This window comes from Amblyomma americanum, chromosome 11 (genome assembly GCF_052857255.1).
Source record: "Amblyomma americanum isolate KBUSLIRL-KWMA chromosome 11, ASM5285725v1, whole genome shotgun sequence".
Lineage (NCBI taxonomy): Eukaryota > Metazoa > Arthropoda > Arachnida > Ixodida > Ixodidae > Amblyomma > Amblyomma americanum.
The window spans coordinates 1,866,423-2,106,430 of NC_135507.1; the positions used below are offsets into that span (position 1 = coordinate 1,866,423).

The following is a 240,008-nucleotide window of genomic DNA, read 5'->3' on the forward strand; positions in this document are numbered from 1 at the left end:
GCTAGATCATACGAGGATATATAGGCAACAGCGTGAGCATAGACACCTCTCCGTACCTCACATCTGTGAAGGGTACTAGGGATGCAAAGTGGGTAAACACGGGACATCCACTTGGCAGTGATCACTATATCATTTCCACGGTATTTAGTGCTGCTAAGCACAAAGACAAAATGAAAGGAACTAGAGTGACGGATTGGGACAGATTTCGGGAAGTCAGGAAAGACACAGTGAACGAGGAAATCGAGGACTTGGGAGCCTGGGTTGAGGCGCTCAAGCAGGACGTGAAGGCTACCACAGAACAGGTTCCGACGGAGGAGGAGGGCTTTACGGCGGTCTCTAGACTGTTAAACATGTGGGAAGCGCATGCGAGTCTCCTTCGGAGGTGGAGGAAACAAAGGCATAATGGGGTCTTCCGTAGGAAGGTGGCCAAGCTAGAATGAGAAATCGAAACCTACACGTTGGATTTGCAGCGCATACAATAGGGGCGGATTTGTGACCGGATGAATGGGAAATTCGGATGCAAAAAAACATGGCAGTTGTTGAGGCACCTTTTAGATCCGGCGGCAACTAAATCGGCGCAGAAGGGGCAAATGGCCAGGTTAGTGCACGACTGGGGAGTTCATTCACGAACTCCGAAGCAGTTACATAAACGGCGAGACGGGCGATTGCTTGCCGGATTACTCGGGAGAGGAAAACCTAGAATTAGATGCGGACTTTACGGTGGCGGAGGTGGAGTTAGCAATGGGGAAGCTTCGTACTACGTCGGCAGCACGTCCGGACGGGGTTACAGATAAAATGCCGAGGAACCTGGATTTCAAGTCAGCGGGGGCGCTCACGGACTTGATGAACAAGTATTGGGCGGCCGGGGAGATCACGGCAGAGTGGAAGCATGCTAGGATTACATTTATTCCTAAACCAAAGAAGAAGGTCTGTATTGAGAATCTTCGTCCCATCTCGCTGATGTCCTGGTTGGCCAAATTGATGGAGCATGTGGTCCTCAACAGGCTTCAGGGTTATGTGGAGGACAAGGAGTTGATACCTGAAACGATGATTGGCTTCAGGGCTAATTTATCAACGCAGGACGCCATGATACAGCTCAAAAAGGACGTGGTTGATCCTGGGTGGTTGAGGCTGGAAGGGTATCGAGACTTAAACATACATTTTATGCGGACGAAATTACTTTGTGGGTAACAAAGGGAAGCGACACACAAATGGAGGAAACTCTACAACAGGCAGTGGATATTGTGGAGGAGCTAGCAGGGGAGGCAGGACTCTCGCGCTCTCAGCCCAAGTCCGAGCTTTTTGTGCTTAGGGATAAACCAAGAGGGACACATGCAAGGCACTGTTTTCCGCCACCACCGCTAGAGGTGAGAGTGGGGGGTACATCGGTCGCTGTGGTCCAAACGATCAGGATCCTGGGTCTGTACCTGCAGACTAAATGGAAGAATAGAAAGGCCTTGCAAAGGCTCAAAAATACGGTCAATGCACCCGTGAGGCTAATCAGGAGAATCGCCAATCATAAGCGAGGGTTCAAGTAAAAGGACTTGTGTAAGCTGGTACAGGCGTGCGCTCAGTAGAATAGTGTATGCGACGCCTTATATCAAGATGGACGCGACGGAGAAAGGCAAGGTGGAGGCTAAGATTAGGCAGGCGTATAAGGCGGCCCTGGGGTTATAAACCTAACAATGCGTCTACCGAAAGGCTGCTGGGATTAGGGGTGCACAACACCCTGGAAGAACTGCGGGAGGCGCACTTGGTGATGCAACTCAGCAGACTTTCAAAAACGAGCGTAGGAAGGGACATACTGGAGAGGATCGGCATTTGGGGTTGATGCTCTAGCCGGGGACATGAAAATTCAGGTGAAGCGAGAAATGGTACATAAAACCTTTGGCCAAAATTATGCATCCGGTGCATCACGAGAACCGCAGGAAGGCAAGAGCCGGAGCTTTACATGCTAAGTATACGGGAAGTACAACGGGGCAGCCTATGTAGATGTCGCCGAGTATAAGAGCAGGGACGCATTTGCAGTTGCGGTGGTGGACGGGCGGGGACACTTGGTCACCTCTGGATCAGTCGAAATCCGCTCTCCTCAGAAACTGCAGAGGAGGCGGCGATAGTGCTAGCTATAGGTAATACTAAAGCTGACCTGTTTTTCAGCGACTCTAAAACAGCCATCCGAAATTTGGCGAGGGGCAGAATATTTGTCAAAGCGCCACAATTGCTAAATCGGGCCACGGGGCGAGGGGACTACGGAGGTGGAAATTGTCTGGGTACCGGCACACTCTGGGAACCCTGGGAACGAGGCGGCTCACATGAATGTTCGATGTTTCGTCAGCCGAGCAGGTGGGCCGGGCGTTCCGGGGAGGCCCACGAGAGGGCTGGTGGAGATGGACAAGCAATTGGTGAAGGCGCAGGAATGCGCCTGGCGAAGATTGCAGACGAGATCTTTCTATAACCCACACGTGTTAAACAAAATCTACCCGGACGTTCAGCTGGAATGCAAATAGTGTCAGGAACTGGCAACCTACGACCACATATTATGAAGCTGTAGCATAGCGCCGCCAACGGCGGATATTATGCGTGATCCTTCTCTCGAGCAGTGGGAGGTCGTGTTGGCCAGCTCAGACCCGGTCGTTCAGATCAGGGCCGTGGAGTGGGCCACCCCGGTCGCCGTCAGCCATAGGCTAATGGCCATCTAGCACGGAATCGTCCTCACATGCGTTCTGACGAAAATAAATTTTTTTTCATCCATCCATCCACTGAAGCCGTCGCCAATGCATGCTCTGTAAGCGGTCTAGTGCGGAGAGGGAAGGAGGGCATATCATGCGGCTTTGCCTGCAGCGCTGTACCACAGTGTGGCAGTCAAGAGGATCGTTTTGGTGCAAGTGCATGCTTGTGGGTTGGGGAGGCCTTCCGCCAGCGCCCGGACGCAAAGTTTGCGGGCAAGCGTATGAACGCGCTCATTTCTGGGAATGCCCTCATACTCAGGGACACATGCAATGGTCATTAGTTGCTGTGGTGCTGGTAGCATAGACAGCATGTGGGCTGAAGGCGAAGGAATGGTGCCTTTACTGAAGAGTGTACCCTGCTTGGCAGTCGGTGCCCTCGCGTTTCGCCTCCAATGAAACACGGCCGGGGTCGAACGCGTCTACTCCGGCTCAGCACTGAGCCAGCACGGCGGGTCTTTGCAATGATATGATCATTACGCTTCAAGTCAAATGACATTCATAAAAAAGTCGCATGTAATCAAATGTCTTTTGTATTGCTCTTGTACCGCGGGAGGCTTTGGTGACAAATGCGACGTTTGTACTCTTTGTGCGCAAGCGAAGTCCACGCTATTCCACACTTCGCGGATTTGCGCGAGAACCCCCCCCCCCCGAGAGCATCACAGACAACACACAAGCAGCCCTGGCCAACGTCAGACCGGAGTTCCCATCTATGCAGCCCGTCCACCTGACTCGCTCAGTAAAACCAGCAGTGCTCTATCTTTTCCAGTCGCGGCTGTCAGTTGTAAAGGAGCCTCGAAAAGCTGTCACCCCGTTCGAGACTTCATTTTCGCTCTCAGCGCGCAACACGAACGGGACACAAGACGAAGGACTAGCACAAACAGGCGCTGACTATCAACTGACTATCAACTTAGCGCAATGTGCAAACAGGTCAATCAGAGGCACTACGGCAAGAGCAAGAGGGATGCTTGTCAGGTGCGTCATGTGTCGCCATCTATACCTTGCGAGGTAGGGGTGGTATACCAGGTCCCCTTCTCCTGCGGTGCCATGTACATTGGCCAGACTGGCAGGTGCGTTAACAAACGCTTGAAGGAGCATGAAAACACCAGGAAAAATGACCCCCTGTCTCACACAGGCTCCCACAGCAGGCAGTGCCAATGCAGGCATGAAAAGGATCATGCAGAAAGGAGAGCTAAAAGGGACCCCCTTGCCCAGGCGTCTTTCCAGTGCAAAAAGTGCCAATGTGTTCCCGATAACAAGAACACGCGCATCTTGTTCCGACATAACAATAAATTAACTCGCGAGGTAATGGAAGCTTTTTATATTCACCACAACGGCACAAAATGTATGAGCAGCCCTTCCATAACGTTATCCGAGAGGGAATTGAGCTATCTGACCTCCCACGTGCCTTCCAGATAACTTTTGTCGATTGATAAGTAGTTCACTGTTTGTATTTATACGCTTTTCGTTCTTCAATAAAAAACCAGTTGACAGTCAGCGCCTGTTTGTGCTAGTCCTTCGTCTTGTGTCCCGTTCGTGTTGCGCTGAGAGCGAAAATGAACACTTACCAACTCGCCCAAATTTCCACCTTGCTGAACGTTCGAGACTTCTTTTGCCCGTGAGTGGAATGTACGCATGGCTGACTGAATAAGCACCTTTATCTTCTGTCCCTGGTGATTATGTTATATTAAGACTTGATTGTTTCCCCTTATGGTTAGAACCATGTATGGGACAGAAAGGGCACGTTAAGATTCATTATTTATTCAACCATAGCTGTTTCCAGCGCAGTCATCGTGTGAAGAACGTGAATACCCGTCGAAGCGTGAAATGCGGGTAGACTGCATCTCTGGCTACAACACCTGTGGGAATGCAACTGGCGCAGCGTCTGCAGAGACACTGCACGTCGTACTCCACTTTATTCTTTCTAATGTCGGCGCTACTGCGCGTGTGTGTTCTAAAAAAAAACTTTAACAGGATGTGGGTTTAGCCTTTCGGAGACAGCTGAAAACCCTGCACGCGCGCACTTGTCGTCACTGCGAAAAAGAAAGAGGACACATGGTTTACCCAGAGAACAGAGGTCAACGGAAACCGATGTCATGCTCGTAACCGGGGTAAAGGGCTTTGAAGAGTTACATTTAATGGCAGTCAAGTGCAAGCCACGGCGGGTCGAGATCATGGTTTACAGGAGATATATTCGCGAGGTCCCTGTCCTGTTGTTTGTTTTTGTTATTTAGGCTGTCTGGTGACAATGGTGATCTGTTATTAATGCGATGGCGTTAAGGGACCCACCCAGCGGAGAAACCGCCGTGTAGTTTTGGCTTTGGTGTATCCAGAAAATCGGCATTGGTAGAGACGGTCCTGACGCCACAGCCACATGAGCTAGCACAACGGCTGTCTAGAATTTCGGCAAAGGAAGGGTCTCGAACGAGGCAAATAAAATTTTAGCAAGCTCTGAATTGAACCGTAAAATTACGACAATCTGGACCCCCGCACACGAGTTAGCCCGAACTCTCTTCTTCCGGGTAACCGTGGAGCCACACGACTGTCGGGAACTGCGATGAGCGCGCGCAAACCTACACTGAAATCGTCTGAAGAAGGTCTCTGCCACCGCCGGATCGAAGCCTTGAGCAACAGAGAAGCTGTCGCTTGGCGGCGCCTGCAAGCTGGGAATTTCCCAAATCCAGTCTCCTCAGGCGAATAGAAGATATACCAGATGATAAATGTAAAATCTGCAGAGAAAGGGGTACTCTGGCAATGTCCTGGCTCCCCAGGCGTCAGGAAAAACATTAAAAGCAGAGATGCCCGGGAGACCTTGCTGCGAAGCGAGTACCCCGCCGAACGATAACAAGTCATCCGTCTGGCGACGGAAGCCACGGAGAAACACTGCAACTTCGCCTGTCTTCAGTCGTGAAGGCCCCGGCCCCCGTCCGTTGAGCCTACGCGCCGGAGGCGGGAAGCAGGAGGCCTCCTACATCGGTAGAAAATAAAGTTATCCTTCTTCTCACGCGGGCAGTGCAAACACCCCACAACGACCACACAGTACAACAATGAAGACGTCACTGCACAATTCCTCACTGCTATACTGGGTCGTGACATCATCCTACCACCATTACGTACATAGTGCCTCCGAAGACAGAAAAGTAACACACGAAGTAATACACAGTAATACACAAAGTAATACACCTGGGCAATCTGGGGAAGATGAACGCTACAAAACTCGACCGCGAGTGCATTCGAAGAGATCCCCACTTTTGATCCTCGTGCTTGTAAAAATGTGAATAAACCTACTGCACCGTTCCTTCTTAACGGAGTCCGACAACGACCATCGGAGCCGGGACCTGCGGTGCTGAACGAGTCAGCCAACTCAAGGGCCCCTCCGTGTCCAACTCTGGTGGCGTTGAAGCGCAATCCCCAACACTGGTGGCCTGCGGTGGGGTTGAAGCCCCATCTCCAACACTGCGAAGTGATAACCTTGCCGCTGAAGGCCCCAGCTGTACAGCATCGCTCCCTTAAAGCAGAGCTTAAGTGTCGCCCGAAGTGCATTTTCACGGATGTTTAATTAGAAAAAGGAATATAACAAGACGCCTACTACATGAAATCTTCACGACAAGGACACGTGGTTGTTCGTTCCTTCTTTTTTTTTTCCATCGAACTGTTTAGTCAACGTTCTCAACGAGTTGATTATCCAAGGTGCTAATGCACTCAAATTGGACATAAAGAAATTTAAATTATACTTCATGAACTCTTTCTGAACCGTGAGCGCCGCATATCATTCTACAGCAGTGTTTGGCGCGAAACTTGCTTGTGAATGCTAGCGCTACTTCCCTTTCTCGAGCTGCTCGTTAGGCTAAGCATGTTGGGACTTCGGTTCGAAGTGCTTTATTTACTGCGCCAATATCCCTCAAGGTTGTAAGTATGCCTCAAGGGAAACGAAAGGTGGTATAAAATCTCCGGAGCCTTCAACTATACGGCGTAGCTCACCGCTTGAGTCGCTTTAGTACTTTAAACCCCACGCATAAACCATAAAACGTTGCTTTTTTGAGTTCCCATTCTGATTTATGTGTGTATGAGTGTCGGGCTCGTCATTTTTAGTTTTGTGTTTTTCTGGGTGCCCACCCTAACAAATGCGTCTGGGCATTTCGTTTCTAGCAGTGAAAGGGACAATCCCCTGCCTGTGCAGCGCATGAAATATGTTCTATCCATTCTTTACGCTTGCAGCGTATTCTGCTCTCAGCTTCCACACGGGCGACTGGCAGATCCCGACGGAGGCGCGGCCTCACTCGAACCGACGACAAAATACGAAAAGAAAAAAGAAACGAACGTTATGATCCCGCGAGCTTGAATTATTGCGCAGCTGGGGATGAAGAAGATGAGCGGAGTAGAACGTTGATAGTAAAAAAAAATAAACTTAAATATAATCGTCATTCAGCGCGTGCGTGTTGTAACGAATTCGAAGGGGCTTCGCAGCTTGCTCATAACAGCCGTAGCTATGTCGGCCGCAACCGTTGTTTTCCAACGGGCTTCCCAGCCACCGTGCGCACCGAGGACAACATGTCTGGCGTTTTTGTGTGCGCTTTCGTTAGAGTCACTAAATAAAGACTTTATTTAGTGACTCTAGCTTTCGTTTATCCGGTTCCTGAACTCGGTGCGTCTGTTGAAGGGGCGGCCGAGACGCTATCATCGAACATGCAGTCTCCCCAGTGTGCTACCGTTTTTCCGCGTCCAGAATCGGCTTCAGCGCCCAGAAGCGGGTCCTGTAAACATACCAGGAATACCCAGACAGGCGTTGAAGCCGATACGGCCGGCAGTAGAAGAGGGCGCGCTGCGGCGATTTCGTCCAGATGGCTGCCCGCACGTGCACGCTGGCCACGACAGTTCGCCGCATGACGGCAGTGCATTGTGGGGCCCTTCTTCGACGGTGGCCGCCCTGCGGTGTTCTGGCCATTCACTTTCCACCCCTTGGCATTGCGTTGTGCCAATTCTTGTTCTTGTCCAGTGCATCAGTCTCGCCGCGGTTCCACCATCCGTGCATTATGGACCAACTATAGCCCAGCAATGTGCTCTCTATTGTAGCACTGCAACTGCACCAAGCCCAGGGCCACGCCGCTTTAACCGTAACTGGACACGGCGCCTCAGAAGCATAGAGCGCTCGAAGCGGACCGTGTGCAGGGCGAGAGGCTGGAAAAGCCGCAATGGATGGCCTTGGAGACGAGGCGCAGCTTGGCATCGTCCAGCGGCATCATTCAGCAGGCTTCCAGCGAAGACGATGTCGAACAACGCGTCGCGAAGCCAACAAACCGTCGAGAGCTCCCGAAGGCGGGAAATGCTTTCCGAGTGTGCGGTGTTCGAAAAAGCGGGTCGCGCTTGGTGATTTTTGTCTGCCGCATCGAATGGACGATGAAGCGATGAAAAGCGTTGAGAACTGCCGCGCTCATTCGAGGCTCGTTGTATTCCTTCATAGGAACATTTTGCTTAGTAAACGGAGCATACCGAACGCTACTGCTTGTATGGGAGCTTCCAAAGGGAACTGCTAGTCCTTCGTTATATCCATTATCTTTCAAAAATCACTTCCTTGTAGCGAGGGTTGACTGCAGTTGCTTGGGTACAACTGTATGCTGCAGGCGTATTTCGTGTGTTTTGGTGCACCAGAGATGCATCAATATAGTAAATGTCGATAAATGTTGACTAGATACGACTTCATTTGTTTAAAAAAAAATGGGCAGGCGATCAGACAATTCGATGCGACGAACCTCCGTAAGCAATGGTGATTACGAGTTAATGCTTTTGCAATTAAAGCTCTTCCAAATGATCCTTTAGCCTTTGGTGCTTTTTCTAATTTTGCCGTATCCTAATGTCTCACCTTGCGTCAATTCATTTAGTGTTTTCTTTTGCTGGCTTACCTGAACTTGCCGTAGCAATGCATTCGGCTCTCGTCGATTGGCTAACATGGGCTTGCCGCAACCTAACGTGTTCGTCATACAGCCGCTCAAATACATTTTGGTCAAAGATGTCAGCCGCGCATGCGCATGGCGAAAGTAGTGCTGCTCGCGCAGTGGACGATTAGAACGCGTAAGACTAAACTGATGACTCCGCCAAGCGAAGGCCGTCCGAGAAGCCTCCCCGCACCGTCCAGGCAGGTGAAGGTGAAGCCGGGTACGTACTTCGCGATAGTGGGCGCTGCAGTGCCACTCTTGTGCCGCGGCTGCAGCGCTCCAAGAAGGCTACAGTCTGCCCAAGGAAAGACAAGACGCGGCCGAGAGCGACGCTCTGGCTGTCCAGCTGTGCAGCTCCTGCACTGAATAAAAAAAAAAAAACCTACACCGCTTAACACGAACAATTCAGCGCAAAACATGTTTATCTGTAAGCACGCGTTTAGCCGGCGTCGATGGTCCGGGCGGGACACCTCCTCTGTGAACCGCGAGGACGACGGAGCGGTTACGGGCTGCGTTGACCTGTCCTTAAAATAACTCTCCCCTGTAAAATGCGTGACACACAAGGCAGCGTGGCAGCTCGAAAGCGAGACACGTCTTTCATTTCGTTCACTCAGTGTGCGCCTGACATTGCTTTACGCTATACCGAATGCGAGCTGGCCAATATGGGGCTCGTGTCCAGCGGCTGGAAAACACCCCGGGCACGTTTAACTAAGCGACACTGCGTGTGCAGATGGCGAGACGCCGATCAGAAACAACTAGTAATAGTACATTCAATTATGATCAAGAAGTAACAAAAAATGTACGGGCTAGCAACAGCATGGGCTATGAATCAGGCGCAGGAAGGTGAATGGCTCCGGCTAGTTTTAAAAATCTAAAGCACAATCAAAAGCATCAGTACGCACGGCCTATCTCTGCATAGCGCCTACATCGAAATGCTGTCGCTCAATCTAATGCTGAATCGAAACCAACACCTGGAGAAATGCTTTTCCATTCAACGTCCAGAAAAAATTAACACTTTTTGTTCGTCCTGCATGGCGCCATTCCTTCCCCCCTGTCCCTTAAGTTTTTAATCGTATTACAGCAAATCTTAACGATCCGGAACCCCGGCTTTGCGATTAATTCTATTTAAACGGTCTCGGGAGGATGTCCCTAGGATGTCTGGACATCCTAGGGACGTGAGTTCATGCACGGTGAGCTCACAGAAGGCAGATTAAAAGCAATGGAAGTTACTCATCCTCCAAGTGCGACCCACGACAAAATTGGAAATTGGTTTTTGGGGAAAGGTAATGGCGCAGTATCTGTCTCACATATCGGCCGACACCTGAACCGCGCCGTAAGGGAAGGGATAAAGAAAAGACTATGAGAAGAAAGGTGACGTAGTGGAAGGCTCCGGAATAATTTCGACCACCTGGGGATCTTTAGCGTGCACTGACATCGCGCAGCACACGGGCACCTGTTGCGTTTCGCCTTCATCGAAACGCGGTCGGGTTCGAACCCGCGTACTCCGGCTCAGTAGCCGAGCGCCCTGAATACTGAGCCACCGCGGCGGGTCGATCCACCGAGGACACGAGTATTGATTTTCGGCCTTTCTCTTACAAAATTGTTTCCTGCCGTTCAAAAGAGAACTTACTCAGCGCGCACAACTCAAATGGCTGGCGTGTGGCGGCCTCTGTGAAGCACCAAAGGAGGCACATTCGGATGTAGCGCGCGCCTCTTTTCTTACCTTTTTGGTGCCTGCTAGCCGATGTCGTTGCTTTTACATCAAAGAGATGGCGCACCCTTCGCGTGGTGCAGGGAACGGTTTACTCCGCGAAACTAATCGATACAGTGCCGCAGTCGCGACGTCGCCGCTTGGGATCATTTCTAGGTGTTTCAGTGTGGCTGGAGCCAGCTAAAACGGGGAGGCCGCCGGTACGCACCGACTGCCAACAAAACAGACGAAAAAAAAATGAGACAAGAAAAGCAAGCGCTTCGATCGAGAAGCACGACTCGTCATTGCTTAATTGCGTCGCTACATGTGGCACTGGTGACGCTGTAGGCTAGTTAGTGACGCCTAATTGTGTACGAACGGTAATGCGCGCATGCACGCCCTTGCAAGCGTCTAATCAAGCCTGACACTGCACTAATCGACGGAAGTTTGCTGTCGCGCTAGCGAAAGAGCATTTTTGTGCGCATGCGTGCGGTGTTTGAGTAGGCATATAAGCGGCCCACTGCGCAGAAAAGAGCCTTGTTAGCGAAAGCAAAGTCCTTCGTCATTTCAAGCGCGTTTTAGAGTGAGCGACAGAGTCTGAGAAGCGATCTTTAATGGCACACACTTGCTGCCCCCCTTTACGGCACACATGCGGATCGCACGTGCCCTGCACGGCGCGCAGCTGAACCATGGCACAGTGTCATTGTTTCCGCCGCTGTGCCTGGAATTCTGGTGTCTCTCAGCAACGGCAGACACTTATGCCCGCACTTTAATCGTTTGACTGAGCGCTTCGCTTCTCCTCTGAGCTACATTCGCCCCTCGGAATTCTGTTGGCACGTATGCTGTGCCAATAGAACCTCTTGCAGGACATTAATTTTGAAGAAAAAAAAATAAATCTACAAGTGACGTAAATATAGAATGCGAGAATTTCATCTGTTCCACATCAAATGCTGTAATGAAATCCACCGGCGAGTGCACACGTCGCAACTACAGAGAAGCTGTGTGCAAATGGAATAATAGTACACCTGGTGCAATAAAGAAAAGAGATATTCCTTTTATCACAAATGGAAGCAAAATAAAACGAACAGCTATATTAATGGTCAACAATAGCTTTATAGAAACCAGTCTGTTGCGATGATGAGGAGAGCTAAAAAAGTGCATTATACCAATCTTGTCACGAAACCCGGCACTGATTCGAAACAAGTATGGAAAATTATTAAGGATGTCGCAGGACTTGGACAAAAGAAACGCATCACCCCTGATGACCTTTCCGTGCAAGTAGTTAATGATTTTAATAGCTACCTTACCAATATTAGTGAATCCCTTGCAAATCAGTTTTTGTCTAATTCCGCGTATATTAACCTACCTAGGGCTGTCGACAACAACTTTAAGTGCAATCACTGTCGAGGAAATTACATCTGTAATAAGTAGCGGTTAATAAAGCAGTTGAACGCACCGGTCTTCACACCGCAATACCAAAGTAAAACATTGTCATTCTGTCTATTCCATTATGTCAGATATTCTATTATGCGTTTGAAGCTAGTTCCTATCCAAGTATTCTCAAAGTAGCCAAAGTTGTTTCTATATGCACATGTGAAGATCAAAACGACCCCAGCAGTTATCGATCAATATCAGCGCTAAGTATTATTAATACTCTTTTTGAGAAACTAATCGGCTCCCAAATAAGAATATTTCTTAGTCAGAATAACATAATCTGTCATCAGAAACATGGTTTTGTCCCAAATAGGTGGACTTCCACAGCCGTTCTGAACCTTTCCCAATTGATAAATTCAGCTCTCCATAACAACCAAATCGCAGCTGGCATTCGACACTTAATCCCATTCCACACTATGAAATAAATTAGCCGCCTATGGGATTATTCATGACACACAGATTTTTCGCTAGTTACTTCTCATCGCGACAACAAAAAGTGGTAATCAATAATATTTACTCTACATATAGCACCATAAAATGCGGACTACCCCAAACATCTGTACTGGGCCCTGCCTCTACTGCCTTCCCTTTACATAAATGACCTTCCATGTGCAGTTTCATGTTTCGAGATTCGCATGTATGCAGATGAGAGCGCCCTCATATTCACAGGTTATTCGGTTTCTGCAAAGCAAACTGACATCGGGAAAGATCCATCGGGGCCTTTCCAATTGGTTCTCTAACAGAATCAGTCAACGTTAAATGCTGCAAAAGCTAGAAGGTCGTTTTCCATTCGAGTAGAAAAAACGTTGATAGTAATCAAATCAAGATTTCTTTAACGAACGTGTAATTGAATCTGCGGCTTCAACTGGAAGGATGAAGTTAACAGTGTTTGTAGTAAATTAGCGTTCGCTAGACAACACTTCCCTCAAAACGTATTACGCAGTTTGCATTTTTCATTTAGTCATTGTCACATAACTTAATGCTGTGAGTCAAGGGGGCACATTTATCCAACTTACCTCATATTTATGCAACGTTTACAAAAACGAGCATTAAGGACGATAACTTTTCCTTCACTAAATCGTCCCAGCAACAGTATGCTCGAAGAGATTCGAGTGCTCTGCTTTGAGCGACTATAAAGCTTCCCTTCTTCTCCCATTCAGCTTATTCGTTTTGCCTTTTCGCAACATAAGACATGCCGCTAACGGTAATTTTAACATTTCAAAACCATAACAATAGATGCGGTGGGAAGTTATATTTCAATTCTTTGGAACGAACTGGCAATAGAAATAAAGCGTGCGAGAAATTATTTTCTTGCACAGCCAAGTAAGCACGTGATTTCGCTATCGGCATTTTTGTTTGAATTCAATATGTCTATTTTCTTGAAATGTTACTTCGCACTTTCCTCGTGCGGTTGCCCAAATGCTTTGTTTTGTATTCGACCGGGCACCGGATTAATTTCACTGTCTGTATTACCTGTATGTTTAAATGTTATTTTACATAGTTCATATTGCGGTTGCCACAATGCGGTGTTTTGTATCGGACCGGATACTAGCCATGTAGGCTATCGGTCCAAATATTGTGTACAAATTTTCCTCGAATGAGCCAATGAAGCTTCATTTGAAATTGAACACGTCTTCGTGTCAACAGACGTGGCGTCGGTCAAATCGCTGGGTTCAGGGAGCACAACTGCATTCGAACCATTTATGTCGGGAACTGCAAGAATGGGGAAACGGCGGCAGTCTCTCGACTGTTCCATGCATATCCCACACATTGACCACAAGGGAGTAACAATGCCGAGGAAGCAAGCCTTGTTTGCGCTTTTGCAGCTTCAGCCTATGGGCAACCGGACCGTGCCAGCATACCGACACCTCATTCCAGTTCACTGAGGGACGAGACTGCACCCCGTTAGGGCTATGTCGTATACTTAGTGGTAGACACGCTTATAGCCACACTGGCGGGCATTGGAAGGAGGCAAGCTTATAACTGGACTGAGCGACGAGAAAAAAATGCTTCAAAAGACGATGATGTCCTCAGGCTTAATGGCACACACCCACGGCGGGGGATTACTCTGTCCCTGTCCGCCCCGCGTATTTTTCTCCTGTTTTTCTAGCGACACCAACTTTGTTTTATTCCGATGAGGTTTCGCGCGCCAGCAGCACCTGCCAGTGAAAGTGGGGCACAGTGGGTACAACATGCTCGGGACCGATGGTACATTGGAATCCTTGGGCTGGGCGCCAGCGAGAAAATGAACTGGGTTCCCGTAAGGGGTGTTGAGGAGTTCTAAAGCAACCAATAAACGGCGCCCAAGCGTCGGCTGACCTCCCCGCACGGCGTTGTCCACCTCCAGGCCCCCTCCTCCATTGAGCAGCGTGGCTCAGCGCAGCCAAGTAAAAGCGTGCAGCATCAACTGCGCGCCCTCTGCACCTTAATCTGTACGCACTTATACCGCTCATCACAAGCTGTTTATTACTTCGAACCAGGGAGTAATTGCTCGTTAGCGTCGACCCAATTAAGTGCGTCCGTACGGCTACAAAGGAAACCTACACAGGAAAGGAAGGCTATATACTACGGGAGCCTATATTAGTATGTTGTCTGCTGAAAAAAGCATTGTGCGTTTTTCTCTCGGCCCAGTCATTCTGCCACCGGCTACAACAATTTGTTCCCAAGCTGCATCCCTAGCTGCTTCTTCGCAAGCGGTTCAGTGTTCCTCAGAGGCTGTGCCACAACCCCTGTACGGCTGCCCTCTGTTCGTCCAAAGGCCTCATCCCAAGTGGGCGGACTAAAATGGCGCTTGTTTGGACACGCGTCGCACAATCACGACTGCCCAACTGGTGGGCCCATCCTAAACAACGGTTTCGATCCAAAGTACGGTTTCAATACAGATTTTTTAAATATAAAAATGCTACCATGGGAACGGAGCGCCGCTTTTGAGGCAGGCGGCCCGAGCTGGCGTATACATCACTCAAGAATATATGCGAGTATTAATGGATTATGCACTTCCCACGCTGTAATTAACCTATCCCAATAGCCGCAACTGAATAACACGAAACACCCTGCACAATCACGTGTTTAGAGAACAGCCTTCGAAGATGGTCGCTCGCAGGGTCGATACTCGAATGGAAGGCGCGCCGACAGAAACGTCGCGATGTGGCCAGCGGCAGGGCATGCCGTCGACCAATGACGAACCGGTGGAGCGGCCTACAGCAAGTTCCGTCGAGGAACGTATTCCTCTGGGAACAATCGGCGGTCGGCCGACGAAGCTTTAATGTTGCCGCCGTCTTGTGGCTGGCCACCTCGATTCGCACCGGCTCCAGCAGAGCGCCAGATCCGTCGTGGTAGCGGCGATCCCTCAACTTGGGCAGCATTGCATGCTTTAACTGAGGAGCGCAGTGCCACTCTTCCCTCATTCCGCACAACCCCTTCCCTCGACCCCCGGGGAAGAGAGAGGCCAAAGGGTGCGGCAATGAAGGTCGTAAAACAAGGCGAAAGAGAGATAGCCCAAACGCGTGGCGAGCCCCCCCGGCGGCAACCAATGGCGTTGGGTCCCTCCGCGACGAGCCCCGCGTGCCGAACCCGTGAGCGGGGCGTGCTGCGGGGACACGCTGCTGCGTGTGCCTCATTTGCGGTATACAGCGTCGTTGCCTTTATTGCCCCCTGCTGCTATCTGGGCGTCCACACCTCCTGTAGCTTCCATAATCTTCGCCCAAAAGCAGCTGTGACCGCAATATACCCAAGCCAGAGAAAACAAAGACCCCCCCTCGCTTCCAGGGGTGACCTGCCTGGTGCGCGGTCCTTCAGGGGTTGCGTCGTCTCGGTCGCCGTCTTCGATTAGCGCCGCCGTCTCCTCTCCACGTGTAACGTTTCTCAGGTCAGCTGGAATGCCGACATTTTTCGGCTTTTCGCGCGCTTTCTTTCTTTTCGCTTTTTTTGTTCGTCACTTCGCTTTCCAGGGAATGATGCAATATTGGGCAAGTGCGTGGCCCGCTCGGTCGGCTGCTCGGCCTGTCCGTCGCGTGCTCGTCGGCTGCGACCAGTGCTTCCGCACGAGGAGGCTTTTCCAAGCGGGACTTTTTGCTGGTCTCAAATTTAGTTAGGTCCAAAGCGGATGATATTCTCTGGCAGCTTGTGGGCGCAGCACTGTAGCTATCGCGAGCGGCGCTTCTCCATGACGAGCTGTAGGAAACGACTCGACGGCGCGATGGAGGTTTCAATCTTCTGTGGACGCAACAAGGTGGGCTGCCTTTTCCTAACAAGTCCTTTCCATATGACTCGCGCATCCTTTCATTTACCCGAAGAATGCACTCTTGCACTGCCCCGTTTGCACGGCTGTCTTTTTTGTGTGTTATTCTCTGGCCTACAAGTGCTGTAGAGGGGTCTGAATCAGTTCCGACCTTATGCGCACCTTAAGACTGCCGCCTAAGCTCAGCACAAACGCGTCTTCATTTTCACTCGTGTCAGAGCTCGGCCTTCGCAGCCAGACGTGGAAACAGAGGGCTCTTTCGAAGCAGTGATACTTTTTAGAACAACATCGATACTTTTAGTTCGCTCGCTAACTTGACTCTTGCTTTTGTGCGCACGCAAATAACCTTTGGATGAGGCAAAAATACGTTGCCGTTACGGGGCCAGTCCATTCGAATGCGTGTTGCTCTCACGGCGTCTCTAGAGATTCCCAAGCAACTCGGCTCAGAACGTAACCCATCCAGCCAGCTACGACACAAAATCATATAATGACCCTCAGTTTTCCCCACAAAGTCTAAACAACACTAAATTATCGTACCCCTCTGCCAGAGTTGCCTACATAATCTGCTGTTTACATGTTCTCAAAATTTGGCGAAAAAACTTAATCTTGGGACTCTATTACGCAAGGCATTCAACATGACGGCTTGCCTGCGCAGCGACATTGCACCGGCACGCTGCAGTTAGCACTTGCAGGCACACAGACGAGGCCAAAGGAGACAGCGTGTTACAGATAACTACTATTTGTCATATATATTTTGTACGCCTTCTCACAGATCCCTCCTTCGCGAAAATAGAATAAAATAAAACCTTTATATCGAGAAACGTGATGCACTTCTCTAGGCGGCTGGCAAAAAGGCATAGACACGCCTGACATGTGACACCCCGTCCCCATTTGGCACAGCACTCGGTATATCAACAAAAAGAAAAGCAAAACCTAAGTACAACCTCAACGAGAAGCCGTATACACCGCAAGGAGTTCATAAAACCGCACTCAGGCAGAAAAGAAGAATGAAAGCACTGGTTAGGGAATACAGGCAGAAGTTGGCCGCAGGGCTACAACTGCATGTCTTGGAGCGACAATAAATATACTAAAACAATCTTTTTAATAAAAGATTGATGCGAAACGCTTTCCTTGAGCATGGTGAATACAGCAGGGTAGTTGTCTTGAAAGTCAGCGATTTGATATCTCAGTCTCTGTGTGCATTACTTGTGCGTATACCTTTTGTTTTGCACAAGTATCGCATCGCATATTGTAGTGCTGTCCCTTGTAGAGGTGTTTCCGGTAAAAGGCAGCACAATCAGACTGAATTTGTTTTAAAATGTTTAACGATAACCTATTTTTGATAACATTGGTAACAGTTAGCACTGGATGCTTGTTGAAAAGTGGAGCAGAGTGGCACAGATAATGTGCGTTAATTCCCAACAAGGCACCCAGCTCCCTATTGTAGGATGCGTATATTTTCTATATTTGCCTTTGTTGTTCCCCACACAAGAAGAGAATAATGGATTCTAGAAGAGACTGTTGTACAGTAGAGCTGCTTTTCCCACCAGGGAGGCAAAAGTTTCCGTATTTTCCGATTCCTATATCCCGCGAGGTCTGTGATCGGAGATTATCAACGCGGATAGAGACCAGTTTCGGTTGTCATGGGAGCAAACTGCACGGAATTTATGAGGTGCTACTCGTTCAAGTGTTTCGTCCTGGAATTTAATTGCGACTTCTCTTTCGATATGATTAGCTTCGAGGGCGACAAACTGTATGCTTCGTCTTCCTCGTGTTGAACTGAAGTTCGTTCATCCGAAGCCATCGGGAAAGATCTGTTGGAAAATTTGTTTGCCTTCACTTCAAGGACATCTGAGTCTTTTCCACAAAAAATTACACTCGTGTCGCGAGCGTATAGAGTTATGTATGGTGTATGGGGTACATCGATGGTGTCGTTTGTGTAGATGACAAATAACAGTGCACCAAGTATGGATCCCTGGGAAATGCCATACCTGATATGGCCCATGCTTGACTTAGCCTAATTGATACACGTATACGGAGCTCTATTTCTTAAATAACAGTTGATTAGTTCAAGTTTCATTCCTCTCACTCTATAATCAGGTATTTTTGTCAACAGAATATTATGCTAAATAGATTCAAATGTCTTCTTAAAATGGAGAAACACTTCTACTCTATATGATTCATCTTCCAAATTTTCACTTCTTTTATCTCTTACATCTAACAGCGCCATTTTCGCGATTTTTTTTTTGTTTTTGAACGCCGTACTGATGAGCCCGGACAATGTTATTTTTCTTGCAGAAGTTTAAGAGCTGCGCACTGGTGACTTGTTCTATGACCGTAGAGAAAATCGGTAGAACAGAAATTGGCCTTTAATTACCAGTCATTTTGATCGCCTCCTTTGTGAATTATATATACTTTTGCGACATTTAGTTTGTCGGAAAATATTCTGGTGCTTAGAATTAAATTACATATATGAATGGGTGGTTGACTCAGCACATGGGAAGCTGACTTAATGGGTTCAGGTTAGACTCTATCCTCCCCACGCGCACTGCTGCTCTTCGGCAGATCGAGCAGTATAGGCTTTTGACTGCAGATTCCGTGGCAGGGAACCAAAAGAGCGAATTTGCGATGTTTGTACGCGCTACGGTCATAACGACTCAGCGGGGAACCACCTGAAGCCCCAGAGTCCAAGAAGTTGCCGATAAATCTGTTTGTAAGCGTTTTTTCCCTAGCATGGGTTCACAAAGGGCTCGTGTGCTGTTTTGGCACTAGCGCATTTGCAGTATGCCATACTTTTCGAGGATTATTAATACCATTGACAATCGTCTGTTCATATTAAGTGTTTCGTGCCTGTTTAATATACGAGAACCTAATTTATTTCCAATTTTTTAAAAACTCAGCGAGATATTCCCGTCGCTTAGTTTTAATGAAGGCTGCAAAAAGCTTATCGTGGTGCTTTATTCTTTTCAAAAGGGTGGTGTCAATCCAATATTTTCGGCACTTTTTATTTTTCTATTTTCTACGAGAGGAAATGCCCTATCGTACAGGTCCTTGATAATATTATCAAATACGGCGTATGCTGTAACAGCGTTGGCCATTTGAAAGATACGTGTCCAGTCTACAGTAGCCATTATCTCTTGGAAGGCTGACAATATTTCTTCATTATTAAGTCTATTCAGTATGAGCTCAGGAGTAGGCTCGTACTGTTGTGAAACTTTAGGACTAAAAAATAAAAACAGGCAAGTGGTCACTAATCTTTGATACGAGTACAGCGGCTTCCACATCATTCGTGTGACAGTTCGCTAGAAACAGGTCAAGCAATGAATGGGACGTACTTGTCACCCATGCCGGTATGCAAATTACAATTTCATAGCCACAAGACAAAAATATGTCAAAAAAGTTTTGAGCTTTCGAATCTAAGGATAATAAATCTATATTAAATCTCCTACAATAAGACAGGTTAGACCAAACTGGAAGCAGAGTTCGAGCATGTCATTAAAGAATTTTAAAAGCTATGGAGCTGTAAGTATGGTTTGAACGGGTACGCACTTGAGCGAAAAAGACGCGGACGCAACAAAGGAACACACACGACATGTACAGAGCGCAACTTCCAACTAGTCTACTGTCGTAGAAGACAGATACATTCATACCCGCGCTGGGCAATCACGAGATTAACACACACTGTCCATGTCAGCATACCGCCTTTGTTCCTTGGTTGTGTCCCGTCTTCTTTGCGCAAGTACGCACCCGATCAAAGATGAACCAACTGGCCTGAACAAGAGTATTACTCCAAGTACGGTGATCACGCACACAATTAATCATTAAACTTTCGTAATGCCAATGAATTGCAGAAAACTCGGGAACAATCTGAAAATAAATGACACTTTTATATACACAGCCTGTTTATCAAATTTTTCCGCACCGACGCAACAACTTGCGACAGTACGTACCCTTACAGTGCACAGTGTCGCTATAGTGTTATCGCCCAATTATCGCATGCGCTGTCTCGGCTGATTACCGACGACTGTGTAGGCTCTGGAGCAGTCGCAGTGCAAGCTACGACGTATCTTTCTTCAGAGATTAGCTGCCCGGCTTCCTGCGAGCCCCTTTTGCCAGTGAGATGATGATCCACCATCGACGCACTGCCCCCATCAGCCGAGTTCTTGACCTCTCTCGGGTGAGGTCTACCGCACGCACCTCTTCTTTCTCCGCGGATGCACAGATGGCACCACATGGAAGTTTTGCGTAGTTTTCCGCAATGGCATACTACTACTACTACTACGCAGGCGCTGTTTACTGCGGAGAAATTTGGTCGTACGTTTATCGTCGTAAAGAAACAAGACAAAATCTCCTCAGCGTTCTCCAACGGTCTGCAGCTGTATCTATACTATACGCCAGGCGGGCGGCCATTCGAAATTTCCGTCTCTGATGCTCCGCCTTTAGGCAGCTACATTTGCCTTCGCTTATTGGCGGTCTCCGCGCTGGCTGGGAGAGTAAGCAAAGCGCATTGCTGACCGCGTGTTCTCCCGGGGATAATCTGCAGCCCGGCTCTGCGTGCTGTCTCGCCGCGAATGGCGTAGGATTACCGGTTGACGAATGACCTCAGCCCCGCCACCGGAGACGCAGATGACGAAAGGGAGAGAGGCAAGCGACACACGCGTGTTGGAGGAGCGAGTAGAACAAAAAGGCATCGCCTTCGATCCAGTCTCCGCTCGGCGACGCAACCATCGGGGGATGCTGCCATACGAGAAGAGGACAGTGACACATCGCCGAAGGGCAACGCGCCGCAGTAACTCATCGGTGTCACGCTCGGCCGCCTGCAGACGCTGCTGCGGGTGACATTTCAACGATCGCCGCGGTTTCAGCACGGTGTGCTCCATTTTTTTTGCCGTGGCTCTGTAGCACCGCCTGGCGATTCGTAGAGAAGCGCCAATAGGGGGAGCCAGTCTTCGAGCGTCGTTTCGCAGTAACGATATAAGGGGGAGTTCATCCACCTGGGGAAAGTACGGGCAGCGGCGACATGAAAGGCAGCACAGTGACTATGCCGGAGTGAGTGGCAAGGAAGCTTCTCTCTGTTTATTTTCCTGAACATATCTTTCCCCTGCAGGAATAACGTCCAAGAGGTCAGTTCAACTTTAGCGCTGAGGCAACAAAAATCGTGCACGCACCGACCGTTCACGTTCGTACTGCAGCATGCAGACGATGAGAGGCTGCGCTTCGAGGCTTCTTGTACCTTCGAAGGGGCACATTTGCGAGCATAACGGACGCCCTCATTATTCCCCACTTTACTCAACATACCTCCTACGGGAGATTATTTTTGTCTTTTCCTGCACGCAAACTTCGGGAGAGAGCCTCCTGCCAGACTCCGACGCCAGCCGTGCTGCGTAAAGACAGTGCGGCCCATATTCATTCACGCGACGTCCACGGGGCAGCACCTCTGTGCGGGCAACCACGGCGCGCAAGAGATGGCGGCCGCATCGCGTCACGGCGAATCCGGCCACGAGCCCCGCCCCAAAGCGGACTCCCGTTACCGCCCCTCCCCACCTCCCTTCGAAATAACTTCTGAGGTTTGACGATATCTCGTCTGGTCGGGCGGCAGGTCCGTAAGCCAAAACAAAGGAATAACGTCGACCAAAAAGGTCCCTGCTAAAAGGTGTTCATGACTCGTCCACTGACCTGGAAGCACGAAGCTTAAGTGCGTCGCAGTAATCGCCCTGGACATCTTGCGTACGCAGGCGCGAGATTACCGTCGTCGCGATTTAGGTATGTATCATCGAGGACTCCAGGCATCGGCGTGGCAGCCAATCCTTCCCACATTCGCTGCTGGTTCCCGGGCTGTCGTTGCTTCCGCGAGTTCGAAGAGATCTTCTCGCTTGTCCCGTCGATCCGTCAAACGCCTCTCCTCCCTCTGTGCAGCTCTCTCTCTCTCTCTCTCTGAGCTTAGTCTCGAATCTCGCAACAGTACGGGCGGGGTGCAAGTAGGAAGGTCACGTGAGCCGGGCCGTAAAGTTCCACCGAGGTGTGTTGCTGGGACAGCGCAGTTGTGTGTCCGCCTTGTTCTCGTCCGTTGTCTGCCAGCGCTGTGCTTCCCATAATTACCTGGAGGGAAAAGTGGCGCCACCGTCTATGCCAGTTTCTTAAAGAGCCCTTAATTCATTTACCGACGACACTCCGGGAAGTCGAGGTTTCGTACTTGGCCTGGCTAATATGCCCAAAAAGGTGGATTCTGCGCGGTATCATGGCTGTGCCCCGACAAAGCGCTAGACCTAGCCATCGCACCTGTATGCTCTCCGCCCTGTGCACTGTCTTAACGGAGCGTTTTTTTTTTTTACTCCTCAACAAAGTTGGCATAAACGAGCGTTCGGTATTAGGGCCGTGCAGAAATCGGCAAAGCATCCCTTCGAGGTTTTCCTCGAGAAAAGCTGCATCGTCACGACTGAGTCCACTTTTCCTGCCCAACACCAGCCAAGCCAAATACGAAAGCGCACCTTCCCGGCATGCTCTCGGTGGATGGAGCACAACGCCGCCAGCTGTCTCACGATCCGGGCAGAGGGATGGTGATAGTGTGGCCCTCCACGCCTAAAGAAGTGCCTCCCAGGGTGCCCGCTCGCCTCGCTGGCCCATCGAGGCACCTTCCGAGAATGCGGCGCCACCTGTTGTCGCGAGATTGCGGCCGCATCCAGGGAGGAGGCAAGCGGGAGAACGATGCAGCCGTCGCTCTCGCTTCGCCGACTGGCGAAACGCGTACAGCCTGAGAATCTGTTTTTTCCCAACTTTACACCAGTGTAACTTCACATTCGTGCGGCAAGCTGGACAGATGAAAACGCCAGAGACAGCTTCACTCGCAAGATGGGACCGCTTCTAGCGCCCATATACATGAATACCTCCTCTCTATGTGTGTGTAACCTCCAGGCACATCGGCCAGCTTACTCGCTTTACACCCACGGCACTGAAGCGAGCAAATAATGCCATAGGACGGGGGTGGGATACGGACGCTATGCCCTCGCAATGGGGAACTCTCATATTAGCCCCCTGACTGTCAAATTAAGCCACGACTTTAAGTGAAGAGAGAGATGCAAGTGCAAAAGCAGATCGCTGCCGGAATCTTCCTCCTCGTGATCTCAAGCATCGCCACTGGGAGCGCGGAAGCGGCTCCTTCCGCTTCGGTTGGCGCACGCGTAATCAGGAAGCCATTACTCCGGACAGCCGCCATTAAAGCAGCTGGCGCCTTGCACGGCGGAGCACTCGGACTGCGAAGGCATTAACGTAGCAGTAGCCCATACTGATTCCGAAATTAAGCGATATGACTTGCCAGGGAAGGACATTACTTTGGCAATCAGCCCACGCAGACTAATTGGCGCTCCTAGCGGGAGAAGTTTAAGCCACTCCTCAATATCTAAAGCTCGTTAATGACATTACTTTTGCTGTCAGTGCCACACGCGCACATTTTATTTCGCTTTCTTCTTATACGATGAAATTCAGAAACTCCCTCAAAAAGTGCCCTTGAGCACACGCAAATAACATTAGCTGCGAAAGTCGGTAAACGTTGTTCAGACGCAGCATAATTAATACGGAAATGAATTTCCAGACCCAGACTTTGTTCGTGCCACGGAGATGGACAAAAGTGGTCGCCGCATATTATTCGCTTCTTCGTGAGGTGTTGTCACGAGTGAAAGAGATGTGTGTTCCTCTGCTATAACGATGCAAACGAGGGCAAGCATTTCATGGGGTGTCCTGGATGAACTCGGATGAACTGAACGGCGTCATTGAATTGACCGTGCAGATCGCAGCGGGCCCCTCGGTGGACTCTGCTGGCGCCAGGTGCCTTCGGCCCTTCTCCGCACGGCGTGCAGTGGACGAACAGGGCGCACTGGCGTGCTACATGGGCTCCATCTCCAATCCCTTGGTGAGCACTGATTCCACTTTATTATTGTTTTTTAGCGAACAGGGGGGGGGGGGGGGAGGAAAGAAGTAAAGGAAGGAAATAAAGAACATTCATAGCCACAAGCACGCTAAGAACCAAGTAGCTTAGGAGAAAGGTACGAAGCAAAACGTTCAAACAGTCAACGAAATTTTACGCGGAAATTCCACCTAACTAACAATTAATTACCAGGCTGGTCAGACTAGAAGGAGCATCATGTAAGCTTTGATCACTACTCTGACGGAACAGTTACGGGCTGCGAACGAAAAACCGCCGGGGACGTCAGAATAAATGCCGGAGGCCGAGACTGCGCAAACAATCAATCAATCGATCAATCAATCATTGTAAGGTTAACAAAATAACGCAGAACTTTTTTCTAGTCATGAAACGCGTTATTAACGGCGCTGTACACCCGTGGGGAAGTAATACGTTTTATTATCGGAGGTACAAAATAAACACGTTTACTTTACATGGAATCTGACGACTCCACCGTGTTCTTGGTTATTTCTGTCGTAGCTTTTGACAGTGCGTCTTGTTTATTTTTGCTGTGTGAATTACGAGTGGGTCAGAAAACAGAATAACGTCACTATCAGATCTTACAGGGAAAAGGCGCGATGCTGGAGCATCAGGATAACCGTGTCCGTTTATTTATTTTTTTCCAAGTTACAAACGAGCTGAAATTAAACAAACATGAAAGCCAACAATCCGTTCTCATCCCGGACACCGGAAAATACCTCGTTCGATGTCGTTTCTTAGTTGAGCGCCTTCTCCACACCGCACTGCGCGACAACCAATACGTCCTCCCTCGGATCGATCATAATCGCGGTCGACATCGACCCGTTCAACGCATTTTCATTTTCAGTTATTTCTGTCCTGAACATCGATCGGGAGGAATCACGCCATCGAAGACGCTGTTTCCGCCAAGAAAAACTCTCCATCGCGATACGTTGCCCATTGTGTAAGCCGAAAAAAAAAGTGTGTTTTAAGATACTCGCAGCTGTTTATTATGTGCTTTCGTTTGCATTGCTGCAGTCGAAACCTTCGAGACTCGTTGGCCTCTCCAGGCCGCTCCCTCATTCAGTGTCTTTTTCCATTCTATGGTCTCGGGGATCGAGCCCAGGACCTCGTACTACATCAGCAGCAGCTCATTCAGTCACCGCGGCAAAAGACGTCTCGTATCGTTTTGACCACTCGAAGCACCAGCAATAGAAGCTCTAGAAAAAAAAAGGAACCGCCACCCCACCCGCGAATACCCTTTCATGCCAGGCGGTGCGCCCTGGAAGGTACTTGGCAATGCATACTTCTGAAATTACGACTTGTATTGAGGTGCCTATAAACGGATGGCGGCTGTAATTCCTAGTTCATACACCGCCTGAAGCGCAGAGGAAGAATCTTCGACACTCTATGTTTGCACAGCGTTGTGAACGAAGTGCCACGGTCGACGGAGCCCAGATATGCAACCACGACAGATTTTATGCAGACCCTCCCGTTTCTAATCGGAGATTCATGACCGCCCCTCGCAGACAGTGATTTCGCATGCTAATGCAGGCGCTTTTGAAAAGGGTCGTTTGTAAAGCAGTCGTACGGGGTCGGCACCATTTTGTTCATTACTGCGTACTTCGGACGGCATTTCACGCATAGAGAAATCTCTTTCAGCGCGTCGCAATGGCAACGCACGGATAAGCCTCCTTCTGTGATCAGGACCTCGGCGAGAAATGCTTCGCACTGAACGCGTCCCAGTACTCGCACCGTTTCATATGCAAAGGCCACGAAAATGTTTGGGCAATTCTGAGGGGGATCACGCGAGGGGACTATGCACTCCTCGGGCGTCATCATATGCGGACGCCTTTGGAAGCCAAGGGTATCGCGAGAGGGAAATAGCCAGAAGAAAAACACTGCGGTAAGGCGAAAGCCGTTTGCGACTCACTGCACTGATTTGAATTTGCCGCGCTTGAATTCATTTCACGACAGAGGAGAAGAGCAGCTGGCGAGAGCGTGGCAGAGATATCACGTGACATCACAAGTTCACGTGACCTAGGTCGCGTGACCTAAAATGTAACGGACGGACGCGAGTATGCGCCATTAAAGGCTATCGCCTTAATAAGTATGCGGTGCAGAGCATTTGGCAGGTGCAAGGAGCGATGGAAAGCAATTTCTATCTCGCTCTCATTCGTCAACTTCCCGGCCAATCTGCTCGTTCTATTTTACTTTTGGCGGGCCGTCGTCTTATCGCTCTTTTCCACGAGAGAGCCATTCCTGCCAGTTTTTTTTTTTTTTTGCAGTCGCTTGTAAAGCGTGCATTCCTGTACGACACCACTGTTATGCAACTGAGCCCGCGTTACAAAATTGCAGTCCGAAGCCGGCAATTGGTCCCGCAATGGGGAAACTGGCCCCGCTCTCGGCTGACGTCGGCAGCGTGGGCCGCAGGCGCAGACGACGTCGGCGCGCGGGGCGAAGAGGGCCGGCCGCGGGTCGTGCGAAGATTGCGCAACCGAGAACAGAAGCGAGAGTCGCGGAAGAGAAGAAAACAACGCGAGATTCCTTCATCCTCTCCCGCACATTCAGTTCCTCCTCCTCCTTGCCTATGCTCTGTTCCACGCTCTGCCTGACGCACTTTGCAACTTACGCAAGCAGTGCGAGAAACGTGTTCGTCCCCCGACAAAGGACGCCGGCTTCACCACGCAACAGCGTGTCCGCAGCGCGCGTCTGATTTGCCTCTTCGATGAAACAACAGCGCCACAGGAAGAAGGGGAAAGTCGCGGCGTGGCAACGCCGAAGGAAAAGGCGTATCACCGTTCGTTAGCTGCACGGTCGGAACACTGCACAAACAAGATCCCTTGTCGTGTGGTCAAAGTGGACGACGTTCGGAGGTGCGGCTTAAGAAGCACGCGAACTGCCTCGACATCGAGCAGTCTGGTGATCCACTAGTCGCAGCTGCAGCAGGCGCAAGGACGGGTGCTCTCCGATACTCTCGAAAACCAGAGTTCTGTTCCGTCAGCGGGATCGAGTGAAGCGGGAGACTGCGGAAGCTTTTCATACATTAGAAACCGGGCCCTCGCGTGCTAGCGATCCGTCGGTGAGCCTTTCTGGAAGGAAGTATATTTTTTAGTATGAGCGAATGAAAGTTGCATGTTGATGTTTTCTAGGAGGAATTTTGGCTCGTGGCGTGCGATTGGTCTGGGTTGTAGCGGTTAGTCGGATATAACTAGGTAGTCGTCCATACAGCGGAACACATGTGACAAGCATCGTACGGGTGTTCCCGCTAACTGGACGACTACCCAGTCACATACAAAGTGGACAAGACAGAACGGCAGCAACAGCTCACTGGCCAGATTACAGACATCTTCAACGAAGAACTAAAAGGGCTACAAATAACGAGCTAACTACCACAAAACAGCGCTCCGCAATTTCAAACGAAATGCTTAACCAACTAGCCCAGCACCAAGTTTTGCTAAGCAATTTCTGGACTGACGCTTTCATGCGGTCACGATGTGTGCCGGCGATGCGGACCACGAAGCAAGGAGTGACTGCTCCCATGCACGTCTGCGCATTCCAAGTTAATCAAGAGGGGAATGCAAGGGATGAGAGCCGCATTGAAAAGACCCTGCAGCCATGAGGCCAGTTTTGACGTCCTCACAACTGCCGGCTAGAAGCTACGAGGGGCTACTGCAAGAATTCAGGGACAAGAAAGAAAAATGAACAAGAACACAAAAAAGGCCCTACGCGGCCGTACCACACATTTATGGCATTCCACACAACGTGAAGAAGATTCGCGCAAGAGCAGACGAGGTGGTGTTTATGTACGCTCCAGTTGACGAGCATGTGCGAACACTGACCAAAGAAACAAAATCGATGCAACAAGAAGCACCAGAATAAGCACGTGAAATGCGTGAAAAATGTAGCACATGCACGACCACTGTCACGCAGCCGCACTTGCACCGGCCAAACAGGCCGATGTTGGAACGAACTGAGTCTTCAAGAACACAAGAGGTCTCAGAGGGCGCCAACAGCATCGAAACAGCGAAGCACCGCCGCACGCGTGAGTGCGCCCCGCAGCCTCATCAACAGCACTGTCACCTCGACATACATCGATCTACGGACCTGGAAAATTAACCAAGCCATCAACATGGGGCAAGGAGCGACGTATGCGTCAACATATCTTCAACCGCACTTCGTGACAAAGAAATTGGACATCTCTGCGATGCGGCATGTTGTTACTTTTTGGGTGAGCGTTTTTTTCCTCTATGTTGTTCGCGTACCTTCCCTTTCCCGCACAGCGGCGAAGTATGCAACTGTCGAACACGCGATAAAACGGGGTGTCGCCCTGGCGCACTGTTGTTTGTTTCTTGTTTTGCGTAATTTACGCAACGTGGGTAATTTCAACCCCGCGATATGTCTTCAGCGATGCTGTGCCTACTCGAGGGAGGACAGACTCGAGGGAGCGGAGGGGAAGGACACAAACAGCTTTTGGATGACAGCGCTAACTCTGCGCACGTCGAAGCGATAAAGGTGGAATTAAAGCGGGACAACGGAGCAGCAAGCGGCTTGTAACACGCGAGGAACGGAAGAGCAACCAATACAGACGGCCGCTAAGTTAAGACTGGCTATTCGTCAGTCGTTGCAGATGGAGCAAGAAAACGAGCAATGGGGGAGGGGGGGGGGGGGGGGGGGACGAACCACTGTCCTTTTTATTAAGCGCTTGCTCTCGACCTTTCTTTGAAACAATGATCATGCCAAAAGACAGAGAAAAAATACATTTCAGAAACCGGGTCCGTAACAGCTAGGCGGGATGGGTCTCAAGCTCGTCGTTACGCGGTCTCCATCCTTCGACAATTCCGTCCTCAGGTGTGGCACTGGTACACACGGGGACATTATTCGTTTCCGGACGGAACACACACGCCCCCGAGCGCTGCTGCGCAAAGGCAAGGCACGAGGAAACAAGGGTAGTATGCAGCTCCATAACCTTGCTTGCGCACAGCGGCGGCAAAAGGCGCAGTCGCCATTGACGCAAGAAGAGCAAGTAGGCTGGCGCTGCAGACGGGCAACAAACGCAGGGGAAACGAAAGCGACAAGTACCGCATTCACCCGCGCACAAGTAGACCGCGTTCGTAGTGGACGAAAATTGCAGTTACTGCTGCAGCTGAACACAGCATCAGGCCTGTAACTGATGGGAGTAATAGCGATGATCGCCGTCATGGCCTTTCTCAGCACATGAAACGATTTTTAGGGTTTTATTTATTTATTTATACACATTATCTACATTGGGGCATTGTTGTAGGGGGGAATATCATAAATAAACAAATGGTTTAATGTACTCAGAAAAATCCACGATGGGGGGGGAGGGGGGGGGGGGGGCAAGAAATGTTGTAGAAGGACGCGCGACAAACGCGGAGAAAATAAGAACATTTCCAAGTACAGCAGCACTGCCTTGCGCAAAGCAGACACCACTCTGGGAATATGATCAACAAGCTACACTAGGACAAGAAATATTATTTGCACTCATCACTTAACTAGCGCGAGCCAACGCGTAAGAATGCATTGGTTCCTTTCATGAGAAGGGAAATCAAGCATTGCCCACGGTGATCAGTTTGGCTTGGTTTTCCTGTACTCAAGCCAAGCACAGGCACCTCATGAGTTGCTGCGTTTGTGTTCGCACCTTGAGCAGGTAACACACGTCTAGCGAGCAGGGATCAGCGTTAATCCCAGAGCTGAGCGGTGTGCATGCACGCTGGGAGACTCGGCAAGCAGCTGGACAGGCAAGAGAACGCGGCAGGCATATGTCGGACTGGTCGGCATTTCATCCTCTCAAATCTACCTCATCACGCACAGCGCCAACAACACCTGTTCCAGTTCGCCACAGAGGGGAAAAGAAGTGCGCTGCGAACAAGTACCCAAACGCGGCAGCTTTAAAAAACGCTTGGAACGAGAAGGCTGAGCTGGACGCCGCAGCTTATACGCGAGTTAAGGCGGCAAGCATGCGAGGATAGCTGCGCAGTGCTGAATGCCAAGAAAAGCTGGACAGTGCAACCGAGCCTGCCTCCTCACGCACCAACGTCGAACCACAAAGAGGAAGACGCTGCGAAAACGGTAAACAAATCCGAGTAGCCCGTGGCATGAGTGGGTAGCCATTTTGTCTAGACGCGCTGACAATAGCCCCCACGTCCAGGTCTGGTTGTATTGGCGCAGGATGGAGCCTGGCCTGGGGAAGCGTGAGAGAAAAGCAGTACGTACAGAGGAAAAACAGGCACTCCTGTTTTTTTTACTCTCTGGTACCGTGCAGTGCACTCGAAGCTACGCGGATGGCGTCGACTGCAACCAAGCGGCGATATTTTAGTGTCGCTCTCGCATCAGCACAATCAGAAACTGACAGACGCATTGGTCACCGCATTGACTGTTGCAGTTACTTGTCAGGGGGCAGGTGTTCGCTTTGCTACGCATTTCTGCTTGTGAATATCATCGCGAACGCGAAGTGAGTGTGATTAGCTGCAAAGCCAGCCGCACCCTCGGCTACCACTGCACGGTTTTAGCTGCAAATGGGGAAACCAGCAGGCGCATATTTGTCGTTGTGTCGACGCCTACGCTGAATGGCCGCCGGATATGTTCGCAAACTACACTTGTTCGTGGTCGTGGGTGCGGTGTGAAAGACTGGCAGCGGAGCGAGCCGAGAGGCTGCCGCTGCACGGTTCTAGGCACGAAAGGGAGGAGGTATAAGCCGTTTAGCGAAGCAAAAGAGCAGAGCAGTCCTCGAGGCTTAGTTTGCGCGCGGTAATCCTGTTTGGCCCCGCAATGCCGCGCTGCCTGTCTCCATTTCCCTATCTCTGCCTGGGCCAACCACACAGCGTCGACGTTTGACAGTGGAGCGGTCCTCGCTTTGTGTGTATTGTATACGGCTCGGCCCAATTGAGGGAGACCGCGCAGTGCAATCGGCAGACCGGGCGGCGTGATTGCGACGCTACTCCCGCTGCGCATGCGCAGTGGCCAGGGGGACACTCAATGGCCGGTCCGGTACAGCTCTAGGCTAGCGCGCCATTTTAAAACTGTTTGTGGGCGCACCAGAGGCAACCAATGGGAAACCATTTTTACGAGCGAACAGCTTTCCGAAGCTGCCGCCGATCAGCGCCGACTTCCGCCTCACTGCGCCCAGCCAACGCAGGCTGCCGGATGCGTCCCTCCCTCGGTCTTGTCCCACCTTAAACACACATGCTCCCGTGGTGGAGAGAGCGAGGCGGTTCACCCACTACGCTTCGCCGTCTGCCATCCCGACGGATTCAGTGCGACGACTTCTTTTACAACTGAACGCTCTCTTTTTCTTTTCGGTTTCGTCGTTTCTTCTCCGGATTCAAGGCTACTTTTCCCGAGTCCGGCCAGTGGTCGTCTTTCTCAGTTTCGTTCATCTCATAGTTTTTTTTTTTTCGATTTCCCGTGTAGCGTGCCCCTTCCTAACTTTTTTTTTTTCCTTTTGACGCTGCGAAGGGATCAATACATTTCCGCGGCACACGCGAATAATCGCGATTTCGCTGCGTTTAACGCCGAAGCATTCCGCAGTCGTAATAAACCCTGACGACTTCCTAAAAAAGCCAGAGTGGGGCAACCGCATGGTCATGCCACCTGCAACGTGTAGCGGCGCCATACAAATGGCTCAGCTCTTCCTAGAAAATAACTGCGAGTGCAATTCCTTTCTCCGCCATAAATTTCTCTGCTGCTATGCTTCTTTGCTGCGCTGAGTGCCGTGTATTTTGTTGCGACACAAATCCGCTTGGGCGCAGCGATGACCAACATTTTCGTCTCTAATCATTAAAACAAAGCGCCGGAAAGGCAGCGCTCAAAGTGCGGCCTCTGCTGATTTGAGCACAGGTGGGGACGAGGGGCGTTGGCTCCGAGGTGGGCGTACTCAGGCTGACGATGGAAACTAGCGACTGCAACGCATCGCCAACGCTTCGTGCAAGTTAAAGCTGGAGGCTCTTTACACAGCGCCGGCGCTTCTGCACCAAAAGTGCAGTGGATGGCGGTCATTACGGGATTGGGGCGACCATGGCAAGAGACGCAGATCCACCCCGCAATATTCCGCGCTTCCCTTGAAAGGCCCCCCTTCTTCATTCCACTCTCTGCTGTCAATGCCCCATGTACCCATCCGTGCAGCAGGGTGCTTCGTTCTTCGCCAGTCTTGAGAAGTTAGAGACGCAATGTCCATTCGAATGAAGGGGTGCAACACAGTGCATGCACTTGCTTTGAAGTTGTCCTTGGTGCGCTACCTCAACGGTTGTTCCCTGGGGTTGCTTTTTTATCTTGCACAAGAAGCACGTGTGAGAAACAGGCGCTGTGAGGAAATAAAATACTATATGAGCTTTTATATGACGGGCACCTAGCCCTGTCCAGTGCTTTCTTCACTGTAAAATGAATACCAGCGCTAAACAACTCGAAGCTTCCCTTTTTTCCTCCACAAAAGACACGCTCTCTCGAGACAACGCGGGCCACGAACGTTCCGAAGCTTCGCTCAGCGTGAGAGCAGCGGGTAGCAAGCACAAGGGCGACCACTTTTCCCCGCCGGTTTGGGGAATCCGCGGGGAAAGAAAGAAAGGAGATATGCGTGGGCAGAGTGAAAAATGGCAGGACGCACGGCGCACAATGCGAGTTGCAAAGGGAGGGGAAGCGTTTTGTTCCTAGCCCGAGATCCGCGAAACAGACACGGCCTTTTCTTTGGCTCCCTTCCGTACACACCCCGCTATCATTGCTCTTCCCATGTTTTCACCGCCAATGACGTTGCCGGTCTCCCTTTGCACAGAGCTGCAGTGCCTTCACTTTATGGCTCCCTCGTTGGCGGTAACCTCTTTACGAGTTTCCCGCGCGCGGGCTTCCCCTTGCGTCCGTGCCCAGCGCAGAGCGTGGCACGCGCTTCTAAACCAATAAAGAGCGCCTACTGCCGGTATCGCGTACGCGCTCGGGGCGTCTACGGATACCGCAGAAACGCGAGTATAGACAGACACCTCTGAAGTTCGCTCCCTTCCAACCTCACCCTTGCAAAATATAAGGAAATGGAAATCGGTCCTAGCCGTCCGCCAGGCGATAAGGCTAAATAATAATAAAAAAAATTCTGAAGCATTGCATAGAGGGTAAAGTCGAACAGGCGACCTCCATATTCAGAAACCGGCGCTGCGCCGACGAAAACCTAAGCGAACGCCATTGGGATACGAGACACTGACGCTGAATTTACGTGACTTTTTTCCCTCGATTTTAGAGTGCAAGCTTACTTCAGCCCTTTTCAAATGACATATCTAAAATTTTCCGATGCCTCTACATCGAGCATTTTTTTCGGCATTTTGATGCACTGACTTTCGTATTTGTAAGTTTTATCCATAAACGAGAAGTTCACACACCGCTCGGTCGTCGCACAACGCATGGATCCCCACAGACCCATCCATTCAACATGTACACTGTAAACTGTGTTCGGCCCTGCCCTGTTCCTCGCCTATTCTGCAGTAAACAAGGGTAGAAAAAATGTTATGGTCAAAATAGTCAGCAGTAAATGCCTCGCTGCATTAGGGCCCGTGCGGCTGGTTCTATAGCACAGAAAACAAATATCCGAAATGCAGCAAGACTAAAATTGGCGGGACATGGAGACCATGTGTGCATCTGGGGCATTACGTAAAGCCTTTTCTTTAATACGGGTTGTTTATGAAAGTCGTCAGTGTATGCATGTCACATTTTGGTGCCCCTTTGTATGTGATGCGATCCCGACAAGCTTTTACAATCGGGTGTGTTTGTTTCTTTCTCTGCTGACATGCTGCCCTCAAAAGTCGCAATGCTAAAGGGGTCCGAGTCATAGAAAGAGATGTACCCTTTCTGAAGACTGTCCAGGGCAGCTTCCCCGCAATGCGAAGAAAACTCACCGAGACAAAGTGCGGTACAGTTTCTGGGCTGCACTGCGCTCTCAGTGCGTCGTCCGCAAGGCTCGGCGCTGGCTGTATTTCTTTTGTCCTCACCCGATACATAGTCCGCAAGGGAGACTCGCAAGGAAAAAAAATTAAACGCTGGGTGCAAATGCTACAAAAGTTCATTTCCAAATGTCCATAACATATTAGCGTAAAAGAAGAACCCATTTATTCTTGGTCTCTTCATCAGCTCCTTATTCCTCTTTATATAAAAAAGGTGATATAAAAAATCAACCCCTTCTCAAGTTACAAATGACATCTTCTCCTCTTGAAGGGACCCTGCAACACCTTTCGACCACAGTAAATAAGCTCACTCAGTCGCAAGACCATGTTGTCATGAACATATCTGGGCCAAGTAATACACTTCAGCCCAATGGCGCTCGAAAGCTGGCTAGTCCTTTCCGGCGACAACTCAGTTTCTGCGACAAAGATCCTTGCTGGACGATACTCGTGAAGCGAAGTCCTTTCATATCGCAGGTATACCGCTACTTTATTCAATACAGTGTTTCAGGGCCCCGTTTAAGTGATTCACTCTTCTCCCAAGCTCATACGGGTAGCATCGATAGCCCGCTTTCTCGCACAAGCGGCCACTTGCGCAGTCTATAGGCAATACGCGTTACGCATAGAATGAGCATTCTGGTCTGGGCTAGTTGGTTCACTGTTTTTCTTCGACAGATTAACACAGCGCTATGGAGCAGGCACGCAAGACAGGACGGGTGCCATTTTTTTTTACTCTACTCTTTTTATTTGTCCTGTTGTTTTTCTTGTCCCGCCCTGTCTCGCCTGTCTTCTTCTTGCGTACTTGTTGCATAGAGCTGTGCTAATGTATCGAAGAAATACGTACAGAATACAAGTCGGAGATGCATGGGCGGCCTTTGCCGCTATTTTCATTTATTTAAATTTTGCCTACGACAACGGTACTCACCGAAGTCAGTATATGCCAGTAATTGTCAGGTCCCGCGGGCACGCGCACAGCCAGTGGGCCGACCCACAGCAGCCGTCGCCTTGAGAGCATCGCTTCGGGCGCTCGCGTGTTGTTACGGGTGCCGACAAAAGCACGCCGTGCATGCACACAGTCCGCACAGCGTAAAATTGTAACGTTCAAACGTGCGCTATCCTGAAAACACAAAAACCCGGTCTCACTGAAAGGAAGGTGGGATGCTTGAATTCGCGTTAGTACGGTACCGATCACGGAACGTCGAAAGGCACCGCGCTCTAAAAGCGCGGCTAAACTAATAAGCGGCTGCTCGCTTAAACCCACGCTCGGTCATTCGTGCTGAACGCGAGTTGATGCGCAGAGAGGGCAGAGCTTCTCTCACACCTCATGCTTTGCCTGCTGCGTTTCCTCTCTTTTTTTTAGCGTTCCTTCACTGGTGATACTTGGTCTCCACCTCTTTTATCCTACTTTAAATGTCGTCCGCGATAAGCTTTGCTCACCTGCCCTCAACCACGCTACGAGAGAAGCGTCTGTGCTGCCCATGTCCTCCGGGATGCGGGACACGGAGAAGAAGAAACTGGCATTCAGTAGGCCGCCATACCAAGCCCGGTGTCTAAAACTTTCTCTGCAGCCCTGCTGCGCGCTACAGGGCGGTTCGATAAGGCGCGGGCGCCGAGCGCAAACCCTCGGGAAGGACGTGTTCCTGGACTGCAGTCGGGTGCATCAACAGTACCCCCCTCGGGTAATTGGGGTTCCGGTAAACACGCCACAGGTTTCGGCCAGCAGAGGGCGATAAGAGATTGAAGGGCGGTCCTTTTGGCGCAAAATTCCACGAGTGGCGTGCTCAGCGCGGGCCGGGAAAGTAAGGGGAGAAAGAAGTGGCAGTGTGCACCAAAACTGCCCACGGAGTTGCCCACCCACGCACTTATCGTGGCAATGTCGGCCGCAACAACAAGGGGGACAGACGAAGATGACAGGCTAACAACGAAAGATTAGACAATAGACGAGATACCGATAAGGCGAGATAAAGGTAAAGCGCACATTATGTTTGCAGGCTGCACTTTCCGGATCAATTTGGAACAAGTGGGATGTGTAAGAGGAGACTCGTTTACCTGCTCACCACTTCTCAATGGCCATCACGTGAACGCGGCAATTATTCGTGACGACACACAGCGGTGACGTAGACGTCGTTTACGACAGGGAAAGGCTCTCACTCATCTGTCGCTGAAAAAAAAAACAACAGCAAAGAAAGATCGTCAGAGTGTTCTGCTGCCCCCGGGTTCTCAAGCGGGTTCAGAGGCCCGAGCAAGCTCCCAGATCGGGCGGAGAACGTATATATATACACGAATGAGGGCATGCCCCGGAGAAACGCGACGCGTTAACGGCGCGCCCTCGAGCCGACGACAATTGAATTGTGGGAAGAGCGGCTCAATATCACCTCCCTCCCTTCCCCAGTGCCGAGTCCAGCTTCGCTGAAGGTGAGGGAGAGGAGGACACTCTGCGAAGTGCAAACGATCTCCCCCCGCAAGGCCGGAATTGGTTTAACACCTGCAGCTCAGAGCTCATTCTAATCATCGCGAATTCACCACCCGATGCGCTAAAAGCTTCAGAGCCTAAAGCTCTCGCAACACGCTGCGCGATATCAACGGAATTAATTACTTAAGCAACTCAGGACATAAAAAGGAAAGCGGAATACTCGATGCAGCTGAGCAGATTGGCGAGTACATCTGCCAACTTTATACGCATAGTGGTGAAACAAATAACCGTAAGATGACCAAACAGTTTGCAACTGACGTGACAAAAACAACAAACTACAAATGGCAGCAGCTCGTCGACTCGATCGCTTTCAGTCGACGCCAGGCGCGGTGCCTCGCGGCTATGAGCGCAGTGCGAGCCGCCTGCGAAAATGCAGTCTATAGAGGAAGTGCAGTGCGCCTTTGGACTGGATCCGCAGTCGGCTTTGGCTCGGCTCGCAACGACCTCGCGTGGCGAGGGAGGAAGAGCCCGCAGGAAGGAAGTGCAGCTCGAAAGGACCGGTGGAGGCGATGAAAGAGACGAGGACTGAAGGTCATCTCATTTTATTCATTAGCGAGAGAAATACCGCTGCGGTCTGAACAAATGTGTACAATACCATTAATATAAATTAAATAAGACAGGACATAAAATACCACATTGTGGAATCCCCGAGACTATTTGTTCACTGCGAGAAATGACTCCATTTATTTCAACACGTATTTAACAGGCAGCTTTTTCAAGCCCACGTATGTGATAATGATTCAGACTAGCGCCTTCTGATCCGGAGTTCACGGGTTCGAACCCGGCCGCAGCGGCCGCGTTTCGATGGAGGCGAAACGCAAAAAAAAAAAATTAATGTGGATTAGCTCACCTGATCCAGACATAAAAAGCGAAATATGCGTCTCACATATCTCGTCTCACATAACCGTCTCACATATCTCGGTGGACCGCGCCGTAAAGGAAGGGATAAAGGAGGGAGGGAAAGAAGAAAGAGAAAACTTAAAACTGAAAGTTGGATTTTGAGGAAAGGCGCGGCGCTGCGCAGCGGCGGAACACCCGTGGATCGGTGCTACTAGTGGCGCACGCGCAGTAGTGACTAGGGAGCGAGAGAGAGAGAAATATCCGCGGCGAGGCCCTCGTTATGACGTCGTCATGTGCCTCCTCGGAGCACCGCCGCGGTGAAATCTCAAGTTCGCGGCCAGTAAAGCATTCACTTTAAAAGGCGCCAGTGTGCTGTGCGATGTCAGTGCACGTTAAAGCTCCCCATGTGGTCGAAATTATTCCGCGGAGACCTCCACTACGGCACTTCTTTCTTATTTCACTCCCTCCTTTATCCCTTTCCTTACGGCGCGGTCCGTGTGTCCCCCGCTATATGTGAGACAAATGCTGCGTCACTTACTTTCCACAAAAGCCAATTTTCATTTTATTTCATTACAGCGAACAGAAAGGACAATTATATTTTTCGTAGATAGATCTCCTATGCAAACTAGACGCCATTAAAAAAAAATCCTTGTTTCGTTAGCTGGATTGGTAGTAATTTGGCAAGGTGTTAATTGGAGGGTGTCATTGTTCAATTGGACTCGGCGCCACGACTACAGCCCAGGGGCTTCTGCGCCCCGCAGGGCAGCAACCGTGCCGTTAGCCACGCATACCACACACTGCGCGCAAATTGGCCAGACTGGACGCGAGCGGACGGCCTAATCCTTAGCCAATCCGTCTCGCTGGGGGAAATTCAGGCCTGTTCCGCTGGAGATTAGACGGGAGCGAGGCTTCGCATTTCAACGCCGCTGGCACAGGCTGGCTCAGATGGCGACGCCATGGCACCGAGAGTGGTTTTTAGTCGTGGCTGTAAACTGAGGCGAACTTCAATGGCGCGTGGCTATAGGGCGGAGAACTACGCAGCTTCCTCAAATACTGGCGCTTGAAAAATTCGTCCTGACCCAGGGCACGAGCCTGGGATCACCGAAGAAGTCGCTCTGCACACCATGCAAACCCGGATGGGTGCAGAAGTTAGTTGGCCGAGGCCGAATTGATCTGCAAACCAAAAGGGCAGCGAAGTTAGCTCGGGGACAATTATTCCCTTCTATGAATTTTGCTCAACCTGAAATCACTCAACTCGAACAAATAATCGTCAAAAGTTCAGCTAACTTAGCTGAGAGTGTCGCCCGGCTACTTTTGTACGTGAAAAGCTTTAGACGAGACGTTAACAACTAATACGGCTAAACAGGTTTAGTTTGACCATTTTGCAGGCGTCTGATTGGAAAATGCGTCGCCTTGCGACACAGGCGAACGTCAGCGCGACGAGACGCGCTCACTTAATTGGGACGCGCCTGAGCAACGTCTGCGCAAGCTTCTGCGACGCTCGGTGAAAGTGATGACGTCAAAGACTAACCTGGCAGTGGCATTGATTGTACAACGCTAAGGACGGTGGACAAGACCCTTCTTCCGTTTCGTTGGCGGCTCTTCCGCGTAGCGTAATTTCTATAACACGCGTTGCTACTGCACACACATCAAGGGCTGCTTGATGAGTTTCTATTCTTGGAACATTGCGCCGATACAGCCGTAGCCGTTGGTGCCACACATTTCGCCAATATCGCAGACATTTGTACTTGCGTGGATATTGTTCCGTATAAAAGCGATGCGCTGCGTGAAAGCGGTCAGAAAAAACGAGGAATTCGACCGACCCCTTTGCACGCGTCGACATCCGAAGAATGCCAAGGTGCAAAAGATGTGCAATGCTGTGCGCCGCCACTGAAGGCCTGCAATGTTCGGTACAGGAACACTCGTATTCAGTACACTATATATACGCACAGCAGCGAAAGATGTGCCATAGAACTGGCGTAATTTTAGTTTCAACATGAGCGGATAAAGGCGCCTCGTGTATGTATTCTGTTTTTTTGTTTTTTTTGCGGGGTAACGCATTTCGGCGAGGTACTGGCATGAATTCTTGAAAGTTAGCAGTGCAGAAAAACGTCGTTGAGGGACTATAGGAAAGACGGCGAGTGAAAAACTTTTCTACGGCGTTATCTTTTTTTTTTTCCTCAAATGCCGGCAGTTTAGTTCACGTGGAGCATGAATTGCGCTACGCGATACGACGGGAAAAATGTGGACTTTACGATGCGCAAGAACATAGTGGGACACGACAGGGCAAATGAAATCGAATAGGCCGGGATAATGGGGTATGACAGAATAATGAAACAGGATGAGAAAGGGCAGGATGAAATAAAAAAGGGACTGTTCCATTCTATGCTGTGCTCCTCTAAAAGGCGCGGGGTTTTACCCACCCGTTTTCAAATGGGCTTGCTGCGCGTCGCCTCCCTACGGTCTGGCGCTGTTGCGCTGGCATACTGCACAGGGATGAAGTGCTTCAAAAATGGGCCAGTCTGGTGCAGACAGAGCATGTCCATGGGGCACTCGGGCCAATCTGCCGTTACGCGAGTTGTCAGAACACGAGAGCTACGCTCCTCCTGCGCACAGCGAAACGACGCCACAAGGAATGCGCTTGATTGAAGTCAGCTGTATGAACCGCGTCTTATCCAAACCGCTTTACTATTTGGACCTGTCGCACGTGCAAGTGACACGCGAAAAGGTGGGTCTGTGCGGGACCTAGCCTTCAGTGTTAAGGCCGCACCTTCAACGAGCGCGCTGTTTCGAGACAGCTGTTCGTCCGATACGTCGACAGCGTCAGCAGTTGAATGGAAGGCGTGCGAATTGGGTCGAGAGAATTGGGCGGCCTCCCACTGAGAATCGCGGATCTACCGGTGTTCCCACCGCTGTCCTTCATCTCAACCTTTACTTCCTTGATGACGTCACCAGGCGCCTGCGTGATGTCAGTCGCCGACACGCTCGTCGCAAATAAGTTCGCGTGGGCGGCTGCTATATCGAAGGCAACGGGGCAATGAATAGGGAGGACGGTACACGTCGGACGAAAGATTGTTCCCGGATGTAGGTTGCCGTGCGTGCTCTCTCTCCCACGCTTTCCCCTTTTTCTTTTATTCTTGTACTGCTGCGTTGTGTTCCATTTTCCCTCGTCCTTCCCTCCTACGAAAGAGCGAACGAGGAGAGCTGCGTCTTCCACACTTTTCCCTCCCCTCTGCTGTCGTGCTCCCCCATCTTCCCCGGGGATAGGGCGAGTGAGGAGAAGCGTCGTGTCTGACGTCCAAGCGGTTGCCCCTGGGGATCGCTTCTCTCCCCGGTCTCCCGATCGAGGCCCCGTTTTGGGCCACGAAGCGGTTTGGCCACACGCGAGGGGAGCGGAGCGCTGACCGCAGTAAGGGGGGGGGGGGGGGGGGGCAGTGCGCTATTTTCGACATCGCCGCCGCCCTCGGCTCCTTCATAGCTGCTCGCCCCGAAATTTAAGCAAATGCATGGGTGCGCCGCGGTAAGTATGGACTGGGATCAGCGATGGGGGAGGAGGATTAACGGGAGGTTGTAGGGAAGCGGGAGATGTGACGAGCACCCATGAAAGGAGTAGGGGGAGCTCTACAGGAGCCGGATGAGCAAGGTCACAAGGGAGAGCAAAATTAAGGAAGTGTTGAGAGAAAGGTGGATCCAGAGGCAGCTGGGGTCGACAGGGGAACGGCATTTATGACACGAAAAGGCGAAAGCAAGAGCGAGTAAGAAGTGAACACACAAAGCAGGGCATGCGACGAGAGAAAAAAAGTATTCACGAAATGTTCGGAAAAATTAAGAGACGAGAAAGGCTTAGAGGCAGACAGGGAAGGGCATGTGCTGAAAGCAGAGGTACTTGGGGAAGGATTAGTGAAGATTCGAGGCGAAAAAGCGGGCACGGAAGCGAGTGTGACGAAAAAGATCACCTACATGAAATGACCCGGAAAGGAGCGAGGTGGGGCAATGGCAAACATAAGGAACCGTAGGGGAAATGAGGTATGGAATGAGGAACTTGGAGCTAGGCAGCAAGCGTATTACAAGGTAGCTCCTCCCTCTCACTCATTCCGTGTTCGTGCTGGAACCGAAGGGAGGAAACGAGTTGAATGTGCGCGCATACAGCGAAATAAAGTGCACACTCTGGGGCCTCCGCGAGGTACTCGACACGGTACTTCACTTTGCACAATCTTTAAGCACAAGTTTTCCGAGTCACAAGAGCGCCTTTTTCGCCATAACATTTTCAGCGGTGTAGTATATCCGAATAAAGCTAAGACGAGCTAACTAGCAGTTGGTAACTAAGCTATTACTGTTAGCATTCCTGAATATCGAGAGGCCTGCAGCCGACCGTGCATAATATCCATGTCAGTTTTTACAATTCAAAACCGCGGTTACCCTCGGCGCTGTGGCCCAACAAGTTTTGGCCATTTCGACGAGTTACGTGCACTGGAGAGGCTGCTTTGCCTGCAAGCTTCTCAAAGGACATGCATTTCGGCACGCTGCGGCCAAAATTTGTTGGGCCATAGCGCCGAGGGTAACCGCGGTTTTGAATTGTAAAAACTACATGGATATTACTTACGGTCCGCTACACGCCTCTCGACATTTAGGAATGCTATCAGTCATAGTTGAAAAGTTAACTTATCAATATTAGTTAAGCAGCCTGCTAGTGTTAGCTCGTCTTAGATGCATTCGGATATACTACACCGCTGAAAATTCCACGGCGAAAAAAGCGTGCTTCTAACTCAAAATGCCTGTTTTTAAAAATTGTGCAAAGTCTAGGTGAAACACTGTGTATACTTGCGTCCAGGTGAGAACAAATACAATATACAGGTGCATTATGACGCTGTGCGCATGTGCAAAAATAAAAAAAAATAAAAATGGAGGACGCTAAAGCTTCGCCTTTAAGAGTGGAACGCGACAGCGTGTTAATTGCAGCACTGTTAGCAGCACTGTTAGCCCTCCCTACCACCCTGGGAGGTGGCATGCAGCGCTAATGCATTCTGGCCACATCTCGCTCTCTCACCACCGCCACATGTACCAAAACACGAATGAGGCGTCCGCATATCCAGGGAGCCAGTTATGCGCCCTTCCTTTCCCCAAAGCCATCGCGGTCTAAAACATTGTCAACGCCAACGCCAATGGACACAGTGAACGCCGACACCTTTCGCTTTGTGTATCCTGGATTAGCTGAGATAATCTACATTAATTTTTTGAGGGAAGGAAATGGCGCAGTATCTGTCTCATATATCGTTGGACACCTGAACCGCGCCGTATGGGAAGGGATAAAGGAGGGAGTGAAAGAAGAATGGAAGGAAGAGGTGCCGTAGTGGACGCCTCCGGAATAATTTCGACCACCTGGGGATCTTTTAAGTTGCAAGCCCTGGCCAGTGCAGCATTTGACTATGGCACTACCAGAGGAAGCGTGACAATCGCGCACGAAGGAATGATCATACCAAACGGATCCGAACCGATCGGCTGAAATCTCTGGGCTGCTGTGTTTCCCATTCATTCTTTTCAGGCAATAAAATATATCGCTACTTTTTAGCATTCAGGAGAATCATGGCTGTTTATCACCCTTTCATCTGGATCCAGTACGTGCAAGAGGCGTAAGAAAGGCAGAATGCTGTGCACCGTCAACAGATCGCAGACACGCCGATTGCTTTGTCTCACTCGGCTCTCTGCTCAGCTATAAAGTAAGAGCGGTTAAATGAGTGTCAAATTTTTTCTTCACTTGAAAGAACCTGTCGTTTTTATTTATATATATCTGAGTAATGCATCGCAGAAAATGTCGCTTCAATTTCTGGAAGGCAGGGATCCGCTGCATGCAGCACGAGCAAAAATAGCCGTAAAATGTTTGACGTCAGCTATCATTTCTTTTTCTTTTTGGCCTGTATTCGGATGAACACTCAGAGTTAAAAAATAACGCTTCGCCTAACCCTGACGGCGGTAAGCAAGAATATCTAGTTTCAGAACTAAAACCAGATTAGAAGTCTACAGAGAATATCTAGAGTACATAGTTGACTAGGATAGCTATAGAGAATCTCTAGACCCAGAGCCCGAAGAAGTGCAATACCTAGTTCACAGAGCGTCTTTCGCGAAACCAAGCAAATGAAGGAACAGACCAGGAGGCTTGGCCCCTGCCGCAACTTCCCACCGCCGCCATAAAATGTAAGTACACGAAGACGACCCCGCGACGTGACTAACGAGCGGCCGACTCCACGCGTCGGGGCCCGAGTTAACGGCCTGGCAGCGCCCGAGTTAACGCCCCCCCATTCCGCTGGACACGGCAGATAAGCAAAGGAAACGACGCCGACCGGCGAGTGACATTGTCGTGCCGTCCGCGAGGGAAGCCACTCTTCACGGATCCAAGAAGCTGGCACCAGCAAAGCGCCGCTAAATGCAAATGACCTTGGGACATGAAGCGCGACAGGAACGGAAATAAAGGAAGTTCAGCATGCACATGCTGCCAGCAACAACGCGAACGAGGGAACAGCAATGCCAACAGAAGAGCGCTAACACATCATTCACTGCTGCAGCATATCATGCAACGTATCAGTTTCTGATTGGCAAACGCAAGCGAAGCTGAGGAGCCCTTCTCAAGGACTACCTTCGCGCCTTCAGTGGGAAGTAATCCTCGGCTAGTATTGAGCTTCCCTCGGCTGCTCTTGTTCAAATATACTGGCTCGTGTTTCGTGCGCTTAGAAGAGTTGTTGAGGAGTGTATTATGCTCTCGGCGAGAGTTGACCTCACTACTGCGAGTGCTCCCTACTTGCATAGGACGGGGCAGAAGTACACAGACGCAGATCCTTCCAGTATAAGCATTGCTTTCACCAAAAAATAAAAAAATCGTGCACCGACCACTCCCGTCGTTTACCGTTGTAAAGCAACTGACTGCCAATTGTGACACCGTTGTTACTTTTGCGACTGCTAAATTCATGTTGTTACCTGCACCAGTACTACACACTACTACTGCTGCTGCTACCATTAATACTACTGCTGCCGTCACTATACAACTATTATCATTACTGATAGCAGCAAACGAACCACAATCCCCAGTATCAGTTTTCCCAGTAGTGCGAAAACACCTGCTACCACCATCTCCAAGGCAGGTAGAAATATTACAGATGCCACTACCGCTCCTGGCGCTCCTAGTTCGATACGATTACCACCACTACTGCGGTTGCTGCTCGTGGTGCTGCACCGACACCAGCGATAACACATCTGTCATTCTTCCCCTGCTGTTCTTCTAGTCCCCCTGCGATACGAACATCAGCGCTGTTTGCACTGCGACCGTGCTTACTCCCATCAATTACTAGCGCCGAGATTGTCTCTGCAGTTATGACTGAAAGTACCGCTCATGCCCAACAATTCTAGACAAAAGCACTTTTGAGCAGGAAGCCGTTTATGGACGCAGTTTTCTTTTTCATAGAATGTAAGACTTTACTATCACAATCAATATATCGTCAGATCACCCGACGGAAGTGTTGAATTCTATTTTTTTCATTAACGTTCTTGCTATCTTCAAAAGCATTCACCATTGGCTTTTATTTTTTTATAGCAGTCCTAACTGTTCGATGCGATCGATGGAAACACTTTAAAAGAAAGATTCTGCTACATATCCGAATAATGGGCCATTACCTTCAATATTTCCATAAAAAGTATCTCACACTTTTCCAATTTTCAAAAAACAATTTTCAATAATGTTGGACATGCACCCAACAATTCCGGACAAAATCATTTTTGAACGGGAATAGTTGTGGCGTTACCGCCACAACTGACACACAAGAGCTTCCGTGTGCGGCAAAAATGCAAACTTACAAAATTTTCCCTCAACATTAGGAGCAAAAAGCAGTTTAGGCCAACAACACGGCATGCCGCGCATTCAGAACTGCAACTCGTCCGTGCTCCACATTCAGCTGGAATGAACAGCAGGCGAAGGTTTTTCACTCCTTTTCCGCGAAGCATGCGTGACTGTTCCCGACCGAGTTTCCTGCAGTAAATGATATCCTGTACACGTCCACAGGACCTCGCTTTCCTGGACATCCTCTTCCGTCTTCGGCGGCGTCGCAGCGCATGCCGTCATTTCCCAGACGCTTCTCGCGGCGCTCTCGCGATTCCCCCGCGCTGCGACCGACGCGGCTCCGAAGGCGCTCGACATCGTTCGCGCCAACACGTGTGACGCCGTCTAGCCATCACTTTAAGTCGGCTCTCAGTTTCGTAAAAGCACGTAAAAATAAGAGGGTACAGAAGAAAAAAAAAGAGGAGATGTGGCTTCCCCCGTTGGTTACGGTGAATGGGCTGCAGTTTCGTCGGCTAGCCCGACTTCCGGGAGTCATCGAGTTTCTCATTATCGCCCGGAGGGAGAAGTGGCGCCACCGCCTATGGGAGTTTCAACAGCACCCAATTCACCGCGGGGAAGACAAGGTTCCTTTTTTTTTTTGTTTCTGCCTCTGTTGTGCCGCGATGCTCTCCTGTGCGCGCAGACGAAGATATTCCAATAGTGCGCTTTCCACTCCTTAAATAAACTGAACCTAAGTTTTAGGTTGGCACGGAAGTAATTGTTGGGGGTTCGCCTCGCCAGGAGTCGGAGTGTTATGACACGTCCCACTGCCAACAGTAACCGGGCTCAACAAGAAACCTTGTCTTCCCAGAATTCTTTTGCCTCTCCACGGCGAGTGAAACGTACTGGCGTATGCTTCCGGTAATATGAGAAACTGTATGAATCAAGTGGCCGCTCCCATTTAAAAAAAAAAAACTATGAATTTGGGGCAGAATTCACTTCGAGATGACGGTATGCCGACGAGCGATTTTCGCCAAGGATCAGTACACAGCGATTTCAGCGCCACGGCGATTTCGGCAAGGTTTCATCGAACGCCGAAACAGGAGCGCGTCCATCGCTCCCCGCTAACATTCACACCTAACTCGCGTTACACACATTACGGATAACGTCGCTTTCATCTCGAAAAGCTGTGTATGGCTGTAATGACTCACCGGGGCCGGCTAAGGCATTTCATCACAAAGCTTCCAACCAGCAGCCTTGATGTACTGCTCCGGCACGTGTGTATGGTCAGTGTGGTCTGTCGGGGACGTCTTTTGGAGCACTTGCAACCAAGCGCTACACTTCCGCAACAGCTTCGACCCCACAGTGATGTAACCTCTCTGCTGCGCGCACTCCGGCCGGGACGCCGCGCCGCGGGACTCGTCGATATAAGCGGTCGCCATTATGCTTAACTTTTTCCCTACCTTTTCTCTTCCCCTCTCCGCCTCGTTACTTAACCGGCCTCTTCCGATGCCCTTCCATTTATGATCTTCTTCTTTCCCTTTTCATTACTCTGTCACACACCTGCGGCGCAAATGTCAGCGGTCTATGGCGCCCTCTCCCACTTCGCAACACCCCTCCTCAGTCCGCTCCTTGCCCCGCTGAGCAGAAATGCCTCCCCCACAGGCGGCGTACTTTCTTCTTTCTTTCTCTCCAACTCTCTTGCATTTTTTTCTTTTGCCCGCCTTTACTGCTAACGTTCTGGCTGCCGCTCTAGACGCTAGCAGCGCGAGACATGGTCGCTCTTACGGCAGTCACACTTAATTGCATGCAGTACGCCGCGGCTTGGTTCCTCCAGTTACGCAGCCGAGAGAGAGGACGGAGACTTAATTACGCACCCAGTCGATCAGTAAAGTGGAGAGTATCATTACCTAAAATATGTACTATTGCATTTTTGTCGACAAGTCACGTGAATGGTGGCTCATCTGATACAAATAACAATCAACTGCAAGGACAGATACCCAACGCAGATTGTCAACGTCAGAGCTACTGCTCAGTAATTAGCCACTACCGTGCAATGCTATATGCGAGGAAGGTCAGCGTAACGACCAAACGGACTGATATGACGTCATGGCACTGTCAAGTCTATAAAGAGGTCAAGTAATAAGCAAGGTGAATTATATACACCACAGTTAGTAAACCACATACAGTGAATGTTGTTTGTGTTATAGATGTATACAACATCCTCTCCGTTTCACGGAACGCGGAAGCCGCCGCTGTACGACGCTCCCATCAGACACTGCGAGATCAAGTCGGTGTCGTTTTCGGTACAACGCTCGCATATATGAGCACGTTGCTGATGGTATAAATGTTTTCACAGAGTTACCGGACGTGAAGCAAAAATACGTGGCATCGATATTCAGAGAGAGAGTGTATTCCATAATTCTGAGTTGCTACTCTGCTCTATGGGCGCGATATACTCCAAATGAGCATGCCGAAGGACGACACGTGCACTTAGGGGTGTTCACACGACATGTGTTAAAGATCGTTTTGTATACACGATAGACTGTGAACAGGGATTTTCACTGAAAAGGACAACGAAGTACAGCATGCAACCAACACAAGTTCAGGAACAAGACAAACACACGCACACCTCCGCGTCCTTCCCAGAAGCTGGCTGTCAGGAACGGCGCCCGTAAAAATGCCGGAAGGGAGCGTCCGCGTGTTTTCGCGCGCGGTGGAAACGCGCATTTATATAAGAAGCGGCAACCTTTTGCGCACGCTCGCTGCACAGCTTCCGAAGCCATAATAACGAAAAAAAAAGTGAAATGCTCAGAAGACGGGACTACGTCAACTACGTGTCGTATGCAGCCACAGTCAGTTTTCGCCGTAAACAGACGAAAGGAACCGCGACGACCTTTCGTTCTCGTCTGCTGAGGACCAACCATGCGAAGCCATTGCAGCTCGGCATCCGCCTCTCTCCACGTTTGACGAGGAAGTGAGTGTCCAGCGACAACGGCGCGACTAGAAACAGCGGCTACAGATAAAGGCAGCGCAATACCTTCTCGCGCCATGCCTGCGAGCACTCTATACCTACCTCTCACTCAAACTCGGTTTCAAAGATATAGCTGACTCGCACAGATCACGACCCCTGATCACTAAACGTTCTGCTACGATGGTTCCAACAATTACGCATGTTTTCCGCATGCCTCATACGGGGACCATACGGACAAGGCATACGGAAGGTCGAAGGTATGACGCCATGCCTATGATATGAAAATGACGTGCAGTCACACGCGGACGATATCGAGAATATACGGCAAACATAGGGCAAGTTCACACATTTTCCGCATAATGCGGGCTGTGCATTCCGAAACTCCATATACACCGTTTCAGTGAGCACGCTGGCCATCCATGACAAGGGCGAAGAGCAGTGCGCGTTTGCGTCCTTGGTGGCGGTGACTTGGCGACGCTCAGTTCATAGCTGCAACGTGCACACGATGGACCACCGTGTCGCCAGCGACGTCGCGTGCAGCCATCCATTTCTTTCACCTGACGAGGGAGTGCGGTTCGCAAGATTAGCGGCTGATGGCGTCGTCCTCTCAGGCTGCGCCAAAGTCGGCGCCACGTCACTGTTTGCCTGGACCGGGCCTCGAAAAGTGCTCCGTGACGCTCCCCCCGAGTTTTTACTCCTCGAGCTTGCGCCTGCACAAGTGGTGCTCAACTTCAAAACAACACGGAACAGCCCACGCGGGGGACTGAGCCTTGCGTTGTGCATGTCCCGCAGAGAAGCGCACAGCACTGCCTTCAACTCCCTGCACAGCAGCATGTCGTGTTCTCCGAGCGAAAAAAAAAAGATATGGAGATGCGAATGTTTGACGGAGAAAGTAAAAGCGCAGTCACATTCACTGCCTGAAATAAAACACGCCGGCTGCGAGGGAAAGAAAGGCAGAGACCACCTTTGGCTATTCACCACGCACTGGCATCATCGCGCAGCACACCATGCCTTTTCTTTTTTCTTTCACATTTAATCTCGATTCAAATGCGGCCGTCCCCACCGAGATTCGAACCCCTACCCTGAGCGCTGCTGCCCAACCGGACCCAGCCACCGCAGCGGGTGCCTCTCCCTTGTACCTAAAACTTTTGCGGCCACCTGCACTTGCGCTCGAAGCGCCATATTATTATAGAGTTTTAGCGCAGCGTTACCGAAGCCTGCTGCCGCCTGGCGGCCACCAGCAGCGCATCGGCAGGTGGTTGCACGTGAGCAGGATGTTGCAGAGAAGGTTGCGTACATGGGATAGCTCCATTACAGCGTTCCTGACATGCGCAGTGCGTATGGCCCAACCAGCACTCGCTGTTCCGGTCACCATGTTGTCGGGCACATCGTTGCGATCTGATACAGGTTGGACATGCGCTACAGCGGCTGGCGGTGTACGACAACGCCGTGCTAAAACTCTCTCGTGTACACTTTATATACACAGGTAGTGGGACGCCGCCCAAAACGAAGGTGCGGCGTCAGCGAGACGGAAGCGGCGCTGTTACGCCGGCGTCAGCAATGGGCCTCGTTGTGCTGTTCTGCCGGCTCGCGCACGATGTGTGCTCTAACTACTAACCCCGCGTGTGATCGTCTTTTCAAGCCCGCTGCTTTCATTCCCTGCGCAGGCTCTTCCGCGCTAACAGTGAAGCGCAACTTGGCTTTGAAAGCCGCTCGCATCCCTTTCAAGCCTCTCTTAATCGGGCGTGTACTGGACCGACGTCCTCGTAGTTCGCGATGCACCGTTCCCCGTCCACGCAGGCAGAAAGAGCAACCCTGTGCAAGGTCCCGACACAGTGACCCCTGCATTGCTCGCCGTGTTTTGGCGGACTGCACGGTGCGTTGACGTCACACTACGCGCGACTGAACTCCGCATGCAGACACACCACACTGTACCGTCTGTACGATGCCATAGCGCGTACCACTTTATTTTACCATAATGTCGCTGGCCTGAGCAAACAAGGATGCTGAAGGCAAAGGAATCCTGCCATACATACATAGTACATGAATTAACTGCCTTAAAACTCGCATGCATTGGCTCGTATGTTTTGTATGAAAAAACAGCTTTGTCGTCGAATATCGACCGGAAAAAAGAAGTCACGACATCATTAGTGGGGATTGTTGACCGAGATGGTTCCCGTCCCGTCCTGATTGGCCTTTCCGGCCCAGCGGAAGAGCGCGTTGTTTTTTCTGATGGCGGCAGAAGGGAAGCCATCGTAAATCAACCTCGTTGCGCGCTCACAATCAACGAACCGCCTCGGGGCTTGAATGGCCGCGCGAATTAAACGGCGTATTCTCGCTATGGGCCGACCTGCAGAGACCGCGCCGTTTGCCTCCTCTGTGCGCGTGTGATGTACGGCGGAGTCTCCCCGGCCGCGTAGTAACGTGCAGCACAGTGCAAGCTGCGGCCGGATGCATGAGGCCCCGCGAAGACAGTCGCCGCCGAGAAATCCGGCCCTTTCCACGTGCACACGTGGCCGGCGGTGTCCGGTTCAAACAGGGGCGTTCAGCCGAAATCGAAGGCGCCGCATCACGTCGGGAGCCCGTCGGAGCACGTGTCACGTTGACCGGTGCGTACACCGTGGTGGCGCACCCTTTCCTCTCCTGGCTGCACGCGAGACTGATTACGCTAATTAGGACCGACTGGTTCGATAGCCTCTGCTGCCCTTGTGCGGCCTCGTAGACGCGCGCGAGGACGAGGGTGGGCTGACCTAAGGCAGAGACCGAGTCGTGCGCAAGGCTGACGGCCACTCGCTAATTGGGGCTAGATAGTTGTGGGCCCCTCTCTGTCGGCGCCTGTGCGATATAGTGCCGAATTTGCCTTTGCTTTTCACTTCGCAAAGTAAGACAGAGCAAGAAAAAGCGGCTTGACCCGAGTGTAGCGTGCTTATCCGCGTACACTTACAGAAGGGAATGCATATGGATCGAATACCAACTTTAGCTGCACGCGTGAAAGAACAGGGGGGGTGGAATGAACCGATTCCACACTTGCGCGTCCGCGTACCGATGAGTTATGGCGTGCGCAGTCGTCCACAAAACCGCCTAGAGCGCTCCAACTCTGTGCCGTCTGCGCTCCGCAGCGCGTAGAGCGACGACTAGCGGCAGCGCCGGGTTCGAGATACTATTTCGATCGCCTCTGCGCGCTGAGCAGCGCAGACGGCACAGAGTTGGAGCGCTCTAGACGGTTTTGCGGACGACTGCGCAACATAGTCAGGATCGAGACAAGTATACTTTCGAGACAATGCGCGCCTTCTGTTCGTCCTTCGACACGGATGGCAGCGAGCGAGAAATATAACGGACCTGACGGTCACGCGGCTTGCGTTCGTTGTATCCGAAGTTCGTAGTAAGTGGATTCACGCCATTACGGCTAAAAAATAGTCGCACAAAAGTGGCGTTTGCATCTTTAAAAAATGCCGCTGAACCACAAGGCGCATCATCGTTCTCAGCTCTCCAGGCCGGCCATGTGCTGCGGACGACAGAAGCGCAAACTACGCCTGGTCACGGCATCCACGCATTCGATCATCTGCAATGTTCTAAGCTGCATCCTGCCTGCTCACGGCAGCAGCGCAGAAGGCGGAGATTCCATTGGCCAGGCGACGCCGACGTAGCTTCAATGCTCCGCGGGCTCTCACCGGGTGTGTGTGTGTGTGTGCCTGGCTCGACCTTTAGTACGCGGCTCCCTCCGAGCGAGCCGCGATGTTGGCGTGCAGCATCTTGGCTCGCTGTTGTTGTCGCCGTAGCGGAGGTTTAATTCCGTGCTAATTTAGATCGCCCGAGCTTCTTTAACGTGCGCCCACATCGCACAGCACACGGCCGGGCGTTCCTGTATTCCGGCGAAATACGGCCGGCATCAAATAATGCGCGACCTTTGGGACCAGCAGCCCAACACCAAGGCCCCTGAGCCTTGCCATTTTGCTGGCCACCTTTATCTGCATTGATAACAGCCGCGTTCGAATGTTGCTACGGTGTTCGAGACGGCAGCAGGCGCCTTTAAATTGACCACGGCCAAGAGCGAAAGCCGTTATTGGCCCCTTATCGCCGCCACTGAGTTGTATTCTGAACACCGGTTAGCCCAACAAACAGTTTGCGCTCCACGCCAGGTCTGCGTCCGTGCTAGCATCCAGGCACGGGACGAAATTGTGGCCTGTATATGCCACCATATATTCTCCATTACAGCGTGACCCTAATACAGGCGTGGGTTTCAATTGCCCACTTCCGAGGCAGGAATGGGGATCGTATGAAAAAAAAATGCGTTAATTTTCCGATTTCGGCACCTCCGCTTCTGCGCGGTACGCGACATATCGGGACACCGAGTTGCGACCGCCTCGCCTCTTGCGCGAAAGGTGGGCCAGCGCCTCGTGGGAGGAGACGCTGACGTCGGTCTCTGCTGCGCCCCAGTCGAGCTCACTCGTAGCGAAACTGGCGGCCGCGCTGGTTTCGTTCGCTGTATCCAGATGGGTAGTAAGAGACGTTACAGCCAAAAATACTAAGAGGGGCGTTTATTCCTTTGGAGGGGACACGTAGCGTTTATGCCCATATGCGGAATCGGTCATTCTCAACCTTGCATTCGTATACCCCTGGCAGTCCACGTACCGCTAAGGGATGCGATGGCAGGTGCTGGAAACCCAAGTTGCTCTTCTAGAGCAACCTCTCGCGATCAACCTTTACTTTAACTGCCAGGGTGGTCAGTTCGCCCACAATCCGGTACGGGCAGGTCGTGATGACCAAGGTTGCTTCTCCGGGGGTGGCTGCCTGGGCCACCTTACGCCACCCTATAGTTACCGCTCACAACGACGACGCCGGATTTTGTGCAACTTAACAGGGCCTTGAACGCGATCGCGTTAAAAAGTCCGATATGCGCGGCTGCTTATCCAAACCAGAACCTGAGAGTGTGCGCGGCACTTTCCAAACTCTCCAGCGCAGTCACTGATACTCCCGCACCCGTGGCCCCTACGGGCGAGGTCTCTCTTTGTAGGCACCTGCCCGCCTCCCTTTGCAAATTGCAAAGCGTGATCAATGAATTAGCCAGAGCGGAACGGTGGGTATAAAGTAATGTTCAACAGTCTAGCTAGGGAACAACAGCAGTCTACCATTGGCAGCGAGGTGCTGGAAGTGGTAAAGGAACATTTACGGCAGGTAGTGACAGCTGATCCGGAGACTAGAGGGAAATATCTAGAAGGATAAGAATGGGGTAGAGCGCATTTGGCAGGTTCTCTCAGATCATGAATGGCAGTTTACCTATATCCGTTAAGAAAAAAGTGTACGACATCTGTATCTTACCGGTACTCACCTACAGGGCAGAAACGTGGAGGCTAACGAAAAGGGTTCAGCTTAAGTTAAGGACAACGCAGCGAGCCATGGAAACAAAAACGATAAGTGTAACGTTAAGAGACCGGAAGCGGGCAGAGTGGGTGAGAGAACAAACGCGGGTTAATGCCATCCTAGTGGAAATCAAGAGGAAGAAATGGGCTTGGGCAGGGCATGTAATGCGAAGGCAAGATAACCGCTGGTCCTTAAGGGTAACGGAGTGGATTCCAAGAGATGGCAAGTGTAGCAGGGAGCGGCAGAAAGTCAGGTGGGCGGATGAGATTAAGAAGTTTTCGGGCATACGTTGGCGCAGCTGGCAAAGGACAGGGTTAATTCGTGAGACATGGGAGAGGCATTTGCCCTGCGGTGGGCGTAGTCAGGCTAATGATGATGACTATACCGTACCGTACCACACCACGTCACAGTACATTATAGAATAAAACACCTCGCCATACTATAATCATACCCAGCCATGTCTCGCCCTTACGCACCGTACCACAGAATAGCAGCACAATCCATCTTTACGCTCTCTTGGTTGGAATCCTTTGCAATTACACTGAATCCCTTTTTCCTGCAGCCTCCTGGTCTTGAGTGGCTACTCCCCACCCCTGACTGTACCACACGTGCAACCCTGTTTCTAGGCGTCTCTGCTGTCGTTTACTGTTGATCAATTAGACCAATTTTTCCGACAACAACATCACAGCACGTTGCATACAACCGGACAACGTGCAATGCATATTCGACGGCCCTGGTTCGGCGCAAGCACAGGCCCGCTCTTGAGCACGCGACAGCAAAAGCACTGCACCGAACTCCCGAATGAATGCCGCCGCGTGTCGACTGGGAACCCGTGTTTCCCGCAGCACTGGTGCGCACCGTGCGTGAGCAGTCAATACCAAAGGCGGCAGCCAGCTGCGGCGCTTCCGTGGTAGCCCTGTTTCCAGATATAAAAACGCCAAGAAAAACAGCTGCCTGCCTGGCCACACATTACTTTACTACTGGCTTTCACCTCCGAATTCTTTGTGCTTCGCGTTCGAAGCTGGAACAGAAACTCGTTGCCAACTTAGGTTTGCCACTGCACCATCTTGTCGGAAACACTGTACGGAATCCTTCCTAATGCAGACGCCTGAGACCGAAGTCCAAGGTCCAATTCCAGTATGCGTCGCTTCTGTGCGTCGGTACATCTGCATGGGGAATGGGCGAGCCACGAAAATCACGGGGCCGCTCTCGGACATTAGGCCTAATTGGAAGAGTGCCCGGATGTACACCCGAAGATGCTTTTGTTTTCTCTCCCCTCATCTGTCTGCGAGCTGGAGTGAGTGACAAGGCCGTCTGGAAATCACGAGACTGGCGGGAAAGCGAGAGCAAGGAGGTGGAACGAGCAGACATCGGGACGCTGCTGTCGGTGATTAGCCCGCTTCCTCGTTCCGCCCTTTCTTTTTTCCGGCCCCTCGGGATCGCGCAGGAAAAGAAAGTCGGCGCTGCACACTGACCGGCACAGATAGAAGAAAAAATAGGAACACTGAACCCCGAACCCCGAAAGCTACAAGTAATGTCCTGAATTTCTTAGGCATAGCGCTGCATTCAAAAGAGGTCTTATCCTGCATCGAAAGATCTCAATTTAGACGAACATTAACTAGCGCAGTACTGGTGTGATAATTTCATGTTCCGGAGTGAGACACGATTTATCGATGTATTTATAACTATTCACAGCTACGGAACTGATGCGGCACACAACAGCACAGACGGCACAGCACACGGGCGCATTGTGTTTCACCTCCATCGAAATACGGCCGCCACGGCTGGGACCATTTAAGTGAAGGATTTTAAAGTGAAAGCTTTACTACGGCAGCCAGCGAGCCATTTAGGCTCGTCGCGCACTTCAGCCGTATGCCGTGGCCGACGAACGACCTTGAGTCGCCGTTGCCTAGCAACGCCGCAGCCACGCTCCAACAGATGGCGCCGCCGTCGAGGCCGCTCGCTCCACCAGATGTGCTCCGCTAGGGTAGAGGGAGAGGAGGTGTGACCTCGCGGGAGGTGTATATATATATATATATATATATATATATATATATATATATATATATATATATATATATATATATATATATATATATATATATATATGCGCTTCGCCTCAGTGTATTGTAATGGTTATGGAGAGCGCGAAAGAGACGCGACAACGACAGAACGAAGCGATGAAGAGACAACGCGCTCAAGAGACGCCAGAAGAACGCGCCGCACGACTCGAGAGGCGTCGTAACGAAGATGCGGCTAGAAGAAGTCGTGCCACGACTTCTTCCAACTGCGGAAAAGACCGGTTTGAGTTTTCGAGAGCGTCGGAATGAGACGCTGCGCAGACGACGTGCCGAGGACACGAAGCTTTCGCAGTTCAACTAGCGTTAACCAGAGCTAAACCACAATTTTTTTGTTTCTTTTTAAAAGGGTATTCACCAGAAACGCTAAACAAAACTAATACCCCTGTCACACGGTCACTTTCGATCCTCATTGAGCTCGATCTGCATCGAGATTTTCGAGCACGCTCGAAACATCCGGTGCTACACGGGCATTTTCAATGCTCATTGAGAAGTTTTCCTCACGTGTGTTAGGTGGCGCCAAATGTCCCGCCGACAGCCACAACATGGCGATGCGCGGCAACACTGTGCAGTCGGGGGCAGCGGCAGCCAAATCCGTAGCCAAATCGGTACATTGCGTATCTGCGCACCTCTGCTGCTGTGCGATGCAACCCGAGGGCCCGCAACGCCTCCGCGATTTCTGCATAGACTGCGGCGTTTCTCTTCTGGCGCCGCAAATTATTTAGGCGGTCCTGCCAGCAGTCGATGAGAGCGGCTGTCTCGCGCTCGCCCCACAGTTTCCGCGCCGACGAGCAGGAGGACTCCATCGGCGAAGCTTGGAGCGTGGTGTAGAGATTATTTTCAAATGTTTGCATATAAGCAGGCATAGTACCTGAAAAATGTTCTGTATTACGTTTTAATCAATTACAACACAACAATTGTGGTTTGGTTTCGTTAACTTGTGTTTATTTTTATAGCTTCATGAGAGCGAGAGTGTTCTCGATTGTGCTTGGAACCTCAAGCACTCTTGAGGAATCGGCATCGAGACAAGCAGGATCGAGCTCGATTGCGCTTGAAAGTGGCCGTGTGACAACCTTCGATCTGCATGGAGTTCGATGAGCATTGACTCAATGAGGATCGAAAGTGCCCGTGTGACAGGGGTATAAGGAGGGTGTTTATGCCCACAGCACTTCGATTAATGAGACGTGCTTAGTTCTTATCCAATGCCTGCTCTCGTATTCGGATTTAAACTTTGGCCGTGCGGATGCGTTCCAATTTCACGTGAAATTCGCCAGAAGCTCGACTGGAACTGGCTCGACAAAAAAAAACCCGTTGACACGCTGGACGTATAGACAGCTGGGCTAGATGGTGCTTTGTAACACTAATAATAATAATTGGTTTTGGGGGAAAGGAAATGGCGCAGTATCTGTCTCATATATCGTTGGACACCTGAACCGCGCCGTAAGGGAAGGGATAAAGGAGGGGGTGAATGAAGAAAGGAAGACGTGCCGTAGTGGAGGGCTCCGGAATAATTTCGACCACCTGGGGATCTTTAACGTGCACTGACATCGCACAGCACATGGGCGCCTTAGCGTTTTTCCTCCATAAAAACGCAGCCGCCGCGGTCGGCTTCGAACCCGGGAACTCCGGATCAGTAGTCGAGCGCCCTAACCACTGAGCCACCGCGGCGGGGAGCTTTGTAACACTACGACTCACATTTCCAGTGCACATAAAACAGAGAGAGAGCAGACAACCCGGGCGCTGGGTGGTGTATAATCTCCCCCTGTTCTATGTGCGCCGGGAAGACGAGTCGTATACTGTCACATGCACTGGCCAGTTAAAGTCAAAACTATTCGTCGCAAAACTGCACCGAATGATCATTAGGAAGAGGATGATTGCTATGAGAAACGCAAGTTTATTTCCATCAGAAACTCGACACGAAGTCTGGTAAGAGCGGGCCAACCACGGGCGGTAAGAAGTGTTGGATCTTCTCTAAGATTAAGCTGGGCTGCCGCTTGAGAGGCTGTCGACACTGCTCGCAAACAATGGTGCCGGTCAGAGAAATTACCGCACGATGGACACGCTCCAGCCTTTTTTCTCACATCCTTGGGGAAAGCCTTGCCTTCAATCGTGAACCAGCGACACGAGCGACCGCTGTAAGGCAGTTTTCAAACAGTTCCGGAACGGTTGGTTGGTGCCTCCAGATAACACGTTCCCAGGTTTGGTCACGCGATCATAGCAGAGTGGCGCGCCGCATCTTGCCCTCTGTAGTTATTGATTTATGCCATTTACTGTTTGCCAAAAAATGCCACAGGAACCTCCTCCTCCCAGAGATGGCGCCATGGTCACCTGCATATATTATCCCGACTACGAAACGAGTACTGCGACCGCCCGATAGAAATGGCAATGCCGCAACATCAGCAGCATCGCGTGGCCTCGCTGGAGCCAGGAGCGCCAGCAGCACGGAGTACGAAGTTCACTGAATTACTGCACAGCCGAACAGCAACAGGCCAGCATTGTGGGCCTAATGTAACGCGCCAAAAAACAGCACTCCGTTGGATTGGCCCTGCCGCATTGAGTGAAGAGAGCAAAAGAAGAAGGGGGGTTTGCCCCGCATACGGTTGCTTCCAGTGCCTGCCCTATCAAGGAAGTCCGTAATCAGTTCCGCTTCCTAATCACATCCGAGTCAACGTCTTCGCTATCTGTGCGACACTCGAGCTATATCTGGAGCCGTCAGCCGTGTGCTCGGCATCGCAGAAACGGAGCGGCGCAGGGCACAGAACTCACTGCACGCAAGTATCGAGGCAGCGCGTGCGCTCGGCGCAGCCAAACAAAGCGACAGGCCTCCGTCTGCCCCGTGTCTCCGGACGATCTGCTCACCATGCAGGTGCGAATCACCACACGGGGTCCGACCCTTCCAACCACAGCCGGGCATTCCCCGAGAAGCGGTCCAAAGTGCCCTCTGATGGCGCGCTGTGTCCTCCCCCTCCTTTATCCGCGGTGCAGTCTCCGGGCGAAAGCCCTTCTTGTCGCTGTCTACGGCGCAACGGCACCGGTGGAGAAGAGCGCCGTGGCACCGGGTCAAAGGCGGGGTCAGAAACCCATTTCCCAAGCATTTCGTCCCTTTGTACCACCGGTGGCTGCACCCGGCGGCGGCACTGGGTGCAGGCCTTCGCTCGTTGGACTTCCTCCCCGTCCTCGGCGTTGGCGGTCCTGTCTGTTTGTTTTCAGCCAGCGTCGCCCGTCGAGAGGGAAAATGAGTAACCCGGCGATTTCGGCCCCCTTCTCTCGCCAGAAGTCCGCCGCAGTCTCGTCCTTGCGCTGAGGACGCTCAGACGGTAACACAGAAGCCATTCTGCTCATTCCTCAGAACTCGTAGAAATACGCAGATTAAAGCAAAGGGTGGAATCGCTCCCCATTCGAATAGTTTCGCTTCTCTATAGTTGCTACACGCACGAAGAATGGGGAACAGTACACCAGCCAAAAACCGCATAATATCAACTATTTGAATATTCTTTACGCGCACAACGCATTTTCCCGTCGCAACAAACAAAAAATAAATAAATGGTAACCGGCGGACGTGAGAGGCTTTTTGCAGCGCTAAAAGGTCACTCCGAGTCCCGAGAAGAGCCGCCATGAACAGCCCCACTCGTTTTCATCTTTCCCCTTTCATTCCTCTGGCACACTCTTCCGGTCAACATGCCGCTCGCGTCCCCGCCGCCTACTTTCAGTTCACGGGCCGACAGAGCCAAGGAAAATGTCAAAACGTGCGTCAGCGTCAGAGGAGAAAGCACGGAGGCCTCGTAAAACTCGGCAGGACGGTAAGAGCGCAGCACGCTATATCCCCGAACGCACGCACGCAAGAAAAAAGAGATGCATTCGTTCGGCGGAGTTGTCGCGCCATATTAACTTCTCTTTTCTGCGGGCTTACTTTATGCCCCCGAGAGCGGAGAAACCATCCAGCAGATCAGTGGGCTCTCACAAGAAAGGCGATCATTTTCAATACGCTTTTGTCGAAAACCGGCGAAAAGTGCGGTCCCTTTTCATTCCTTTCTTGTATTTCTCTGAGAGGAAGCGCATTGAATTACCGACGCGATACCACTGCCCTTCAACCAGTTCTTCGCCGGAGTTCGGCACAGTCGATGCTTGAAAAACCGAGCGCCACGACTGTTGCAAGACCTGGAAGGATATCGCCCCACCCGTGGCCTTCTCAAACCTAATCACAGTTGGAAGCAAACTAAGCATCGATCGCACAGGGTGCGTGCTTCTGTCTGCTGCTCTTTGTGCATGCAAAACATGGGAACGAAGTGTGCTCTGATCGACTGCGGGTCACTGCAAACATATGAGACGCTTTCAGAAAGTAGCGATAAGCAAAACGGTAGTAGCCAATGTGCAGCTAACATTGTGGATGCGGGGCCCAACTGAGTATTGAAACTAAGAAGAGGCGAGGAACGTTCGTTAAGGCTACATTCTTCGCTCCAATATGTGTGGAGCATAGGGAGAAAATGGTTAAATTAGGAAGCGAGCGATGCTGGCACAGCACTGCAAGAAAAGACGACAACTGTCACCGCCTCAACTAAGGGGACGGTTATCCTCCGTCCATCCACGTCTAGCTTGTGGGAAAAAAAAAACTGCGTAAGAGCTCTGGTCTTGATCCGGGGTTTCGCATCCGGTGCGGCTGCGAAACGAAAGAAAGTTGCGCTATCCTGCACCCGGAAGATGGCTGGACATTACGCTCCCTGCCCGTGATCCTCCTCCACCGCACGCGGCTGCCTTCGAGCATTTCTTCGCAAAACTATGCTGGGCGCCGTTTGATGACCTGAAAAGTACTCATCCTAAGTTCAGTGTTAACTAAGTTCAGTGTTAACCCTAAAATTAACAAAGGTTAATCCTTTCCAGGCTTGAAGCTAAATGTTCACCATAGAACACCAAAACAAATGCCGCGGACAGAAGACTGAACTTGTTGAGCACCACACGCTTTACGTTCTCTTCATATTTAACGTAATATTTACACAGTGAGAAATAATTAAGAAACGCTCCTAAGGGCAGACAGCTGGTCTGCATTAATATGGAACATGGTACCAGCGCAAGAAACAAGGACGAAGGGAGAAGAAAGACAACACGAACGCCGTTCACCGGCAGCTGGAGAAATACACATATTAATTATTGCAGTTTGGTGGGATGTGGCTGGCAACAAGTAAGAAAAGATTCTAGTTTAGCAAAAAAAAAAAGGGTTATTGATCAGATATTTTGTCTTATATCTTCCACCCCATATTATTTTTTTCAGCTGTACAAATTTATTCGCATAAACCAATTTACCTCGCATGACTTAACTGAAATCGCTGCTCCATTACAACGCCATACTAACATCCTTAAAAACAAGGACACATAGTAACACGCATCATTTACGCACACTGATTACAAGCGCCAGTCCTTACGCCACAATGTTCCATCCATTTCAGACAAGTATACCAACATATCAACTGCCTTCTCAACTAGTAGGTTTTTTTTTTCTTTTTGCTCTCGGCTGCGCTTTGCTTGTTTCACTTTTTCATTTGCTCACGGATGTGTGTTCTCATCGCTTCACGTCCTCCTCTCAATGCTTCAACGATTAGGTAGATCTTAGTTCACGTTATATTGAGATCTTGCAATTTGCTCTCTGCGTTGTAAAGCAACATGTTTTCATGCTAACTTTTCATTCCGGGGCGTGGTTTGTCCTGCCTTGCAAGGCAGGCCTCGTCAAGCTAGCTGCAGCTTCTAGCCCAGATAGCCCCGCAAATTTTATGGTAGAAAAAAATGAATGACCGGATGAATGAATGAACGGATGAATGAATGAATGAATGAATGAATGAATGAATGAATGAATGAATGAATGAATGAATGAATGAATGAATGAATGAATGAATGCTCAGGCCGCACGAGATATCTGACCGAAAGTCATCGCGATCATGTACAGGTTTTGTCGTGTACGCGTACCGGGAAATTCTGGACAATATTTCAACGGGACGTTGTTTATGAAGACAATTTTTTCGCATATCGTAAGCTTGCATCATAGAAATCGACATATCCGCTGATCCCTCCCCGGGCCGCAAGTAGTTATTCGTTGTCGAAAACGCACCCCGCTGGTTTTCTGTGCCACGAGTGCTGGACAAACTAAAACATCGGAAGATTCCGATCAACGTATCAATGAACAGTAGCAGCCCATGTAAGCTGCCTCACAAATAAAAGTGATGTCGAAGAAAGCTGGACAGAGTTTGCGTCGTGCAGTGTTCCCCGCTGCCAGCGTTGCCCTGAAGGTGATCCTGTCCTCAGCCGTCCGCAGCTCAAGATTTCGAAGGGTCCCACAAACATACCCCGGGCGTTTCTGACAGACACTGCGCACTTTGATACTCGCTCGACTGCACAGGTTGCAAAAGAACGCGCCTGTCGATATGCGCGGACGGGGAACCCATCCCTGCCTCATCGGCCATTTGCTGCCCGCGGGAGCCAAATGGCCCCGGTGGCGAGGTGCGTTTGGAACTCCCGGTCTAACGCGTGCGGAGCCGCCCTTCCAATCATTTAACGCGTGCAGAACTGTCTCTCTAACGAGCACAAAGCTCTTTTCTGATATAATGCGCGCACATAACTGGGCGCGAGCTAGTTGGTTCACCGTGATAGCGAAAGACCACCACGAAATACAGACTTGCTGCTCAGTGCGTACAGGACCGTCATCTCCCTCGATGCGGGAACAGCCGGCCGTGGAACGCACGAGGAGGAGGAGCCACCCCACTCTCGATCAGGGAAACTCTCCGCCCAAAGGGGACGCGACGACAATTAAACGGCGCTCTTCTTCCAGTTTTTAGGCTTGCCCCTCGCGGAACGACCGGTCGTTTGCATTAAATAAGCGCTTCTCGTCCCCCACTAATCGCGCTTCGCTGCACAGCACCACGCTTCGCACAGAGCGTACACAGCAGTCGCGATTGGCGCAAAGCAAGCCACGGCGAAACAATCAACCGAGGCGCAGCAGACGGTCAGAAGCGGCCAACAGCGCCGCCACATTTGCATGGCTATTGGGTTTGCCCTTTGTTACCCTGACATGTCTGTGCTGCTTTTGGGTCGACAATTTGTTCCCCTCTGACGCCTTCGGAGCAATACAGTGCTAAACAAACAAATAACTGCGGCTGGCCGATCGCCACTGCACATAGGCAGTGGAAAGATACTGGGCGCATATTAAAATGCACCACCTCCGTGGACGGCCTTGTCGCGACCTGAGCGCTTTTCTTTTTCATTCCCAGTCGTTGCTGCACGATAACGGCAGAGCAGCACGAACGCAACAAGCTCTGCCAGCGAGCCGAATGCCCCGACGCATTGTTATGGGGGTGAATGTCTTGCGTTCCGCACGAGTCAGCGTCATCGCGCACTCAGCTTTCGGTGCACGTCAGAGAACTGGTAATTCAAATAAATCCGTAGCCGCCCGCTATACGCGGCATGCCTCCGCTCCATCGGCCTTGACACGCAAAAAATATTAAAATATGTAACTATAAAAACTTACTCTTTTCCGCTCGAACGCAGGTTTGCACACTGCTGCAGGAATGAGTTTTTTTTTTTCTTTACTGGTGACTACCTTTCTCGACAAATAAAGCGGACTATAATATGAAATGGAAACTACGGGTTTGTTGAACGAATCACGTCCTGAGGAAGCCCTTGTTTCCAAGCCGTGTCCAAGCGCAACAAAATGGTTACCGCACACAAAGCGACTGCTTCGATACGCATGGACGCAATCCCAAAAGGGCTTCACGCAATCTACCCAGAAGACTATCAGCCACACAGGTCTGCCAAGACAATATGGAAATAGAAAGCATAGAGGAACCGGCGATTGAGCGGCGAGAGGATTCAGCTCGGACCTGGCCGCCAGGGCTAGAGGTCTATGCAAAGGGCTCCCGGAATAGGAGGACCGACCACCAGTATTTAGCTCCAACTAAACTGTTTTCATCATCATCGTATATCGAGGCTACTTAAGTTTCTAGGTATGCAGTGTACACCTATACGGATGGTGAAGAGCCAAAAACATCGAGGAAAAGGAAATACTTCATCACTTCGATGGCACTCAGGCCGGACATATAGGAACAGCGACGCCCTTCCTTGTCGGCAATGGTAAAAAGGCACGGCCAGGAAGCCGAAGCGAGCCCGAACGTCGACGTCTTTGAAAGGTCACTATACGCTGATGGCCCTGGCGACGTCAAAGTTTCAGTAATGACCAATGGGAGCTAGATTAATGGCATAATTATTTTAAATATAATTGACTAAAAAGCAGTAGAAAAAACAACCACGTGCCGCCGGTGGGATCCGAACCCATGATATTTCGCGTCCGATGCTCTACCAACTGAGCTACGGCGATGGCTGTCGATCTTCTGCTTTCAGGGGTATTTATTTATGTGCAGTGTAACCGAACTTTATAAGAGTGTTCACCAGCGCCACCCTCGTCCATACCGGCGGACGTAGTGCGTGCTGTCTGTGCTGTTGGTAACAGGAAATTATTAGCGTAATAAGACACTTGATCAGAATGTAGAAGGAAAAACAACCGCCAAATGTTCTTCATGCGAACCGGTCTACGAACATGTGGCTGCATGCGAGGGAACTTGAAACCGCTTCTGATGCTCTTCGTTCGTTGCTGCAGTGTTGGGCGGTCGCCTCCGACTGCTGCCCTGTGCTCAGAGGCGCAAGCTCTGAAAGACAGTAATCAAAGCGAAGGCTTCACTTATAGGCCACGTCGGCGGGGATCGTGTCCGCAAGATGTGTCGGCAGCAGATGTGGGCAACTCAGAAGAGGCAGCGTCAAACGAGTGGTTGTAATCGAAAGAGGACGATGCGAGGGTGCTGCCCGAAAAAAAAAATTCGAAATCGGATGAATAGTTAATTAATTAGAGCCAAAAATGTTCACAAAGTAGGCGGGAGCAGAGCAAAAGTGCCGCGAAATTTGAAAGCCACGGAGGTAGAGCGTAGCGCCAAATTTGAAAAACCGGAAGTGTGGACGGAGCCAAAGAGTGGGAACAAGCTTGAAAACTCGAAATGGGCAGTCACGTGACCAGTGATACGTGGTCGATACGTAACCAGGAGATATAAAAATGATAAATTAGAGGCGATTAGGTAATTAATGAGAAGCAAAAGGTAATGGGCGGGTAAATAGGTTTATGGGGATTTAACGTCCCAAAGAGACTCAGGCTATGAGAGACGCCGTAGTGAAGGGCTCCGGAAATTTCGACCACCTGAGGTCCTTTAACGTCGGTCGGGTAAATAGTGAGTGCGCGGGAATGAAGCGCGGCGGAAAATTTAAAAACTCGAAATGGTTGCCGGGATGGAACGAGGGTATAATCACGAGTTAATCGATAACCAATCAATCAAGTGAAAACAACCATGCCGCCAAATTTGAAAGGCGGCCAGCGTCGAGGAGGCGTCGACGCTTTCGCATTCTTCCAATGCGGCTAGCCGCAGTGATCTCCAATTCTTTCCCCCCGCACGTCGCACGGATGAAGCCGTGCTAGCGCTTCAGGCGTGTATACCCCGCTTCTCTTCCTGCTTCAGTGCCCTTCAGAGAAGTACGACGCCCTCCAGTGGCGCCGTACCGGGGCCCAGCTGTTTTGCCTCGCACTTGGCACGCCTCGGGCATCCCAAGGTTTTGCCGTTTTCCCCGCTCGAGCACCCTGCTGTCTTGCACGTCCCAGCACGTCTGAGTAAACCTGTTGTGTGTACGCCAACCGTTTGTCGGTGACAATATGCCTAACAGACGTTTGACGGCTACAGAAGGAAAACGACGAAGAATACTTTTCGCCAGGCAAAGCATGCCTTGCTAATCTCTGTTGTCTGCTTGAAAGAGCCTCGCGATGCGGCCGTGCTTTAAGCGAAGCAAATGAGAAGAAAAAAATGCCTCTGTATACACGAGCACAGTGCGATTCATGAAGGCGGATTCTAACGCGGCGGCAGCGGACACTGGCGTGTTGAGAAAATCGGAGTTGGTCCGGGTCGCGACGTCACAACCACACGACGATGGTGACGCACCTCTACGGAATTTCTCATTCGTCTGCAAGGTCGTGACGTCATTGCACCACCATTATGTAGAGAAAGGAAAGAAAAACGATCGAACCGGGAGTCGTGAGCCGGCCGCCCTCGACAGCCACCGAAAGGCGTTACTCCCAAAAAAACATCCCAACTTTTTCAGTCCTGTTAGACTGCGAAACAGCAATACAGTCTCGTAATCGCAGTCTGTGTCCTTCATCACAGCGTAGATTTTTAAACGTTCGCTCGACTCGATTAAAGGAAGGCCTTGTGAGAAATAATAAAAATTTAAATAACAAATAAATAAAATAAAGAGCAGTGTCCGAAGTCATGTGCGAAGAGGGCCGCAGAAGGACCCACTGTCGCTATCGCGTAATAACCCTTTTATCAACCAATAAGAGAGTGTCTTACATTTTTATTCGCAACTTGAAATCGGGTTGGGGTGTTTCTACTATAACCGTGAGCTTGTCTCCTTGTCCCTGCTGTAACCGAGTGTGCTGTAGTGGAGGGCTCCGGATAATTTCGACCACCTGGGGATCTTTAACGTGCAGTGACATCTCACATCACACGGGCGCCTTTTGCATTTCGCCTCCGGGTTTGCACTCGGGAGCTCCGGCTCAGTAGCCGAGCGCTCTAACCACTGAGCCACCGCTGCGGGTTTTTCGGGAGGGGCCCAAGGTAATTTCTTCTAGCTGGCTGAGCACTGCCAAGAGACCGGGCGAGCCCTCTTTGGATACGTGCCTGACCACATACGACAGTGCCGCCTGCCAGGAAGAAAATCAATCAATCAATCAATCAATCAATCAATCAATTTATTTAGCATTTCTTTCAATACAGAAGTAAATGCAAGGATAAGAACAAAAAGCTGCTTCTCGAGCAGCTTGACAAAGGAAGGAATGAGATGCGAAATGGACACCATGCCCAACCCGCCGCGGTGGCTCGCTCGGCTGCTGATCCGGAGCTCCCGGGTTCGATCCCGACCGCGGCTGCTGCGTTTTTATGGAGGCAAAACGCTAAGGCGCCCGTGTGCTGTGCGATGTCAGTGCACGTTAAAGATCCCCGGGAGGTCGAAATTATGCCGGAGCCCTCCACTAAGGCACCTCTTTCTTCTTTCACTTCCTCCTTTATCCTTTCCTTTACGGCGCGGTTCAGGTGTCCAATAATATATGAGAGAGATACTGCGTCATTTCCTTTCCCCGGAAACCAATTATTATTATTATAATCTCCATGCCCACAAACGTGAAGAGTGGCGCCTATTCGGCGGTGGCGGCCTCTGCCTGCCAAGGGCACCGAAGGGTCGGCCGGGCACATCAATAAACGGCGCGTTATTTTGAGTGCCAATCGAAATCCAATGAGCGGTCGGGCCACGTGCCAACGTGTCTCCGGAGGAGGCAATCGTACGGCCGCCACTGTGGAGACGAAAAAATCTAGAGGGCAGAAAACACAGCGGACTTGTTATCCACATTACGGCTCGACGCGCCCAACCTGTGAACGCGGCGTCGCCAAACACAGCTTCGAAAATACGGCCATCGAGTGAGACCTGAAGGGAGCTGCCCACGATATATAATAAGAACGGAGCATGCAACTCGCACACTTCCTGATCTTTGGCAGTTGGGGCGTCGAATCCTTTTCTTTCTAAATATTTCGATCCACGGGTACAATCGAGTGTATTGATACATGCTGGATTGTGTATGCATGGTTCATTGAACAGCTCTGGCCTCAACATCTGTCCTCACAGACGCATGCTTACGCATCGCGTAGCTATTCAGTTTTCATCTGTCGTGTTGAAAAGTTGAAAACTGCTAGACGCTGAGACGCATTACTTGACACCTGTCATCAAAAGACTAACTATATTTTGAAGCAGACAGAGAAGATTCTATGGCAGGAACTGAGAAATGAGCTCCTGATCGGCCAGTATCATTTCTTTTAATGACAGCAACCAATAAGCTCGTTTCCCGCCCTTCATGACTCAGCCAGTCAAAGATTATGGAAAGGAAAACATTTCCCCCGGGCGCTGCTATTTCTTTCCAAATGGCAGCCGTTCCTCAAACCCACCCTCGGTCCTTGAAAGAAAAAAAGCACCCTTGTTTTGTCAAGCGGCCGAATTGCTCCCAAGGGCCCCGCGCGCAACCACCGTATTCGTGCGTAAATTCGCGGACAGCTGCCATTCCAGAGGCAGGCGCATATCAAGGCGCACAACTCTCCTCACTGGAGCCCTGGATATCGGGAAACTGAGCTCTGCCGAAGGCGCATTATTCCTCCACTGTGAACTCATCTTCGAGGTTGAGACCGAAGAGCCCTTCCTCGTCCGAGTGAAGAACCAGGCGAATATTTTCCCTGACTGTAGCCGTGAATGTGATAACGAATTATGGCTTTATTTTCCATTTCCACACCACCACTGTCGCGACGTAGGGCCCAACGGGGAAATAACACTAAGAAGATGCCGGCATGCACATAACGGTATGCCTAAGGCCATTTTGGAAGAACCCGATAAGCTACAGCTGCGATTACTGAATCTGACACATGACCTACCTATTTTGTTTTCTCATCGTAAATAACAATACCGATCGAATGGAATAGCCCCACATTATATTAGAGACTATATATATATATATATATATATATATATATATATATATATATATATATATATATATATATATATATATATATATATATATATATATATATATATATATATATATATATATATATATATATATATATATATATATATATATATATATATACTTATGAAGGTAGCTAACAGTCACCGAAACCAAGGTGCATAGGGGAATGTTTTTTTTTGTTTCTGTGTTCTGCTTATCAGTGGGGTATTATAGTACTTAGATTAATAAATCGCTTAAAGAAAATTAATTATAAAGCAGCAGAAAAAACAACCATGCCGCCGGTGGGATCCGAACCCACGACCTCCGAATATCGCGTCCGGTGCTCTTACCAACTGAGCTACGGCGACGGCTGTCCAGTCTGCTGCTTTCGTGGGTATTTAAGTTTATTTGGTGCACGCGAACCTTGAGAGTGTTCACCAGCGCCACCCTCGACCATAGCGGCGGACGTAGCACGTCCTGTAATACCGCGAGTGTGACGTGGAACACTCGCGGTATTACAGGACGTGCTACGTCCGCCGCTATGGTCGAGGGTGGCGCTGGTGAACACTCTCAAGGTTCGCGTGCACCAAATAAACTTAAATACCCACGAAAGCAGCAGACTGGACAGCCGTCGCCGTAGCTCAGTTGGTAAGAGCACCGGACGCGATATTCGGAGGTCGTGGGTTCGGATCCCACCGGCGGCATGGTTGTTTTTTCTGCTGCTTTATAATTAATTTTCTTTAAGCGATTTATTAATCTAAGTACTATAATACCCCACTGATAAGCAGAACACAGAAACAAAAAAAAAAACATTCCCCTATGCACCTTGGTTTCGGTGACTGTTAGCTACCTTCATAAGTTTGTCAAACGGGCCCCTCATTTCATTTCACTTATCTGCTAATATATATATATATATATATATATGTATGTATACAGGGTGGTTCACGTAGGACTGTACAGTTCTTACATTTAGGCTTTTTGAACTAGAAGAGCGCTTGTTCGGCATAGCACTGTCAGCGGTGCAGTACATCAGAATAAAGCTAAGCTGTGCTAACTAGCAGGCTGGTTAAATAAAATTGATACGTGAACTTTTTAACCATTACTTTCAGGCTCCTTTATTACTGAGAGGCGTGTAGGCCACCGTAAGTAATATCCCTATCAGTTTTTACAATTTCGAAAGCGCGGTTACCCTCGGCACAGTGGCCCAACAAATTTTGGCTATATCATGCCAAAATACATGCGCTTTCGAGAATCTCACAGGCAAAGTAATCTCTCCAGTGCAGGTAAATCGTCGAAATAGCAAAAATTTGGTAGGCCACAGTGCAGAGGGTAACAGTTTTAGAAATTATAAAAACTGATATGGATATTACTTACGGTCGACTATTCGCTCTCTATAATTAAGGAACCTAAAAGTTATCAATATTGTTAACCAGCCTGCTAGTTAGCACATCTTAGCTGTATGCTGATGTACTACACCGCTGACAATGCTGTTCCGAAAAAAAAAAGCGCTCTTCTAACTCACAGAGACTATTTTTAAAAATTGTGTAAAGTCTTAGGTGAAACACCCTGGCAGGCAGTATTTGAAGCACGTTCTAGAATCTGCACGCATTCGGGCCAGTCTTATCTGTCGAGGGCGTGCATTGTCTTTTGACTGGCACCACGCGCGGTCAGAGCTACTTTCGGCAGCGTTCACACAATGCAACCTTACATACAAAAGCGTGTGCTTATTTCCGGAAGCCAGGGCAAACAGGACTAAGAGCGAGGAAGTGCGGCAACCCAATTTGTCTTGTCGTGGCTCAAACCTGAACAAGCCTTGACCTTTCAAAAGCTCGAGAAGCTCTTAATGCGTCCGCGCCAGAGTTGCCTCTTGTTCGTGGCAGCTGTGGAACTGTGAACCGAATGGAATTAGGCACCAGGTGTCATTTCGGCGGTGAAATAGTAGTAATAATAAAAAGAACGACGGAGGTGCAGCAAAGCGAAGGTTGTACTTGCGACGCATGCGGGTCTTGGGAGGAGAGGCGAGGGAGGGAGCGCGCCGTCCTCTCCGAGAACCCGTGCACGCGCGCGCTCGCTGCAACTCCTTGTGTTCAGGAGCTCGTATTTGGCTTCGAGCGTAGCGGCAACCCGTCGTCGCTCACGCCGTAGCCGAGTGTTCGTGGATCTTGCAAGCACCGTTGCAGCACCGCTACGCCGCCCCTCACCGCTTCTCGTCCCCGCCGATCCCTGGCGGCCGCCCAAGCGGCGCTGCGATCGCCATCTTTTTTTTTCTTCCGGCACTTCTCTCGTCCTACCCTCCTTTCTTTCCCGTAGTTGTAGAATCTCGCCCCGCCGCCGCTGCCCTCGCCGTCGGAGCAGCCTGGAGTCGTCCGCGGCGGGCAGCGGCTTTTGCGCTCTCTGCCGCACGACACGCGAGCTGTGCGCCCGAATGTTTTCCGGCCGCGACCATCATCATGCTGCCAAGGATCGGCGTCCCATGCACAGTCTACTCCTCTGATCGTTCTGGCCAAGGTAACGAAAAAATGCGCCAAAGCGAAAATGTGGGTCTCGCTGTGCTGCGTTCGGGATTTCTGGGCCTCAACCGATTTGTGCTGGATCCGGTGGTGAAGAAGACGCGCGCATCCTGCCCGAGGGATGGATCGTGTGACAGTGATTTCGATGTGCAGGGAAACGCAATCGCCCTTTGCCCCTTGCTTTTTTTTTTTCTCCTTGGCTTGTGTGTTGCCGTCGGCAGCATGTCCGCGCGCGCCCGGACATCGCGCATCGACTGGCCGACGCGGAGGTCGGCGACGATCGTGTAACGGTAACACCCGCGCCGGTGTATCCCATTTCGGGTCAGGCTCTGACGTACCCTTTAGCCTTCGTATTTCTGCCGGTGTTCCGTTGAGCCCCACTTGTTCCAAGTGATGATCAACGCGGATGCGCGCGAGAGCTGCGGCAGTTCCTTCGTGTGCGTCGAGGCTGAGATGCTTTTCCTGACCGCGCAGCAGCTGTTAGGGCGCCAGACCTCGCCGCAGCTGCTACGCACGCTAACGGATTTTCTTCTCTTTCCCTCGCATTCTCTGCCAGGGTTCACGGTCACTGCATGAACTCACGGCTTTTTCTTCGTGGCGTTTTTGTCGAGCCTTGGGCTAGGCGTGACCGCGAATCTCCAGAGCGCGCTGACAGTCGGAGCGCGCATGCAGCAGCCGGGCGGGTTTTTTGCAGCGCTTCTTTGACATCCTTCCTTTCGAGGTCAAGTGAAAAAGAAGCACGCGGTTGTAAAAACGGCTTCGCAGTATCGCGCTGCTCGACGATCGAGCGGTGTTGCTTGCCGTTTGTATGGGCTCCCGCGGCGGACATGCCGCGCACATATGCGGGTCACCGTTTTATGCTTGCTTAGTCGATTCGACTCGGACGCGCCAGCATACATGTAAGCGCTTACGATTAGCTGCAAGCAAATAACTACAGCGCGCGAGCAACAACCAGCCCCATGCAATTCACATGCACACACACCCGTTCCGTTTGGGCGGTGTTGCGACGGTTACACGCTCGTTTATTTATAGTTGGCCGTGGCGGCACAAGGCGCGGTGCCTGGGCATGGATTTCTCTTCGAGGTGTCCGCCTGACCCGGATACGCTTCCTACTCGCGCAGCTCGTGTGCAGCTTTGCATGACGTGTGGGCGCACGCATGATCATCATTCCCGACAGGGCTGTTCATCCGCTGTTTCGTATTTCGTGCGCCTTTTGTGGGTGACTTATGGGACTAAGCACGCATGGCATGAATGCTTTTCTCCAGAGATTAAGCTTTACGACTGCCAAACTGGATGTGGTTGGTTCCTACTGGTTGCTGTGGGAAGCAGTCGGGCATCATTTTACCAATGACAAAGACATGCCTGGTTGTAATGCACATTTAACTGCACAGCTTGTATAGAAATGTCAGACATGTATCGCCGCCAAGACGAAAAAGATATATGTGCCGCTGTTGTTTGTCAGCCATTTTACCACTATTGTCTCCTTATAGGCTGAACTTGTTATTTTAGTATTTATGTCGCATGATCGAGGCATGTCACATACATTGAAAAGCTTTGGAGTCACATTACTGTTCACCGTTGCAGCAGCATACCTAGCGGGACACATTAGGAGTTTGGCTATCACAAAAGGGGCCCTCCTAACTGTAACTGCCTACTTCTGAACTGCTTGCGTGGTCTTCTTTTTTCTTTGTAGCCACCACTGCTCCGCTTGCCCCACCCACCACAAACTTGGTCTCGGCACAATGCCCAAGAAAGGACCAGGATGAGTGGCAAGGATAATTCACCAAAGCGGAACAACGTCCCATTTGGACAGAAGTCAACAGCAGCAAGTAGAGATGAGCATGACAGTGCATGTGCGTCCGCAGACGCAGCTGCTCTTCCATCGCCCACAAGCGATTCAAAACTCGACTCAAGTTGTTCAGCGGCAACAGCTCACGTGTTGCGTCCTACCGCTACACTCAGTGCAAAATCCACATCTTCTTCAAAGCCAAACGATTCATCGTCTAGGACAGGCTCGGACCCTGGATTCTTGGCTAGCCCCTCTGGGCCAGATGCCTGTGCTCCTACTCAACAACGCATCGCTTTGCCTACCTCAGCTGAAAGGAAACTATCTGCAAAGCAAGAAAACGAAACTGTTGCGTTACGTCGCTCCAACAGCGATAAGCCGTGTTCGCAACCCGTGGTGCCAAAAGTGTATGTTGACGTGAGCCGAACGCTCAGTGTCCCTGTGGTTTCTTCTGCACAGTCGTGTTCCTCTCCTGCCAAGAAGGCAGGTCCAGTGGCCGACACATTGAAAAGCACACCAAGCAATGCCGCAGGCTCAACTCCGGTCACACGGGCACCAGAGCCTGCTCAGGTCGACGCGAAAGCAGGCAAGCTGTCGCCAAATGGAGTCTCCTCACAGCACAGCAGAGGAGTAACATGCAATGAAACAGTGCCCGAGGTCCCATCACATCTGGCGACAGCAAGCCACCCTGATTCTCGGTCATCAGTGCAGAGCATTGGCGATGGCAACACAATAGAGGTCAGGGTGGCGACCCCACCATCTAGTGAGAAACACCTTCCAGCTTTCCATGAAGCTGCCACGAAGCTGGACCAGTGTGCAATCAGTGCTTCTGTAAACAGTGTGGCATGTTCATCGGATTCCGACTCTCACGAGAGTGCCAAGGGCAGCCTTGCATCCACAGATGCAGACTCGGTGCTACGGGTACAGTTCACCACCTCTGGAGTAAGGGAGAGGAGGGACAGCAGTGGAACGCTGTCTCTCAACCAAGCCCAGCTGATTCCCAAGTCGGTGTCATTTCACAGTGGAACAAGCTTGCCTGCTGAACGGAAGATCTGCAGCGGTGAGTTAGAAAATGTAGAGCAGACCACACTCAATGTGTATTTCAATGCAGGCTGAGCGCTTGGAGTTTCTGGGACCCAGAAGGTCTCTTAAAGGGCACCAACTTGTTCTTACAGAAAAAAAAAAGTTCATCAGTGGCAGCTAATACAAAGTATGGTGCTATTAGGTTAAATAAGAACAATACAGTCACAAAAACTGAAACGTAGAGTAGCTGTTTGAACGCCACATGCCAGTTAAAATGTATTTGAAATTTTAACAACCTGTGCCATGAAGTATATGCTTCTTTCAGCAGAAGTGCAAGCTGTGATGTTGTATATGTTTTAATATCGATGACTGATTGGGATCAGTTGCACACATGATCCAAGCAATCATTCATTTGGCACTGAGGAAGCTTAACGTGGGAAAAAAATATGCTTGCTTGTTTCTGTGGTAAAGCAGCCTAGTATTCACACCAGACCATAGCAGTAGCGTCGTCAAACACTTTTTGAAAACTGAGACCATAGTTGACAAGTCTCAGAAAATTATGCCGGCCTTGAGAAGGGGATGCAGTCTCACTGCTCCAGATTTGTTTGTTAACCAGAGACCTTGCTGTGCATCTTGCTGGATGTATAGCATTGTCAGCTGCTCAATGACTGGAAAATTGGAGAACTCAAGAGGTGCATCCAGACGTGAATTTTGTATGCACATGAAAGACTGCAAGAAATTATCTCACAAAAACCCGTGTCAACAGAGGTGAAGAGGCTAGCACTATGAGAGAGCCTTATTGGAACTTAGGCAAAACAAATCTTCGACATTATTATTGTACTACTCATGGTTTACACAAACAAGAATGACACATACAGACAGGGCGCGAACTGTCAACTGATTTTATTGCGTGGGAAATTCATTTTATATGAACTGTTAAGATGAAAAAGAAGGGACGCAAAAACAAGTAGCTTCATGGCGATGAGTTGTCTAATCTTCTTCTGCTGGCAGGCATGCGTGGAGGATGCAGTTTTTTCACTTCCTTAAAAAGTTAATCTCTCGCTTCGTCAGCGCTACCGAAGGGTCACTTACGCAAGTGCCTTCCTTTTCACACGTCATGCAAAATGCTTCTTATGTTGGGATCGAAGGATGACAGTGGTGTTATCAAGCAATGGCTTACAGTTTTTGCACTTGGAGCAATGCACCGCCAGATTACCCGATGCAAGAGCCAAGCCGCATAACCTGCGATTCTCCCGGAGCCGTTCATTTAGGCATCGTCCCGTCTGGCCGACAAACTTGGTCGCGTGCTTGACCCCACACGTGCTCTCACTATTCCTTGGCTGTGGGTTGTCCACTTTGGCATACAAACTTCTCAGTTTGTTTGGCGGAGAGAACACAACTCGAACTGCCACATTATGCCTTTCGGCAACTTTCTTAAGCCTATGCGAGACGGCATGTACATAAGGCAATACAACCGGCCTCTTATTTTTGTCCCGCTCTTTTTTGTCCTTTTGTTTCCCGTTTACGACTGTCTCTTTAGAACACTATCAGCCACTGATAGAAGCATCTGTGTGGGATAGCCTGCTGCTTTCAGGCGTTCAGCTCGCAAGTTGATGCTGTCACTAACTTTGTGATGACAGGACTTTTTCACTGCCTGGGTGAAAAAAGACATCGCAATTCCGCACTTTGTGAGCTTCGAATGCGCCGAATCAAACGGCAACAGTCCCCTTTCACTTTTACATTTGAAGTGCCAGCATAAATGTTGCCTCTCTGAGATGGAGATGTCGAGGTACTGCAGGATTCTGCCCTTCGGGACTTCATGCGTAAATTCAAGTCCAGGGTGCGCTGTTTCAAATTGCTCCAGGATGCCGTGTATGAAGCTTTCCGTCACGCCTCCCTGACGAGAGCAGACTAAGAAATCATCAGCATACCTGAAACGTTTAACGACACCGAGTGGCTTCAAGGTTTCAGCAAGTAGTCGGTCTCCTCCGGCCACAGAAGAGACAAGTCGCAGAGCACAGGCGCTATGCAACTGCCAATACATATCCCTTCTTTCTGGGTGTATACTTCCCTGCCGAACTCGATGAACAGAGGAGAAAAATATTTCGCTATGAGAGCCACAGCCCCAAGCCACAGGTTATGCGGCTTGGCTCCTGCATCAGGTAATCTGGCGGTGCATTGCTCCAAGTGCAAAAACTGTAAGCCATTGCTTGACAACACCACTGTCATCCTTCGATCCCAAGATAAAATGCAAAGGGAGCTATATGAAGCATTTTGCATGATGTCTAAGAAGGAAGGCATTTGCATAAGCGACCCTTCGGTAGCGCTGACGAAGCGAGAGATTAACTTTTTAAGGAAGTGAAAAGACTGCATCCTCCACGCATGCCTGTCAGCAGACGAAGATTAGACAACTCATCTCCATGAAGCTACGTGTTTTTGTGTCCCTTCTTTTTCATCTTAACAGTTCATATAAAACGAATTTCCCACGCAATAAAATCAGTTGATAGTTTGCGCCCTGTCTGTATGTGTCGTTCTTGTTTGTGTAAACCATGAGTAGCACAATAACAATGTCAAAGATTACGAACCAACTAGGCCCATTCGAAGCTCTTCTTAGATGCAAAACAAATGCTTGCAGCTGTTGGCATATGGTAGCCTCCGAATTTACTCACTTGCAGAATGAGATAATGTAGTTATCCACTTCGTTTTGTCTGCAAAGAAAGAAAAAGAAACGGGCGATAATTGTTTGGAAATAGCTTATAGTCCTGGCTAAAGCTGGGGAGGAGACACCAGTTTCGGAGATTTATTTTTTTGGCATAAAGCAATGAAATTTGGCACATTTATTGAAAAGTGCACTAAATGAGAAAACAAATTTTCACTCATACACCTTCAGTATTTGTGACCAATTTTCATAATTTAATAATTTTTATAGTATTTTCTTTAATTTTTATCTGCTTCATTGTTATACCAAAATTGCAGAAAGCATGGCAACACAACAAACATATGGTAGGAGCCTAGAGTTGCTCTTAACTTTTAGCCAAAAGAATGGTTCATGCAATGACATTCTCGTTTTATCAGCCTGGTTTTTTTTCTACACAGAACATTATATTTATGCTTGTGTAATGCCCTCTTTATCATCACGCCAAAGTGGCTGCACAGTAAAAAAATAGGTAATTCAAAAACATCGGTTCTTTGGGGTGCGATTGACAAGTCCTTGCAGGTTCCAAATCTGCTGTTCTCTAAATTTCAACTTTTGACGAGATTTTCTATATTGAGCACTGTGCCCCCCCCCCCCCCCCCCCCCCCCCCCCCTTTTCATACACCAGCTATGCTACCTGACGACTGAATGTAATTAAGTTAGTCGGTGGAAGACCATGTTAAGAAAACATCTTTCCATTTTGGAAAGTGCTAGTTGCATGCAAGAAAAGCACACACTTGTGACTTCCGAGAAAACAGATCTCTTCCAGGCAACTTCTGTTAATTTTAAATATCTCATTTTTCTTCTTCTTGTGTCCATGCTGTTTTCTTGGCATAAACTACCAGGAGCATGTTTTGGAATGATTTGACAACACTAAGAGAAAGAAAAAGGAGGTAAAGGTATTACAGTCCAGAGAAAAGGAAAAAAGCTTGATGGTAACACGCTCCATGTGTCCATTTCCTGGCCAGCTAAGACGGTAGAATGGTTGACTGGCTTGAAGCCATCGTCGCTTCAGGTGCCTCCTTTCTCACTAGCCGCCCCTTCCTCAGCGTTTCTGGATTAGGAGTGCAACCCTAATGAGCTGAATGTGCAATCTGAACCACAGCTTCTGATGACAACGCAGTTCCTTACCATTAAAGGGCATGACCGTTTAATGTGCATTGTTTCTGTCCATTTTGGCGCAGCCCATGACTGCCTGCAATTCATGATCACTGGCAGCAGTCTGCTGAAGATCAGGGCCAGCTCACGCCAGTACCGCCGCTACTTCACGCTGGAGGAAGATCTTTCAGCCATTAAGTGGGTTCCCTCGTCAAAGAAGTCCAACAAAGCGAGATGTAAGTTCTTGCCTTATCGTCCAAAGTAGGTGCACTGTTGCATGCAAGCACTGCAGTGCCCTACTTTCCAGCAGAACTTATTTGGTACGTGCACAGATATTCCTACTTTTGAATGTTGCTAAACCCACCTCTTGTGTGACTCCCATTTCAAGGAGAATTTCCCTCTTTGATTGGAAATTTCACCTTATTTCCCTTTAATAAATTAAGGTGGTAGTATGAAAGCATGGCTTCAGTGTAATAAGCTGTTGCACTGCATTGAATTATTGAACATGCCTCACTTGCTGATGCACGCCTAATTTCATGACGATGTGCCTCCTGTGCCCACCTATCTAACGGAGCACATAATTCACAGGGACATGTTGTGAGTTGCCAGTCTCTCCAGCCAACAGGAATTATCCAATCTGGTGACGTCACTTTCCTCCAGCCAATTTTATGACTGACGACAAATTTTTCTTCCCAGTGAGGCTTTCAATGCTGTTGCATTAAATGCTTGGCACACAAGGTGCTGGCTACCTTAGTTCGGATCTACTCTTGTCATTTGCGTCCATGTGCAAAATAATGGAATGAAACTTTGTATGCGAAAGTGCAGCAACCATCTTCATTTTAGGAAGCTGCCCTCAAAATCGGCTTTCTTATATAGTGTACACTTTCTTGGATGAAAAGGGCTTTATAAGCCACTGTAGAGAAGCAAAGCTTGCTACCTAGGCAATTTGTTGAGGAGCAGCTCTTACTACTGTCGTCTGTTTCAAAGTTCCAGCCTCTTGGGATCATGTCATGGGGATATCATTTAGCAGTAGCAAGTGGTGACTCCTGCTTTTGTAAAAGTATATTCCTTCATAAAAAACAAATTCCCAATTGCTCTGTATGTTTTCCCTGATCATCTTAATTGCCATTTAAGAGCTTTACATTTGCTGTTCCTACCAAGCCCTGTTATTGCATCCTGGGTAATCAGTGAACCCAGCAAAGCAAGCGAACATAAAACAAAACACATATCATTACTCTTTCAAGCTCCTATATTTTGAGCAGTTGGTTGTATTCAGCCCATCACTATGCTTGCTTAGAAATAGTTTTTTTTATTACAATTTAGTCCCGAGATGATAATAAAGCTATAAGGCTGTCTGTTTTTATTTTCTCACTTTCATTCATTATTTCCATTATTTTTTAAATAATTTTGTAGAAACGGATAGCCAGTCATCATATGAATTAGTTTCTCTTCTGTTTTCATTAAGCGAGGCTGTAAGAATATAAGCAAGTTGTTTTCTTAAAGCAGACATTTGTGATTACTTCAGCATAAAAATCATGTTTTTGTCCTTTTGACATTTATATTGGGGTGACTTAGAGTACTAATTTGTGTATGCAAGAAATCAAAATACTGCATAAGTATGAGAGAAATCTGTCAATTTTTTTGTTCCAATATCTGCATAATTAATGACACAAGCACTGCAAGTTTGGCTAAATTTTATGTAGAAAACTATATCTTAATTTACTAAATCTGCCCTTGAGGCACTGCAGAATTATGGAGTATCCTCGCATCTGCACTCAAACAAAAGCAGAACACAAACGGCTCTATTGATTTTCATTACTTGCAAACACTGCAAACCTTCTTTTGTGATAACATCCACACATGTGGACACCAAGTCTCAAGAAGTTTTTTTGTTTTCAGTATCCATACGCTCTATACGAGAAATCCGCATCGGCAAGAGCACTGATGTGCTCAGAGACAAGGAGGTGGCCGGCTGTTACTCTGAGGACTGTGTCTTCTCGGTCATTTATGGCGACGACTTTGAATCGCTCGACCTGGTGGCCTCGACCCCGGATGAAGCCAACTTCTGGGTCACGGGACTGAACATGCTCATCGCAGCCAACCGATGTAAGCAGCTGTCTTTCATTCGCAAATAGTTCACTTGCTGCTTATCCTGCAATGGAAGTTTTTCCGCAGTTGTCTGTCATTTATTCAGTACAAGGTGGGGAAGTTGTGTCGAGCTTACAACTCAACTTGCATTTTTTTTTTTTTCCAGAGTGTCAATGTGTAATGCCCTTCTTCCTGTCATTCAACCCCAAAAACATCTGCGTTTGTCGGCACTTGTCTCTTGCCTTTAATCGCTCTGTAATCTGGAAAAGACAGAACAAGTTTTGCCTCGCAAGGTGTGTCACAGTCAGGTGCTCCATCTCTGAGAATAGATTTTTTACAAGGGAAGCAGGCCCCCAATTTTTTCCACGACGAAGCGGATTGCGCATATATGAAATTACCTCCTCCATGAGTGAGCTGCGGTAATCTGTAGAGGTATAACAAATAAACAACACTGGGACAAGGAAGCAGTGGCTCTGATAAGGCAACAGCTATGACATCTCAGTTATTAAACTCCCGGTTTGTCAGCAATGGAAGCATCTTTTGCTGTCAGATTTTACTGAGGCCAAGAACTTAATGGAGCTGTCCTTTGAGGCTAAACTTACTTGGTCATGTTTCAGGATACACTAATAGTAGCTGTTGCCTTTTCTTATCTTTGCTTGTGGAGCTGAACAGCAAGCTATGTTTTACTTCATAAAAATTTATCGTGAGTTGAATTTGCTTGAGCTTCGGCGAAACACTTTGTATACCTTTTATCACTGTGAATATTCATGGAAATTTCCATAAAATTAGTGTCAATGATACAAACTGTGTCTGAAGTATTTTCATGCAGTATACTCTGTAGCTTTTCTTGGTATTTAAAACACTGCAGCATTTCACTGCTGGGATTTGCTCAGCCTTCATAGTCCTAGACACAGATGGGTAGGCATTTCATTGCAGTGAGGTTTCATGAGAGCACCTTTCAATCGTTTTGCGTATTGCCAATTTTTTTTTTTACTTCTTATTTACTCTGGCTTTAAAAGTTTTACAGTGGCCCATTCAGCTCCTTCGTGTCTTTTTCTGCACCAAGGCACGTTTGTGCAATCTCCTTTTTTTGCGTGACCTTCCCGTCAGCAGAGACTCGTGTTTGAAAGTGACAGACGCAATTGATTGAGGAATGAGCTTTCAGCCAAGAGTTGGTGTGTTGTTGTTCTTTCATTTGTGTTACTTTCTTCTCCATGCCTTTCTCTCTTCCTTTTTTCTTTTTCTTAGGACATGACAACTTGTTTTTTTCCAAAGCAGTGCTTCTTGTGACACCCGAGTCTCTTCCCATGCTCCTTTGTGTGTTGCGGGGCCCGGGTATTGTTCCGAGTGCTCGCTTGTGAAACAGCTTTACATGTCTGTTGCATTGCAGGCGAGTACGGCCTTCTGCACTTGAGGCCCTTTCTTACGGGGGTTTACGGTCAAGCATTTACTGTTTCTCTTCATGCATTTCACATTGTTTCCAACCTTATTTTTCTCTTTTGTACAGTTTATCTACACCAATTTTTTTTTTCCTTTCGTACTATATCTGTCGTCTTTATTTTTTGGAAGCCAGAATGAAAAATCATGGCGTTAGGTTTTAACTTAAGAGCTTTCTTGATTTTAAAATCAAGGTAATGTCAGGAATGAAGGGACGATACAAGTGAAATGAAAGTAGATAGCATTACAATTCATAGCACTGTTGTCAGGCCATTTAGTGAGCACAGTCCTTTTATCTTATATTTAGCAATTTTTTTATTATTATCAGTGTGCCTCATGATCATTTTGTTTTCATCCTTCATCTTTGAGAGTACGCTAAACTTCTTCCGAGGATGATAGAATTGCCTTTTTTTTGCAATTTTTTTTTCTACCTGGTGTAGGCATGCTTTTCTGAGGTACTTTTCTTTTTTAGCATGTTTTACCGCTGCCTATGTATTCAATATGCCTACTGCTGCAGCACTGATGATGCGTGATTACGTTATAGACTTGTGAAACTGAAACTGTGAGCATTTAGATTCACAAGACATGGTTTCCTTCCATTTCTTGCAGCACCTGACAATTTGGATGAACGTCAACGGATGCGAGAGAAGTATCCTTGTTATCAGCTTTTGCCCCCATTGGCACTTTATAGTACCACACGCCCTTTGGCACACCTCCTCTTTAAGAGTCGTGCGAAGAGTCGTGTGGGGCAATTTGTTAATGTCTTTGTCCCCCCACTTGGGCAAAGATAAGAACGTCCTTGCCAAATGACGTCTTGCTTGCGTTCTTTCCAGGCTGTGATAACGGATTAGCATGTGCATGCGCAAGGCACCCAGTTTCATCATAGCTGCTCAGTGCTCTCAGCTTATCTTTTATACAGAGTGACGTGTGTGTGAGATGTGCATTTATTGCTTCAGATGGAGCAGGTTCTCCATGTTGAAGTGCTGATAATGATATGCAGCAAAATAAATAAACTATGCTTTTCATGCAGTCAAAATTCTTTCAAGATTTCTGGATACTTTTTGCAGTTAATAAACAAATATGATGTAGACAACAGGCATTGGTGTCACGAAAGCAAGTTTGGCTGCAGTGGAGGGTAAAATTTGGAACACTTTTTTTTTTAATGCCCCATAGGAGTATGATTATAGTATATCTCCAACAGTTACTGAAATGTGCGAGCTTGGTTGCAGCCATTCATGCCTTTCTTCTTTAGGGATGGGGTTCTTGTGAAGTATAGAAAGAACTTTACCATGCAAATAAATACATGACTGAATGAAGAAGTTGCAGCATACCACTGCATTAATTCAGTAAGTTACAATGCAGTTCTGTCACAGGTAATGAAACACTAGGAGGCAGCTGTTGTCGTGAAAAATAGACAAAGTCTCTTTCCTGGCTCATACAGCATCTGGCTGAATAGTGGCAATCGCAGTAAAAAATCATGGGTCTACTTTTCTCACATTCACGAATCCATTTTGTGGAGATGCTGACAATTTACTGGGCAACTTGTATAATCTGCACTTTACTGTGTGCCAAACGCATTCCGCAGTAGTTCAGACAGGAACGGCAGTTTCCCAATGTCTTCCATTCTAGATATTGGTGATTTTCACAAACTATAGGCGGCACCGCAGTCGAGCCAAGATGGCAACCGTAAAGGACTCCGTGATCGGCCTGCATGCCTTAAGTTTACTTGATTGCACGGTTGAGTCACGTTTTTTTCATTGAAGGTGAGCACCTAGTTTTAGATTTCAACTCAGTAGGCTGAACCCCACCAGCATTTGCGTGTGGCCATCACTTCAAACGAGCAAGCAACATGTAAAAATTCGTGAGGAGACTTGTTTAGAGCACTGGAGCAGTGTGCTGCGGAACAATTCACAATGTGCAAGCATCGGGTTAAGAGAAATGTGCTGCTCATTCATTGTGTTTATTTCCATGCAGCTTCACGTCAACATGAGCAGTAGCCATGAAACGCAGTGCTTGGTATAAAATTTCTCTGCGTTTGCTCTGCAGAGGGCCGCTCGAGCGGTCTGATACAAGCCTGCTCATGTCTGTAGCACGTTGCGATGAGAACTCGATACCATTGCGTGTCGGCGCACACAGGTAGCGGAGGTCTCTGCTTTGAGGTTTTTATCTTGCGGACTGTGAAACACAAGTGTTTGGAATGAACAAGCACCAATACGAAAGTATAAAATGAGAGGATAAAATAAAATGTCAGCGCTTTAATTGAAGCTTAGATTACGATGAAATACAATTTTGCGAGTATAGTATTACAGTTGCATCACGGCAGCAATTACAACAGCCAGCCACAATTATCGCAATAGTCGTTCCATTAAAACCAAAGAAAGCTATAATGGCAGAGTCCTTACCTGGAAGAAAGAAGTTATCTCCATGAAAATGTTGTTAACACACGGCTGTCGATGCTGTGACTGGCTTGCCAATCCGTGCTTTCTGCACCCAAATTACCTAGAGAGAAAGCCGATGCCTATTAAAGTTTCTTTGAGGGCCACAGAAAAGGATGCTCGAGCTTGGCTTTAAAATGCTTGCACTATGCAAAGTACAGTACTCCGAGCGTTCATGCCGCATACAAGACCTAAAAAGCGAGCGGGAAATGTACAATACATTTTTAAAAATTCCCGATTTCGCACCTCGCGGCGACACATGCTGCCGGGCTTTCGCGCGAAACCTGGCATACGACATCAGCAACCGGGGGTTGTTCACCGCACCAAATTCTGTCAGACGTCCTTTTTGTTACTCCCTTACTAAATTAAAAGAGTAGTTATTACTCATGTACAGAATTGAGGGAGTAAACACAGAATTAGTGTTCAAGTGAAACAGAAGGGAAAAAATCAAGCAAAGGTTTAACATGGCTAGGCCTAAGTATACAAAGTGAAAGCACAAAGTTATGCGTAGTTATACTTGGCTAAGCTCGGTCTTGCTAAGCCCCTTTCTGAGGCACTTTAAAGAGCACTTCATCCACCATAGGAATGCTGGGAAAACGAGGTTTTATGTCTGGCTTGGCTATTGTTGGGCCGAAAATGTAGACTGTATCTCGAAATTGGTAGTTGTGCTGCGATGCTCTCCTCTGTGCACACATTAAATATTTCAGTGCTGTGTTTTTCACTTTAGTACATTTAACGCAAGTGAAAGTTCAACGTTAGGCTGGGATGGAAACTTTCACAGCATTTCTGCAAGAGGTTTGCCTCAAGAAGAGAAGAGCATTTTTGCTGCTGATTCCACTTTTTATAATAGATAGTTTTCACGTGATCTCTCTTTCTGTCTCTGTCTCTTTCTGTCTCTTATACAAACGTTCCATCATGCTGCGTGTAATTATCTTTTTTATTATTTGCCGCCGCGGTGGCTGAGTGGTTATGGCGCTCGGCTGCCGGCCCAAAAAATGCGGGTTTGATCCCAGCCGCGGCGGTCGAATTTCGATGGAGGCGAAGTTCTAGAGGCCCGTGTGCTGTGCGATGTCAATGCACGTAAAAGGACCGCAGGTGGTCGAAATTTCCGGAGCCCTTCACTACGGCGTCCCTCATAGCCTGAGTCGCATTGGGACGTTAAACCCCCATATAACAAACCAAACCATCTTTTTTTATTGCCCGCAAAAAAGAAATGGTACATAAAATACTGTGTGAGGCTGGAAAGAGAGAGAACCCATACGCAGTGCGCCTGCCAGCCAGTTGGTTACAAGGCGTGAATGGAACCACACACACGCAGATTTGTACACATACAACGTAATTTCAGCTGTGCACAGCACAGATGCCACATCTAGCATGGTATGCGGCCGCCTCAATGCCGTTTACTAAAGCAAGTATGACTGTGGGGCCGTCTGCTACGGAGTGCGCCAAGCACCTCACACTACTTGCAACAGAACTCGCCAGGAAGCTAGTGCAGAAGTGCAGTACGACATCAAATTGAGTACCGGAGTGCAGGTGGTGCTAGCTGTACTGACAAATCGAGTGCAAGAGTTCTGCACTGCCTGAACTGTGCAGAAAGTGCAGCCAAATTGAGGAGTCCTAAAAAGTAACCAATTGGTGATAAGTGGATAAGGAAACCAGCCAGGCTTTCGCCGCGCTTTTTGGACCGAAAGATGGCAATCATCGTGACGTCGATGCAGACTCTGCATAGGCAAGCCAAGCAAGAAGCCTCGTCTTCCCAACATTCCTGCACGTCTCCATGGTGGAAGAAGTTTAGTTTTCCCTCTGACTATATTATGAAGCTTTATGCCCAAAGCTGCCTTCTCTTTGGGATTTGCCTACATTCAGGGCCCCGCACAAAACTCCTCCACGAAGAAAGAACAGTAGTCCACTGTTAAAACTTTTGTTACCTGAACAAGAAGCTTCTCACAAGAAAAAAAAATCATAAGCCATAGAGTTTTGATACTTGGCTTGATTAATATAGTCAGACACTAAAAAGCTGATTTCGTTTACTGTTGCGATTGGCCAGCAGAATAATACAGGACACCACGGACCGTAGCCCAGAGTTAGCAACTACTGTTTTTTTTTAAGTTGTATCCTCCTTATAGCAGCGTGCAAGCAATGGAACACTGCCACCCTGCTTTTTCATGTTGTTGACATACAAAAAAGTGTGCAGCAGTGCTGCCGAGCTTTCTTTTTGCCATGACATTCCTGGGACGACATCTGTAGGTGCTTGCTACACGCGAATATGTCGGGCTAATGCTCCATAGGCAACATCGTGGTGTGGTTGCAGCATGTCACATCTGTTGTGAAAACTGCCAATATGTTTGTAGGGAAACTATGGCAACAATGTCTGCATGCATTGGCAAAGCATTCGCAAAGAAGCAAACAATTGCTTCCGCATGCTGCCAATCTTTCTTAGACTACTATGTGGCGCCACAGCATCGCGGCATCAATTACGTGAAAATCACCAATAGCTGCCCAGGCAACAGCCTGTTGTGTGCTGTGTTGGATTGGATTGCACAAAGAAAGAAGAAACATAGGGCAGCGAGGTCAACCAGGCATGTGCTTGGTTGGCATTGGGGGGTAATTAGGAGAGTGAAAGTAGGGTGCTCTGAAAGGAACCTGCACCAAGGCACCCTAAGTGAAAAAGAACATAGAGAAGGAAAGTTGAGTTTTTTTGTGCTCATGGAACATGACCATGGTCATGCTTTCATCTTATGCTACAGCAAACAGTGTTATGCTGCAGCAAACTCATGATATGCAAGGAATACAGCTACAGACATTATCTGCATGGTCACAGACTCCAGCTTTCCTTTGATTAATCACCACACTTGTGTCCCAACATTGCTCAACTCTCCGAATGTATTCTTGAGCTGTGTGGCAAGCAGTTCTTGTTCTGAAATGCGAGCTTGGAAATAGGACCGTCAGGTTCTTTATTCAGTGTTGAAGCAACTGTATTAAGCAGTGGATGTGCAGTTTTAATGTTTAAAATTTTGTGTGAACATAAAGCATTGCGTCACATGTCAAGTTTAGAAAATGATGCTTGTGAATACTGACGCCACTATGTCGTGACTAGTGCTCTGGTATGTTTAGTTGGAGGTTGATCTTTAATAGCAAAATTCAGTATAAGTATACTAATTATCATATCTGCGTGTGCAGAGTTAGTGTCGGTACCAACTGCATATTAACAGCACAGATTGCGAGCTAGTGCTGTTCACAGAAATTGTGGGCAGTGCAGAATGAACTGGTCCTGTCAGGTTGTTGAATTCTTAATATAAAATCGGAATGCACTCAGGTATATGTTCTAGTGATGAGAAATTACATGCTTGGGACTGCCATCTGAGCACGATACCATTGCGCTATAAAGTGAAAATGGAGAACATCTGTTAGTGTTGCTCCTTGACTCAGCAAACAACCAGGTGGCTGCAGGAGATGTTTGAGAAGGCAGACACCGAGAGAAAGGGCCTCCTGGACGAAGTGGAGACAATAGCACTGGTTCAGAAACTCAACAGCCAGCTCAGTGTCGTCAGGCTGAAACAGAAAATGATGGTAAGCTTAAAACTTTCTGCACCTGTGTGGTTTTGATGTGATTACTCGGCTCTCACAGGATTGGCGTTCCTAAAAATGGCCAAGTAATTGTGAGCACATATTGATTATAAGTGAGGTTATATATTAGAAAAGTTTCTTGAGGCTTTTGTCTTGGTTCTGACGACTCTGAGACTCTTCCATGTACACATCTGGAGATATCATTTTTCAGTCTGTTCTGCATATAATTGCTTCTTTCATCATTACCTGACTGGGCCATCTGGTAGAAATTGAAAATGGGTACTGTTTTTAAGTCTGCCTGTTGAGCACTAAGCCCAGACTGGACTGGCACTGCCATGTGTTGACACAGATGGAATTGGCGTTGCCTAGCATCTGTCCTATGTGTTACTTATTTAAATTATTTTGGCATTTGAGAATGGAATAATAGTCCATTTAGACAACTGATCTTTTCCAGTGTCCAGGCTTTTTAATAGTAGCCTTTCTTTTGTTTCCACTCACCAAACTGAACAATTGTTTGCTGAAATTATGCATACCATTGCATGCATGGCACCACAAGTCAGATAGGCTTCTGCAACACTCCTAATGCATCAAAACTGTGCAATTTGAGGACTGTGTGCTTGAAGTTATTTGCCCCATGTCATGAATGCTACTTTCAGTGTCCGGGTAAGAATCCACTGTAAAATTCTAAGATTACATATTTTGGTTGAGACGAGAGTTGTGTGGAGCTGGAACAAGCATAAGTAACACAGGCAGAAGCTCAGTGCCGACTTTTGCTGTTGCCTCAAGGCCGTTGTTTTGTGTCTGCATTGCTAGTTGGCACATATCTGGCCATACACTTTCCTTTGGCTGCTTTAGCAGCATTGTACAAGATGCTTTCTCATAGTGGTGGCAGCATAGCGGCAGTAGCAATGCAAAGTTTTTGAGAACAGTTTGCTGGGCAAACTCGTGCCTACAAAACTAAGCATAGCCTTCGTGACAGCACAGACCAAAACTGTGGTTAGCAGTCAGTGCATCAAATGGCATGGCCACAGCTCCCCTGTTCATGTCATCTTGCATATTGTAGTACAGAGGCCTTGGAAACAGTGCAGCAGGTTTCACGGTCAGCCTGTGGGCACTTCTTGCACCCGAGTTCATCACTGCAGAGCCAAAAGAAAAGCTCATGCTGACAGGAATGAGCATTAAATTGGTCTCAATACCGCATAGTGAACTGCTGCTTAGTTCCTGCTTTCCATGAGTACCGTGAGATGTCTGCATGCACAGTGGTTTTCGAAGGCTGCCGAGTGGTGCCTAAACATTTATACGTACGAATTTGTGTGCATGGTACACAAATTTCAGGAACTGAAATAGGAATGAGACCTGTTGTTTGCATTTTATTTTAACCTAGCTGAAGGTCAGTTAAAAAGGAGTAAGCATGAATATATGCTGCTGCTGCATCATCATCTGGTGATTCCGAGAGATGGAGGAATTCTTTTAGTATGCTCCTTTTCTAGTGCATGAACAATGCTTTCAATATTCATTTTTTTCCTCACTCAATAACTGATTGGGATGGTTTTGCAGTAAAAGTGAATGACAGTCAATTTCAAGCACTGGTTGGAGCTTAATATTTGAAATCTGTTATTGCGACTCTGCTTTGTGCAGCTCATTATACATTTTGCACCTGCATGGGTTTATTTAGTATTTACTGTATAGTTTCTTTCCCTGTGTTGTGTCTGTAAATTGTTTAGCACTACTTGTCTTTATACTTCCTCAAGTTTCAATCCCACCCTGCTAAAGCCTCTATGTTGGGAACAAAACTCGTAGATAACACACGATGTGTTCTTCTATATTTTACCTAACTTGCACCATAATTCCAGCAAAGAACAACCTGAATGAAGCTTCTGTTAACACCTTCGCTTTGGCAGGAGTTTGATGTTGGGAAGACAGAGCAAGACCGAGGGAGGATAGACAGAACTCAGTTTGTAAGCCTTTTCAAGGAGCTGGCCACACGCCCCGAGGTGTACTTTCTCATGGTCAGGTGAGCGACAGTTTCAGATGCTACCATAAACAGTTGTGCAGTGTTTTACGTTGTTTTGGTGGACTTTTGCAGATATTCTGGCAAGGACTACCTTACTGTTGAGGACCTTCAGTTTTTCCTTGAAGGTGAACAGGAGGTAGGCACTTTGTAAACTTTTGAGATTGATCCACTGAAGCAGTTTTCCAGCTCACTGAGGCATGTGCACATAGAATAATGGACACTTGTGTTAGATATTATAATGTGTGGTAAGTTACACATTGATTAGATATTATAATTGGACATTGTAAGCAGAATATGCAGTGCCAAAGGTGTAAAGTGTGGGAATTGAGAAAAAGAAGCCAATGGGACTGGCACGAACAGCTCCAGGGCCCATTGAAAACAAGTAAAACTTAAGCATGTTTCTTTTGTAGCTGGCTATTTGGCCCAGTGTAGCATTTTTAATGCAGACAATGTGCAGATGTGCATGAGGTTCTAAAATGTTGTTTTTTTCCTGGCAGTTTGAGAACATCACCGTTGATGACTGCCTTAAGCTGATACAGCGCTACGAGCCCTCGGAGGAGGCCAGAAAAAATAGGCAGATGCTCTTGGACGGTATGCTTTCTTCATTGCTGCCCACGATATTGGAAAAAGCGCACCTTCCTTTGCTTCAACTCGGTGCCTTTCTGTGACAGGGTTCACGCTGTTCCTGCTGTCGGACGAGTGCAGCCTAATGGACCAGGCACACAAGCAGGTGTTCCAGGACATGGAACTGCCTCTGTGCCACTACTTCATATCTTCCTCACACAACACGTGAGCTCCTCCTGTCCATAGCAGCGTCAGTGTGAGGCTTCCAAGTACTGCGCAGCATTCTTTGTTCTCCTATACCTTGCACATCAGCTTTTTTTTCTACTTTTTTTTGTGATCTATGTTACAACAAAGCTTTCAGACAACATCTCTGTTTCCTCACAAAGGCCGGCAGCAGCCTGTGGAATGTAGAGGACTCGGTGGAACATCATGACATGATTGAGCTTAAGTTTATTATTGTGGCTGCTCCAAATGTCCTTGTGTGGGCCTAAATGGCTTTGTTTCTGTCTTCTTGCTTATCCATTACATGAGAGCTGATGTTCAGAGCAGCAGAGTCTGTGCTGATAAGTTTTTGTAAGACGTCTTGTGTTTGCATTCACTACTATCATGCAGATACCTTATGGAGGATCAACTAAAAGGCCCTTCAAGTGCAGACGGCTATGCTCAAGCACTCAGCCAAGGCTGCCGTCTAGTCAAAGGTGAACATTAGATTGCATTACACTGTAGTATAATTATTTTTACACATTTTAGGCCCAGCGAGTTCCATGGAATAGAGTGCAATGAACAGACATGGAGAGAACCAATGCTCTCCAATGGCTGTCCTAAAAATGATCCCAATCGTTAGTAATTTTAGGGATGAACTGGCTAGCTCAGCCATGCAGAATGCCCACTTCATGGTTACGCGCAATTTGGGATGGCGTATATGATGAATCTGTATATGACGAATCTGAGTGAACCAGAAATAGTATGAAACAGAGACCGATGGGCAATATTCTTTTTAAGAATGAGAGATGGATTGCACTTTTTGGCATGCGTGAGTAGACCAAAGCCTGAATGACTTATCTCTTTCTCGTGCCATCCCACGTGAAAATGGGGCACTATTTACAGCTGAAAAAGAACTTTTCCGGTTGAGTTTCCAGTTGGAGTGGCTAAGAATAGCAATTCCATTTCCACTTCCAGCTTGAAATATAAAATGTTCAGCTGGAAGCAAGAAATATTCTAGCTGGACATGATTTCCAGTTCCATAATCGAACTGTAAATGGCATTTTCCAGCTGGAATTTCCAGCCAGGAAAGGGCATGATTTCCAGTTCCATAATCCAGCTGCAAATGGCAACATTTTCATCTTTGATAGCTTTCGCTCCTCTCCAGCTGCAGTGGGTGTGACTCCCACTGATAGCGGTCCCTGCTGCTTTTGTGCACTTTGTAGTGGACTGCTGGGGTGGCCCTGAAGGACCCGTTGTGTTTCATGGTAACACGCTGACGGGAAAAGTTCCACTCAGCTCAGTGCTGGACACAATTCGAGAGTTCGCTTTCCAGACTTCTGAGTGAGTATCAGTACATGATTTGTCAAGCAGGCATCCTTGCCACTCGTCATAGCATGCTGTCATAGCTGTTTTGAATGCAAGGCCTCTTTGGGAGACATCCATCCTGAAGGCTAGCCAAGTGCAAGCTTGTTAAGTCAACTCTATATGGCAGTTATGGAAGGAATCTGACGCAGCCTTAGCATGCATTTTCGGAAACAAAAAGTTGTTTCAGGGAATGAAAACTTATCATGAATTTCGGAAGCAAAAGATATTTTACTACCAGTCCAACGAAACATAACAATTTAATGCACAGTGCTGAAGCATGCAATTCAGTCGATGACTGACATCTTTTGATAGTGGCATTCTATTTTTTTTCTGGTTGTTGCCTGTTTGCCAGTATGGCTTTAATGGTTATACTTGCAGCATGAATAAGCAAGCATTTCATATTCATGGAAAGTCAGACCACTCACCACTTAAATATTTTCAAATCAAAAATTGTAGGTCAAGAATGTGTAGCACCTGCCGTGCTTTCTCCTCCAGTTTCATTAATTGGGTTAGTATTGGATTAAGAATGGCATATGTCACAGCTAGGCCTGCTTAACAACGTGTGCTGCATGCATTTGCATGTAACACAAATACAACACAAACTGGTTTAGGATTAGCTGGTTGCAAATTGAAGAATTTAACCGATTGCAACCATTCATTGCAATAGTGAGCACAGATGGAATGGTAGACATGGGTGTAGTGGACCTACAGGAAATTCAAGTGAACTGGGTTTCAGTATACACTGCAGTAGGCCCTCCTTACAGCTCAACACAATGGCAGTCTAATGGCAGCCATTTTCAGGTACCCACTTATCCTCCACCTCGAGAACCACTGCCCACCTGAGGCTCAGGAAGAGGTCGTGGCGTTGCTCATGGAAAAGCTCGGCGACCTGCTTTACTTGCCCAGTCGTGGCGGGCCAGAGTTTACTACCAAATTGTCGCCTCAGGCACTGAAAAAGAAAATCATCATAAAGGTAGAGTACTATAGGCCCATGACTCTAGTCATTGATTGTACCATTAGTTCTCCATTTGGAAAGTCTCTCATTTGTGACACCTGTGCTGCATATGTGGTCCCTTGTAAAAGGGAAGTGCCAATCCTCTTTCAAGTAATGGCTGTGCCCAGTCTGTATATTCAGCAATGGGCTTTTAGCATTTCGTAATTAGCACGTTCAATGAAAAATAAGCCTTGAACTATTTTTTTTTTAGTTTTTATTAAAAAAGTGGCATCATAGATAATCCTCTGTCAGCTAAATGTTCCCTCTCATATTGAACTGGAATGTATGCTGGTCAGTTTAGAATGGGAATCCGTGCACAAGCTCCAGTCTTGAGCATTTCAGTGCATCAACTAACCGTCCCATTCTGTGGTTGGGCCATATTCATTACTGTGGTTGGGCCATATTCATCATAAGTCATTACTTGTCCAGTAAATTAAAAATTTCATGAGGTTTGGTTTTGCTAGATCAACTTGGGAAAATTTGAGACACACCAAAAAATGCTTTCAAACAGATCCGGATGCCCTCACTGCATTTGATATTTCGTAGCTGATTATTTATTGAAATCCCACATTTCGGCAGATTTCTATAGAAATTCCTTTTGATAGATTTCTTTCAGAATGTATATGAGAAATTCAGCAGTTCCCACATATCCTTTGCTGTGCAGTAGTCTGTGATAGAGCCATGTGTCCCACCAGCAGCTTACATTCAGAGTGCGAACAAGCGTGTTCCCACTTCCAGAGCAAGAAGCTCCCTAACGATTCTGAGGAGGCTGAAATATCAGAAGAGGATGACTTTGTGGACAAAAACAGCAATCATTCGGTAAGTGGTGCAGGAGCACCTAGTGCATAGCTTATACTTAAGTCATTTGACATTTGGAAATGCTGCACCCAATATCATATGAAGCAGCTTAAAAGGCGGCCATCAGCCACACAAATCAGTAACGTGATTCATTGATGCCACACCATTGTTCTCCGATTCACCACTGAAGATGGCTTCTGCCTCCACGGTGCACTTTTCAGGCATGAATTAATGTTCTTCAGGGCTGTCGTGTATTGGTGTGAGGCTCAGTGGAAACATAGCAGCATGTCCACTTTGCAATGGATGCTAAAAGTAAAAAAAAAAAGAAAAGACGAAAAAGCACCTGCATTTTTCATGCCTGTGTAACACTGCATTCAGTAACAGCTAGCTGTGCTGGTGCATGCACCATTTCCTGCTTAACTCAGTGGCGCCTTTTCTGCCCTGCCCAGAGGCGCCACATATGGCGCAAGCACTAGTGTTTGCCACTGTGTCCAGGGACCGCCACAAATCCATAGCGCGGCAATTGGTGTCACTTCCCTTTGCTCCTCATTTTCCTCCGTGTTACGCTGGTGATGCCACAAACACACGAAATGTACTAAGACAAAGCAGTGCAGAGACTACAAGTTCTGGAAATGAAAAATTTTTACTTGAGTAGTGTCAGTACTCCACCTAACCAGAATGAAAATCATTGCCCTTGCCTCTATTTAGAAAATATATTTCCTCATCAGGTCAGCAAAAAAAAAAAAACTTTTTTTGTTTACTAAGGGAAAATTTGGCATGGGATTGGTTAACCTTGTGTGGGAGGAAATGCCTGGGTGGTACTTTAGCCAGGTTCTGGGCCTTTGATGAGCTATGCAGTTTTAGTACAAAAGCTCTACATCATGAGGTCCGACTGGCTCACCGGGTTTGTGTGAAGCTTGAGCTTGAGGGCCATGCATGACCTTGGCCATGCAGAAATAAAATAAATATAATATTGCCGCGACCGGGTGTCAAACCTGCGGTGGCACAAACAGATCAGCTTCGCTGGCCACTGCGCGAAGGCACTATGCTGTCGCTGCCAGCGATCATGCCTCGTGTTAAACTGCAACAGGATCTTGTGCTGTGCGTTGCACATCGTAGTCTTCATCAACTTCCATCTGCGGTGCAAACAGATCAGAGCTTAACCTGAGTGTAATATTATCGCCAGCAAAGCAAAACCATGAGCCAACTAGGCTATACACATGCTTTCGCATGTCTACTCAGTATAACTGCTTTAAAACCCTACCACTTTTTTATTTTCAATGCCCCACAGGAGTCTCCCAAGAAGCTGAAGCTTATCAAGTCCCTGTCTGACATGGTAGTGCTGTCCAGGGTACACTTCATTGACTTTGCAGCTTCCCAACAATCTCGTAAGTATACTGAGCAGGCGTTGTCTCCCATTTCGTGAAAATGAGCTTGAGATTGTTTTAGCTAACTTAAAGCCTACTTACTGTCGTAATGCTCAGTTTTGTAGCAACAGAAGTTTTATTTGCAGCTATGTTTGGCTTTAGAGGGCTCCGACGTTGAAGTTGGCTTCGACTGATGTGTATGGCAAATGGGCTACTTTCACAAAAATATACAGCTTTTTTGGGCTAGAAAAAGCCGAAAGAATGAAATAGAGGTGTCACCACCACTGCCTGTTTCCTCAGGTACACTATGGTGATATAGGTGAAATTATTTTCATTTTGGGAGACGTGGCTTTCAGCCAAAATTTTTTATTTCTCGATGTATTTACATGACTTTTTTTAGCGTATTAGAAATACTTTTACAGCTACTGTCGCAAAATTTCAGTAATACTTCTAGAAAATTGTTTTCTATACATATATCTTCCCTCTAAATGTTGTGAAAAGGCTGCAGAGTTAAGAAAATATGGCAGAAGCCACATGCGGCTTTCCCACATGAACTGTTGCAAGAGCAAACGTCCGGTAACCTGCAAAGCATGCTTCACGCCAGAATCCACAACTGCCGATCTACTGGCCATTCTTTTCACTTTTACTCAGCCAAGCCGTGCGTGAGGGCACTGTTTTATCGCCGTACCTCCATTTGCCTCTGACTGCTGGCATTGTGACTATATCGTTCCATGTTTATTCCTTTGAGCTGTGCACGCGCCACTATGCCATCACGTGGGGAGCTATATAATGTGGGTCTGGGGCACAGGCAGGTCTGGGACACAAGCAGGTCTGGGACACAGGCGGGTGTAGGGGAGATGGTATGCATCCACATTTATTTAAAGTCAACTTTTTTTTTTGGCCAGCGCGGGCGCGAGTTGCAGGGTTGACTTATATGCAACAACACACCGTATATGTTCTGCGTTGTGACCTTTGTAGTCTTTATTGTGATAGCGTTGAAGGCCCTGTGCACCAGAAAATCTCGGACATGGCTCGGGTAGGTGGTTCTCAGAGAAGCAACCTAGGAGGCAGGTGGGCCACCTACGTCACGTGACCTTGCAGCGTCATCACAACCTCCCCACATTGGATAGTGAGCAAACTGTCTACCATTGCAGGTGGCAGTTAAATTAATGATTGGTCGCTCAGGATGAGCAACCTGAGTCACACAAGGCCCACCGCTGAGAGCACCTGCCATTGCAGGGCAGTGGTGCATCGCTTAACTGCTGCACCACTCCGCCAGGATGGTTATCAGGACTCCCAGGTACTCCATGAATGCTATTGCATTGTACCATCAAGGCAGAGCTGAAGTGTCAATGTCCCCTCCAATTTTTAAGACATGTTTGCAAAACCTCTACATAATTTGCACGCCCCCTTTTTGAATCCTTCATTTTATGAAAAAAAGTGCACTAAGTATGCGAGTAAATGCGGCATATCTCAGTTTTTGCATAGCTTGCGTGACCTCAAACCCATCTGTGACATAGCCATCACTAGGCTGTTGTAACCAAAATTGCATTGAAAATTAAATTTACTTACAATGATGCTGAGTTTTAATGCTGCAAAGGCAGCTTTGGCCAAATAACACGATGGCACAACGGTTTTCTTTACACCATAGGTAGGCGAACTCACTCATGAGTGGACTCACCCGGGCTCACTCACGCTCATTTCAGGTCATGATCTGAGTCGTCAGCGAGTTCGGGCTCACGTTCAGATCATGATCTGAGTCGTGAGCGAGTCCGAACTCATATTCAGATCGTGATCTGAGTCATGAGTCCGGGCTCACATTCAGATCATGACCTGAGTCTTGGTGAGTCCGGGGTCACATCAGATCATTATCAGTCGTGGTCAATCCGGTCGAGTTTCCTGTGCACTCGTAATACATAAGCTTCTAATCCAGATGATGATGCAAAGCAATTTTATTGTTTCCTGATATGTAATTTCTGTGGCTGTTGCACTCTAGGTTACAAAAACACGAGCTTGGTCTCGGTGGATATTACCTTTGTCTGGCTGTAACGCGCTTGCTGTAGTTCTTTTGCTGTTCCTTAATTAGTTGCAAAACGCATGCAGCGGCCTGACATCTTTGCGTCCCCCGAGGGGCAGCTACAGGCCTCTAGGCCTCTCAGGCAGGCCTCCCTATAGGCTAGCTGCAATTAAGAGCACATCGCATCACAGTGTTAACATTTTTTCCATGTCACCCTGAGCGCTTCGTGGCGCCTTGCTTGCTACGCGTCCCCGGAACAGGGTGATTGACTGTTTCGCTAGAGGTAGACTGCAATAACCGTGTCTTCTGAAGCTAGAGCATTGCTTGGCTTGTGTGAAAACCAGGCCGTAGCCAGAAAGCCGTGGCAGACACACGTGGCAGAAATTCATGAGAGAGACGCCACACATGAATGACGTCATCACCATCACCTTCCGAGAACGGCAAGACGACTTCCACGATGAATGGAAACAGGTCTGGAGGCCCCCTCCTTCTGCCTGGGGTACAATACTTCCTCACTCAGATAACAAAACAGATCAAGCTCAAGCAAAGTTCTCCAGAGGGTGTTGGCTCAAGATGGGAGCGGCTGACCTCCTCCGCCGCATGGGCGAGATACCACTGTCCCGCATGAATTTATGTAAATGTAAACAGTGGCGTGTTGCCCCCGCGAGATACACTAGAAAATACAATGCGCCCCTGTCGTATTCATGTAAACATGGCTAGAGATTACACAAAAGGGAAAGCACTTGCCGCCGCAGTGATTTGGCCTTGAGTTGAATCGCTCGCGTCTACACCATCAGGCGGGACAGCAAAGCTTGACCGGAGGCAGCAGTTCATTGCCGATTAAGTACGTGACTAACGCAGCGAAACAACGTTCACCTCCCAAGCCCCCGACAAAACCTCAGAGACAAGCAGTGCTCTCGCATTTACGCATCATAATAATTGCTTAGGTGCCCGCATAATTTTTGGGAACTAGGGGGCCTGATTTCAGAGGCGAGCCTCGCCTCTCTCCTGCCTGCAGATGGTGTTTGCAAGCCGCACCTCTGCACAAGCGTTTGTGTGTCCGTGGTGAATCGATGAAGCTTGAGCCAATGTGTTTGGTGGGCTGATCACACTCTAGAAGACACAATTTGTACTCATGTCCATGAAGTGCGGATAAGAAAGAAAACAGCAGAGGATGCAACCCTAACAATGAGACTAAACAATATACTCCAGATGGGATCCGTTAAGGGATAATAAGGGAGAAGGGCTGCAGAGGAGAAAACCTGTATAATAGGAAAATTAGTTTATAACAACTGTATATAGCAGTAACGTAAATAACAGTAATGTAGCAGTTATAAAGTGCTTACAGAAGGCTCTTGATGCTCTTGAGAGGGGCGTAATATATGGTTCAAACACAGATACAGCCCGATTTAAAGGCTTGATGATAGGATTAATTCTGGAGAAATGGTAGCACAGCATAGAAACAATAAATAAAAAACAATAAAGGCAAAAATATTGAAACACCGAAAGCAGTGTTTATCTATGTTCTAAAGGTTACCCACAATCGTCAGTGAATCCTAGAGCACAAGACCATAAAAAAGTACAAGTGCAGGTGCCATAGTTGCCACATATAAATGTTCTTTCAGACGCGTAACATGGGCTGTACGGCATAAAGCAGATTCATCTGTCCAATGAGTGATATTATAGGAGGCGTAAGTAAAGGAGAGACTGGCTGAGTCATGAGTTGAAATGGGCGAGTGAGCCCGAATGAGTGAGCGCAGCTGAGTCGTGAGCCAAGATGAGTATTGAGACAAAATGAATGAGCCCAGATGAGTCATGAGTCGAAATGAGTGAGCCCAAATTAGTGAGTGAGCCCAGATGAGTCGTGAGTCCAGGCGAGTCGCGAGTCGAAATGAGTGAGTCCAAATGAGTCACAAGTTGAAATGAGTGAGTGAGCCTAGATGAGTAGTGAGTCTGAGTAAGACGCGCGTCGCTATGAGTGGTTGACCCCGGATGACTGGTGAGTCTGAGTGAGCCCAAGTGAGTTTCGATCATAAATGAGTGAGTTATGAGTTCAAGTGAGCCCGAGCCTCTGTGAGTGTGAGTTTGAATGAGCTTGTAGGTTGACCAAACTTTTTTGAGTGAGCCTGAGTGAGCATTCGTGATTTTGCTGAGGTATGCTTTACACAAGGTGGGGTCATAGACCCATTTCTTAAACATTTTAGCCCAGATAAGCCGAGCATCAGGCATAGAGAAATTGTACTTGTACCACTGGTGGGTGCCCGGCAGCAAAATTTGCTTCAGAATTATTTATCAGATGTAGGTGAATTCGATGTTTGCTAATGCTTTACACCTTATTCAGAAGAAAGAGAATCATGCTGCAAAAGTTTGACTCTTTGAGCCTGCAGGGCTGTTCGTAGCATAATTACTCTGTCATGACATTTTTGAAACAATGTTTCTGAAGCTGTACACCTTCCATGGCCAGTCTTTAGAAGCTAGGAGACATTCCTGTGAGCTTTGGCAGCAGCTACTGGTGGTGCTCTCTAAATTTGTGCTAATGAGGGCAGCAGTGAGAAAATTAATTTGCAGACCTCCAAATTTTGGATTGGTCCTGCTATGAAATTTTAAAACATGCAGCCTTACCGGGAGCTAACAAAACATATCATTTAGGAGATTTGTTGTGCTGGCATGACTTTTTCCTGTCATTTCTGCCCCACGCACAATTTATACAAATGAGTAGTGTTTGTTGCCTTTCAAGTTTCTCGGCGACTTTTAGTTTTCGAACCGTGCATTTTTGGCCAGTACGATAACAGAAGTCTGTTTTTTTGTTTTTTTTCTTCTGCCCATGAACAAACACTGGTGCCTCCGGTGCATAGCTGTTTGTCCAGCAGCTTTCTAGACGTGAAACCACTGCATTTGATGTTTTCTTTTTTTGCCACTTGTGGCCTCGCAGAGGCAGAGAATGAGGTGTGTGCCTTTAGTGAGACATCTGCCCTCAAACTTGGCCATGCCTTGGCAGACGAAGTGGCAGCTCACACCCGCCGTTTCCTGGCACACGTCTCACCAACCGCCAGCCGAGTCGACTCGAGCAACTACAACCCGTTGGAATTGTGGGCATGCGGCTTCCAGATGGGTAAGCTACAAGGCAGGAGTTATAACAAGTTCTGCTTTGAGCGCAAACCTTGTTTAGCCTACCTGCCAGGTGGACAAAACTTTCCAGCAAGCAGTAGTAACTTGTGAATTCAGGCCAGTTAGCTCAGCCCAGATACAAAGTGGTGCGAATCTTCCAAAACAAAACCAATCCATATGCACAGGAAATGTATTCATGCAGATCTGTTTGCGGCTGAACGGATTTATTTACGGGCACGCGCTACCACACGCTGCTTGTGGTGCGTACCGTGTGACCAGCAATTGCGCATCAACAATGTGCGGGCAACGCTTGGGGCTCAAGGATGCAAACGCAACTCGTGCGTTCGTATTATTTGTAGTGGCGCAAGAGTCTGTTTGGCACACCCAGGATTTTTCACGTGGTACACAATGCACTCCGGCCAGGGATTTTTACAAACTCGTATCAACCGTGATCGTACTGTCAAGATTCTACAGTATTTTGATGTTGCAAACTGAAAGTGCACCTAGGCATGAACTGTACAGATCTGAAGTTTATTGACCTGTAATCAAAATTGCATACAGAGTGCACCATTGACACAAAGCGCGCTAGGCTGTCTGCAAATTTTTCGTTCAAAAATAGATAAAGCAATATTGCTCTGCTTCTACTGTTAAGAAATCTTGTTAATCATTTGGTACTTCGTTAGGGAGAGCCTCTTAGTTAGAAGTAATGCACAGGCCTTTTCATAATAAGTTTGCATTCATTACATTTGACATCCTTCTGTTAAGTTAAAAAGAACTGCCCATTACCGAGTCATTTCGGCAATGCAAGTGTTCTAGAGCGGTGTCACCTGCATTAAAATCATCGCAGTTAACACTTATCACATGTGAGCAAAGGACCACAGAATGATTGTAAATTTCGATTGGATGGCGATAGGGTAGCGCAACTTGTGAGAGTGAAAGGGATGCTGGGGAACGCACCAGTTGTATGCGAGTGAAGAGGTAATGTTTTCGGCGTGTCTTATTGTCCTCATTTCTGGGCACTACAAGAGCTTTGGAGGAGCCTGAATGAATGAGCCAAAGTAAAGGTTGAGCGAGACAATGCTCACACTAATAGCTCATGTCACACTGGCTCAGTGGTCCACTACGACTCTGCTGCAGCGGCCATGAATGTCCAGACTTCTGGCGTGTCAATGGACCTGCACCGTGGCTGGTTTCGTCAGAATGGTGGCTGTGGTTACGTCCTCAAGCCGCCATGCCTGCGCCAGCCATGGTCCGTTTTCAACGCTTACCGCCGAGAGACGTTCTCCGACAATGAGCCCCTCTACCTTCGCGTGAAGGTGCGTGCCAGGATTCCAATGCATGCCCTGCATTTTTGTTTGTTCTCTCAGTTGACAAAGGAGGCTGCTGTCTTATCAAATTAGGCACTGTGGCTCTAACTAAGAATTCCAAGTTTCTGAGCAAAACAAATTGGATACAGGAAAGAAAAAAAACCTGTGCTCAGCTCCCCGAAATGTTTGCACCGTAAAAGAGCTTTGTGCTAGGTTGGGGACTAAAATGTGGAACCACTGCTAACTTGTCCCAGTTTCCATACCATACAAGCTATCTAGCTGGCTGATTGGGGGTAGGATGGTGCCAGATTTGGTTTGAGGAGCTTTTTTACCATTATAATTTGTCCTTTACCCACACAGTTGTCTCTACTGCTGTCCTCTATCAGTATCCTTGCTGTAACAAGGTTCTGAAGCTTTGGATGTCCTCATTAAGAGAGCTGGAACTACATAAAGACCTCTTTCACCCTCACAAGCACCTCCTCTGTCGGCACATGGCATAATACTAGTTCATTTTTATAAGCTCGAGTTCAGTCCTTTCACGGTGGCCTGTCTCTCTGTTGGACAGATAATCAGCGGCCAGCAGTTACCGCTGCCGAGGGGTGCTTCGAGCAAGGCCACAGCAATCGACCCCTACGTGACAGTGCAAGTGTTTGGCATTCCAACTGACTGTGCTGAAGCACGCACGAAGACAGTTTCCAATGAAGGTTAGCATAATTTTGAAAGTGTTTCATTTGTTTAGAACAGCATGGGCTCACTCCTCTTTGTGTTACCAAGTAGAAGAAAGGTTTATGGGAGGTTTAACGTCCCAAAGCGACTCAGGCTATGAGGAGCGCCGTAGTGAAGGGCTCCGAAAATTTCGACCAGCTGGGCTTCCTCAACGTTTCTCCTCCATCGAAATTTTACCGCCGCGGCCGGGATCGAACACACGTCTTTTGGGGCTGCAGCCGAGCCAAAGTAGAAGAAAGTATCACAAGTCACCATGCAAAATTTTTGTACGCACAGTGCTTGTCAGCTGCATGTGTTATAGCGGTGCAAAGCTTGGGCTGTTTGTTAGGGCAAAGAGCCAAAGTCGGTAAATCGTATAGAAGAAATGGGTCTTTTTATTCCCTTCAGGTAAATACTGAGTAGTTCAACTTCGTACTGTTCATTGACAGTCACAGAACGGCTGCAGACAGATTATTCTTGGTCACAGAGGTAGATCTGTAAAACAGGAAAATCACAGAGGTCCACCATGATCTTCTCTTGCCCATGGCACTCGTTGAATATGTCAATGTTTTCGTAGTTCCTAAAGATTTTGAAACTTCTGTCTTTTTCACACAGAATAGCAGCCTTTGAATTTCAAACTTTGTAACTCTTTTTTTGCTAGGCCATTCACCTATCTTTGATGAGTGTTTCGAGTTCACTATGGGTGCCCCAGAGCTTGCCGTGCTGCGGTTTGCCGTCCTGGATGATGAGTTCATTGGCGATGACTTCATTGGCCAACATTCAATACCAGTGTCAAGCCTTAAAACAGGTAAAGTATCTGCAACCAGTTCCCTTTTTCAGCTGGCATATAGAACAATATTTGGAAGCCTGTTTGACTTTTCTGAAATGTTTGAAACATCTTCGAAGCTTTTAAAGGTTTCAATACTTCTCGGCTGTGCAAGATTGCAGTGAGAAATTTTCACAAGGCAAACAAAAAAGAAACTAAGTCAAATGCGCTACACAAACTACACTATGCGTACATTGTATATGCCACATATGTTTGATGTGTGTTTTTCAAATTAAAATCACATTCACCAATTGCAATTGTTTACAGAATACAAATGCTTTGCCCTCACATTTTCTCGCACCACTTTTCAGGTTACCGCCATGTTCAGCTTACATCCGACACCGGCAAGGTGCTTGAGAACTCATCCCTCTTTCTGCACATCACTATGAGCACCCGGTCAGGAGACAAGGTGAGCCAGCTGTTACAACTGTTGGTGACTTGCAGCCATTCCAATAGCCTGCTTGCTTGGGCTGGTTGTTGGCATGCCATGCAGGGGAAGCCGAAACGGGTATGTTACAAATCAAAGCGTGCCTCTTGATTGGTCCCACTTTTAGTTTCATTCAGGCTTCTCAGAGTCAGATATTTGTTTAAAGTACTCAGAAATTAATAAAATGTGGCCAAACAAAACAAGGACCAATCGCACGCATATGTCACACACAAGGCGTAATTCCCGGATATTTTATCACATGTGGGTTTTTTTTTAATGAACCAAATCCAGACAGCAAATTTAAGAGAACTTCAGCGTTAATTTGCCCATAAACTTTTCCTTTCAGAAAATATAAAAAATTGAATAGGGCATATATATAACTAGCATTTTAAACCATATTAGATAAAAGTTTCCATTGCATTGCTGTGGATAAAAAACTTGCGCAGTTTTCTCTGTATCTATCAAGGTGGATCTGGTACTTTAAAAAAAAAGCTCGTGTGTTGTGTGCCTGGTATTCAAAGGTTTTTCTTTTTTTAGTCTTACAAACCCTGCCCTCATTTAGTGGATTTAAAATGAACAAGGATAAAGAGAGCATGGCATTTCTTTTTCTCTTTTTTAGGGTAAGGGGGAATTGGTTAAAATGATGTGCAAGATGTTTGTTGAACTTGTGACAGAAATCAAGCAGACTGTATAATAAGTTGTTTATTGTGTTCATTCCTTAAGGTGCAGTCATTCAGAATGTGTTACTGCATGCATGCCTTGCAGAGTGCCATTTATATATATTCCTACCTCTGGTGCGCAAACACAACAAAGTGCACGCACAAAACCCACAGTTCACTTTAGTGCTTGTACCAATTTTTATGAAGGAGGGACTGCACATGACTTTTTGATGGTAACCTGGGAAATCCTTTCAGATTTTGATAATACTGTACTTGTCTCTTTCCTTGTACTGAGACATTCTAGGGCTCTAACTAATCAGAACATGGCCAGGTGTGATGACAAAATATGAAACAAAAGCAGCAACTGGTTTTCAGGCAGCCATGTAAAGTTGTCATCGTGCCCCACCTGACAGCATACTAAGTGGTTGCCGAGTCGTGAGAAATTAGTGTGCTCAGTTCTCCATTACTGCTAGCATTGTGTCTGCGGAAAAAGAGTTGAAGGGAACACTCGTTGTGGAGGCTGCTAAAGGTTGAGAATGATGCAAAGAAGACTGCAGTAGCAGTCACAGCAGCAGTGTGCCTGCACTGTATTGAGTGGTCCAGCATATTTGCTTTTCCATCATTCTCTCAGAAGCTGAGGAGGAAGCGATCCTGGCAGACACGGCCCCAGGCCGAGATGAGGCACGTTGGCATTCGTCACCTTGACGAAGCGTTCAAAGTGAGTGGGTGTCTCGTATTGCTAGATCTTCTTATATTTCGCCAGGAGAGAAAAACGGTACAAATTCCCCTCCATTTTTAGCAAACGCTTGAAAATCTGCATGCAACACAACTTTCATGTTGGGCTTCGTTTACAAACAATTTTGTTGGTGCCGATCTGTGTCAACAATGAGACTGCTAATTGTGAATCAACTGTGCGTGGAGCAGTACCACAAAAGCGAGCAAATGGCAACACACCATTTCATGCAAGTATCGTATCTCAGATGGTGTCTTGCGACATGAAGTGGGTTAATTAACACAGAAAGGAATGTGTGCACTAATTATCCATAACTGTGCCTTAAAACATATGCCAAAAATTTCACATGTACCTTGGATTTCTGTAAAAGTCACAGTTCAGAGTATACATAAAGGAAGCTACAGCCGCCAAAACTAAGGAGCATAGGGGGGTGGGGGTGTGGAAAAATAGACAACCACTTCATTGGCATTGGCATTGACAATGTTCTAACTCCCATGATTTTGAGGAAAGCAAGGGCACATAACTGGCTCCCTGGGTCAGTGGACCCCTGTCCTCAGTTCACGGATATATAGGAGGTGAAACTCCCGTCAGCGCGAGAGAGCGCAGGCGACCAGATAAAGTCACAATTGTATGCGCCAACGGGGCCGTATGCAGTGGCGGCGCCATGCGACGCCTCGTAGAAGCTGTAGCGAAAAAAAAAAAATTCAGCGCCCGGGCAGGCAGTTCTGGCGCGCTCTCCGACGGTGCGCGCTCAAAGCAGACAAGCAGACGACACGGGTGTTTGCTTCAGCGGGCACGCTGTGACGTATTTCTGCGCCCTTAAGTCAAACAGCAACAGTTCTTGCCGGTGTCTATGCCCAAATGGTTGAAGCGTAGCACTAGTTGCTCTTCGGGCTACCTGCGGTAAAGAAGCGTGCGAGAGTGCCCTCAATAGAAGTCAGGCGCGCGCGGCCAAACGGGAGCAACACGCTCGACCGGTTGCCTTGGCAACCGAAACGGCAGTAGTTTCTTTCCAGGCCACCAAGCGCCGCCAGCATGATAGTGGCACCGCGAGCTTGTGACCTTTTCTGGTCGCCACAGACAGCGGAGTTTCCACTCCTATATAGTGTTCCTCCGTGCCTCAGTTTGAGGTACCTGGTGGTGGTGGTGAGAGAGAGATGTGAGCTGCATGCATTAGTGCTGCATAACAATGCAGTGTTCATTGGGTGACCAACCTCTTGTGATCAACAATTAACTGCCACAGCCTATCCAGCGTGCATAACACAATCAAAGCAGGTTTTTGCAGTTGGACACCAACCCCACATACATGAAAGGGAGAGTGAGGTGTCCACTGACCCACAAAGCCAGTTGTGCGCCTTTCCTTTGGTGAAAATGAAGGCTTGTCAACGCCAAGGAACCCAATGCCTCACTTGTTCTGTTTGGTTTCTGAGCAAAGAAAATGGCACAGCAACTGTCTCACATATCTCTGTGGACACCAGAACCAGGGAGGGAAAGAAGAAAGGAAGAAAGAGGAAATTGAAAATTGGATTTAGAGGAAAAGCATGGCACGGCACAGCAGGGCAGCAGTAGTGACTAGGGACTCAGAGTGGAAGCACTTGCCACATATTGCTAAACAGACACGGACATAGGGAGACAAACAGGACAGGCGCAACCTACAACTGAACTTTTATTGCATGAAACCAGGCAATATAAGCATTTTCTTAACAGTGAAAAGAGGTAGCGCTCAAACAGCGTTATTGTCCAACAACATTACGAATTAGCAGACATGAAATGCATTTCTTTATCAGATAAAAACACTGAGGCAGCACTGACACAGCACGTACCTACTTTTTGCGACATTATATTTTACGGCCCGTCCTGTTTGTCTCCCTGCGTCCGTGTCAGTTTAGCGCTATGTGGCAAGTGGACTAGGGACTCTTACCCAAATACGCTCCTGGCTAGCCTAGTGTAGCTTTCGCTATAAAAATAAACACAAGCAGCAAACACAGGCAAACAACAAAGTGGACACAAGCAAACCCAGAATTGGACAAAGCTATACATATTGACTAAGTGCATGGGAAACCTTGCACAACCAACAGTTTCAACGACATCAGGATGTAGATGATTCCACTGATTGATAGTGTTTGGAAAAAACGAATTCTTATATACCGCCGTGCGGGCTAAAATTTATTTGATCTTTAAGTCGTGATCAAATCACTTAGACACGTAACTTTATGCCTGTAAATATCTATTTTTATCTGACAGTGTTTCAGTGTACAGTACTTCCTTAAAAATGTAAGGAGAGGTCGTTCATAGCGCAAGGACAGGTCAGCCCAGTTAATTCGGTGTTTAATATCGGAGATGCTGCTCGGAAATTGATAGCAACTGGTTATAAAGCGAGCAGTGTGATTCTAAATAGCTTCTAAGCTATTAATGGGATGTTGTGTTTGTGGGTCCCGCATGATGCAGGCTATTCGAGGACAGGCCGGACATAGGTTATGTATAGTGTTTCCTTCACGATCTGTGGGGCTTGTTTGAAATTTGTTTTGATAAAGTTAAGAACGTGTCCTGCCTTCTGGGTTACACATTGAACGCAACGATTCCATGATAAATCTGGAGAAAAAGCGACGCCTAGGTATTTAGCTTCATTAGCTTGGGCGAGGGGCTGACCATTAATGTGGAAGCGTGATTGCACGGGGTCACGCTTTCTGGTGAGTCAGATATAGCAGCACTTGGAAAGGTTTAGACACAAGCTATTTTCGACACCAACGAGATACACTGTCGAGGTCTGACTGTAAAACTGATCGGTCTGAATCATTTTTAATTTCCCTGTATAAAGCACAATTATATGCATATTGTTTAATTTTTATGCTATTCCAGAGCCAATATTATTAATCCCACCAGCGGCACGTGGTTGTTTCTTCTTCTGCTGTCTTATCCATTTAGCGATAAAATAATTACACTGTTAATCTCGCACTGGTCAACACCGCAGATTAAAAGAAAAATGTTCCCTACACTTCTTGGTTTCGGTGACTGCTGACTTCCTTCATGCACGTCGTAACGAGCCCCTCTTTGCACTTCCCTTGCCTGCTCAGCAGCTCAGAGTAGCTACTATAGACCTCCTTCACCCCACGATGTCACGAAGATGCGGTGGCACTGATGTCAGCAGCGACTTTCGCATGGTAGGAAAAACAGGTTCCGCCTGCCATGCCTACTGCAGCTGCCGCAGCTACTGGCGGCTACATCATGCCTGCGCACTGCAGAAGCAGCGTGTATTGACCAGCTGTGTCACTGTTGGATCCGCGTAGTAGCATAGAAGGAAATTTAAATTAGCCCCGATAGGTTTCTCGCAAATAAATATCGCATTAGGAAACTAGCTAGCAGGGAATGGACTGTGGTAGTAAAACGCGAAGTCTGGGAGGCGATCGGCATTGCCACTCAATGTACTTAATAGCATGCAAGTTACTGCGTTCATTCACCTGAACATCAGCATAGTACGCTTATAGTTGCGCAAATAAAAAAAGCACATATGTAGCTGCACATGTATTTATCACCTTGAGTCGGTGTTCACGGGGCGCCGGCGGTGCTCACTCGCCCCCAAGGAATGTGTTCTTTTGTTAACAGCACAGCATGTTTTAATGGCACCTTTTATGGCATTTAATATTTACTTGAAACTGTTTCTTAATATGACCGACGTAATTATTTGATTCGAGTAGAAGAAGTCTGGTAAGTTGTGTCAATCTTGCACGGTCACGTTGGCGTGCTTAGAATAGCGTACCTTAAGTGTGCTAAAAGCCACATGCTTTTTCATTGCATCATGCATGTGTCATGTTTCATGACGTAGTACATGACAGCTAAGCTACATGATAGCGAAGCTACATGATGAAGAAACTACATGATAGCTAAGCTACATGATAGCTAAGCTACATGACAGCGAAGCTACATGACAGCGAAGCTACATGATAGCGGACATGTGGTGAGATTGAGAGACCGCGGCAATGAAAAGTGTTTTCGTTATTTATGCATGCGATATGTAACTAAGTATTTTGTGCAAATATGAAATTGCTATGCTAGTTTCAGTAATGACTTTTATTTTTAGCTGTACCTGGTGCAGTTCTTCGGTAATTATAATTAACACCCTCGTCAAGTCACCCCAAGGTCTTAAATAATTGAGTAGAAAGTGCACAAATCTTTTTTATGCCAGCACGTTCACAAAGCCCTGTTCTGTAAGATGATGCAATTAGTTCTTTTTTTAGATGATCAGTACTTATGCATGCATGGACATGAAAATGTTTCTTACAAAAACAACTAACATAGTACTGCACGTGTAGGAAAAAAGTCTAGAGATTTATTAGACTCCTCAATGTGTCAGGAATCGTTTGCGACAAATAGAATCATTCTATTTTCATGCAATACGAAATTACGAAGGTGTGAGTGATGCCAATCGCAGAAACGTTTATTCCCTCGTGTATGGCCTTCGCTTTCGCTTTGGTCAAAGAAAGGCGGCACTGAAATCAAAGAAAACCTCAAAGAAATTACCTCATAATTTTCGACAACTGCACATCTAAAAAGCAGAATTTATAAATTTCTACTGAATATTTTGCTATAATTTTTCGTCACAAAACAGAAGACCCAGGGCTAGAAAGAAAATTTCAGAAATCAAAAATTTTCACCAAATCGACGTTTAACAAGGGGAAAAGTCGGTATGGCTGGTGCGTGATTCTGCGGCTGAAAACAGCGCTTAAGCAAGATAGAGGAGATCGGAAACACGGCACCATCCCCACTTTTCACACTGCGTGACACGTGTGTCAACAGACGGTGAGCGCACGTCTGCTCCACCGAAACAACACCAGCACTTCCCCTCACTACTGTCCCGAAGTAAAATCATTCCGGCAAGTGCAGTGTGCCAAAAAGTTATTTTATTTAATGCCTAGTGCAGAAATCAACGGCAGAAACGCTTTCTGTTTACTACTAACCATATATACAATACACAGTGGCGAACTATTTCTCTGAATATGCCGCACGTGGCCAATGCGAGCTCGTGTACTTCAAGAAATTACTGAGTTGAAAGCATCAACCATTGCTGTGATTCGCAGAAACTGAAAATGCGCCTACAAGCCTTGAAAACCCGTGCTCGGTGGCCAACGCAGCTCGTGTACTTCGAAAAATTACTAAGTTGAAAGCATCAACCATTGCTGTGATTCGCAGAAACAGAAAATGTGCCTACAAGCCTTAAAAACCCGCTCTCAACGCCTCTCTGCTATGCCACTCCCTGGCCTTTTGCCTACTGCGAGCCTGCTTGCGACTCCAGCGCCACCTCGTTTGTTTGCAAACATGCAGGAGGTCTATACACTGAATCCGAGTTGTTTTCAAGCACTCCTTCATAGAGTCCTTTTTTTAGACGGGTCTTGCGTAGCACAACACAACGACACAAAGTAGAGCATACAACCGGATAGAGCTACTGATGCGCTGGGCGAATGGCACACACTAGACAATACCCCTGAAGGACAAGGCAACAAGGAAGAAAAGCTGCCAATTAAAAAAAATAAAGTTTAATAGGCATTCATATGATGCTACACGAGTTCCAGGATCAGCTGTTAAGAGGGCTATGCTGTTTAAAGAGGTCATGGCGGTATTTATAAGGGCTTCATGGTCGTGTGCATAGTGTTCAGTGGCTCATATGACTAATCACATAGCAGGGTCAAATGACAAATAGTCACATGACTGTGATGTGTGATGATGCCATGGGGGCAGACGACGACTATGAGATTTCTGGGGTATGTTTCTATAACACCAGGTGCTCTAAAAACAAAGCAACGCTCAACAGTTCAAGCACAGGCTGGATATATTTTGATCTAGCTGCCCACTGTTTGCTGTAGGGTGCATCAGGGGCATTGAACGAGTGTCAGCGGCTCAAGGGATCCCTGGACCGAGCCATGCTGGACTGCTGCGAGGAGTGCGGCCTGCCAAGCAGTGCAAACTTGGCCCAGTGCCTGCGGGCCGCGGCTCTACGCCTCGCCTCCGCTCCCGAAGTGGTTGGAATGAGCATCGCCGAAGAGAAAGGGGTATGGGTCACACGACCTTCCTTATGTTTTGTTGTTTTGTTCCCTTATGTTTTGTTTAAGGATGTCAAGTGTGTGTATGCTCAATTTCCGTCGCCCCAACACCAGTGAATTTCTCTCCACCTGAATACAACCGCATTAGAAAATCATGACAGGCACCTGTATGTTGTTATGAAAAAGAAAAGCTGGGGCCGAATCCACAAAAAGGTTCGCTTTGGAACCAGTTCGCTTCCCCGATGCCCGCCACGCGCCGACGCACGCGATTGGTTCCGTGTCGGCACCGCCGGCATGGCGACATCTCGCAGAGGCGGGACCGCAGTTTTTGTGCATGTCACACCAGCTGTCAATCAAGTGAAAGCGAACCGGTGGGCCGTCTGTCCGTGGAACCGAGATGCTGGCATTCGCTTCATTATAAATGTGGTTCCTCCGTTTGCTTCCTTGAAGTGCACGCTGTCGAGTGATCGTTATCGGCGGCCAAACGTACGTGAGAATCCGTTCTACATGGCTGATGATGCTTTTAGGCGGCATTTCATGCTAAGGAATTAGTACTCCAGCGGTCCGCCGAGCTAGAGGACCAACAAGGGCCGCGATGACAAGAAAGAAATATCATCGGCGCTTCGGTTTTTTGCGGCCCGAGTGTACCGAGTGGACATTAGGCACAGCTCGGCGTGAGTATGCTGACGGCAAGCTTATAACTGCGATACGTGCAGAAATTGATAGAGAAGGTGTTGTTGAGAATCTGCCTGTGCCTTTCCAAGCATCACCATGCGCGCTTGCTGAGTGAAGAGCAGATAAGAGAGCGCTGTCATTAAGCTCTGTATCATCACAAACGCTTCATCGTGGTGCGCATTATAGGTTTTCTTCAAAAACTTTCGCTGTTTCGCTGCGGTGATGGCAGAAGAGTCCACATCGTTCTACTTATCATGTAACGCTGCTGCTTTTCTCTGAGCCATACTCCCTTTCTATGCCAAGTTAAACATGAGACGTGGTAAGTACCCTGCTTTTGCGCAGTTGTAAATGAGCTCCCGTTTTCTTGCAGTAAACTTTACCTGCATCAGTGGTGTTAACATTAGTCTCAGGAATGCGTAAATAAAGGGATGCCCCACGCTTGTAGCTAAAACTAGCATTTTTATTACCATGACGATAAGTTTTACTTGCGAGCTGATAGAGGAATATACGATGAGAAAAAGCAGTAGTGAATGCTTGGTTTGCTTTGTGAAGTTTTAGTGTCCCAAAGCTACTCAGGCTATGAGGTACATTGTAGTGGAGGGCTCCGAATAATTTTGACCACCTGGGGTTCTTTAATGTGCATTGACATTAATTAGAATGCAGGTCTCTATCATTTCGCCTCCGTCGAAACGCAACCGCCGCGATCAGAATCGAACAGGCATATTTAAGGTCAGCAGCCGAGCACCATAACCAGTGTGCCACCATGGCGGCTGGGTAGCGAAGGTGGCAGCCAATCATCCGTAGTGGACAGCTAGATGCAAATCGTGGATGCTATGTGAGCTTTAATGGCGCGCTACTTTGGGTGCTGTCTCCTGCTCGTCTGTTTTCTTTCTTCATTAGGTGCAGTGTAAACATTCTATGATATCCATAGTAATATTTCGTCCACGCGTGTCTTCATCCCGCTTCTGTTTACGAACACCGTTTCTTCTGCATTGCATGTTCGCCAACTAGTCCAGCTTCAACTATACTGCTCCATTAGCTCAAATGGCAGTTCCCGTTGGCGCACTGAGTTGTGCCGACCCAGACGGCAGCATCTGAGTGCTGGCACTCTGACCGTACCACACGAAAACGACAGCAATGAAAGTTCTGCTATATCACAAGCTTCCTGCGCAAGTTCAAAAATGAGTGGTGCCCTCTTGTGAATGTAAGCAAAAGCTTGCGTGATCGCCGATTGGCTGCGGTTGATCGCCGATTGGCTGCGGTTTCTCCCTGGTCCTCCCACAAGATTCACCTCACCCATGGCTGCGTCAAAATGACGTAGCGGCAAAACAAACTGGTTCCAAAGCGAACTGTTTCGTGATTTTGGGCCCTGGTTAACTCAGACTGACAGTGTAAAGTATATCTGGTAATTCAAACTGCAGATAATCATCAGCAAGTACATTGCTAGCACAGCTGGCAGTACTCAAGCCCCTAAAAGTGAAGTTTTGCATTAAAAAGACCTGTGCCAAATGAACTCAGTTCACTGAATACAGCACACTTAAAGCATGCTATCTTCCATGCCTAGGGATAAGCACAAAGAAAAAGCAACTAACTGCAGATTTCGTAGCTTCTCACAGGCCAAATTATTTTTCTTCTTAAAATAAACTTGCCTCTAAAATTTTGACAAAGCACAGCTGGAGTAATGGATTACATTTAGCCTTGAAGATTTACCACTGGGTTTTTAGATGTGCTTCAACTTTCATGTTTTCAGTGTCCAGTGTTCAAGGTGCAAGGTGAACCGTCTGTCAAGGCATCAAAACTAGTCATTGCATTTGAAAAGGTGAGTTCATTATTTCTTGTTCTTCAATGCAACCTCTGTTTTGTTGCTTCCGTAAACATTGTTGCACGTATCTTAACAAAAAACAACAACAAAGAACAAATAATGTAGCAGAAGGGAAGGGTTGGTATTGGCCGCACATGTTTTGAACGCAAATGTAACGTAATATGCGTCTTAATGGTGCAATAGAACTGCAGTTATGCCGGGACTTTTTGTTTGATAACACTGTGTAAGTCTTCAATCATGCATAATAACAAATTTTTACATGTGTACACAACTTCTTCTGGCTAAGATATCCCCTTCAGGTGCCAATTAAACCTGCTGAAAGGAAAATTCTTCTTTTGCATAAATGACCACCAGTAAACTAAGCAGAAGTGATGTGCAAAAATTTATGCAAAAATATTCATATTTAAGCACATTTTATTCACATCCACATTTGTGGACATGGCATTGCCTAAACCAGATCCATGAATGTAAGCACAGCTACATTTGCTCGCCTTTTCGAACTGATCGTTAGATATGAATAAATGTTTAGCTGCTAGAATATACACTTCAGGGAATTATTCTGTAGTTCATGGCTTATAAAACAGATAAAAGCAGCCGTTCTGTGACAACAGGCAGAGGAAAAATCGGTATTTCGAGCACCGAACGTGGCTTTGGAGTTGCAGCCTTCACGTCGGCACCATTGTGTAATTAACGAGTTCAGAAGTTGGGGCCAATGGTTGCTTCCATTATAAGTAATGCTTCAAGTCCGACTGCATCGAAAGGGTCTCGAGTGATCTGAGCACAGGTGGAAAAGGGAGAGATAGCATCTTGCGGCCTGTTTTATGCATCGTTTTTGCAAAAACGAAAAATCATTTTTAAAGGCCACTGACCATGGTGTGAGGGCACGGGTTCCCCCTTTTCACCCCCCCCCCCCCCTTGTGTAGTGCTGCCACTTTGTATTTTTCTTCGTATCGGGTTTCATACAAAATGTAATGGTTCTTGCTGAAACCGCAGCGAAATTTTCAGAACGATAGAGAAAAAATGTTCTGACTGTCACTGAAAATGGTTGCTTCCTTCGGATTCATGCGTTCTACAATCTAGCACACACAGGTATTCTCGGACCCCTTTTTGAATATTGGCAGGTGCCCTAAAACCCTCCTAGATTTCCCTGACTTTAAGCACTGGTCATAGCGCGATGTGTTTGTCAGCAGTGGCTCAGCTAAGTGGCGGTTCTTTGTGATCATCTGCGGCTCTTCATTGCTAGGTCGGCCGCACTTCTTTGGAGGTGCTTCTCCATCGGCTATTTTCATGAAAAACGCTTCAGCGCTGGAATCGTCGAACTTTCTCTTTGTACAAGCATAGTTTTCAAAGCCCGTAAGCAGTAAGCCTATTTTATACCATACGTACACAAAAAAAAAACGGCGCGTTATGGGGAGAAAACGCCACTTTTATATTTTCGGCATTAAGGCGCTATGGACACATTTGTGGACACGCCACTCTGAGCGTCCACCACAGTACTTTTTCTTCATCTATGACAATGAAAATTGGTGCCCCATTTCTATATTAACCCATCGACACATTCAGAGCCTTATATTGCATCATTCGTGATCATTTGTAAAGATAGAATGCAAAAAGAAAAGCTATTTACACGTCCCTCCAAAAAACGACATGATGCACATATTTTTTTTTTTTGCGCATTGCGCTGTATCTGCAAGAGATGGCGCCACAAACTTGACAGCGAGGGTCAAAATGGTATGAGTGCGGTATTTAAAGGTGGAAATTCGCCTTGCGTGCGAAAATATGAGGAGGCTTAGGTTACGTCCACATATGTGGCCACAGCGCCTAAAGGGAATATCTAGAGTTATGACAAAGTTGACAGAAAGGTCAATTTTGAAAACATAATGCCTTTGATGTACAAAGTACAAAGCAGCCTTAATAAGGAGTCCATGACTGTGGCACTATCCAGCAAGCAAAAAATGAAGCCAACAAAAGAAAAATCTTGCCACCTGATGATATTTAAAACATTCAATAATTATAAAAGTGTCTGACCTTAAGTCATGAACAGGAGTTTATTACGAAGGGTTAAGGGTAACGCAGTGAGCTACGGAAAGAAAAATGATAGGTGTAACGTTAAGAGACCGGAAGCGGGCAGAGTGGGTGAGGGAACAAACGCGGGTTAATGACATCCTTAACATCCTAGTCGAAATCAAGAGGAAGAAATGGGCTTGGGCAGGGCATGTAATGCGAAGGCAGGATAACCACTAGCCCTTGAGGGTAACGGAGTTGATTCCAAGAGAAGGCAAGCTTTACAGGGGGTGGCAGACAATTAGGTGGGCGGACGAGATTAAGAAGTTTGCGGGCATAGGGTGGCCGCAGCTGGCACAGAAGAGGGTTAATTGAAGAGACATGGGAGAGGCCTTTGTCCTGCAGTGGGCGTAGTCAGGCTGATGAATTCCTCATTCAACCAGCAGTGTTATGCTTGATTATAACAAAATAAAGGGAATAAAGTTTCAACACAAAATCACGTCATGTTTTGTTAAAATGTTAGTTCCTCAGCATCAGAATGGTGGAGCTCTGCACCGAAGCATATTGGCTCTTAAATTGGATGTTCTTTACTTTGTTTGCAGGTACTGGTCGAGTGCAAAGCCATTGCTGAAGCATCACAGCCTGTTTTCAAAACGGTACGTCATCTTTCCTGTGTTGCTGCTTCGGTAGCAGGACTGTGATGACAATCTGTGCTACTGAATGAACCAGGCGCTTCTTGTTTCTGTGGTTATCCTGCTTGAATGTGTTTTTACTATGTACTCACATATTTCATCACCAGTAAGTAGCCTGTTTTTTGTGACTAAAAAACTGAGGAAAAAGATGGTGCTAACATTTTGAATGTGCCTCTTACCTAAGCATTTCCTTTTTTATTCACAGGCACCAAAGAGAAGGGATGCGATGTTTTTCAAAACCATTGTGAAAAGTTTGAAAATTACATGTACAGATGTGAAAGCACAAAATATTAAAAGAAAGCAGCCACCCCATAATAAAAAATAAGGAAAGAACAGACATCAGTGATGGCTGGTTCAGATTGTACTTGACTGAAAATGTACTGTTAGTCAGTGGTTTTTATATGACATTGATCTCAATAGCTTAACATCAGCCAATGGAGTTCACAAGCCAGGAAAGTCAAGGTTTATATATAGATTTACTGCAACGTTAAACATAGTCATGGTTATGAGTAGGGGTCGCACTTTTCGGTTTTAACCGAAAACACCGATAAATGTACGCTGAATTAATTTTTTGAAATTCGGTTTTAACCGAAAAAGGTCAGTATTTCTGACATGCATGTCACAACTAACTGGCTGTTCAGTACCAGTTCGAGCAGGTTACAGCAGAAAACAAAAAAAAATGCTGGAACCAAGAACTTGGTGATACAAAGGTATCTTAGGGATTTAGTACAGTAACTGTGAGTTATGAGGCATTGATGCGAAAATTCAGGCACACCGTTGCAAACAGGAAAGCTCGACCACTTAGCTAAGCGCTGCTGGGTAGCGTAGTGCCGTTTGCTCAGACTTACCACCGAATGGGGTTTTTGCTGCGTTAATTTTCGCGTTAATTGGGGTTGTCGTTGCATTAATTTGACTCTTCATCATCATCATTCTCCATTGAACTTTGCATAAAAATCAAGTCCAAACCTTTTGATGACCTGTTCCTGCAGAAAGGCCTGCAGCTCTTTTACTCCAACAAATTGGCTAATCTGTGCCACATGTTTAATCACTTTGCCAAGCCAGGTTTGTGAAGATTCCGTTGTAGTTCAACACATTAGCTAACACCTCTTCTGTCTAAAATTATGTGCAGGTAGAGGGCTATGTTAGTGAATATCAAGCTATGGTGGTAACAGCATGCACAAGTTGTCATGGGCCTTCATTCAACAAGTTACTGTATCATGGGCCACTGGTGGGTCATGTCGTGTATTCACACTGTGCAGCATGAATACCGAGTGGTGCCTTGGGACAGATCAGGTTATTCAAGAAGCCGGCGAAAAACACACATGCCAGCTTGCTAGTGCAATCTGTTGTCGGTTTTAATGAGTTGGCTTCGCCGGACGCTCACAGGGAGGTTACACCGCACCCAAGAAAATTTAGGGGTGGCACAATGCACAGGGATTAGGGCTCCAGAAACCGCTGCCACAGTGAACATGTTAAGTAAATCAGTAGTGATGTTAGCATATAATTAAGCTTCAATACTCAAGTAATTCCACAGGCTTTACAGACGTTGTAGGTTCAAAAGAAAGGGTGAAATTTGGGCTCAATGTGTATCCTCCTTGTTAATTCAAGCTGGAAACTGGCCTATTTGTTACATACTAATGAGTGCACTTTATCTTGTTTTGCAGCTGAATGAGCTGTACCAGACAATGAGGAGTTTCTCTGAGGATCTAAATGAAGTATGTGCAGCTGCTGGCCTTAAAGGGAAGAAAGCTGAGAAGGTGAGTCATTTCATTGTTGATATCGAGTCTGACCCATTTTGCCTCCATTCGTTTAAAGTGAAAGCTTTATTAGTTCCCTCCGTAGCTTCTTTGCCGTGTGCGCAAGTTTGACCTTGAACCGAGGAGAAACCATGGAAGAGCTATGACATCACTCAGCTGCCGCCGCCTCCGAGACCGGGCGCTCGCCTTTGTTCTTATAAGTCATCCGCGTTCATTGGCAATGGCGTTGACAACGTTCTAGACTCCAACAATTTTGAGGAAAGGAAGGGCACATAACTGGCTCCCTGGGTCAGTTTGAGGTATGTGGCGGTGGTGAGAGAGAGATGTGGGCTATGGGTTAGCGCGTAGCTACGCTAGGTTGTGGCAGACACATGGCTCTGCAGCAATGGGCCGCAGCATTCATTAGATGACCAACCTTTCGCGGTCAACCATTAATTTAACTGACACCTGCCAGTGTGTAAGGGTGGGCGCACTGCCTATCCAGTGTCTGGAACGCACTCAACTTTACAGACGCCAAGCCGCATCTAGTTGCCCGATAACCTCAGCTTAGCAAGACCGAGCTTAGGAAAGTATAACTGTGCATAACTTTCTGCTTTCGCTTCGTATACTGAGGTCTAGCCGTGTTAAACCTTTGCTTAATTTTTTCCTTCTGTTTCACTTTTGCACTAATTCTGTGTTTACTCCCTCAATTCTGTACAGGAGTAATAACTACTCTTTTAATTTAGTAAGGGAGCAACAATCAGACAGTTGAGCGAGTTGGTAATGTATCGTGGGAAATAACAGCACGCAAAGATGAAAGACAAAGCAATGCGTTTGTCTGTTTGCGCTATGATTTTCCAAGGGAGTAGTGACTACTTCCTTAGTGATTTAAGGGAACAGGTTTACTCGCTCGTGCATAATTACTCTACTTATCAATGTTTTTTTCCTTGTTCACTTCTAAAGGCCGCTGAGCATTTTCTGTGGAACGCCAGCATTGTAGAGTCAAGGATGGACATGCTCCGTAAAGTGGACAATGAGAGCCGCTCTTGCATGAAGCAGGTTAGTTGCTTTTGTCTTCTAACCTGCTGTTGATGTTTACCGTGAGCGACATTATCCGTAGATTTTTTTTATATAGTTGGCTCAAGGCAGCAAGCATCATGCACAAGAAGAAAAGGAAATGAAATAAGGGAAAGAAAAGAACCTGCATGCATTTCTCTTAAGTGAGCAGGAAAGGCCTATAACTATTTGTGGGCTGTGCAGCACCTCCCGCTTCCTTGGAGTTAAATCTGCTTGTTCAGACACTGCCCCCAAAAGCTCTCACGCAGGTCATTTCACTTCACATATTTGCTACCACATTCATGGGACACAATATGTTGGCAAAAATGAGACATACTAAAAGCAAGCACTGAAATTTTCAACTGATCTGAAATATCTAGCAGCAGTGCAAGGCATAGCAACGGGGTGGAAGATATAGAGCTCAAGCTCCACCAACTAATGTCCCAGTGGGCCCCTTGCTGTCAGCATGACTGTGAATGTGCCAAAGCATGCTCACTAAGTGGATAGTATTACTACTTTTTCCTGCACTTTGAAATGGTAGGAAAAAAAAAAGCATTCCAAGTGTAAGACTGGCCTTCGGCTTTGTAACCTTCAGCGGCTGGAGCTTAACGGTGAAGACGGCGAGAATCGTCGAACGCTCCGAAGCTCGAGCGTGCTCTGGACTGACCGCTGCCTCTGGTCTGTACCTGGACTGCACCGCTGGCTGTCCGCGACGTAGCGCCTTGCAAGACGTTCATTATTACAAGTGGTGGAGGTGCCAACGATCCCCTCGCCCTGGAGCTTCACACCCGCGCATTGCCTACCGCCTCTGCAATGCCCGAGACCGTCACCCAAACCGCTTCACTGCTTCCATCGACTGTCTTCTGTTCCGCGCCGCGCAGCAGCGTGACCCGGCCATCTTCAGCGGCACAGATGACACGGATGTGGAGGATTGGTTGGCCTCCTATGAACGCGTAAGCGCATACAATAAGCGGGACGATAGCGTTAAGCTCAGCAACGTTATCTTTTATTTGAGTGACGTAGCCATCTCTGGTTTCGAAACCACGAGGCTGACATCTCAAGCTGGGCAGCTCTCAAAACCAGTCTGACAGAAGTATTTGGCCGTCCAGCGGTGTGTAAGCTTCTAGCTGAGCAACGCTTGCGAAGTCGGCCCCAGCAAACCGGTGAAAACTTTACCAGTTATATAGAAGATGTCGTCGACCTCTGCAAGCGTGTCAACCCTTCTATGAGCGAGGCCGTCAAGATCAGACATATTATGAAAGGCATTGAGGATGATGCCTTCCAGATGCTCGTCGCCAAAGATCCCCAGACTGTCTCCGGTGTCATCGGCTACTGCCAAGGCTTCGATGAGCTGCGCAAACAGCGCCTTTCTACCCGGCGTGCAGGCTTTCAGGAGGCCACACTTTCCAGCTTGGCTCTTCCAGAGGACGGTGCTCTGGACCAACAGTCGCTCCTCCAGCGCATCCAGCAGTTTGTACGTGAGGAAGTCGCACGCCAGCTATTTTTGGCTACCTGCCCGCCGCGCCGTCGCTCACTCCCAAACTACAGCATCTTATTGAGGAGAAGGTCGCTGAAGTCCTGCCATCTACTCCTCAGCCACCCCTGATTGCGGCTCCTCTGATGCACGCCGATGCCGTGGTGCGGTCGCGGCCCTCACCTGCTGCCCTTGTCTACAGGCCACCTACCGGCAGTTGTTCTAGAACCCCAGTGACCTGCAACACCACCTTGCCATCCAGTTGCCCACCCCCGATCACAGCCGCAGCCGCTCAACCCCTGGCGCACACAAGACAACCGCCCTATTTGCTACGCCTGTGGCGTCGCTGGCCACGTGGCTCGTTTGTGTTACAGTCGTGACCACCGTCCCTACGATTATAGGCGTGAGCCGACGTACGACCTTCCACCGTCGTCCTCGCCTGCGTCACACGCGCCGCCTCCGGATTCATCTTCTCCTAGTTACCATCCCCGCTCCTACCACTCGCGGTCTCCTGGCTGCCATTCCCGTTCTCCGATGCTCCGCTGCCAACCCGCCGTCCACGCGAAAAACTAACGGCCGCAGTTCCGGAGGCAGTAACTGCGTCACCAGCGACTCACTCAAGACCTGTTTCTGTGCCTGCCAATATTGTTACTATGTTCGTTGAGGGAGTCGCCGTCGAAGCACTTGTTGACACTGGGGCAGCCGTTTCCGTTCTCAGTCACACCCTCTGTCGCAGATTCAAAAAGGTGACGACGCCCCTTCCTGCCATTTCTCTCCGCACCGCTAGTGCTCAGGACATTCGACCGTTAGCCGCCTGCACCGCCCGCCTGCTCATCGAGAACGTTCCCTACACAATCGAGTTCATCGTCCTCGCCCGCTCCTCTCACGACGTTATCCTTGGTTGGAACTTCCTCTCCTCACATCACACGGTTATTGACTGCGCCCATGCTCAGCTTGACTTGTCGCCCTACAGTGACGCTCCCTTGGACGTACCCGGTGCTGCTGCAGTTACTATGGTCGTCTCCGGGGACACAGATGTTCCGCCTTTCTCTTCAGTGCTGGTGCCTCTTTCTTGTGCTGCTCTCTCAGATGCAATTGTCACTTATACCCCCTCTTTACGATGCGCTGACCAGAAGTCTGTTTTGCTGCCTCATGCCGTGCTGACAATTGTTCGTGGCTCCAGCGCTATTTATGTGGCCAACCTGTTCTCCTGCCCTACCACTTTACTCCGTGATCAATCGCTTGGTAGTGTTTCCTTTCTCGATCCCGCCTCAGCATACCCCCTCGTCGATAGCATGGCCGGCCTTCACGTCGGCACCATTACACCTGTTCCCATCATCAATCAGTCTTCTGTCAATATTTTTCACCGTTCCGTCGACGCCGCCCTGATGTCTACCCAACGAGACCAGCTTGTCGCCGTTCTGCACCATTTTTAAGCTTCGTTTGACTACCAGCAACCTTCCTTGGGCCGCACCACCACCTTTACTTACTGTATTGACACTGGAACCCATGCCCTTTGCGTCAACGTCCGTACCGCGTGTCAGCCGCTGAGCGACGCAGCAGGTGACATGCTGAAGCGCCACATGATACAGCCGTCGCACAGCCCGTGGGCATCGCCAGTGGTCCTGGTCAAGGAAAAAGACAGTTCTATCCAGTTCTGCGTGGACTACCGTCGTCTGAACAAGATTACACGCAAGGATGTTTACCCTCTCCCCTGTATCGACGATGCCATCGACTGCCTGCAGGGCACTGAGTTCTTTTCTTCATTGGACTTGCGCTGCAGTTACTGGCAGGTGCCGATGGCGGAGGCCGACAGCCCAAAAACTGCATTCGTCACACCCGACGGGCTCTATGAATTTAATGTCATGCCCTTTGGCCTCTGCAATGCACCCGTCACATTCGAGCGCATGATGGACAACATACTCCGAGGGCTCAAATGGCACACATGCCTTTGTTACCTAGACGACGTTGTGACCTTTCCCCCGGACTTTTCATCTCACCTCCAGCTCCCTGAGACTGTTCTTCGCTGCCTGGCTGACGCTGGCCTCCAACTCAATTTGAAAAAGTGCCGCTTCGGCTCTCGGCAGCTCACTATTCTCGGACATGTCATGTCGAAGGATGGCGTTCTCCTGGACCCGGCCAAGTTGCGAGCTGTGGCCGAATTCCGATAGCCCACTTCTGTAAAAGACCTCCGCAGCTTCATCAGCCTCTGCTCCTACTTCCGCCGCTTTTTCCGCAATTTGGCCACTATCATTGACTCCCTGACCAAGCTCCTTTCCAGCCACGACCTTTCGGCCTGGTCGCCAGCCTGTGATGAAGCGTTTACGACACTCCGTCGCCTCCTGACCACTCCACCAATTCTGCGTCACTTCGACCCTCGTTCTCCGATGGAACTCCACACCGATGCCAGCGGCGTCGGCCTTGGTGCAGTACTCGCTCAGCGCAAGCAAGGCTTTGACGAATACGTTGTCGCTTACGCTAGCCGGACACTCACAAAAGCTGAAGCCAACTATTCTGTCAGCGAGAAGGAGTGTTTAGCCATCCTTTGGGCGATTGTCAAATTTCGCCCCTACCTGTACGGGCGCTCTTTTGACGTTGTCACCGATCACCACGCCCTCTGCTGGTTGTCCTCTTTGAAATCTCTCTCTGGTCGACTGGCGTGCTGGGCTCTGCGACTCCAAGAGTACGACATTCGCGTTATCTGTCGTTCCGGCTGCAAACACGCCGATGCTGATGCACTCTCACATTCCCCTCTACCATCTGAGGCAGTGCCTTGTATATCCGCCCTGCCTTCTGTGACGTTTGAGTCCGCTGATATGGCTTCCGAGCAGCGCAAGGACCCATGGATCACTTGCCTCTTAGATCTCTTATCTTGGCATCGACTGCTACGGCCCTCTTGCCAGCACATGAACTGGGAACCGCTGGATCATCGTTGCCGTCGACCACTTTACACGCTACGCTGAAACGTCACCTTTACCATCCACTACAACCCACGACATTGCATCCTTCATTTTCCATGGCATCATTCTTCGCCATGGTGCGCCCAAAGAGCTGCTCAGTGATAGAGGCCGGCCTTCCTCTCTGAAGTTGTAGAAGCTCTCCTTCAGGAATGCAACATCATTCATCGCACCACCTCCGCCTACCATCCCCAGAAAAATGGCATGGTTGAGCATTTTAACCGCACCCTCGGCGACATGCTGGCCATGTATGTTGCTTCAGACCATTGTAACTGGGACCGCGTTCTCCCTTTTGTCACATACGCTTATAACTCTGCTGCTCAAGCCACCACCGGATTCTCTCCGTACTTTCTCCTGTACGACCGTGAGCCCTGATGCTTCCGAATTTACAACTCTTTCTCAAGCTGCAACTTATGCCAAAGAATGCCGACAGCTTGCCCGTTCCTTCACTTCTCATGCCCAGCAGCAGCAGAAAAGCACCCGTGATCCCCCTGCACTTCCTCCCGCTTACCTTCCCGACTCTTTGGTCTGGCTCTGAGTACCCTCTTCAGGTCCCGGCTTTTCCTCCAAACTTCTTAGCAAGTATCAGGGACCCTACCATATTCTTCAGCAGACATCCCCCGTCAATTACCTCATCGAACCCCTTACACCATCCCCTGATCATCGTCGCCGAGGCAACGCCATTGTTCACACGACCCGCCTCAAACCATACCACGACCCCGCCGTCGTCACATCGCCCTAGGCCGCAAGGATGGCGCCCTTCCATCCGGAGGAAATTGTAAGACTGGCCTTCAGCTTTGGAATGTTCAGAGGCTGGCGCATAACGAAGAAGACGACGAGAAGTGCCGAACGCTCCGAAGCTCGAGCGCCGAACGCTCCGTCCCTCGTGCGTGCTCTGGGCTGACCGCTGCTTCTGGTCTGTACCTGGACTGTACCGCTGGTTGTTCGCGACACAGTGCTTTGCAAGGCGTTCCTTATTACACATTATGCAAAAATGGCAAAAGCCTCTTACTACCATTTCAAAGTGCAGGAAAAAGCATGCTTTGGCACATTCACAGTCATACTGACAACAGGGGGGCCACTGGGACATTAGTTGGTGGAGCTCGAGCTTTATATCTTCCATCTCATTGCTAATGCCTTGCACTGCTAGATATTTCAGATCAGTTGATTTAGGCCAGTGTTGAGTGCATACCTGAGAGCAAGCAACACTTGGAAAAGGAGGAGGGCAAACCATTACTAGCTACAATCTCTCCGACGTGATTGTTGTACAGGTGCTTCGACTGGGGCAGACTGCGAAACGGCTCTACCAGAGGGAGCGAGATGGATCTTCATCGCGCACACAGTGCATGTTGTCATCTTCAGCGGGAAGCACACTCTCTCCACCAGGGTCCAACACACTGGGCTGCCCACACCCGCCCCCACCAACGCCCACATCTCCGGGTGGCAGTGATACTCGCATAAGGGGCATTCTCAAAAAGTCCTCAAACCACCCACCACCTCTGAGCTCTCTGGAAGGCGTGGTGGACAGTTCCGATGGAGGGGAGCCGCCCCTCACCCCTTCGCCATCACCCCGGGTGAAGCAGGCTCTGACACCACCGGAGTTTGGCACATCACTCTAGTCATTGCGATCCTGTGGACGTTTCGAACTTTGAGCAGTGAAGTGCTACAATGCCTCTAAGTCATTTCCATGCTTGGCCCCAGGAATGTTCAGCAGAGAGCTTTAACAACATGTACACAACACTTTAAGGGCTGCAGCTGTGCTGCTGACTATGTGCATGGACTTGTTCGGTGTCGCATGACCACCCTTTCCTTTTTGTCGGTAACCAGGTCAGACGGAGCTGAAAGGCTGAGCAGGGTCAGACTTCATGACATGATTTCCCCCACTTTTTCTGCAAGAAGTCTGGTTTAAGATGTTACTAGGGAAGGCTGTGAAACCCTTGCCACTACAATGCAAAGCTCGCTGTCATCCTACAACTGGTCAAGCATTTTTTCATTCCAAAGCAAAATAGTTAGTGTGCACATGTGTGCATTTATCAGAATCGGGCAAACAATTGCACACTGCCCCAGAAGTTCAGTAGTCATGAACTTCGCAAACAATGAGCTGTTTGCAAAGTCACAACACTGTTTTGGAGTCAAGACTGCTGCTAGTCACACAGTAATGCTCTGTTTAGCTTGGTTATCCCCCATAGTCGAGCCCACATGTAAGCCAATACGTGGGGGAGCATGCAGCAAAATTTGGAGGTGTCACCTTGCACGAAAGTTCATCATGAGCTAACTTCATGTCTAAGGCCAACACAAACAGCCCAGCAAAATGGTACTACAGCACGTAGCCAAAGCAGGCCAAAGCTTCTCTGCAGCAGTTCTACTCAGCGAAGCAGAAGCCAGTGCCGTGATGTCACAAGGACAAGGATTATCCTGCCTTCCTTTGAACTGGCACCATGCCTTGCCGCCTCAAGTTAATCAACAGCAGTAGTTGTGAACTTGTGTGACAACGACGTAGTTTTAGTCGCAAGATGCAGAGAGTGCTGCATTGAGTGCAGGAGCAAAGTCGTATTTCTTGTTTGCTTTTCGTGGTTCTGCACAGAATGGCAGAGGTAGAGTTTTGAGCTTTGTGTCTGGCAGCGACATCGCTCAGTGCACATTCACAGTTCCTGCTTCACAGTGGGGTATATGTGACACGGCTTCTGCTGGGTATCACTAGTGCCAACTGTGCTTGAGGTGCCTTTCACGTCTTTGCGTGAGTGCATGGGCCTTGGACTTGGAGCTGGCTCCTTGATTATGCAAAAAAGGCAGTTTGCAGCACAAAGCCAAGTTCAGTGCACGGTCACACGAGCAAGCTCGATTCGCGGACTGCAGCGATCATCACGCTTGCAGGATTTGCTTGTGCAGCAGCCTTGATTAGTAGACAGCTACAGGTCAACCCATTGCTTCTGCAAGAGCTACAGTTCATGGGCCACAAATGCTTGCTCGTGGCATCTTCGAAACAGGCCTGCCTCAAGTCATCCACATGTACATAGTTGAAACATCTAGATCATTTTTATCATTCCTGAAACCATAACAGCCAAGCGCTAAGAGTGCGGGCCTTTGACAACAGCAATGTTTGGCGCTGGCATGAGAGATGACCTTATGTGGGACAAGTCTTCGAGTGCAGGGCTCCTTGTAAAGGGTCTGTAAATACCGGGTAACTGACCATTGTTCACCTTTTTGCTTTAAATTATTGAAGAAGGGAAGGAGGACCGGATCTTTTTTTTTTCTGAGTGTCTGCAGTGTGTGTGTGCGTGTGTCTGTGTGTCAATTATAAATCCTCCAAAGTTGACAGTGGTTTTTGGGGTCACCACCACCACCACCATCGCTAGCTAGTTTTGTTGTGGGGTACAATACGTTGTTCTTTAACTGTCGTGAACAGTGTAGTTTGAGCTCGGGCTGTGTCATGGATTGACAAGAGAAATATGTTGTCATAACCAGAGGAGATGCTCTTTCAATGTCTGCAAGGAGGCAAATGGGAACACACATCTCTCTAGCAGCTTTCGCTGCAACCGTTTGTGATAGGGTAGCATAGCGAATGCATGCATAATCTACACTCTTGTCTTTTGAATGGTTGTTGGACGCCTGTGGCACAAAAGCTTTTATGCCGCAAGGTCACATACACGACATGGCAAAAGCCAAGGAGCTGTTAACTAGAACTTGCGTTGCCCTAAATGTTGGCGAGTGCGTTATGTACAAACTTGTTCTAGGGAGTTCCTCAAGTTCTGGCCAGTTTGTTATTCGGATCACTCTAGTGCTGGCCGAAGGTGCAGGCATGTGAGGAAGAAAAGTTTATTCATCTTGATATACAGCAGGGCGGAGTTGGTATTACACCTGTTGCTGTTACACATGTTGCTGGCTTTAATGTGTTCATACCTAGGAGTGCTGAAGGAACGAACCAGAGCATAATCCTTGGTACCAAACTGCTCTCAAATGGCCGTCCCTTGTTTGGCTTCCTGCTGCATTTTGGTGAGCAATGGTACATTCACCATTGGCGAAAAATAAGCCTTTTCTTATTCTACCTTTGTTTCGTCCTGAATCCATGAGCCTAACACCGTGATTACACGCAGAGTTCACCTTTCTGAAGAGTTGGCTTGTCACTAGCAAAAGAACAGTGTGTCACATTAACTTTCCACTTTACTTAGCAACTGCAGTGCTCTTACAGAGTGCACAACAAAATAAGCCAGTTTCTGGTAGCTTTACACTTGTTTCTTCCAAGCTAAGGCTTTTTTTGTGCATGCCATGACAACTATGCAGAGGCTTTGTTGGATGTAGTTTGTTTCTCAACAAATGGAGGTGGAATCCAGCACATTTAATTTATGTGTTACTGCCATAGAGGAATTAAGAGTCCGTGTTAGGCACCATGTTGCTGTTGCACAGATAGTATGCCAATTGTCAGCAGCACTTTACATTAGTAGCTCACACATTGCAATCTGTGTTGTTAGAAATTTGTTATTCCAAAGCAGAGTAACATGCAGCTGTAGGAGACCATTTGGTCAAGAGAAATGACATTTGATGGCTGTTCTGTAGAAAGTAATGTTAAAAACTTTGACCTTGGTAACAGAAAAGGTGTTTATTGATCACTGTGTTGCTCTGTGAACTTCTGGAGAATGCATATTGTGCAAGTAGTGAGAGGTCTCATTACATGGTAGCGTCAACATGGGTGGAGTGAAAAATGTTGAGCAGCTATTAATTAAACAAGCAAAAATTTAATTCTGTCTTTCATAGTTTCTTCACTTTTTTTTTACATTGCTGTCCATCTTCAAACCTGTGTTTTACAAGCGGGAATGTCAGCTTGATTTTTGTCGTAACTATAGCAATGCATATCAACATGAGACTTGAAAGAATAATAGTAGATAATGAAAGTTTATTTCTATTCGCATTCTTTCCAAAATTTTATGCATACTTTTGCTGAACTTGTTACTGAAGTTGTGTTGATGAGAAGATTTCTGAATTCTCTAGAATATTTTGACACCTGAGCAAGTTAAGTTGATCACTAGCTGCTTGCTTGTTTATTGTTCGAGCCCATCATCGTTGCAGCCCATTATTGGAACCCATAGCAAAGCGCCGTGATAGTGACATTTCTTAGCAGCCAGACTTTCAGCACTGTGGTTATCGGAGAACAAGCATGTTGGGTAAATGGAATGTTTGAACATATAAATGCTCTGGCAAGATAGTTTACAATTGTTAGCCTCAGAGTATATGTCGTAATCATGTCCTATTGTGCAAACTGGCAAATATTAGGCTTCACAAACACACTCCACCATGCCATGACTCCGAAATTGCATAGCTTTGCACACCGACATCTGCCTATTTCAGGATATACGTAATGACTGATTTATTTTTAATTAGGCGTGTGCTTCTGTCTAGCTCTCAGAAGCTGTCAGTACTGCTGCATTTTTCTTTTGCTGAACCGTCCAACATTCAGCACACTGATCCTGATGTCCAGTTGTTGTTGACGTTGTCACAATGTTGGCTTGGTAATTATTGAATCTCTGGCTTAATTTACATCTAAAAGCCTCAGAATGCATTGCTTCTGTGTTGAGGAGCCATGTCATTTATGTTGTATGCCTTTGCATTTCTCATATTCTCAGACTTGGATGACAGCTTTTGGCTTGTCACTGAGGGCATCATCTTTCGTACACCTTCAAGCTATGATCCATTGCTATCACATATACATTTCCACAAAATCTCTTAGGTGTGCTCTGAATTCGTTGGGATTGCCAAGAGAGCAGAAACCAGGCGCCAACTTTATAAATCTGCTTGTAGGACATAGTTTCATGATTGGATAGTCTCAGATGTTGGCTAACATGGTTCACCAGCAGCATATCACAGCCAGCCAATCGCAAATGTCGCTCGCAAAAACATAAAGGTTCATCGACTGTCAAGTTTGTAATAGCATGAAAAAATATGAAAGAATCGGAGCTCGCATAAATATTCGAGGCAAAAAGAAGTGAAATGTGGATATCTTGAATGCTTGTCTGGCTTAGATCTTCTTTTCCTTTCCTACAATTTTAGCTTAAAACAGGCAACTAGCCCATTTCTCATTATGGTGCACAATGCAGAATGGGATGGCTGCAGCTGGCACTGGACACGGTCAATTGGGGAGCATCAGAAGAGGCTTTGCTCTTCACTGGACATCATCTGGCTGATGATTATGATGACTTATCACACAGTCAAGCAGTCTAACTGAGAACATAGAACTGCACAGCAGCAGACAGGATGAACGCAGGGGCGTCTCATCGCACGCTCCTTGAATCCATTCTGCTGGCCAATATGCTCTGCTTCAAGTAGCTGAAAAGACTTGCTTGCCACATTTTTTGTTCAGAGTGGGCGGTGGTCTTTGGTGAATCTCAAAATGCCACCTAGTGAAGAATGTGCTACAGTACATCCAAAAGAGAGTTCTGATCAATATGCCAGCTCACAGTCTTGAAGGTTTAATGCAGAAAACGTGCTCAAGTTGTTCATTCCATGTTCCTTTCCTCTGCTTCTCTTCTGTTTCTACCTGTGCAATGGACATAATTGAATAGAGTTGCCTACAGTTCCTGCAACGAGTTGAGCTAGTCTGTTACTTCTCCACTTTTTTGTTAGTTTGAGCTGTCCAATGCAAAGTGATAGGCAAATGTTGCAAGTGTACATTTAATGCTTTAACCAAAAATGTGTTCTGTCATTGTGCACGAGTGTTTTATTAAAAGAAAACACATATACTGTTCACATTTTGTTATACATAGCTGGATTTCCTCCTGTCACTTAAAGTGGGGCATGGTTTGTGGCTGTTGTTTTCATCTTGCTTTTGCATCATTATGGCTGCTGATGCTCAAGCGTGATGCTTTTAAAAGGAAGTGGGTGTAATATTCAGTCTCATTCCAATAGGTTTCCTGGCACTGTAGTCAGGCTTTGACTGGCACATTGTCTGCGCCTTCAGCCAAATAAAATGTTATGATATGAAACATGTTGAAGAAGATTATGATGATTAATTTTAATGGGCAGCTTGGCCAAAGAGCGCCATGACACAAGGTTATTGTTCGTCTACTCAAGGTAGGGTCAAAGATACATTTTCCAAGCGTTTCACCTCGAAGAAGCCTAGCACAGCTTGTACGTCAATGGTAGGTAGTAGGTACTCAGAGGCACTGGGGATCGAAGCCTGCACCTCCTCCATATGAGGTGGATGCTTAAACGGCTAGGCCACTGCTGTGATAATCTACTGAAAATTTGCATGAAAGTTGAAACATTTTCATCAGCCTTTACATTAAGATGCCACACAAAATAGAATATAGGGATCGAGCTTACTATTGCTGAGCAAAAATGTGAGACCCAATCACTTTTTTTTATGAATACTAGGATAAAATGTCACAATAACTAGACACGGACAAGTCAGCTTGAAATGACTCCGGACCATTTTATGGAGCCACTTCCACAGTTCACGCTAATCAATTTGGAGGAAGCAACATTGATGCAACTCAGCGTACACACAGGGTAGAAAGATGTACACTCGCACTCTGTGTGACCTGCAACAGACCGTCAGGAATCTTAGTCGCCTCCTAGAGAAATTGTATGTGCCATGATGGACACTGCAAAGGCCCTACCATTTTGGCTGGCTACTAGATGCATAATTTCAACTACCACAGTCTCCTGCTACTTCATGACAGAAGCTCCAGCAACATTTTTCATGTGACTGTAGTTAACTATTGGGACTGTTATGACCATATCTCAGTGGGTAGAGAACAATCAAAATGGCCTGAAAGAGAACCTAAAAAATTTCACAAAAACTTTGTACACAGTTGTAACAATCAGCAACAAGAAAAACACTAAAGACAAAAAAAATTGACAGTCGATTTGCGTAGTTAGGCCAAATGTGAATTAAGTGCGCTAGCACTTGGGTTCTGTTGTTTGGGTCCATTGTTCACGGATGGAAACTGTTTGGATAGCGATAATAGGTAAAAGCCCATATATGCGGAATTCGTCAATATCTACTTTACATTCATGGAGTCCTGGGCCTCCTCATATAGCTCCTGGCGCAGCAGTTAAGCGACGCGCCACTGACTTACAATGGCAGGTGCTGCCACCGGTGGGGCTTGCGAGACCCAGGTTGCTCTTCCCGAGCAACATCTCGCAGCCAATCATTAATTCAACTGCACCTGCTACGGTGGCAGTATAATAAATAATATAAATAATTACCCATGCTCCTTGGTTTCTGTGGCTGTAGACTTGTCATATATATATATATATATATATATATATATATATATATATATATATATATGTGGCACACACGCCTGGCAGATTGCCCACAGCCTGGTGGGCAAATAGGCAGCCTGCCACAAAGCAGGCTGCAGACAAACTAACGCACAGCGGTTAAATGCAGGGAATGGCCACTATGAGTGCTATTGCACCAAAAAGGAAACCCAGCCAGCAACAAAAAATTACAAGGACGCTTAGCCTTAGAGTAGGCGCAATAGCGCCTTCTCCTCCCTTTCCCTCTTTTTATTCGTTTCCTTTCTCATTTCTCACTGATTACTAATCCACAATCACATTACCATTCACAGTCATCGATTAAAATCACAATTGTCATTTACTATCTAGGTGTCAATTATTACCTAGGTTACACTGCACAACATACTACACCGTTACATACTCATACACATACATGCTATTTGTGTCAGTACAATGAAGAACCATAACACCGCCTTTTCACTCTGCGCAATTTCCAACCCCTAATTTGCATATTATTATTAGTTATGCTATAAGACTCATACACAATCCAAACACACATTACTAAATCATACACGCCACAACACGTTCATTAGGTGCCTCTCTAACACACTTGAGCCAGCGACCCTTTGTGGCCTATGCGTTGCATGCCTGCCTGGCACACAAAGGCCTGGGTTCGAACTCCAATGCCAGCCATTTTCTTTTTCTGTATTCTGATTTCACGAATTCTGGGGCAGCCATCACGGTGGCTCGGTGGTTATGGAGCTCAGTTACTGACTCGAAAGGTGGTTCGATTCCGGCCGCGGCGGTGGCATTTTGATGGAGGCAAAATGCTAGAGGCCCATGTACTGTGCAATGTTAGCACACGTTAAAGAGCCCCAGGTGGTTGAAATTTCCGCAGCCCTTCACTACAGCATCCCTCGTAGCCTGAACTGCTTTAGGACACTAAACCCCCATATACCACAAACCGAACTCTGAGATTTTTTCCGAGGTTTTCAGCAGAACGAGCTCATACGCTATTGCATAAAAACTAGGGCATACACCATGTATTATGAGAAGGAAGGAGCTCGAGGGGCATTCAATGTCTTTCCTGCCTAAGAAACTTCTTTTCCTTGAAGTGTGTTGTCGTGACCATCAACGGGATAGTCGCTTGCACGGGCCAGACGAGCAGGCTGATCAAAAAGATAGCCAATAAACACAAGGGGATGAAGAAAATGGACACGAAGAGGTTGGTGCAGGCCTTCGTCTTGAGTACATGGAACCCTATCTGAAAATCTATAGATCCGAGATGGACAGAATAAACATGCTCATTAGGCAGGCATATAAGACTGCACTGCACCTGCCCGTGTCCACGCCCAAGGACAGACTTGGGCCTATACAACGGCTAACTAGAGATTATCGGGCATCAAAACGGGGAGAACGATCTTTAAGAAGCTGGGCAAAGGCTATGTCTCCGTGAAAACGGAGACGAACCAGATATTGAGACACAAACACACGCACCTCACGATAAAACCGCTACCAAAAAACATACACTCGGGGGCGACGCGAGGCAAGGCGCATTACGGAGACCAAGAGGAGATAGTGTATGTCGATGCGGCACAATGCGAAGGAGGACATGGTGTCACACTATGAGCGCCTATGCAGCCACGGTCGTGGACCGAAATTTCAAACTCTCATCCGCTGCCATGATCCTCCGAGCGAGTCGCGTAGAGGAAGCGAAGGAGGCAGCCACAGCTCTGGCAGTCACTAATACCCAGTGCGGAACCATAATGAGCGATTCCAAGGATGCCGTGAGAAACTGCACAGGGTAGAATGCATGAGCCACCACACCGTACACTAACGGGGGCAGTCGCCGGCGGAACAATCGGTAGAGATGAGCAACACCGAAAGATTTAGTTAATCTGGACTCCTCCCACCCAGCAAACGAGGCAGCTCACAAAATGGCCCGAGACTTAGTCGTCAGCCAGGCTGTGGGCTCCTCGTCGGCCTGGGGGAAGCGAGCGAGCGCATGGTTATGTACCAGGAGATTACTAGCTACAATAGAGAAAGGAGACTCAAGTTTCCAGCCCTGCATGAGAGCTTGGACAAAAACCAGCAGGTCGTCTGGAAACAGCTCCAAACAAAGACGTATCCCACCCCGTATAGGATGTCTCTTATATATCCCAGTCTCTATGAGCCGTCATGCCCAATGTGTAATGAAAGAAAGGCAGACCAGGCTCACATACTGTACAAGTGCCCTGAGCTCAAGCCAACATCAGAATGGCAGCTAAACACCCGAGAGCAATGGGAGACTGCAGCAACCAGCTCGGATCCAGAGGTCCAGCTACGTGCAGTCAAGTGGGCAGCCAAAGTCGCCAGGAGGCATGAAAACATCAAGGCCACCGAAGACTGTCCACAAGAAGGAGCATCATAATGGACACTGCGCTAATAAGCAACCAATAACCTTTTAATGCGCTGATGAATAAGTTTTCCATTTCATTCTATTGAGAATATGTGCAAAGGATGCCATTTCCTCAACGACTTTTTATTGGAGGCTATCTTTTGCCTTTCATGCTTCCCTTGTCTGACTCCTTTGAATTAATTAAGTCATACTTCTTTCTTGCTGTTTACATGCACACAAATGCCGCATCAATGTTATTATTATTTCAAATAGACTCACAGCCATAAAGGCATTAGGCAGGAGAGTAGTTATACAAAAAAAAATATAACAATTAGAGCATAATTATACAAAGAGCTGATAGTCATACTGATACAATGTTAGCTAATGTATTCTTAAATAAATGGTGACCATCAATTAGTGCAAATGATGCAGGAAGGTGATTCCACACTCCGGATGTCTATTTGCATATATATCTGCTGACACGGGACATCTTCCTCTCTCAATAGCATGCGATAACGTAGAGGACGCATGCGGCAGTCCTGATAGCGCCTGCGTAAGTACCCTGCGTAGCAGAAATTCGCGACTGACCCGAGCTTCACTGGACACCATTACTGAAGTGACGGGATCTCTAAAACTGCTGAAGCTGGAAAGTTTTGTAGACGCAAAATCCATAAGCTTTTCGCTTGGACCTCATCAGATGGATTCTAGCATATATACACAGCTGATTTACATTAATTTTGAGTCCATTTGATTTTGCGGCTCTTGCCATAAATTTCTTTTTGCCACGAACAGTAAACTAATCTGGTAAAGTGAAAAATCTCGCATTAAACAAATTTTGCATTTCTTTATTTCAAGATCACAGAGAAATGTAAACTACATAACAATGCTGATTAAAACCCATCTATGTTCAGAATTTCTTTGGTCCTGAAGTCGTTTGAACCGGTCCGAACTGGAGTGGAATGTCACTGCGGAGCTGAGCCCGGGGAAATGAACCAAACACGAAAAAATTTTGTTTCAACACCCTGGTAAGTACTCGCTGAAGTTGTGCGCTAAGGTCAAAATTAATCCGGAGCCCTCGGAGATGGCACCACCCTCTGTTTCCCTTCATTCCCTCTTATCCCTTGGTCATGCATACTGCGCAAAGGGATAACGACGTTGTGAAACGCGTGCCTGTAGTCCAACTGGTTTATTTCCGGCACCAAGCATTAAGAAAATAGTCAAGAAGAATTTCGCGTCAGCCGAAGGTGAAAAAAATCTTGAAGAGTTCCAGCGTCGTGGCAGCATGAGCGCATGTTGCCAACGGAAAAGTGGTCAGATCGCAAGACCACACTCGTGCCTTCAAGTCAACCGCATGGTCAAACATTTGCAGCCCATCTCATCGTCAAGAGTAGGCATAAGCGTGAAATGCATTGTAAGAAAGGAGTAGCGCATCCTACGTTGAACGGCTGTAGTGGATGCATGGTGGCAGCCGCACACTGGTAAACCAGGGCCCCTGGCTACTGAGTGTGTCCCTGTCTTCACCTGTTTCTGTTCTTCCGAGTCCATGGTAGAGAGAGGGTAGACGGATGGTTCTCGACAATCACAAAGTGAGCAAGGGAAGGGAAAGCCTCAGGGTGCTGGCAAAGGTTATGACAAGAGAGCATGCCTTCGTCTCTCTTCATCGCAGACGAAGACAAGTCCTCTTGTCTTCATAATTCCTTCAACTTCTCTATTTTTCCTCTGGGCAGACCTCTGGCAGTATACAAAATGTTCACATAAGCTTCAGGAATTAGGCATGTAAATGAAGGAAAAAGACATAAATTAACCCAGAACAGTCACATACGAATGAGCACCTCAACCACACTATAGCATACTATGTTTTCCTCCCATCTTCTACAAAATAAATCATCCACATTAAATGGCCTGTGTTTATGGCTTGCTCTTGCATGTTCTTTATACATGCAGTGTCATTTAACAACCATGCACAAACTGCCATAATGAGTCTGCTTGAAAATAGTCTCAGCCTTTGCTCTTCTTTCGCATCGGCCGAAGGTAAAAAAAAACTTTAAATGTTCCAGTGTTATGGCAGCTTGAGCGCACGTTGCTGACGGAAAAGTGGTCAGATCGTAAGACCACACGCGTGCCTTAAAGTCAACCGCATGGTTAATATTTGCAGCCCATCTCATCGTCAAGAGTAGGCATAAGTGTGAAATGCATTGTAAGAAAGGAGTACCGCATCCTACGTTGAACGGCTAGCCAACTGCAGCAGGTCTAACAAAGCCAAAATGCCAGGTCAAGCAAACAGGATTTGTGAACAGCCCGCCCTTATACAAGAAAGCATGAAGTGAAAGAAAAGCAGTATCAGTGTGAAGAGTGCTTACCAATACTTTAGAAGTTGAGTAGACCAGGACGTCCTCTGAAAACCACTGCTGAGCAGCCTGTGCCCAAAAAGAAACATACAACGTGAAGCAGGGACAGCGCCACCGGTGCACGGTTGCAATGGTTTACCAAAATATTTAGAGTCCTGCTTGCAAAGAGGACACTTCCTGACATAGTCAAACAGCCAGCACACACACAGAGCAGCACCACTGAGTAGGCTACCTCAGTTCAGCTCTCAATCGTAATGAAACAAAAGCTTGGCAAGTCCATGCAGTAATGCACCCGGATTGTCACGATTCCCTCAACTCCTTTATTTTTCCTCTGGGTTCATAACCAACTGCAGACCTCAGACAAAACACAAAGCTTGCATAAACTTTAGCAACTAGCTGAGGGCAACCCTGCACAAATCAACTGAAATCGGGCAATCATAGTTAATTGACAAAGTATTCTTCCATATATTCATCATGACCTGCCACAAAACAAGCTATAAACAATATATTGCTTGAGTTAATTCATTCTTGGCTTGCTTGGTTTATGCATACAGTAACTGAATTTCAAGAAACCTATACAACGTTCGCTTCATGATTACTTATAAACTGTAAGTTACGCAGTTTAACGTCCCGAAGCGGTACATAAGCAACCAGAGACGATGCAGCAGAGGACTCCGGAATAATTTGGACTAAGGGTTCTTTAACGTGCGCTGACTGCGCACAGCACACGGGCGTTTCTGTATTCCGAATATCGACATACGGCCGCCGCGACCGGCATCGGATAACCGGCGAACTTGGAATCGGAAGCCAAACGCAAGGCCACCACGACAGATTTCACACCATAATGAATACTGCACATTCCATTCCGCAATTGTAAGTCTTCTTAACACGAGTGTCATTGATGGCAATCACAGCAAGTTGAATTGGAACACTCAAGATGCCAGAATGGCAATAATAAAATCCTGCCAGAATCCAAACGAGCAGACTTCAAGCAATATGTAGAAAAAATTCGCGCCTTTCCTATCTGTATTTAAACAAGTCTGGTTGGTTTGAAACTATGTCTCGCTGCCAGCTAGCACAAATGATAACACTTGATTTTACTAGGGTTCAAACTTTCAAGCCTCTTAACAGCCTTGGTAAATAAAGCAGCTGGGTCAAAAAAGCCGCTAAATATGTGAGAGTGACCTGTACCCATTTAACGAAAGCTAATCCAACGTTACACTTTGGTATGTAGAACACTGGCTGATACTGCTTAGTGATTTGCAAAGCTACAATGTTTCAATGCATCCAACGTACTTTGGTATGTATAGCACTGGCTGATACTGTTTTGCGACTTGCAAACCAAAGGAGCGGCACGCGACACACTAGCCGATGGTTCACTCAAGCACATTCACCACACAACAGAAATGGAAGGTGACTTACTTTTGCGAAAAACGAGGTTCACATTTCAGCGCAGCGCTGGTAGCAAAAGATATCGCGGGAAAACTGCAAGCAGCAGCGTGTCGTGGTGCACGAAACAAAGAGCCCAGAAAAACGTTTGCAACTTTCGGAGCGTTTTCTGCTCTCACTTCACGCGCGTGACAACTTCGCGCGCGAAACAAGCAAACGCTAGCGACTGCAACGCCAAATGGCGAAATAAAGTACTAAATTCTGAAAAATAAACAACATAATACAATTACCAACTGTATCTCGTACTTTGATGTCAAACTAAGCACTTGCAGCTTGCATAAAGATTTATTTTCGCTTTAAAGGGTTAAAACCAACATTTATATTAAAAACGTTTCTTTGTCGTTGACCTCCACTATGTAACAAATAGATGATCGTTAAGTATATTTTATTACAGGACATACTGATTGTAAAACAACGCTTGCAATGTATGTTTTTCGAAAATGTGTATTTCTGCAGTCGTAGATATGTTTAGCGTAAGCCCAAGTTGGGACTTTTTCCTCGTTGGCGTTGCATAACACTCCTCGTTGCGCCGCGTACTTCTACTCCTCTTTTATTCTCTCTCCTCCTCTTATTTTCTTTCACAGCTCTTCTCTTCATTTCTCCGAGCGGAAATTGAAATTAATAATAATAATTAGTTTTTTGGGAAAGGAAATGGCGCAGTATCTGTCTCATATATCGTTGGCCACCTGAACCGCGCTGTATGGGAAGGGATAAAGGAGGGAGTGAAAGAAAGAAAGAAAGAAAGAGGTGCCCGTAGTGGAGGGCTCCGGAATAATTTCGACCACCTGGGGATCTTTAACGTGCACTGACATCGCACAGCACACGGGCGCCTTTGCGTTTTTCCTCCAAGGCGCCCGTGTGCTGTGCGATGTCAGTGCACGTTAAAGATCAAAAATTGGTTTTTGGAGAAAGGAAGGTGCCCAGTTTCTGTCACATCTCGGCGGACGCCTGCACCGCGCAGTAAGGGACGGGATGAGGGACTGGGAAAAGAAATGAAGAAATAGGCGCCGTAGTGGAGTGCTCCGGAATAGGGTAATTATTTTTTAAAGATCATTGATTAGAAAGTAGAACAAAAACAACCAAATGTCGCCGGTGGGATCCGAACCCACGACCTCTACCAACCGGGCTACGGCTGTCGAATCTTCTGCTTTCGAGAGTATTCATTTGTATTCATTATTCATTAGAGTATTCATTAAATCTTGCGAGTGTTCACCAGCACCACCCTCGTCCACAGTGGCGGACGAAGTACGTCCTGTATTACCGCGAGCTAGGGTGAATAGAATGGGGCTAGAATCTAGCCACCCTAATCGAACGGTGAGGGCGGAAGCTGTGCGAGCTATGCTACCCATGGTAACAAGACTGCCAGAATCGAGGCCCTCGTTTGCTACTGAGCAGACAAGGGGAGTGGAAAGAGGGCCTCGTTATGCTAATAATGGCAGTCTTTATACAAGGCTTAATTTATACATTTCTTTCCATAGAAATGCGTCCACTGCCGCCGTGAATTAAGCCCGCGAATAGTACTCACTATGTGGCTTCGATTCGAGGACGTTTTTATACTTAGACTTCACGCGGACCGTAAAAAATGCCCGATTAAAAATCCACAGGTAAGAGTTCATTGCGCGTATATGCAACCCTTTTCAGTTGTCTCTCGGAACTTCGGCGATATTCACAGACAAGGTCACTGTTCAAGAAGCCGAGCGCGCGAACCGCCTTGTCTTCTTTTTGTGTTTACCGAAGCAATTTTTCAGATGTTATTGCGGCATGACCACCTTTGCTGCCCACTTCTTGTGCAGTAGAAGACGGCTTGCATGCAGCGATTTACTTCTTGAGCTGCTGTGGGAACGGGCGCCCGACCTCACATCGAGCTCGGCGGGCCGGGCTCAGTAGAGTGACAATGCAGAGGGCCTGAGCCGGGCCTGGGCTTGGAGTCTCGGACCCGGCCGTAAGCCAGCGGCAATGATAACGATGGTAAACTCCGTCATCACGCGACGCGTCTAAGTAGACGAGACGCTATAGCGGTGTGGACGGCACAAAATGTATAGGCTTTAATTAGTTGTTTTTTGAATTTGCGAGGTTTTAAGGACAAGAAACTCCATTTCGGAATGGGGCTTATGAAAAAGAGCAACGTACCTTCATATTGCTCCACCCGGCGAAGGGAGTAAAATAGTGCATTTCCTCATTTTGCATTCTGATGGAGTACATGGAGTAAATGATTCATCGCATGGAGTTTAAGGGCAACGTCAGGTATTTGAACTCCTTTTAGGATTGACGCTTGTTTAAAGTGCTGTTAGCGAAAAATAAGCCCAGATGGGAGGAAATGAATTCTAGCTCCTTTAACGCACGCCCATACAACACACATACTCTACTAATATGGAGTATTGTGTTTGTCTTAAATGTGGGAGATTTTTTAAGAGTCTGAGGTAGGATATGTTTGCTTCCCACAGAGCACAAGCATGGTGTCATGCTTATCACAGCCGTGCCAGCGACGGTGACGTCGCACGTGTCCCCATCACAGGCATCATCATCATCATCATCATCATCATTTATTTTCCCTTAAGGACCCCTAGGTGGGGCATTACATAAGGGGGGAGCAAAAATACGAAATCACAAACAATAGGAACATTTGAAATATAACAGTGAAGAAGGCAAAACAATTGTTAAAAGAGCATTGAAAAATGAGAAAGGGAACAATCACAGGTACACTGTGGCCATCACGCTATATATACAGGAAGAGAACGGGAAAACTGATTAGCAGACAAGGGTTCAAAAATGTAACATGTGCAGAGGTGGTACTGAAAATTGTCGGGCATTACACTGTAAGTGCGCTAACGAAAAAGATGAGTTAAAAGCAGGGTTTTGAATTTATTTGCATCGCGCTCAGTTACAACGGCATCAGGCAGCTCATTCCACAGTTCAATGGCGGATGGCAGGAAGGATTTTTGGAAGGCATTGGTGGAACCATGTAAGCGCTGTAGGCTCAGGCTGTTAAAAAGACGACGAGATGCTCTATTGGGAGGGAGTAGAAATGTGCAGTGCAATTGAGGAAAACTGTAGTATAACTTGTGGAAAAGGCAGAGTTGGGAAATTTTACGGTGAAAAGACAGTGGCGGTATGTCAAGCGATGATTTTATGCCAGAAACACTGGTTCTGCGATCGTAACATGAAGTAATAAATCGGGCTGAACGACTTTGTACTGATTCTAATGCTTCAATTAGGTATGACTGATGCGGGTTCCAAATGGGTGAGGCATATTCTAGTTTAGTGCGAATGAATGTTTCATAAGCGAGTTTGCGGATGAATGGCCACGTGGCAATGCACTGCAGCAACTGCAAAAACGATGAAGGCGAAGATGACATTAACGCCTGCGAATCGTTGTACAACAAGTGCATCGTGATAGGCAGGAGCTGCAATTCGGTGGCAAGGGAAATTATAAACGCAGTGCACATGATGGCAAAGGTTCCGGAAGAATGTATTAGCGCACCCTCTATAGCACTCTCAGAAAAAGAAAAATGTCTTGATTGCAAATGCTGACACTTGCCTGTTGCATTTTGACATTCTTTGCTTCTTACGCTTGAATTGTGCGCATTGCTTTCCGTTTCTGGCCGCCAGCCGGGTGCATATTCCGGCTGCAGGGTCAGCCAATGAAGACTTCAGTCGAGAGTCGGCGCTACGTTGTGTCCCTGCGGGTTCCTTTCTTCTATGTCCCGTTCGTCGCGAGGCAGTTGTGGAATGCCGTCACCGACTTGCTTAACGTACTTACCTTGTTGACAGCAATGAACAGGAAGCGAGGCGGGCAGCCGGCGAAACAGCTTGGACGACTCGCGTGACCGTACCATCTTTTGCGTTCGCTGCTTATACCAGCCAGGCTACGCGCTATGAAGTCAGTTGCCGATGATCAGCTATGTGGTTTATTTTCAGTGTGGATCGTAGGGAGACGAAAACCAGTAACTACGCCTGGACACAGTAAGCTGTGCGGTGGCAGAAAACAGCGCAAGGTTGGCCATAAAAGACCTCAGGATAGTGAGAACTGCGTCGAGCATGGTATAATAGGCAATCTTGAATACAAATTTATTGTATAGTGCGCAACTGCAGATTACCCATACCGCATAAAATTTCAACATTTATGTATGTTTAATCCGCGGACATGTACACAGGAAATTATGGTACTATAGGCTGTTTGAAATGGTATTCAATGTCTAGGCGCACATTTTCTATATTTGCGTCAAACCGGCCACCCAGAGACTAGTGTAGACAGCCTTAATTTGGTTTCATGGAGTGGCTTTAGAGGCAAGAGTTCCTTCTAGAACAACTTCTGATGTATTGGCACGACTATAGGACACAGATTATCGACTCTTACATTGGTGATTACGCCGCTTCATGCGACAAGTAGGTGAACGTATTTGTTCCAGCCCATCAGTGAGAAACAGGACACAGGCGACAGTTTATTCTTAAAACGTCCAAATGGTGACTGTAGAAAAATACGCTTATCAGATAAACTGCAAAAACAGCTCCAGCAACAAACGCAACAGTAACGATGGAAAGCTGCTTCTGCACTATTGCTGACAAGGAGCTTATTACTCGCAGAGTCTAAAGCCATTGCTGCACAAGCCAGCGTCACATTTTTGAAACAAGGCAGTAACAATGGTCACGCCAGAGAAAGACACGGTGAAAATATTGCAAACCTTGCTTAGCTGAATTGATGCTGAGGAGACAGAACAGAGAATGCAAAATTAAGGTATTCGCTGCCGCACCACTCACTTGAAAGTCTAAGAATCACGCAAACAATTCAGTGCACACATCGCGAAAAAAAAAAACTGCCGCAAATACTGCAAAAAAAGCGCAAACCAGAATAACAACTCATGACGCACTGAGGGTTACTTAGCCTAACAAAATGCTTGGCACAAGCAAGCTGCAAAGAAAAATTTCTCGGCAAATGCGATCAGCATCGTGCCGGTTACAAAAGGTCTGTCACTTTCGGTGTCAAGTGCAATTATGCAGCGTAGATACGCTGAAAGAACAACAGCGCATGCGTGTCCAACTGCACTACTCTAGCACGTCACAAGATATCAATGCTAAGTAAAAGTGACCTTGAACCATATTTCATAAAAGCTGCCTTTCCTTCGAGCCTCGGGACTCCACTCCGGTTTCAGCTAGCATTGCCACATACTGTAGAAGCTTGGGCAAGTCGGTGTGACATTGTTATACAGCAGCGCAAGGGACAAAGGACAAGACAAGTGCACAGACACGGCGCCGACTGTCAGCGCCGTGTCTGTGCACTTGTCTCGTCCTTTGTCCCTTGCGCTGCTGAAAAACAATAGCATTGCGCACGCCTGCTGGGGCGCCACGTCTGTTTTTCCTCTATTGTAAGGCAGTTATTGCCAATGGCAGCTTTCCGTTGTCAGTGGCACTACGGGCATGCTAAATGTGGCGTGTGCGTGCTCGAGAGTGTCAGCACACGTCCTGAAGACGGAGAAGCAGTCCACGAAGGAGACGAATCAATCACGTACACTCATCCGTCCAGGATACTTCTGGCTCTTCTGCTTGGTTTTTCACGTTCTTGCGTTGTATCTTTTTCTCCCCCTTTTCTCTCTGAAGCAGGCTAATGGAAAAAGTGATGTCAGGTGCCCACGCTCGAAAACAAAAGAACCCATGGGACATTTTGCACCTATAAAGCCGAAAAAAAAATGTGGCCCCCCAAAATGTCACCCCTCAGATGGGCGAAAAGGAGCCACTCGAAGAGAAGGAGAGCCGGTGCTCGGAGGCCTGGAAGCGGAACTCGCTCATGGACGACTGCGGCGACACCGGGTAGAAATCCTTGCCTCCGGTGCCGTGCATGACGATGGCCTTGAACTGCTTGTCCGTGAGGGGCGCCCAGGGGACGCCCAGCATCTGCGACACTTCCTGGCAGACGGCGTCGTACGACTGGGACGTGTGCCGGAGCCACGCGTAGAACTCGTCGCTCCAGTCCGGGTTGCGGGGCCAGTCGCACTTCTTGATCACCGCGTTGCCGCGCACGATGAAGCGCCTCAGCGAGCGGCCGTGGTAGGCCAGCAGGAGGACGGTGGCCGTCGAGATGCGCTCGCGAATCACGAGCGTCTCCAGTCGGTGGCACGAGCGGCACAGCAAGACCTGCAAGCGAACATTCCCCCTTGGTCCTCGCCAGGCAACTTGCTGCCACTCGACGGCAGAATAGCGGCAGGGGAAGACGACGTTCGCTGCTGCCTTCCATGCGTGTCCCGAGACATCACGTTTTGCTGTCTTTCTATTTCCGCTATCACTGGTCGCCGCTTCCTTAAAAAACGGTCCAGCATACGACTCCCAGATCTGACTTCTGAGAACGGAAATACCCCGCCGCGGGGGCTCAGTGGTTAGGGCACTCGGCTACTGATCCGGAGTTCCCGGGTTCGAACCCGACCGCGGCGGCGGCGTTTTTATGGAGGCAAAACGCTAAGGCGCCCGTGTGCTGTGCGATGTCAGTGCACGTAAAAGATCGCCAGGTGGTCGAAATTATTCCGGAGCCCTCCACTACGGCACCCCTTTCTTCCTTTCTTATTTCACTCCCTCCTTTATCCCTTCCCTTACGGCGCGGTTCAGGTGTCCAACGATATATGAGACAGATACTGCGCCATTTCCTTTCCCCAAAACCAATTATAATTATATTATAGAACGGGCATAAGGTGAGGGGCACAGGACCACCAGAAGAGTACGAAGCTGGCCGTCTTTTGCGACCTGCGCACAAGCTGAAGAATTACTGGTTCTGGATGTGGTTTGAGCTAGCTAATTTTACGAGGGTTCACAATTGGAACAGAGCGACAGGGCGGCCCGGAGGGGAGCCAGGTTCCTCAAAAAGGTATACGATATGCGCCAGCCGAGGCGCTTCATGGAGGCCGGGGGACGAGGAGGAGGAGAGAGACACCTGGCGAAGAGGACAGAGGGATGAGCGTCGGTTTGGCGGGCACTAAGGGGTGAGGCGCATCCGGAGGATCCAGCGCTGTTTCATCGGCGATCTAGCGGACTCCAACTGCATCTGAGGTCGTTGTGGGCTAAGCAGTCAGCGATGATGCGGAACCTCGCGATTTCGGGACTAACACGGCGCGGTTATCACCCGCAGGCCACATTGACATCGCGGTGCGGAAAATGGTGCCCACACACTAATCGGCGCAACCGTGCAGGGCGGCCTTGAGCGGCCAGAGTCCGTACGAAAGCTCCATAGCAGTTATCAAAGCGGACTCTGAAGAGATCTTACAGCTATATATCTCCGAAGAGCGTATCAAGCCAGGAGTCCATATATTCCATAAACTTGGCCACTAAACGCTTTTTCGCACCCAGAGAGATCATGTACTCTTCAAACGACCTGTGTGAATAACTATGGAATCTAAATTTGTTATAAGAACATGTACTCAACATCGGCACCACAAACCCGAGTCCGCTGCACGACTAATGCCTTTCCCAACGACCTTAAGCCATTCTTACCGTATTTACCAGCGTACAAGTCCACCCGCTTGTTTTCTTGTGTTTGTTTGGGGGCTTAAAAAAAATAAAAGAAAGCGCACGCGATTTCGATGTAGCCGGAAAGTGCGTCAGATGCTGGGGAAAGCAGCGAGGACGTGCCTGTCTCAATGCGCCGCCGCAGCTCCGCGGTATATGTGTCGTGCCGCTCAGTTTAATTGCACGTCGGTGGCTGCGAGCTTCCATTGGTCGACCTATATATACGACACACCGATCAACACGCGAGTAAATGCGGCATTTTGAGCTAGCCCCTGTAATTCCAGCACCACTTATTACTTTCCACTTGTGCATAGCTTCCCTTTTCACAGCTCCCTTACTTCCGCGGCCCTCCCCCTCTCTCCATCTCCCTTATCCCAGCAAATTCACACGCGCATCATTTTCCTAAAATGCGAAATGTCGGAGTATAGTTCCGAAGTATATATCTACTTTCGGCGTCTTTCGTGGTTGCAACAAGGGACAAACAACTCAAGGACGAAGCGGCAAATGACACTAAAAGAGGCTGTTATGAAGCATGCGGTCCTTGCAAGTGCATCGCAGATGGCTAGTAGATGCAAAGCGAATTATCGCGACCTTGACGTCATCTGCCGCTTCTTCGTGCATGAGTCGTGTCCGACTGCCGCGGTTTCATATAATTCACTTTGAAAGGACGCCTGCTGCACGATGCCTCAGAATGAGACCTCTTCAATGCCAGTATCGGGAACGGAGTGAAAGGTGCTCACCAGTGCAGAGTCCGGTCTGTCGACAAAGCGCTTGGCCATGTGGAATCTCGGCAACCCGAGGAAGGCGTAGATCCTCAGATCTTCGGGGTAATACGTGGCAGCCGTCAGAGCAGACTCTGGGCCCACTTGGTTGTACGGAGTCTTGTAAATCACGGAATGCACTGGTGCATATTCTTGCCATATGAGCTGTGAACAAAGAAAGAGTTTTTTTGGACGACCTGGCATCAGCGGCGTGAACGCTTCTTTTTACTATTATTATTTAATCGCGATGCCATCTTCAGACGATAAAACGCTGAAGACAGTCATCCCCGACTGCCCAAAAGAAACGTTTTGTGGCAAACTGCTTAGCCCCATATGCTATAAAAACCATTGCAAGCTGGGTATACTAATGTCATTCGTAGATAAGGCGGCTACAGCAAGGCCAGGCGCTGAAATTCCATGTATAGAACACGTCGTAGGTATATCTTGTTTGAATATTTATTTATTTTATTAGCATATTATAACTGTCCAACCCCAGAAAGAAATTCCTTCACTATCACAAAACCTTGAGCTGAGCCATGAAGGCTGAGTGGTCGTCGTTGCAGACCCTTACGCTATCCCTTGCACAGCAGCACGAGCACTAAGCTCGATCGAGTGACAGTGCTTCGTATATCGAACTGCTGACGCACGAGACTACTTGAAAGGAACAGAGAGGGTCTTTAGGCTCAGTGCACCAGCCACACCTCACCCACCTCCTTGGCTACAGTGCCCTCGACAGAGAGGTGCACCCGGAGCCTCGGCGCAGCCCTCCTGCACTCCCTCCAGACGCGGGGCGACACGCACAGCCCCATCTCCGTGTACGTCGTCTGGATGAGGTGCAGGTCCCGAAGAGCCGTGTAGCTGAGCAGGGTCACCAGGTCGTCGTCCAGGTGCTGGGGCGAGATGTACAGGGCGGTCAGGTTGAGGAACACGCCGGCATGCAGGAACGGGTACGGCTCCTTGGAGCAGTTGATGAGCCTCAGCGTTCGCAGCGTGGTCATGCATATCTCCGCCACGTCGTCGAGCAGGAACTTGGCCTCGTGCGGCTCCAGGAGCAGGTCCGTGAGGGCGAGATGACGCAGACCCGTGAAGCAGCACATGAGACGCTTCAGCGACTCGAGCAGCTTGCCGCCCGTGCCGAACACGCTGTCCTGTGGCCGCTGACCTTCGGAAGAGCCGAGCAGGTGGCAGCCGAAGGTGAAGTCGAACCGTCGCAGGTGGCCCAGCGCGTTGTTTCGCTCGCCAAAGTACGCCATGATGACCATGAACTCGTACAGGTTGAAGAAGTTGGACATGGCAGGAATGAGCAGGTGCCGGATGTGCCGGCCGATCTTGTGCACGCAGATCTGCGTCCGGTAATGGTCCAGCAGGTGCTGGTAGCCCATGTAGTAGTTGAACTTGCGCCGCGTCATGGTCCGGTCGTCGAGGATGAACACGGACCACACTTGGGGCGAGTAGAATACGCGGTACCAGTTGCGGCACACCTGCGATGGCCAGTTTCACACATTCAACATCAACCTAGCTATCTGCGTCGTCCAATCAACCTGTGCCCGCTGCGACCACATTATACCCGCAAACTTCCTAGTCTCATCCGAGCACCGGATTCTCAGCGCTCCCTGCTACCCTACTTCACACCGTTACCCAGGGGATATGCATATTGCATTGGCATTACTTGTTCTTAAGGTTATATACCTATAGTTTTCCTTTCCACAGCTCGCTGTGCTGTTCTCAAATCGAGTTCAGCCGTTTTCGTTAGCCTCTGCGTTTTAGCCCCATAGGTTAACGCCGGTAAGATACATCTATTACACATTTTCTCTTGAGGGGCCGGGTAGTAGTAAACTGCAGTTCATGGTCAGAGAGTACCTGCCTAATGCACTTCATCCCGTTTCTATTCTCCTTGATATTCCACTGCCATGATCCGGACCTGCGCTCACTACCTAAGTATTCTCTTACCATGTTCAACGCTTCGCTATACCTATTGTAAACTGTCGCTCCCTTCCGAGACTCTTAAACATTACTTTACATTTCTTCGTAATAAATTTTCACACTCACCGTTCTGCTTTGCCTGTCTAGGTTCTCAATCATGGTTTGCAGTTCGTATTCTCCATTGCAAGGCATTCGCCATTGGCTTTTATCTCTTGATCTTCCAAATCCAGTTCTCTGAATGCCTCTTGTAGACACGCAGGGAATCCTTCTGTAGAGATGGTGCCTCGCTGCATGACGCCTTTCGTATTGGGATTGTATTAATTTCTTTATAGAGGACTATGGTGACTGTGCAGACATTTAATCTCGCTACCTTTACATATGCCTCTTCTACTCCCTTGTTACACAATGCCTGGATGACGGCTGAGGTTTCGACCGAGTTAAATGCTTTCTCGTAATCTATGAAGGCTACACACAGGGGTTGTTCATGCTGTCGCGAATACCTGTACTGCTTGCCAGTTCACGTTCAAAGCCGCCGGCACACGGCTTTATCGTTTTGTTTGCGATGCGAGACGCGACCAGACTTATCTCGATTGATCGCGGCCACGCTCAAGTGCTTCCACATTTTTCGAGATAGCTGCAGTTGGTTTTGGTTCCTTATCTGGAAGGCAATGCTTCTTCAAACCCAACAGCGTTAAAGCGCAGTTTTGTGCCTGAAAAGTAGCATCTTCGTGAAGATCTTCGCCCCCAACAAGACCGCGTACCTGCTCGTTCCGAACAGCTTACGAGAAGAAATTCTGCAGGCTTCGCAAGACGAAACAACAGCTGGGCCCCTCGGGTCCATCCGCACCCTGCGCCGCATTCAAGATAAATACTACCGACCACGACTGTCCACCGGCGTCGCACGTACGGTACGTCCAAACATGCCGTGAGTGTCAGCAACGAAAGACGCCACCGATAGGGCCAGCCGAACTACTGAAGCCCGTGCCACCACCGAGCGAGCCGCTTCAACAGATTGGAGTGAAACTGCTCGGCCCCTTCCCACCGTCAACATCGAGCAACAATGCGCTCTTTCCGTCAATCTGTTTTCTTCCCGTGTCTGTCTTTTCGTGTGCGCAACTCGTCTTAACACGCGGATCATTGTGGCGATCGACTACTTGACCCGCTACGCCGAAGAAAAGCCCTGCCGAGTAGCGCTGCAGCGGAAGTTTTTCGTCGAGCAGATCCTTTTGCGCCAAGGCGCCCCAGGAGTTCTAATGACGAACAGGGGAGCAGTAATTACGGCCGTGCTCACTCCAGACATTCCGAACTACAGCCACACAAAGCACGGGAGAAATACTGCGTACCACTCGCAGACTAATGGTCTTACGGAGCGTCTGAACAAAAGAGCGCTGACGTGCTCGATATGCATGTGGACGCCGAACACATTACCTGGGATCCCAGCCTTCCATACGTCATCTGTGCACCCTTGTGCAGGAGACACCCAGATGACTCCGTTTAGGCTCGTCCATGGCAGCCACCACGCTCGACGCCATGCTCCCAGACGCCGCCGATGAAGACGAGATCGATGTCGCCACCTACCTTCAGCGCGCAGGAGAATCCCGAAGACTTGGCCGATTATGGATCCAAGACCATCAGCGGACCGACGTCAGACGCTACAACCTACGAAGACGCAACGCGGAACACGAGCCGGGAGACCGAGTCTGGGCTTGGACACCCATTCGCCGACGAGGATTGAGGGAAAAGCTTTTGCGCCACTATGTCGGCTCGTACACGGTTCGTCGTCTGTGAACTGTACTATGAAGTCGTACTTGAGGAAATGACCGCATCCCAGCGAAGCTGCGAACGGCCATAAGTTGTCCATGTCGTCCGTCTAAATCCATATTTGGCACGCTAAAGGACAGTATGTTTCCACTCTCGGTGTTTATTTTGTACTGCCCATTTCATTTTTTTTTCTGGATACCTTGGGAATGAAAAGGTAACCAGAAAAAAAATTAAAATGGTCAGTACGAAAAAAAACACAGAGTGGAAACATTTTCATTCCCAAGTCAGGGAAGAGACTGCGCTTCGAGAACCTCAGACCGATATCGCTCAGCGTGGGTAAGCTTATGGAGCACATCGTTCAGACGCAATTCAATAAGCACATAGAGGACAATGGGCTGTACCCGGACACCACGATCGGTTTCAGACCGGCATGCGACGTGATGCTGCAGCTCAAGGAGCAAATTATAGACACCGAGACACGACAGTGATCGGAAGGTTGGATGAGGCAAAGGCATCTGACAACGTGAGGAACGTCTTGGAGAATCTGAACTCAGTTTCGGGAACGGAGTGTACTACATCGAAGAATTTCTTACGAACAGGAAATCCGCTCTCAAGATAGGGGAAGACTCAATCGATGACAAACTGGGTAACGGGAAGACGGCACAGGGTTCGGTATTACCACCGTCCTAAATACGGACGCTGCAGTATACGAGAGCAAAGCGGCACACGCGGCCGTGGCGGTGAGGGAAGACGGAACCCGGTGGCATGCTGCACAGTCCGTGGCGTCGAGACAGTAGAAGCTGATGAAGTGGCCATAGCCGTGGCCGTCAGCCAAAGGGCGGTCAAGGTGGTCATCAGCGACTCAAGAAACGGTGTAAGAAACTGCAAGTCGGAGAGGGTGACGGACACTGCCATTCGTATATTAAACAGGGAAGAGGAGGACCGAGAGGACTGGTTGCGCTCGTTTGGGCACCAGCCCACCAGGAAGGAAGGTCATTCGGTCCCCCAGGCCTCACTTACCGGTCGAACCCTGGGACCTTCCAAGTTACCGAAACTGCAAACAGCAGGGAGGATATGCGCGCAGGCGAGGAAATCACGCTGTACCGCAGACTACAATCGACAAATTTATCCGCCCGCGGACAGAACACTCAATAAGAAAGAGAAGGTTATGTGGAGAAAATTACAGACGGGTTTTTCCCAGCCCATTACTCTACAGCAAGTGGCATCCTGAAGTCTTCAGGTCAAAGGGCAAATTTTGCGACGACGCAGCGACTTTGGTCCACATGGTGTGGACATGTCCGACCAATTAAGCACGATAGCTCGCGCACTCCAGAATCCTGGGAGGCTTTGCACCGCAGCCCAGACCCTAACGTCCAGCAGGACATCATCGGTCAAGTCCTTGCTGCTGCTGTGTCCCAAGGGATTCCCGCCGACGGCTACAGGTGCGACGGGGGAGATGGATTTCTCTCCTGGCGTTCACAGACTGGTGTTTCAATAAAGTTGTTTCTCGCTTCCGGTTACCTTACTTGTTTGAGAGGAGAGTAATGCAGCTTCTGCCACGCCCTGATTGTTCATTCACGGCTGTGCCGCCGAACGGAGCAGATGGAAGTTGATGAAGACGACGCTCTGCAATGCAAAGCTCGAGAGTGTGATGCAGTTTAACATGAGGAATGTTCGGCTTTGGCGATAGCTCATGTACTGTCGGCAGCAAAAGTTTGCAGGATCTGCGATGCGTGGCGGAGCTAAGCAAAACTAGGGTGCCTCGATGCCAGCGCCGCCGGCGCGGCGAGGCACACATTGAGGCACCCTTAAACAGAATTGCACTGCTGCGCCATCTGATGTCACAGAGCATATAGTGTCGAGGCTCACTCGCAGTGGTACTGCCGCAGCAGGCGTGCCGTGAGCCTCGGCATCGCGCCCTGTGACGGCAGATGGCCCAGCAATACAGTTTTGCTTCACTACGCCACGCATCGCAGATCCCGCAAACTTTTGCGGCCGACAGTACATAAAACATCGTATCATTGCAATAAATACCATGTTGAAAAAAAAATCAGCTGTGGTTTAACTACTGCTGAACCTGGTTAGAGAGCGAAAGCTGTGGTGTATCGGGCAAGGAGACGCGGCTTGGCGCCTGTAATGTTGAGTGCGTTCCGCACACTGGATAGGCAGCGCGCCCATTCTGCCACCCTGGCAGGTGGCGGTTAAATTAATGGTTGATCGCGAGAGGCTGGTAACCCAACGAATGCTGCGGCCTATGTATTCCCCCCAGACTGACGTCACAACGCAGTTTCCATCGCGCGACATCATTCGATTGTCACGTGACTATTCTACCGGCCTCCACCGGTGAATCGAAAGGTCAAGTGGTGCGACACCATGGTGGGCCACACATGGTAATGCCTATAGCCACACTTGACCTCTGGCTCACGTCAAGGTCAGCCGGCAACGCACGGCGAAACCGGCTTTACCTATAGCGTATAGTGAAGCTTTCGCTTCAGAAGTATTCACTGATAAGAGCAAACCAAATGTACTATTTTAGACTCTTGCAACGTATCCAAAACAACACACTTTACAGCACCGCAAATTCCTCGGCAGAGTTACGCTTCTGTTCACATCGTTGGGAAGCACCCATGGTTGGGAAAAATTACGGAAGGCAACACACACAGTGCCATAAAACCGTATCTCCTAAATATCACTGAAAAGCTACTACATTTCAATAGCGCAATTCCCAAAACGTTGTTGGATACAATAACAGAAGAAAATGTTGAGTCCGCCTGACTTTTTTTCGACTGCTTTGTTCGCATATACGGCGTTTTGCTGCTGCTTCTTTTGACACATCTACAATGATTTCACTGCGTGTCTGCGTATGCGTGGCCGCGCTGGTTTACAATGGTGCTGCATGCCAACGGAGTTTCTTAGACACTTTGCATGTTCTGTTTCTCTGAAAGTTTTCTCGGGGTGCATTCTGTTTAGCTTTGGTACGAACACTTGGGACAGCAGTGCACAACACATGCTTACGCTGCATCGACAGCATCGTCTCTTCCCGCGCTGTGTGTGCACTGACAGCTGCTGAATTAGAGCCGGGCATGTTACCTTGCTCCCTACCTGCGACATGGCGTACCGGTCAGCGATGGGCACCATGCTGTACACGGTCTCCAGCAGCACGTCGGGGAGCGACGCCCACGGGCCCTGTTCCACATCCGGCGCGTCGTCCACCAGCGCCCGCGGCCAGAAGCCGATGAACGCCTTGGGCTCGTCGCTGCAGTCCGCCTCGTCAGCGACGCCCCGCAGGAACTCGGCCTCAACCGCGTACTCCATTCTCTTCACTCAGCGCATCTGCAACAGTCACAGCGCCATGCGTGAAACCTATATACCCACTTGTACGGTGCATGGTGCTTGTTAGGGCAGCGCCTTCACAATTGAGCTGCTCTTGGCGCAGTTTTTCGTTTACTTTTTTTCGCCGAAGAAATAGGCTATTTCACGGGTTGAAATCTCTCGCCGAGGGAAGGCGGCTGCCCCCTCGTCCTCTTAAATCCACCCTTGTCGCACGGCAGTCATACCTCATGGGCGAGAATGTCGGGGTAAACCGCGAAACAAAACGGTGCGTATACCTCCCCGTTCCCACGAAGGCGGGAATCAGCTCGCGGCAGTAAAGCGCTCCTCGAAACAAGAGCTCGCGCACGCAGCCTCCTGCTGTAGTACGGTCCTCCAAAGCCGGTGCCAACTAAGCATCCAGGTGTTCTTGGCCAACCCCGCATTGGGCAATGGGCGCGTGAAAAAAGAAACCGAGGAAAACGGTTTATTCTTGCGAGCGTTGCTTATCGCAACAGCTCTCGCTGGCATTCTTCACAAGTGACCCGACCGGTCCATTTAGGCGCATATTTAATTTTAAACACAAGCGGTCGCTGCCTCCCACGCCACTCGCTTGTTTCCACCCAAAAGGCTGTGTTTCGTGAAGAACCTCTTTCAGCGGCAACGCCTCTACTTCCGCGAGCCCCGTTCGCGTCGGCCTCCGGGGCCATGTCTAGACGTGCAACAATGCGTCTATGTCGACATCTTGGCAGAAGCCAACCCTTCAACAGCAGCGCCATAGAGGAAGGAAGCATCTCGAGGGCAACGCTGCACAGGTGAAACTCAACCCCGCGCTCTCGACTCTGTCACGTGAGAGCGCGCAACGAGGCAAATGGAGGAAGGAGCAGCGGCAACTAGCGTCGATACGGTCTGAAGGAGCAGAAGGAAATACAACAGTGCTGGAGTACAGATAATATTCATCGGCGAAAGAAAACGCCAGATGAATTAACCTCAGATCTCCAACAGACGCTCGAAGATAAAGTTGAAAAGGAATTATTTTTGCCAACTGAAAGGAAAGCGCTTTACTTTTCAAGGCTGCGGATCAGCGGTTAATTGCGTACGAATTCAGGCTACACACAGAAAATATGCGTACTGATTTCATCCTTATCGCGCTTTGAGGCAAATGAAGTTTTAATAATAAACTTTCTGCCTTGAAAGCATGTATACACGCTACACAGCAGCAGATTTTACTTGGGCTAAGTGCACAGCTCGGCGACGTACAAAATTGACATTTTGCGCATTCCAGCTAAGGCACTGTCGCCCACTAATCGCACCTAGTTGACGAGTGATGTCATCCTCTCTTTGTGCAAAGCTACCACAAACCCGGTGGGTGACTTGGATGAGTACGCCCTGATGAACGCGTTATTATGATGACAAGGTAGTTTAGAGCAAAATTTTGGGGGTGTAGACGTTGTTCACTTCGACACTAGAAAATACACAGCGCAAAAAAAAAAACTGGGCACAAAGGAACACGGAGTATTTTGTCCAGCAAGCTTTTCGTAAACTCTTACTCCCCCTCCCCCCACTTCAGTACAGACGATACGCGATACGGTACAAGCTATTCCTTCCTCCTCCCCCAACCCTTTTCTAACGCGATAGCGAAGGAGCCCGGGTAGCAGAAAAGACGACGTCGTCGTCAGCGTCGTCGTTGGCGAAAAATCAAAGAAAGAAAACTGACAGACGATATATATTATTATATATACGATATCCGGTAAAGCGAAATTAGAGCGCAGCTCTTCGCGGCTGGCAGGTGGCGTTTCGGTGTGCTACTCGCACAACCGGCGACTACGAAGCGGATGCCTAACCCCCGAATGCAGAAGTGTAACTTGGTAGCAGCGCTCTAAAATCCGCGGAGAAAGCGGGTCACCTGCCACCGGATCGTTGCACGCAAATTAATGACCGGTATAAGAGCAACGTGGGCTCCACCGGCTGCATCTGCAGGACAGTGGCGCATCGCTTAACCGCGCTGCACCAGCAGTGCTGGTATGAGGGGGCTCTTAAAGACTAATTCCGCACATGAGACCCATTAACGCAGTCCCCTACGGTTATTCCCTCGCGTAGTTCACGCAACGAAGGTTATGCTCGGGCTATGAAGGGGCCGTCATACGGATCCATCAAAGAAGTCAACTGTAGCCTGCAAATATCCACTGAAATGACTACGCCACACTTCAGCTATTAACCTAACCTTACACCCTCTCCCTAACCAAGGTCCCCCTCAACTCTTGTTTTTTCAATAGTTATTGATTTAATTAATATCAAAGAAACCACGGGGTATGACTACTGAAGTAACACTTGTTGCTGGGCTAGTTGGTGCATAGTTCTATGCACAAACGTTAGCGCAGAATAAGACACATTCACAAGAAAGGTGGACAAGACATTGCAACGCGCTACTGACGACTGTTGTCAGTAGCGCGTTGTCTTGTCCACCTTTCTTGTGAATGCGTCTTATTTTGCGCTAACGTTTGTATGAATACTGCATTTAAATTGCCTTTTGTATTGTGAACAGACATGTTTTTTATATTACTCGTTTATATGTTGATAAATACAACAAAAGACAACAAGACAAAGGACCCTTTATTAATTGCATCCATGTTTAAAAATTGAAAATCAACAAGTCATGCGTGTTATTATATTTTCTGATTATTTATTTACAGTGTAATCAGCAATGCTTACATTCACAGCGCAAAAACGAACACGGACACGAGGGAAGACACCACAAAGCACCGACAAAGCGCCGATGTTGAAGTCGGCGCCTTGTGGCGTCTCCCCTCGTGTCCGTGTTCGTCTTTGCGCTGTGAATGTAAGCATGGAATACCAACTCGCACAGCAACTGATTTTAATCAGCAATGACCCTTTGGAATTTGCCCGCCATTATCCTTGGGTTTAGTGACCATCGATGCTTTCACTGAATTCTGCGCTCGGCTGCACATAAAGCGATTATTATTAAAGCACAACTTTCACGGTAGGCGTACTGACAGTCAGTGGTGACGGTTATGAATGAAAGCAGCAGCTGTACGCGAAATGCGTCAATGCCACCAAGAGTTCCACCGCATATACGATAGGAACCGTAACACCTTCGTAAATAGCATCGCTATCCCAAGAAAAAAAAAACAGCATACCGCGTAATCGCAGCATTGTGCTGGTTGTGTTCATGGCCGCGTGACCAGGGGAACGAGAGGTGATGCTAACTCGACTATGCATGTATCGCATCGAGGCTTAGTGGGGCCCTAGACCTCGTTGGCAGAGGAAGATCTTACGGCCGATGCTGTGGGCCTGTGGCGGCGTCGATGTAAGGTTGGTACATCGTCGATACCATTTATAATATCCAGGAGTATAGTGTTACGCAGTGCAGATTAATTTCACTCCCGCTAGGACATCGTTACGCACATCCCGCACGTTCAAGTCAGCATACCCAGCAGCACACTGGCGTCAGACCGTGGAGTAACCCCAAACAAATTTGAAGTTGCTCCTCCAAACTCCACTAACTCCACGGTGAGAACGCAGGCCAAAACCATGCATTATGCGCAAACATAAAACAGGGCCGGGACAAAGAAAGAACGCAGCTGCAAGCGTCATCGCAGTTAATGCACCCGTGACAGCAACCCCCGCTACAGTTCTACGTAATCATCAGGTCAACGAAAAGTTCTCACTGTAACCATCGGTTTGTGCAGGAGTCATCCAGGCGCGTCAACAACGTCGCACTGGCACGTGGATTCGGCTTGGGATTGTCCAAACCGACCCGCAACAGCCCCGGCAACAGTTGGCCACGTCACCTCGGCCAGTCCGTCCTACGCTATTCGCCACTGTTGGCCTCCGTACAAGTTCTCGATGGCCAATCTCTGACGTGAATTCCTAAATCTATAGCGTGCAAGCATCTAGGACGGCAGAGATTGCCCATCCAAAACGATGTAAAGTGCTGAAAGAACACAGTGAAGAGCTGATCCGTGAGATTATCGAGGCAGTTGAGGTAGTGAGACTACAAGGACAATGTGTCAGCACGCCGTCCCTACTGCTAACAAAAAAAAAAAGAAAAGAGCGAGTTGTTAAACGTGCAATGATTTTGGTGAATGTGCAGAAGCGCGAGTATCTCATGGTGTCTAAGTCACGTGTCTGTGGCACATGTGGTGACTTTACGCAAGCGCACATGAAGTTGCGTGTTGCTCAGAATAACAGCGCTCGTTGCATCGCCTTCTCGTCTCGTGCTCCCGTCTACGTTCTGCGCTGCTACTTGGGGACAGGCAAAGGCCTTCCCTTTCCATTTACGCCTTGTGCTTCGTTTTAGTCGCGCTATTTCGTTCTTTAGACGTTCAGCGTGCTCTACTGTATTCGGAAACGTATACCAAAGTCACAAATGAACAAAGCAGCACATGTATATTCATCATAAACAACCTCTTTTTTTTCATTTTTTCTAGCCGGGATGCATTACACGAATTATACTCACGACGCAACTCACTGTGAGTACAACGACGCAGTTTGCGAAAGTGGACTTTATACTCCCGACGTTGTTTTCGTCTCCGTGGACGCCTCAACCTCGCCGTCAGGGAAAGGATCAAGGAGCAAGTGAAAGAAGAGAGGCCGCAGCTAGTGGGGGGCTCCGGAATTACTTCCACCCCATTGGGGTGGAAGTAATTTGGCGCTAGGCGCAAAACAGCAGCATTATGGGCCAAATGACCAAGACCGGTGCTTCAACTTTGCTACAAAAGACTCGACAGTCGGGCATTCCGCAGTTTCAGCAGGAAGTGCATTCCACTCACTGACTGGTCTTTGGAAGAAACAGCTCCTAAAGGCATCGATTTTGCGGCTATATTTTTTCAATTGATTTCTTAGCGTGGTCATGCGAATAACTGGCTCAACATAAAGGTTCCTGTTTACACCAAGTTCCATGTGGTATGAGAGATGCATGTACTTGAGTCGTTCAATAAAGCGTCGTAATTGTAGAGGATCCAACTTTTTGCACCAGACCAGTTGAAGTTCGTAAACTGTATTACATACACATCTAGCGGATTTTTTTGTGGACATTTTTGAGTAATAGTTCAGTTCCAGGTCATAGGGCTACAAGTCGGAAAGAGAGTAAGAGTAACCCACGAAGTGGGATGAGCCACCCCCCCCCCCCCCTCGTACTGTTCATATAAGGCTACTTCGTCTACCACAGGCAGCAAGCTTATGCATATGTTTCAGCAGGACAATGGCCTGAAGCACTCTGCGCTTGTAAAAAAAAAATTCTCTGAAGAGGAGGGTATACCTTACAGAGCGGCCAAGCAAGTCTGCTGACCTCGGTCCAAATCATTACCTCTGGCAAGAGTGGGCACGTCGCATCTGGGATATAAAGGCGAGCAATTTCGACTAGAAACTCGATCACTGCTGCAGGAGCGGGGAAACAGGCCAGACGATCATCGACTGTCAAGAAACGATCTATTTAAAGGGCTTTCCGACGAAAGGCTGACTGTATTGCTATATGTCAACTTTACCTTTATTTATCATGCGTTCCTATTTCTGTGTTCCTATATCAACTGTTCTGTATTATATCGAGGTGTTTCAAATTTTTACTGATCATGTATAGTGCCTTGTTTCCCTGTTTCTGCTTGTCCCCTTTTAAATTTGGTTTGGTTTGGTTTATGCTGGTTTAACGTCCCATAGCGACTCAGGCTATGAGGGACGCCGTAGTGAAGGCCTCCGGAAATTTCGACCACCTGGGGTTCTTTAACGTGCACTGACATCGCACAGTACACGGGCCTCTATAATTTCGCCTTCATCGAAATTCAACTGCCGCGGCCGGGATAGAACCCGCGCCTTTCGGGTCAGCAGCCGAGCGCCATAACCACTGAGCCACCGCGACGGCTTTTAAATTTGATCTTGATGCTTTGCCGCCGCCCTTACACAATGCCCTACGGGCCTGTAAGGTATTTCAAATAAATAAATAAATAAATAAATATTATGTTATTGTGAAGAGCCATTATTGCATCTGTAGCCTCATTCTGTCATAAAAAACCCACATGATAGGAAATGGCTTCCTGCACTGACAAAGTTTTTCCGTATATTTTTAGAAACAAGTATTGCTTAATATTTGATAAATATTCTTTTGTAAAAAAATGGTATTTTCTTTCTAATATATGGCTCACACGCAGGTGTCAGTGCGATAAAAAGTTGTAGTAAAACGTTCTTGCGGGCTAGTTGGTCCATTTTCGACGAAGTTGGAAAAAAAAGTTACAGACGAAAACCTGAACTAGCATATGTTTTTGTTAACCGTGACTGTACTGTTTAGCAGATTCCAATCAAAATATTTGGAGATAAATATAGCATTTGTAACACGTCCAAGAAACAGCTTTCTTCTCTGAGGCAGACCCGCCGTGGTGGCTCAGTGGTTAGGGCGCTCGGCTACTGATCCGGAGTTCCCGGGTTCGAACCCGACCGCGGCGGCTGCGATTTTATGGAGGAAAAACGCTAAAGCGCCCGTGTGCTGTGCGATGTCAGTGCACACGTTAAAGATCCCCAGGTGGTCGAAATTCATCCGGAGCCCTCCACTACGGCACCTCTTTCTTCTTTTCTTCTTTCACTCCCTCATTTATCCCTTCCTTTACGGCGCGGTTCAGGTGTCCAACGATATATGAGACAGATACTGCGCCATTTCCTTTCTCCCAAAACCAATTATTATTATTATTATTATTCTCTGAGGCAGCCAATATCAAAGCATTGAAACTTTTGAGTTCTTTATGCAACAAAACTTTTTGTGTAGTCGAGGGTTTGGCGGCATACCGTCTGGTCAGGAATCATGTTGATGCAGATTGCTGGTCACTGGCCAAAGTCAAAAGATGAAAAGACGTTTCGGGAGCACTACGGCTCCCTTGTTCACAAGGGAGCCGTAGTGCTCCCGAAACGTCTTTTCATCTTTTGACTTTGGCTCACAAGGGAGCCGTAGTGCTCCCGAAACGTCTTTTCATCTTTTGACTTTGGCCAGTGACCAGCAATCTGCATCAAAACTTTTTGTGTATCTCAGAATTCCTTACGCAGCTTTTCTTTTCATGTTATAAGGCTCAGGCCACACATATCGGACATAATATTTATAAAAGTTTGTATTAAACAAATAAATTTTCACACTAATATCCAATACGTCTTTCTGAAATGCATACTGTAGAATAGTACACTCCGTTAGCTTCATTTTGATGCGCTGCATGTCAGTGTAAAAAACATAATTTTCAGGCAAAAATAATAAAATTATCCAACAAAAACACCCACGGTAAGGAAATAGCCAACCGCTCTACGCTGTTCTTGCATGTTCGCACCGCCACCGAAGACTGCAAATGACGCTTCGGATGACGGCGAGCTTTTCGTGCATATTATGCCGATACTGGTAGATGGTGCGGCAAACTTTATTTTGAAAAGCCCATGCATTGTGACGTCACAATAAAGTTGCGCGGCACAGCAGCACCACAATGACGTGGCTACTGGAATAAAAAGTTGTGCTACTGACGAATAAATGTTCACGAATGCTCCTCTCATCCTCCTCTCCCTCGCCGCGCTAAGTGCCTCCCACCTCGACGGCGGCCGCGTTTCGATCGAGGCGGAACGCAAAAACGGCAGTGGTTCAGCTCTGGTTAATCCTGGAGTGAAGCGATAGCTGTATATGGCCGAGTGGAACTCGCTCAGTCGAATTATTGCAGTCGGACTTTCGCAGATTCGTTCCTTCTTCATCTTCGTCCCTGAACGTGGATTCACTCTCCCCCCCCTTCGGTTTCGCCGGCGCGCAGCCGGCTCCGCACCACGTGGCCAACCACGTGACCAGCCACGGCGCCATCACGGAGCTCAAGGGGTGCCACGCTGAAGGCTCGCAATGCTAGCGTAATGTAGCTGTCGCTACAAAAGGTGCCCGTGTGCAGTACGATGTCAGATTCACAGGTGGCCGAAATTATTTCGCAGCTTTGCACTACGATGCCTCTTTCGTCTCCCACTCCTTCCTTCCCTTTCCTCACGGGGCGCGGTTGAGGTGTCCGCCGCGAAACGAGACAGTTACTGCGCCATTTCCTTTCCTCGAAAACAACTGCTGTAATAACTTAGACGGCGGAGCATGAGTGGGGGTCATCCGTCGAAGTAATAATTAGGCGCAGGCGGCCGAAATTATTCCGGATCCCTCCCTCTTCTTTCACTCCCTTCCCTGGCGGTGATCGAGGAGCGTAGTTCATCTTGAAAGACCAAGGCGGACGCTACCAAGTGGCGATTTTATTTTTCACAACTCCCCTAGTTGCAAACCAGATCTATTTCAATTGATATGGCACAGCTTCTCTGATCGAGGCAGGGACGCCTAAGCAACCTTGGATATACCACGCCCAGATGTCACTGCCTTTAGTGAACTTTCGGCCCCCACAGCGTTAAGGATGGCATATGCGCCAAAATGTCTTCATGCCTACGGAAGCATAACCGTCCGAAAAACTCTTTGGTAAACTTCTTCGGTACTTTGAATTCCATGCAGCGGGCAAGACAGCCGCATACACAATAACGTGCCCGCCACCATGATTCCAAGTTGATAAAGGGGACGATGCCTACTGCGTTTGGGGCGACGTAATGAACCCCATCGCTTCCAGACAACAACTTTGATTCGTCTCGCTTATCCACGAAATCATTCGCTTCTGTCGGTCACCTGTGCGCTCCAGGAGTCACATCTTCTCCCTGGCGCTGAGCTCAGCCGATCTCAAGCAATGTCTTGCAGCCCACGGGGCTACTCTAGTGCCCAATCCCAGGACCAGATCGGTGAAAATGTCGTTGCAACAGAGTGCACATCGGCCCTCGCGAACGATGTCCTTACTGAAAATACGCCTGGTTGATCCGAGTTGACGCCTCCTCTGAATGCATACGCCTCATCCGAAACCGTCGACTGCGGTACTATAAACTGCAAAAACAGCTGTTGATGTTTCAATCCATTGTGGTGGCCGCGTTCAATTACCATTTGTGATCTTGATTATCTTACGTCCACACTGCACTCTGTTCACTGCTAGCAAAAATAATCAGTAATAATCATAACTTCAGAATACATGAATGGAATATGGCATCCGACTAATAACAATCCAGAACTGGCAAGAAATCAAGACAACAGTTTGCGCCAACGAAAGGACGAACAAGAAAACAAAACTGAAACTAAGCAGTAACGTCCCCGAGAACACCTGGCGGAGTATTACCGCATCAAAATATAATCAGTAAAAGCGATTTGGTAGATTGTTTCTCTGATGCTCTATTACACGAAAAAATGTTGAAATACTTTTTGTTACCTATACACTGTATATGCATGTATACTCATTGTCTAAACTTTGAATGGCTTTTGAGGTATGCGAGAGATCAAGTAGAAGCTACATCCTGCGGATCCGTTATCTGTCTATTTAGTTAAACACAGAAAAGACGACTTCCCCCAAAGGAGAAGCTTGTGCCGCTAAGTTTAGCAGCACTAGGTAGCAACTGCCCCAAATTCCCGATAACGAATGAAGGCACTGAGCTAAGATAGCGACGTTCTATACACTTTCCGAGAATTTTCTGCATCTTGCAGTGTTGACGAATCTCCGAAGGAACGCAAGGACGGCGAAGAATAGATTATCCGCTTTCTGCCACTTCTACGCAGTGGGTGCACAGAAGTTCCAAGGAATGCGAGTTCTTTTTATCCAGCCGTAGTTTGCTCCACCTCCTCATCGTTTACATCACTGCATCTTCGAAACAATTCGAACGTTTGTTGGCCTAGTACCACTGGCTCTCTCACGCCGGGGTCTATAGCACCGACAGCAAATTAATTTCAGTTTATTTTCTTCATATTAAATTCATTCCAAAACAGAGCTTTCTTTTTTAATCAAAGGCACAGCGCGGGTGGGTATAAATAACAACAATAAAGCAACATTAGGCGACGCGGTTAAGCATTTCCTTAAAAAATTCATTAATCGACAGTGCACACAAGGAACTGGTCGGGTTCGTCCATTTTATTTGTGTGTTCCAACTGACTCCCACGGCAGACGCCTATTTACTGCAACCGCTGCATTCGTAGTGGCATGAGTACATCATCTGTTTGCGGCTATCAGCATGCAAGAAAAAAACAAACTATAAGACACTTAAAGTTATACGTATGGCAGCCAAAGGTAGGAGGTCACCGTGCAGTCCCCGCAGAAATGATCACCGTTCTTGTGAGTCGTCTGAAATCTACCACCGCCACACTGGACCGAGTGACCACATGGTGGTCCATTACACAGTGCACCCTCTCCCGGCACATCTGATTAAATTGTCGTCGGTCAGTGGGGTCACGTGATAGCCTTCGGCGACACCCCGAGAGCGCTGTGGAACTGGCGTTAACGACGACAATTTCTCCGCATATTGCGACAACCACATGTTGCTTAGATTCAAAAACAGCGATAACATATGCTTCGAAGCAAGCCTTTTTGAGATTTTGTGAACGAAGTCTTCAACGGGACAGTGTAAAAATGAGTAGCCAATGTAACGAAATCATATATCGATCTCTCAGCATGCTCTGTAGATAAGTGTCAGCTACAACGAAATATCGGTTTTAACGGAACAGCCTCCATTTTTTCTAAGACAGGACGCCTTGCGGAAAGCATGTCGAGCATCCGCACTCTTCGACTTCATGCGATTACAATTTTCTCGGGTACCCAAAGCGCGAGGTCCTTTCTCAACAAAGAACTTTCTTCTTGGCTTTTCTGAAGCACAAGTAGCAGCAGACAAAGTAAATCTGCTCATTACATACGCCAGGTTAGTACTTACTTTGTAACGCACAACACACGCGTCTCTCAGGAAACCAAATGCGTTTTCTCAGCACAGCAGCAGTGAACACGGGCTCCCGTCTTCAACAGTGCGAGCAGTGACACTTAATTCATTCCCATACAAAATGCATTTTTGTCAAATCCTACAAATTAAAGAAACCGTGCCAGACACCAGCTCCGACCACGAATGCAGCGTATAATTATAATAGTGAGCGATGCTTTGAAATCAGGCTCGCATCCTAAGATCGTCCTCGTTTGCACAGTCTGGGCGAATCCGCTACCAATTTAATTTGGCTCCGGAGAAGAAATTATCTGCCTCGTTCAGGGACGCGCAAGCGCGACTATAGACACGACTCCACGAGCGCTTATCCTTGTGCGCTGCGCAGCGGAGCCCGGCAAACTGTCACGCGGCACCCGTGCGCCAGCACATAAACGCACAGCTGACGACAAGGCCGCTCGCTGGAACTCCGATACACCTGCGCACAAGCCTCGCGCCATCGAAACTAACGCGAGGTCATCGAAGTGTCACCTTCTAAAACCGAGATCGACGGATCGACACACAGATCAGGCTTCGCACAGCCGAGTCAGTTGACGAAACAAAAGTTTTCTTACCGCGAGCGGGGCGCAGCAGCTGATGTGGTCGACCGCGAGCTAGCGAAAGCCGCCATACCGACACACGCCGGGCACTTGGAGAAGAGGAGGCCTTCAGAAAATGAACAAGACGCGCCAACGAGGCGAGGAGGAAACAGAGTTTTTCTTAAGATAACACCAGGTTGCAAAGCCTCACTCCGAAAACCTGAGCATCTCCGGAGGTCATAATGCGGACACCAGCAGCCGCACGCACCGCCCATGAGCTGAAGAGTGAGCATTTAGCTCAACTAAGTAACTCATTAATGTTCGTAAATAATTTACTTTTATCCCCACAGGTGGCGCGACAAATTCAACCGACTAAATTTTGGGCCGATTAGAATGCTGCATAGTGAAACATGGTGTGCACGGGAGCGCCTCAACCGGCAACGAGCTGCGAGGAGGAAAGGGCGGCGGCGTCAAGAACGGCGGATGGCAGTGCGAAGGAAGCCTTGGTTCCCGAAGTGCCCGAAATAAACCCGCAGCCCGTGTTCTTTTGTGCGCTTTTGTGTCTTTTGTATTTTTCTTGTCACGCGCCCTCCCCGGGATTAGCGAGGCGCAGTTGCGAACCCCGTGCCAGCACGCAGCAACAGAGTAGTGCTCATCGACACTTGGAGGTTCTGGCCGATTGCGTGCGCCAGGACGGCGGCACTCTGCTTCAGCTGCAGCCTTCCTGCTCGCAGAAGCGAAGTTTTCCTCGCGCGGAACGTGTGCGGTATAAACTACAGTGCCGCACCCAGAGAATGACGTGGATAGTGACAATTCCCTGTAATACAGAACCACGGATATAACTCAACCGCAAATTTGCAACAAAAGAACGCAGATCTGGTCGATTCAAGGCATACGTCATTGCGTACATATGAAATGATGCATGAACACGAGCGATACGTGCTTGCAGCCATCGCCTCCATCTCTGACGACTTGCTCGGCGCATTTGTTAGGCCAGACTCCCTTTTGTTCCACCACCTGCTGCAGAGAGTTGTGTTTTGAGTCGCGCGTGCGATTAGACGGAGTGGGGTATCCAGTACTCGAACGGACAGTATGTACTGTGCTGGATACAGTCTGGATGTTGGTGTAGAGCTCTGTGGCCTCAGCTAACACGCATGGTGAAGGAGGGAAAAAGCAGAAAGAACAGAAAACACTGCCACACCTTATGCCGTTTCCCAGACATAAAAAGACGGTGATTTCCCTACACATCCTCCTAGAGCAACCGCCGCGGTGGCTCAGCGGTTGTAGTGCTTGGCTGCTGACCCAGGAACCTTCCCGGTCGATGGAGGCCAAATGCTAGAAGCCTGTGTACTGCGCGAAAGAACCCCAGGTTTTCGAAATTTTCCGGAGCCCTCCGCTTCGTAGTCCCTCATAGCCCAAGTCGCTTCAGGACGCTAAAACCCATAAGCCAAACCTCCTAGAGGGGAGTACACACTACCTTAGTTTCCCCTTAATTCGCAAAAGAATCTTTTTTTTACACCCGACAGGGAATTTTAGTCATCCTTGTCAAGAGTATTGGAGTCATAATTAGCTAGTCCTACGCGACAAAGGCACAAATAAAAATGAACGGTAAGCCCGCTCCGCATTTATGCCCTTTTAGTAAAGGGCTGGGCATATAGCGAAGGCTAGTCGTTCAAAAGACGTATGAGCAAAAAAAAAAAGAGGAAAGGAGACACGAGCAAGGGCTTGTACGAAATGAGTGCATTGTTTCCTCTCTGCGAAGTTAACGAGCAAGAACAGAAGTTCATGGTGGTTCACGTATAGATTCAAAGACAAGAAGTCCCGATGGAAGTTGATTCCGAAGCGCCCTGCTCAATTGTGAGTTAAGATACGTTTTGAGTAATCGAGGGAAACCAAGGTGAAATACGCGTACTCCTCCAAGATTCCGGAACAACTTTCGTAACGTGGTCAAAGGACCTTGGCGTTACCTGTGCGGGTTCGAGTAACCATCTTGGTGGAACTGAAGGGCCGGAAGGCAAAGCTGCCTTTACTGGCAGTAAAGGAGCGAGGCAACATTCGGCCGTTAGGCATTGGCTTGCGGGAAATCGATCATCTAAACGCGGAAGACGTGCCTTCACGATTTTTCGAGGTGTTTCGCAGGGACTTTACTGGCTTGAACGGACCACCAGTTCACATCGAACTGAAAGACGACGCCCAACCACTGTTTCTCAAGAGTCGACCAGTTCCACTGGACCTCAAGCACCAACGTACATTTGAGACTGAAAAAATTACTTAGCTCAGACTCCGGACATGTGCCCTACGACACCAAGCGTAATTTTGTGCCGTGGCGCATCTCCTGTGGGGGTGGCGGCAGTGCTAGTTCATCGTGCGGCTGACGGGAAGGAGCAACCCATAGCTTATGCTCCCGGACTCTCGGCGCTAGTGAACGTACCTATGCTCGGACTGATAAAGGGTGTGGATATCGTCTTTGGAGTAAAAAAGGTTTACCTTGCTGGGCGAGAACTTACGGTGATAGCAGACCACAAGCCGCCACTGAACACGGACAAGCGAGTGCCTCAAGTTGTGTCGTCAAGAATGCTTCCTTCGATTTTATCGCTGTCTGCGTATAACTACCGCCTTCAGTACAGACGACGCCAAGACAACTCCAACGCCGATGCACTCAGTCGTCTGCCAGCTCCGGGAGACAAAGACGAGCCACCGCCAGCTGGGACGTGCTGCCGTTGGAAGCAGTCGAGTGCGCACCACTGCAGGCGGTGGACATCGCTACGCTGATCAAGAAGGACAGTCTTATCCATGATAAAGGAATGAATGCTTAGTGGCTGCCCGTCAAAACAATTGGACAGCAAGTTCCCGCCTTACGAGGCGAAGAAGTCCGAGTTGTCGTTGCATCGTGATTGGATACTGCGAGAGAATCGCGCTGCAATTCCTAGCGCAGCAAGAGAAAGTGTGCTTCAACTCCCGCATGCAGGTCACCCTGGGATGAGTGCCATGAAAGCGGCAGCTAGAGGGCTCATGTGGTGACCGAAGATGGACCACGAAACTGAAAAGTTTGTACGGCATTGTCAGCCATGTCAGAGTAACCGGAAAAGCGATCCCAAGGCTCCAGTGCATTTTCGGATCAAGCCAGATCAACCTTGGAGTCGACTACACATTAATTTCGCTGGTACAGTTAAGAGAGAAATATTCTTAATCGTGGTAGACGCGTACAGCGACTGGGCTCAGGTCGAAGTCACGTCATCCATGAAGGCTACGGCTGTCGTCACCAGTTTAAGGACGATGTTTGCGACGCATGGTGTGCCAGACGATAACGTCTGGCACACCATGTGTCGCAAACATCTTCCTTAAACTGGTGACGATCGTTTCAGATAACGACACATCGTTCACTACCCCAAAGCTACAAAGGCTTGAAATGTAATGGCGTGCCTGCTGTTTTCACTGCACCTTATCATCCCGCCAGTAATGGTAGGGCGGAGAGGATGGTGAGAGAAGTTAAAGAAACAACAGAAAGGCTCGACGCATTGCAAAATTTCGCGGTTAATTTTTAAGCAGCCCACGACGCCACATTTGATCACGGGAAAATCGCTGGCGGAATTAATGATCGGGCGAAGGCTGAAAGCCTTGGTCAGGCTTCATCCGGAAACGCTAAATGAACGGGACACTTGTGGTCTAGAGGCAACGCTTTTGAATACTGGGGACCTTACAAGTTGCTTACGCTGGGGCACCGAGCGGTGCGCGCTTGAGACAGCGCCTGTCTTCGCAGAGAAGGGTAAAATAAGGCGCTCCGCCACGACAAATCACTTGACGCATAGCAGTGAAATTACAGTTGAATCCCGCTACAACGAAATCGACGGGAAGCGCGAGAAATTTCGTTGTCGAGAAATTAACCAAAAATGCAAGGCAATAACTCCAGCAAAACGTAGTTTTATTGCCAGAAATCTGAGCTTGCCTGCTTGCGTTTCACTGTCAGCAGCGGCATCACGTGACTCTCGGCCTTCGCTCGGCGCCAAGTCCCCTCGCTGCTTCCCATGATGAATAAACGACTACCAACAAAATTTTTTTAATAAATAATGCATGAAAATGTAATAAACATACATTCTGTGCATTATTTAGCTGCTCCAAGCCACTGCTTTAGCGGGGAATAATCTCGTACAGCACCCAACTTTTGAAGAAAGGCGGGCCACTGACCGGTGAAGGATCGCGAAAAATTCGTAGAAGCGAATGCGTGCTCACAAAGTAATTCGTTTTCGATGGAATTTTAATACATTCACTCCTATGGGGATTTCGCGGGGAATGAAAAATACTTCGTTATGACGAAAATTTCGTTGAAGTAGAATTCGTTGTGCCGGGATTCAACAGTACTTACATTTCACATACCGTACGTCACAACGTACTTGGCGCATCCGCGTCGATGGCAAATTGGAGTTGAAAAGAAAAGCAAAGTGCAGCCGCCGCCAGAGCAGCGCACGCAAGAACTCGCCGCGGTGGCTCAGTGGTTAGCGCGCTCGGCTACTGAGCCGGAGTTCCCGAGTTCGAACCCGACCGCGGCGGCCGCGTTTCGATGGAGGCGAAACGCAAAAGCACCCGTGTGCTATGCGATGTCAGTGCATGTTGAAGATCCCCAGGTGGTCGAAATTATTCCGGAGCCTTCCACTACGTCACCTTTCTTCTCTAAGTCCCTCCTTTATCCCTTCCCTTACGGCGCAGTTCAGGTGTCGGCCGATATGCGAGACAGATACTGCGCCATTTCCTTTCCCTAACAACCGATTTTAGAATTTTTATGGCGTATAGGAGTATAAAAGTGATCCCCAGGCAGCTACAGTTTAAATCGAGTATATCTAAAATTTCGGAAGGGGTGTGAGCACCAGCACAGCTTGCTTCCCGTCGTTCCCCGAGATCGCAAATGTTGCAGGTATAGTTTTTTTTTTCTGCACCAAATTTTCAAATAAAGGGTGCTACATAAGCCCATTTTCATTTCTGCTGTCAGACCGTAACGTTAGGCATAATGATGACGAATTTTTATGGCACAAGGGCATATGTGGCCAAAGAGGCCATGGCACAAGGTTGTTTCTTTTACTCAAGGTTGGGTCAGAGACCCATTTCCCAAGCATTTCACCTTAAAGAAGCTGAACACCAGGCAGGGGAAAGCTTGTACCCATTGTCTCGTACCCAGCGGCACAGGGGATCGAATCCCACACCTACCGCATGCGAGGCGGATGCTCAAACGACTAGGCCACTGCTGCAGTCGACACTTGGCACCCATTGCAAATGTGGCATCGTGCAAAATATTGCTGTAATTTTAATTGATTTCAGAGGCAATACTGCATTATCAGAATTGAAGTCTAATAGTAATATGTTATAACCAGAGGTGGGCAAATGCCCTCATTTTTACCTTTCATCACTCACCCTCACTTTAGAATCCATGACCCCCCTCGCCCTCATTTTGAAAAGTTGCTCGGCCCTCCCTCACCCTCACTAACAGTCCTTATAAAACTCGTTATTTTTTGCAAACATATAAGCCAAGCCCTCAAGCCACTATTGGACGAGAGGCTAGATGCTTATATTGCTGTGCATGTCCGTATACGTGCCTGTGTGTTGGTTGAGGTATTACACGAGACAAAACAGAGACAGCTACGAGTTGAGCCCCAAAATATCACTTTGCCTTTACATTGGACACACACTGCGGGCATACATGTGCAAAAGGGTTGGAAATTGTGCAAGCTCGTACGGATTCGTAGTGCTGTGGCACCACAAGGATTTAGACGGAATAACGACAACATAGTCTACTGCCACAAAAGCCATAGACTGGTTTCGAAAAAATTTAGTATAAATGTATCTAAAACCCAATTAATCTGTTCCCATAACCTTTTGAAGAAGGTACTCCTTGACTATCCTCTCGCTTTTCATTGGTCAGATTGTTCATCCTGCTCTTGTAGACAATTACAGTATCCATCTGTACTTAATTAGTATAAATGTATCTAAAACACAACTAATCTGTTTCCTTAACTCTTTGAAGAAGGTACTCCTCGACTATCCTCTCGCTTTGCATTGGTCAGATTGTTCATCCTGCTCTTGTAGACCATTACAGTATTCATCTCTTGTACATTACCTCCCACCACTTTTCATATGAAAACTAAATACAATTTAAGAAGACTGCTAAAGCACATCTTTTTAAAGGCATATTTTGCTTTTGTTTTCTTGTACTGTTTGCCCACGCTCAATCCCTTTGTACCAGGAAAGCCTGATTGGTGTACGATTACCTGTAGCAGGGTCATTTGCTGGCGCAGTTGTACTGTGTTTCATTGTGATCATTGGAAGTTTCTCTCCTCTTACATTCTTTTCGTTTCCTGTACTATCGTTTCACTGCTTTATATTTATGTTAATTACCATGTATGGTTTTGCTGCCTGCCAGGCATTGCCACTCAAGCTTTCAATGGCTTTGGCAGGCCTTAACATATGTACTGTATATTTTTTCATAGCAGTAAAGTATTATTATCCTTACCTGATGACATTGTGATAGCACTGGGTCTTCTGAATTTCACTGCTTCTAATCTCCTGCTATTTCGTGTGGTTTGCTGCATGCTCGTCTGATGACGATTCCACGCATACGGATGGAGAGATGATGAAGACCACACTTTCAAACTACAGCGCGAGAGACTGGCAGTTTAACACAGGTGAACGCAGGTATGTAACAAAGACGACAACTTTGCAAGTACAGCTTGAGAGCTTGGTTGTTCATACAGGCAGGATGTTAAGATTTCTCCCAACTGGTCGTTCATCTGAGGGAAGTGTATCAACCGACCGAGTTTAAATCGAAGTGGCATTCCCTCTTGTTGATGCGCTCAGCCTTAGCTCGCGTCTAGTATGCTGGCCTGTCTTTCTGCGAAATGTTTTGTGGCGTCTCCTAAAAGCTTAGTAAAAAATTCAGTTAATGTAAATAGAATATATTTTCAATGTAATAAATACCATGCTTAAAGAAAACTGTGGCAATGGCATATCGGTCTAAAGCTGCGGCCAGCGGAACTGATTATTTAGCGCCGCTGCAGGTTCGGATCTCGCTCCCCCAGATATGAAGTTTATTTATTGAGTGTCTTCGCCCAGTGCGATGCCGGCTTTCCACTGCAGTGAGGATCTTATGCTGTCGCTTAAAATAAAATATTATTCTCGCCACTTGAAAATCAAACGGGTCGCTAAAATGCGGCATTTATGCTGAATAATGACAATCACTAACTTCCCGAGTCTGGAGTGAACGATTCCTGTGGTGGCCATTTTAGTGCCCTAGCGCTTCCACTCCGCCGAAAAGCGGTTGTCTGTCTGTCCGAAGCCTGCTTCTAGCACGTGGGCCACCTTGGTCACATGACATTGTGACGTCATCACAAGCTGCCCACCGGATTGCGAGCAAACTGCCCGCCATGGCAGTTCAATTAATGATTAGTTGCGAAAGATTCCTCAGGAACAACATGGGTCTCATAAGCCCCACCGATGGCAGCATCTGCCATCGCAAGGCAGTGGCACATAACTTAACCGCTGTACCTCTGTGCCAGGAGCGGAATCAGGACTCCCATAGATCTGTCAACAGAGAGAATTGACCAATTCTACCTCAGTACAAGTCTAAAATGGTACAATATCACGATATCATGATACAATACAATATCAAAACCAGGGCCAATGGTGCTAGCACACGATATTCTTGGTTAACCCCAAGCTAAACCACCTGTGATTTTTTTGCTTGCACATCTACGCATTACCCAAACGCCGAGTGTCAATACCCTACCACGCCTGCAAAAAATTTGGTTCATAAAATGAGGCGCGTGATTACGAGGTGATACACCTCACCAGGGACAGAAATAAACCACGAGATGTTCCTGTTATTTGGACAGAAGTACAACTTTTTTCTTTTTCAGCACCTCGTTCAATGTAAGGCGGAGCAAGTAAAACTACTCTGTGTAAGACTACGGTGGTTGGCTTTGCCTACCACACCGTGGCACAGCTTTCTTATACCGTAATTCCACCGAAAATGGAAAGATACGACTGAACTGAACTACTCACAGTGTGAATAAAAAACTTCCACACCAACAGGCTTTGATTTGATAGTGGAGTTTCATAGCCGCAGCGAGTTCTTAGAAACCTTACAAAGCTGAAATCGAATTTCGTTCCGGGAAACAAGGCTTAGAACTTGGCAGTTCAATACCCTTACTAGGTATAATTTCTATATGATTTACTCTACACTCTAATCATCTGAGACACTCAGGACTGATAATGAAAATGCTAACTGCGGTGCCACGGTTTTCGTAGGACCGGCGCCCACCCGCACAGCTCAACCAGTGCCTCCTAGCGCACTATACAGGGTCTTTCACCTAAAACATCACAGAATTTTTAAAAACAGGCTTTTTTAGTTACAAGACCGCCTTTTTCAGTGTTGTAGTACATTGCGGCAACGGAGGTGTGCGGCTCCTCGGTTTTCGTGTATCTCGAGACTGCTGAAACTAAGTCTTTCCCGGGAACCTTCACCCTAAGAACTGGCACTCTAAAACGGGAATTCATAACGGGCTGCACAGAAAAAAGCGTTAACTGGAGTACAGGTCGAGCCATCAACCTCACCTTCAGACCGTGCATCTTGCCCTCCCTCACCCTCACCTCATGATGTCTTCCCTCCCTCACCCTTACCATGACTTTCCTCCCTCACCCTCGTCCTCATGAATTTTCATGCACCCATCCTCCCTCACCTCACCGAGAGAAATACTCATGCGGTGAGGATGCCCTCATGAGGGCTCGCCCTAGTCAAGATGCCCATCTCCGGATGTAACCAAACAAGCACTTTAATAAATCTTAGTAGTTGCTAGGCCTGGTGCATTTTGGCTCTGTGGGCAGCCCTGAACCAAAGCGAATATTAAAAAAAGCTCATTAGTGACTCTGGTCTCTCCGCTAATTTGCTACACCAATGGCACTAACATTTCACCAAAACAAAAACTTAACAATGCTGCGATGTTCCCGTGTTCCTTGGTGCAGCTCAAGTGTCCACCGAAACAGTGAGACAGATACTGCGCTCTTTCTGATAACAATTATTGATCTTCCACGCATGAAAGCAGTGGCGTCACATCATGACCACTTTTGCTCTGTTTTTGAGGTCTTCACGCAAGTTATAAATGCACTTGACGGTAACACAATGCCAAAGGAGTCAACCGTTGTGTTAAGTTTTGCTGCCTAACAGAATAAGTTTTCTCCCCTGCAACGTCTACGGGTGAATACACGTTTCCTTCGTTGCTGGACTGAAGTACGATATTCCCCTCCATGTTTTCCAAAACGGTAAATGGTTCCGTTTTTCCATGCAGTAAGCCTTCATAAAGTTACGACTTCCGACTGGTAGCGGGGAAACTGTGCTTCACAGTGGTTTATTGGTGACCTTTCGCCCGAATCCGCGCAACGAGTCATACAGCACTCGTTGCAGCGGGGGCTATCACTGGCTCCCAGTGCGAACTCTTTAACATCACGCAGCTACCATGGCCGCGGCCGCTCCTTGTCGGCGTTCCTTTGCTGGCCGCACTCGCTCGGCCTCTCCGCCGACTTCTGTTCAACGCGACTACACATTAGCAAATGCACCGCTCAGCGTGTTCACATCGTCAACGTACCAAGACGCTGGGCTGCATAACCAGCCCTACGAGGACTATCATTACAGAATTTGAATATGCCCGCATATACTAGTATCTACACGTCATGACGGTGGCTCAGCGGTCACAGCGACGCTGCCGACTGCTCAGCACTAGGACTTTCTTGCCAGACCCGCCACTTCAGCCCTCAAAAGCATCGCACGCTGTGTGGGGCAGAGGTCACTGAATGTAGGCTGCAGTTCTTTGTTAGAGCTTCGGTGTTGGAATTGGGATCCTTCAGCCCTCAAAAGCATCGCACGCTGTGTGGGGCAGAGCTCACTGAATGCAGGCTGCAGTTTTGTTAGAGCTTCGTTGTTGGAATTGGGATCCATCGTAACGTTGGTGCAAACGTAAACGAAGCGACGACAGCTGATAGAGAAAGGCCTTCAAAGTCAGGCCCTAAGTAGTTTACATTTCGGCTGCTGCTAGGCGGGAACGCAGTGCTCGCCACCAGCAATCATGCAGTCCTCGTTTCCATTTCCATCGCTTTACGTCACTCTTCTCCTATGTCATCATCAGAGACCCGAATTTGAATCGCGTAGCAGCGGGAAAAAGTTCCAACTTCGAATCCAAATCTCCTGCTAATAAATGCACCTTTCGCTGCCACACAAGCAGCAACAAAGCCACGAAATGCCCAACTATCGCATTTTACTAACAAAAAAAATTTGATAGCATTGTCCTCACTGTCCTTTTAAGGTACAACTACATACAGCGCCTCGCCTTCTAAAAAGTATAAATAGCATACCACGTTCACTCTGCCATGCAGAAGGCCGGAAAATATGGGTGTTTTTCATTTGCCAGCATTTAAAAGCTCTCAGTGGCAAATTTGTACAGCATCATGAGGAATGTCTGTTTAAAGGATCTAATCTTGACGTGTGAAAACAACAGACAATATTTGAATCTATTAAGATGTCAGACAGGCGGCAAGAAAAGTCTTAGCAAGTGTTTAAAAAAAACATGAATTTGCATATCCTTGCCGCGAGAGTTAAAAGAGCTCTCGAGTAGTGGGAAAATTTTGTTCAGAACCTTTTGTTGTCAGCGTGCTTGAGCAGCAGCATTCTTAAGCTCTTGAGAGAAAAGCCAACGCAGATGAGCTCCGTATTTATTCAAAGGAGTGCACCACACTATGCACAGGCTGGCGTAAGGGCTACTTGCATTGAAACAAGGAAACGCATAATTAGATAACCAGCAGTCTCCTGGCATTGAAGAGCGTCCGAGGAAATAAAAGTCACGCATAGAGAAAAAAAATTATGCACCCAGCATGGCAGTAAAGAAGCAGGCAAGTAAAAACGCTGCATGCCGGTTACAAAGAAAAATACTGCACTCATTCTCTAAATATCATTAAAAGATAAAGCCCGCCACAGAGGCCGGATGATTTCAAGAAACTTAGGATTAAGCGCTCACCGGCAGTTGGTTTTGTACACTTCTGCAGATAAAATTTATGCAATGTGTACGTAATGCTGCGTAAATCGCAAAACCTGGTGGAAGCTAAGCGCTATCTACCCCTGCATTGCCGAATCTCCCTCACCGACCCACCCGTTCGCGCCATCTTGTTCAAACCAGTGATGACGCTGTACGTATTACCCGCGTGCATACCCATTGGTGCATATTGTCACAGTAGACAGGGCGACAGATGTCTGACAGTATTCAGCAGCCAATAAGTGCGAGACACTTCAATGTTGTTACCTTCACGCACCACTTGAGAACACCAGTTCACACTATTTCCCATCCCTCAAAAAAATTAAAAATTAAAGTGGGGCTGGAAAACAAGCGATCGAATGGGCACAGAAAGATTAGCACTAGAGCAGAATGGACAAGGGAGGCGGGCGAAGGTGTCCCATGCGACAACTATAGGTGAATGCAGAGCGTACTGCACATTACAGCGTAAGTACGGTTTCATGGGGACGACATGCGTGACCTCAGAGCGGGGTGGGCTGTCACTTCCGTAAGACAGCACAAAACTCTGTAAGGTCCAAAGTAACAGCATATCAGTTTTTCAGACAAGCCTGGGCGGCGCACCGGGGTCCACACCCAAACTTGTTCACAGGGATGGTATGCGACGTGGCTATGAGGGAGGTTGTAGCGGCAGGCACGCATCCGTGCCCTGCTGGCGAAAATTGGTTTTGAGAAAAAGAAATGATGCAGTAACTGTCTCTCATATCTTGGTGGGCACCTGAACCACGTCGTAAGGGAAGGGATAAAGGAGGGAGTGAAAGAAAAAAGGAAGACAGAGGTGAGGTAGCGGAAGTCTCCAGAATAATTTCGACCACCTGGGGATCTTTAACGTGCACCCACATCCCACAGCACACGGGCGACTTTTGCGTTTCACCTCCATCGAAACGCGGTCACCGCAGTCAGGGAATGCAGTAAATGTTTTTGGCGAGCTTTTCTCACTCGTATTATATGCAGATGAGTTTATTTTTGCTATCCTCCCTTCCCCATCACCTTGTATTGTATGTTGGTCTGTATTATACGCAGGTTTTACGGCATTTACAGACTTAATAGTCCTCTCTGAAAACCAGGTCAAAGCATTTCAAGCTTTCACGTGCAACGTTCTCAAGACCAGAAATACTATCTCATAAGAATGACATTGTATTGCGATCTTGTCGTAATAACAAGAGTCGTAAAAAAGAAGCCAAAGGCTTGAAATAAAAGCCAGTCATGTGCACAATATATTTACAGGTTTTACAGCCAGCAATAAAATGAATCTCTGCTATTATCCACACACATATAAATGTTCACCTGTCTTTCTTTTCCAGGAGTTTGTTACGAGCCAGTCTTCTTCTTCCCATATATCAGCTGCTTCTGGACCTTCTTGGGGTTGAGGCCATAGGCTTTGAGCCTGTTGGCAGAAACCTTGAAGGCTGGTGCCAGGCTGCTCTGTTTATTGACGGGCCCTGAAGACTGTGTGCCGTTTGCCTTCTTCTTTTTCCGCTTTTTCCTGCTTGCTGACAATTCAGAACTGGCTGTTGTCTGCATATTCACATCTTTATCCATTCCACTACCAGTGCCAGATATCTCCAAAGATGCTGAGCCTTGACTGAGCTTGGCAGATGAATCTGGCTTAACGCTTTGTGTTGAAGAGGAATCACTGGTGACAGTGCTTGTTCCAGGTTGTAAACCAACACCAGATGCAGAGTCATCACAAGTAGAGGTCTTCCTTTTGCGCTTCCTTTTGCCAGAGGTCATCGTTTTCGACATGGCTGGGTTGACAGCTGCTATTCCTGACAAGCTTTCAGAGGCCTCCGCATGTTCTGAGGAATTCTCACTGGTGCCATTAGCCAGTCCTAGTTTCTTCTTTTTCCGTCGCCTCTTTCTGCCCCCTTCCTGCTCCTCAGATGGTGTTGCTTGGTTGGTTTCAGTGCTGAAAGCAGAATTATGTGGCTCTGATCTCATGATCACACAGTAGGAGGTGTTAATCACTAAGATGGTGATGGTGCAACATCATGCAGGATATAATGTTAAAAGCTGTTGCGGCTAACAACAGCTGGTAAGCGCAGGTTACAAAGTGCATAAAAAAATTTATGATACAACAGCAATCTTGACTTAAGAGACAGCAAGGTACCTCGCTGTGATGTCACCTCTGCCTCCTCCAGTACCAACAGTGTACTGCACAAAGTGCTTCAGCAAAACAATGGCTAGATTAATCTAGCTCTGTCACTTCTACAATATAAAGTTGTACTTTGTAAAAATGCACATCCCTTTGCCATCTAGTCAATATCTTTGGCTGCATGAACTAAAACAAATAATTGGAATGAATGGTTTCAGGCTCATAGTACTTACGCCTCCTCTCCGTACAAACTGGGAAAGACCTTGCGCTTCAAATAGAAGTTCGAGGCTCGCTCCTGGAATGTGCGGTAGTCCTGCATCTCTTCATTTTCAGTCCTAGCCAGACAGACCAAAAAAAAAACAGGCTACGATGAAGAAACTGCAACTTTCATGCAGCTGTAACACCAAGCAGACTCAAGCCGGTTCTTATAGAACAAGTATAAAATGTTTGCAAGTAAAAAAAAAAGCAGTTGTTCAAAGCTGCAAGTGTGGATATGAAACTTTCACAGTACACAAGGCAGGCACAAGTCTCATCTGTCAGCTAGAACACTGCTACAGAAAAGGGGCTGGCTTTTTGGAAAAGAATGCTGCCATTGTCTCACCTGTACTGGCAGGTTTTCTTCACAGAACACCATCGATTCAGCTCCTTGTCCTTGGCTGAAAGAATCTACAAAGAAAAAGCCGGCAGAGACAAGCCTGCTTACATGTGAGAAAGCATAAGCCCGACCGCCCGCTCACTTTGTGAATACAGTCGCCACGCGCTCCAATGTGACCATGTGATGTAACCTGATGCCACGCAGCTGGCAATTATAGCTCTGCATGGATCTACATAGCTGCCACTGCGACGCCGCCGCACCCCTTCTGATCTGCACGTGATTTGCCTTAAGGGCATGAAGCGAGAGCTAATGGGTTAATGCTTATATATGCAGAATTGGTCTTTCTCTACTTAACATTCATAGATCCCTGAAAGTCCTGATACCATTCCCGGCACAGTGGCGCAGCGGTTAAGTGATGCGCCACTGCCCTGGGATGGCAGGTGCACTGCTAGTGAAATTTGTGCAATCCAGGTTGCTCTTCCCAAGCAAGCTCGCATAACCAATCATTAAATTAACCGCCACCTGTGCCAAGCCGCATGATGATGCCCTATTATGAGCACCATATCTCTCTCACACACACACAGGGGGGAGAGAAGTTTTCACTCAATGGGGCAAGTAAGGCTTACACCTTAAAACAAGGTCACCCTTTGGCTAGTATCTCCCAGCAAGCATGCCCAAAAACGATAGTACCAAGCAAGCAACATGGCCCATGCATTTACCTCTTCAACAGTCAGGCCAAAATCATTGGGCACAACAGAACGATACCGAAAACGGGTCGGCATTCCACCAACAATGTCCTCAAAGTCCAGTTTGTAGTACTCGTCAAAATACTCCTCAAAAGACTTGCTCGCTGCAAGGAAATCAAACAAATACCATGGTCCAGTGTTTACTTTATTTTGGCAGTCACTACACAGATCAAGAAAAGCTGTGCAGTACATCCTGCTGTCGAAAGGTGCTGCTTTTTGTAACAATGAGGCCTACAATGAGGACCACAGGAAGGCATGGTCCTTGTTTCAGAAACCTTGATGCTATTTGCCTGCTCACCTGCCCTCTCAGGCCAGGCAATGAAATATGCCACATTAATATGCCAGCTATTGTTTTCTTTTTTTTGTGCATATACTAAGTCGAACAGTTTGTGATGTCTGCTCATCTGCCCCAAAACACAGGCCACGGCTCCACACGGCCTCTTTCATACTCAAAACAATTCCTCGCTCCTAACTGCTTTCTACGCTGCTTTCTTTCTGCAGGCTGTCTTTTGCTTACGAGTGATCACTCAAAAACGAAGGAAAAAGTGTATCACTTTGATGTAAAAATGCCTAGTAAATAGCACTAGCAACATTTCTGCCCAACGTATTTTGTTCTCAGGCAGTCCTGAAAGCGTGCTTTTGAAAGCTAACTTTTGCATCTCCACACACTTAAGGTTAGATATATCAGTTGGTTGCAAAACGCAGTAAATCCACACCAACAGCTTCACAAACATCCAGCAAAAACCTGGTCTGCTTTAAATTCTGCAGAATAATGAAACAGCAACTTGGGCATTACCAGTCAATGCATAAATGCTGGTAATGCAATGGCAGCCAGCAAGCAGCCGGGTATATTGAACAACCCACAGCAAAATGGTGCACATTGTTATTATTCCACATACAAGTGCAGATAGAAATACGGAGTGAATGAAAAGGACATAAAGATGTGGCTAAAAAAAATTTTCACACTTTTCTGATTTAGCCCCTCATCAGACATTTATCACAAGCCACAGATCTGAGGAGTTGCAATCAAAGCAAGCTACCCTACTGTACAACCTATTTAGGTTTCACAGCTTGGGGATATTCAAAGTTCCGCAAGTGTGCTTTCCCACATAACTATGTTGCCAAAGACAAGATGGTCGACTTCTCTATTAGAAAAGCTGTGTGGGCTACAGGACAGGTGCTAAGGGTGTGGACAGAATGTAAGGAACATAGTTTGGAAGAATCAAACAAAAAAACTACTCCTTCTTGTTTTGTTTCAGCTGGAAACGCATGATCAGCCACCCAGTCTTGGGCAACATTGTTATGCGGGAAAGCGCACTTGCAGAATTTTGCATATCCCCTACTGGCACAGTGGATGCAGAACCAAACATTTTTAACACAATAGCATTAAACCTCCCATCAAGCCGAGAACCTGGTGGCGTACAAGAAAATAGAGACTGGTCGAAAAGGTAGTGTTGTTACACATGAAGCAGTGAATTTGTAAAGTGGTTCAAACATCACATAAACTGTGAGTGTAAGACTGCAACATGACTCAAACATCATTATGACATGTAAGAATGTAAGGTAAATGAAGTGCACCATAAAAAAAGTGACTGAGATGACAATTGAACCTATCAGACACAATACCCCCAGTCCACTGAGGCACGTTTGTTTGACTTGGTTAAAGGGAGGCTGTGTGTGCCTTGTCCAACAGTGTCCGTGTCTGTGAAGTGATATGCAAAGAGGACCCCAGGCCACTGGAGGGAGCCAGTAACGCTATCAATCATACCCTCAAAGTGATCACGATATCATTTTTCAGGCTCAAGCTGTTTACTGCATTTTGTTCGCTATGCATCTCGGAACAACTGGGGAAAATATGAGCTCATTTGGCGCAGCGAATAATTTCTAACTGAATTTTAAAAGTTCTCCTGAATCGTGTGGCAGTCAGGGGGAGGAGCCGATAACTTCCAACTGCAATTTCTAGCTCAAATGCATGTGTAGAGCCCTATTTCCTTTTTAAGTGCATGTAACGCCGTGGCCAGTACCTGCAACGTAAAACCACTATTTGTTAGCAGACGATGTCATGACCCAATCCACGGGGAGCTTAGTGTCCCTTTTTTAGCACGCCCGTGAAATAGCAAATACGCAAGTTTGCTTACAGGGGTCGAAGACTGGTTTTTTCTTGCTTACAACCTTAGCAAAATGGGACTTTTTCCGGCGTTTTCCTTTCATTTCACTCGTCCACTCTGATTCCTGCAAGAATGAGACTGTCTTAGTACACTGCGGAGACAGCTAAAAATGTAAAATGACAAAATCAGCTTATATCATACAATTGTGGCACTTTTTTAAAATTTCATTTTTAAAATCATTTGAACCAACACAGCAGACATGAAAAAGGATTTGTTACGGACCAAGCTCTGACAGTGGAAAAAATCTTTGCAACTGATAAAAATGCACACAATAGCGTGCGGCTTAACAGCAGCATTGGCACAAGTTTGCAAGCTCACTAAGGAGATCCACTTGAACCTCAACATAACTAACATGGATATTTGAATTATTGCCTGTATCCAACACTTCCTAAACATTTTTAACAAACACATTCAATATCAAATGCGGTTGGCCACAAAATGATATACAGAACTGCCAAATGCCAAGCAGTGTCCAACCGAATGGCAGGCAGCAGGCTTCGCTGCGCTACGCAAGTGGCTGGTGGCGAAGCGGCAAGCGCCCATGCCAAGATTCGCACTTTTTATCTCACGCTAGTGCTCTGATCTCAAACTCGCCTACAGCACCCAAAAAGATGCCACAGCGGAAAAGGGTGGCAGCCAGACGGTCAGCCTGTGCTCATGCCTCTCGCACCTGTCAACAGTGCCCCAGAAGCAGGGCGCGGACGGTTGTAGCCTTGCAGAAAAACCATCCTGTGCTCACATCACCTGTCATAGAGGTGGTGAAAACGGAGATAGCTTTAACTCTGATGTACCATTTTACACACGGCACGGCTGTAATGCAAGGAAGCCACCCCACCTGGCACTCAACCTGGTGGTGCAGTGCGGGAAAAAGAACCAAATTGGCGCTCAGTTTATTGCGGCCTCTGAAATCGCTACGAGTGCCTTCAAAATGGCAATAAAACTTGGGATGAACTCTCCCGCTTCACTATGTTCCTTCATTGATTTAATTGCAGTGCTTCAGTGTGTTTTTCACTTAATTTTGCATTACAAATAGTTAAACTTGGACATAACGAAACTGAAAAAAAAAAGGCCTGGGATTTTTTGTTACATTAATGTTTTTGTTATATGCAGTTTTCGCGAGCAGACCGAGAACAAAATGCAGAACAAAAACCAAAATAAAATAAATGTAGCTGATATCACCTTGCAAATTTACACAAAACATTTTGTGATCGAGCTGATAGCGCAGATGCACCAGCAACCGCCACCACCTGTTGCAGCTCACATAACGACAAGTGGTGTGGAGAGAGTGAGGAAGGCAGGGGCACCGCGACCGAGCTAAAGGAGAGTGCGCAGTCACACAGCAGCATTGCACTGCACTGCAGTCGCATTACAATTATGGGAAGGGATGAGAGTAGTTGGTGGATGGTAAATAAAGAGAGGGGCACACAGCGCTGTAACCGTCTCCATTGAATGATCACCACAATGACGCTGTGCGTAAGAATGGGATTAAAAGGACAGAGGAGAGGAGGGGATCAGTTGAGTAAGATAGAAACGGAAGGAGCAAGGTAGACCAGTCACAGAATGTTCCCTCTCTCCATGGAGGAAGGAAAGAATTCTTTCCTTCTTTGGGCTACCCACCACTGTTGCCCCAGGAAATGGACTCTTCGCCTTGCGTAGCCAGTGCTCTCCGCCGTCCCCGCTCCCGACGCAGGAGAGCTATCAGCGTTTGAATCGCAAAAGCAATCATGCGACAATGATGGCCATGCAATGCTGGTGCTGAGTCTTTTTTGCTGCGTTCTATTCTTTTTCACTGCTTTTGAGCACTAACTTTTGTTGTGTCACGTGGCATGACTCTCAAAAGCGAAAGCAGCAGAGATGCGCTAACGGCACTGGAGCATGGCGCATTGTGTCAAATGCGGTCATTCGTTGTGATAGTAGGCGTTCCCCCCATGTCAGTTCGTGCTTTATCGTCATGAAACTTTTCCACCACATTTTTTAACTCAGCACAAGCTAACAGATAACTGGCATAGTGAGTACTCTATATCAAGGTCAACCGCCACAACCCCTTCGTTACATGGAGGTGTCAAATACACGCATTTCAATGGCCGGCATTAGAGAATCGAAAAACTTACTAATATCGAGGAATTCGCTATTGGCCATGAGATCGAGCAGACGCCACCTCGCGTCGCAGCGACGAACCCTCCATAGTGTGGACGCCCACTTACGTCGCCTGCTTTCCAGCAGTGTTTACATGCACGCGTACACACATTCCTTGTGACTGTTGTTTGCTTCGCTGTTTTAGTGCGCTCCTATTTACTCGTCTGCCTCTTAAGCTGCCATTGACAAAATAATTGTTTATATCGAGTACGCAATGCTGGATCATGACATCCTCTGTCGTTCTTCAGCACTGCACGCTCTTTGCCACGCAGCGACTTAGCACAGTGACGATGGCGTTAAGTTCCTTGTCAAACAACAATGAACAGGTCGCTGCTGTCCACACAACTGAATGCAACTGCCCAGTGACTGTACATTGCCATCAGCAGTTTGAACGGGCCATTTTATTCCCCCCATCTGCATGATCAGGTTGAGTTTTTTCTTCTATGTTAATCGGTTTCGTAAGGCCCCATTTATATATTTTTATTACTATTAAGCTTTAAGGCTATTGCGCATGCCATATCGCAATAGTGAGAAAATTTTGCCCCAAAAAACGTCTGAGGATTCACATCATGTCCAGCACTTCAAATCAAACAACAAATATTACCTGGTCAAACTAGATAAAGGAAGTAACGGTCGTGCTATGCTAACTGCGAGTGCTCTCCTGCCTAAGCTCAATGCTACTGACAAATAAAAATTAAGAGAACAATAAGAGCAACTTAAGTACTACTTCAGCTTATGGAATGGAAAATACGAGCACTGAATATCATGCGTGCTTCACTATATTTCCCTTCACACCTGCCAGTGTTTACCAAAGACAATAGATTTTTTTTGGAACAGTAATATGTAGAAGGTTTTACATAGAAGGTTTTTATTTCCAGTGCCTACTTTCCAAATATCCTCTAGTTTATGTTTTGTATCAGACTTGCATTGCCAATAATTACTGTGCTTAAGAAATCCTCGTTCCCTCAAAACTCCTTTCACACGCCTAACCACATTCACACGAAGCGACCTGCAGTGTCTTCACAGTGACTAATTCGTAGCTTGCACATCACCATATAAAAAATTAATCGCTGAAGCTCCTAAATTTTGGTGACCGTAATACTCCTGTCACATGGCCAAACTGTCATTTTAAAAGAGTGACACTCGTGTTCAGAGTCATTCGCACAGTGTCACACGATTAACTTCACTGAAATTGGCAGCAAAAATCATAGCCTTGCATTAAGTTCGGCGAGCTCACTCCACTCGGCTGAAACATTACTCACATGGTACACGCAACAACAGTCAGCTTTCCTTCGCGATGATAATTTTTGTGTAATGCCAGTATGATTTACTTAGGGGCAACAGTTTGAAGAAGTGCTGGTGTCATCTAGCCAGAACAGATATGTGCATTCACCATCTGTGGGCCGGGCAGTATGCTACCAACGCTGCATTTAATCTACTTAATCTTCGACTCAAGAATGTTAGTTAACCAGACCGTGACATTTTTAGGCAGGTCAGGGTGGAAAGTATGTGCACCTCTACGTGGGCTCAGAAAATGCTAGCCCAGCAACTGATATATCATCCGAAATCTCGTCATGTCTGCCCAGTGAAGCACCTGTCGTGGAAGACAGGCAGAGCAATGTCGCCTTAGAAAAATAGTGGAGGGAAAGCGCATGCATAGTGTGGTGTTGCTGGAAAAAGTAAGTTTCGAATAGCATTTATTTTCTAAGTGTAGCACCGTGTCTCACCACAGTGACACTTCATGAGGCGAAATGCGCCCGCTGGCAGTCAGTCACACTAAATTTGCCTGTCTGACACCCGTACAACTATATCACTTCTGTGGCATAGGCAGTGGCATGCACATTAGTAAAAAGGAAAAGAAAAAACAAAACTGCCGTTAGGGAAGTGTGACGCAATAAATATATCAGGCCCGTGAGCGAAGTACAAGGGAAACACATGCCAAAACATGAGAAAATCACAAAACCGGGGTTTGTGTTTTCCTACAATCCGTGTTTCTTTTATATAGCATTCGGTGATTTTAGGCTTTCATACGCTTAATCTAAACATATAAAAGAGTATATCACTCATACATTGCAGAGGGTATGTTTTCTTCGGTGGAAAACCCTCAGTAAACTGGGATGCAAACTGCCGCGCATATGTTTCAGCCGGTGCCGTTGGCTGCCGATCCACACTAGTGGAGTGACGGTGCCGCCACCTATAGGTCCGTCTTGTGATGAATATGGAGGTTCGTTAAATCCATGTTTAACTGTATCGAACTATCTTATGATTTTCTACCTTTTCGGTACAACTAAGTTCAACTCTACTATATAAATGCTGTAGCTGGCAGCTGCATGTTGAACCAATCTACTTACACATCAGTAGCTCAAGGACACTAAAGACAAAATACTTAAAGAAACTGTCATTACCAGCCTACCATGACCACTGAACAAGTCCTTTCCTCCTCAAATGCTTATTTCGAAGAGCACTTGCACCCGAACTGGCAATGCCCTTTTTTGTTGCTGTTCAATCCAACGCTAGAAAGTGAACTGCCATGCAGAAAAGCAGCTCAGGTATGGAAGGTGGTAACTTTCTTCCATGCATGATTATGTGTGATGGATATACTGTATAAACGCGTGTAAAGGCCGCACTTCAACACGATGACAAGACGGGTCAGCTGGTGGTACATACTTAAGCGAAAATAGCGCAAAAGACGAGGACAAGGAAAAAAAACAACAGGACCAGTGCTTTTTTTTACAAATTCGAGGGCCAATTTTCGGGATGCGGTCCATACATGCGATGTGTGAAAAAAAAAAATTCAGTAAAAGCACACCAATCAGGGAATGAGCGGCTGTTATTCTACGCTCAATCGTCACTCGTGAAGTATTCCTGACTCCGAGCTGATGCTGTGCTGTGGTGCATGCTCATCCCACAAGAAGTCATGCAGCCTGTCCACTGTCAACGCGTAGCCGTTGTTCCGCACTTCCATCACATAGCTGAGCAGCTCTTCATTTAGTTTGGGAAACTTGCATGGCTTGCCTTGGAAAGCGTGCTTTTTGCAGCTTGTGTTCCTCAATGCATCCTTTTGGTTGCACCATCGTCAGATGGACTTCTCGGCCACGTCGAATTTCCTGCCCGCCGCACGCTTACCGTGTTCGAGAGCAAACTCTCATCCATGTGGCTATTAAGGTGCATGCCCATCGTACTAAAATTGCAGCGCTCGGCGGCAGCATACAAAAAGCCACAACTACGATGAATTAACACGCTACCACAGCTCCCGTGCCTTTCACAGCCACAAAAAGCTGCAGCTGGTGATACTGACGCCGATATGAATAGTGGGAGCTCGCGGCAGAGGAATAAGTTGACGATGATGATGATGACCTGCGGCCTCGGGCACTATCTGTAGGCGGCTTCTGGAAGCTTCTGTGCTCATGTGTGGCCTCCGCGGCCATTGCTCGCAGCCGGAGCTGACTGCAGAAGCCATGGTGTGTGCATTTCGAAGGCTATGCACGTGTGGGTCGCGGAAAGTTCAGGCGCAGCCCTTAAACGTATCTTTTTTTTTTTAATATTGCGGTCAGGAAAACAGAGTGCGGCTCGTACACGGGTGCGTACCTAACAGGCGTTTATACAGTAGCTATTCAGCAGACAAGGGCATGGAAAGAGGTGCTCGTTATGGCACACATGACGGAAGCCAACAGTCACTGAAACCAAGAAGCATAGGGGATGTTTTTTTTTTTGGGGGGGGGGGGGGGGATTAATAAAAGAAAAACAACTACATGCCGCTGGTGGGATCCGAACTCACGACCTCCGAATTTCGCGTCCGGTGCTCTATCAACTGAGCTATGGCAACGGCTGTCCAGTCTTCTGCTTTCGGGCAGATGTTTTTTCTGCTGCTTTTATTAATCTCCCACTGATGAAAAACCACAAATTAAAAAAAGAAAGAAGACATCCCCTGTGCTGCTTGGTTTCAATGACTGCCCGTTTCCGTCATGAATGGATCTAACTAATTGTGTAAATGACTAGGATAGCAGGAAAGCCAATGGGAGCAAGCAAGGCATGCTAGTGTACTCACATCTTCGTCGTCCCCGGCTTCAACAAAGTCACCGGGGTAAGATTCATCGCCGTTTTCTGTCCAGTTCTGTTTGCCCTCAGCACATTCGTCCTCCTCATCCCCCTGCCACTGGTCCCAATCTTCCACTGCAATACACCCCCATAGATGAGTCAAGAATACCTCAGCAAAGCACCCCTAGAGTGAGGTATATTTTAAACACCACTGTTTAGAACTTGAAACGCACAGTGTCGACTACAGCTCTATCAGCATCCTATCATAATTTACAGTTAGACGTCAAACTAAGAACTTAAAACAAACCTGAAATTACTTCATGGCAGAAATGTTGGTGAACCTACCAAACAAACTATACCACTAGAACTGAATTTTGGTGCAGCAAAGCAAAATGTCGATTTTACCAAGTTAATTATCCCAATGTTTGCTTGTACACATTATTTATGAAGAGATGTATAGTAGCTTGTCTTCATTTTGTTTGGCCACATATTGCTGGCGTTCGTGTGAACCTCTTCACTCTAGAGAGCATAAAAATGTTTACCATTGAAAGTGCAACAAGATGCTGCATTTCAATTTCATGGCTCAAAATTGCGTCAACAACCATGAACATTGGACCAATACAGTAAAACCTCATTAATAAGTCATTGGGACCGCAAAAAATATTCGAATTAACCAAGTTTTTGAATTAACCAACCATACCAAAAAAATGCATCCATGCAAAAAATTTTGTTGCGGGAACGCGGCACCCTTACTGGACAAACTTTGCAATTACCGTATATTGCCGAGCGTAAAAGACAAACGAGCTTGTAGCCCTTGCCGGCTAAAAAAAAGGCTGACTCCAACTGTAAGTCGACATGCTTACACCCCCCTCCCTCCTTCCCCTGCCGTTCGTGTGCTTCGTCCCACCGCCACATTTTGTTTTTGTAGTTTCCCCAAGATGGCATTGCTGCGCTCATGAACTCAAACCAACAAACACGTAACGATGCAATCACAAGGACAGCAGTCCGAAGCCAGTGGAGATCAAAAGCGAAAAAGCGGCGTTTGCCTCTACACTCACGTGCGACTGACAAGCGGCATACTGAACTGCACATAGTCCTGTAGTATCCGATTCCAGCGTGACACACGTCCTTGAGATTATCAAAATCGGAAGTTTGCCTTCGCGCTACTTACTGCTCATCCGAGGAAGCAACCACCAGTGACAACGAGCCAGGTAAACAGTGCGCAATACGAATTTTCTCCGGTGGAACTGTCCTGCCTACAAATTAAAGATTTTTTTGACACAAGCAGCTCCATGTGTACTACCGGGAACGGGAACCAGCACAGGCACGTACTATACCAGGCACTAGTCCAAAACTACCTTAGACCCTGCAGATAGGTTGGCTGTGCGTACAGGTTAGCCCCAAACTTTAGGACGGTCATTTTTTGAAGACAGTCAACCTAACCCTCTAATCACGGCACGCTACTCAAAGAAGACGCACTGACACTGTTAGGGGTGGAAGGCGCTTCAATGCAACAATGCCCAGTAAGAGCAGCCTTGACTACAGCCAGGCTGGAGAGAAACGACGCACATGCAAGCCACTGCCTCCAGTCCGGCCATGCCTTGACGAAGCGCTGAGAGTATGTCACTTTGAAACTGGTGTCCACGGCTGCGTTGCAGTTAAGCACGTCTTCTCCACTGCAGACGCATGCTTCAGCTGTCCGCAAGGCATAAGAGATTGGTTTTTGTGCTGAGAGCACAGGGCCTTTGGCACTTCACATATCGAGCATCGGCCTTACTAAATGGTACCGCACTGCAGCGCCACTGCGCTTTTCCGAGGTGGCGTTGCTTCATCGGTCGGCAGTGAAATTGGGATCAGACATCCTACCACAGCACCTCAGACCTTAGAATTAACTGGGCTGGCACGCGCCACCGCTTCGCTTTTTCGATCAAATTTACATAAGAAATTATAGAACCGCAGAAATTCTTCAAATTTCATGGGGTTTCGAATTATCCAAGTTTGAATTATCGAGGCTTTAGTGTATATCAAAATGAAAAGCAGGAACCATGGTTTCTACCAACAGACACAACACTGCACTGAACATAAACAAAGGACGATGCAGCAAATTTTGGAGTTGCAGTTCTTTTGAAAGCCACCTCAGCCCAACTAAATCTTAAGGAATATGCTGGCCATCAGAATTCAAATTATTAAGGCACTCAGAGTCAGCATGTTGTCAATCATACATGCAACACGCTACAAGCTTTACTGATAATGAAACAAATTACACAACACACTGACAACTGTTTATTCGTGATGAAGGTTTTCCAATTTTATAAAGAAACGACATGTGCTGCGCTGCTAGAGCCATATTTGTTAACTGTAAAAATTGCGAATGATAAAGAGATAGCGGAATGAAAGAAGGACGGTAAAATAAACCCGACCCAAAGAAGCCAAATGCTGACGATGGAAAACATCCACTACAGGATGAGTCCCATACCTCAACATATCACCGCAACAGAATCAGCAGTTCCAGATCGCTACCTGACAACAAGAGTGAAACATTGCTTCCACATTTCTCGGAACCTGCAGATGTAATTGTTAAGGCTTCAATGAATTCTCTTTTTTTGTTTTTTGCATGGGCTATGAATGAGATTCTCTCAAACAGAGGCCTACAATCTTTGCAACGATCAGAATGCGTTGCCAGCTTGCCCGGGTGATTAATTAGTTTTCATGCTCCCCATATCTACCTGTATGACTACTACACTACATTCCGCATGCCAGTGGGATGCAGTATACAACTTCACTGTCGCACTCAACAAAGTGCTTCTGGCGCCTGACGGCTTCATCTTCACTTTAGCACACAATCCTGAAAGTTTTTTAAATGTTGTGAAGAAAGACGACTAGCACATCGTGCGTACCTGCAGTTTTCTATAGGACGTGGGAAACTATGTATACCGGGTGTCTCAGCTAACTTGAGCCAAGGGTTAAAAAATAAACCATTAGAGACAGGCGAGTGAAACCAGTTACATACTGCTGAAAGCCATCTTGCACACCACAGGCAATTTTTTGTTTCGCAAATAATTAATAATTTAATCAAGTTTAATTATCCAAATTAATAAATATTGACTTGACAACAAATTGCATTTGAAGAGTTGTCGAGCACCTTTAAAAACCCCCCTTCCACCACTTACGATAAGGAAATACTCACCTCACTCACTCGACCAAATATTCGAAATTATTGAATATTTGCACAGGCCTAAAGTTCAAGCTTAAAGGGAGCCTTTTAAATTGCGAGGCTGAAATTCTGCGCGAGTCGGCACATTGTGCCCGTGTGGTTTTGAATTCGTACTGTTCTCGAACGTCGTCCATCGTACAAACTTGAACAATACTCAGAGTTCGCGGAAAACATGTTTCGTCGTGAATACGGGACGAGGTAGCAGCGAAGCGCGTGGGAGGCGTACAGCTTCATAGAGACGGCGAGCGCGGAAGAAAATGGTACATCTCAAAGCGAGTTCAGCGTACCGCGGCAAAACACACACTGCAACTCTTGACTTTTCTATTGAAAAAATGTAAACAACTGCTGTTTCGATGACAGGCAAGACGCCTCTCACTAAATGCAAGCCACCGCAGAGTGCATATTGCCAAATATGATGCCGATTTTGGCTCTAGTCGCTAGGCCTAATTACGAAGGCCAATGCCGTTTACCGATTCTTATCGTTTCGCCACCTTTGCATTCTTGTTCCGGGCCCTTCTTACTGCGGGTGCAGTGCAGTTCCCGCAGCGGGGCGTTCGCTTTTGCATCGTTAGCGTCCCAACCAGTGCGCTTATTGGCGGCGCGCCGAGAACAGCACAGCCAGGCCGAGCTCGTGAAAGCGGCCGCTGCCCGTCGTCTGTGCACATGACACGCGGCGAAATTTAGTCATGAGGAGCTTCAGAATGCACACAAAACTCCTTCTTCCCTTTCTCAGCCACATTGGCAATGAGTTCATGATGCTTTCAGTGAAATTTGATTTTCCGGACTGCCCCATTTTTCGGTCGTTTTCGCAGTCCCTAGAGGTTCAGAAAAATTGGTCATCGACTGTATATAAAATAAAAACTAAATAACACATTCTGAAAATTGTAGTCGCACATGAAGCACAACTACAGTGCAAGTTCATTAACAGCAGCAGAGAAGAATGGAGATTGAACAGTACACTATGACATTGTCACCTGCTCACTTACATCCAAGTTCTTCATCCACAGGGTCCTCTGGTTTCACTTCTTCAGCTTCTTGCTCGTAGTACTCGTTGTTGAAGATAGCCTGGACACATGAGGAATAAGCATAAGAATGTGCTGTTGCACAATTAAACACACTGTAATCCATGTACTCTGTTAGGTCCCCTACAACAAAAAAAACGTGAAGGAAGTGGGCATAAAGGAAAATGCAGCAAGCTATGGAAAGGAAAATGATAGGTGTAATGTTTAGAGACAGGAGTAGGGTTAGTGGGTCAGGGAACAAATGCGAGATAATGACATCCTAGTTGAAATCAAAGGGAAGAAATGGGCTTGGGCAAGGCATCTAATGTGAAGGCAAGATAACCACTGGTCGTTGAGGGTAACGGAGTGGATTCCAAGAAAACTGCTTAGCAGGGGGCAGCAGAAAGTTCACCGTAGTGAAGGGCTCCGGAAAATTTCGGCCACCTGGGTTCTTTAATGTGCACTCACATCACACAGTACATGGGCCTCTAGCATTTTGGCCCCATCGAAATGCAACCACCGCAGCCAGGATCAAACCCGCGTCTTTTGGGTCAGCAGCCGAGCCTCATAACCATTGTGCCACCGTGGCAGATAGGTGGGCGGATCAGATTAAGAAGTTTGGGGGGATGGGGTGGTCGCCGTTGGCATAGGACAGGCTTAAGTTGAAAGATATGGGAGAGGCCTTTGCCCTGCAGTGGGCGTAGTCAGTCTGATGATGATGATTTCCCCCGACAGGTAATCCAAACAGCTGTTTGTGCAATTGCCAATGCTTCAAACTTGGCGGGGCCCAAGAAATGGTCCAAATAATTTATGAGTCCAAAAAAACCATAAACATAAAAAAAATCACCTTGCTGAAAAAAAGTATGGCTTGAAAAATCCCTCATTTTGCATTTCCCACGTTCCACTTTGCAAGTGATAATGTTAGCATGTATTTGAGCCTGTCGTGCTGTTTTCATGTCACACCATGCCTCATGTCACTGACACTGATATGTGTGATGAGCACAGACTCTGCGCCAGCGCGCTGCATTGCATGCCCCTCGCCGCATGTGGTAAGGAGAGAGCCTGTTTCCTTGGGCAACAACATTGTGAAGACTGAAAGAGGGAATTCGCGGGTAAATCCAGCTTTACTCGCAAGAAGAAGCGAGAGCATCTAACTGCTCCTTATCTCCACACCAAGGATGGCAGTGTCCGAGCCGCCGCGGACAGTTCCGCTGCCCAAATATGAATGTGAATGCGCGCTTACGCACATGCGCTTGTTGTAGGCAACTGCAAACAGGTTGAAGAGTGTGCCATTAATGAGTGGTAACAATAAGGAATAGACTATGCCAGGTCTATCGAAACCAATCTCTCTGAGTGAATCTGTTTGAATCTAAAATGGCATCTTTCAAGGTGGAAAACAGTCAACTGGCCGCAGCATGAATGCTACAGCGATGCTTGCTCGCATCTATATTCAGACAAAATTCGACTCACTGGACTCCACAATGTTTGAAATACTGGCTGCGAATATGTGTTCCTGTGAAGTGCGTGACTATATCTCAACAGAGTCCAAAAAATCAGCCGGCCGCTATAGCAACAATCTCAAGGCTGCAGCTGAATCCCCAACTAAGCTTGTCAAAGCATTTCTTTCTTTAAAACGTTCACTGTGGCAGCGATTTCTGCAGCCTTAATTCTCGTGCATCATGACTCAACAAAGAGCCTCCAGTGAACTCAACTTAGTTGAACAGACAACAGATGACAACAGCAACATAGCACTCACATTTTTCACAGGCTCTGAAAAATCTGGACTGTCCCACAGCTTCATGGCATCATTCTGTATTAGTGCCACACAGCAGGAATACAAGACGTGAAATGATGAAATTTCTTAACGGCAATGTAGCCTCACGGACATGGCATGTATTGAGGCGTAAAAAAAAAAATTCACCTGAGGGAAGTGACTAATGGCTCCACACAAACAAATTCTTTTTATTGTACACACTAATGTTGTTGTTTTCCTTTTTTCAATGCCTGTCACAGATTTGGAGTGAGGTTATTGAGAAAGCGTGAAATGAGAGACCCTACCATAATTGTCTTGTAACCAGCTTTAGTGACTTACGCCAAACACAGTATCATTATCCAGCCATACATCAAGTGAAACCAAAACACTGCTGAAACAAGAAACAAAATGATAAGAATGAATTTCAAAGTAAGTCTCAAGTAGCTACCAATGAATGTGCCGTCGTTTTCCTGTTGTTCACTTGAACACGTGACTTGAACAATCCCGAAAACTGTGCAAAGCTGTGAGTGCTTATCACTCACATTCATGCGTCGGTCGTACTCCTGAGGGTCAAAGTCTCCCTCAATGTCAGCATCTGCAAAGCCGACCTGTTCGTTTCCCGTGACCTCTTTGAGCCGCTCAAGCTTTTCAAGGATCTCCTTCTTCTTGAGTGCTTTCAACCGATTGATTTCTTCTCGTTTCTGCTCTTTTTCCTGCAAAAATGGCCAAAAAGATGTGCCACACACTGCACACTTGCAAACACTACAGGGTAAAAAAAAAAAGAATAATGGGAAACAGCCATTTCCTTCTGCACAAGTTCAGCATCCAGCCTATTGATGTTTCCTCAATATTTTGCCTGATGGCACTGAGCACACACATTTTAACAGATAAATGGTAAAATATAACGCTGTATGAAAAATTAATGAAAATCTGGTTCCAGTCCAACTAGAAGCCACAGTAACGGACAGCAGAAAGAACTCTCAGGCAATCCTCCATGGATTGCTTGAATGCGTTAGCAGAAAAATGTTCGTTATAGCTGAGATTGGCACAGTACAGTGCATTATAGCCACTGTGGTAAACTTAAGTTCATTATAATCGAGGTCCATGTGCCAAGTTCGTTACTTCTAAAGACCAGACATGAAGTTCGTTATATCCGAAGTGGCATACTTAGGTTCGTTATGTCTGAGGTCAGCACACAGAAAATTCGTTATATCCAAGGTAGCTTACCGTAAAACCTAGTTAATTCGAAGTCAACGGGACCATGGAAAATATTTGAATTAACCAGGTTTTCGAATTACCCAACACGGGAAAAAAAATTTTGTTGCAGGAACATGCTATTACATAATAGTCTACCTTCCAACTCGTAGCTCTTGCTGGCCAAAAAGAGTTGAATGCAATTACAGGTTACCCCGCTTCGTCCCACTGCCTTACTTTGTTTTTAGTTTCCCGTGGAATGGCATCACAGCGCGTGCAACTCGAAGCAAGAAACGTGTAGCAATGCGATTACAAGGACAGTAGACTGACGCCAATGGAGACCAAAAGCAGAAAAACGGCAACACCGGCACGCAACTCCATTCACTAACAGCAAATAAAACTACAGACATACCTATAGTTTCGGACTCTGGTGCGACGCAGGTCTCGGGGATCATTAGTAGTTTGCTCTCGTGCTGCCTAACGCTTATCGAAGGAAGCGACTGCCAGCACATATGAGCCAGGTAAACAGCACACAACTGAAATTTTCTTTTGCAGAACCGATTTGCATACGAATTAACAACCGTCTTTGAAGGCTGGAGCCCCATGCGTCCTGTCAGGAATGGGCACCGGCAGGGGCGCATACTAACCGCCGCTTGTCCAAAACTACCGTAAAAACCGGACTATAGGTCGGATCGGAATATAGGTCGACCCCTCCAACTAACCAATTCTAAAAATGAAAAAAACCTTTTCAGTGGAAAAAGTACCGAAAGGCACCCTTACATTGAAACAAATGCGACTCGACAGGTTGCACAATGGTGACAGTATTTATTTTCATTTAAATGCTGCTCGTATGTACACCCGGCCAATTTTTTAACAAGATCACGCGCCCATCGACTCCCGTGTTTGTTTCTGGCACACAGAAGTACGACGCCGTAGAGCAACTCCCTTCCTCTTCATGAATCGCCCCACTTAGGATGGCGAGCCCTTGAATTGCGCCTTCGTGAGTCTAGAGGCACGCGCAATCTCTACCACTTTCACGTGGATGCATTCGGCAGTCACAGCCAGCGATCTTGCATGCAGCGCAACCTTTCCTTCAAATTCTGGATACGCTGTAGTCCGCCCACGAAATGATGTTTTCTTCTGGTAGCTGCAAGTTGTAATACGCAACTTCTGCCTCCGCCTGTACTGAATGCTCTTTTCGGATACTCCAAATTCGCGCTGTGCCGCCAGGTTGCCGTGAGCTTCCGCGTATTCAATCGCGTTTTTCTTGAAGGCAACGGTTAATTGTCGACAGCTTCCGCTCATTTTGAAACAACATGCGAAAAAGCAGCCTCTAACCAAAATAGCTTTGCAACTACGGAAACGCAAAATGGCGGCACTGCTGCTGATGGCAATGGAAGGACGCTATTGAGTTCAGCCACCCATTGTTGCAAGACTTCCATAGTTTTTCCGCCAATGACCGATGTATAAGACGGGGGCCGACTTTTCACCATGGTTTTTTGAAAAAAAGTTCAACCCATATTCCGGTTTTTACGGTACCTTAAGCTCTGCAAACAGGTCAGCTCCGCACATAGGTCGACCCCGCGATTTCGGACACTTGTTTTATTGAAGGTCAACTTACACGCAACCGTACTTTAAGTACATAGTCAGCGATGCCAATAACCTAACCCTCTCACCACAGCACACCACCCAAAGAAACAGCACAGGCTGGTGTTGCTTGCATTCAACCCATCATGAGCGCGAAGCAAGGATGATCGAGTTGTGGGACAAGGGCAGGTACGTGTTTTGGTGGTCCACAAGCTGTAGCTTAGATGGCGTTCATGCTGGCAGTACTAGGGCTCAGGCGCTTCGCGTAACAAGCATTGGCATCGCTCTGCGGTGCCACCTCGTGGCTTCACCGAATTGCGGTGAAATTGGGGTAGGGCATTCCCGCATAACAACCCAGATCTTCGAATTAACGGGGCTGGTACACGCCACCACTTTGAATTATCTGGTCAAATTTGCATTGGAATTATGGGACTGCAGAAATTCTTTGAATTATCTAGAATTTCGAATTAGCAGAGTTTGAATTATCAAGGTTTTACTGTACTTAGGTTGAGTATATCTGAGGTTAACACAGTGAAGTTCATATCAGAGGTGGCACAATACGGTTTGTTACATCCAAGGTGGCATAATAAAGTTTGTTAAATCCAAGGTAGGGTACTCAGTTTGTCCGTAGCCCAATGGCAGGCTGCCATCAGCCCACCATGGCAGGCCACCTGCCACTGGCTACTGACAGATAGCTGTCATCATTTCCACTAGCCCTTCTAATGCTAACGTAATAAAATGAGCATAGCAAAGCTTTGAGGCGATGTTGGCCAACAGGGTGGCCAGCACCTACAACCATCTTGGGCAGCCTGATGCCACAACTGCTTACCTGCAGTTTCCTCTCCCTCACTTCCTGCCTCTTGACTTTCCGCCGGTCGTCTTTCCGCCGCATGGAGTCCTGCATTGTTCTGGGGTACTTCTTGATCTGCCAACAAAACATGATGACAAAAAGGCAATTGACCAGATGATCATAACAAAAGAGGCCAGGACATTGCCCTATTACGTACATACACTGATATGCACATCTTTCCACAACATCATGCAGCTTCATTAAACTTCACTTTCCATAGCTCTGCAGCCCAAGGCCATCAGGAAGACTCCTCTTTAAGCAGCAGATATAAGCACATGTGCAAAGGGTGCATGATTTTGCTACAACACCACATGCCAAAAATGGCAGGGGCACTTCCACAGTGCCTCGAGAGACAGAGAGAGAGACGACGATCATGCATTGCAAAATTGCCCGCCTTTTTTGCAGCGACAATTGTGCTGTTGAACATCAATATGACTCAGAGAGGCCTAGAAGTTCCAGAAAAAGCAAACGGCACAACTCCGCACAGGCTCCTTGAAGACTCTTGGTTGAGGCAAAAAAGTTTGAGAGCACTGGGATTGACCCGTGTTTTGACAAAAACGCGTCTAGTCACTTGAGAGCTGAACCTCTGCCCGGTTCACAAACAACTTAGCAATACAAAAAGAGGCTGTTATAATCAAGCCATGACCGGTGTGACACTGCACCTGCAATACAGCAACTCCAGCATGAAACCAAATTCAATGTGCAGAACTTGCCATGCTTGTCGAGAGCGGAAGGTGCCACCCACAAGAACCTTGCGCCTCCATCTTGAACCCAGCAATTGCTGCCAAATAAAACTTCCTTGCTCTGCAGCATTTCTTCTGATCACCACAAAGCTTACAGCACAACACGAGACACACAGTGACGGATGATATCCAGTGCTGTACCATTGTGCCCCCATACTATAACAGCAGGAGACCAGTACTGAATGGAATGGGCGACTCACGAATTCAGAGTCTGGCTCTTCGAAGCGGTAGTTGAACTTGTGCTCGAACATCTCCTGCTCCTCCAGGGTCGCCTCATCTGCACTCAGGTCTTCCTGGTCGCCCAGCTGGGCCAACTGGTTCTTCTCCAGGTAGCGCCTGTTCAGGATGTAGTCACGGAGGAACTCCTCCGACTTCTCCAAGTTGCTGCTGTTCCAGTAGCTGCGAAGATAACCCTGCAAGCAAGCATGCACGTGCATGAGCCCATGCCTGCCAAATGATCCAGAATGCAATAAGAAATGCGGCAGTCACGGTGGGTGACGACGATGGCCACCATTACAAGCCAGATCATGCCCACTGAAGAACAAAAGCCTTGCCTATCTCAGCACACATTTCGCATTTATCTCTCCATTTATGTTTGGCTGTACTTTCCTCCCTTTGGAATCAACTCGGTTGTCTCAACAGACCATCAGGCATCTGCTCCCCACATTACATCACCCAGAGTTCCCTTTTTTTCCCCCCCCTTAGAATATCACTTAAGTTTGTTGTGCAATCCGTGCTGCTCTCTACTGCGAACCTTGCAACTCCTGCAGGAATGGCAGAAAGCGGCCAACATGAGCCTACACATTTACCACATTGACGGCATTATTTATAAGGGTTATCCCACGTGGTAAGCTGCCCCATGGAAGATTTGGGCTGATTCAGCGCAACGGTCAGCACCTGACAAGTCAGTCTACCTGCTCTGCCTTCCCTTAGGTTTCCCATTACAACCTTTCTGGCACATACCATATTTACTCACATAATTTGTCCCCACAATTTGTACACCCCCTACTTTTTACCTGGATTTTTTTTATTCTCAAATTTTGCACTCCCTGTTATGCAAGCACAACACACGCACGTGGGTGTGTAGAAGGCAGGCTTGGGAACATCGGCGTAGTTGCGTCACCGCATGCAGCTGTGACAGGCAAGTGGTGTCAAAAATAAGTCGGTAATTCGTTTGTAAATTGTTTCCGGCAAGGAAAAGCTAATTACACGCAATTTACCCAGTGCTGTACAATATAGCAATGACACTGTTTTTGCTATGCTGGAATACATTTCAGCAAAGACTACTCTGTTTCATACAGAGTAGGCAGCGCTGCCAAAGCTAGCGCGCCTGTTCGCACAGGCTAAGTCCGTGCCTAAAAAGTAGTTCGCCCTACAACCAAAGCGAACACTAGTATATTTAGTTGTGACAGATCTTCAGTGCCATGAATGGAAATCTGCTGGACTTTGTTTTACTTCTTTCCACATTTTCGTCCTCCAACTCATCGAGACTTTGAGAAGTAAGAATTATTTCAGCGGTCTGATACACGGCTGTTGGGGCGAATTGCCTTTACTCCATCCGCGCCTTAAAAGTAGTTCACACTCTGTGAAAATTATAGCCAGGAGGTCCGAGTAATGAGCGCATCACAGCTTCAACCCTAATTTTCAGTGGTACCGTTTCGTTTTATACCGCTCTTTGTTTATGTCCAAACACTCACTGAGGCTTCGAGAATGACGAAAGGCACGTGGCAGAGTAATATGTTTTCGCGGACACACTATATCTGCAGCCTCCACAGCATTCCCTGCTATGTATGAAACAGAGTATAGTACGTCTCGATCAACTAAGTGAGCCTCAAGCAAGGTGTCGGTGAGCGATAAGCAGTGTGAACAAATATTTTGTATGGAACAGTCATAAGCAGAACTTGGACTGAAATGTATACATAAGCATCTAGGTTGCACCTGAGCAGGGGGGAACTGCTTGTGAATTTTGAAAAGAATACAGATAAGTTCCCCTTGGTTTGTTCCCCTAGATTTGTTACAATCACTACAGTGGTATTATTACAAACCATTAACACAGCATGCAAGTGCCAATATTTCAATCGGCACATACCAGCTTCTCAGCATCTTTCGACTGCTGAATCTTGTTGACTTCTCCCTTCAGCCATAGCCTGTATTCTTCATCAGCAGCATCCTTCAAGAAAGAAAAACCATGCCCTTCAACATTAGACATGCACGCATGCACGCACGCACACAAAAACAAGTTCTCGTTCACTTCCAATGATGGCTACAAAGATTACTGTCACCTCAATCTATTGGTATGCTTAAACATGAATGTTCTTAATTATCATGCACAAAGGAAAACACTGACCTGAAAGCTATAGACAAAAAAATATGAAGAAAAGCTTAACTCCGGCCATTTGTCCCTCATCTGATTAGGCAGTGCAAAGGCTTTCACATTCAACGCCGCACAGCTTTGCATGCCTTTCTTACATTAGTGGGGGAAAAAAACCTTTTGAAGGTACCACAATAGCGTTAATAAGCATACCATTGTTAAGTGTGATCAAAGTGAACATCAGCACGCAATAAAGCTTACGGCAAGCATCACAGGAAGTGAAAGAAAGTGACTCGTCAAGATCACAGCAATACAAGAAAGTCCTTGTATCAGGAACAGGATCCACCATAACGTTGGTGCTCGCCGCCAGCAATTACGAGGTCCTCGTTTCCATTTCCGCCGCTTCACGTCACTCTCACTCTTCTCCCACTTCGTCCTCAGAGAATCCAGAGTTTGAATCGTGGCGGAGAGAAAAAGCTTTTCAACTTCGAATCCAAATCTCTTAGAAATAAATGCACCTTTTGCTGCTGGACAAGCAGCAACAAAGCCACAAAATGCCGAACTATTGGATTTTACTAACAAAGAAAAGATTCGATAACGTAGTCTTTGGTGTCCCTTTAACTATCACTCTGTAGCTTATTCTGGAGTTTTATAATAATCTACCATTACCTGCCTCTTTTGTCCAAACCTTCTTGGACTGTGCTTTTTCTCACCTGTCCCTCTTTACTCTGCTTGGCCGTTTTGAGGAGTGATCCACCCTCACCATCATCATCAGAGTCCACAAGCGCCTCCTTGAAGCTGCACATCAAAAAAATAAAAAATAAAATTGTTTTTCACGAGGAAGAATAATGAAATTCCACTAAAATCCCCAGCCTTCCATTCTTGTACAGTGAACTTTACAAAAGATCTGCCGCAGAAAAAAAAATGAGCAGGAGGATAGCAGTTCGTCCTTACTTTACTAGATTGTTCCACACCATAGTTTATTTCCTTGAATTATTAGGGCGTCTTGTCTACACAGACCACAAAGATCAAAAATTTTTGTTTCTAATGTCTAAAAGTTACAGCACAGAATGTGGAAGTTGCAGACAGCCATGGATTAACATCAATCACACAATAAATTTCTTAACAGTGAAAATTCTTGAAAGATGGTGGCATTTTCACTTCCATTAAAGCATGACTAGGTACCAAGCCTATGACACAGAGTTCTTGGCAGCATAGCTGTCAAGTCACAGCAAGGGGATGGCAAGTAAACAAATTCTACTAAATATGTATCGCCATATTTAATGCAACAACAGGATAAGGTACTTCAGGTGGTTCTTTCACATTAAAAAATAAGCTGCGAGACGAATAGAAAAACGTACATACAAGAGACACATTGCAAAAATGGAGCTGTTCAGCCAGTTTCCTGAAGGGTGTGCAGTCTGAAAACCTACTACTGACCAGCTCCGTCCCATCAATTTCAAAAAATATACAAACTGAATAGACAAGCACAGGGACAAGAAATATATTTTGCCATAAACTGCCCACCTCTGCTGGTACCACAAATTGCCTGGCAGCTCAGTTTTGTCACAGGTCAACCATGCCATATTATTTAGGACAAAGCAGTTCATCTATCTGCCAACCATGTTGCCTCAAGCATCCAAGCACCGGAACGACCTTCCCACTGCCAATGCAATTTATTCTAACCACGACAGCTTCAAGTACACCATTAAACAACTCATTCACGAATGTGAACCCTCACTCCCTTTGTGAAGCACTTTCACGGGATCTCTGATGCACAGAATATATGAAAATGACAAACCTCTTTTTCAGCTGTTCTTCTTCAACAGCAGTAGCATACTGTCCCTGCTTGAGATGTGCTGGCCCCGTACCATCATCCTCGTCATCTGACAATACTCTGCGTTACAAGATGAGAGCAACCATGCTTCAACCTTTTTTAAGGAATGCATGCAATTATCTGCTACACACTACGCACAAGACCAAGTCACAAATTTATCAGCCAGCAACCAGCCGAGCTAATTATCCAAGTCACATGAATTCCAAGGAATCAAGAGGAACTTAAAAGATAGGCTTGAAAATTTACCATTTTTTTCCAAGCACTATAATTCATACACTTCCTCTGGCTTTCCTGCCATCTTGAAGCGAACAGTACACAATCTCACCTGGAAACTGCACCATAACACAAGGCAAAGTGATGCATCATATTTATCACTTTTAAATGTTAACTATCTTTACCCATTAAAAAACGTTTTTAAATGCAACCATAAATGTACGAGTTTTCAAGGAGATTTTTTAATTTTGTACTGCTTTCAAAGAATCCAGTTTGTTTTGTGGCAACCGCTAGTAATCAAAGAATGAAACATTCAAATCTCAGTATCTTAATAGCTCCACAAGCTTGATGCCCACTTTTGTAATTAGAATAGTTTAACGAGGTCCTCTTTCCCCTCAACACAAAAGGTAGACGATGCTGAATAACGTGCACACATTGGTGGCGTGACAAGTTCTACAATTAGTGTTTCTCGAATACACTGCAGCTATCCAAATGAATCATAATGGCGGTGATATTCGCATAAATCTGTTCCCTTGCTGGTACAGACGAACTTCAGGTGATCCCAACAATCAAAAACCCAACAGGCCATCCAGTGTCCAAAAGCTGCAAAATTCTAAACACCTGTAAATTCTAGTCGACTGCGTTACGAGAGCTTCAAGGAATCTGAAACGACACTGTGACAGATTCATGACAACAGATTCATGGATGAGAGTGTTATTACAGCCAGTTCGTCTGTGCCACTTAACATCTAGTTTCGTGCAGTCCTGAAAAACTCGTGGTGTCAGTAAACACAGCATTCCCAAGGCTGCTGCAAAAAGCTTACCCCTGTTTCTCCACAATTAGTTTCCTCTCATAGTCTTTCAGGAACATGGGTTTGTCCTTTTTCTTTCTTTCCTTCTTTTGCTCACTTGAGTCTCCTGAAAAGTTGAAAATGGTACAACAGAGCCGATAAATGATTGATGCAATCAACTTTGGCTGATCAGCCTTCAAACTGCCTTATCCTTTATTGCAGCCATGTTCCAACATGCCCCCATGCTTCCTTATGTAAACAAAGCCCACTGTTTCATAGTTTAAATGTGATATAACCAATAATTTGAGCTGCAGAAAATCCCCAACAGGTAGATTACAAATGCTACTGATAAGCTAAAGCCAGAAATAGAGTGCACACAAGCATGACCCACTTAAACCTGCTCTGAGCACACAAATCCTGCACCCACAAATAGAACTGCAAAGAAAAAGCAACCCCACAGGAATGCAAAAGGCACGGATGGCTTGGACAAGATGTCAGAGGCACCACGCATTGCTTTCACCAAGGTGCCTTTAGGCAAGCAACGATAAAGATACTGGAAGAACACGACCCTGGGCAGCTCTGCGCTGCTAGACGCGGTGTAAGGTAATCAGCAGCAAAATGGTCTTCGCACATTGGAAAACACCAACGCACAGGGACGCAGGCAAGCTCATACATATGAAGGTGCCTCTTTACCAGACTACGATCGATTGCTTCGAGGTATACTCTGGTGGAAGGAAGGATATTAGCGTTTCGGCGATGGCACACAATTTACACTCTGCCCCACTTTACTGAGATCAATGGTGCGAGGCGTCCTTAACCAGAAAGTGAGCATTTAACTGAACGCCGAGAAACAGTTGAGACTCACAACGTAAGAACAAAGCAGCAAAACGTCATGCCATTTTACACATCCAGCTTGAGCACCACAAGCCCGAAGTAAAGAGCCTCACCTGTAGACTCGAAGAACACCATCTCCTTGTCGTAAATCTTCGGGTCTTTACTTTTAAGCGCGCTGAGAGTCTCCAGGAACTTTTTCTCGAGGGCTGGAGTGAGCTCCTGTCAGAAATAGCACAGGCAGGAATTGCAAAACAGTGGTAAAACGCCTAAGAACAAACGAAGCTGGCTGAATGAAACGCGGTGCGCTCACCTCTGCATCCTCATCCTCAGATTCTGATGAACTAGATGAAGAATCGAAGGCGACATTCTCCCCGTATTTGTCCTTCACTGCACACAAACAGATTAAAAGGCTTCATTAGGTTTTCCGGAGCGAATAAACGGCTACACAGGAGAGTTAACATGTGTACCCAACGCAACAAGCCACATGTTTCGCCGCCAAGTAAAAGTGTGGCCGTAAACACGTGTGTTGCGCATGTAAGCCAGAATAGTCAGGAGCAAAAAAAGCTCATTTACTAACGTTTCTGGAGTTCTTCTTTCTCCCTCCACCTGTTGTAGTTCTTGGCGTAGTCCTCATTCAGCTTAAGTTCACCAACATCGCCGGAATCGCTGTCACTGCCTTCGAAAAGGTCAGCCATATTTGAGTTTACGGCGCACGCATGGGCAGATTTTCCCAGTAGATATCAGATACAAACAGTAAACCCGTTCGCTGCATATCTTCCAAATTCCGGCAGCCTTATTCTTTCAAGACGGGACCTTTACTGAGCGTAGCGCTACCTTCAGACTAAAAGTCAAACTGCAAAAGTGTTTTTTTTTTTTTCAAGCCGCTGCTCGCGAGATGTTTACACCAGAGCTCTTTAATGCTACCTGTTCAAAAAAGTTGTTAAGAATCAAAATCTGGCGATTACAAACAGTCAAGTTTTAGACTTTAGCGTACTGGCGGCCATGGTATAGAATAGAAAGGTGTACCAACGGCACCGCTAGTGCTGTGCTCCGAACGTTGTGCGAAGTCTCGCAGTTTCGCTGCCTACCAACAGATGGCAACACACAACAGCGGGCCCTCCCGCCGTTCGTGTCGTTGTCGTCTGCTTGCAGTAAACGCGCCCTCGAGCGTAAGTTTTCTTCGGAACGGACTTCCAATTCGGTCTGTATTGTTGTTCTTTGACTGAAACATGACCGTATTGGGGTTCTGGTGGTGTATGGTGCTGTCGCCGGTGCCTCGGTGCTTCGACAATGAAACGGAAGTGTTTTGCTTCGCGATGCACGACAGGCTAGAAGTCCTGCAAAGGAAAGTTATAATTGTCCCTGTATTCGGCATCAAAGGACAAAGAACGTTTCAAGGTGTGGAGAAATGCCATCCCACGTAAGGACAGTTTGCTGGAGCCTTCAGGCTATTTATGTGAGAAGCATTTCGAGCCTGTCGAAAACGGGGACCATGTACTCGTACGTACACCGCGGCGAGCGTGTCTTGCGAAAGACGCGGTGCAACAAGGTTTCCTGACTGCCCTGCACACCTATCGAAAGTCAGGAATTAAGGAACGGAAAATTAAAGGCCTGCTGATAGGCACGATATTCCGCTGCCAATTGTACGCTGTGTTCTTCACGAGCCGCTCGAGGGCCCTCAAGAGGATGCGGCGAATCAAGACACGTCTACAGAGGAGGGCCCGCAGGAATCATCCTCCTCGGACACTACATCGCGCGGCTTCAACTACTTGTTTGAAGTGTCGTCGAATTAGACGGTGTCAGAAGCGTATACTTTTCGAAAGATGAGCGCATCAAAGTTGGCCACTTGACAGCACCACCAATCCCGTTTCCTTCAGTCGTGTCGACAAGGATTGTGAACGTCACTCAGCCGAGCTATTCGTTTTGTTTTGTGCGGGTGGGTTGCTGCAGCGCATTGCGCAGGAGCGCTGCGGCGAAGCGGAGTTGCCGTGAGTTCGGTGTCATTTTTTTTATCCTTATTCCTTTTTTACGCATATTTGCTGCTCTCTTTTTTTAATCTCTTTTTGACGGCTGACTAGCGAGTTACATTGCGAGGAGATACATCGTCGTGCGCTGACGAGCGCTAATGTTTTTCCTTTAATTGCCCCGATCACAAGTGGAGACAATTATATGGCTCACCTTTTACGCTGTTATATATATATATATATATATATATATATATATATATATATATATATATATATATATATATATATATGCGTCAATGAGGATGCAAACCCTTAGGAAACTGTCAAAGCTTTCCTAAGTATATATTCTTGATTGCAGCGGAAATGCCGAAATTTTAGCGAGAAAACCGATTTCCGTGCTCCTTTGTGTAGGTCGTACATATGCTCTTTCGTTCATGAGTGACACCGGTTTTAGAGTGCCGTACTTTGACAATAAAGCTATAGTCATGCATCTAAATATGCCGAATAAGCTAGGTTAATTACGATCGGTACAATATACATTATGCATGTTAGTAGCATATATATGCGGTCTGATTCGTCACGCCTGAGCTTTTTTGGCGTGCGTGTGATATTTTCACACTATGCCAAGAATCTCAAGTTTCATTTATTTAATGTCTGTAGTACAGAAAAATAATGTTAATCTGCTCAGAGCGCAGTCCGCACCACTGCTCATTCTGCACGCCGTACGACGTATGTTGGACTAAATCCCGTGAATGTTTTTCCGTTTGGCGGGTTGATGAATTACGGATGACCGATCAATGCAGGCATCCACTTTTTATCGAACTGGTGGCAAGCAAATTGTTTGAAGTCCCAATGTTTCGCACACGATAAATGACCTGAATTAGGCCACGAGAACGAATGGTAAACACTGTGAATTATCGGGAAATATGCGTCTTATTTTCTGGTTATTCACTCATTTTGGCTAAGCTTTGTATTTAAACTAGTTCTCATTGTCTCACAGTGTTTGTGGGCTTGTGCGCAACCTGCGCAGAAGCCCACAATTGCCTACCTGTTCCCATAGACCTGCCGCGGAGAGAAAGAGCCCAAGACATTAATATCGACAAAATTCCTTGCGCCGACTGCGACGCAAGCTACATCGGCGAAACCAAGAATTTCAAAGCAAGAATTCGGCAATTAACATAAAAACGACGTCCGCAAATTCGCAAGAGAGCGCAATCCAGTAGCCGAACATTCAGAGGACTCCGACCATAGAATCAACTTCGAAGAAACCCGCATCCTCGAAACCGAAACAAATTACCACAAAAGGCTCCTTCTGTCCTGGTATATCCAAACCACCCCGAACAACATCAACCGCACAAAAGGAAATCTGCCCCATCTTCAATTCAACGAAAAAAAAAAATCGCCTTCCCCACGCCTTTCGCATCACAGCTGTCGTTCCTTTGACACCCTCCTCCACTTCATACTACAGACGCTAGCTACTGCCGTCAGTCGCCCCTGATGAAGGAGCCGAGTCGGCTTCGAAAAGTTGGGTTAAAATTAAAATTTTTGGTTGGAGATGTGCAGAAGTCTTCAAACCACCAGATAGGCAAATCTGTGAAAATCTTACAGTAACGCCACTCTGTGTTCCTAAAAAAAAACCTGCTCATTGCCCCATGATGCTTTGCGCGCCCATAGATGGATGGATACGGCTTAAAATCGGGCGGTGGCTCAAGCCACCTAGCCATAACCTATGAAATTTTACTCTTGTGTTAATTTAAGCCACCAATCAGATAACCTTCGCTTGGTTACTTCTACCCGCTTAAAATATACTTTCCCTTCACTGTTGTTAAACTCCGATGCCTTGGATAAATCATCCCCACTGCTTTCCACTGTAGGGCCCTACAGTGCTGAAGTGCAGCGCCGCTAGCTTTCCCTCTTATAGGTAATGTAAGAAACTAACCCCTCTCCTTTCAACCTTTTCGCCGTTTTCATTGTCTTTCTCAGGTATTTAATTATTAGTGCCTTTAATAAAAATTCGGTAGTGCACGCTGCTGCCTGGTTCTGTTGTCTGTTGTCACACTGAGCATAATAATAAGTAACAATTCAGTATAGTTTATTTTTTTGCTACATGTCGGGACAACCTGTAGAACTGAATTTTTGGTAGTCTACGTTGCGCAGTTTAGCTCCACACTAGCGTTCGGAGTCTGAGCAGTAAGCGGAACCGTTAGCGGCGGTGGTTCGAGCAGGTAACGGGAGGAGCGGGAGCGGCCAGAAAGGTGTGCATGGCCTTGCGGTGCGTTGCCTGGTGCTCATCCCGTTTGTCGCATGCGACCGTAGTACATGCGGCGCGGGCCAGCGGCAGACCGGCGCCTCTCCTCTGGACCACGAGCAGGTCAGTCGTAACGTAGTGTCGGCCCGCGGGTAATCGCTCGCGTGGCTCGATCAGACCACGTGGGGATCTTGAGCGCACGGCACATGGGCTAAGTTGTCCAATGTCAGTAATTCGAACAGGGCAACATCAAGTACGTGTCAGCTACTATAGACCATGGCACCCACTATAGTGTTACGCCCTTGAGCAAAGAACAAGCGTACGCGTATGTTGTGAAGGGCTGACGCGGCATTTAACTGGTCTAGGGTGACCTGGTTAGAAACAGCGGAGAGGATGGATGTACCTACTTGCTTTACTATGCACTTCCTTAACTTGCAGGCTAGAGTCAGTCTGTCTGTTGATGGAGTTCAGATTCTTCATATATCCTCCATAGGACATATGTACAGAATTGTGTAACTGAGAGGTTGTACACATACAATGGCCTCATTAATTCTTGTTGTGCTTGCACTCGACTGGTTAGGCCACTTTGTACTCACACTGGGCCCACACTCTTTCGAGATTCTGAAAAGTTTTCTTTTTAGGTGCTAGTTCACAACCTCGGCGCAGCCACCATTGTACGCCATGTCGTCAGAGTCGGAGAAGCTAGATGACCCTGGGAGCTCTGGGGGAACATGCAGGCTAGAGCTTTGTTGTCTTGCTGAGTCAACACTGCGGCAGGCAGCTGAGGTGGTGGACCATTCACCATCGTCTGGGATGGCGAGGTCATCACAAAACCAACAGAAGCAAAAATTGGAGAGAAGAATGCAGAAGCACAAGAAAAACATGCTTATTCTTGTTCCCCTAAAAATTGTTGACAATAAATGCAAGCTGCGTGCCTGGGCTGCTTGGACATTTACGTTTCTTCATGCCGTGCCCTGCAGACTTTCTGCGCTGACAGCACATGCAGAGTACACCGAGCCAGCGGCATTGTGTTTCTTTCTGCAGGTATCTTCAACAGGAGCAACAAATGTCCCGCATGGCGTCCTCACCAGCATATCTCTCAGCTGCAGCTGTCCCCCCCAAGCAGGACTTTGATTACTTCTTGGTGCTGGACTTTGAGGCCACATGCAGTCGGGAAAAAGGAGTGCCGTCACCACAGGTGCTTGCAACCTGTGCCGTTTTGTTGGTTTGATGATTAGGTAACCACTGAGAACCCGAGCATAGGGTACTTTCTAAGAGTGATGATAGGGTAGCCATGCCCTGCTTTCCTGTGCCTTGTTGATTTCTTCATTATGTGCAAATGCACGGCTTAGAAATAAAGAGACTTGCACGAATTAATGGTAATTTAAACGGGGCCTTGCCACAGTGTAAGGGGGTCACTGCTTTAATGTCCCTTTGTTTAACCTGCTTGGTGGCATAACTTGTTGCAGCAACGGATGAAGCCGTTGACTTCTCCAGCTTCCTTCACTAGCCATTGCTCATAGGATGCAGGCAGTTTGCTCAGTGTGCCTGCTAGACGTGCATAATAGGTAAAGTTAAGAGCATGCCATGTGGCAATCACTGTGCATTCAATCACAAAGGACCCTGTACTCTAACCTGCAAATACTTGTGATAGCACAAAGTGTGTGCACTTGTACAGAAAGCTGACTCAGAAGCTGAAGCAATGCCATCTAGTGTTCCTTCTAACAGACTTTTTCTTAATGCAGGAGATAATTGAATTTCCAGTGCTTAAGGTCAATGGCAGCACCTTTGAAACGGAGGCTACATTCCACACATACGTTGAGCCACAGGCACATCCGCAGCTGACTGCATTCTGCACTGAGGTAAATGTCCAGTTCTATGCGACTGCAGTTTTAGTAGAAATTTGTTCCAACAGTGCTGTTCCTTGTAAGCGTTGACAATCTGTCATGGCAAGAATAAGGGCGTGGCTGGAATCGTGAATTGCTACATTTTGCTTCAGGTGGTGTGTTATGAATAGGAAACCACAGATCTGCATGCAGCTTTAAAGTACTCACTATGCAGCTGGCTGCAGTGACCAGCACAATATGAACGAAAAGTCATTCTCATTATAGAACTAAATCTTCCTTCAAATTCTCATCAAGAGGTTTTGTTGATGTCAGGTTCTGCCTGAATATTAGCTGTATTGAAAGTGTTTTGATTACATGCAAAATTTAATAACACTGTGGGGAGTGGTCACATTGCTGAAAGATTCTGAAAATTTTGAAAGAAAAAGAAGGGGTGGCATAGAGGTGTGAATACTGTGATGCTATGAAAAGAAGTTCCCACTCTATATTGCCAATGAAGTGCTTTGAGCTTTTGTTGCTGGATAGCACTAGAGCATTATTCTAATGACAGATTGGGATAGCGGATTGCTTAGTCCAGTCACAGATTGAAAGCAGTTCGCCAAGCAGTTGCGAATGGAGATTTGGGGCGGGTGCTCTCTGCCAGATCCAGGCACTCTGTCGTAGAGCATACGGACGCTCCGGATCTGCAATTGGAATTTATGATAGAACTATTGTCGACGAGGTGTACTTCACTGTCCTTAGCAGCTCTGGGTATGGAAATTCCAGCTAACACTTATGCTATATATAATAAAGCTGTCTAATTACTGTCTGATGGCCGAAACTATATTAGTCTGTAGGTTATCAGTTTTCCCAGCGTGCAATCGCTACCACGCTTGCTGATCATGGTTTCCAGCATTGCAATGCATAAAAGCAAATGCACCCATAGATATAAATATTCTCAGTAAAAATCTTTCGCAGTGTTCCTAACAAACCAATTGCTATTTAGTCATAAGTTTTTCACTGCACCGAAAAGAATTTGGTCATTAAAGTTTGATTGTCGGTCCCTTTACGTCCCTTCACTGCCAAGCCTTTAGAAAGCGCTTGTATGTCACATGGCTGCCAGACAGTTGCAGGCATTGTAAAAGCCCTCCATATTAGTTGGTAGGCTGAGCTACCTGATGGTACAGCATGCCGAGCATCTGGTGCTTACATACATTGCACACAGACCATAGTCAGAGACATTCTGCAGAAAGTCCGTGCTAGTAGCCTGTCAACATCTTTGTGTGCCAGCGCTGGTTAGTGTGGTTTTGCCAGCTAACTGCAGCACATGACTTTTAAACCCAGGTATGCACTACGTGAAATACTATTCTGTTGAGTGCCTCCTTTGTCAGCCATGCTGCCTACAGACCCTTGTGTGGGGCTGCCCATGGTCATGCGGATACCAGATTCCGTGCAAATTTGTCTGACTTGTGTCTGCTTCCTTTGTGTATGTGAAGCCAGGGCAAAAATGGGCGAGATGTGGGTGGCTGCCTTAAATAAATGCTGGGTGTGTGTGTTTGTGTGTGTGCAGCTGACAGGCATTGTACAGGACATGGTGGATGGCCAGCCTCACTTGCACCAAGTGCTAGGTGATTTTGACAGCTGGATGCGAGAACATGGGTTGCTTCAAGCCCGGGCGATTTTTGTCACCTTTGGTGACTGGGATTTGCAGAAGATGTGAGTCACTTGTTAAATGAGCATTTCATGCGAATTATCTCTTACTATTTGCCTACGGACACTAGCCTGGAACTTGTGCGCAGCATTAATAGGAAGCATGTTCTGCTGTCCTGATCTTGAAAAAAAAAAGTAAGGAAACGCAAGGCTCTGCCGCTTAAGAAATTTCATTGTTTCTAGCATGCATTGGAAATCAGTATTGTTAGCATGGACGAAGACATATTTGGAGCACTGTTACAGCTGTTACTTCGAAGCTGTTGCATTGTTAAACTGAAAAAGGTAGATATCTTCGTGATAGTATTGATGGCCTATGGAATAAATGACATTTTTCCTTTTGTGTGCTATCATGCAGTGTGGAAAGTCTGGTACACAATTCTTCAGTTGTTGTTTTAGATGTTCAAGACTTTGTAGTTGCTTGAAAATTTCATGAAACAGATTGAGAACCCAGCACGAAACTCTGCTTGTAAACTCAGCACACTATCAGCAATAAATAGCATCCTGATCAGTGCACAGGTCGCCAACTCTGCACCATGTGTGACTGGCCTGGCTGCTGTTTGTGCTGTGCAGGCTGCCTTCGGAGTGTACTTACTTGGGCATACCAGTGCCTCCCTACATGACGCGGTGGATCAACCTCAAGAGGGTGAGCGCCGTGTCTTGGTGCACCAAGGTCTACCTTACGATTTTGTTGCTCACAGTAGTGGTAGTGTAGCGAGATATTCATGGTGGCTTGCACATTATGATTGATGTTCCGGGCACATGTCACAAAGTGCCTGCTGAAGTCATGGAGCAGTGGAGATGCCCTTACTGTGAATGCTTGGCACCCACTGCATACAGTGGTGACAGTGACAGGTGCCAGAAAGAGCAATAGTTTTAATATTTCCAGGGCAGTGAGCTGGCTGGTTTCAGAGGAAGACTGCTTTATGCCGTGCATGACTCTGCGGTTTCAGTTCCTCTGTAACAGTGCAAACCATAGAGGTACATTTATGAGGGACTGGCACAACCTAACTGTGCCGCATTTCTGCACTGCTCACTTGTGTCCTCCCATTTGCACAGGCATTCTCGGAGTGCACGGGGCACTGGCCCAAGACCTTGCTGGATGCCCTGCACTTCTGTGGCCTCCCGCACTTGGGACGCCACCATAGTGGCATTGGTGAGTGCTGTGCACATGCGTCGTTGGTGTCTTTGCTAACTAGGAGCACAAGTGCTGCTTGACTTTAGGCTCACTTGCTTTGCAACTAAGCAAGGTGCAATACACTGTGCTGTTCAGTTTGCCCTCCACTAAAAGCACTATTGGAGTACTCGTTAAGAGATCTGGAAACATTGTAATCGGTGAAAAATGCACCCTTAAATGTCGGTAACTCAAAACATAAATGCAGTTGTATCTGTCGTCTGTCAAGCAGGTTTATTTCTGAGGCATGGGAACCGCTGCTCAGGTCTGGCCAATGGGGCCATAGAGGCAAGAATGTCATCAGTGTCACATGATCGTGTTGGAAAACGGCAATGTTCAGTGACAGTTTCAGCTCACCGTCTAGTATGTTCAGCGCCAGGGCATCATTGTCCACTGCACCCACAAACAGCATATGTTCAGCAAGAGGGTCCGCAACTTGCCTGACCTCGGGATGGTCAAGCTGTACTGCCTTCCATGCACATTGTCAAGAGCGATCTTTTCTGCACTCACTAGAGGTTGCTCTTTCTCTTTACAGCCTTGTATTGTACACTGTTGACAGGGTGTTTGAACATGGCTGTGTCCATATGCTATAGAAAGTATGCTTGTACGCTATGTAACGACAGCTGCCTGGATTATAAGCTTCTTATTTCAAGCACTGGCTTCACACACATGGAACACACAGTGCTCTGAATGCATGGTTCCAAGCTCAAGCTATTAGTTTTCGGTTGGTTAAGGAGTTGTTGCCAGCCTACTTGTAGGTGCTTATTGCAAGAATAGGGAGCCACTCACTCATAGTCAGACACTTGCAAAGAACCGCCCTGACTTCTGGAAGCCCTTGCACAAGTAGCCATGGCTGCCCTTTTCATAGCTAGCTAAGACAGAAATGCCCCAAATCACATCCTCTAAATGTCTTGAGAGGAGCCCAATAATTTATGCTTGTATATCTGTTCTGAAGGGCATTTTTAAGTGGCTGTTTGTGTCTATGTGAGTAGGTATGTGAATGTTTCCAAGGGTATTGTAAGTGTCTTTGCTGTAGCATGTCTGAAACCTGAGCAGGTACGTTCTGTCAAGGATTTTTTTTCCTTTTGATGTTGCCCAGATTTTTTTTTTTTTGCATTTGCTTGGAAATGTGCCAAAACAAAGCATTGCTATTTTCGAAAGCCAAATGTAGTTCCAACTTCATTGCATTTTTACTTGCCAGTGGTAGCAGGAAACTCGGAATACATGCGACGCAAATACATTTCAGAGTGATGCACATAATGACCATTCTCGACCTATTGTAATATGGCGTTGCATAATTGTGAGATATTCCTATATTCTAGCTCAGTAGTTCCTTGCAGCACTACCAGAGCTGCAATGAGTGCAGAGGCGATGTTCTGACACTGCTGAATGTAGTGCTACTAATTAATGGACAAATGAGGTAGCGTATGCTAAAAAAAATGCCGTGCTTCCTAGTGTGCATGTCTACACTGTGCCAAATGCTATTTCAAATTGAGTGTTACCGTACGCTCACTTTACATGTGCTGCTGCCCAAGTTTAGCATGTACTATAACTGTTGCATTTTGTTTTCCAAAATGGCAGCACCTTTTAAAGCAGGACCGCTTACATCGGACTGGGTTTGTCATTGTTACTGTCGTTTTTAGTATGTTCACTGGCCATAAATGGGGTACAAGGCTTTTGTTTAGAGTGCTGATTTTGGCCTAAAGAGGATCGTCGGTTTGTTGTTTTGCACATTCATTGGTTTGAAGTTGTGGAGCAAGATTATCTGACTTCCTTTTGCAAGCATTTAGTCGTGCGCGCTGCAGAGACTAGCGTAAAGTGTTCACACTGTGCTTTTTCATGACAAGGCCACGTTGTGCTGGCACCATACATAGGTGGAAAGCGCGAACAGTGTTGTGTTTTGCCATTGCCGCTGATGTCCTTCTTGGGGGTACAGGTTCAATGTAGCTGAACACTTTCATAATGGATGAGGCAATAAATAATGCTAGAAAGCAGCAGGAAGACCAGGACAAAGGAGTAATGAGTGACTGTGATGCCTTGGCGCAGACGACTGCCACAACATAGTGCAGCTGCTTCGCTGGCTGGCGTCACGGGGCCACCGGTTCAGCGGCAGCTGAGGCGCCGATCAAGCAGGCACAGCTGGCGCAGGAAGCCTCGGTTGGGCACGATCTCGCGCTTGCCGCGCACCAGGCGCACAGCATCGCGGGCGCTGAGCCGCCGGCGCAGCATGAGGAAGGCGAGCACCAGTGTCGCTGAGCGGCTGATGCCCTGGTGGCAGTGGACGAGCACGCGACCACCGGGCTCGGCCAGTGCGCTGTCGATAAACTCTGCCGCCTCGTTGAAGAAGCGGTCCAGCCGGAAGGCGGACATGTCCAACGCCTCGATGCCCATGAAGCGGATGCCGGCCGACTGGTAGAGCGCAGGGCCTGTGTTCACCAGGCACATGCCCCTGCCACAGGCAGCGTTGAGCACGTGCGTGACGCCCAGCCGCCGCAGCAGGCCCACGCACAGTGCCGTGGTGCCATCGCCCAGCAGCACGCCAGGGTACACCTCGTTGTAGGGCTCGCGCGGCAGCTCGATGCGGCCACGGGGGCACAGCAGCTGGCACAGGCCCTCTTCCTCATCGTCCAGCCCTGCAGCACACCCGGAAGCAGTGATAGGTGGACAGCGAACTGTTATACACAATGTTCGAAGTATTATCTGATGCGTGATGCACCGTGGTAGTGATACGCTGCGTGTGCTTAGTTACTGACTCATGTGGACTAAAACAAGAAGCATCCGCTTCTCCAGTGTGGCTTCGGATTGTGAACATCTGACGCCGCATAACTTCGAAGGTGGCAGCAGAAGAAAGCAGCTAGGCATGAAATATTGTTAGATGATTTATCGGCACAAACACCTTTGCCACGCCAGCAGCCATGCTCCTTCGGCTGTGCTGTGCGGTGTCTTTGATCACATTGACTTGTAAGTTATAATAGTTAGGCATACCTTGAGGGCTACTTTCTGTCAAAGCTGTGTGCTGTGGGATTTTCTGTACAGTAACCGAGCTGCTGTACGAATTCTGCGGTAAAGCTTGCACTCTGGCTGCTCGAATAGCACTTTCAAATTAGTGCTGTATATTTCAGAACTACAAAGAAATTTCATGTGAACACATTTTGAATAGGCTGGGGTTTGGAATAAACCTCGACCTCGAATTTTCTAGGTTTGTGGTACGTGCCTGCCAGTGTATACCTCGCATAATGGTGAACAAGTAGCATCACTTTGACGAGGGCAGCCAACGGAACGAGCTGCAGGAGTGAACTGACCACAAGTTTCTTTCAATCTCTGCACATGGAAAAGTTTTGAGTCACTTTCTTTTTCGTACGAGTGCAACACGGTTCTTTTGAATTTGCTAAACTGGCTTTTCACAATCGTGTGTGTGTGTGTGCAGACAGTCCTGCGATGGCTGTACTCCTGCAGAAGCAGCTGTCGGTAAAAGGGCGCGGTGGCAAGGAGGAAGCAGGTTGCAGCACGCATGCGCTGTTTTTGTGGAGTGATAGGTATCTCATCACACATCACCCCACCGCAAGAATTTTTAAGCTAGTTTCATTAAAACTGAAGGTATAGGCGATTAAAAATGACGCTCTTCTCTACCTCAAGTCATACGCACTGTGACCGAAAGAAAACTTCATCGGTCGACACTTGACAAGCGATTCTGTTTGGTGGGAAAAATTTGTGTGCAGGGCTTGCAACTGTCTCTGGGAGAACACCGCTGCACTGCACGGGGGTGGGGGGGAAATTAAAGAGAGTAGAGTACGGGTCCGGATGCGGAAACGGCGGCAAGAGCACGGCACAATGCGGCACAAAGAGTGCGGTAGACTGGCATGAGTGACTGCGGGCACACACAGTGGAGCGCACGCTGGTGGAAGTCACAAGACGCACATGCACACAGTCGACACTTGGTTTGCCAACTTCCGGTTATCGCGCCTGTTCTGTCCTTCATGGGTCTTTGCCTTCCTGCTAACATACATAGCTTATCTCCTCCTTGTTGCAGTAGTGTACCTGTCCAAGGTTCCAAGGAACCATACATAACACGAATGCTCAAAAGCATTCATTCTGCACATTAACAAGCATTCTTCTAACTGATTTCCTAGTTTCTTCAAAGGGGCTGCGAAAGACTGCTTGAACAGATGCTGGCTATATTTTGCATGGATTCTTTATGTTACACTGATGCTGACTCAAAAAGAATTACAGGAATCGATGCATAGGAACGGGAGTTATTCAGTGAAGAAATTTCAGAATACAAGCAAACAAAATGCTGCCCTCAACTCTATTTTCGCAGGGCTTCCCACTCCCATTTCACTCTCCCAATGACAACACTGGGAGGGACCAATCAAAATAGCCTATCTGAGCACATTGCGGAAGTTTGCACACCATGGTTGCCTAATTACTGTAACTCGTTCTTGCCAAGGCTGTCAGGGTCGTTTTCATGGTACAACAACCACTAGAACGCCAAGTTGACCCAGCGATGCTTAATCGTCACGTCGACGGTGCAGAAGGGAGCACTGATCAGTGACGTTCCCTGACTTATGGATCCGAACTCGAGCGCAAGATACTGCAACGGAGTAACGCCCTGCGCAACATACTAGATAGTTTTAGCCCCACCGTACGGTAAACACGGCAACCACGGAAACTGCTACTGTGCAGCAAATGTGGCCAGGCAGTCGTGCCAACGCGTTACTGTATTTTCCGTACGGCTGTCTGTCAAAGATAAAACTCTACTTTTAGGGTAGCGCGTACCGCTACTGTTTATCGCGTACCGTGGCCGCTACTAGGAACGCACTGATTTGTCACGGCGAGCAAGGCGCGCGCTGTTGACAGGAACGTGGCTCCATCTTGCACTGCCGCCCGGTAATCCTCCACAAGCCTACAATGTGCACTGCTAAATGTGAAACGAATGGCTTTTTTCTTTGCATCCTTCTTTGGGACCGAAACGAACGTTTGTAGAGTGCAATGGGTAGATCGGATCGATTCCGCAAAGCTGTTCTCAGATACAAAGAGAGCAGCGATAAGTGCTTTGCGCTAGGTTGTAGGATGTGTACAGAGAAGCGCAAAGTCTTTTGAAGCAAAAAAATAGCCAGAGCCTCTGGTGGTGTATTTTTGTTTTACTTGCTTTACAGTGCTTTTATCTAAGGCAAACAAGTTGGTTTTGTTGATGTAATATAAAACGCAAAAACTTGACAAAACGTATCTCTATTTATTAGCATAATGTGCAGTATATTTACTGTTTGTTCAATCATCAGGCTGCTGCCCAGTGATGTCATATCCACTGCTAAAAACCGCCACTGCATGGTGACACCGTCAGCACCGTGAATTTGTTTTTGCGTGCTAATTAAAATATTAAAAACTGGAGTATACGCGGTTCGACCGATGCTAATAGCATCGCTGTAACTCATTCTATGCAACCAAGAGGCAAAACAATGCACTCATTATGTGTTTCGGGGCACCTTTAAGCCAAATGGGATGAGGAAAACGCGGACACTGGAAGTCCCGGAGAGAGCCAACACAACTGCAGCTCGTACAGCCATAGCATACAACACTGCCCTCGCGTGCCATCTCTTGGTGGCGTAGTTTCGTCTTCGGTCTTTAACATGCGTGTGCTTTCTTTATAGCGGAGATCTTTCTCATCAGCAGTGACAAAATTAATGCCACCAGTAACTGCTCATGGCGTGGGCATGGTCAGAGCACACTAGAAGCCGTTTAACATCATCGTGACGATCTAGCTCTGATGGGCACAGGTTTCTGCTATGGTTGGAGTGACTGCATATAAGTACCTAGAGTTGCACGTAAGTCAGCCGAGGTGCCGCAGAAAGCATACAAATTATGAGGGAAAGCCGCAACTCTTGCATGCAGGAGGCGGACTTGGTGCAGTGGTTAGAACGAGTGCTGGCTCAATCCGCCTGTTTCTGTCTGCGAAACTTGTTTTATTTTAGGGAAATTACTATTGCACTGAATGTCACAGCTTGCTAGTGATACGTCGGGTGCACCTCAATGAGTTGCGAACAAAATACTCGCTATATGGTTGGGTGGCACTTCTGTTGTAAATGCCACAAATCACAAATGTTTTCTTTTTAACAGTAAGTGTGTACTTGTGATAAAATTGCACATTATTGATAAGAAAACATCGTTTTCAGTGAACATGTGCTCTGGGACAAGAAAAATATCGCAAAGCACGAGAACGTTAGGTGTACGAATTTACTATCAGCAACAGTTGTTCTAGTGTTAAACGATGCAAAGTAGTTGGCTTCTCCGCAATTCATGTAGGCTTTTCAACTGTGTGAACGCATTTGGCCAACAGAGGCATGAGTGGCCCAGGGAAAACAAACGCGCAACTCTAGGCACTTAAACAGTAACTCTAGCAATGGGCGGCGTGCCGCGCCCCCACACTAAACGTGCATTGAGGCGCCTGCAGCCTTTGTAGGCAGGTGTGTTGAACCGAACCTGAATTTCTTGCGGTTCGGTTTCGCGCTTTTCGGGTTGAGTTCTGCGCTCGGTTGCGAAGCGACATTCATTGGAGTTAAACAGGTTCGGCACCAAAACATAATTTTGAATGTGGATAATTTTTATAATCATGTCTTTGGCTGCTTTCTGTTTCTTTGTGACATCTATATAAACTAAAAAATTGGATTATTTTTATGCAAGATATTTCGACTTGACCCTACATTGGATCAAAGCGGCTGTTTATGCGCCATCTCATTAGGGGCAGTACGAGACGAAGGTCGTCTGTGTCACCCCTAATTCACCATTTTCGTAAACCCCTTCGCATTTAATAACATGTAAGGAGAGAGAGAAACCCTTTATTGAAAAGCGAAGATTTTAGCCGGCATGAAAAATTCACTGATATGCTACTCTGCGTGGCGAAGGAAATTGGGGATATAAAAATGGAAGAGGGGTGCGCAAAATTATCAAGTAAAGAACTAAAAGAAGAAAAAAAAATACAATTAGAAGATCAAAACATACATCGCCATTGAATTTGGGCTGAGTTGCATCAAGAGCGCTACAAAGGGGATGACAAAGTTCACTATATGAAGAGTGCATAATGCTCAGATTTGCGGAGGCATTAGAGTACATGTACAGAAGATACACATACATTTATACCTGTAATGTGAAACAGAATAATATGGAACAAGGAATTTGAAAGAGATGGAATTTTTTTCTGCGTGCTTTAAAAAGTAGCCAGGACAATAAAGGTATGCACAGAGATTTCTGCAGATATTACAGGAGAGGGGCTGAGAAGACATCATGCTAGAGAAGCGAATTGCCACTCCGCGTATGCCGTGCTGCATGAACTCAAGCGTGCCGAAATCATGGAAATATGCTATAACCATACCGTTTCATTAGAAGGGCAGGTCTTAAATAATTAAAACTGTTAGCCGACTAGATTACTGTTCCTTCCTAACAACATATGCTTGAAGGTGATCACTGAAAGAATCGTAGAAACCCTGACTTCAAACAATCGCAGCTGGATTTTCGAAAAATACAATTCATAATAGATCATATATTTGCTCCGTCAATCTGTAGACAAATGATAGAAGTATAAGCAGTCTTTTTTGCATAGCTCTCATAGATTACAGATAAAATTGGAGAGAACATTTAAGCTTCGCCTTAAGGGTGTGACGCGATAGCATAGTGGGTTAGGCTTTCTTTATTGAGCTGTTTGACACATGTGAACGCATTTTTCTTTTTCATTCAATTGTTTCAATGAATTAATTGATCAGTCAGCATTGGCTTTTCGTTCTAAGAATTTTGACACCTTTAAATCCCCTTATTCCAATTCGATGGCTTTTCGACCGAACGAGCTGTATACGCTAGCGTGTAAAAATTATTGTAGCCTACCTTCTCGCCGAGAGAAGATGTAAATGTAAAATGAACTGCGGGAATAGCGAACCATAGCTATGGCAGCTCCTAAGTGTTGGAAGCCCCCCTTCTGTATTAGCCAGGTACTTGGACTGCGAGACATGACCTTCCTCTGCCCGGTTCTGTTCTGTGAGCTAAGCAGTACGCATGGACCTTCTGGCTGCTTTCAAGATATAAACCGTCAGCATTTATTGGGTTCATTGCCGCTGACAACCTTGTAGACTCCGTTGATTTTGAGGAAAGGAAATGCGCATAACTGGCTCTCTGGAGACCTCAATCACACTTTCAGGTACGCGGCGGTGGTGGTGTCCACCTGTAAAAAACTGTGCTTTCGCGCAATATTTCGTACTTAACAGTGCTAAACCGTGCCAACCATTTCTGCTTGTTTTTCTGTGCTATAGCACCGCGTTCAGCGTTTCTCGCTGCTATCTCTGCTTGATTCGCTGTAGGGCTTGACCTATCTTCAGGGGCATTAGCAAACATAGAGCGAGAGGCAACCTAGAACACGCAGCGTAGGAGGCTTTGAAGATGGCAGAGTGGTCAAAGGTGGCGGAAAACGGAACTTCCCATCTTGTGCCACCGCTGTTTTGAAACCTACTCGGGAGTAAAGTATAATAAAGTTTTACAGAAAAAGCAGTATACAGACCCTTCCCCTGCGGATTCACAGCTTCACATCAAGTGGTTTTGTGCCTGTTGCGATCATTTTGCTAGCCCAAGTTGCCAAGTCAAGGTCTTAGCCATTAGCAAAACAGAGGCAGCAGCACAGCGACAGCTCTCGCGAAGTTTAGCACATTACGCAGGAGAGCGTAAACACTTTGCAGTTGTTTTTTGGTGGATACCATTCGGAAGGAAAGTTCTTCATGTCCTGCTAGAGGTTCGCTGCGATGTCCACCTTAATTTATTAAGAATTTGGTGGTGCCATTGCCCTTCTTTGAAATTTCATGAAAGAACTGCACGTGTCAAGAACTTGACATGCTATCGATGATCTAGATAAACTGCGACGCAGAACTTGTGGTGTCCGAATAAGAGCATCATCGCATTATTAATGCAAAGTTAAGAAGGCGAAGACAGTTCTATGCAAAGTTTTAGCCAGATGCTGTAGGAATCTCCTTCTGTGAGCTTCGTCAGCGCATCGTTGCCCCGTTCTTTGGAGCTACTTTTGTAGCTATTTCATGACCTTCAAAGGTTCAGCAGCGGCTGTCCCAGTTGGCGCCGGCTGGCCGCCATGTTTTCTAAGTCCCGCCATGCTTCCTGGAAGTGAAGCCCACCTTCATGTCTGCTAATCGGTAGGGACTTCAACAGTCAGCATACTGACTGGGGATACACAACCACAGCACATCGAGGTCGGAAACTGTGGCTGCTCCTGCAGAACCTCCGACTCACTGTCCATGTTTCAGATTCCCACACAGACAGTGTCAACATGGACACCAGTAAGGACCTGACGCTGAGCTGCTACCTCTGTAGTGTTATGGAACAGAACACAATATATACATTGGGCAGTGATCACTACATTATACAAATTACTGTTCAGTACAAACGACCCCGTCACACCTATACAACACATGAACTAATTAACTGGGATGCCCATCGCGCTGCTCGCACCGCCCCTCCAGACACTCCCATCAAAGACATCGACACCTGGGTGCAGTCACTCTAGGATGACGTCCACCACAACATTAAACACATTGAAACTATCACTGAGACCCCTACCCTGGACACGCACCTGGCCCATCTCTGGAAGGCTTATCGCAGCGTACTGGAACGCTGGAAAGGCAATACACAACAGAACACTTAAAAATCGGCTGTTCGCACTGCAGACACAAATCCGATAACACTATGAGGAGCTGTGCCAATCAAATTGGGGACATATGTGACGGCATGGCCGGAAACCTGCCTACCAAACGCGCATGGCAACTTCGACACTACATCGACCCCACAAACACCAGATCAGCAACACAACACCACGTGACACGCCTCACACACAAACACACTAGAGATCCCTACACCCTCCTGGACACACTTCAACATGCACCTCCATGGGTACCTCCACACCTCTACCTCCCTACACGGGACAACCAGTTCCAGACTGGACACAGACATCAGGAAGACAAAGTCAGAGTGGCCCTCCTGACTCTCCGATTGAACTCAGCACATTGTGCAGACCAGATCATAAACTCCATGCTTCCTAGTCTGGACAACCGATCGATCATCCATATTACGCAATACTTCAACCAGTGCTTGAGGGAAGGTATCCTCCCGCAGTCCTGAAGCCATGCGAAGGTAATATTCATACCCAAACCCAACAAACAACTTACGCTCCAAAACCTTCGCCCCGATTTCACTAACCTCATGCTTTGGGAAGCTCTTCAGGCATGTTGTGTTGGCGGGGCTCACAACACACATGGCAGACAACAATCTACACCCGCGCAGCATGGTGGAATCCCGCCCCCATCTATCCTAACAGGACGTCATGCTACATCTCACACGACATTTTCGACCCACTTCTTCTGTGTCACACTCAGCAAGTCCTAGCTTTAGATCTCTCTAAAGCTCTAGATCGCATTAAACATCAAGGGATCATGACTGCCCTATCTCCATTGAGTGTGGGCGCGTACTTATACCTATATTCAAGCATTCCTCACTGACCGCACGGCTGAGATATACTTCGGCCCTCTCTTCCCCCTCCTACAAGCTTCAGAGTATCAGTACCCCTCAAGGTTCCATCCTCTCCCCCTTCCTGTTTATCATCTCCCAAATTCCCCTTGCCTGAACCCTGGCAACTATTCCCCACCTCAAGCACACCGTCTATGCCAACGACATCACGCTGTGGACCACCCACGGCAGTGCCGGCGACATATTGAACACCTTACAGGAAGCTGCCAACCTCTCCCAAAATTGTGCACGAGCACCAGATTTTTTTGCAAGAACCGCCGCTCCCACCGCTGTCCCATTACGATTAAATTGAATGGGGACCCGGTACCGGAGGTTATGACACCCTCCGCGTATTGGGCCTACACATCCAGAGTGACGGTAAAACACCACTGCCCTCAAGAAACTCAAGCAAGTCACAGGCCTGATATCGCACCTCATCCGCAGAGCTTCAGGCCACCACAGGGCTTAATGCCCTGTGGTGGAGCACGATCGCTGTCACCTCATCCATGCCTTCGTCTTCAGCCGTGTGCTCTATACTACCCCATACCTCCAGCTATCCAAACACGACAAACACCTCAGATGCTTTGATCGGGAAGGCATGCAAGGTTGCACTTCACCTTTCCCTTAACACACCCACAGACAGATTACTTGGCCTGGGCCTCCACAACACGATCAGGGAACTTGTGGAGACTCACCGACAGGCCCTATACATCAGACTTGCACAACTCCACAGGCTGGCATATGCTGGACTCCCTCGGAATCAGAATACCAGCCAACGACCCAACCCTCCTCCTCATCTCTCGAACACTTCACCGGGAGCTGCTCATCAAGCCGCTTCCGAAAAATATGCACCCATCCCACCATGAGCAGCGCCGCAGATCCCGTGAAAAGGTACTCCACCGAGATATGGCTCTGAGCTGGACACCGTATTGGTGGACACAGTCTACAATGGTGACAAAGCAAACGCAGCCATGGTGGACACCTTCATCCACACTGCCTCTCCCCCCAGACACATCCCCAGAGGCTGCAGAGGAACCCGCCATTGCAATTTCCATCACCCGCACAAAAGCCCGGTACATTTTAACAGACTCTGAAACTGCGATTCTAAATTTTGCGTGAAGCCAAGTCCATGTTCCTGCTTTTGGTATACTGGGCTCGCCCGATGCACCCCATCCCGCCAAGTGGTGCTGATATGGGTGCCTGCACACTCCGGGAATCCCGGAAACGAGGACGCCAACCTTTTAGCCCTAAGTTCTTTAAACCGGGCTCAGGTGGCCTTGGATCGGGGATTCACGAAGTAGCGCATGCGCTCATTCAGTGAGCTGATGCAGGCGTGCAGAGCATCGCGCTAGCTCTACCCCCCACCGCACCCCTCCCTAGATAACAAGCACACAACACTGGCACAGGCTACAGACACACACCCTCACCCCTAACCCTATTATCATCCCTCCTTTCCCAACCCTGCCTGCACCCTATGCCCAGAACCCTTCACATTTTCCCTCCACACCATCTCCAACTGCGTTCGGAGGACCCGGCCGTGCAGACGATCGCCACCGACCAGGCTGCCGGTGTTATGGACCCCAAGAACATAAACACTTGAGTGCAATGGGGTCGGGCGGGGACCCAGGGGCGTGCCCCGAGGTCTTAACAAAGTTTCTCTCTCTGTGTATGAAAAATTTCCACTGAATTTCTCAAGTTTTTACAAACCGTTAAGCGACATGACGTGACATCCATCCTGTTCGACAATCCAGAGTTCGCCTCTTTTAAAGATAGCCTGCAAAACGAGAATTGTCACTGCGGACGCGATGCCATTGCGCTGTGGACATGCGTTCACTGTTTTAACATTGTCATGGGCACTTTAGGGAAAGTCAAGGGAGATTAACGGGTAATTTGGTAATTTGCGGTGCAGTGAGTTTAAAAATAAAGATGGTAGATGTGGCACCATGGTTTAAGTTCATTATGTGAGAGTTTGGTGTAAATTGTCTCACGAGATTAAATCCGCATTATAAAAAAGTGTAGTTTGTTTCGTAGACGACAATTTCATTTTAGTTATATCGTAGATCTGTGCTATTTTCAGAATAAAAATTAAAGAGAGAGTCGGTCTACTCGCCGCTATGGCTCAGTGGTTAGGACGCTCGGCTGCCGAGCCGGAGTTCCCGGGTTCGAACCCGGTTGCGGCGGCCGCGTTTCGAAGGTGGCGATACTCAAAGGCGCCCGTATACTGTGCAATGTCAGTGCACGTTAGATCCCCAGGTGGTCGAAATTATTCCGGGGCCCCCCACTACGGCGCTTCTTTCTTCTTTCACTCCCACCTTCCTCGCTTCTCTGGTATCCACCGAGACATGAGAATTACTGCGGCATTGCCTTTCCTCAAAACCGAGCCAATTTTTCGGTCCTCCGTTTGATAGCGTGCGGTGATTAATATTAGAGAGTTATAACATAGTGTGATCAGCGATCCGCTGCCGTGATCCGCGGTGCCACGGGGCACCACTACATACGCACTGATTGGTCCCGACCACGGTGGAAGAGGGGTCCCAACGCGGCAGGCGCGCACGGTGCCTCGATGCGCGCGATGGATGGATGGATGGATGCGGCTGAACCCTTCAACTCGGGCGGTGGCTCAAGCCACCTAGACATGACTTGTGAAATTTTACTCTTCTCTTGATTTTAGCCACCAATCAGATAACCTTCGCTTGGTTACTTCTACCCGCTTAAAATCTACTTTCCCTTCACTGTCCCTAAACCCCAATGCCTTGGGTAAGTCAGCCCCGCTGCTTTCCACTGTAGGGTGAAGCCCTTTCCAGAAAAGTATCAAGTGCTCAGCCGTTTCCTCCTCCTCGCACGCAACGCACAACGTGTCTATCTCATGGTACCTGACTCTATATCTTAGTCCACAAAACTCCCGTCCTGGCCTCAAACAACAAAGAGCTTCCCCTATAATTATCATATATATTTTCTTTGGCAATTTCCTGCTTAAAAATCCTGTATGTTCCCAGTGCTGATTTCGTCAGCATCCCTGTTTTCCACAGAGCTCTCTGTTTCTTTAACCTTTTTCTTAAGTGATAATTGCTGATTTGCCCCCTTACTGCTGTCCAGATATTTGCTTGTCAATTTTCTAGTTCGCTTTCTCCATTTGGTGTCAGCATTCTTTATATACAGGTGTCTGAAAACTTTCCTAGCCCATTGCTTTTCCTCCATCCTTCTCAATCGTTCCTCAAATGCTATCTTACTGCTAGCCTCTCTGCTCTCGAAAGACGCCCATCCCATATCACCCTGTACCCCCTGATTTGGTGTATTGCGATGTGCTCCCAAAGCTAGCCTCCCTACTCCACGTTGTTTAATTTCTAACCTTGCTTGAACATCTGGTCTCATGCACAGGACCGCATTACCGAAGGTCAGGCTAGGAACCATCACCCCTTTCCAGATCCCTCTTACCACTTCATACCTATTGTAATTCCACAGTGCCCTATTTTTCATGACAGCTGCATTCCTACTAGCTTTATTAATTACATATTTTTCATGCTCTGTCAGATACTCAGCACCGTTATTCATCCACACCCCAAGATACTTGTACTCATCCACTATTTCTAGCGTGAATTCCTGTGTTCTATGCTCGCCGCCCTCTTCATTAAATGTCATGACTGCAGACCGCGCTGACAGAAACGTGGCGCATGTGGCGCTTCCATGGCGTTAGGCCAATTCTAGCCACCTTTGAAGAATCACGTTGCACATTCAAAAGAGACAAACACAGGAAAAGGCCAAGAAGACGGAAAGAGCGCTCTTGCCGTCTTGGCCTTTTCCTGTGTTTGTCTCTTTTGAATGCGCAACGTGGTTTTTCAAACCAATGCACCAACTATCCCAACAAGAAGTTCTGGCGTTCTGCGCACGCCCAGTGGCGCCCCGCGGAAGCGCATCGCGCTATCAGCGCGGGGAATTTGACGGTAGACCGACTTGCTTGCTGTATACGTCTACGCCAAGGGCAGCGCAGACGCGCGCAATAAAACATACCGACACCAAAACATTAGGAACCAAGAACGAAAAACCGGGCAAGGGAACGACTTCGTGACCACTTGGCCTGCGAAGGCTGGACGCGTGACGTCATACACTCTCGAGTGTCTTCTATGCTTGCTGCACAGACGTGCAGGGTGGCACTCGCGACGTGTCAGTTAGGAGCGCTGTAGCGGGCAAGCTTAAACAACTTGGGACTCCGTGGAGGTGGGGACAGGCCCACAATAAACGGCCAGGTAAACATAGCGCCCGGGAACTTCTACTTGGGCCTTTGCCCTAACGAATAGACCTCTCCAGGCCTACGTCACGGATGGCGTTTCGAAAGTGGGGCGACGGGCGTGGCTTGGAGTGGTTAGCAAAGCATTCCACTGCTGGCGGCGTGGTGCAGTGGATTTGGTCTCGTGTAGTGACATTTTTTGTTTTTTTCTCAATGCCGTGAAGTTTCTGCGCGGTGTAATGGGCTAGTGGATCAAAGACGACCAGCCGCATATATTCCTTCCGCTTTCCGAACAGCGAACGAAAATGGGTGTCGGAGCCGTGCAAAGGGCAAAAGTGCAAGCGCTGTCAGGATCTGCGGCGAGCATTTGATTGCAAGCAGATGTACGTGGTTACTCTTTTTGTGAACAAGCAGGCACTTAGTTTAATTCATTATCGTTCCGAACGAATAGTGCTCAAATCATGACCGATTGAGCGCTCAAAGACCCGCATGGCATGTGACCGCTGGAAGTGCTCTAAGAACACCGGGATAAGCATTTCTAGTTTATTCCAGTGCGGCAGATCGTGTTCAAGACTTCTGTCAGGAGTCCGCTCGTATGCCAGCACCTTTCGCCGCATTTCAACCAGGAATCGTGTTTAATACCGCGCTCGATCAAGCGCGTTATTGTGTCCGAGTCGAAAAGGGGTTCCTCTTGAGTCATTCAAGTGTGCAGTGCGATTTTGAACATCAGTGCGCTCTGCATGGATATTACAGTGTTGTGAAAAACGCGCTTAATTACCCAGCTGTTTCGCGTGTAGCTGGCTATGGCGATGCGCATCGCATTGGTTCCGCGCTGCACTTAGCCTGGGCGGTACACGTACGTTCCAGCAATGACAGTAGAACCGTAATCTAAACGAGACAAACTTCCATACTTGAGATAAAAATGGGCCGGCCAAGCACCGGTGCTCGTGCGTGCACTGCAGCGGTCTTCGCTCCCAAGCCCCCGCCTGCGCTTCGTCTGCAGTGGCATATCTGTGAAGGGCGTTTCGGATGCAGTCACTGCAGTGTCCGACTGCCAACTTCCACTGCGAGGTCACATGGCGTAATCTAATTCAGGCACGTGCCTGCGCACTGCGAGGGTCAGGCTTGCCCTCTCTCTCAAGTGCACGTTTGCCGCACACTTAAAATATAGGTCCGGGTAGTGAAGTGTCGCGTACTTGGGCCTTATTTATATACAGTCAATGCAGGCAGAAAAGACGCGTCGATCGTCAGACAGCTCCGCACCGCTGCAGACAGGCCGGACCGGAACGGGTGCCAGCCAAGCCTGTTTTCTTTAAGTTGCGCCCCCTTGGCACGTGATCCCCGGACGTCACATTGTTTGCAGACAGGGAGAACTCCAAAACTGCGACTATCGGCAGCATTGGCGAGGTAAAAGCGTGCGTAAAGCGCTTCAAAAACGACCTTTCTGCATGATACTCCACACAACGTCTGAGATGGAGCACAGCCCCTCCTAGTTATTCTGTAACGCTGAAGTTGAAGCGGCCCACCATAGCTCTTTTACTGCTACAAGCTGTTCCAAAGTGTCTCTCGGTGCTCCAAAGTTGCTCCGAATCACAGTTTGGCAGCCACAGTCACGCAATCGAGCCGCATCAGCACGCGTTTCTTTTCACATTGCTCGCGTCTGTAAATAATATTGTCACGTAGTGGTGACGGCAGTCCAAGCAGCGATGAAGACGGACGAAAGGGTCTTCTAAAAGAAGGCTCTTTATTGGGCTGACTTGCACCCAAAATGGACTGAATCACTCGGCGGCGGCGAAGCGACAAGCGTGCTCGGCGGTCGTCGAACAGAATGCCGGCCGCTGTCGGCCGTGCTCAATTTAAAGCTGATAGCGAACTTTCGAGATAAAGAGCGCAAGTTACTAGAACATTCCGGAACAAAGTAGAATCAGCTCTGCCTGGCTGCGATCAATCGAGATAAATCTAGTCGCGTCTTGCGTCGCAAACAAAGCGATAAAGTGGTGTGGCGGCAGATTTGAAAAACGAACAAACTGCAAATATTCGCGGCAATATGACCGCTCCGAGACCATGCAAATGCATGACCACGCAAAGTCAAAATAAGCTTAGCTGATTTAATCGCAGCCCGGGTTAACGATTTCTGCAAAACTGGACGCGCGCCTTGAAGTAGTCGGCTAAAGATGACAGCACCAAAGCGGCCATCGCCCGCGAGGTGCGATGTTTACGTGGCTTCTTTTTAGAAGCGTGTGCACACCGGCTTCGACCACTAGCGGCGATGGCCGAACGTGTTCGAGTGGAACAGCTGCTGATGGCGAGCCTCCAAAAGGTTCCTTCCGCGCTGTGCGCAAAAAATGTTCGGGCTTTTGTGTTCGATCTTTCCACACCACACAGCAAAACCTTTGATTGCCCACTAAGGGGCCGCTAAGTGAGCGGGATGACATGTGGTTAGCCATTTTTATGCGGACAGATTTTGTCACCGGTAAAAACGCACTCTTCCTGGCAACCCTTTCTCGTTTCGATGGCGCAACTGCTTTTACGAACGCTTGGTTTTCGTCGACGCCTCCAACCGGACGATACGCTTGGCACCTCGGGCCAGTTTTTGCGACGACCGCGGAAGGTTGCAAATGTTTTCGCGTGGCAGGCCTTCAGAAAAAAATGGCACTGAAGTGGCGTGAACAAAAAGGAAAACAGCGGCACTGCGGGTCAAACGAGTTTTGGAAACGATCCTCCTCCGAGGAGAGACGCGCACTGGTGGCGTAACGCATGTGTAAACAGTGCACGCACGCAGTGGGGAGAAACATGAGAGAGGGGAGCTGAAGACTCGACGATGTCGTATCGCGACGCGAGCCTTTGCCTCGGGACGAATTACGGATAAAGCCTACTGTGTTGATTTAGGGTCAAGCGAAACGAGCTTTAAAACTTCACAAGTCTTTCGCAAACGCCATTGCGAAGAGGCAGACTAGGCGCGTTTTTATGCATCGGTTATTTTGCCAAGTGATTCCCAAGATGGTTTCTGTACAGCAGGCAGGCCAACCCATGTATAGCATGTTCTACTTTACACTGGGGTTAGGCACTCATTTGTTGTTTGTTCAGAAACCGAACATGCCACAGTTGTCATCAAAACGACCCAAAGGAGTACTTTCGATCGACTTTCACAGCCTGCAATACTCTTGATTTCGAAGTGGCTATGCTTTATATAAACTAGGCTGTGCTTAGTGCATACGACATTTCGATGCTCCGAATTATTCTGCCAGATTCCTCGCCTGCTTTAAATCTTTCATACTACCACGCGCGGTGCATAACAAACGCAACGCGGGAGCAATTGAGACGAGAACAGCGCCACGGGGCCTATCTGCATGCTCTCATGAGATTGCGGATTGTTTCAACTTGAAACAGCACATAAAGGCGCCCTCATGTTTACATCGCGTGCACGCTAAAAGAAAAAAATACGCGCAGTTAGACGCTTGCTTAGCAGCAGCAGCCTGCTCGGAATTGGAATGCGCACCCCAAAGATTTCCCTCCCCGTAAAGACTGCTAGGAAACGCTCCTTGCGAGCCGGGCAGCAAAGCGAGCAGGTGTTACCGTGGTAGGCGTGAGCGAAGGGGGCCATGCGGCCGACGGCGTCCGTGTGTAGTACCTGCTCGGGGCACCGGCGTGGCTCCGCTCCGGCTGCGCATCGCGTGCACACTGCGCCGCGGCCTATTCCGGGCCGGCCTTGGGCTGGCACTCGTCATCGGCCGCATTCCTGCGTCGGTCGTGGCCGCGTTGTTTTGGCACCGAGCCCCGAGCGCCAAACAGAGCCTGCGTGTTTGACCGCTGGCAACAACGGCGCTGTTGCGGGACGCCCGAGATCATCGGCTGACCGAACCGCGACACGGGCGCCCGCATGTCGTCATTTCTCGACTGCCGATTCCGGCCAGCCGGGGAAGTTGTCGCGCGGGAGAAAAAAGCAGCCCGGCGCCGCCCGCGAATGGGCCGTCGTTCGCTGCGACGTCTCGAACCTCACAACCCAAAAACGAAGCGGCAGAGGCCCTCGAACGATTTTCACGACGTCGTGGTAGCTTGACGGCTGCAGGTGAAAGGGGATTAACCGCAGCGTCATGAATATAGGCGGATGCCATTGGTTTTGTTTGGTGGCCACCTGTCGCTTCCCAGTGGCAGCACCATGGAGGTACATCTAAGACCTTTGATTGATTACTTGCGAGGGATGTCCGCGGCAAGTCCTTATTTTAAATGTCCTCATAAGTTATCCGGTGGATATCCTGCTCGGGTGATATTTCTGACACTAATCACTTGATATGCATATTCATTCAGCACAGCTGTACTGACATGTTTTCCGGTGGGTATCCTGTTCGGGTGATGTCACGGATATTTGCTTGAATCACGTCTCATTACGTTTGCACAATGTTTGCGACAAAGATGGCAAAGTAGACTATAGTTTCTTGCAACGGAAAATGTCTGCAACTTCGTCCGCTCATTTTCATTTCTTGTTTGTGTCATCACAGAGTCATAACTGAACGAAATAATATTGCTTAACGTGCAAGAGACACTGGCTCCAAAATAAGGGTAATACTCTTGTTTCTGCGAGTTGGTTCATCTTTGGACGGGTACATATTTGCGCGAAGAAGACGGGACACAACAAAGGAACACACATGGCATTTACGGAGCGCAAATTCCAACTGGTCTATTTTCGTAAAAGACAGATACATTTATACAGATACAACCACAAGATTAGCAGACACAGACACGCGCTGTTTCTGTTGGCCTAGCCTTCGTTTCGTGTTTATTTATTTATTTAATAATTTATTTAAAATACCTACAGCGCCCGAAAGCATTATTGCAGGGTGGAGATACATGTTGTTTGCGAGAGGCCGTTGTGTGCGACAGAAGGAAAAAAAAAAAAAAGACGAGAAAAGAACAGAATGGCGCCACAGTAACAAACAAGAAAAAATTGAAAGGAATGAACGAGCAAATTAAATGAAGGCACCGCGCAAGCAGCTACATATCTGACAGCAAAGCACGAAACAATGTTTCAATGTGACATTCAGCAATTTTCTGTGGAAGTCGGTTCCATTCGCTGACAATGTGTGGAAAAAATGAATAACGAAAGACATTGGTCCGACAATTAAATTCTCTTATTTTGGGTTGGTGATCGCACCTCTTAGACACAAAATGAGGAGGCAAAAAGTAAGCCTCTCTGTCTACTCTAACTGTTCCGAAATACATTATGTAGAGCATTTCTAACCGCAATTTTTTTTCTGCGCCTGCTTAATAGTTCCCGTTCCAACCCATCCCTCAGTAATGTAACGCTAGGCGTGAAGTTATAATTATTGCAGACAAATCGACTCCAAAATAGATCTTACGTTAGTAAAGTTAACTATTTCTCTAATTTTGGCAGGCGCTTTTCTGAAAATACGTTTGATGAGATTTAGCATTTTGCAAGCCCGTGCTGATATGCATTCGACATATGTTTATTCCAGGTTAGTTATTGACGCTGCTTTTGGTATACGGTGAGTGAATTTTACGCATTGACCGCTTTATTGTTTCTATTTACTTTGACACTGCTTTTGCTAAGAGATGATTTAAAGCTACGCTCATCGTTAACCTCGTGCATCGTCATTCCTTCTTTTGTCTCTTTTCTCTTTTTCTGCTTATGCATGGTATTGAAGGGTTCTGTATCAATTTTACACGCATTGCTCTCTGGTGGCACACTTAAAGCGGTGGTATGCTGACATGGACAGTGCGTGTTAATCTCGTGATTGCCCAGCGCGGGTATAAATGTGTCTGTCTTCTGCGAAAATAAACTAGTCGGAAGTTGCGCTCTGTACATGTCGTGTGTGTTCCTTTGTTGCGTCCCCGTCTTTTTCGCTCAAGTACGTATACATACTCGTTTGAAAGGAGGATGCTAGACTTGGAGCTAGTGAAAATTCTTCGTTCCGCGGAGAAAGAGAGAGATTAAACATTTATTTGTAAAAAGGAGACCACAGCTAATTGTGGGTGGGGTCCTCAGTCCAAGACTCCAGTGGCTTCCGCCAACGCTTTGGCGATGGCGGCTAGCGCCTCCTGGTCTTCCAGGGAGCCGCTGGCCAGCGTCACCTCCCACTGCTCCAGTGCCTTGCTTTAAGTGCTTCGGTTTTTCTGAGCATGTCCGTCTAATGTGCGTGAATGTGGGGATATCGCCACACCAGGGACATGTATCTGCGCATAATGTTGGGTGAATGCGGCCTATGTGGCAGAGATTGTGGGAAGCAAGTGTTTGGATGCGTCTAAAGGTGGTAGGAGCCCGCCGGGGAAAGTTTCTTATGGGCGGGGGGGGGGGGGGGGGGGGGGGTAGAGACGCCTAAAACGGTTTGAGAGGGGGTAGAGAGTAGAGTCAGTGTGCCCCGCTCGGTTGGTGTAATCTCGCGAGCTACTACTGGGGCTAGGTGGAAATGCATCCTTGAAGGTATTGGTGAGCGCTAGTAGTAGTGATAGTAGTAGTAATTAGTGGTTTTTATTAAAATAATACTTAAAAAGGAAGGAAAAGATTTTTGCCAGCTCCGGCATCTGCCGTCGATACTGAAGCACCTGAGATGTAGCAGCGGAAATATGTGTATACAGTCATGTTCATTCAGAGAATAAACAGTTGTTAGGAAGCGCTTCGTCCTGTGTGCTCGTCCGTCTCTGTATTCTGATAGCGCTCACCAATACCTTCAAGGATAATCTCGAGCTAGGGTATCTGCCCTAATATTGCCATCGAGACATGCATGTCCTGGGAGCCAGGTGATGACGTGATCATACTGGAGATAGCCGCCCAGAACGCGGAGAGCCGTGCGTGGGACACGTCCACTTGCATAGTCTCTGCAGGCGGCTTGGGAGTCTAAAATTTGGGTGCCGTGGTGTTGGATGTAGCTCACTTTGATGGTGATGGCTATTGCAATGGCTTCTGCGGCCGCCGGATCCGGTGCCGTGAAGTACGCTCCAAGATAATGGATGTTGGCGTGATTGACAGCAGCGCAAGCACTTTGTGGGGCCACATGCACACGCATAGCCGAGCTGTCTTGGCCGTTTTGCCTACGGAGACTGCGAAGACGGGCCTGACGGCGCTGGGCCTGTGGCTCATAGTTCATGTGGCGAGGGTAGGGTCCATGTAAAAGCGGGAGCGGACAGCATTAATGGGAAGAACTCCGGTCAGGGCCGTCGTCCTGGTGGCTTGCGGGTCGCCTATCTTTGAAAGGATGGCCCTACCCACTGAGGTGGTGAGGAGACTGGGAGTTCAGAACAGCCTCCTGGATTTCCGCAAACGTGTTGTGAACCCCGAGTGCAAGCAGTCTAGCGGTGGATGTACACGTGTTGAGGTCCAGAGCCGTTTTAAAGAGGGTACTGATAAGGACATCGATCTCTCGGCAGTGCGACCAATGTTGTGGTATGCGAGACCATACTGGATTCGAATCATGGCCAGGGCCGTGACTAGGCGGATAGTGTCCTCCTCGCGCATGCCCTTGCGATGTCCAGCGATACGTCGTACCATACGTGCGATCTTGAGCACAGACGTGCGCAGAGTGGCAGTGTTGTGGGTGGACTTGCCGTCATGCTGGACGCAGAGGGCAAGCACTCGGATGTGTGATTTTTCTTCTATAGGGTGGTTGTGAATTTCGAGCATGATTGGGCTGGGGGAACGATAGCGGGGACCATGAATACGGATGATTTCCGATTTGTCCGGTGCACGCTGCATACCGCGGGTATGCAATGTAGGGTTTGTAGGGCTTGCTCTTTGGCGGCGAGGCACCCTCGGGTTGACCAGATAGTGATGTGTCATCCGCATAGATGTATGTATATCCGATGTCGGAGAGTGTAGAGAGCATGTGGGCGAGAGGGGCCATGGCTATATTGAATAGTAGGGGTGATATATATATAGGACAGCAGCGCGTGGAGTGCCCTTGTCAGGTGTTTGGAAGGGAGACGAAAAAAGTGCGCATGTTAAGCCTAAAAACAATGCTAACAGCATGGCCCCATGCCTACCACCTTGGAATCGATTAATGCGTTCTTCACTGCATCGAGAGCAAAATGGCGGGCGCTCAAACAGCGGCTGGTGTGCAGAGGTAAAGCTTATTACGCAGTCAAAATAACTGCTGCTCTACATGTGTCGCTTTCATGGAGTGAGCAATCGTCTATTCCACGAAATATTGCTTCAGTTATCACACTGATCGCCTGTTGAGGGCCTGTTATCTGCTCGCCGCAATAGCGGAATCTGCTCTTTCCATTTTAAAGCCACACAAAGCGAACAAGAATGAGGCACCATCCGCGTTCGTTCAGAATGAATTAAGTATACAGCGGTTCCTTACAATCACGGCCTCTCACTCAAGTTGAAAAAGATAGGGAATCGAGTTAACGTCAAAGTTGTCTTTTCAGCCTCTGTTGCTATAGGATGTCGATAATTCTCCGTTCGTTGCGCAGCGATGCTCCAAAAGACATCAAAATCAGTTTGTACCTTGTCAGGAAGTCGTTGTTTACTCAATCCCGCTGTCTTGTGGTAAACAATATGTTCGGCAAACGGCACGATGCCTCAATGAGCGCCTCAGGGAGCGTCACAACAATGTATACGAAACGGTGAAAGGGCACCTGGGCATTCACTGCAGGGACCGTAAAGATTGCACGCCGCACTTCGCCCAAACGAGAGCGACATAAGCAGACATCACAATCAGCTTGCCCGCGAAATTCCGTAGAAGCCGCAGAAATCGCGAGGATTGAGGAAGCATGTGTCAGTAGTGCTTCGTTGGCGTTAACAGCGAGGGAGATAAGGTTTTTGGACGCAAGATAATGACGCCGCAGTTGTCACCTCCAACAGTTGTTAGCATACATACCTGCTCATGTGATTGTGGTCATGCTTTATTTTGTTGGTTGTGTCTGATGTACATATTTTCGCGGGCCAAGCAATAAAGCTTCAGTTGGAAGACAGCGTTCGTCTTTGTGTTCTCGCTACGTCCCCGTCTTTTTTGCGCTGTGCATACAGTCGTGTACCTTTTGCGTCGAACTGAACATTCTTCGGAAGGGGAGCTAAGACCTTCGCCCGTATGCCTTTGCGCGTTTCTCTCAGCCCATGGACGACGCAGAACTGAACAGAAAAATGTTTGTTAACTTAGTAATCATTCGAGGCAGAAGGGAAGCAAATGAGGCACACGGCATAGTTTTTTGCAAGGAACGAATCTCCACGGTAACTTCGCGAAGAGCGCCCTGCAGTTTCTCCGTTCCGCATGCAGCTGACGCAACCGGGACTTGACGTTCGGTGAACTGATCGCCAAAGCCGGTTAAGCTTGCATGCAGCGATTCATCGCAAGCTGGAAACGACGGTGACAGGTTCGCGCACCCGTTATTCATCCCATCGCTGCTGGAGTTGTTGCGCTACTTGCTCCGGTAATTCGTCACACGATATAAACGTAATATCCCTTCGTTCGCTTTCCTTGCACTCGCTTCATTCTTGCCGTTTGTTTGGCTTTTCCACCGGCCCGCGCCATCTTTGGCGCCGAGGGGTGGTCTGAGAGGGGCAGCCGCCGATCAACAGGATCGCTCGCATGCATGGGCGAGCAGGAGTAATCCGGGCGCCTGCCAGCCGGATTTATTAAATTCCTGGCGCTATTAGCGGGCGACGCAGGCGGAGCCGCCTAATTGCCGTCGGCACGTGGCCCCGGCATTCCCCGGGCGGCGCCGTAATAAAGACGCCTGTCACGCCGCCATCTTGGACGGCGGCGACCGATCGATGGGGGCAGCTAACGAGCGCCGCGCCCCGGTGCGCGCCGCCGGGCAACGCGCGCGCGCTTGTTGCGCGCTAATTGTGCTCGGCCCGAACCCGGCGGCCGGTTGTTGATCGCCCCGGCCGGTGTTGCTGCGCTGAACGGCCGCCAGAGCGAGATGAGGCCGGCAACCCTCACTGCGTGGGCTCGTCGGAGCGTCCCGTTCACATGTCTGCGAGGCATCGTCAACACGCTCTCTTTCTTACAATACATAATTTATGCGCGGATGACACGAGCTTATTCTTTTCGCGAACATATGCTAACGACCTTGTACAAGAATCACCATCATCAGTGATACCGAAGCGGTGGCCTAGTCATTTGAGCATCCGCCTCGCGTGCGGGAGGTGCGGGGTTCGATCCCCAGTGCCACCAGGTACCCACCGGCGATACAATGGGTACAAGCTTTCTCCTGGCCTGGTGCTTGGCTAGTAAGGGCTGATATGCTTGGAAAATGGGTCTTTGGCCCCAACTTGAGTAATAGAAAAATACCTTGTTCTATGGCGCTCCTTGGCCAAGACGCCCTTGCGCCATAAAAATCCATCATCATCAACCATCATTAGTGTAATAATAATGACAATAATCATCATGCTGACAGCCCCACTGTAGGGCAAAGGCCATTCCCATCTCTCCAATTAACCCGACCTTTTTCAGCATAGTACTGCTAGTGTTGACGGACACCAGGAAACCGGTGAATCGTCTTTAGTAATTAAGCTGGTTAACGAATTTTTAATAAGCAACTTCTTAACTATCGTAGAGTTAAGCGCAATATAGTTGCAATAATAGATTCGTAGCCGGTCGTTAGTAATAGCCATATCAGTTTCTAGAGTTGGTTGCTACATTGAGAAAAACAGCGCTCGCAGATCAGCGCAGTTATCTGCCCGTGCTTTCGTTCATTGTCTGCGAGCACTGTTTTCCTCCGAGAGTTTTTAGAATTTCGAAAACGCGATTACCCTTGGCGCTGTGGCTCGACAAAATTCGGCTTTTTTCAAACGAAAAGCTTCACAACGCCAGCTTTTCGTGCCGTCAGCGGGGCCGCAAGTTTGACCTTGAATGCAGCTAGAGGTCACGGTGGCCGCAAGTTTCACCTTGAATGTAGGTAGAGGTCAAGCCATGAGCATAACTGGTGGTAGTCAGATGACGATACCAACTTTATTTTCCACCAGATAAGGAGGCCCCGTTCCCGGGTTCGAACCCGACCGCGGCGGCTGCGTTTTTATGGAGGAAAAACGCCAAGGCGCCCGGGTGCCGTGCAATGTTAGTGCACGTCAAAGATCCCCAGGTGGTCGAAATTATTCCGGAGCCCTCCACTACGGCACCTCTTCCTTTATTCTTTCACTCGCTCCTTTATCCCTTCCCTTTCGGCGCGGTTCAGGTGTCCAACGATATATGAGACAGATACTGCGCCATTTCCTTTCCTCAAAAACCAATTATTATTTTTATTATTATCAAGTCTCTCGTACCGTTTCCAGTAAAAAAAATGATAGCACATGCTTTGGTCTACAGCACCCTTCGATATGGGATTACCGTCCTTGCTTTTTGCCCTACCCGATGGCAAAACCGCGTGGATTCTTTGTTAACGAACATACTGAGAAATCTAGCCTACAATAATCCGTCACTCAAAAATCATAACATCTTCTCGGCGCTTGGCTTGCCTTGCTTCTGGTCTTTGTTTGTACAAACTGTGGTGCTACGGCATTTTTGGTTCAGTGATTTTAAAACGTGCTATACAGCCCCCCGAGGCCTTCGTAATAGTGTTCGCTATGTAGTGCCGCGATCCTCAACAAGATATGGTGAAGCTAGACGCTGTGTTTACGTGCCGAAAATTCTGAACGATTTGCCAAATGAGGCATTCTCGATTCAGTCAAAAAAGGCATTGAAAAAGATTATTTGCTCATTGTAACGCGGTTGTTTCAATACTTCTAAAAAGTACTGGTCACCACCTCTGAAATATGTTCATCTTATCTTACGTGTATTGACTCTTGTCTCGTGATTTGCTCCTTGTTTGTGTTTAGCCTCTTAACTGTTAATACCCCTGCATTCACCCTGTTATGCGTCGAGTGAATATTGCACACTCGTCCGCTGATTTTGCCGGGCCAAGTCCTTCAAGCCATTGGTGGCTTTGACAGGCCCGTTTCTTGTACTTTGAACTCTTTTGTGCAATAAAATTATTATTATTATTATTATTATTATTATTATTATTATTATTATTATTATTATTATTATTATTATTATTATTATTATTATTATTATTATTATTATTATTATTATCATCATCGAGGAGGCGCCGGCACAAAGGCCTCGGTGACGGGGGCCGGGACCTCCGCGGTTAGAAGCAGACAAAGGGGTCTTGACTCCTCGCGGCTTCTCGTTGCTGTGGAGCAAAGATCTCGCTCCCCATGTTTCTCTACAATTTATATTTGCTTGGAGCTAGCGCATTCCCAATGTGGTCGAGGGTCCCTCTCGCCCCACAGCGCTTGTCCCACTTATCGTTTTGTCTCTGATCTTTCTGAACATGATATGCGCCCCCATGTGATTGCCTCCCTATTGTTTAGACTTTTATCCTCTGGTGGCACGTACCAGTCTCCTCTACACAATCTCCGTATAATTTTGCTGACGCTCGTACAAGTTCCGGCAGTCGGGCGGCTCCACAGTTACCCGGAAGTGTAGAGAGCTCGGGCTAACTCGTGGGCCGCGTCGTTGCCAGGAACGGACGCGTGTGCGGGAGTCCAAATTAGGCCAATTTTTTTTCTGTTTAGCCGTCTACTGGCCAGAACCCTTGCCACTTCCGGCAAGATCCTACCCTTTCCAAAATTATAGATGGCCGTTTTGCTATCGCTAATTATAAAATTGGCTTCCGTTCCAACGCAAGCTAGCGCTATCGCAACTTCTTCAGCTGTTTCCGTGTTGCGGCTTCTAAGGTCAAGTTCGACACATGACGTCAGCTACAGCAGCGACACCAGCGGATTTTACACCACCTCAACTTTGACCTTGACCTTTGACCTCCGGTCAAGCGGGAAAGAGTCTGCCGGCATGGCATGTGCAGGTCATGAAAGTGGGTTCTGCATAAAACGCGGGTGCACTTTGATGCGTTCAGCGGAACGCAAGGTGTGATCGATGCGACGCCTCCCGTGGAGACCGACACCCGAACCGCACCCGTAATGAAAGGAAAATGAAATGGAAATTGGTTTTAATAATAATAATTGGTTTTGGGGAAAAGGAAATGGCGCAGTATCTGTCTCAGATATCGTTGGACACCTGAACCGCGCCGTAAGGGAAGGGATAAAGGAGGGAGTGAAAGAAGAAAGAGGTGCCGTAGTGGAGGGTTCCGGAATAATTTTGACCACCTGGGGATCTTTAACGTGCGATGACATCGCGCATGCAGCACACGGGCGCCTTAGCGTTTTGCCTCCATAAAGACGCAGCCGCCGCGGTCGGGTTCGAACCCGGGAACTCCGGATCAGTAGCCGAGCGCCCTAACCACTGAGCCACCGCGGCGGGTGGGTGAAAGAGAAAGATATAGCTCTGACATGGGTATGATGTCCTCGGCGAAGCAAGGTCTGGCTGTCTTGCATTTGTTAGTAAAGTTGGAAGCTATAGCTCGCGACAGGGATTCGAACCGACGACATTTAAACCTTCGATGTGTGGCTTCCCAGACTCTTTACCTTTCCCCATCACGGGTCCCCGAAAAGTGTGTTTAAGGTTGGCTATAAAATGCTCGCATTATGTAGAGTACAGGCCAACGAGCGTTCATGCCGCGTACAAGACCTCAAAAGCGAGCCGATAATTTATAATGCAGGCTTTAAAACTCTCGCTTCCTCGCCTAGCGGCGACCTGCGGTACTGGGCTTTCGCCCGAATCAGCGCTCGTTACGTCATGTAGCGCTAGTTACGTCAGCAGCGGACTGCTAGCAGCGCAAGGAGCGCCGACATTTCAGCGTGCAGGAAGTGACGAGAGGAGAGGGAAAGGGGCGAAGACGCGGAAATTCAAATTTTGACTACAGATAACTCAGCTTCTACGAAGCGCGTCTAAAGAATTCTTGCAAAAGGACATTTGTGAAGCGGCGTCCTTTAGCATCCTAGGCACATAGCATCTTTGTTGTGACCCCCTTTCACAGACCATTTAAGGCGCAGTTGAGGTGTC

The 240,008-nt window shown here is 47.8% G+C and overlaps 5 protein-coding genes and 1 long non-coding RNA gene across 25 annotated transcripts; 2 read left to right on the forward strand and 4 right to left on the reverse strand.

The window, feature by feature from the left end:
- Positions 1-15,529: 15,529 nt before the first annotated feature.
- Positions 15,530-129,174, forward strand: LOC144110152 (inactive phospholipase C-like protein 1). 12 transcript variants are annotated; one of them, XR_013309721.1, is made up of 29 exons: positions 15,530-15,651; positions 23,807-23,929; positions 72,226-73,378; positions 77,221-77,370; positions 79,034-79,240; positions 81,269-81,308; positions 86,535-86,664; positions 88,563-88,675; positions 88,748-88,811; positions 89,173-89,266; positions 89,347-89,464; positions 89,852-89,937; positions 90,667-90,784; positions 91,610-91,781; positions 92,541-92,621; positions 93,892-93,988; positions 98,917-99,096; positions 100,206-100,408; positions 100,965-101,103; positions 101,766-101,912; positions 102,242-102,339; positions 103,648-103,734; positions 109,608-109,793; positions 112,210-112,278; positions 114,888-114,941; positions 116,642-116,734; positions 117,677-117,772; positions 123,472-126,193; positions 128,290-129,174. XR_013309721.1 is itself a non-coding variant. In XM_077642990.1 (28 exons), exons 2-28 carry the CDS (start codon positions 23,906-23,908, stop codon positions 123,817-123,819), a joined length of 4,347 nt encoding a protein of 1,448 aa, XP_077499116.1. In that variant the 5' UTR covers positions 15,530-15,651; positions 23,807-23,905; the 3' UTR covers positions 123,820-129,174. The 12 variants fall into 12 exon arrangements, 7 of the variants coding, with proteins under 7 accessions (XP_077499116.1, XP_077499120.1, XP_077499117.1 ...); XR_013309723.1 differs by having other exon boundaries at positions 126,105-126,193; XR_013309724.1 differs by having other exon boundaries at positions 100,230-100,408; positions 126,105-126,193.
- LOC144110154 (uncharacterized) lies at positions 75,950-136,794 on the reverse strand. 5 transcript variants are annotated; one of them, XR_013309726.1, is made up of 5 exons: positions 136,586-136,794; positions 135,176-135,232; positions 91,648-91,757; positions 83,062-83,158; positions 75,950-76,049 (listed from the first exon to the last, which is right to left on the reverse strand). It is a non-coding gene; the product is annotated as an uncharacterized LOC144110154 (long non-coding RNA). The 5 variants fall into 5 exon arrangements; XR_013309730.1 differs by lacking the exon at positions 75,950-76,049 and adding an exon at positions 79,272-79,482; XR_013309729.1 differs by lacking the exon at positions 75,950-76,049 and adding an exon at positions 82,285-82,555.
- A 4,235-nt stretch (positions 136,795-141,029) lies between these two features.
- LOC144111309 (uncharacterized) lies at positions 141,030-163,382 on the reverse strand. The gene is made up of 5 exons (XM_077644570.1): positions 163,248-163,382; positions 151,648-151,878; positions 145,572-146,342; positions 144,841-145,026; positions 141,030-142,741 (listed from the first exon to the last, which is right to left on the reverse strand). The coding sequence occupies exons 2-5, from the start codon at positions 151,858-151,860 to the stop codon at positions 142,322-142,324; spliced, it is 1,590 nt and encodes a 529-aa protein (XP_077500696.1). The 5' UTR covers positions 151,861-151,878; positions 163,248-163,382; the 3' UTR covers positions 141,030-142,321.
- A 12,049-nt stretch (positions 163,383-175,431) lies between these two features.
- LOC144110155 (protein KRI1 homolog) lies at positions 175,432-203,235 on the reverse strand. Its single transcript, XM_077642997.1, has 17 exons — positions 202,993-203,235; positions 202,726-202,802; positions 202,529-202,634; positions 201,615-201,708; positions 200,543-200,638; positions 199,455-199,539; positions 198,520-198,600; positions 196,631-196,843; positions 195,667-195,762; positions 192,599-192,769; positions 190,289-190,367; positions 186,099-186,223; positions 179,885-179,978; positions 177,720-177,850; positions 177,007-177,071; positions 176,639-176,740; positions 175,432-176,219 (listed from the first exon to the last, which is right to left on the reverse strand). Exons 1-17 carry the CDS (start codon positions 203,108-203,110, stop codon positions 175,622-175,624), a joined length of 2,331 nt encoding a protein of 776 aa, XP_077499123.1. The 5' UTR covers positions 203,111-203,235; the 3' UTR covers positions 175,432-175,621.
- A 2,815-nt stretch (positions 203,236-206,050) lies between these two features.
- On the forward strand, positions 206,051-214,525 carry Snp (Snipper). 4 transcript variants are annotated; one of them, XM_077643168.1, is made up of 8 exons: positions 206,051-206,365; positions 206,608-206,753; positions 207,675-207,828; positions 208,376-208,492; positions 210,024-210,169; positions 210,734-210,806; positions 211,220-211,316; positions 213,381-214,525. In XM_077643168.1, the coding sequence occupies exons 2-8, from the start codon at positions 206,644-206,646 to the stop codon at positions 213,449-213,451; spliced, it is 768 nt and encodes a 255-aa protein (XP_077499294.1). In that variant the 5' UTR covers positions 206,051-206,365; positions 206,608-206,643; the 3' UTR covers positions 213,452-214,525. The 4 variants fall into 4 exon arrangements, with proteins under 4 accessions (XP_077499294.1, XP_077499292.1, XP_077499293.1 ...); XM_077643166.1 differs by having other exon boundaries at positions 206,051-206,303; positions 206,540-206,753; XM_077643167.1 differs by having other exon boundaries at positions 206,051-206,303.
- LOC144110316 (dual specificity protein phosphatase 3-like) lies at positions 212,480-230,001 on the reverse strand. 2 transcript variants are annotated; one of them, XM_077643170.1, is made up of 2 exons: positions 229,736-230,001; positions 212,480-213,967 (listed from the first exon to the last, which is right to left on the reverse strand). In XM_077643170.1, exons 1-2 carry the CDS (start codon positions 229,839-229,841, stop codon positions 213,438-213,440), a joined length of 636 nt encoding a protein of 211 aa, XP_077499296.1. In that variant the 5' UTR covers positions 229,842-230,001; the 3' UTR covers positions 212,480-213,437. The 2 variants fall into 2 exon arrangements, with proteins under 2 accessions (XP_077499296.1, XP_077499297.1); XM_077643171.1 differs by having other exon boundaries at positions 229,681-229,904.
- Positions 230,002-240,008: the final 10,007 nt, after the last annotated feature.

What these genes read in the sequence shown, in the direction of transcription:
- LOC144110152 (XM_077642990.1), top strand. Translation starts at nt 23,906, where the DNA reads ATGGGCTCCATCTCCAATCCCTTG. An exon ending in GGCATGCGGCTTCCAGATGG is followed by an intron (nt 99,097 to 100,205) that starts GTAAGCTACAAG and finishes ACACTGGCTCAG; the next exon opens with TGGTCCACTACGACTCTGCT. An exon ending in AAGGGAAGAAAGCTGAGAAG is followed by an intron (nt 116,735 to 117,676) that starts GTGAGTCATTTC and finishes TCACTTCTAAAG; the next exon opens with GCCGCTGAGCATTTTCTGTG.
- LOC144111309 (XM_077644570.1), bottom strand. Translation starts at nt 151,860, where the DNA reads ATGGAGTACGCGGTTGAGGCCGAGTTCCTGCGGGGCGTCGCTGACGAG. An exon ending in AGGGCACTGTAGCCAAGGAG is followed by an intron (nt 145,027 to 145,571) that starts GTGGGTGAGGTG and finishes CTTTGTTCACAG; the next exon opens with CTCATATGGCAAGAATATGC. An exon ending in ACAGACCGGACTCTGCACTG is followed by an intron (nt 142,742 to 144,840) that starts GTGAGCACCTTT and finishes GTTCGCTTGCAG; the next exon opens with GTCTTGCTGTGCCGCTCGTG.
- LOC144110155 (XM_077642997.1), bottom strand. Translation starts at nt 203,110, where the DNA reads ATGGCTGACCTTTTCGAAGGCAGTGACAGCGATTCCGGCGATGTTGGT. An exon ending in CTGAGGATGAGGATGCAGAG is followed by an intron (nt 202,635 to 202,725) that starts GTGAGCGCACCG and finishes TATTTCTGACAG; the next exon opens with GAGCTCACTCCAGCCCTCGA. An exon ending in CGAAAGATGCTGAGAAGCTG is followed by an intron (nt 196,844 to 198,519) that starts GTATGTGCCGAT and finishes GCTTGCTTGCAG; the next exon opens with GGTTATCTTCGCAGCTACTG.
- Snp (XM_077643168.1), top strand. Translation starts at nt 206,644, where the DNA reads ATGGCCTTGCGGTGCGTTGCCTGGTGCTCATCCCGTTTGTCGCATGCG. An exon ending in TGACTGCATTCTGCACTGAG is followed by an intron (nt 208,493 to 210,023) that starts GTAAATGTCCAG and finishes GTGTGTGTGCAG; the next exon opens with CTGACAGGCATTGTACAGGA. An exon ending in GACTGGGATTTGCAGAAGAT is followed by an intron (nt 210,170 to 210,733) that starts GTGAGTCACTTG and finishes TGTGCTGTGCAG; the next exon opens with GCTGCCTTCGGAGTGTACTT.
- LOC144110316 (XM_077643170.1), bottom strand. Translation starts at nt 229,841, where the DNA reads ATGCGGCCGATGACGAGTGCCAGCCCAAGGCCGGCCCGGAATAGGCCG. An exon ending in CACGCCGGTGCCCCGAGCAG is followed by an intron (nt 213,968 to 229,735) that starts GTACTACACACG and finishes GGTGTGCTGCAG; the next exon opens with GGCTGGACGATGAGGAAGAG.